The sequence below is a fragment of the Esox lucius genome, chromosome 17 (assembly GCF_011004845.1).
Source record: "Esox lucius isolate fEsoLuc1 chromosome 17, fEsoLuc1.pri, whole genome shotgun sequence".
NCBI lineage: Eukaryota > Metazoa > Chordata > Actinopteri > Esociformes > Esocidae > Esox > Esox lucius.
In genome coordinates, this window is record NC_047585.1 from 21827734 (window position 1) to 22112383 (window position 284650).

The following is a 284650-nucleotide window of genomic DNA, read 5'->3' on the forward strand; positions in this document are numbered from 1 at the left end:
GGAATGGAATTCTGTCATGAATATATTTTGAAATGTAGTCTATGGCATTTCATTAGAGCTTGATTAATTATCAGAAGCATATAATATTGCTGGCGGTATTATATTCTACTACTACTTAGGAACATATAAAACTCGAAAAAGTAGTGAAATTTAGGGTAGACAAAACTGTAATACCCAACCAATGGGGTGGACTTCAGTTAATCAAAATCACTCTGTGAAAGACTGCATGGCCCAAATCTTTGCATGCATAGTTACTATCATAGGTACTCTTCAACTGTGAGTGACGGAATTTAAAACAAAAATTCAGAAAATCACATTTGTAAGTAATTAATTTGCATTCAAATTCAAAATGGCCATAAATAATAACATTTCTCAGTTTCAACATTTGATATGTTGTCTTTGTACTATTTTCAATTAAATATAGGGATAAATGATAGGGATAAATTGCACACCATTACATTAGTTTATTAGTTTTATTCTTCACTTTTGCTCCCAATGAGATGCACAAAGCAAGTTAATAGCTAGCTAACTTCAGTATAACATAAGATTTGAGCAAGAAACCATACAAATGCACCATTAAAAATATTGCTCCCACTGAATATCATTTCAAATGCAAGTGCACTGGCATGTAAATGATGAATTTATGATGAGCTAAAACAGACCTCAAATGTCTAAATTATATACATTTTTGATGGAATCATTCACTTAAAAGAGACTTGATAATTTGATTCCCCAAAAAGCTAATAGTTCAAATTGCTTCCAATAACATGGGACGATGAAATCAATATCAAATGTAAACTATATGTACACCATTATATCGGATGAACATTATTGCTGGTGATTGAAATGAAGAAAATGGCCTACAGCAATTATTCAGCTTTGTGTGCCAAAATATATTTAATATAGGCTACTAATATACCTGGGAATGTATTCTGAATATTGATCTTTAATTATAAACCTGGTGATTTGAATGATGATTGTCAGAAAGCTTTGGTATATGAAACTGTACCATAGGTATGACAAAACAAATGTTTTCCCTGTTTGCCAGTTTATAACAGTAAAAAGAGACAATGGGGTTATATGATATATCATCAATATACCACTACTAAGTGCTGTATCCATGCACTCTTGGTTGTGTTTCGCCTAAGAACAGCTTTTAGTCATGGTTTATTGGCTAAATATCCCTCATGTCTTATTGATTGAATAACACTTCCTCTGACTGTGACTCACTTAAACTGTAATAAAAATTCCTTGTCAAAATGTATAAACACTGTGGCCTACAGTGGTCCAGCTTGGAATACAGTATACTGCTGCAGCATTTCTCTCAAAAAACTTGGATGTATCTTTCCCCACTGTCGCAATGAAGCATAACATGGCTGAAAATATATCTTTTATAAAGTACATAATTAATACACAGTTAAAACCATACACTACTAGAGAAAACACATTATTAATCATACTATTCAAGAACATTCTTTTGTAATCACAAGAAGAAATATGCACTAGAAACTACAACATTTTTTGTTTACAACTATAATGACACAAATACATGTACATGTTTTGACTTAACAGCCCCACCTTACCTGGCACATCTGTAGCAGCTACTCAAATTATTTCAAATAAGTAAACGTATTTTTTGACCTGGTGGTCGCACTAAGTCTGTTCTATTGGAACTTGTAGTCATTCAACTGGCACTACCTGGGGATTGTAGAGTAGAGTCCATAGGGATTACACATGCCTTTATTGACGGAAAACATATTTTTGCCTGGCCTAGAGACCTTTGAGTAGGTTTATGTTTCATCTCTATCTATGTAACAATGTGCAACTAAGGTGGTGGACTAGAAAATATCCAGTCACCTATCATAGGAATGTTCAACAGTTGCAAATGAAGCCATGGATCAATATGAAATGCCTACACTAAAATGTGATAAAATGTCTTGCTATTGGAATCAATTGGTGTCATTCTGTTCTTTCCTTAGGAAGACTAGCAGGACAATTTGAGAGAATGTTGGCTTCAATGTTGGAGTTTCTGACCATAGACTGAGACTGCTCATGATTCATGACTCACTGGTTACACAACTGCTAATCTTGGTTAACACAGAACAATCAAATAGAGATTTGCCATTATTATGGGGCTATTTCGGGGCTTATTTTAATACACATACTTTAACGTATTGTTACCGACCAGTAAATAAATCAGATGCTTTTAAGTGAATTACAATGTGAATTAAAGCTGCAAGCAGCATTTTGCGGGTTTCAGCATTCAGCTACCACCAGCCAGATTGCAATTTTTTTTAACAGGACACATATCCAACTCATGTCCATAGTTGAAAACAATATGGCATGCATGTTTTTTCCTTTTCACTAGAATCCATTTGGAAATATAATTAATATAAACTAAACTCACAACCCTGATCATGAGTACCAAATGAAATGACACTTTAAAGATAATTTAATGCTAACCCAGTAAACTGCTGAAACTCTAATAATGAACCGCAGGTTATTGGGCCGGGGGAAGGGTCAGGAAAAGCAATTTTATCATCGCAATACTTGCGCGTAGTGGGCCATCGGCGCTGCCAACTGGACTGGCACACCCCGGGCAGCCCACACCATATGAGAGGCTCTCCGACAGTCAAAGTGAAATTATAAGTTTAAATTGGAGAGACAGACTGACTAATGTGACTGATAATATGTGACTGATAACATGTTAAGAGATGGAGAAGAAAGAGAAAAGGCAAAGTGAAAAAGCAAGGTTAAAAAATATAGGTAATGAAGAAATACACTACCAAATTTAATGTAGACCTAAACACTTCACATGTAGCACTTGAGCACTTCACATTTTTTTCAGTATATCATTGAAGATAAGGTATTCGTGTTGTGAATGCTCGACTGAAGTGTTTACCCAACTCTAGTTTATGAATGCTGCCTAACATTAGTAAGCTACACATCCGTTAGTTCAATGAATGCATAGAAATTCCCGATAAGGTCCGTCTGCCAAAAAGGTATATCTGCGGACCGCAAGTCGGGGGCATTACTTAATATGGGGGTTCCTGAATATTAAGTTACACCCACTGAATATTAAGTTACGCCCACTGATGTTTGCCATTGGTCAGTTTAAATGTGGGTTCCTGAATATTAAGTTACGCCCACTGACATTCACCATTGGTCAGTTTGGGGACATCCTGGTTTGACACACGGTTAGGTGTCATGTATGGGTATGACGTCATTATGTTGAGTGTGCTAATGGAGGAAGAAGAGTTAAATAACGTTACAACATTATCTCAGAGTCCATGTGATTTCATTCAATATCTTTTGTCAAGATATAACACTAGGTTCAAGCGGTTCAAACATTGATATAGAAAACAAAAGTGTATTTGCTTTGACTACATGCGCTCTAGTCTGATTATGCTTGTACCAATTATGTAAAATTAAATGGTATTTTCCAATGCCCGTTAATTGTATTTTGTTTCAGGATTAAAATTGTTTAGTAACATACAACTGAAATATATTAATTTGAAGACTGAAGTGCCTCTAAAAATATTTTGGTTACAGTCAAGAATGAGACACTGGCTGAGTGCAGTTATAATACAGACACATGCATACATACACATATGCAGTCATACTCACTATGCCTGTCATGGTAATTTCTTCTTTGAGTAGCTATTAATTGGTTATATGTGATACAATAGAGGGCCATCATTAGGAGGTTGATGGTTGAGAATGCTGCCTATTGCAGTTACATTATAGTTGGTCTGAGCTCTACATGTTACAAAGTGAAACAGACCTCCCTTTTGCACATGTTTACACAGGATTACCATGTATGCATTTTCCATAGATTCCACATATTACACAAATGTGAACATGCTGTGTAAGGTACATTGTGCTGTAGACCTGTGAGCAACAACTTCAGTGTCAGCTAAACTGTTCTGAAGGTCCTTTGCCAAGACCTTTGGGTTCTGCTGTATAGATCTGACCAGTTTTCGTAATCATTGTAATGGTTTCTTTGACTTGCACTGTTCAAATGAACAGCATTGTTCTAGAAAGTTGAAATTGGTAGCCTGTTGCAGAAAGGTGGCAAGTTTCAATTTGTATCATGTAGAGGTCAGGTCAACATCTGTTTACAGAAATATGATTTTTTCTGGCCGTGCCTGGAACGAGCACATTCTTAATTCTAGAGTGATGACGTGGTTATGGACTTAAAATATTGTTTGGAGGAATACATGTCTTGGAATTGATTATCTGAGGTCGAATTTAACCCTTATCCTAAAAGTTGATTCAAAAGCATAAATTACAAGTAGGACAGGTCCAAAAGAGCACAATGTATTGAAAGTCAATTAATGTAGCCCAAAATCTTAAAGTCAATTGCATAACCTAAAAATACAAAATTAAATGATATGCCAGTTAGACAATTAAACATTTAATCCCCCGATCAAATATTCAAAACATTAAATTCCAACACTGAATACTGTGTTTTCAGCTTTGCCCAGATTCTGTAGGCTTTGGTTTCATCCTATCATGTTGTATGGCCAGGTGAACACTTCCAAAACACTGTCCAGTTTATTCTAGCTAAACAACTGATGTTTCTTGTCTTTTTGTCTCATCAAACTATATTGTGTTTTCTGGAGCTTGTCATTTTTGTTATGTGGAAACCAGCATTAGCTGATGGTTTAAAGACAGCTAATAGGTATCCTCATCAACAAACATAATTAACAGAGAAGCTAAAAATTATCACTAGGTACTCTTTTGTCTATTTCATCCATGAATGTTTAAGTGTCTTCAATATTACTAAACAAAAACATGAATGGGGATAGAGCTTCTTGTTCTTCCTCTAGAGTTGAGGCCTCTCCGAGCATCTGCACAGCACTCTGTGTTTTCTCATCATTCAGGGGTGGTCTCAGAAGAGGCCTGTGTTGGCATTTACCCAGGCAACAGCATCCCCCAGGGCCCAGGCCAACAACACATCTTGGCAACTGAAATGAAAGATCACAAACATCACACAGAAGTAGAGGTGTACAAAGTACAAAGTAAAAGTACTCAACTGGGTTCAGCTGTATTCACCACTTTAGGGAAGTATCTAATTAAGATCTAAGTAACCAGGTAAAGGGAGTTCAAAATTAACCAGTGATCAATAAAATGTGTAAATGATCAATTAAGGTCATTGTTTAGTTACTCTGTTTAGGTAATTTAACTCATCCTTAGCAACTTCCCAAAACTGGTGAACAAAGCCAAATACTTTTTCACCACTGCATAGAAGATGGCCATGACAAATTATTATGTTTATCTCTAAATAATGACAGCATAGTGTATATGCTTGCTTGCATATGGTGACAGGTGCATCATGCATCTTTAGCTAGTTATAACGTACCCTAATTGACTAGAGCTGGCTAACAAGTAGTCTACCTCGTTGTGTAGCTAGCTATCTTTAAACATAGCTTTAAGGGTTGTCATGTTTTCTGTGTTCTGTCACTGGCAAGCTATTTGAATCTCAGATTCAAAGAATGATAAGTGATCTTAGTGAACACGTTAACTATCCCTAAATATATAGCTAGAGGTTGTTATATGGAAGCACTTACCCAAATCTTCGTCAATGACCCTAGTAATTCTTCCTTCATAAACGCATGCACTAAATCAAAAACACCACACCAATGGAAACCGTCAATGGGCGTAACTTAATATTAAGGAACCCCCATATTAAGTTATGCCCCAGACTTGCAGTCTGCAGATATACTCTCCTCTCTGTCTGCAGCCCAGGTCAGGGAAAATACGCACAGGGATGCTCCACCCATTGGGAACACGCTCCCTCTCTTCCAATTAATTCCTCACGGTGCCTCATCACTTATCGTTTCTTTTGGACTACTTCTTTGTTCTACAGGTAACAGCCAAAATGACAGAGTCAAAGAATTTTGTTTATTTACATTTCCAATTTACATTGCTGGCATTGATTGTTTATCGACCCAGTGGGGTAGGTTTTATTTCAAATGTGATAGAGACAAATATGTTTTTGCAAATGCCCATGGTTTTGGAATGGGATGACCAACAAGCTCATATCGGTGTGATGGTCAGGTGTCCACATACTTTTGGCCATATGATGTACAGTATGTGCACTGGTGGACACAACATCTCATCGATTCTGCTACAATAAACTTGAAAAATACAGCCTTCAGGCATTTCTTTTAATATTACTTGCATATTGTCTGTGATGTATGCCCTTAGTGAAGAGCTACTACAGACCTCTGTAATGTGATCTACATGTACATTTTGCCTGTACTGAACTTACATGAATTTCACAACCTCACCTCCCAAGCTCCACCACAACTCTCTGGCATAACTAGACTGGTCGACTCAACACCCTTCAGGTTCTAATAATAAATATGAATGTTCAAGATATGTGCTACACATTTGAACATAAATCATTTTGTTTAAGTTATCCACTTTGAAAGACTACTGCTATGCAGCAACATTTCACCTCAGCTCCACAGTTGACCTTTTCTCCCTGGCTGTCTGATCCTGCTGTGAAAAGCAGACCTTGTCACTGTCACCAGTCTGATCCTGCTAAAATACAGTACAGAACATGAACAGCTTGATCTACATTGACGCCTGCTGAATCTGATGGCATTGTTTGCTCTAGACCCACATTAGGTCGTAATGTCAAATGCAGCCACCTATGTAGGGAACTGCATATAACGTTAGCCAACTTTTCAAGAGATCAACTATAAAACTATTTAGTTAGCTTGTTATACAGCTCTGGAAAAAATTAAGAGATCACTGCACCTTTTTCTTTCCTTTCCAAAAAAGTCAAAAAGGAAGGTTTTGAGGAACAGAAGGGTTAAAATTAAGAGACCACTGCAAATTGAACACTTCTGTTCCACACTCAAAACTTTCCTTTAAAAAAAATTTGCTGGACCGCGCAAGCGGAGCCGGCCAAGAAGAGCAAATGTCTCTTACTGAGTAAGTGAGTGAGGGACTGATACTTGATAAATGGCCTAATGGTTAGAGAAGCGGACTTGTGAACAATAGGTCCCGAGTTTGTATCTCCTCACAGGCAAAGGAAAGTACACATTACATGTTTTTCGCTGGCTAAAACCCTCAGTATCTGCATTATAGTAAGCCTGAAATAAAGCAGTTTACAGTTACACTGCGAGTATTTCTGGTGGATTTTCGAAGTATGCATCCGTGCATGCGTTTTGGGTCAGGATAGACAAACACATTTGCTGGCTACTACATACAGTAGTTACGTTATAGTAAGCCTTAACTGAAACTGTATATGGTTATATTGCGACTGTTTCTGGCATGGAAAAGTTAATCTTCAGTCTCACTAGCAATTGCTCAATTATTATGATTATTCCTAGGAAGTTAGTAGACACTAGTAAGCCTATTACTGGCTAATAAGCTGTTAAAATGACCAGTGGCAAAAGCAATAAAGTTCATAGACACTATGGTGGAGGTAAACTTAATTAGAAACATTAGTCAGTTTAACACAATCCTCAATGGAGTCTAGCAACTGCTGAAACTTGTAATGCCATGGCGTAGTGGTTGAAGACTGTGCCTCTCATGTGGAAGACCTAAGTTTGAATCTATTGAGAGCAACAAAATTTATTAATTATTTTCCTGTAGATTCCACGATTCTCTCATCTTTTCAATTGACGAAAAAGTTAGTTATCGTCGCCTTTATTGATAGTTATCTTATCAATGTCATCCACAAATGAAAGAAAAAAGTATGTTGTTTTGCCAAGAAAGAAAAAAAGATGTTCTTATGCCATGAAATTAAATAGCTTTGTCAGACTCACTAGCAATTGCTAAATTCTTATGACTATTCCAGTAAGTTAGTAGATACCAGTAAAGCTTTTACTGGCTAATACGCTGTTAAAACAGCCGGTGGCAAACGCCATACATAGGCGCTATTTGTGTTGGAGGTAAACTTAGTAAGACATTTTAGTCAGTTTTACTGTATCAATGTCATTTATGAATGGCCAATTAACTGTTAAAACAGCCAGTGGCAAAAGAGGATTTGTTCAGGATAGACACAAGAAAGTGTACTGACACAGAAAGTGTACTGCTCTGTGGTGTAGTGGTTAATGACACAGCCTTTCATGTGGGTGACATGGGTTTGAATCTGGAGAGGGCAGTACTTTCTATTGTGGTCCAGCTGAACTAGGCTTGCCTGGGTTCTTGTTTGAAAAGAAAAAGGTGCAGTACTCTCTTACTTTTTTCCAGAGCTGTATATTCTAATGTCTCATAGCTAGCTAGCTAGCTGTAGCACTCACTTTGTCTTATGTCAAACTTAATGTAATCAGGCCCCCACCCGAACCCCATTCTAACCACATTTCGGCCTAAACATCAAAGTGTACCTTGAAAAGTGTATGTTGGTTATAGTGTTGGATCAAATGCCTGCCCACCCTGCAGCTCTGCAGATAAGAATGGCTATGTATTTTATACAGTAGCCTAATGTAGCAGTTGTTGTTCTTGGTACCTTAATGAAGAGAACAATATAAGATGGAAAAACCTCTGTCTGGGACCAGCAACATTCTATTTAGATTTATTTGGGCTACAAATAGAGGCTGCTAGTTATTGTGATAAGGAGACAACTTGCATTTATTTAATTTTAGTCAGGCAATGTCCATAGTTTACAATAAAGCACAATATGTCTTTAACATAATGCACTGATTTTTAAATAGAAAAGTGTGTATTAGGGGAACATTTGAACACATTCTAAAATGTTTATTAATGGTGATTAACTACAGAAGATTATGATATTAATCAGGGTTAATTATTTTAATCTTTTGACAGCACTACTTTTTATATATTTTTGTGTTCTTGTTACTTCACATATTTTATTGAATAGCGTTTCTGTGTTATCTGTATTTATATTTGTAACAGAATATAGTTGTGTAGTGAACTGCTGAAACCCTAATTAATGCACTGGTCCAGTGTTATTTGCAAGGCCCCTGAGCCATTGGTGACCCCTAGTGAACTTCAGTGCGGCCTGCGACTTGCCTCACAATAGTACAAAAAACACCACATTATGCTACAAAACCAGTTTTAAAACCAGTTTTAAATCTTCCGACGCAAAGAATGCAAGTAGCATAACTCCAAAAGTTGGTGGCAGTGTACAGAAAAATCTACCATAACCAAGTTTTGTCAGAAGCAGTCATTACGGAGAGGAGAATATGCTATCAGCAACCTTAAGGGGAAGAAAATGGATTGCTTCTTAATTTGAAAACTTCTGCTTTGGAAACGGACTACAGACAATTTTAAGAGAAAATTGACAGTTTAGTGTTTTTTTGTAGTGAAAGCATCTGGCAAATAGCCACTTTGTTTAATATGTAACCAGTCATGTTCGAATTTTAAGCTCAACAGTCTCAAATGCCATTACACAACACATGCCAATTTTAATTATAAATACTGATCTAGTAGTAATCTACAAAAAAAAATTATGAAACGACTCACCTTTTTGCTTCAATGCCAATAAAATTTGCTTCAGAAATCAAGGTGTGTTTGGGAGAGTTTGACAGATAAGCATAAGAAAACTTTTACTGATCCAAATACACTGCACAGTTGTGCATATTGGTTTGTTTCCCAAAAGAGGAATTGTTTTGTGAGGAACTTTTGTGTTTGATACCAATAAAATGGGTTGGACTAGAACCCACAATTTTGTAATGATATAGACTTGGACTGGTCCAAGCTAGCAACTATATGCACTGACGGTTCTGCAAACATGAGAGGAAAGGAGAATGGACTAATTTATCTGATAAGGAAAAAGGGAATACCAATTTTTTCCATATTGCCACTGCATCATACACCAGGAGGCACTCATAGCTAATCTCAAAAACTCTGAGTGTGATGCAGCTGGTTGTCAAGAGCATCGAATCCCTGGCAGTTGCTAGCTCTATTGGATGAGTACGAAATCAAGTATGGCAACTTGGTCTTGCCCAGCGAGGTGAAATGATTGTCTCTCCAGATTTCTGGAGATATTCTTCAGTCTCTTTCCTGAGATTTGTGAAATTGTTGAAAGCTAAGGGAGGAGGGATGAACAGTTGGAAAACCCAGAGTGGGTCATGAAGCTGTGCTGAATCTCCAGCTGGAAGGGAAACATAAACTTCCAGTAAACATGTTGCTTATCGTAACAGCATTTCAAAATAAGATCAAACACAGTTCATACCTGACAGTGTTTGTGTACTTTCCCAAATTCAAAGCAATCACAACACAAGATCCTGAGCTGATGGAGCATTTGAATCACTATTCATTTTGCAGGTATTGGAGGAATTGAGGGCAATTTGAATTTTTATTTCAAGATGTGAATGTGTACAAGGACTTTTTCAACTTCATTGCAAGCCTGTTCAATCTGACAAATATAACTTCGTCACCTGTCATCACAGAACTCTGTTGTGATTGTTCTAAAGTGGAAAGTGAAATCATTGAACTTAAGACAAATGACATCCTGTGACCTCAGTCAGGTTTTCATAATTTTTGGAACATGGTCCCTGACAGAATATCCAACAGTTTGTGAAATATATGCTGTCCTTCTCTGTAAGTACATACACATGTGAAGCAACCTTTTTTCAACAATAAACATTCCCATATGCAAAAGTTATATATTGGAATATGTTCTTACAAAATGTATGTGTGTGTATTTACATCTATTTAAATTACATATATCAAAATAAATACTTATATTTACATTTTAAACATACATACATTTTAAATGTATTTATTAAAATATATTATAATATTACAGTTTTGGCCACATTCATATATTTTCACTTTTATTTTTATATATTTAAATATATGGGAAATAAATACATTTTCACATGACAATATGGATGGGGGGGTACATTTCACACAAAGTTCCCTTATATTTAAATGTATTTTATTTATTTATGTATTTTATTAGTATATTCAACCAATACATTTCAATGTTTCCATTTTATTGAAATATATTCCAATATATTGTTTTTGCGTATGGGTTGTGAAAAGAAAACAGAGGGACACACTGACAAATGAATATTTGGACTGCCTCTCAAGGATTGCTATGACTGATTACATTATTGTCTGAAAAGGGTCAAGGAGAATCAGACACACTTCAGCTTATCCAGCTGTTAAAGTAAGTTTAAAACATCTTACTATTTAATAATGTAGCTAAAAAATGAATACAGTACAAAGCTTGATGTTACATTTTGGTTTCAAGTAATTAAGCCTATGTTGTTTTGTTGCACATACAGACTTCTGTTTAGATAACTTAGCTGTTATATTAAATCATTAATATGTTAAGTCACTAGTGTCTTATTGGTCGAAGTGACCCCTGTAGAAAAATGTGTGAAGAACACATTATTGATAAGTAACATTTACAGGTACATTCTGTTTGGCAGGTATAATGTGGGCACTATTTTCCTTAATATGGGTCAGTTTTATGGAGAGAAAGTTTGGAGAATCACAGAAATTACCACATTTAAAAACATATTTCAGAGAATATGAGCATGAGTGAGTGTGAGGGATATTTACTTGCTATTTTTCTGTGTTGGAGGTCTCTTGCAGCCCTTGGTTGACCAAGAGCAGGCAGAACAGACTGCTTTGACTGCAACAATCTGTCATACCCCTGTGGAAGTGGGCCAAAGATGATATACAAACGCTGCCTTCATAACACAAAACCTTCACTACTCACAAGCTGCAAAACAGATGTTGGACAATTTGGTCAATATGATCACATCCTCCCAGTTGCTTTCAGCCTAATTATAGATATAGTTTACTGATCTTACTTATTCCACAATGTGGAAAATAGCTCAAATAAATACCCTTGAATGAGTAGGTGTGGCCAAACTTTTGTACTGTGAATATGCTGCTGTGTGTATCCTGACCCTAACAGTAACCTCATAGTACGGCATCATTTCATACACACAAGAGAAATGTATAGGAAAACCAATGTGAATTGTCTCAGTAAGGTGTTGGGTTGCCACAAGCCACCACAACAGCTTTAATGTGCCTTGGTACAGTATAGATTCTATGAGTCTCTGGAACTACTGAAGGGATGGAATACCATTCTTCCAAAAAACATTCCCTAATTTGTTGTTTTGTTGATGGTGGTGGAGAACGCTGTCTAATATACAGCTCTGGAAAAAATGAAGAAACCACTGCACCTTTTTCTTTCCTTTCCAAAAAAGTTGAAAAGGAAAGTTTTGAGTGAGGAAGTTGCAGTGGACTCTTAATTTTTTCCCGAGCTGCATATTATAATCTTCCATAAGCGTTGAACTGTGTTAAGATCTGGTAACTCTATATAATTTACCATTTAGTGACCCTTCGTGCCTGGTGGATGGGGGCATTGTCATCCTGGAAGAGACCACTCCCATCAGGTTTCACCATGAGATAAAGGTGATCACTCAGAATTACTTTGTAATGATTTGCAGTGACCCTTTCCTTTAAGTGGACAAGTGGATCCAAACCATGCCACAAAAATACCCCCCCCCCCCCACAGCATAACAAAGCCTTGAGTGTGGGGGTCAGGTTTTCAGGTCTGTACCGTTGTGTTGGCCACACATGCACTTGCTCTCTTGTTGAGAATATGGTGAAGGATAACCCATCAGACCTTATCACTTTTTTCCACATGATTATGATTTTGATTATGATACTATGATTTCCCTTTCTATATAGTTCTCGGTGGACTGTTCTTGCTGAACCAGTCTGATACCGTTCTTTGTTGACATTCTCAATCACCTGGGAAAGATTTGCTATTGATTTTCAGTTTGTGTTTTAAAATAACATTTCAGGTCCTGACTATAGGGAGGTCTCTAAGCATCTCTATGTTTTTCTAGGGGTGATAGTAAGGGCCTGACAGCAGGGATGCCTCTAGGCGTCTCTGCTTGTGGATTTTGGTTATCCCCAATTAGAGGCAACTGCCTTGCGTTGCCTTTAATTGGGGATTCTATTGAAGTTCTGTCGTCGTCCCCCACCCCTGCTGGGCAGATTATTGTTTATGCTATAGGCATAAACGTTCTCGGTTGCTACCTCTCCTTTGTTGTTTTGGTTGTACACAAATAAAGGACTGTTTATCTTTAACTGCTCTGCGCCTCGGGTCCTGAAATACAACCCGTGACTATAAAAGTAAATGTACCCGGAATGTAATTAGTAAGAGAGAACTGGTCTGAAGTTTGCAAGGCACTTTATCTGGGGTTTAGTCATTTTCTCTGGTTTGTTGAAATCTATGAAGGCAGCTGGGAGCCCATTCTCCTGGTGGGATTGTGTTTCAACCTGAAAGGTAAAGGTGATACTTTCAATGTGTAACAAATATTGGCACCAATGCCAAGGTAACTGTAGTCCTTTTTCACCCTTCTATTGGTAACAGCATTATAATGCATGATGAGGTGGGAGAACACAACAAGGGAACTTTGCTCCATACGTGATTGAGCAATCTTCAGTTTCGTGTCTTGGTTTTGGCATGAACATGCTACAGAATTGTCCTTAGCAATCTGAATCCTGATGTTTGCTCCTCATTATAGCTAGAATACTCCAGTCATTGATGAGGCAAACATAATGCTCTCTCAGGTGGAAAAAATGCAAAAATGTCTTTTGCTTGTAAAAAAACTCTAAAACTAAAACAGTTGATAAATATCTTCAAACCCTTTCAGGTAGGGGTGGCTTTGGTTTCCTTTTGTTCGTGCAATGATAATTATAATTGCACTAATTTCTCAATATTTAACTTCTGTGCATCATTGATTACCATTTGGCTATCAGTCAAACGGTCCCACACTCACATGACTAACCCAGCCATATTCCAACACTTTACTCACCTCCTGACTTCGACCCTTCTCCCTCCCTTTTCCCTTGCTTTCACTGCTCTGTTTTCTTTTCTGATTTGGACGACTGGCAAATGACAAATGTGTTTGTAGTTAGCAGTGCATACTTTTGTTTTAAATATACAGTATTCACTGACCAGGGACAAATTATGTTCATGTTCTCATATTTTCCACCCCAGTTGTTTATAGAGTTTGTAAGGGATGGGTTGTGTTTTCACAGAATAGACCAGAATGCCTGGGTTCCTGATTATTAAAATGTTAAGCTCCATGCCTAATCCTTCTTTTTCTGTAGGCCTTTCTCGACTCCTCATCACTCACTAATACTGTAATAATTTCAGGCCTTGCGTATATGCTCACAAAAATAAATTCACACAAACTTACTGTTTCAGGTATAATATGTCAGTTATTACCTACTGCACTTGAATGATGTCTAATCAAAATGCAATAAAACTGAATTCATGTTGAAGTCATACCCACAATTTTTCCTCAATAATAAGTAGAGTTGCCTATCATTATTGGTGGATAAAAAATACCAGATTATACAATTTCTGATACCCTTGTAGTTGGGGTGTCCAAATATATATATTTTTTCTTCAATGTGAAGTTGCCTTGTCAAGAAAATATAGTACTGTAGTTAAATGCAGAAAGAGTCAGTGTAATCTGACCAGAATATGATCTGCTAATGGGTTCAAAATTACGACTTTAGACGCAACCTTGATTGTTCTATCCAAATTTATAAGGATTGCTGAATTATTTTTATACATCACTTTCTCAAGAGAACATTGATAAAGGCCACACCTTGGAATCCAAGTTCAAGTTTAGAATGTGTCTATTTAAAGTTTATTTTCCCCAACTGCTGTAGTTATTCTGTTTATGAAACTGACCTGCCTCTTTTGGGAAGTGCAGTGCTTAAAAAAAACATCTGTGGGGAGTTTGGAAAAAGAAGAGTTCACATACTTAACTCTGTTTCTCAGTCGTTTGTCAGCCAACTTTAATTCACCCTGGCCAAGATGGTGAGGTAATAGCAATCAGATCAACATCTTTCCTGAACTTTGGAACCAGAAGCTTTAGAACAATTTCATATAGAGAACCAAAGAGAAAACATGGAAGCCAGAGTAGCTTGTTCCAAGCACAAGGGTCTCTGGTGACAAGTGATATTCTGATGTCCAGATTGCATAATTGCTAACCACATTCTGGTCTTCTATGCTGAAATGCTACCTTTTAAGGATCTAACTGGGAATATTGAAAAATTCATTCAAGGATTTTTGGCCGCTGGTTTTAGAAGTGGCACTGTTGAGCAAATACTGGTCCCCGGAAATTGTATAATGTCATGTATGTGCATATATGTGACCCAAGTCATCAAAACCACTTGGAATTTCAAGGCTGACAGAGGTATCATGGTGCTCTGACAGGATAGGTGCCCTAAGTCAGTAGCCTTCATGTTCAAAACTAATGATGGGTGTATTTAATTTGTAGCTTTGGTTGGTCCCATGCTGGCGTTTGCTGGATAATATCTAATACACCAAAAATCTGATGTGAGAACAAAACTACATTTATCCTGGCTTCCCTCCTGTTGACTTTGGCGTTTCTACTTTTCCACTGCTGTACATGTCATTACTTCTGCATACATCTTAAAGCAAGGAAGTGAAAGCACACTGCAAGCGCACCCAGTGAATATCTGAACTGCATGATACCAACTAATTATTTTTACCAGAAGATACTTAAGATCCAGCATGTGAAGGATAAACAATCTCATTTACCTTTATGAACATAAGGGATCAGCCAGTGTGGTAAACAGCTACAGAGCCCACACCTTCTTAAATAACAGCTTCAAAATTGTATTAGGAGAGGTTTTTTCAGGCATGAAGACTGACAGGCACAAGCAGCAGACACTTCATTACTGTTGGACTTAATGTTGTATTTAAAACAATTGGTATTTGTTGTTTTTTTACACACATTCCCTCTACATCAAAACCATTGTGAAACCTGATTTTTTATGATTGTTCATTGAATTTAGCTTATGGTAGAAACAATGATTCTGTGTTATTGACACTTTATGTACAAGTTCAGGATTTGGAATTAACTAACGTAAACATGCTTACTTTTCTTGATTTTGAATGCAGGAAATAAAGATTAGGCCTATGATTAGTTTGAAACCATGTTAATAAACATAGATCAAACAATAGTGTAGAAGGGTATTTACAGAGGGTAACAAAACAATTTAAAAGCATAGTCTAATGGTAAAATTAACATACTGTGTATATGACTGCCTATGTATCTGCAATGAAAAAGATAGTGTACAAATGTAAATATAAATACAAAAATTTTGTTGGATGATGTCATGCCAATTCGAGTTTCACAAGAAAGTTTAGAGTTACAGTTTAACTTTAGGAAAGACCGGAGAAGCAACACCCTTATTGGTCATCGAAAAGTAACTACTTCCCCATTGGGCGAGAGGTGACAGGGGTAGGGACGTAAGAAGTTTGCAAGTGAGATTTTTCCTTTCACCTTACTTGAGTGTTGCCAGTTGTGGGCATGTTCTGTGACATTTCACTTGAGAAAAATCACAAAGAAAATAGATCGACTTAACAAATTCATAGATGGCAATTGCCATTCCTGAGTTCCTGGAGGCAGTGTGGTAGACATACGAGTTTAACAGAACTTCATACTGATTACACCTCCCTCACTCGGTTGTCTTTCCTATTGTAATCGCCATTCAGGAGATGCAGCAGCCATGTTGGTGGTTAAGTTAAACTAGGGCTGAGTACTGTTGTTTAGGGGCATGAAAAAACGCTGGTGCTCTCTTTCACTTATTTAATTAGAAAACATGCAGGTCCTGAATATATATGGCAAAGGATGATTATTAAGTATAATTTCACCACCTCCTCTGGTGAACCTCCTCTGACACTCCTCAGAACAAAGCAAAGGCATAACTGGGATGTAGTCAGACATCTTGTTCGCGCTGCCTCTACAGTATACGCGGTATACATTGGTGTGATGGTGCGAGTATAACGAGTGCGCAAAAGAGAGGCAAAAAGGATAATGAAACAAAACTAACTATTCAAATGTTATTTTCCTTTGGTAGGTTTTAACAAACACACCAGCACGGTCACAAACAGACAAATAATAATCTGTGAGATGCAGTGGGTGTGAATATAAACACAACTAAACAGTGATGCGGAACAGGTGTGTCCTCGGTACGCGCTGCTGCCATCACTCTCCTGCCGGTGGTTAGTACACTGGTGAGGTGGAGCGCCGGAGAGGAAGGGGAGCTGCGGTGCCACACGGAGCAGACGTTACAATTGGTACTGTATTTGCGTGGGTTAACTACTCTGGTTGGTGTAGTCGACCCCTGCATACCCTCTCAATTCAAGTACAGCCCACGCTTGCAGATTTGGAGGACGTAGCTAACAATCACAAATGAGCTTGCAGTCACCCAAAACAGCATAAGGAATCACATCTCTCCCGCCAAACCACCGAAGCAATGCTGAACCAATTTGCACAGCCCTTCTGCAAGACTTTGAGGCACTGTAAAGCAACTAAGATCCGGTGTCACACTGACCCAGCTGCATTGCAATCTAATATGTGAGACCATTGTGCCACTTGAAGGTCACCATTGTCCTGACTGCAACCCCAGTCCTCAAGAGCCCTACGAAGCACTGCTCTCCCATACCCAACAGGTGGCCCAGAACCCTCTTATCCCGCAGATCATCCTGGCCCACTGTACCCAACAGGCTGACCCCTGTATTATGAACATCATCAAAACGGTACAGATAAGCGTAATTTAAGACCCCAAGTTTTGAATTGTGCTTGATTGACAAGTGGTCATTATTGAGAATTTATGTCAGACACATAGGTGTTAAGGAGGTCACATGTGAAACCAAACAAAACATTCCCCTGGTAGGTCTTGCCCTGTACCAACTCGCTAGGGGGCATCCGAACAGTCCATCTCCGTGCTAGAAGGGGAACCTTTTCTACACTCAGGTGACTCAAGTATTTTGTGTTAGAACAGGTTCTAGGGCTTTTATTAACCAAAAAAACTAAAAGATGACTAAAGATTCAAATTCATTCCAAAACCCCAAAAAGTCTAGATATCTCCATGTGTTTTGGGAAGGTAGGGGAACCCAAATTTGGGGTTGTGGTTGAGGCTGGGATTGGGTGGGATTTGGAGAGAAGGAGTCTGGCAGTCTCCCTCACTCAGAATTCTGTGGTATTACTAGGAAAAGGAAACTGATTGAAAATAGAATGAAGGATTATGTGGACAATGAAAAAAAAGCATGGAAAGATGCAGTGAGGGAAGTGTGGTGGGATCAGATGAAACCACACGTGGGCCCCGGCCAATTATCCCATCGCTGACATTAATGTAGGGTTTTCATTAAAGTCACCAAGTCTCACCATACCTTCAGACATGAAGAAAGGAGTTTAGTGGGGTACCACTAACTTCAGAGGGAAATGTGGATGACCGTTAGTTATGCAGAACACCAGACCATCCAACAACCAATACTCTTCACCAGAGTGAACGAAACTCAGGTTTGGGCATCAAGGGCTCCAGAGCTTGTAAGGCAGGACACGGTGAGACAAATTATGCATAGAAAGTTTTAATATACCATAAATGTACATATCTGTTCAAAGTATAAATAATTGGCTTTGATATTTCAATACCCACAATGCATTGCATTCATATGGTAGTGGTGTTGCGTTTGCCAAAAAAATATTGATATTTGATTGTGTACAACAAAATGTTGCTAGAAAAAGTAAAATAATATTAAGCTAAATAAAAATACTTATCAAAGGATTGGATGTTTATCACGTAAGGAAGGTGAGAAAGTCTTCTGATGTGCAAATTGAACAATAGCATCCTCTCAAAAATACCTCTAGTGTCCATGTACAACTACTGAATCATGCCTAAATCTGTCATGAAAGACTTTCCATTCGTTCCTCTCCATCCCTCTACTTCCTCTCTATTTGTTTCTCTCTAATCAGAATTGGACAGGTGACAGAGAGTTACTTGCCTGATCCAGAATCCCACATCTGTTTAGAAATTATACTGTCACACACTCAACTGGAATTAACACAAATTACTTCATTGTGTAAACAAAGCAGTGGAAAACAAATACAAGATATGGCAAATAATACATTTTCAAGAATAACAGAATTGCTACTGTAAACATTTTAGTTTAACAAAGAAAACAAAAATGACCAATTGAATCAAATACACAGTGTCTGTATAACAAAATATTAAGCACCATTTAGCTAATTCCATCACTGAGCAGAAAGACATGTCAACATCAATCCCTGACCAAATTTAGCTCCACTTTACCAGGAAGACCTCAAAATGTTTAATTGGCTTCCAACATGTCAATCTCAGCTCCAGAAATCAAATGCTGCTATCTTTTATGGGATTAGCTGCCAGTAATTCATTTTAAAGTGAAAATGGCTCTACTCCGCTAAAATCTGGAAATCCCAAAACATCCCTTTAAAGGGTAGGTAGCATGATGTTTGATTGGCTACATAAGAGAACTGTGAATGACTTGATTCAAGGCTTTGCATTTCTTTTGGTGTCAGATGCTGGTGCCTGACAACATGAGGACCAAAGAAGTGTCAGTATAACTCAAAAGCTGGCCAACATTGCCAAAACATTAGGCGTGCCAAAATCAACTGGTTATCTCAGCCATGGCAAATGACTTGACAGACAGACTTAGTGTTAAGCCTCAATATTATCTCAAAAATATCAAATAGAGCCATAAATGGTTGAAAAAATGATAATATATACAGATGAGACAAAATATTAACATGTACCAGAATGATAGCAAGAGGAATGTGTGGAGAAGAAAAGGAAAGGGCATACAAACCTGTGAAATTATGTGGCAAAGGTGTTATATCATGGGCATGTATGGCTGCCACTGGAAATTGCACGTGGCTTCATTGATGGTATAACTGCTGACGGCATTCTGACATTTATGGAAACATCTGTTCAGATCCAACCAAATGCCTCCAAACTCTTTCAACAGCACTTCACCCTTGAGCAAGACAATAACCCCCAGAATACTGCTGAAGCAATCAAAGCGTTTTTCATGGTCAAAATGTTCTTGATTGGCCAATCATCTGGACTGAATGTAATTGAGCATGAGTTTCACTTGCTAAAGACAAGGCTGAAAGCAAATATCCCCAAAAACAAACGGGTACTGAAGATGATAGACCTGGCATGGAAGATACCCAGCATCTGGTGATGTTTATGGGTCACAGACTTAAGACAGTCTTCGAAAGCAACAGATTTGCAACCAAGTTGCAAAAAAACAAGTTGCAAAATAAATATAATGAATTTATATAAGATTTTGTTCTTTTGTCCACTTTTGGTCCCTTAAAATAGGATGGACTAAGGATAAAAAAGGGTTGTAATGCGTACACAGTACATGGTTTGTGGATGTATATTCCCCTAAAATGAATGCACTTTAACAATCTCCATCATTGTTTAATTTCATATCCTACTGGTTTCGCTCTCCAAATCCATTTTATTTTTGTCTTTTCATTAAGGTAATTATTTGAATCAGGTGTGCTGAATTATGGGTGGAGAGAACATAGGGTCCGGTTGATGGCTCTCCAGGGTCAGGTTTGGGTAGCCTTCTTTTTTGTGATAAGGAAATTGCATTGAACTGAGAACTACTACTCTACCTAACTTGAGTTGGCTAATGTTAGCCACCAGAAATAAACGGTGCTGTTGTGTGACCACTTCTGCATACATGTATGCCTCGCCTTTGGGTTGGTGGAAGTCATTTATTTTGGACATACATGGTATAAGGAGTCCATCCATCTTCTTCCGCTTCATCCGGGGCCGGGTCGCGGGGGCAGCAGTCTAAGCAGAGATGCCCAGACTTCCCTCTCCCCAGACACTTCTTCCAGCTCTTCCGGGGGGACACCGAGGCGTTCCCAGGCCAGCCGGGATGTGATTGGGAGGACCGGCCCCCCTGATCTGAACCCGAGCGGTGTTCAGTTATTGGACTTCTGTGCTAGTCACAGTTTGTCCATAACGAACACCATGTTCAAGCACAAGGGTGTCCATCAGTGCACGTGGCACCAGGACACCCTAGGCCGCAGGTCGATGATCGACTTTGTTGTCGTTTCATCTGACCTGCGGCCGTATGTCTTGGACACTCGGGTGAAGAGAGGGGCGGAGCTGTCAACTGATCACCACCTGGTGGTGAGTTGGATCCGATGGCGGGGGAGGAAGCTGGACAGACTCTGCAGGCCCAAGGTATAAGTAGTATCCTTAGAAATCCTTGTTTTAATATTTTGGCTGAAAATATCAATTGAAACCCATATTAATTATTAATGATGGCACACACGTTCATTTAGAATCATGCTCTTCAATTTAAGACGGTTCTGTCCACATTCTATTATTGACTTGACTGTCCTCGTAAATAGAATTGTCAGATACATTTGCACTGGGAATTTTGCATTGGGATTAAAAGATGTACAGTACCAGTTGCAATTATTTTAATTATCTAATGTTTACCATGGTTACTTTTTATATTTTTATATTTTAATTTTTGGAAAGAATCAATCCAAACTCTACATCAACAACGGAACTTCAGATTCAGTGATCAGCATTTAGACCATCACAGTACGAGCACAGTCTGTGACTGTGTATGGTACGAGCAAGAGAGAGGGATGATATAGAGGACAGGATCATCAGGGTCTGGTCTTGTGTTGACAGATTACCTACCTGGTTCACTAGGCTATTTGGTCTGATAGAGACCTACATATTCTCGTAGATGCTACTGTACCAACCCACTGGAATAGAATGGCCATGTGTTGGAAAAATGTTATGCCATTTTCACTAGTCAGTAATTGTTCATTGAATAGAAATGTAAACTTTGGCAGAAATGTGAAAAGCCAATGTAAAACTGTGAACAGTAAATGTATTAGGATGGCTAGAATGTGAATTGAACTGTGGAAAAATTATAAATATATATGAACAAATGAGTAAAGTCCACATTACCTAACTAACATTATCAGATCTAATTAACTGGTAATGAGTGAAGGAGAACGAATTATTAGGTTAGACAAGGAGATATAGATTAAACATTTTTTATTCAAGTTCTCTATGTAGACACATGAAAAAACAAAGAATGGAGGTACAATGAAATAAATGGAAGAGTAGTCAGGGCCAGAAACATAGTTTTATCTACCTAGTGAAAGAGATATCTGCACTAAATGTGGCTTAATTTAAAAACCGCCACTACATGGGTTAAGGGTTGTCTTACAGTAACATGTTTAATGCTATCAAGTCTTGACCAGTTTAAAGCCATCCTGAAATAATCTAAAGATCAGCTACTCAACAGCATCTTTTCCTCCCAGGGGGAATAATAAGGCTTTAGGAAACATCAAGGAACAGAAAAAGTTGGTAAAATAAGACATTTTCTACTAAGTCAATAACTGGAGATACAAATAAAAATATAATCTGTATTTTAAACGATTTAATTGCCACAACGAAAAAATAAAACAGAAATGCTGCTATAATTGAATGGCGATATATTCATGTAGAAGCCAAGAAAATAAACCTTTGATACTGTTCTAAAGGCACCATATAGAAGATGTTGCTGTGCTGAATTATACAAGCCGAGGGGGGTGGGAGAATTACCAAAAACATAGTGGTAAAACACAACCATGCTGCGAAAAATGAGAAAATATAAAACAGACCCAGCTAAATGCTTTGATCTATACTTAATAATAGCCCAGTACATGGAGTATTCTTATTAAAAATGAAAAATATACAACAAAGCAAAACAAATGTAATGATGAACAACAGTACTGTTCACTCAGAGTAAAGAACCGTACCACAATGGTTACCAGCATACATGGTTCTGCAATAGACTTTATATATTACAAAACACCCGCTGCCAAGAAGTGGGGGGACCGGTCACCTGACCATGCAGATATTACTACTTTATTCTACAAGGGTAATATATATAATAAAGATTAGAAAACAGTACATAAATGCAGAAATGTAAAAAGCAGACATTTTGAAAATAGTAAAACACTGGTCAAGCCTTGTCCCACTCCCAAAATATACGACCCAGGATTATTCTTAGTACCACACCTCAGTTTCTCACCATTGTCCTAATCTGCTTTTCTCTTCTCATCTCTGTTCAAATGACCTCCGTCAGCATTGAATCCTTCCTCCCCCTTCAGGATTCATAACCCGCCTGCCCCCCCTGGTGGCGGGGCACTGGAACTCTGTATTCCTTGCCAGACTAGGGACTTCTCTGGTCTCCAGAGGAACATAGAAAAGTCATTGGTTGGCCCTGAGAGACATGGATCAGACCAGGCTGGTTGGATGGCAGCGGTAGGTGCAGTTGGAGAGGTGGTCCCGCTCTGCCTCACCATCAGCATTATGGGAGCAGCTCCCATCACACAAAGGCTCTTGAACAAAGAGAGAACTATCATTCAGACAATATATCTATACTTCACAATAGATCAGCCTCTTGTTAGCCAATATCAGACAGTCCTCTATATGATGTTAGACATAGATAACATATCATACAATTCAGGGCAGTGTTAGTTTGAACATGATTTTATACATTTTATTTCATTTAAAAAAATCCAAAACAGGAGTGTTTTCCAAAAACTCACAATTCACATTGTAATATTAGTCTTATTGTAAACAGAATTAAATAGATTTTGTTCCTCAATCTACACACAACACCCCATAACTAACATGTTTTTAAAAAAATTCATTTTCACATTTATAGAAAAAATTTGAAATATCACAATTCCATAAGTATTCAGACCCCTTCACTCAGAGCTTTGTTGGAGCAACTTTGGTGGGGATTACAGCCTCAATTCTTCTTGGGTATGATGCAACAAGCTTGGCACACCTGTATTTATGCAGTTTCTCCCATTGTTCTCAGCAGATCCTCTCAAGCTCTGGTTGGATGGGGAGCAATGCTACACAGCCACTTTTAGGTCTTTACAGATATGTTTGATAAAGTTAATTTCCAGGCTCTGGCGGGGCCACCCATACAAATTCAAAGACTTGTCCTGAAGCCACTCCTGCATTGTCATGGCAGTGTGCTTGAGAGATCTACAAAGAAGAGTGGGAGAAACTGCCCAAATCCATGTGGGCAAAGCAGGTAAAGCATATGCAATTTTCCGTTTGTCATTATGGATTATAAGGTGTAGATTGATGGCAGAAAATACAATTAATCAATTATATGCTTTATGATCTAGCTTTGGTTTCAGATGCTCTTTGAGGCCTTGTTTGAGGTCTGTGGACCTTGAGATCCTCTCTTTACCCATAAGATCATGACAGGTCTTTAGTCTTCAAAAGGTTTCCCCTTTAGAACCCTTTTACTGCTTCAAAATGCATTATGTTCGGTCTTACAGATAAAATGCACATTGGCACTAAACAGTTTCACCCACTGAATTGTACAGTACTATCTGGCTATTATTTAAAGGGGTGACTGTATGGGATATTCGTGCTGCTGCAAGCAGTTAAGCAACCCACCCTCAGTGTGGTTCATAGTGTTTTTATGGCAGGGACAAGAAAGGATTGTTAGTTAATGTGCACACTATGTAATTTCCGGGCTTCTGCAGGTTTTCCTTGCTGGTCTGCTGTGAGCCTCCTGATTTAGTACCCTCGCTGTGTTGCACATGGCTCCATCTTTCAGGGAACAGTTATTCCAGGTTTAATCATACATTTGGTGCGTCTCCACAGACTATAAGGAACTTGGCCACACTTGAATAGTCTTAACTTGTTTGGTATTGACTGTGCTTGGCCCCATTTACCAGTGTTGTGCCCGGTTGCTGTGCCCTCAGGAAGCAGCAGGTGGGCACTGAGGGGGCTGGGGAAGGTGGTCTGGCTTGGGGTATCTTGGCTGGTGCCCAGCTGCAGACGCCTCATGTGACGCACCACCGCTGTGGCATTGAAGGCTTGCTGAAGGAAGGATGGACATATTCAGAAGAGACTTTTAAGTGGTTACGTAACAGTACATAATGATAGCTGCTGAAACAGGTAGGATCTACATTATTCTGTTAATATAATAAACACAGCACAAAGTGCCAGATGCATAGAAACACATACCCTCCACTTGCTCTTGGCAAAGTTCTTCTTGATCTGAGCACTGACAGACTCATGGATGTTCTTATCGAGAGCTGTGTCACCAGCAATCCTGAGTGTTAAGAGTTCACAGCATCGGCTGGTTGAACACATTGAACACTTGACAGAATCACACATTTACTTGTTTTAACTTGTATTAAATATTACAATCATTCTCACAACGAGTCTGTTTACAGGATGCGCTGCATGCAAAAATGTGCAAGAGAAACAATATATGCTATATATCAGATACATTTATTGACATCAACCAACAGGCATGCATGCACACTTTCTACACATAGGTGGTGCCAGAGATTAAACCTGCCATGCAGGCACCACAGTTAGCAATAAACTGTACCAACTGTGGTATACTTACATACACATACATACATACATACATACATACATACATACATACACACACATACATACATATATACACATATATATGTGACTGGCGTGTGTGTGTGTGTACGCTACCAGGGGTGCTGGAGAGCCTGGTCACATGTGTAGCGTATCGTGGGGTCCTTCTCCATCAAATGGACTATGAAGTCTTTTGCTAAAATCACATAAAAAGTTATTTATACAATCCAAAGAAAATCTAATACAATTTATTATGTGCAAACATTTTATGTAACACTTTGAAAATATGGTATATGTTGAGTGCCAGGATTTCATACAAATTTTGCCATTTGATCAAGTACGATTTCCTGCACACTATGGAGGAAGATCATTTTCTTTGCAGACTTGCATATATTTGAGGGATTGTTCACAATGGACAGTCCAGCGTTTACTCTAGAATAATTCCTGGATGCCTTTTAAAGTGTGATTTTGTCATTGTCCTACTGGAAGGCCCATGAATTTCAATTGAGACAAAGCTTTCTGACACAGGCCTCAAAATTGTGCTCCAAAATGCCAATGGTAGTCTCTTGATTTAATGATGACATGTTCAAGGCACCCAGTGTCGAAGGCACCAAAGCAACCCCATAACAACACAGACTGTGGTGGACCATGTTTCACTGTAGGGAAGGGGTTCTTTTATTTGAAGGCTTCATTTTGTTTTCTGTAAAAAAGTCTCATCCATCCACAGGAGATTTTCCCAGAAGGATTTGTAGTATGTACAGGTGTGTTTTGGTAAATTGCAGTCAGACGTTTTTACGTCTCTCTTTCTCTCTCGGAAATGGGTCTCCTACCATACCACCCCCTTTCACCGAGATGGCAACAGATGATGCAAGTTGACACTATAACTTGTGTCTGAAGGTCAGTTTGAATCTCTGTAGCAGTTCATCAAGGTGCTTTCTCTATCATTTGAACAATCCTCCTCAAGGGATCTACAGGCCTATCTTGCCACAATCAATGTCCAAGTGCATAAGTCAAAAGTGCATAAACTTGCCTACATCAAGGTCAGGAAGGAAGAAGCCTCTGCTCTCAAAAAAGAATAAAGATATGACAGATGCTTGCCAGAGATCACCTGGGTAAAGAACAAAACTAACGGAACAACGTGCACTGGAGTCAAAGGTGGAGTTGTTTGTTTATAATGCCAAACACCATCTTTGGAGAAAACAAAACACTGCCTTTGAACAGAAGAACCTCATAACTCTAAAGAATGGAGACGGTGGCATTATGGTTTGGGGCTGCTTTGCTGCCTCAGGTCCAACTTGCCCTCATCAACCATGAATTCTAAATAGTATCAGAGAATTATTGAGGAAAATGGAAACCCACTGAACCTAACATGGAACTTGCAACAGGACAATGATACACAGAAACACACAAAAAAGCAGAAAGAAGCAATTCAGGGATACAGAATGTCAGAGGCTAAGTCTAGATCTAAATTCCAGAATATGTTCTCAAATATAGTGATACATTGGCCCTTCTTTTTATATACCTCCCTTTTACAATTCAATAGTGTTGCATATTCCATTTCTAACAAAAATGTCAAATGCAATAATTTTGTGCAGCAGAAACACTTCATCCAGTCTCACTTGACAGTTTTGCTTTTGGTTAAACTTCAGGAATATGAAGTACCATTGGGGCTCTAGGTAATGCTGATATCCCAGGGCCTCTGTGGGCTAATCCCATGCACACAATGACATTTTGGTAGTGACAGTCAAAGCATAACAAATACTTGACATAGGGAGCAAATTCCAGAGGGAACTAGTAATGGCAACATTAAAGATGTGTTCTCAGATTTTTGGCCACTAGTTGATAAAGTCAAGCCAAAAAGTGGTTACCGAAAATAACACCTTAAGTCATGTGTGATGTTCCCCCGTTATCGAACCCATGTGTCATCAAACATTGTTATTTACACAAGTCCCAGAATGTATCTTTAGGTAACGTATACTGTACAGTATAGATTTTGGTTCTCTATTTAGGGAGCAGAGAGATTCAATGATTCCTACTTTACCTGAGTCAGAGATATCGTCCCAGTAGGGAGAGTCAAACTCATATTCTGCCTTCAGGATCTGCTCAAAGAGCTTAGCATCATTCTCATCATAGAAAGGAGGGTATCCACACAAACTAAAAGAATAAGAGCACAATAGTATGATCGGAGAGTGAGAAGACATTTTGTAAAACATCCATAAAGTAATCATTGACAATGGATTATAGAAAGCAATGAAGTGGAAATCAGTGTAACATAGTAAGACTGGTAGGAGAGAAACAAACCCCATCACTTACAGAATGTAGGCAATAACACCGATAGACCAACAGTCCACTGCTTTGCTGTAAGGTTTCTGGGCCAACACTTCAGGTGCTATCAACGATAACAGGATTTATTTTATCAGTATCATTACACATCTAGCCTGACATGATCACTAGGCGTGTGCTAGCTCTCAAAACTGAGTACACCATAGAAAACACATGCTCTTTAAATATATACAGTATACAGACTCACACAGGCATGCACTGATTGGCACTCTCCTTACCGACATATCCTGGTGTTCCACAGGCTGTTGACATGACACTTCCAGATCCCTCGATCTTGGACAAGCCAAAGTCACTGATCATTATTTTCGAATCCTCATCCATACTGTAGTACAGAAGGTTTTCGGGCTGGACATGAAGACACACACATAAGATACATTATTCGAAGTAATGACCAAACAGTCTGAAAACAAATGGGCTCATTAGAGAAGTAAATGTAATTATTGTAATAGCATTGTAATACAACATTACAGTGCGGAATAAAATACACACAAGATCTAAACAACGGAAGATCTCCAGATTACAACGTCACCCTTAATAACCTAATACAGCATTTCTTTATTGGAGGGATGTAATGCAAATTTGGGGTACCAGAGGTTTTCAAAGGGTCGTAGACTTGGGTGAAAAGTTTTAGAACAAGCAAAGGTTTTATTTTGAACGGTTAATGCTACATACACACTTGCAAGTTGTAATTTTAAAGAATACTGCCACATACAAACAAGTACAAATTGCATCACTTATTGTTGCAATTTATACTTGTCCGCGTCTCATGGAACGAGCGCGGTACATTGTCAAACAAAGGCCAAAATAACCAAAATCAGAAACAATACCTCAAAATAATGTAAAAATGTTTTTTGATAAGCATGTTCTAGTTGTGACATTTTAAAACTACTTGTTTTGTGTACCAATTATCCGTAATTAGGAAGATCGAAAATGTCATGAAACCCAGCTAATTTGCTTACCAAGGAAGCTAAGCTAGCAACGTACCCCGCAATTCTTAGTCTATTTGTGATGTCCATTTCTGTGAAATACCTTGTATGTCTTTACACTTAGACATGTAGTGTGTCTGCCATTTCATTAGGTCCATGGTTTTTTATAGTTTTTATTGAAATAATGTCAACTTGCATGGTTAACAGACACAAATTTATTTCATAGAGACTTGGTCAATATGGCAGAATGATCAACATGATGAACATTACAAAATGTAAATTGCAATAAAATCCAAACCCAAAACCAGTAAATTACTTGTGTTAAACACTGAAATCTCCATTTTCACATAATCCTCATCACCTGACCCCTGACCCAAGCTCACCTTCAAGTCGCGGTGTACGATGCCCATGTCATGGAGATATTTGACAGCATCCAAGATCTGCTGAATGAGCTTGCTGGCATCTTTCTCTGTGTAGAAGCCCTTCTCTACAATCCTGTCAAAAAGCTCCCCACCAGACACCCTGGACAAGAGAGGAGGAACAAATGTGTCATCTAACTCAACTCGCTCTGAGCCTACCACACCACTAGATGGAAGCATTGCTTCTTCTTAGTCATTTTATTGTTTTACTGTTCTTTTATTAAATGATTGCCCTTACGACAGTTTTGCTGAAGTGATCATGACTCCACCTTCATGGCACGTAATCACCCACTGTTTTTGTCAGCAAAAAAAACAACAATTGCCCTCTCTCTCTCATTCCCCCATTTTTCTCTGTCTATCTCTTGATCCATACATTCTGACATTTCAGGGAGAGTAGGAGGCAGAGAGGCTAAAGGTGTGAGGGCATGTGTGTGGAGGTGTGGGGGGGGGGTAATTTCTCTTGGGATCAGTCAACAGAAAGCGCCACTGAGCTCAGAGAGTAATTAATGGAGAATGTCACTGTGTGGGGGAGAGTGCAGACAGGGTGTCTAACGCACACACACAAACGGCAGACGATTATTGTAAAAGTTTTCAAACAGAAGGCTGCCTCTTCCCAGTTTGTTTAGAGACAGAAAGTGGTGACATGGGTCAGGAGAAAAAAAGATAAAGATCATGAATACGGTAGGATGATCACTCACAGCTGCATAACCAGGTAGAGGTGGGATTTACTCTCAAAGATGTCCTCCAAGGAGACAATGTTGGCATGTTTTAACCTAGAGTGAAAGAGCAGACAGGATCAGTCAAATGTACATTAATATATACATACATACATACATACATACATACACACACTGCCATTCAAAAGTTTGGGGTCCATTAGGAATGTCCTTGCTTTCCATGAAAACATACATGGAATAAGTTTGAAATATAGTCATTGACAGGGTTAGAAATAATGATTTAATTAAATTAATAATTGTGTCCTTCAAACTTTGCTTTTGTCCAAGAATCCTTTACTTGCAGCAATTACGGCCGTGCAGACCCTTGGCATACTGGTTGTCACTTTGTTGCAGTGATCTGAAGAGATTTCACTCCACACTTCCTGAAGAACCTCCCACAAGTTGGATTGGATTGATGGGCACTTCTTACATACTGTACGCTCAGACAGTTCCGCTGTCCGTAACACTTGTTTCCAATCTTCCTCTGTCCAGTGTCTGTGTTCCTTTGTCCATCTTAATATTAAATTTTTATTGGCTGGTCTGAGATATGACTTTTTCTCTGCAATTCTGCCTAGAAAGCCAGCATCCCGGAGTCGCCTCTTCACTGTTGACGGCTTCTCAAACTAGACAGTCTGTCAACTACTAGATCCTACTCTTCTTCCACTCCGCTGGCTTCCATTTGAAGTTCACCTACACGCCAAAAGCATGGTGCTTGTCTATGAAGCAGCAAGTGGAACTTCCCCTTATTACCTTTAGACAGTGCTCAAAGCCAGTATCCCCACCTGAGCTTTGTTCTGCCACCTCTGGTCTCTTGGCCATCCCACCCTTACAGGAGGGTCACTCCTGTAAAAATATTTTATATCTCTTCGCTGTCCTTCCATCCTAATGTTGGAACCAGCTTTCCCTTTAAGCTAGGGCAACAGAGACCCTGTCTATTTCCAGAAAAACATATGAATTTCTACCTATTCTAAAATAAATGTCACCCTAAAAACATTATTCAATTCTTTTTTTCAGATCCTCAGAAAGTTCTTTGCCATGAGGTGCCATGTTGAACTTCCAGTGACCAGTATGAGGGAGTGTGAGAGCGATGACACCAAATTTAACACACCTGCTCCCCATTCACACCTGAGACCTTGTAACACTAACGAGTCACACGACACCGGGGAGGGAAAATGGCTACTTGGGCCCAATTTGGACATTTTCACTTAAGGGTGTACTCACTTTTGTTGCCAGCAGTTTAGACATTAATGGCTGTGTTGTGTTATTTTGAGGGGACAGCATATTTACACTGTTTTACAAGCTGTACACTCATTACTTTACATTGTAGCAAAGTGTAATTTCTTCAGTGTTGTCACATAAACAGATATAATCAAATATTTACAAAAATGTGAGGGGTGTACTCACTTTTGTGAGATACTGTACATACATACACACACACACACACACATACACTCGCAACACAATCTTCTTTGTGGACATTACTTTTTCATCTTTTCTGTAAGTTCAGAGAGTGTCGGATTCATTAATGGGATGAAAAGCAAAGGTGGAACCAGCTTTCCCTTTAAGCTAGGTAGGACAACAGAGACCCTGTCTATTTCCAGAAAAACTTATGAACTCCTACCAATTCTAAAAGAAATAGTCACCCTAAAAACCATTGTATACATCTGCACAAATTGACAGTTTTTGTTTTGTGTGAATGATTACTGCAATCTAAAGTTATGGAGACATTCACCGAACCAAGTGCATTTTGCTGGGTAATCAGATTCTTCCTCATGGGCATTAAGAGGCAACCATCTTTCTTGACAGACAGAGTTTCATTCTAAGTTTCTAAGACTGTCACAATACTCTAAAAATGAATAATTTCCTTTCACTTATTTTGTAAATTATATCTTCCCTAATGGGACATTACCCGACCTCTGCATCACAGAAAGGAAGGACCCTGTACAGGCCAATACAAACACAACTAGAAGAATAGTCACTGGCAAAATGTTTGCTTAATTTTACTTTCATGAGTTTAAAACCATGCTCCCTCTCTATATCTCTCTTTTCTCCCTTCCTTTGTTTCACTCTCTTTCTCTCATCGCCCCCATCCTCACCTTTAAAAGGATCACTGTATATTCACTAGGTTTCTGTCTCCAGTAACCCAGGCAACAAGAACTATAAATAGCTTATGTTCCTACACTTCCGTTTTTTCTGTCTTGGTTCCTAATACCACAGTTTTAAAGGGAGGTATTTTAACCAGACTGCCATTATGGCAATTGTAATCTACATCCGTCTCAACAAGATTGGTTGTGTGTGTGATCCTGGTTCATAGTATACATATCGGGACCAGAAGTCCCAACAATTGGGGTTAGTGTTAGAATTAGGATTCATTTTTGGTTTATGCATTACGGTTTAGATTTAGAGTTCGGCATTAGGGGTTGTTTAGACATTAGGTTATTATGGTTAAAGAGGATATCTAGAATTTGCTCCCACTTTGTGAACATTACAAAGGTTGTAAAAAATATATTTTTGCTTAACATTTTTTTTTTAAAGTGACATCAATGATTCCCTACCCACACTATTCAGTGCTTCTTTTCTCACTTTAACAGAAATTTTGTGAACTGTGCAACATTTTTGCAACAAGGAAATTACAGGGATTGCCAACGTCAGTTATTACTTGTTTTAGAAGAGTCAATCATGTGTCTTATTGATCCCAGTGGAGGAGAGGGAGGGTGCTGCTTTTCCATCTGACAATAGAATACTGACCAATAGGAATTCAGCATTTAAGAATGTGTTTTTATACATACCCAAATAATTTCTGGCGAGTAAATGTGCTGTTACTGGAGATAAATTAATTAATTTCTTTATGAAGCAAATATTTTACAGCGTCCCTTTTACTTTTATTCTGGCACTTCACTCTGTGGGGACTTTAGTTGGTTGGTATCATGTTTGACGGATTTCTAGCAGTGAAATCTCTAATAATTTCTAAAAACTTTTGTCTTCAGAAAACCACACACTAGTATACCCTTTAGTCATAATCTAAAAGACTACAACTCTGGAGGGCAGGAACTACCAGTAATTAACATTCTTCTGCCATTATCCTTGTTAAATGCACTGAAATAAAATAATGTTTTTCCTTACTGCATTTGGATAACATAATAGCTTTATCAGGACCAATACGACAAATAATTAAGTTAATTCCATAATAGATTTATCAGGACCAATACGAAACATACAGTAACTGTGGGAATTGTGATGGTACAGAAGCATCAGTAACTATTGACTTCTGTGGCTATAGCAATCATTAAGTAAAACACATTAATTATGTTTTACACTTTTTTTAGGCATGTATCTCGTTAAAAAGTTTACTATAATATTATAATATTAACCCTACTTGATAAGGATATTTCTGCTTGGATGAAATTATTCTTCTTAAGTTATTCTAGTTAGTGGATGTTTCCCAGAACAAACTGTGGTGGCGTTCATAGAACTGATGACCAGACTTCCTGAAAAGTTACGAAAACATGAATAATTATTTCTGCCGATAGGAACTATCAAGAGTTGTTGCTAGCAATCTAGTGTAAACTGTATAGCCTATGCTTTTTAGATATGGTTACTTTTCTGCACTCGAGCCATCTCCACCCTGCTCTCCCTGAGTGAGAGAGTTACGTGCAAAGGGAGACAATCCAACAATTACTTCAAGCGATTTAAGAACCTGGACAAATTGTAGATGTTAATCATTATTCCCCTTTAAAAAGTTGTGCTATGGTAAAATGCCCCTTTAAGTTAAAGGTTAAGTTTAGGGCATAGGGATAGGGAAAGTAAAAATAAATATAAACGTATGTGAGAATGTGTGTGTCTGTTTGTATGACTCACTTGTGTAGGACAGCAATCTCATTCTCTATGCTGTTCTCCTTGCCCTCCAGGGCTTTCTTAGGAATGCATTTAATGGCTACCAGTTTCTGGGTCCTCTTTTCTTCTGCTAGAACCACCTCAGAGAATGCTCCCCTGAAACACAAACGAGACCAACCTTAATGACCAACTAGTGACTTCAGAGGCAACATCATGTGACCACAACCGTGTGCACTACCTGGGAAAATACACAGGTACAATGGTGAAACTTAACAAATAATAATTCACAATTGACAGCTTGAAAGTTAAAGGGAAGTACACTACAATGAGCATAGTAAAGAGCCAACCACATCCTTTTAAATATGCTGGTGCATTGTTAGGGGAAGTCTGGGCTTCTCTGGACAGCTTTCTTATTTCCTCAAGAGTCATAACTGTGTGTGTTATGCAAAGGTAACAGTCACCAAAGTCTTTCCATATTTATTGCCGGACTGTGTAAGCGGAGCCGGCTAAGAGCGAATGTCTCTTACTGAGTGAGTGAGTGACTGACTGACTGACTACCCCTAGTTAAATAGCATAGTGGTGAGAGAAGCGGACTTGTGAACTATAGGTCCAGAGTTCGTATTTCCTTGCAGGCGAAGCAAAGTACGCATTGTGAATTATTCCGTATTGACAAAAGCTTTGCTGACTAAAACCAAAACCTGAAATGGTATACGGTTATATTGCGACTGTTTCTGGCATGGAAAAGTTCATCTTCAGTCTCGCTAGAAATTCCTCAATAACTATGACTATTCCAGTAACTTAGTAGATACTGGTAAAGCCTAATACTGGCTAATAAGCTGTTCAAACGGCCAGTGGCAAAAGCTAAAAGGTTCATAGATGCTATTTGTGGTGGAGGTAAACTTAGTAAGAAACATTAACTGTATCAATATCAGTCACGAATGGCCAATTAGCTGTTAAAACGGCCAGTGGCAAAAGAGGATTTGTTCATAGACACAAGAGGCTATACTGACACCCATCAATGGTAGAGCTCTGTGGTATAGTGGTTAGCAACACAGCCTTTCACGTGGGTGACCTGGGTTTGAATCTCCAGAGGGCAACAATTTCTATTGCGGTCCGGCTGAACTAGGCTTGCCTGGTTTCTTGTTTCTCTATACCACTGTTACCTGTATGTAGGACATGGACAGGGTTGAGCCTTAAGCCTTTAGAGGCAGAAAGGTCATTCAATGCTAATTTACAAAACAATTATTATTTTCCTTATTCAGATTAATGTTGATCAAATATGTGATATGAAAAAAATATCAGTGACTTGCAAAAGTATTCAGACCATTTATTTTTCAATTACATTCTGCTTGTCTGGGGTACTGCCATTACATGATCGTGTATACAAAAGATAACATCACTGTGGTATTATTAATAGCAATGCCCATTGGCAATGAGCAAAGTACACCAGAGGTGAAGGTACCAGAGCAAAAGGTACCAGAGGTGGATTTACACCTGCTTTCTAGTACAACCATTATCATATCAATCAATCATTCAATCAAATGTATTTATAAAGCCCTTTTTACAACAGCATTTGTCACAAAGTGCTTTTTTGTCTGGTACTGTATAGCTGAAAATGGTTGTGCTGATTAAAGCAGCAATAAAACTGTCCTTTAGACTAGTTGAGTATCTGGAGTAATTGTAGTGTCAATTACAGACTTGGCCAAAAAAAAAGAACTTTCTTCTAAAAGTAATTAGTCTATTCTTGTTCTGAGAAATGAAGGCTATTCCATGTGAGAAACTGACAAGAAACTGAAGATCTCGTACAACGATATGTACTACTCCCTTCACAGAACAGCACAAACTGGCTCTAACCAGAATAGAAAGAGGAGTGGGAGGCCCCAGTGCACAACTGACCAAAATGACAAATACATTAGTGTCTAGTTTGAGAAACAGACGCCTCACAGGTCCTCAACTGGCCGCTTCATTACATAGTACCTGCAAAACACCAGTCTCGATATCAACAGTGATGAATCAATTCCGGGTTGCTGGCCTTCTAAGCGGAGTTGCAAAGAAAAAGCCATATCTCAGACTGGCCAATAAAAAGAAAAGATTAAGATGGGCCTAAGAACACAGACACTGGACAGAGGAAGATTGGAAAAAAATGTTATGAACAAACAAATCTACGTTTTCGGTGCTCGGATTGTCAGACACAGACCAAATGAAAAGATGCTGGAGGAGTGCTTGACGCCATCTGTCAAGCATGGTGGAGATAATGTGATGGTCTGGTTTGCTTTGGAAGTGGGAAAGTGGGAGATTTGTTTAGGGTAAAGGGATCTTCAAGAAGGAAGGCAATCACTCCATTTTGTAACACCATGCCATACCCTGACGGCACTTGATTGGAGCCAATTTCCTCCTACAACAGGACAATGACCCAAAGCATAGCTCCAAACTATGCAAGAACTGTTTAGGAAAGAAAAAGTAACCCTGTATTCTTTCTATTATGGAGTGGCTAGCACAGTCATTGGATCTCAATCCTATTGAGTTGTGGGAGCAGCTTGACCGAATGGTACGTAAGAATTGCCCATCAAGCCAATCCAACTTGTGGGAGCTGCTTCAGGAAGCATAGGGTGAAATCTCTTCAGATTACCTCAACAAATTGACAACTAGAATGCTAAAGGTCTGCAAGTCTGAAATCGCTGCAGATGGAGGATTTTCTGACGAAAGCAAAGTTTGAAAGACACAATTACTATTTCTATTGTTAATCATTATTTCTGAACTTGTCAATGACTATACTTCCTATACATTTTGCTATATTTCCCATTCAAACTAATTTCACGTATGCAGAAAACCACCCTCAACACCCGCAGGGGGGTTAAGAAAACACATTTATGCAGTTTGATAATCATGCAGTGGTTTTGTTTCAGAGACATGTTAAGACTAAGCAGGGGAGAGGGTTGGGCATGTTTACTGAGCAGAACCTAACAGGATGTCCTTATCATCACCAAGGGACACAGGTCCGGGAATATGCCTGGCCCTAACGCTATCAAACACCAAACTGTCCCAACATAGTTCTAATAAACCCCAAACAGAGCTTCCTCTAAGGTTCCCACATATAGACAACTATTAATTTAAAGACCATTCACAGAAGTCACACCTATTTGCTCTTCAATTAAATTGACTGAACGATTGATATGACTTAACTCTCAAACACCTTGTTACTGGTTCCCAGCTCATTTGTGATGTACTTAAATGACATTTGAAAGAATATATGCAAAAATCATTGCTAGTACAGCCGTCATCTAGCTGTATTGTGCAAACAATCCATATATTGTTCTTGCCCATGCACTGTCTTAGCAAACTAAGCAACATGAAACATGCTGTGTTAAATCCAATTGTGCCATGGTTGTCTGGAGGTTTTGTCTTGTTCCTGGTGGTTACTTCTTTGAATGTTGTGTCATGGATTTATGTAGTTCCCAATAAGTATCAGGGATGTCCCAAAATATTTATTTACAATACATTTATGGCATTTTAGAACATTATGTAGATTCTTGAACCTAGGTGCAAGACACGCATTTGGCGGAAAATAAGCGAAGACAAACGTGTTATTGTCACTTCCAAGTGTTTTAAAAACACCTAAATAGTTGTTATGTTACGAGTAAAATAAATAGAGCAGAACTAACAGGAAAAGACAACTGATCTCAGAAAGTTCTCATTGGTCTGCCAGGTCACATGCTTTTATTTACTAACCCACAATACAAAAGTACAGCCCTAAATTCAACTAGCACTGTCCATCAGTGGGAGAGGTTTGAGATGCATTACTTTTTTAGGATGATCGTGGCATGGTAACTCTCTGAGTCTGAATTACACAACAATTGCTTTGCTCTGTCACAAGCAAACGGAACCAGGCATTAAGAAACTATGCTAATTTATGTCTCACTTTAACCCATACATTGCTTTAGTTATTAGTCCGGCTACTCAGACACGTCACTGTGCAATCCATGAATATCTGCCCCAAAGACATCCAACTGTCCCATAAACCGGGAATATATGTGCAATTGAGAAATTAGACAGTATTCAGCAATACTGTGTTATAATTTGCCTTGCTAAGCCAAGGCCATAATCACAAATTAGACAGGACTTGGGAGAGGAGAGAAAGAAAAAAAAATGTTTCAGAGCTTCTAAATACTCTATTGTCAGTATATTCTGTCACTATGCCAACAGTATAGTTTCCCAATTGAATCCTCACTGTTTGAAAGCAAAGCTTTTATAGGCAAAGCCAAACACAGGCTCTGTAGCCAGGCAGGGTCCTCAAGGGAGGGAGTTAAAAATACACTCATTACCATTTTTTTTTTTTTACTAATATTAAAAATGTGTGTGCTTGTCCTCTAAAAACAAAATTCACAGTTGGATTATCTATAAAACAAGTTGACTGCAAATTAATTTTGTTGTTGATGGATTATGTCTTGTAGATACAGAAGACAAAGTTAAATATTTTAATCAATCTTAGTGTAATGAATCTAGCCTATATACAAAGTGTATACTGTATACACTAGTCCCTGGGAACACTAATGATATGATATCCAGAACCACATCATGTAGGCTAGCGGCAGTCATGTACACATAGGTCTAATTTTACTGTGCATACACTCATGCACACAGTATAATACAGTACATACAGGAATGGTACAATGCCTGCAGGTCATTGATACACAGCCATTATGCATACAGCTGTATCTGTCAGGGCCCCGGACTCTTTGGGATGGATGTTGAACAGGTTAGCCAAGGCTATCAAAGAACTGTCAATGAATGATCATAGGACCATCAATGGATGGAGTAAATAAATGAATGGCTGCAGCAAACAACAAACATGGTCTGACAAGCACAACAGCTCCTTCGTAACAAATGAGGTCTGATTAGACCAAAAAATGTAAAACCTGAACAACACACTAAATTATTCAAACAGCAAGATACTAACACTAATTCTCATCAATTGCTCTATTAAGTCTAGCCTTGAATCCATTATTTTTTTTAAAACATAGAAACCTACTGTGCATCCCAACACCAATAACATAATCATAAACATTAAAGACAGCAGTCTAAACATAAAATAAAAATTAATAAACTAATATGCCATTCAGTATGTCTCTTTCTTACTAATGTATTAGATATATTTTTCGGGGTGGGGCGTGACCAAATTATTTGCTGGAGCCACTAATTGAAATATCTGGTCTGTATTTATGCCCTTGTCAAATAATCTCAGATAATATGCCATTACATTTTGCTTTACCGGTTCATGCAGTACAATGGTCAAAGTAGTAGACTGTGTCGTTAATCAATAGATGGTTCTAATGGCATAGGCATCATTTGCATATGTAGAAGGTGCATAAAGATAAGATAATTCAGATGACCTCAGCTCCAGCCACAGAGTATTGAAATTATGACACACAGCATGACTCAATGTGCCATTAAATTGAGACATTCTTAAGGGGCCCTGTGTAGAATCCTACCTCAAATGTTTACAAGACTGAATTCAAACAATAACAACACTAGTCTCCACCTCTTCTTCCATTCCTGAACCAGACCGGCATAGTATTAGTCTAGTGTGGTTCTTGTTGCATTCTCTATTGGGTTTCAGGCTTGATATCTGTAGAAGTACTTTGTGACAACTGCAGATGTCAAATGTGGCTTTATAAACTACATTTTATTAATTGATTGCTTTGGGTTGGGCCACTTTTTATTTTAGGCACTTTTCTAGAATAACATATTTGAAATATTTACTTAAAACATCTTCCCTGTCATTCATGCTTGTGATTATGCTCGTAGCACAGTAGAAATCCTACATATGGGCCCATCAAGTACTGCAAAAAACAGATAAAGCAACATTGTGTAGCATAATTAACATAAGTAGTTTAATAGTTAGACCCAGAATCCAGTACGCCTGCCCTACAGTTCAAAAGCTTTGGGTCACTTAGAAAATGTCCTTGTTTTTCAAAGACTAATTTGATGTCATTTAAAAGAACATAAAATTGACCAGAAATACAGTGTAGAAAATTGTAATCTTGTAAATGACTACTTTAGATGGAAACAGCTTTCTAATCGATTATCTATAAAGGTGAACAAAGAACCCATAATGCCCATAGTCCTGGGTTCCAATGGCCCATTTGTGTTTGAACGGTAGTGTACACTGCAATTCTGACCAACGTACATGGCTAGCTATTGACAAACAATGTTTAATTATAACACAAAACAATGCTGAATCTCAATTGTTGTTTTTTTTATAGTTCTGTAGCTAACGAGTGTCTTATCGGTTCTTTGAGGTGGTTTCCAGCTACAATACAACTGATTGTCTCTGAAACCTGTCACCACCACAAATATATAGATGGCATGTAAAACTTATTTGCGGTGTGAAATTTATTCCAAGGGTTAAAAGGTTTTTGCTGTTCCCCACTACACAGTGATTAATTAACATCACTAATGAGTAAGGAACTCCTGCTGTAAATAGTTTTGCTCACTAAGTGTACACACATTCTTCTGGTTCTGTGCTGGAGTTTTGACCCTGCCCAGAAGCTGTCTAATTTCTTCCTCTGCCTTGCTGTCTATCCTGCTCCATGTTTCAAGACATTGCTACTGTTCACACCCGCTCTGATATGTTTACCAACATGTGAAATAAATTAAAAATATAATTATGGATGGTAATCATGTATTGAAATTTACAGTACTGTATTGTGCATAGGCATTCTGACTCAGGTTGTTAGAGCTCCACACTACCAACACCAAGGTGGTAGATTTGAATCCCAATGAAGTCACAAACATACAGCTCCGGAAAAAATTAAGAGACCACTGCACCTTTTTCTTTCCTTTCAAAAAAGTTGAAAAGGAAACTTTTGAGTGATGAACAGAAGCGTAAATCTTTTCCTCATTGAACCTTTTTGGAAAGAAAAGAAAAAGGTGCAGTGATCTCTTAATTTTTTCCGGAGCTGTATGTGAAACAATTAAAGCTTTTTTTGTTTCAATCTTGATGATTACGGCTTACAGCTCATATCAAAAATCCAGTATCTCAAAATATATATATATAAAAAGTACAATACAGAAATGTCGACCTAAAAAGAGCTCTAATCAGCTAATTAACTCCCTGAGCCTTCAGTACACACAACCACAATCATGGGGAAGACTACTGACTTGACAGTTGTCCAGAAGACACTCATTGACACCCTCCATGAGGAGGTCATTGCTAAAAGGGCTGGCTGGCTGTAGTTTTGAAAAACAAATAACATTTTTGATGATCTGTTGTGTTTCTTGTATTAAGAAAAAACACCTGATTTTTGTGAAAATGGTACCGTAGTAATTAAAAACACTTTGGTACTAAGTTCAATGAGGAAAATAACTAACCCAAACCCAAACATCCAGATGGCACTAAATGTAAGTGAAGTTATATCATGTCTTTCAACAGATTACAGATGTTTTTCAGCACTACATCTCTGATCTTTCTGAACAGATGTTTGCAGATGCTAGCTGCATGCTAACATTACAGAAACCGTCAAAGACTGTCACACACTCCCAATAGTTTATCCAATGTGTAGTTTTGATAGAAATAGGTCTCTATCTTAAAGTAATTTGGACTGCTTCCTTATAGTTTTGAAAGAGATTCACTAACTTTGCTTTTTGTGATTAATGCATTACACACTGTACAATGCAAGGTTCATCTCATCTTCATCCGCTTATCCGGTATCGGGTCGCGAGGACAGCAGTTCCAGCAGGGGACCCCAAACTTCCCTGGAAGGTTCTTTTTAGTAATTATGTTTCCCTAGGGGTAGATACCACACCCCAAATTCAAGCAGCGCCTTTACCTAATCTTGATACATCCAAAAACAGTAACAAACAAAACAGAAAACTCTGCCCATGGCAGATCTCTGTAGGTTACATGCAAAATATAGCCTTTTATTTGTAATGGTTAGGCTATAGGCCTAATCTGCTCATACATGCAAATTACTGGTTGAGGAGGAATATAGTGTTAACAAAGAGTTGTTCACAAGTCAGTATGTTCACAAGTCATTAAACAGTCATGATATACAAACAGTCACTGAATCAATCAGACAATACAGAGAACCAAAATAACCCTAAAAATGGCATATTGCCCAGAAAGTGCCAAGGAAATTTTAAGAACTTGTTCTATCTAATCTTACGACACATTAATTTAAAAGTACACCATATTTAAAAAAATTGAAATAATCAAGTCACTGAGTGTTTCTAAGTACCTGGCAGAAAAGAAAATCTCCACCCATCTGCTAGTAACACTGAAAATAGAGACTTGTTGCTTAGCTTCTGTCGCCAACAGCAACCCATTGTGCGTGGTTTGCTCTCTCTCTCTCTGCCCCTAATTCTAATGACTTTCCTGTGCTTCAAAGGAATTCAATGCTTAAAATAATCTGTAATATACGAGCACACAAAAAAGGCATGAACACAAACACACACAATGAAAACACATACTCATATTTTTAACACTTCTTAAATCATGTTTACATTCAAATGGCATTCTAACTTTACAAACATCAACAATCAAAAATACAAACCACACCTTTTTCTCCATACAGCAAAGCTATCCATGATTGCTGCTATGGAGCTGTACCTCACCAGCATATTTTACTTTGTCTGATATAGGTTTCCAATCTGAAAGCCCTGTACAGTAAACCTGTTTACATGGCCTTCACTCCCCAATTTCAGCACTGCACACCTGTACTGCTAACCAAGGCTGATAGCTCGTCTGGCTAGATGTTTATGTTCCTCGATAAGAGAACAGGAAAAGCACACAGATTGCTGTAAAATTGCATGTATAGACAGACAAAACTCAAATTTGACAAGAGACCAGTTCATTGCCAGCACCAAACTATGTAATACATGCTCATAATTATCATGAAGAACAACCACATTCATTAGCTAGCCAACAAATGTTAGCAAGTAACTAGTAAAACTAAGCCATCCACACTGCCCATTCATAATACATACATGAATGTGCAGTGCAGTCAAGCTGGCTTGTTATGTGAATTTATAGACCGTGGTAACAACGCTAGGTCCCGGGGCACCCTATAGAGAGGACCTTGAGGACTACTATGCCTAACACCACCAGACTGCCCTCATCCTCTCCACTAGGGCATTCACGGCAAATGTTTTCACTTCTAACAAACGAATAACAACATCCTGTTTTATAATTCAGCAGCTGGCAGCGTGAGTCCTGAGCTCAAATTTGCAAAGCAGAAACACTGGCACCCATTCTATGACCCTACTGTGGTAGACATGCCAAATCTCCCTCAAGCACCCCTGATAACATGAAAACAAGAGCACATGAGCTAAATTTAACCACTCTCATTCCCTTGCTTTCCCTCTTCCTCCCCATTACCATCCTTCTCTCAATCTCTTTCTTGAATCTTTCTCACATACTCTGTTCATTCCTCCAGGCTATCCCTCTCCCCTTTCCCATTGGATTAGCAGCATCACTGACAGCCCTAATTTATAACTCTCACTATCCCCTTATTCTCAGTATTTACCTATATTCATATATTTATAATGTGTTTTCATTTCCACTCATTTCACACTATACCCTAAAATGTTTTCTCTCATGGCCCCCTCAGGAATAGATGTGCACATAGTAATAGGAGGAACCTTTGGGCCAGATCCCAACATGACATAAGCACAAGAGATAAGCACATTTAACTGGAATATCAATGCAATTCATGACTTGATGTCAAACGGAGATTAAAGCAAATCATTTTGTTCCTCTTGTGTATCTCAGATTTTGCTCCAGTGCGGGTTGTATGTGATTGTGGAGTCAACACAGTTCTCTGAGACAGAGGAGAAAGTAGGACAAAATAATAAGAGGGCGGAACCAGGAATGACAGAGCCATGGATAGGGCTCACTGTATGCGATTAAATAATTAAAACTTTCACAAAGGCTGCCAGAAATGCTTACATTTGTGCCAGCCTTGAGTGCTTTCATACAGAAAACTGGGCTAAAAATAAACAGGTGTTATTAGAAAAAAAGACAGACCAGGTTTAGGCATAAGCCTTCTTCAGAAGCAGGATACATTTCCTCTGAAACTAAAATGAAAGAATCTGTTAAAATCTGGCAAGCAAACAGCTTGGATAGATAATAACAAATAATGTGGAAGCTAGTACAAAAAAGTAAGGTTGAGCCAACAGAAATGTTGATAGGTAATGCAAGCAGACATTCCCAAAGTCCTACTGAGTTTTATACAGTGGGATTACTTCCCCCCCCCCCTTTGGCAACTTTGGTAAAAATGTTCCTCATGTCCATTTCTTTAACATTAGTCATTCTTATTTAGAGAAAACATAGCATCATGATCCCAACTGATGGTTAGGGAGCCACATCCATAAGAGCGGAAGATAATAGAACAAGTCTGGAAAAGTTAAATCTTAATTTGAACAAGGCATCAGAAAACATGTTGTCCCCCACTCTAAGACGGTTATTCATGTACGGTTTTGTCAAAACTGTGCATGTGGTGTCAGAGATCTTGCATGGGTTATCCAGACTCACATCCTTTAGAATATGCACAAAACGTAATTGACATGAATGTTGTTAAATCCTGATAGTATTTACAACATATACCAAAACTCTTAATCATATCAAGACCCTTGACTGGTTTATGTTCCAGACCACATCCAGTTGAATGGTTATGGTTCAATAGAGACTATTCTAAGTGCTCATTTAGAAAAATATTGGACATTGATAAACAGCTCTGGAAAGAATTAAGAGACCACTGCACCTTTTGCTTTCCTTTCCAAAAAAGTTAAAAAGGAAGGTTTTGAGTGAGGAACAGAAGGGTTAAAATTAAGAGACCACTGCAAATTGAATGCTTCTGTTCCTCACTCAAAACTTTCCTTTTCAACTTTTTTGGAAAGGAAAGAAAAAGGTGCAGTGGTCTCTTAATTTTCTTTCGGAGGTGTATATGACGTAGCAAATCAAGGTTTGTTAAGATTGCCATTTAATGACAAAGGAGAAGGGTTATTTTTTCCACAGCATTGTTGAATTCCTGCTAGTTCCTTGCAGCATGAGGGACCTATAGTTGTTCTTTAAGTACACTACACATTGACAGGCAAGGACGTATCCTGGTGGCAGAAAGCCCAGTTTAACATAATCTGCATTCATAAGGTTTTGGAGTTCTTGTATGCTCACAATGTTGTTTTTAATATTTCATAAACAATTGATAAGATTGTATTTGGAAGAATGCTTGTATCGCAAGGCCATAACAGATTAACATAAGATTTCTATACAATTTTACATTTCAAGAAACTTCCTCCCACAGACTCAATGAAGGCATGGTTAAGTGTATGTATGAAAACCTTAATGTGTTGAGACCATTTTTCTTTTTGTTGGTCATCTCTGTAACTTTCTGAATGTCCTACATAAGCCACTGTACATGTAATAACAATTTTTTGCTAAACAATTTGTGGACAAGTGAAAGAAATTTTTTTTCTAGCTAAGTAACATTAACCAACAGCACCAGTCTCTCTAGAGATCAGAGTTTCTCAGGTTTTCCAGCTTGTCAATGCTATGTGCCATGAATAAAATCAACAAAGGTAGGCAGCAATTGATTTCAAAGGTAGTCTATGCAGCTCAATACAACTACAAAATAATTTAGACCGTATTTTTGATTTATTTTATTCTGCACTCATTAAACATACATTGAATAACATTGGCATAGTCAGTAAAACTTTTAACACCACAATGTTCCAATTCCAATTGTTTTCTGACAATTTATCAGCAACGTGTACACATAGATTTGAGAGAAATATACTGGCTTTCTTATTCTGATGGGTTGTCTATTCTTCCATTGACTCTGCATTCACATTCCTCCAGAAGTCCTTGTCTAGTTGCATGCATGTGTTGTGTGTTTAAGGCCTTGGTAGTGGTTAAAAGCATATGGTGTTTTCTAAGATGGACAAACACCAGGTGTTTGTGGCCCAGGCATTCTGGGATGCCCTGTGCTGCTCTGCTTTGAAAAAGGGCTAGCGTTAATAAGTGGGTCAGGACAGAGTTGTAAGTGGTTAATTTAATGTCAGCCATTTGTTCATATTGCACAAAATCAAATTATTCTTTCGGTTGAATTACACAGAATAAGTAAATGCAAATAAAAAGGTTACATTTATGAGTGTCTAAGCCGACCTTATAACCATTTTCTAGTTAAAAGTAATATACAACCGGTGCCAAAATGTAATCCAGAAACAGACTACCTAAGCATGGACTGATGGCAGTTCAGATCTGATGACAAGTGCTGTTATTTTGTGCCATATCAACCTTCTCCATGTACCATCACTTGAGACGAATACCAAAACCAGAAAAGGAACCAGGCAATCGTAGTTCAGCCGGCCCGCAATTAAAAGTTATGAATGTTGTTGCCCTCACTGGGTTTTTATCTAGCCTATATTGCCCCAAATATCATGCACGGATGCACATTTCAAAAAATCCACCAGAAATAGTTGTAGTATAAAGTTTTATTTTAGGCTTACTATAACATAGCTACTGAAGGTTGTAGCCAGCAAAGTTTTTGTCTATTCTGACCCAAAAATCATGCATGGATGCGTACCTCGTAAATCCAACAGAAATAGTCACAATATAACCGTGAACAGTTTTATGTGACCAATCACATTTTTTATTTCTACTTGCTCTGAATGTATGTTTGTTTATTTACAACATCAGAGTTGTTTTGTTGCTGTGACTGTGTTCAATCGTAAACCAGAATAGCCAAAGCATTACTTCAGACACAGGTTTCCTGACTTATCTTTCCCATGGTATTGCCCATAGATCAAAAAGATCTATTGGTGGCTATGGGATTCACTGACAGGCTGCAACTATGAGGAAAGTGTGCTGTGTTTCAAGTCGCACATGAATACAATAGCACCAGGAGCTCAATAACAATAAGAAACATTTCATTTGTCTAACAAAAAGTTAATGTGAGGAATTCATTATTTTCTTGCTGTAGCGGCTATGGTTTAGCCATGCTGAAATGTCACAGTAAAATGAAAGAAACAGAAACGCTAGGAACCACAATTGGTCTGAAATATCAGGCAAATATAAAACAACCGGCTGATACTGCTGACCACTATAAACAGTTATGTCTGGAAGTATAGTATTTGGACACTGACACAATTTTCATTATTATGGCTCTGTACGCCACCACAATGGATTTAAAATGAAACAAGCGAGATGCATTTCAAGTGCAGACTTTCAGCTTTAATTCAAAGGGTTGAACAAAAATATTGTGTGAAACGTTTAGGAATTGCAACCATTTTCATACACAGTCCCCTTATGTAATTGGACAAATTAACACAATCATAAATACAATTTTCATTTTTATTACATTTTTAAAGACTGCTTTAAAGGTGGAACACATGGACATCAGCAAACGCTGGGTTTCCTCCTTTGTGATGCTTTGCCAGGCCTTTACTTCAGCTGTCTTTAGTTGTTGTTAGTTCGTGGGTCTTTCTGCCTTAGGTTTTGTCTTTAGCATGTGAAATGCATTCTCGATCAGGTTGAGATCAGGTGACTGACTCGGCCATTGCAGAATATTCCACTTTTTTGCCTTAAAAACTCCTGGGTTTCTTTCGCAGTATGTTTTGGGGTCATTGTCCATTTGTAAAGTAAACGCCGTCCAATCAACTTCCCTAAATTTTGCTGAATCTGAGCAGACAATACATCCCTATACACTTCAGAATTCATCCGACTGCTTCCGTCTTCTGTCACATTCAATAAACACTAGTGACACAGTGCCATTGGAAGCCATGCATACCCATGCCATCACACTGCCTCCAACAAATGATGTGGTATGCTTCAGATCATGAGCCGTTCCAAGCCTTCTCCATACTTTTCTTCCCATCATTCTGGTACAGATTGATCATAGTTTCAGAACTGGGCTGGCTTTTTTTTATGTTTTTTGCAAAGTGTAATCTGGCCAATCTATTCTCGAAGCACATGAATGGTTTACACCTTGTGGTGAACCCTCTGTATTTGCTGTCATTTGTCCAACTACTTTTAGTTCCTTGAAAAAGAGTTGGCTATATATTAAAGAGCTGTAATTCCTAAACCTTTCCAACTTCGATGTGAATACCCTCAAATTTATTTAACTGTAACTTCAATATATTTTGGTAAACAGCCACAATAACAAAACTTGTGTCAGTGTCCAATCATTTACAGACCTAACTGTATGTACATCCTTAGTTCAAACCTAAGCATATTTTCAACAAGTTCTACAGTAAGATGTACGGCCAAACCTATGTGGATACCTGACCACCACACCTACATACAGCTCTGGAAAACATTAAGAGACCACTGCAAAATTATCAGTTTCTCTGGTTTTACTATTCATAGGTACGTGTTTGAGTAAAATGAACAGTTTTGTTTTATTCTATAAACTACTGATAACATTACTCCCAAATTCCAAATAAAAATATTTTCATTGAGTATTTATATTTGTAAAAAAAAAGAACTGGTCAAAATAACCAAGAAAAAATGCATTGTTTTCAGACCTCAAATAATACAACTAATTCATATTAATTTTTCAACAACAAAATACTAATATTTTAACTGAAGAAGAGATCAGAAATCAATATTTGGTGAAATAACCCTGATTTTTTATCACAGCTTTCATGTTTGTTTGGCATGTTCTCCACCAATCTGTCACTTTTGGGTGACTTTATGCCATTTCACCATTTCAAAGCCATGGGTATTATTTTTGAGTTGCCCCGCCCCCTTTGCAGCTATAACAGCTGCTACTCTTCTGGGAAGGCTTTCTACAAGATCAGGAATTTCTCAGTGGGAGTTTGTGCTCATTCAGCCAAAAAAGCATTTGTGAGGTCATGCACTGATGTTGGACGAAAAGGCCTGACACGCATTCTAATTCATCCCAAATGTGTTCAGTGGGGTTGAGATCAGGGCTCTGTGCAAGTCACTTGAGTTCCTCCACACCAACCTCATCACCCCATCTCTTTATGGACCTTGCTTTGTGCACAGGGGCACAGTCATGCTGGAAAAGGAAAGGGCCTTCCCCAAACAGTTGCCATAAAGTTGGAAGACTCAATTGTCTAAACACAGCCTTAGGCCATTGTCCCTCCTCTAGTAAACTTTACAGTAGGCACTATGCATTCTGGTACTGTAGGTAACCAGGGGTGGTGTGCGTTACAGCACTCCAGCAGAAATTGTAAATGTTGATGTGCGGTGTACAGCTGCCCAACCATGAAAACCCTTCTTTTTTTGGAGGCAGTTTGGAACTTTGTGGTGAATGATGCAACAGATGATAGGTGAAAAAGTCTAAGAACCCCTGGTCTAGGTTCATCTCTCTAAAGCTTTGTTGGAAAGTCAGTGAAAGTGTCCCAAACACTTACTTAGAAAAAGCGAGACAGAGCTACAACAATCCTTACATCACACATCTATTCAGCTCCCCCTCACTGAAGCACCAGATACAACTTGTGGAATATAGAACATTGACAGAAAATGTTATGGTCAGAGAAAACTCTAAATGATTAAAGCCCAATCAAAGTTATGCAGGGGTGTGAAAAGAAGTTCTAGAGGGAGGCTAAGGGAGTGAATATAGGCGGGTTTAGGCAGTGAGATGAATAAGTGATAAGTGCATAGAACACCCCCTTGTGTTTTCCCCATGCTGAGCGTGACATCTGGTCTCTTTCCTTTTCAGACTCACCTAGACTACCTCCAGAGAGGTGGAGTAACTCCCTATGAAAGGTCTATACAGTCTTAAAATAAAAAATGATGCTTCAATAACATGTACAGCGTCACTGAATGCCATTTAACATTTACACCTGGCTACCATTTTCATCAATCTGTTTGATACAATTTGTTGTATATGTTGTAATGGAATTTGAGTCCTTTTTGTATAAATGTTTTCAAAAGGCAAAAGTATTGCATAATTACTGTTAGCCTGAATAGTTTTAAGAATTGGACATTTTTGGAAAAGTATGCATTTCACTGTTACCACTTGTTAACAAAACGTCAACAATAACCTCTGATTCAAGTCACAATTAGGATTCACATAGACCAAATGTAAGCTATGTTTTATCATATAACAAGTACAATATCATTCTTAATTTTAAAACGGACTATAATGCAAATATAAGGTCAACATCAGGGGTGCACTTCCTACCCCCAAACTGGAGCTCCATTAAAGATTAAATATCACATCTTCTGCATATAAAAGCAAGGGACGATGCACTACTTAAATGTTATTTTAAATGTCTGTCTGCATTTTGGGTTTTTTGTGTAAGATTATGGAAGAAAAAAAAGGTGGGGGGGTGCAGAAATGCTGCTAATAATGACAGTATTCACCATTGACTTGGTTGACATTATTAATGACAGTATTCACCATTGACTTGGTTGACATTATTAATGACAGTATTCACCATTGACTTGGTTGACATTAATAATGACAGTATTCACCATTGACTTGGTTGACATTAATAATGACAGTATTCACCATTGACTTGGTTGACATTATTAATGACAGTATTCACCATTGACTTGGTTGACATTATTAATGACAGTATTCACCATTGACTTGGTTGACATTATTAATGACAGTATTCACCATTGACTGGTTGACATTATTAATGACAGTATTCACCATTGACTTGGTTGACATTATTAATGACAGTATTCACCATTGACTTGGTTGACATTATTAATGACAGTATTCACCATTGACTTGGTTGACATTATTAATGACAGTATTCACCATTGACTTGGTTGACATTAATAATGACAGTATTCACCATTGACTTGGTTGACATTATTAATGACAGTATTCACCATTGACTTGGTTGACAATAATGACAGTATTCACCATAGACTTGGTTGACATTAATAATGACAGTATTCACCATTGACTTGGTTGACATTAATAATGACAGTATTCACCATTGACTTGGTTGACATTAATAATGACAGTATTCACCATTGACTTGGCTGACATTAATAATGAGCTAGCATATTCAGTAGAGCTAGCATATTCAGTAGAGCTAGCCATTAATGAGTTAACTTCCACTGGAAGAACGCTTGTAAACCACCTACTGATATAAGGACAAAGAGATAAGAACAATGTAGGACATCTCAGAAAGACAGGAGGAGGAAAGAAACCCAGATTTCAACTATTTTAAAGAGGTGGGTGATCCAACATTCTGAACCCTCCCAGCTCTGGTCCAGTGGGAATCCAGTGGGTCATCTGCCCTGTATCCAAGAGAACAGGCAGATCACTGGCCCTAACTAGGAGGACCAGATGGAGTGGGTCAAGGGGACATTTTTAATTTCTAAATCCAAAATAGCTATGTAATTATTTCCACTTCAACCACATGTAACGAAGCAATGAATAAATTACTATTATGTAATATTCAGACTGCATTTAATGGTATTAAAAATGTGTTGACGTCTCTTCAAATCCCAAATAAGCCGACTGCATGTGCTAGCCTTGGGGTTCTCAGACTTCCTAAGAGCATGGCCTAGAAGGCAAGCACATCCCACTCCCAGATATAGTAGCTGGTGACACACACACAAACACAGACAAACACACCCCTCACTCCCAGAAATAGCAGCCAGTGAGAGACAGAACTCACTGGGCCATTATTAAACATCTGCTCTGGGACAAGCTAATCCATCAGCCTCATTGATTTTAGATTATTCCAGTGCTTTTCCTAACACCCCCTCTCCATTTTGCTTTGCTCTATCATTCTCCCACGCCACATTCCTTGCACCTCTTCTCTCTGAAATGCAAGGCACTCTGGAATTGCACAGAATAAATTTATTTAAGTGATCTTACAATGTTCCCCTTGAGGCCTTTGCTTACTACTAGGGCCCAGACTTTCCATTCCACTGTATGTGTAAGACAATTCAATTTAGAAAAACTGGTTCTAACAAAGACAGTGTGTGTGTATTCTGTTAAGAAACCCCTGACTATGCAGAGAGGTCGCTGAGAGAGTGGAAACACATGCCAAAGATTGCTCTTTTCCCTGGGCACAGCTGTAGATGTTAAATAACTATTACCACAGAATACCCAATGGGTGAAGAACTAGACTGGTTAGGAAGTGCTAGGTGAATGAACTATACCATGAAAAACAGTAAAGCAGCCCACAGTGACCGACGCACTGTAGGTAACCGAGTCATCGGAAAAAATTATATAATAATCTAAACAAAAGGCATTAAATAACAGATATAAAAATAGCAAAACATAAATCAACAATGACAAGTTGCCAACATATTAAAATGACTATCAATTAATCACATGTTCTCATGGTTTAGTTTAAAATTCCTCTTGAGAAAATTGCCAGGGTGTCTTAACAGTTCTATTTAGTTTTAGCATGCATGGGTGTAAGTTAGTGTGCTTCTGTTTCCATTGAACCTATGCCTTTCCAACTGGGCTATTTCAGGATAACACTCACACAGCTATGGAAATAATCAATATGTGTTTTGATGTTTCACCGCTCCCAAACACATGTACAGTAGCATTCAGCACTGGGGCCCCCGTTTGAGCTTCACAAAATACTCAAGGGGCAAGCGGCTTAAAAACCCTAGTGTGCAAATAGCTACTGATAGAGGCAACTGGGGGAAAAAATATCCATATTACCTGGATTTCAGACGGGGTACTGTAGTTAGGAGGCAACCATGTATAGTCGCTCAGTTAAAGCAGACAATTAAGATAGTAAATGCAAATTAAAGTGAAAGAGATTAACATAGCGATGGGGAGAGAATTTGAGTTGATTGCAGTGGTGATGCTGTCTGTGTGTGCATCATAAATCCAGATCTTTTATAATTACAGAAACACTAGAAAGACTACAACCCCTCAGATCTTTTTCACATTTTGTCACGTCTCCACATTCTAGATGCATTTCACAACGTTTTAGGTAACAATGTATACACATATCCCTTCACTGACAGCAATATAATTGCAGTTGCCTTTAATAACCACTTTATTACAGTGAGCAACCTCTTAGAAAAACTTTCTACTGACACCTTAAATGAAATAAAATATGATGATAATCAGTTATTTATGCAGAAAACCTCTGTTAATCGTTTTTCCCTGAGACCCCTCACAGAAAAGGAAGTGCTAGAGGCTTTGTTAACTGTGAACTCTAATGCCACTTTTCCAAAACTGGTTTGTCCTGGCGCTTATTGTGTAAAGCTAATGGGCCTGAAATATTGCACCTTTGCCTGCTGGCTAAGGCAGCACTGTGAGATCTCGGTCTCGGTTTTTCCATGTATAAATAAAATGAAAAAATAAAATATACTTTCTCATCCCTTATTCATTCCACTGTAGCTTAAGCTGCATGTTTTACTCAAGGATATTTATACAGCTCCGGAAAAAATTAAGAGACCACTGCACCTTTTTCTTTCCTTTACAAAAAAGTTGAAAAGGAAAGTTTTGAATGTGTTTGCAGAAGCGTTCCTTTTCCAGTGATCTCTTAATTTTAACCCTTCTGTTCCTCGCTCAAAACCTTCCTTTTCAACTTTTTTGAAAGGAAAGAAAAAGGTGCAGTGGTCTCAGAATTTTTTCCAGATCTGTATATGATATGTATAGTAAGATCCCCTCCTATCCTGAAATGTGCCATAAATTCCTCATGAGGAAAATCCTCCCCATAACATGATGTTGTTGCTGCCAAGTTCTGCACCTATGATGAGTCATATGTTTCGGTTCTTCAAAAAAAAAATAAATGTGACATAGCTATTGAAATAAAAAGATTGGTTGGATAGGTGCAGTTAGACATTTCTTGTAACCATCAGCCGCTACTACACCACTTCTACAATGTTTAAGGGGTGCCTTCAGCCAATTGCTGATTTCAGCTATCATCGTAAAATGTTATATGGGATTAATATCTCTACTCACCACTTCAAACAGTCCAGCTTTTCATCTGTAGCCATATCTAAATTATTTTTAGTGAATTAGGGGTTATCGTGCTGGAAGACCAAACAGTTTTGACAGAGTGACAGCTCCAAAGCACAAAGCTTGATATAACTGATTTCAGGATGCACATTCTTCCTTCATAATGCCTATTTGTCACAGAATGTCAGAGTGGGAGGCTCCCGGAATTCAACTCTGGTTATTACAGCTCCATTCAACCATGTATACAATGAGGGGACTAAACCGGCCCTTACAATGCTCACACGTTGACATGCCAGGATTATTAATAGCAAAAAACAAACTTTGTTTCCATAGTGACTGTTAGAGTCCATATGGAAAGTGTCTCCTCCTGTTGCCAAGACAACCAGCCTTGCAGCTTGTAACATGATGATCTTTCCATAAACAGGGGGTGAAAAACCCAATCTATGGGATATGGGGAAAAAGAAAACCTCAACATACTGGTCATTTACACAGCCTAAACAATTCCTAGGTTTACTGTTTCAATAGGGTTTACCCAAACTGTTACATAATAATAGGAATGGGACAAGCACCAAATATTAGACTGGCTCATACCTACACTAATATACAAGCCTTGGTGATTATTATTATTTTACTATTAGTTAAGCGTTGTTATAGCTGGGATAACGTTGGAATCATTTGCAAAGATGAGCAAAAAAGGCTATGAAAATTACATTATTGTTTATCAGCTCAACCTTGCACTCAAAACAGGTGAACAATCTAACCTTCAACTGAGGTAAAATTATTCAAGGAAAAAAGCTAATCCTTAATCAAGAAACATATGTGGCACTATTATTGCCACCCTTACAAATTCTTCTGAACCAAGTATCTTCCAATATTTGTGGGGAACATGGGGAAGGTCAGAGAACAAAAAAATTAGAATAGACAAAACTTGGCAACCTTCATAAAATATTCAGTGGCTGTATACAAGGAAAAGAAAAACATTTCCACTATTTAGCCATTAAGATGTTTAAATCAACTGAGGTCTCCAAAACAACAATTAGATGCTGCTACCTCCATGCCAACAAGCTTTGGATGACTGGCCATCCTAAGGACCGCCTCTACTCATTCAAATTTGAAGGCACCGTGTATTAACATCCAGTTTTATTATAAACTGTTTATTGCTCAGTGCTACTGTACCAGTAATGTTTTACCATTTGAGGTATTTGACATTTAAGGAAATACTAATACTGTTACATTATGATTGATATCCTGGTATCTTACGGATTCCCTAAAAACATTACAATTGGCACAAAATAGAGTAGTATACTCAAGCTATAACTGTTTATATGAGCTATAAAGTTTAGGTATACAAATAATGTAAAATAACAGTAAAGCAGTATAGAGACAACAAATTCCTTGGTAACATTGCTTTAAATGCATGTTGCCACAAACAGCCAGACTTCAGTTTGAGAGCAGAAGTGTGAATTCCCAAGAATGACTCTGATAGTGTAAGAATACTGTAGCACTGTCTGTTACAACAAAGCCTTTTGAACACCTCTACTGCATAATAGGTTTAGCCTGATTCCATTATCCAGGCACCAGGAAGAGATCAGAACACAGAGCAGTCAAGCAGTCTGAAAACAGGATGGGCTCCAGGCAAATACCTGAGAACTAAACCACAATACAGTTCCTCAAAAGGCTTACTGTATTACCTGGAAATACAGCATGAAATCACCTGACTTAAATTCTAAAGAAACAAAATAAATCATAACATTTTACATCCAGCTGATTAAAAACAAAATCAGGAAAAAGGATAAGAACATACAACAAATGCATGTAGAGAGACACAGAAAAAACAATCAGCAAAGGATATTCACATCACGTTTTAGGGGAAAATGGCCACACGGCAAAATCAAAATAGTAGAAACTGTTGTAAGTCCTAGTCCGCTAGATTAGTTTATTAGGTGATCCCCATCATCTTACGCCATGGCAACAGCTAGTGTGTCTGACAGTGAATGAAAAATATACAGTCACCTAAAGGATTATTAGGAACACCATACTAATACTGTATTTGACCCCCTTTCGCCTTCAGAACTGCCTTAATTCTACGTGGCATTGATTGAACAAGGTGCTGAAAGCATTCTTTAGAAATGTTGGCCCATATTGATAGGATAGCATCTTGCAGTTGATGGAGATTTGTGGGATGCACATCCAGGGCACAAAGCTCCCGTTCCACCACATCCCAAAGATGCTCTTTTGGGTTGAGATCTGGTGACTGTGGGGGCCATTTCAGTACAGTGAACTCATTGTCATGTTCAAGAAACCAATTTGAAATGATTCGAGCTTTGTGCATTATCCTGCTGGAAGTAGCCATCAGAGGATGGGTACATGGTGGTCATGAAGGGATGGACATGGTCAGAAACAATGCTCTGGTAGGCTGTGGCATTTAAACAATGCTCAATTGGCACTAAGGGGCCTAAGGTGTGCCAAGAAAACATCCCCCACACCATTACACCACCACCACCAGCCTGCACAGTGGTAACTGGCATGATGCATGATGGATCCATGTTCTCATTCTGTTTATGCCAAATTCTGACTCTACCGTCTGAATGTCTCAACAGAAATCGAGACTCATCAGACCAGGCAACATTCTTCCAGTCTTCAACTGTCCAATTTTGGTGAGCTCGTACAAATTGTAGCCTCTTTTTCCTATTTTTAGTGGAGATGAGTGGTACCCAGTGGGGTCTTCTGCTGTTGTAGCCCATCCGCCTCAAGGTTGTGCGTGTTGTGGCTTCACAAATGCTTTGCTGCATACCTCGGTTGTAACGAGTGGTTATTTCAGTCAAAGTTGCTCTTCTATCAGCTTGAATCAGTCAGCCTATTCTCCTCTGACCTCTAGCATCAACAAGGCATTTTCGCCCACAGGACTGCCGCATACTGGATGTTCTCCCCTTTTCACACCATTCTTTGTAAACCCTAGAAATGGTTGTGCGTGAAAATCCCAGTAACTGAGCAGATTGTGAAATACTCAGACTGGCCCGTCTGGCACCAACAACCATGCCACGCTCAAAATTGCTTAAATCACCTTTCTTTCCCATTCTGTCATTCAGTTTGGAGTTCAGGAGATTGTCTTGACCAGGACCACACCCATAAATGCATTGAAGCAACTGCCATGTGATTGGTTGACTAGATAATTGCATTAATGAGAAATTGAACAGGTGTTCCTAATAATCCTTTAGGTGAGTGTATTACAGTCACATATATAAAAAAAATTCAAAATAAAAACAGGAACTAAAGACTCAAATACATTTCAATGAAAACAATACAACTAAAGAACGTGTGTGTGTCTGTGTGTGTGAGGCAGTGTGTGTTTTGTCATAGTCCCAGCTTTGCCGTGAGGAGTTAATCAAATTTTACGGATTGCTTAAGTTAAGGTTTAAGCACATTACACTATTCTTGCCAGCTCTAAAGGCTCTAGCCATCAGAGAACCTCTCACATTTAACAATTCCATCAAGTCAAGTTCTATACATTTATTAACAGGGTGGTACATACACCTGACAGCATCTCAGAAGCCTTAGAATTAGAAAATCAGGCCAGAATCTACAATTTCTGGAAAGGTTTGCATATGTGTAGGAAGTCATCAAGGAATTGCTTGTGCATTGGTCCTGGAAAGCTAGATGTAACGCACCCATTTCGGAGCAATTACACTAGTTTACTGAAGTTTACTGAAATTAGATTTGAATGTGACTAAATAGACCTTTGTCTTGCAAGATCAATTAATTTTGCATTTAGTTGTCTTTTCTGCAAAACTAAAATAATATTGAATATAGTTGCCTTCCATTGTCATGCTCTAATAACTTCTTGTTTAGATGTTCCAGCGCCTGTAAGCTTAATCAAGGTATAAGGCCAAAAAGTGCATTCCTTCCAGCACATAATAATTCCAGAATGGCATTAGATGTGCTTCAGAAGACACATACTGTCTCTTTGCATCAATTGTTAGCTGGGAGTTGCTGCAAGGAAACAGGGCCATAACTACAAATTGCATACCATAAAATTGGGGGGATAACAATGTAAAAGTAAAGGACATGCATCTTTATACATATATAGCCTTATTTTTCTCTATAAAGGAGGCCAATAATTTGAGGGGTCTGTTTGCCTTCTTGATGCTAAATTAAAAAAAAACACATTTAAATGAAGCCAGAATTCAATTGTGCACGCCTGTGTACTCAAATGTAATACAACCGTAGTTACATACAATTCTCCAGAAGATTAAAATGATAATTCCCTTGTATCTCTTTATACTGTGCTTGTGTTCTTAGAGGATAGCTCATGCCATTACATACATGCCATTTCTGTGTGAGTATATATTTGACCAACTGTTTCTAAAAACATTCATGCATTTTGTTTCAAATATTTCCTTGGAACTGATTTGGAATCATCAAATTCTGGGCCTGCAGATGCATTGATATTGAACTCATGAATTTTGAGAAATTAGTTATCATTCATGACTGACAGAATTTGGCGTTTTATGATTACATAAGTAAACCATTTTCTTAGGCAATCATTACATTTGGATGCTGCATTAGAGGCAATCTTAGGCTAACCTCAAGGGTTTTTTTCCGGTTAAATAAAGAATAAATAAATAATCTATAAAAAAGAGCCTGCATAACTAGAACATATTTTCACAACAGACTTAATTCTTCCTCCCTTTAAAGCAACTTTGTAAATTTGACTTGATCAAGATAACTGGCTAACTTAAGTTAGAACTAAGAGTTTAGCCTCCTCACCCTGCTCAAAGCCCAAGCCAGCTACCCTGAGCGACACTGCACCATACATCACAGCCACTCAAGCTTTCATTGAACACTTGAGTTTCCTTCCTCCATTTTTTCTCCATTCAGTCTGCATGGTATTGAATAATTTACTCTCCAGTGTTTCACGGATGTTCATTTTATAGCAACATACAGCCACCTCTTAACTGTTGCCACCACTCCAAGAAAACCTAATAACTTTACATTTGTTTGCAGAGAGACACTTTCAAGATTAAACAATTTCAACTAGTCTGAGTGAGCAGGGGCTCAACAAAAACCCACAAACTCCCAGTGTGACTTGCTCCAACTTTTTTGAAACTTTGTCGTCTCCCCACAGAAAAGAGGCGCTCATTCAAGCGCTATAGTTTGTCACAGAACTCACAACTTCTACACAAGACACAGGGGCGCACAATAGGCAAGACAAATAAAATTGGTTCAAGATTAGACTGAAAACTATTTTTCAAATATTGACAGTCACTAGCAAGTAGCTACCCTGGACTGTGAATACACATCAAAAAATGTAATAGACCTTTAAAAGAATTAACGGGAGAATGTGATCAATAACATCCTACTTAATTACCCAGCATCCAGTATCCAAACACCATGTTTAATAACACAAATATAATATATAGCACAAGCATGTTTTCATTATGATCTAATTTAGGGTCAATCATTGAGTAAACACAGCACAACCAAGTGATGGCAAGTCAGACCCATGTGAACCTGAACACAGAGTTGTTAAAAGTACCAAGTTCAAGCTACAACACAACTGGCACTATCATTGATTCCCTGGCTCAACAGAAACCCCTACAGTCCCCGGAAGGCTTGTGGTACCAACAAGTTCCCGGGGCCCATTCACCCGTAAATAACTAAGTAAAAAATTATAAATGATGTGGCCAACCAAACTGAACTAGTAAAATGTATCCATTAAAGCTATAGGCTACACACATTAGAAGCAACAGAGAAGCCTGTCATTGATTTAATAAGGGTTATATACATACACACACACACGTGTGCGCATTTATATGCATGCATGTACACACACTTATACATGTTGTTATGTACATGTTATGTAGGCTATATATGTTAATCCCACCAGGGCCATTTATGAATACCATTTCAAAGCATTGTTCAGTTCTATTATACAGCATAAAGGCCCCTTAAACTGCTGTTCAAATACATGATCAACTGTACCAGAGAGACTAGCAGTGAGACATGGAAGCCAAGACCAGGGCCAGTTCTAGGCATAAGCAGTCGCTTAGGGCCCGGGACCACTAGGGAAGGGGGACCCAAATCAAATTTTGCCCCCAAAAGGTTAGATCCAGCCTTGGCCAAGACATACAAAAACACAAATATCATTTTTCACCTTTTTCCTGGTTACTATATCTAGTCACAAAATAAGTTGACATATTTAATAAATATGTTGACATAATGATGATGATGGACAAGTTGTTGCCTAAAAAACATTCTACTCGCTCTGTAAAAGGTTGCTGATAGACTTTGTCCTTACTAAGTACTCCACTAGGCTAGTTAGTCTTACAGTTCACTGAAAAGTGCATTTTGGTCACATGATCATCCATTGGAAACGCATTTTCAGCTAATCAAAGTCATACCTTGCAAACACATCACTGGTTTAGAAGGCAAAGAAAAAGTAACAATCCTTTTCAAACATATTTAAAGACAGAGAGCGGTGGTCTCCCTCTCCAAACAACCTGCTACAAGCTGAACATAATTTTAATTGTGTTTGGTGGTTTGTCTGAGACAGGGTGCTAAGAAGCTTGGCAATTTCTTTAAGGTGATCATGTGACCAGAGAGCACCTTCTAAGAATGAAGAGGTATGTCCACAATTAATCAAAGTGGCATCCACATGGGTTCAACATTAAATGCTTTTTCATTGCTTATGGGTTTAAACATGATTTTACAAGTGACTGTATCCCTATCCGTTAGCCAAGACACCAAACAGACTGCTCAGAGGGAAATGTTGGGAACTGTAGACTCTGACAGGCCCTTGGAAATATCTGACTCAGACATTGTTATGAAATTCTATGGGCAACGAAAAAAACCAACCCACTGACTGGATAAAAGCATGTACATTGCAATTGGAACAGTGTAGTTCGAAACTAGAAAAAAAGCTTAACCACAATTATTACAAATTGTGTGCATATCACCATAATAGAGTACTGATCTAAGATTACTGCTTTCAGAGATGAAGTGCCGTTAACAAAGAGGATATCAGTCAGAATTTAATAGCCACTTGCTAACCACCCACTGTCAGTGTGGAATGCTTTAGACAAGACCAATACAAATAAAGAGGTAATGTCAGAAAGTTCTAAAAATGCAAATTCAATAGGTACAGCCACAGAAAACATGCAAATGTTCCTCCGCAGTTATAGTGCCGTGGCCAGAACCTAAATCTTCATGGGGTTCTCCGCATGAGCAGAGCAATGGCAAAAGATTCAGGCCCCTGGATCAAAGACTTACACAGTCCTGTACACTATATTCATTAGTGAACCAAATCCTTAATAGCAGAATGGCTCCTTGGTACGATTTCAACACTTACGTCCCAAGGACCTCTTTGAAGTCATAGTTCTCCTTCACGTCTGACGTTTTCTTCTTCCAGGAATGTCCATCGTCCCCCAAGGGCATCTTTCTATTGTGGTGGTTGGCTATAATACTGGAGAAGAGGAAGGAATCTTAAATACTCATTGTTCAACACAAAATGAAAACTGGTGAGACATAATACACTATCTTGGTTAGTTGAATTTGAAATAATGTTACTTTGGTGTCAGAACAGACAAGTTGACAGACTTGCAGGTTAGATGGTGTGATGTCATCACATCCTACTATCAATGGCTCTCTTTGGTGTTTTTTTATTGACTGAACGGTTATTATTTGCTGCTCTCGACACTGCTATGTCTGTAAAGGGTGTCAGTGTGTTTCATCTGTAGGTCCTCTCCTGAAAACATCTCCATTGTTGCCAACTTGTCGGCGTACTAACAATGAAACCAGCTTGCTTCACCTATTCAGGTCCCAGGCAACATCTTCCACCTCATGTTACCAAAACTCAGCACACCCTATTTGATTGACAGGTCTACACAACTTGTAGTCAAAATAGCTGCAGTGCTATTCCAATGATGTAATGGCAGTCTTAAATGATAAAATCGTAAATGTCGGCCTACATTAAATTAGTTATATCATGTATTTGTGGTGACGTATGCCTATTTGGCTGTTCATTGGTGAGGAAATTAGGTCTACGTAACATAATTTTTTAAATTAGGGCAAAGTGAGTTTTTTCGTCATGGAAAATCCACCCCATTTGTTTCTATTTATACAAATGAAATAATAATTGTGCAGGCCATTAGCTGCAACAGCGTAACTGACATTTTTCTAAAATACTTTTTATGTCATGATGACGGCAATTATGTTTTCAACTATATCTAGGATTTGTCTACTTTGTTACTATAATTGTGTTTCCAAGCCACTATAGTGTAATGTAGACAAAATGTTAATGTCATTAGCTCTATTCAACTTTTGACCATCTACGCTGTCTATCCAAATCTCAACAGAGCTTGCCACATTGCAAGTAGGCAACACAATTAGGATACGTTACAGCCCTATGAAAATGATTGCTGCATCAACGTTTCACCACTATTCATGATTGGCATGTGACGGGTAGAAGACCACAAAAAGTGTGTCCATATACAGAAGGTAAAGAAAACAACTGGAACAATACATCGCATCCACACACAGAAGGTTCAGGATATTGAATCTGGAGAAAAAAGTTTGGTCGAAATGTTTGAGATTTATCTGTATTTTTTGTGATTTCATAATTTATTTGTTAAAAGGGGCAAACAAGGGGTCTCACAGCATGCACTAAACCCATGCTAGACGGTGATATCAGTGCCCCCCCCATGTCATTAGAAAACATAATGTCTACATGTTGCATTCCCTGCCATTCTCAGTGTCAAACAAATACTTTTTATAACTGCACAAGAGATGATGTACCAAGGTCTCCGTTAGGAAAAAATGGCACAGGACAGTTTAACAGGCAGCATTTTCATTCACCAGACATATGAGAAATATAAAGGACACATTGATCACAGCTGGACATCACCAAACCCGGAAGTCATTATCTAATTTTAGCAAAGACGTTCATAAGATAAAACAAACATGATGTTCTTATAACATAACAAAAGCAAAACATCACCCATTTATTACTCTGCTATAAATCATCATGTTTTACATACAACCCTTGGCTTACACGGTAATAAATATAAGGGATTTGTTTTTCCCAGTTCAGCTGTTATCATTATTACAGCATGTTGTTGTGGATTTTTTTATTTATTTTGTTCTTCCAGATAATTTGGTCAGCAGGCAACATTTTACTGGTTTTTTTATTCATTTTAAAAGACAGCTCTAGCAGTCTGAATGATTCCCTGAGATGTACTGCGGAAGCATGAGTTTGAATCTGGCCCACTAATATTTTAGCAAAAACTCTCCTCTGTCTTTCCCTATGCATAAAATGTATCAAAATATATCTTAAAACAAATACAGTTGTGCTCAAAAGTTTGCATACCCTTTGAGAATTGGTGATATTTGTACCATTTGTAAAGAAAACATGAGTGAGCAGGCAAAACACGTCTTTTATTTCTTATGGAATTCACATTGAACTGTAGGTCATAACAGAATGGCACAATCATAAAACAAAACATGCCAACAAAGAAAAAATGAACTGACCCCTGTTCAAAAGTCTGCATACCCTTTGTTCTTAATACTGTGTATTGCCCCCTTCAGCATCAATGACTGTGTGCAGTCTTTTGTAATAGTTGTCTATGAGGCCCCGAATTCCTGCAGGTGGTATAGCTGCAGATTTTTTCTCTGCAAAATGCCTCCAGGTCATGCAAGGTCTTTGTTCGTCATGCATGAACTGCACGTTTGAGATCTCTCCAGAGTGGTGATGATATTAAGGTCAGGAGACTGTGTTGGCCACTCCAGAACCTTCACCTTTTTCTGCTGTAACCACTGGAGGGTCAACTTGTCTTTGTGCTTAGGGTAATTGTTGTGCTGGAAGGTCCAAGAGCGTCCCATGGGCAGCTTTCATGCAGAAGAATGCAAATTGTCTGCCAGTATTTTCTGATAACATGCTGCATTCATCTCACCATACATTTTCAATAGATTCCCATGCCTTTAGAGCTCACACACCCCAAAAACATTAATGAGACACCACCATGCTTCACAATGGCGATGGTATTCTGTTCAAAATATATGCCTTGTTGACCCCTCTCCAAACATAGCGCTTATGGTTGTGACCATAAAGCTCTATTTTGGTCTTGTCACTCCAAATTACAATTTGCCGGTAGCTGTGAGGCGTGTCAAGGTATGGTCGGGCATGTTGGAACCAGGCTTTTTTGTGGCATTGGTGCAGTAAAGGCTTCTTTCTAGCAACTCGACTATGCAGCAAATTTTTGTTCAAGTATCGTCGTATTGTGCTCCTTGAAACAACCACACCGTCTTTTTCCAGAGCAGCCTGTATTTCTCCTGTGGTTACCTGTGGGTTTTTCTTTATATCCCAAACATTTCTTCTGGCAGTTTTGCCTGAAATCTTCCTTGGTCTACCTGACCTTGACTTGGTATCAAGAGATCTCTGAATTTTCTACTTCTTAATAAGTGATTGAACAGTACTGACTGACATTTGCAAGGTTTTGGATATCTTTTTATATCATTTTTATATCATTCCATTCATTATCTTTATAAAGTTCCATTACCTTTTTATGCAGGTCTTTTGATAGTTCTTTTCTGCTCCCCAAGAGTCTAGCCTGCTCAGTGCATCCACATGAGAGCCCGCCCACCCGATTGACCGACCCTTGTTAAATAGCGTATAGGTTAGAGATGTGGACTTGTAACCAATAGGTCCCACATTCAAATCTCGTCACATACAAAACAATATATGCATTAGGATTTGTTCCGGACAAACAAAAACTTTGCTGGCAACAACCTTCAGTAGCTGTGTTATAGTAAGTCTAAAATAAAACTATTCATGGTTATATTGCGACTATTTCTGGTAGATATTCGAAGTATGCATCTGTGCATGCTTTTTAGGTCAGGATAGACAAAAGCTTTGCTGGTTACAACCTATAGTAGCTACGTTATAGTAAGCCTAAAATAAAACTGTTTATATTGCAACTATTTCTGGTGGATTTTCAAAGTATGCATCTGTGCATGCCTTTTGGAGTAATATAGACTCAAAATCCCTTGGGCAGAAAAAGAGCAGGTGTTTCCACGATTCTTTTCACTTGACAAAAACGTTAGTTATCGTCACCTATATTACGAGTTATTGTAAAGATTTAATTCACGAATGAAAGAAAACGTTTATGCACCATGAAACAGTTTTGGCAGTGTAAAATTCATATTCAGTCTCGCTAGTAATTGCTCAATTCTTATGAATATTCCAAGTAGTATGTTCGATACTAGTAAGCCTCTTACTGGCTAATAAGCTGTTAAAACGGCCAGTGGCAAAAGCCATAGAATTAATAGATGCTATTTGTGGTGGAGGTAAACATAATAAGAAACGTTAGTCAGTTTAACACCATGCTTAATGGTCAGTCTAGCGAAATATTTAAACTGTGTGTCATGTCAATGCATGGCAAAATGATCTAATGTCGAGATGCTATACCGATACAGGGTACATGTATAGCACTGTGTTGTAGTGGTTAAAGACACAGCTACGTATGTGGGAGACCCTGGGTTCAAATCCAGTGATTTATCAATGTTAGTTGCGGCTGGCTGAACTACATAAATATAAAACATTCAGCATTGTATTGTGACATTTTATTGGCAACTACCTATTGCACCAGGTTTAACAGCTAATAAAAGCTCAGGCCATGTTCATTTTAGTTACAGAGGTTTTAGTGTGAGGTGAGAGAGCATATAGAGAGGTGAGAACATCAACAGACAACTCAGGGCTGTTTCAATACCTATATTTACAATTTAGATCACTGACAGGAATGCTACAATAAGAAAAAGGTGGTTTCCAGAGTTTCTTGTTCTAAATTTCAACTGCATGTTAAACATATTGGTCTTAACTCTGAACAGTGATGGATTTGAGCTGTGTGTATTTCAGCAAGTAAGGATGAGAGTGAAGAAGGCAACAATTTCTCACCTAAACCATTTGCATTTTCCCCTTTGAATTTTATATAAGAGGATATAACAAAAGTGACCACGTTTCAATGGTTTAATCAAGAGATATTTTTTTATATTTTATTTCATGCCACTTCTTTGTAATAGAAATTACAAAGAAAAGGAAGAGAAATCAGAAGTCGGCTTCAGAGACCAGCATGCAAAGCTATCTGCTTGGGGAAGCAGTAGGAGGAAGTCTAGTCAAATGTGTTACAGAGAGAGAACCCTAACAGTTATTCTAATTTAATAATATAGGAAGCCTTCTAGACCTTTCCGATCTGGTTGCATTTCGTTTATTCTGTGGCTTCCTCATTCTATCATCTGCACTGTGCTCAAAGGGCAGGTTAGCTGCAAACAATACTAAGCAATAATAAACAACAGAATTTGTATACAGTTTGATAAACATCTTTCGGTATCTCCATATGCATTGCTTTGGTTTACAGAGTGAACAAACAAATAATGAGATAATTTACTAACTCCTACAAAAAGGAATAGTAAAATGTCCAAACAATATTATTGGCCACTTGTAAAAGCAGTTAGATATTGGATTTTAAGCAGCTCATTCTCCTTTACTTTTGAATTGACCTCAACTGTGCAATATAAAAATCACTAATCCAACCAGTTAATAAATTAATAAAAGGAGTCTCCTTTTTTGTGTTACTGTACCACGACGAGCATATAGAGAAGAAACTAGGGAGATGTCTAAGATCAGATAAAAAAAATTATGGATAACCTTAAGGATACAGGTTCACCTCCAGAGACATTGATGTTTCTGGTTTCCACAAAATGTAATAATATCTAGAGGTTTAACACCATGCAACTGTAGTAAACTTTTCTGGATTTGGCAGCAAAAGACACATTGATGGAAGATCCCAGCAAATGATTATTCAAATGGCTTAAAAAAAGCACCTAGATCAATGACTCCAACCACATTTTAAAAAAGCACTCAGAAATGGTTAAAGGCAAAACACTGAACTCTCCTGAAGTTGCCAGCAATGAGTCCAAATTTAAATATAATTAAGGTGCAGCAAGCTCATTCATGGCAGCACTTGACTGCAGTTATTTTAGCCAAAGGCTGTGCTACCAAATGTTGAGTCTAGAGTGTCAATACTTTGGTCAATGCCATATCTGTTTATATTACCAAAACAAAGGTTCTGTAATATTCAAAAGATAATTCTGGAGACCAAATAATGTGGTAATTTTCAACTTATTTATTAGAAACAATGTGAGGTCTTTGAAAAAAGTGTTTTCAATACATTTGGCAACAGCTGTATGCATATATGTATATAAACCGATTAGCCATAACATTATGACCACCTGCCTAATATTGTGTAGGTCCCCCATTTGCCATCAAAACAGATAGTACGTGTCAGAGTAACATCCACATGAATGGCAGGACCCAAGGTTTCCCAGCCTCGCCCGGCTTGCCTTCTTCCCATAGTGCATCCTGGTGCCATGTGATCTCCAGGTAAGCGACGTACATGCACCCGGCCATCCACGTGATGTAAAAGGAAACATGATTCATCAGACCAGGACACCTTCTTGCATTGCTTTGTGGTCCAGGTCTGACGCCCCCATTGTAGGCGCTTTCGGCAGTGGACAGGGGTCAGCATGGGCACCCTGACTGGTCTGCAGCTACGCAGCCCCATACACAACAAACTGAAATGTACTGTCTGTTCTGACATCTTTCTATCAGTACACAGCAATTTGAGCTACAGTAGCTTATCTGTTGGATCGGAAACACACAGCCCAGCCTTCGCTCTCCACGTGCATCAATGAGCAATGGCTGCCAATGACCCTGTCACCAGTTCACCGCTTTTCCTTCCTTGGACCACGTTTGATAGGTACTGACAACTGCAGACAGGGAACACCCCACAAGGGCGTGTCAGTGTCATTCACTTGTCAGTGTTCATAATGTTATGGCTGATTTGTGTATGCATGTTTGTGTGTGACTCCTGTTCTCATATTTACTGAATTACAAATGGTACACTGACAGATTGTTTGGTTTGATATTTGTTCTTAAAACACTGACCCTTCAAATCAGTTATTGCAAAGGGTTTCATTATTTCTTTTTAACTATACATACTCTTACTTAAGTATTCAAACACTTTAATGTTTGTTAGAGCCACCAAAAGCTGCAATAACTACTATAAATATTTTGGTAAGCGTATACCAACTTTGCACACAGTCAGATGATGCATACGTAACAACTTGAAACAGTGCCACAGATTTTCAATAGGATTAAGAAAAGGAATTTGACTGAGGCGTTGAAATACATTCACCTTTTTGTTCTTGATTAACACAGCTACAGACACAGTTTTCTGGGCTCTAGTCCAGGATGTTTTTTGGTCAGCCTCAAGTGTTTTGTGAGCTGACATTACCTAGCTGGGAAGCGCGTGCAAGTGGAGTCTGCTTCATATTCATGCTGCATGTAATTTAAATTGCACAAAATTGTATGGCATATCAGATGGGTCAATCTCATGCTTTCAGATTTTATTTTTGAGAGATTTTTTTGTGTACTTCTTCCTAAAACACAGTTATAGACTAATGTGTTGTATCAATGTAATTTATTACAATATGCTAATTTCACTTTACTGGCAAAATATATTATTTTTTAATTATAAAGTATCAGCATACTACTCCAAAATGCTCAAGACATCTGTAACTCAATTGAACTGGACAAGCAAATGGACAAAGACATTTTTAGATTTTGCCAAGACCTACAATTTATGTTCATCGATCTTCATTCACGCTCATAGCTGAAGTTGAGTTCGCTAAAGGGTCAAAAGACATCGGCCAAAGGTTTCAAATGAGCAAGGGATAATACCTTAAAACAAGCATGTATTATTTTATATTAGACTTGCATAGGAGTGGACTGGAGTGGATCAGGGAACAGTTAGAGGGAAGTTGTAGAAGAGCACATGCAGGTTGAGCTGCTGAAAAGGTTTGCAGAGGAACATGTTTTTCTGTTTCATTCACTGTTTGCATTCATCAATAAACATCAAGTTGCCAAAAAGCATTTCTGGAAGGTCACAGGATCGAGCAGGTTTTATGGTTGGAAACATTTAACCATAGCAACATTACTAAGAGTAACTTGACATGCAGCATGTACTGTTATGAAGCTTATTGACAGAAACGCTGTACTCACTGGTTTCCCATGGCTGCGCAGTGAATAGAAGAAACACACACACTGAAGTGCTTTCATGTATGAGGACGCTGTTTGACAAACTGGGACTATCTGAAACTTTTGACCGCACAGGCTTGCAGCCAGCAAAACCGATAGTAGTCCCCTTTTAAACAAGTTCAAACCAGACTCCCACATACAGAGATATAAACACAGCCACGCCTGTTCCGCACGCACGCGCACACACTCACACACACACACACACACACACACACACACACACAGGAAGTGGGGAGAATCATTTGCTCATCACCCATTGGCTCCTTTTAGTCCAGTGCACACATCTCATCCTCAGGCCCCTTTCCTTTGGCCTTCAGTAAACTAAATTAAAAACAGTGACTATTTCTCTAAAGCTCAACACTGAGTACAATCTGTCTTGTAAAATGCTCCAGATTATCTTTCTTAATGTCATTATTCACTTACTGACAAGGATAATTCCCTGATTTACACATCTGCTATTATTTACATATGTATAATTGGACTGTTTAATTAACATAGCCGTCAAAGTTTCAGAAGTGGATCCGAATAGGGAGCAGTTAAGGAGATTTGGCCCAGACCGGCTCCACCACCAAGGAGGGTGTCTGTGTTTCTGTCAGAATCGAAGAATCAGTCAGTGTCATTCCCTGTACAGACAACAGGGTCAGAGATGCACAGAGGAAAAATGGCAACTGAGTAAGTTCAAAAATTATTTTTATGGCAAAGCATAATAGTAATTCCAGATTAGGCTTAAGCAAATGTATGGTGTCTCTAGACACTTTTAGCCATTGTAGTAAACGCCTCCTGATCTGAAACCAATGCTTATCTGAGACACCAGTGTCAATGACACTAAACAAAGCCATTTCAAAATTAGCCTATTCATTGATAAGCTACCTTCTCCTTTCGAGCTAACTTGTGTAATGGTAGTGAGGACGTGAGTGTGTGTGAGAGAGAAAGAACTAGAGACAAAAATAAATACCTTAAGCATTCTAGTTCAGTAAAGCACTTTACAAGGAGATTTGTACAGTAAGTTATAATCCATTTGAGTACTCTAAATTTGAATCAAATTTGACTGACAATTAAACATCGCTTTAAGTTTATACTTCCATTACCCTTTGCACTAATGTCTACTGAAAAATACACTTCGGGCTGTTTTTTCAAACACAGATTAAAGTTCAATGGAAAATCTCAATTGAGTATGAGCTTGATTTTTTTTGTCGAAGACTAATCTCTACTATTCAATGCGGACGCAACTCCATAGTATCTTGGATTTTATATATGAATGAACGCATCGTTTGGTGGGGCATGTCGTTTGGACTATCTGGCAGTTGTATAGCTTAGTTTTACTCTGGGAGGTGAACCAGCTGGGCGAAACAATTACTTTCCATACATTATTAAAGTAAAGTATTAGGATATTATATTAAAAAAGGAAAACATTAAAGATATGGTTTACCGTTTCAAATTATTTTATTATAAGTCAAGTACAAGATAACTATTCCAGCACTTAGTGCATGGATCCATATAGCAACTACATCAGGGATATTTCAATAATTAAAATGTTGCGGATCTAGTGGTAAATCATGACAAACATTATTCCCGCTCTTACCTGTGAATTGCACTGATGTCGAAGGTAGCTCCTTTCTTTAATGCTTCGCCAATTTGGACTCACGGCGCTCGCAGAAAAACTGTATTCGAAAACCACAACAGCACACTCCTAACGTCAGGGCAATGGGCGGAGGGAGTGGTTAATGCCGCGTTGACGACTACAACAGAAAGTGGTAACTCGGAAATCTCCAACCTATGAAAAATGGGAATTCATGGAAAAACGAAATCCGACTGAGAAACATTGTATTGAACGGCAATCCAAATCGAAATTCCAAACCAGAAACACCTGCAACAATCTACTTTCGATTTCATAAATAAAGATCCCTGACTTTGTAATGTAGCCTCGTTCTTCCCTTGGTTCTTAGTTGTTCTGAAAATGGATCCAGTTGGCATTAGTTATTGTATAGTAATTAAGTAATGGTATTAGCTTTATCGGAAGCACCTATTTCCCAGGGTGAAGTTTCACTTAGATGAGCCTACAAGTCGTTGTTACCCTTCTACAAGAATGAGGAAGTTCTACAGGATATCGCCTTGATTATGGACCACTGTTGCAGGACACTATATTGAAGATTGTTCTTTAAGAAAAAGGAATACGGCAGATGCATTATTCATATCAGAACGTGTGTCTTGCAGAATTGGAATGTCCTGCAGGGTATTCCACGGGATTGTACTGTACGTAACTACATACATGTTCCTATTGGAAATTGACCTCAACTTGCAGGCAAGTCCAAGATTTACAGGATCATTTTCCTTACTTTTCAGAGAGACTTTTCGATAAACATATTGTATTAAAGGTAATGCAGCATTGGCAGATGCGTTTGACTGTCTGTTTCAGCTCTCACATTGCAAAAAATAACATTCACCTGCATGGCTATGCAGTGCTGCCTCCTGTGGTAGTCAGACTTTTGTCCATAGGCTTGGTCTTAAAGGGGCCCCCAAAAACACAAGTCATGAAATCCTTTGGTTAAAGATGAGGCTTTATTTGTAGGTAAAATGTGTGGTCGGTCTGTAATTTCTGGAAATTGTGTAGCAACGTGGCATTGCTTTATAACTCTCCTGCAGGGGAGAGATGAAGTCCTATGTAGATTTTATAATACTTTAAAACCATTATCTGCACACCAGATTGCCAATCCACCATTAGATGGTATTAACATATTTGTATAGTAAACATGAAGCATTATATGATGTACTACTATTAACACAATAAGTGACAAAAATGTTTACACAAAGTGGGTTTGTGTGTGTCTGTTTGAATGGATACATGTTTGACTGACTATGAGTAAGTGTGTATGGATGCTCAACTTTTTTGGCAAATGCATTATTAATCCATTTGTTTTCCCTTTTTCTACTGCTGTATATGCTGACTTTGGTAGCAAAGCAAATAAACAATCTTGAATATAAGCCCGCATGTCTACTTATTTGCTATAGTGACAGACCTACATTATATAATTTTTATTGAAATATGTTGGCTTGCCAAAAATGAAAGTTGAAATTATTTGATAAATTAATTGATCCAGAAGTTTAAGTCAATAAATTATGGTTTTATGATGCAACTGGACACGTTTAAGCTGGGTTTACACAGGCAGACACATTTCTTTGTCTATAAAGAAAAATATTTGAAATGTTGAAATGAAACTGTAAGTATCATCTTGATAACCAACCAAGATATGAACCACAATGATGGCCAAGGGCTTTAGTAAAATGCTGAATATTTATAAGATTCATTGCCTGTTAAGACAGTTCAGCCAATGCCATAGCCGTAGACTTTACCCACATAAAACAGTGTATAAAGAGGCCCTCACAAGTGTTTACCCCTTGGACCTTTCCACATTTTAATCTGTTACAACATGTATTTAATTAGGAGCTTTTTCCACTGGTCAGCAAGAAAAGGCATAATCTCAGAGTGAAAAATAAAATCTGCAAATTGTTCTAAATTAACAGAAAAGTATTGAATACATTATATACTACATATATATTCACCCCCTTTGTTATGACACACATGAATGAGCCATGGTGCTATTTATAGGAGGTCCCAGAGTTGGTTAGTACAATTCCTATCAAAAACTACATCATGAAAACAAAGTAACATTCAAACCAAATACGGAATAGTGGTTCAAAAGCATCAATCAGGGATAGGATATAAGAACACTTCCAATTCATTGAATTTCCCCCAGTGCACACTAAGTCTATTGTTAAGAAACTGAGGGAATATGGCTCAATTGAGAATTTCAAAAACGGAGTATGAAGGTGCCAAGGCACTAGTCAGGAAGGCAACCAAGATGATTATGGCAACTCAAAAAGAGTTACAGTTTTTCGTGACTGAGCTGAGATACACTATGCATACTTAAACAATAGCCCAGATGCTTCACAAAAGTGGCCTTTATGGTAGAGTGGCAAAAAGAAAAAATCTCGGTTTGATGTTGCCAGAAGGCTTGCTGGAGTTTTTGAGACCAAGATTTTCCAATTCTAACACTTCAAACCTAGCTTGATGCACGGTGGACCCTTTAACTGCAAACTGGAACTATGATAATAATAAATATTTGTATCCTGGCACCATGCAATATGCAGTGTGCTTGACGCCAGGACCTCTTCCCTTCACAGCTGACTTCTCGACAGATGTCTCACTATGATTCGAATACTCAATAAAAGCCTTGAAAAACAATACAACAAATAATGAGGGGGAAAAAAGGATCAAGGTTATTCAGTGTCCGGATGAACATACGAATGATGCAAGTACATTTTGTTTTCTCTCTTTCAACCCTAGATGGAGCTGTGGGATGAATGGGTGCGTTTGTCTTGTTCGCACAACCCTCAAACCGTCGTCGACGTTGATGAGTTGCCTAGTGACGAAAAAGCTGCTGATGATTTCCTGTGTTTTGAAAGTCGTCTAGTTGCTAATTTAGAATACACTTTTTAAGTTAGAAGAATGGATTTATTATGTGCAACAAATGGGAGATGTGCAGAGGGTTTCTGTTAAGTAGCTAAATTGTACCCTTTGGAGCTGGGGGAAGACGAGTTTGTAATAATTGAACAATTCGAAATCATGAATGACTACATTTTTATTAGAGTTGTTGGAAAGGGGAGTTATGGAGAGGTGAATTTGGTGAAACACAAAACCGACCGTAAACAGGTAAGAATACAACAACGTATGTAGAAATATGTAATTTCCTATAATCGACTCCTATAATCCCCATTTGTCTTTGTACGTATAGTAGCCTACTGGCTATAGTTCCCAAGTTCGCAAGGTAGCCCGCTAAAGTAAGCTAGCTAACTAAACTAAGCTTCAGTACTGTAGTACTAACGTGTTTTATCAACCAACTTAGTAGTGCATATGTGGATCAAAATCAAGTAGATAAAAAGGAAAGAAGTGCATAATTTGTGCGCATTTAGTACAACATAAGTCTGTCTGGACTTGATTATTGCCCAGTAAAATATAACGCGAAATCGAACTCGTTTCTTGTATTTTTCAGTATGTCATAAAGAAGTTAAACTTGAGCACGTCATCGAAACGTGAGCGTCGAGCGGCGGAACAAGAGGCTCAGCTTCTTTCGCAACTACGACACCCAAACATCGTGACATACAGGGAGTCTTGGGAAGAAGACTGTCAGCTCTACATTGTCATGGGCTTCTGTGAGGGAGGCGACCTCTACCATAGACTAAAACAACAGAAGGGAGAACTCCTGCCTGAAAGGCAGGTGGTTGAGTGGTTTGTCCAGATAGCAATGGCTCTCCAGGTACATTTGAAGTGCATCTAATTAAATTATGCCTGAGATTCTCTGTGTAATTGATATGCTGCTGCAGCATCATCTCTTTTGCCAGTTCATTACTTTAGGTTGATGCTGGGGTTTAACGTGACAACATCTGACTTGTTTCTTTGTCGACTTGTAGTATTTACATGAGAAACATATTTTGCACCGGGACCTGAAGACCCAGAATATCTTCTTGACCAAGACTAACATAATCAAAGTGGGAGACCTTGGTATTGCCCGGGTTCTGGAGAATCAGAACGACATGGCCAGCACTCTGATAGGAACTCCGTACTACATGAGCCCAGAGCTGTTCTCCAACAAACCCTACAACCACAAGGTACCGTGTTCTTAGGTCAATGGGTGAGATCATCACTGTTAAAGCAGCAGCACTTCTGTTGAACCAGACACAATCTAAGGAGGTGGATACATTTGTGCATACGTTTGGCCTTTTCATTTCCCAACTTCAACCTTCCTTTTTTTTTTCCAGTCTGATGTGTGGGCACTGGGCTGCTGTGTGTACGAGATGTCTACCCTGAAACATGCTTTCAATGCCAGAGACATGAACTCTCTGGTGTACCGTATTGTAGAGGGAAAGGTAAACAACCTTACATATTTCCCAAATAAGTAGTCATGTTACTGAAGATTAATTGTCTACTACTAGATTCAGTGATCTATTTTTCTGTCATCCAGTTGCCTCAAATGCCAAGTAAGTACGACCCTCAGCTGGGAGAGCTGATAAAGAATATGCTCTGTAAAAGACCAGAGGACAGACCCGACGTCAAACTCATCCTACGTCAGCCATACATCAAACGACAAATCAGCATGTTTTTAGAAGCCACCAAAGAGTAGGTGGCTTCATTTGTTTTGCTGTCTCTTTCTGTGTCAGAATGCGAACGTTTTGGCTGGAGGGCCACAACAGACAACAGAAATTCATCAGAAGGCTGCAAATATTTTTATTTCCTTCTGATAAGTTTATAAACGTAAATTTGCTGGCCAGAAAATGTCTGTTGTTAAAAAAAAAAAAAATGTATGATCAGTTATCGTTTCTAAACACTTTTGATATTGTTTTAAACATTCAAGAGTCAGGGTGCTAACTGATGAGAAAAGAAAACAACGTGTTTTCCACAGAACAAGCAAAAACTCTGTAAAATGGGAGAAAGTGTGCTTATTTCCGTATGTTAATGTCATAATACCTGCATTTCACCCTGATACCTTGCCAAGTGTCATTATACCAAGTGCTTAGCTATCTGTTCATCTTCCCTATGACACCTGATCCCATTTATTTATTAGTTCTGTACATTTGCTAGACAAAATGTGTCTCTGATTCTCCTTTTTACATTACAACATGTTACATTTAACTTCAAACTGTGTACTGCATAGCAAAATAGGAAGTATTAAAAGTTATTTTCAGACAATGTGACAAAGATAGTGGAATGAAAAAGTAATCTTTTTGGCACTGAATTTTATCAGATCTTTAACCAAAACCTAGTATTAGATGAAAGGGAACTTGAGTGAACGAACAATAAAACATTTAGACACTTATTACATTTATTATAGAAAGTTTAATTACACATGATGCCCGTGAAATACCTGTGTGAAAATGTTATCGCTCCACACACATCCTGTAGTTATTGATCAGTTTATCACAGTGTCATGGAAGGATTTTGGCTATCCTCAACACAAAACTGGTTAAACTCAGTGACATTTGTGGGTTTTCTAGCATAGACTATTAATTTCATGTCCTGCAACAACATCTCAATGGGGTGACACTGCCACCATGTTGCTTGACTGTTGGTATGAGCTTCTTAATGTGCAATGCAATGTTTGTTTTTTGCCAGACATAATCAGGCCTATGTTGCGCAAATATTTCTACTTCTGACTCATTTATCCATAGATCATTATCCTAGAACTCTTGAGAATCATCCAGGTGCTTTTTTTTTCTTGCGAACTTTGACACAAGCATTCATGTTCTTAGTGATCTGTGGTTTCTGCCTTCATACTCGACCATGAATACCGTTTTCACCAAGTGTCTTTCTAATAAAGTCATGGAACCTAACCTTGGCTGAGGCTAGAAAGGCCTGTTGATCCCTGGATGTTCTTCAGATTTATTTTTTGGAGCGTTCAGCCTTTCTCGTAGAGATTTTAGCAGGATGTACACTCCAGGGAAGATTCACTACTATACCAAACTTTCTCTATTTGGACAGTATAGTTCTGGCTGTGGTTTGGTGGCTCCAGAGCTTAAGGAATGTCTTTGAAACCTTTCCAGACTAATCTGCATCAACAGCAGTTTTTTAGTTTTTTACTACAACCCACAGAAAGACCTAACCAAATTCAATGTGAAAAAGGATAAATAAATGCACAACATCTAATGGGGGCGCTTTATATTCTCCCTGCCCATCATGTGCAGATTGACACACACAAATCTCAAATCCCTCTCCCTTCTTCCTATAAAAACACACACATTTATCAGAGTCCAGATTGACACACACACAACTCTCTCTTCCTCAAAAGGTTAAGACACCAAATAGAAATGTAAATATAGCTGAGAGTTATATTGATAAACATAGTGCCAAAGCTCTACTTTTAATGCAAAAGTTTTGATGTCTGTTCTGTATATACAGTATATATGGTATAGTATACTGTACTATATTTGATTGAATAATGTTTGTCTATCTAATGTATGTCTATCTCGGTAATACTACTAAACAACTGTTTTTTATTTAGTTAAACCTACCATGGGCTGGATTTAATCTGCTCACAGGCTGGAGTTGCTCCTTGTTTTGTACTTTATTTTCCTTGCATATTTATGATGAGCCAATATTTAGTCAATTTAGTGTGTTGTATTGATCTCATCTTGGATGTCTTTTTGTGGTGTTCACTTTCTAGGAAAACTGCCAAGTCCAGAAAGAAAATGGTTGGTGGCAGTATCAGACCCAATGGTGCTGCTTCTGTGGTTTCGTCTCAGCTAAGACCTGAGCGCCTCCTTAAATGTCCTCCGGCAGACCCAAACACTAGAGGGAAAAGGGTGAGAGTGCTAGAGCTAAACAAAATGTGCTGGAAAACATTTTAATCATTGTAACAAATATATAATAATTATATAAAGAAACCATGAAGTTATAATTATGCTTATGAAGTCCAATTAGTTGTGGTGTATTTGTTCTATTTTTGTTCTCAACCATAGAAGGAAGAGTTCAACTGCCAGCAGCCCAGAGGGCATAATGGAATCACAGACAACACCACACCACATGCACATCGAACACTAAAATCCCCTACACTGGACAATCTGAACCGCACTGAAGCATCCTTGGCTACCATCAGTAACATTGACATTGATATCCAGCCAGAGGAAGAGGGGAGAAAAGCCCATAGAGGGAATTCTCCCCAGACAGGCCATAAGGGCAGACCAGACACACTGTGCTCTAAGAGGCTCATGGAGGAGCGGAGGGGGGGGAAACAGGATCCATCCCACCCTGTGTCTCCCACTTGCAGTTTGGTTTCCGGTGTTATTAGCAGGGGAGAGGAGAGGAGGAACACTGGACCTGAAGTGCAGTGCCTTCAGAATCCCAGAATTAGACTGAGAAACTCTAGAGAGAAAAATTTGACCCTGGACAATAAGGATGATCCAAAGGATCTATTTAAAGATGTGGTCATGGAGAGTCCAGCTTCTGAAGGGAGCATACGTTTGGATGTTTCTGCAGGGGAACTCAAAGAGGAAACATCTGAACAGGCTTTCCAAGTAACTACAGATCACAAAGATGAGACTGCAAATCTTCTGAAAGAGGATCCCACACAGGATCATCCTGCAGACATCAGAGTGAGTGCAATGGCATGATACTGTCATGCGCTGCTAACAGTGCACATTCAGCAGTAAACCATGTGAATGACAGTGATAGTAGTAAGCCTCTATGTTATTCACTTGTCTTTGAAGGAGAGCTTGGAATCCACGGAAAAGCTTCTAGAGCCCCTTCCTCCTGTGATAACACGGGTAAAACTAACTCTTTTTATGTTCTTGTTGTGGTTACTGTTGTGGTTACATTCTTTGTTACTTTTTTCTGTAGGTAACCACACACAATTCATTAAGTCCTTTACAATCAATATATCGCATCCTTTACACTCATGTCACATCTTTCACAGTCAATATACCACATCCTTTAGAGGTATTTGAGACTGCTTGTTTTCAAAACATCAGACTTCAGCAGGTGACTATCCAGGAAAATAATAGGAGCACTGTTTCTGCTTGAATCTGAAAGGTTTATTGATGCAGTTTACCTTCATCATTGCCTTGAGTAGGGAAGAGTGGGCGAAATCTGTGTCTCAACAAGCATCATTTCAATCAAGCTTATTCAAATTGAATTGTACTGTGACCAAGAAACATTATTGAAACAGGAGCATGACTCTGGCAAGACAGGATGTAATGGACATTTATATTATCAAACGTCAGAAACACTGCTCCATTTGGAGCCACGCCTTGCAGTATTTTGATGAGATAAAATCAATAATTGACATAGAATGATGGGCTGAATGATGGTCTTTCCCCCTAAGGCCACCTTTGAATGGCAGTTGTTCCAGGTTTATGTGCATTGTGCGTAATAGCATGAGGACCAGGTTACTAAATTGTGGAAGATGTTTATAGACCAAGTATGATTCAACTTTCATATTCTCAGAAATCTTTAGGATATCAGCATTCACCCGTGTGTGCTTGTTTAACACTTGATTTTGTTAGGCTGTTCAAGATAGAAACTACAGGCCTCTGAGGAGCGTGTGAATCTTCCTTGGGACGCTGCCCATACTGGTTGATAAGGAATTCTCTACTCACTGTCCAACCTTCTGAAATGCTCTTGATATATGCAGACAGTTATATGAATTAGAAATGTTCCAAATAGATTTTATGTTCCAGAGTGAAATTTATGGTGTAATTGTCTGTCGATGTGTCCTGGTTAAAAAATGATGAACTCCCACAATCGAGCACCTAATTCAACTTTTCTGTTTAAGAAGGGTAAATCTCTGTGTCTCGCTGGTTATGTTTCATCTGTGTTTGTAGGAACCTTGGCACATTCAGCCCCTGTCTCCAGTCGTGGAGCAGGATACGCCTCCTCCGTGTACACCCTCCTTGTCTGAGCCCTTGGTCTCCTGTCAACACAGGCACAAGGACAGAGGGCGGATACAGGGTGATGAAGACAAGGTGAGGACAGTGACTGGGATGACTGTCATGGCTTTGTCCTCTAAAACTGCACTCTGGAACATAAAAAACGCTTCAAGCCACTCTTGTTTATCCCCAGTTTACAGAGGCAGCTCCTAGACCTCTACCCCCACCTCCTGATGATGGTCTGGGAGTAGAAATGAAGCCGAGGAGCACGACAAACACAGAGAATAACAGGGCAGCAATGAGAACCATTAGCACCACCAAGGACAAAAACAATGTACTGCCACAGGTGACATCAGTGCACTAAACCCTAACACAGAGTTGAGGCCATTAATGTACCATAGTAGTGCTAATGTAAATTCTCACTTATTTCCATTCAAAACTCTGAAACTAAAAATGATTTTATGGGGACATTGGTTTTATGTTGACAAATATTTGTTAGACAAATCAAAATGGAATGATGTTGCTTGCATGTGTAATCAAACCCTACATATTAATATTTGGTAGATTTGTGAAGTGTCAGGGTGAATTTGGCCCATTCTTGTCAGATTTGCTTGGGCAATGCTTGTGGACCTCAGTTTTTAAATTGGATAGATCGACAGATTCTCAATAGGATTGAGATCAGTACTTGGACTTGAGCTACTGTTCTAGACAGATTTGCAGTTGTGCTATATTCTGTCTATTTCTTAGTAATGGACTTTACTGTGCTCCAGAAGATGTCTTTGAAATGTTCGTATGTCCTGCTCCTAATTGGTGCTTTTGAACAACCTTATTCCAGATTCGCATTTAATGTTCCTTCGTCGTCATGATGTAGTGTATGTTACAAACGGTACTAACCAACTCTGGGACGTCCCAGAAATACTGTTTTTGTGTACATCAGTGTCTAAAAAAAGCCAGGGGTAAATACTTTTTTTGTTTGTATTACTTGAACTTCTAAAAAAGGCTCTTCTGTCCTCATTTTCCTTTCAAACATTGACCAATGCTTCTTTAAAAGTGTGGATTTTATCCAGAAAATGTAGTTTAATGGTTCACAGATGAGGGTCAATGGTAAAGAAATTGCGTCCTTGTTACTAAAATCTACATGGATAAAAGAAACTGGAGCACAGGGGTTGAATAGGCCTGCCTATGGAAGCAACAGTTGCACCATATAATAATTATTGTATAGTGTCAGTGTTTTATCCTGTGGAATAAAATGTCAATGTGCCATTTGTAATTCAGTAAAATGACAGAATTAGTCAGGAGTCTGAATACTTTTGCAAGGCACTGTATGTTTTTAACCAATGCTTATTAGTATTTTTAGATTTAGAATTTTTATTCCACTTTGACATTACAAAATGTTTATTAGGGATTGCTGATATAAAAAAAAAGTCACAATCATATTTCTTGCACTGTGTAACACCACATCTGATTATTATTCCCAGCATTGCTACATTGATGTTGATATATTTACGTTAATGATACTGCTTGCAGGAGCGCCCTCTCTCAGCCAGGGAAAGGAGAAGACTGAGGCAGTCCCAGGAGAACCCCCACCAACCAGGTTAAATCTTCTGTCCTGTGTTACCAATGTCATATGCCAATAGGACCAGAAGGAATTGGCAAGGTTTTTTTTGTTTGATTATACAATGTAGCTCTGCTTTGTATTGCTTATTGATGATGTTATTATTTCCTACAGTTCTCAATGCAGTAAGGTCATCGCATGATGCTGCCTCTTTACATAATAAGCCACAAGACTTCCAGAATCCAGCTGTTACTCGCTCTGTATCTGACATGAGCAAGGAAACTGACAAGGTAACCATAGGTTGTTCCCCATTGAATAACTGTAGCTTTCAGTGATGTAACTTACTGTTTCAGTATATTGACAGTTGTGTTCTGTAACAGGACAGGTTGCTAAACAGACCGTCAGACGAGGATGAATGCTGCTCCTCCACCAGTTCAACAGACCGCTCAGAGGGGGACTGCAAAGAGGGGTAAAACCAACTTGGTCTGGCTCTCTGGGAGCAGTGTCACCCAACACTCATATAACCACTTGAACCCCCTTGAAGTGTTTCTGTGAGATTATATCCTTATTTTACTTACCCAGGGTCAGATGAACTAGTGAATATCAGTTCCATGTCTCTATGCAGAGTTGGGAGATAACTGATGTTTGTATATTGCTTGCAAGATTGAATATTCAACCTCTTGAACTTTTTCTCCCATTTTGTTGCCTTAAAGATTGATTGAAATGGATGTCTCCTGAGAATTTTCTGTACTGTCACTTAAAATAGAACTGAAACATAAAACACTAAGGCTTGATTAGCTAGTTATTCACCACCCTGAGTCAATACATTTCAGAAACACTTTTGGCAGTGATTCTTGTAATACATTTCAACAATATGTATTTTATTTTTTTATATATTACAGAAACAGTGAATCCCATGATATGCAGGATCTGGTTCAGATGATGACCCAGACATTGCGAATGGATGGCAGGGATTCTGTTTGTGAGCTAGATGGTGTTAGATCTGTCTCTACTCCACTGGCAGAGTTCAAGCGCAGTAGGAAGTACAGGGACACACTGGTGCTGCATGGGAAAGCAAGAGAGGAGCCAGAGGAGTTCCAGTTCAATGAATTGCCCACAGGTCAGTCCCTGCCACCCTGAGCTCGCAAAGTAGAGCTGGTGTCTACATACTTGCATATGTTTCAATGCAATATTGCTCTGGTGACAGGCTTATCACTCACCATTTATGTATCACTGAAATATGTACATTAAATGGGTCTGTGAAACGTCATTCTTTGTATTCAACTTCTAAGGCACCACATCTGGACCGGCGAAGATCCGCAGAGCCATTGAGCTCCTGAGATCAGATGTGGTGAAGGGACTGGGATTGAAGCTGTTGCACCGGGTCCTGGAGATAATGGAAAAGGAGGATGACGAAGACAGACGAGAGGTAAAGATTCAAAATGCCATCCATGTTGCAGAATGCATCCAGGAAGACATGGCTGTTATCTTTTTTTTTCCTCTCCACAGCTGTGTCTTCGTAAGCAGATGGGAGAGGACAAGTACCAGTCATACGCATTAATGGTGCGGCAGTTAAAGTTTTTTGAGGACGTTTCTTTCAAAGGTTAGGATCAGCTAATGCATTGGTTATCAACTGTTGTTTCATGAACCAAATTTGGAAGGTTTTGAATGGCTTGCAGGTGTGAGTAAAAATCCTCCCATATACATTAGCGGACACTCAGTGACATACAGTAGACATTTACATTTAAATGTAATTTATTTTTGTATTTATATACAGCTCTGGAAAATGTTAAGAGACCACTGCAAAAAAGTCAAAAAGGAAAAACTTTCCTTTTCAACTTTTTTGTAAAGAAAAGAAAAAGGTGCAGTGGTCTCTTAATTTTTTCCAGAGCTGTATAAGCTGTGGTATAAAACAGTTTAACATGAGCTGTATCCAGAGAGGTCCACATTGTGCTGTAGCTAAGATGAGCCATCACCTGTGGTATATTGGCCATTGGCTGAAACCCATTTTGTATTAGCAGGGCTGTTTAGCAGAGTTTTTGACAATGAAAAAGGTAGAAATTATCCATTTAATTGCAACATTTACTGTCAATGTAGTATGAACACATGTATTCCCTGATTGAATTTAGGCAAAAATGTTGAGAAGCAAATTTTTGGTCACAGCTGAGAACCTGGTTCATTTTAGGTCCCATGGCAAAACCAGTTGAGAACCATTGAGCTCATCAATTTCACAAACTAAAGGTGATACTGGGGTGAATTGACAATCCTAGGGAATTTTTTTACTTTACTACAAGTGTATATATATATATATATATATATATATATATATATATAAATTCAGGAAAAAAAAAAACTTTGTACTTAATAACAATTATGCAAGAATGGGTCTTCTGTTACTGCTTTTCTATTGTGGCGATTGGATTATTGTAATAAAATGCTAGCCGGAAATTATTTTCTAATATTCATAACAAGAATTGTACCTAAAGTATAAACATGTAATTGGAAGTCCTTCATTTCCTGATATGTATATCATTAAATTCCTGGATGGAAAAGTACTGTATTGTAGACATTTCCATTCTAATAAAAGACTTATCCTCTTGTCATGATGTTATACCTCAAATCAACATTGTAATTCGTTTGGATGACAATATCAATATAAAGGAAATATCCACAGTGGCATAAATGTTTATTAGACATTTATACAATCCACCACTGATGTAATACACTGTAACAAAGGTATCTATTAAACTTATTTTCTTAATTCCTGCAAACAATGACTTTTTGGACTGACAACATAATATCTTCAGCAATCTGGTACCGTCATTCTCTACTTGTGCTTCTTCTTCTTGAGATTCTCCTGGGGCTTTTGCTGGGTTTCTCCTGTAGTCTCTGGTAGGGCTGGCTGCCAGGAGAGAGGGTTTTGTCTGTACATGGGCCAAGGAGGCAGGGTCAGCTTTGAGAGAAGGTGGTGGGAAGGGGGAGATGAGTTAGTTGAGAAGTAAAATGTTGCAGAATGGAGTGTAATATCTGGGTGTACAACAATTTGCTGCTTGACACAGCTGAAACAGTCAACTCACCAAACAAGATACTGCAAAACCAGCTAACACTATATACACAGTCCACCCAAACTGTTCAATGATAAGACCGTAAGCGAATCCAATGACCTGGAAGGTAATGCAAAGTGTTAGCTTATAAGCTTAACAGAAAACAATTAGGATATTAATAAAAAAAATAATAAGAATAAGAATTAGAAAGACATTACAAAACTCTTAAGACCCAGGCTAACTATAGCAGTCATCTTAAGAAAACTCTGGTAAATGGGTTAACAAAAGCCTCAATGCAGACTGACTGGATTTTTAAACAGTCACTATATACTAAATAAATCCCTGTTTATAAAGAAAGTATTCAGACCCCTTCACATTCTCCACTTTGTTGCAGACATAACTATTGTTTTCATTTTTTTTCCTTCAGCATCCAGAAGATGTCTCTAGGACCTCATTGGTGTCAACCTGAGGAACATTTAATTAATTGATCATGATTTAGAAAGGCACACGCCATTCAATACAAATTCCCACACTTCACAGTCTGCATGTTAGACAGAAACCAAGCCATAATGTCCAAGTATCTTTCCTTAGACCTCTGAAATAGAATTGTCAAGACAGGTCTGGGGAAGGTTATAGAAATTGGTGAAGCACTAAAGGTTCCCAGGAGCACAGGATCACGCCTTTATAAGTGTAGCTAGAAGGAAGCTACTCCTGCATAAAAGGCATATGACATGCTGCCTTAATGACAGAGCATTCAGGAAAAGCTCTTCAAACTATTAGGCCTGAATGGCAAGTGCTACATCTGGCCAAAACATGGCCTGGCTAATACCATCCCAAAGTGAAACATTGTTGTGGGAGCATCATGTTAGGCAGATACTTCTCAGTGGCAGGGACTGGGACAGTGATCACTCTTCCCTGAATCCTGACCAGAGCAAAATAAAGAGAGATCATTGAAGAACCTAATCCAATGCAAAAGACCTCAGACTGGGGTGAAGGTTCATCTTTCAGCATGTCAACAACCCAAAGACAACACTGGAATGGCTTTGAGACAAGTCTGCAAATGTCTTTGTGTGGTCCATCCAAAGCCAGACTTGAACATCTGTAGACAATTGAAGATTGAAGTTCACAGATACATCCCATTCAATCTGACAGCTTGAGGAGATCTACAAGGAAGAATTGGAGAAACAGCCAAAATCCAGGTGTGCAAAAGTGGGAGTCACACCCAAAAGGACTTGAAGCTAGAAAACCAATTTGAAGATATTTCAGTACCTATACCGATTGGCTGACAGGATGGTCTAGGGTCCAATCCTTACCCAGCTGTCAAGTCTTTTTTAACAGTAATTTGCCTTTTCAAATCAGCACATGATCTAGTTGGCCAAAAGTACCATCAAAGCCAAACAAGCAGCCATTTATTTTAAATGAAAAGATTAGTAATATAGTTCCCGCGAAATTGTTCGTAAGTAAGTCTAACAGGTTACTTACCGCTGAGACTAGAATGATTCCTTGGAAGATCTGCTCCGCCAGCTTCTGGCCTTTATAATCCTACAACATCACAATTCGATGTTATTCACCATTTGGAAAGTTGATTATCATGTTTTAAGCATAGACTACAGTAGTGATACGGCCCTCAGAACCTGAGCGGTTGAGGGCAAGACTAATACATTTGTCCCCTGCTTTGCAATCAGTACCGTAGCGTGAAAATACTTCGGGCACGTAAAATATGGAGTTTCACAAAGCAACGACTGTATGTACCGACTTATCACTGGAAATTTTCTACATATTAATGTACAAGCAACCAATATTTTATGTCTTTTTAAATCTGATCGGAACTGGCAAGGGCTCAAGGTACTTGAACAAAACGTCGACATGGGTTCGTAGACATCCCATAATGGTCTTTCTACTAGTTATTATCCAAGCAATGATCATTGGCTTTATCCCACCAATATGACATTAATTTGTGGTTGGGATTAATAGCTATCTAACTAAGGAACACAGCTACATTTACTGTAAAGTATTGTTACTAATTTTGCAGTACAAGCAGTAGTAGCTAGCCTGTGTTAAAAGTGTAACATCCGCTATTGCTTGGCGCAATTTGCAACATAAATCGAGTTTATAAATAATTAAAACTCTTACCATGTGTGTAGGAATTGAGTTGAAAATAGACAACATATTTGTACGACAGTTAGGAAGATAACTAATCATATGAAATAAATGGTTTCAAACGTCCGAGCAAGCTTCCGGTTTTAAAAAGCATACCAAAGATGAGCCAGAGATCATCTAAGGGAGATTGGAAACTTCACCCCATGGAGCGTGCCCTTCGAGGAATTAAACTGATTCAATTTGCCGTTAGTTTGACTCCATCATTGGCACGAATTATGTGAACAATATGTCAAAGAATATACATCTCATATCTGGAATACGTACTTGAAACTATCGTACCGTTATTTAACTCTAAAATTACGTACTTGGAAAATGGAAATGAAAAAAACGTTATTCGCTTAAAAATCACGTGACGCAGCATGTCAACGCGAATGGTCTACCATCTTTAGGCCAATGGAATGTATATCTCTTTTTTAAAATAGCTCTGAATGAACATACGTAGCATTTTGTAGGACCCGAGACTGGTCATGATGATGCATTAAAGCGCATGACATATGTTCGAGTTTTGTGCGGCCCTACACCACACAGTGTTTCTCGCATTTTTATCTAACAATCCCACCCCTTTGCATCTGAATTTCAATGTATGCACTATAGACCGCGATTTGAATACAGGCACATACTTAGGCAACTAACATAGAGAAGGTAAGAGGACTCAAGCCGAAGGTTAGAGCCCTCATTCCTGTAAATGCACCAGTTTGGGGCGTGTATATTCAAATAATTCCAACTCGGTCACCAGGAAGGATCAGCCAGTTTAGTTGGAAGTCCCAGGAAGAAAGAAGAAGAGATTGTTAGGGAAGATATTAAACCGATTTGTGACTTAACATTCATTGGTTACATAGTCTGTACACTAGTCATTCCTCAAAGAATGCACTGCTTCAAAGTGTGAATTTGAGTTAATTGGGCACTAAGAAAAACAACAACGTTAGCATGAATTATGTTAACATATGTTAATATTACAAATATTTTCCTAAATTGCAGGTAACAAACATGTTCTCTTTAATTTCATATAACTTTGACATAATGACAAAGCTATATGAGGATTGAAGCAATTTAATAGCACATCAAAAACAACATGCTAGTCGCCGTTAAGTGTTTGCAGAGGAGACCGTTATTGTCTTTAGATATGTAACAATTGCTGCGCTTGCTAACAGTGATTTGTTGCTCAATAAAATACTAAAATGATTCCAATGTCTGTTTTTGAATTGATTGAGACTGTTACTTACAATCTGTGTTTGTATGCACATTTTGCTTTTTGCACTTTTTTATTTGCACCTATTCCACAAGGCCTATTAACTTCATGAGATGACTACTCAACCCCAAAGCTGTTAAGATGCTAAAAGTATTTTCATTGTGATTGGGTGAAATGTAATTTGCCAGCAGGGCAGAGCAGAAGCTTTATAGCTTTATGACGCTCCATTCATCTCCCTCCTGGATTCTCACCTACTTGAAAAAAAAATATCTGGATGAGGTTGAATGTCCAGAAAGTCACCCTGACTTGACTACATAAATATGGCAATTCTATGCTTTAAATCTCGATGTCCATGCTAAAACAGACATGAGATACTAGTGGCTTCTAACCCTCTCTATGTGGGCGACAAGACTTGTTGATGTTGAGTTGGCAATTTGGCTTTTTGATGTGAATTTCTTTTGTGTCTGTGAGTAGGAAACATGCCTGTTTTTTTTGCAATGCTTAATGTTATTGAAAAAATGTCCACGTTTCTGCGGCCCATTGCAGGACATTGTTTTAAACCTAACCCGATTCATCGTAGTCCATTTGTGCATGTGCTCTTATTTGTGAGACGGTGGTCAATCCGCTGATAAGTTGCTATACTTCGTTTTCTGTATGGGTAAATATTACACATTTTGCTTCATTGGTTTGTTTTCTGTGCAGTATAACAAGGAGAGCAGCAGATGACGACGCCATGTCATTACGAAGAGGTAGTGTTTTATTCACTTTGTTACATGAGTTTGTAACAATTTTGATCAAGGTCTTCAAAAAGACCGATGTTTATGTCCCGGTTAAAGCGCCACCTTATTGTAGATATTCATTTTCTTTCGTGTTTGCAACGTGTAGGCCTACCTATTTTTGCTAAAATTAAAATAGTGGGTGAATTAAACATCTCACTAGAAATAGTGGGGGTATAATAACTGATTTAAATCAAAATTATGATGGTGAAGTCCTTCACCCGGTTTTACCAAAAAGTAATTAAATTCAGCACAGATCCCGCTACTCAAAGGTGTTCGTGGCTATAAGGGATATACTTCATGTTATAGTGTCATCCCGCGCCAGCGAGTCTTATCGATCTGGGACGTGGGAGAGTGATATTTTTTTTATAGAATGAATTGTTCGTTTTCCCTTACAAAATGTAGAAGTTAACGTCGTTGTTGTACATTTTCTGTGAATAATACAGTCATGAACAGCACTGTAGCAGTCACTAACGTTTGTTCCCTCACAGTAATGTGGGCGGCAGTGCTGCAGCAAGCCAGTGCTAAAGACCGTAGCTGTGGAGTGGATTATCTGAATGACATCCCGATGGTTACCAGCAATAATGTTGCATATGTAATTTCTCCTATAGGCTGATATCCGATTCAAAATAAATCGTCAAAAGAAAAAAGTTGTCCACGTTAACGCACTTTTGGATAGCAACTTGATTTAACACCGGTGCTATGGTCGTTTAGACCAGCATGTCTTTATGCATCCTAGCAGCGGCATTTACGTTAGCTAATTTGCGTGTCACTTTAACGTGGGCGTGGTTTGGCACTTACAACTCCGGCAAGAATGTTCACCTCGTAACAAATGTGTTAGACATTGTACAAACATTGTCAAAGCTGAAGATATGCAAGAAACGTATACGGACCACGCTGGTATTGGTGCTGTAGAATTGGCCAACACTGTTTACCGCCTGAAATGAATGGGTTGGTCCTAAAAAATGGTTGTCTTGCCTCGTAACGATCTAGTAACTGATTTGTGGTGGCGTGGGCGCCTGATAGCTCAGTCAAGGTAACATTTGAAACATGTATTCCCTCGTGTAAGGATTACAGTCTAGATTTCCTGTGAATAAGATTTTGGACAGCATCAGAGATCACATTTTTACATCAACTGTCCGAAGTCCGCTGGGAGTTGCTTTGAAGAGGATGGGCTTTAATTTACAAATTTGGTGTCAAGTAATTTGGGATAAATAAATATAATATGCAGTTTCACAGACATGTCCAGACATTGTATTCTCTTTATTCTAACCCAAGTAAAATGACTTGGACCACACTGGCACAATTTTGTGAAAAGCTGGGTGATTATAGCGTCTTATAAAATCAGGCATTTAAAATGTCACACTGATGTTCGGGATAACATTGTAACAATTGCTTTGTTTTTAGTACTATGGCAATTGAAGGGATCACTGTTGTTTGGAAGGGGATGTACTGTTCAGGTGTTATCATCCTTTCTTTCTGCTCTTTATTTTTTAGTAAATGTGGTCATCCTTGTCCTGCTGGCATTAGCCTTCCTGATCATTGTGCAACGGAATCTCCTGAATCTCAATGATTTCCTTAGAAGAGAAAACCAAGGTAAATGTTCCCCATTGTTCTTTTAGAGGGGTAATCCTTTCATATGGTTTACTACAAATTATATTTAGGGTGCTGATGCATTATGTTTTGTGTACTTGGACTGCATTGCATTCTGTATTGGTTGTTTTAAATGCTGTGACTGCATTACAAATCAGCCTGATCAAACGTGAAACTGGAGTGAATGTGACTGTTCTTCTAGATGCAGTCCCAGGTATGATTCTACCCTTTGAGTCTGAACTCTCATCTAAAATCAGACCAGACCCCGTGAGGAGTGGGGAGGAGATCCCTGTGCTCATCACAGCTGCAGAAGAGAGACTGGGAGCTGTAATCGCTGCCATTAACAGTGTTTACCAGAACAGTAAAGCCAACATTGTGTTTCACATTGTGACTATGAACGACACAGTGGATCACCTCAAGTGAGATTAAAATGCGAACCACATGGTTAATATATAGCACAACACCAGGGGCTTGCTCATTTGAGGCTGAATGTTAGATGTTTACTGCCTATTTCTGTCCACAGGGTGTGGATGAGTGAGCCTCAGCTTAACAGTGTTAAGCACAATATCATCATATTTGATCCCCATCTACTCAGTGGGAAGATTACTAAAGATCCACAGAAGCTTGAGTCTGTGAAACCGGTGAGACCTGACCACATATTATCAGTGTATGAGATGTAAACACTTCATACGTACATACTAATATGACTTGTTTGTTTCAGTTGACCTTTGCCAGATTTTATATGCCGATATTCATACCAGATGCAGAGAAGGCAATTTATTTGGATGATGATATCATTGTGCAAGGTTAGTCTTTATTAAACATAATCGTGTTTGGCACAGTAAAATGTACAGTATATATGTCATTAGAGAACAAATAATAAATACCAAATGTATATGTTTTAGGGGACATCCAGGACCTTTTTGAAACAAGCCTAAAGTCAGGTCATGCAGCAGCCTTTTCAGATGACTGTGATTCTGCATCTTCTAAGGGCATTGTTCGAGGGGCTGGGAACCAGGTACATAATGGTGGCAGTAGATCCTGCAAAGACCTGAGATTGCTTGACCAATCTTGTCAACTCTGATAAAGATCTGTTGCAAAAAAAAATTATTTGTCAGAAATTGTTAAAACCTGATTGTGATTAAGATTGACATAGCGCTTTCATATAATGGTAGAAGGACTGTGAAGCAGTCTCTCTTTTGACTGTAAACTTCAGGTGTTTGTACACTGCTAATTGAGGCGGTCCATGCAGCCCATTAAGGTTGCACAGGTAGTCCAGCTCCTCCAGGATGGAACATCCATTTGTGCAAGGTTTGCTGTGCCTCCCAGTACAGTCTCAGGAGCATGGAGGAGATACCAGGAGACATGTTGTTACACGAGGAGAGGGCTATGGAAGGGGATCAACCCAGCAGCAGGATTGGTATCTGCTCCTTTGTGTGAATCCGCTCCAAAATGACCTCCAGTGGGCTACTGGTGTGCATGTTTCTGACCAAAACTGTCAGGATCAGACTATGAGGGTGGCATGAGTGCCCAACGTCCAATAGTGGGAGCTGTGCTCACAGCCCAACACCATGCAGGTCGATTGACATTCGGCATTCACAGAGAACACTAGAATTAGCAGGTCCGCCACTAGCACCCCGTTCTCTACACAGATGAGAGCAGGTTCACACTGAGCACGTGTGACAGACATTAATGAGTCTGGAGACACCGTGGTGAACATTATGCTGCCTGCAACATCATCCAGCATGACTGGTTTGACGGTGGGTCAGTGTTGGTCTGGGGTGGCATATCCTTGGAGGGGTTCCTCCTGGTGCAGGACAATGCCCGGCCTCATGTGGCCAGAGTGTGTAGGCAGCTCCCTCATTGACTGGCCCCCATGTTCCCCAGACCTGAATCCAATTGAGAACCTCTGGGATGTTATGTATCAGTGTATTCAACACTGCCAAGTAGTACTACAGACTGTCCAGGAGCTCACAGATGCCCCAATCCAGGTCTGGGAGGAGATCCCCCAGGACACCATCCACCGTCTCATCAGGAGCATGCCCAGATGTTGTCAGGAGTGCATACAGGCACGTGGGGTCCATACTCACTATAGAGTCACATTTTGAGTTTGGTGATGAAATTCATGGTGATTCAAATTCATTCAAGTTTGAACAGCCTGTGATTTCAATTGTTTACTTTGGTTTTCGGTGTGAGTTTGAATCCAGCCCTCAATCGGTTGGTGATTTTGGTTTCCATTGACCGTTGTTACGTAATTTTGTTCTCAACGAATTACACAATGTACAGTAAAGATTTTGAACTTTAATATATTTTATTAATTGAAACCTGATGTGATTTTGTTTCTGAGCAGTGTATTCGAAATCAAAACAATTGCTATGATGTTAAAGGCTAAAGTGGATTTTCAGCTTTTATTTCTGGCACCAAATCTATTGGAATATTTGGCTCGACAGGTATTCCTGGTTTGTTGTGTTCTATAATTATTTGTGAAGGCAAGAGAGCTGTCTAATTTAGATTTTAGGTTTTGCATATGCCTTTAGTGTCTGTTATTAGTGTCTGTCAACATCAAGCCTAAAAAGGTGTCAGAAATATAGCATTTTAGTCCAACTGAATTTATGCAGTACAGGCTTGGCAGAACATCATCAGAGAGAACACTTAGCGTCTTGTCGGTTCAGAGGAACACTTTTTTTGTTATTTAATGCAAAGGATATGCTACAAAATACAAAAGTGTGAAATTTGAACATTATATTTCTATCCTAAAGCATTGTGCCCTAAAATTTGTAAAACATGTTGTTTCAGAAGTCCCAATATCTACATACATATCTGAGAATAAAGAGTTATACCACAGTAATTGTTTTTGTTTTTAAATTTAAAGTTTTGAAGTATAGTGCTAAATGAAAAAAAATTCTTATGTAAAAATTGTAATCTCAAATATGTTTTCCTTTAGAACAACTACCTTGGTTTCCTGGACTTTAAAAAAGAAGCCATCAAGAAGCTGGGCATGAGGGCCAACATGTGTTCTTTTAACCCCGGAGTTATTGTTGCCAACCTGACAGAGTGGAAGCATCAGAACATCACTAGCCAATTGGAACACTGGATGGAGCTCAATGTACAGTAAGTGACCAGGATGTCCAGCCACAGAAATAAACTATCATAATATAGGTCAGAGGTGACAAACCAATTCCACAGAGGGCCTAGTGTATGCTGTTTTTTCCTTTAAATTGGTTCCCAGTTCAGACCTAACAACCAGGTGAAGGTAGAACCTAACCAATTAGTGACCCTAATTTAACTACAAAGTGAGAGCAAAGACCTGCACTCGGCCCTCCGTTGAACCACTTCAACACAGATTGTAGAGTATTTTAGAACATACAGCTAAGAATGTTTTCACTTGCTTTTATTTTATTACCTTGTCAGGGATGACATCTACAGTAAGACCTTGGCAGAGGGGATCACCACACCTCCCCTGCTCATTGTCTTCTACAAACAACACTCCAGCATTGACCCTTTGTGGCACATCCGACACCTAGGTAAGACCTGTACCAGTTTAGCAGTCCATCTCCATGTTTCTTCTTATGTGCTGTAGCCATGGCAGTTAGTAACGTCATCTTGTATGGGACCTAGGATAGTTAAAAAGAGGACTTTTGTTTGTGCCGTCATGGCCCTTTTGGACTGGCAACCTAATTTGTAAGAATTTGGGTTGCTCTCTACAATAGCTAATAGTTGTTCTTTCATTGAAACACATTATTCCTCTATTTTTAGGGGTTTCTGGTGCTGGAAATCGCTACTCTGCCCAGTTTGTGAAAGCTGCCAAACTCCTCCATTGGAACGGTCATTACAAACCATGGTCCGGGACCTCTTCATTCACTGAAGTCTGGGACAAGTGGTATATTCAGGACCCCATGGGCAAATTCCACCCAGTTCGGAGACATTCAGGGGACAAGTAGACTAAAGCAGGGAAGCAACATGACAATGGCTAGTCCCTCCTCTCTCCAAGAGTGACTTCTCAGGAACCCTAACATAATGCAAGACCATTCCAAACAGTTTTACTGTTATAGTTTGTAGCTTCGTTGTAAATCTCAGGCAGATGGACATCTTCCATAAGTTACAGGACACTACAGAAAGATACATTATACATAGGATAGAAGTGGCTTCTTTTATATTTTCACATTAATGCAGATACACCATGGTTTTGCTTGGTTTCAGATCATAACGCAAAACACAGTCACACCTGATACTATACCATTGTTTTCAGAAAGTGTGACAATTTGCCACAATAACCAACCATTCTAATTCCAAATGTTCTTTCCCTAACCAGAGATAGGCAACTGGAGAGCTACAGAGTGTGTAAGATTTGAGTAGAACAGACCTGGAATACCAGGCGTGTAGAATTAATTCATACAGTTTTAAGCAATGACACTGTGGGTGTGATCGAGGCCGTTTCAGGAACTTAACCCTGGGTTTGAGGATGGACATAAGATTTGCCAAAGAAATCGGAACATGTCCAAGTTTAGACATTTTACACTGCATGCTCAACTTCAGAGCTTCCCACAATATGCTAGTATAACAAGGATCGGTTTGTTACTTCCAGCTGTCGCACTTTAACTCATTTTGTATATCAGGATATTTACCATACAACACTCCACTTTAGAAAAGCTTGTAGTCCACCATTGTTTCTCAACTGCATTTTGCTTTTGTCATACCCTTAACAAGGGATGGATGTAATGGTTCACACTAACTAGTTCATACATTTTAATTTGTACAGAATTAAATAATTATAAAGTATACCACATGCCTTTTAACATTTTATGGTGTTTTGCAAATAATTCCCAAAGCTTTGTATGAAAGAACAGTTGTAAATATTCAAATTGTCCTTTTTGTATCAAGTAAACTACCATGAGTCCAGGTAATACCATCTACATAATTTCAAATATATGGAGCTGAACTGTTTATAAGCAACATTTTACTGAGAATGAAATGAAAAAGCACAACACTGAGTAAAATATGTATCAGTGTATTCCTTAAGGCTATATACAATAATTCACAATGAACATTGACAGAACATTATTGCCGCCCCTTATACTCAAAACAGCAACATCAACTCATTACCGGTTACATCTATAGACATCTGAGTCACTTGATTATAATAGCCTATATATAGACCCAAAGAGCAAGTGACACCAGTCTTGTTCAAGAAAAATAATTAACAAAAAGGACTTGTTCATTTAAAATCTGTGTTGAAGTCATAGGCATCATCTGTGTGGACTGATGAGAGGTCAATATGGACTGGGCCTGGAACTTGGAACCTCACCGTTGCTGGTTCTATTTCAACAAAAAGAGACAATTTCAGCACTTCTGTAATCAAGCATTTTGCCCTCCTGAACAATAAATACACTACAAGTAAAATGTATAACTTCCATGCTAGGTAATGTACTTGGTGTGAGCAGTGGGATCAGAGTTGGATTAGAAGTCTTCACTTGAACTCAAACTTGTCACATTGTCTTCATTTCCACACAGGCTGACATTACATTAGGAATGTAACATGAAATACACTATTTGTCATTTACTTGTGTGTGGTGTTTCTCTTTGTGGTTCCTCTGTTTCCTCTTTCTCTGCATCAAACACTCCAAACTCAGCCTGAAATAGAGTATTACACAGGTTTGAAACTCATTCTGCCATAAATACTTAGCTTTTCCCCAAAGAACAAGTGATGTAGGATTTAACAATGTTTTTCTTGCAGATCACAAGCACAATAGACAGCTCGGACATGGGATCAGACTCCTTTGTTCACGCTAGCACAGATATCAAATTTAACCCTTAGGGCCAGTAAGCTCAATAGGCTACATAGCAATACGACATTCAATGGTATTTAACATTAAGTATTAGCAATTATATACACTGACGGTGTATGGAGAAATTTTAGGGACTTGAAAATAAAAATACACCATGAAATAAAGGGAAATATATTAATTTGTAACATTTCTATATTTAACAATTTACACTGCTCAAAATAATTAATTGAACACAATCACCACAGTATAACACCAAGTCAATTAAACTTCAGGAATACCAATCTGTCCAGTTAGGAAGCATAAGTGATTGTGAATCAATATCACCTGGTTTGGTGCAAATGAAAGTGAAAACGGGTGCACTGGAGAGGAAACAGCAAGACAATCCCCAAAAAGGGAATGGTGTTGCAGGTGGTAAACATAGAAATTGCTTTCCTTATCCTTACTGTCTGCTTCTTCAAGTTTAGCGTTTTGCTAGTGTCCTTGTCACTACTGGTAGCATGAGGCAGTACCTGCAGCCTATTCAGGTTGCACAGGTAGTCCAGCTCAGACAGACAGACTAGCTCTCTATTTCTAGCTACCAGGAACCCTAAGCTAACGTTAGCAAGGCTAAAAATAACAACGAACTGATTTAGCACTTCTTCTGGATCAGAAATCCAATTTTTTTATTTATTCAGAACTTCATTATCAGTCATTGGAGTGGAACCGCTTTCTGACCAGTGAATACTTGCAAAATGCTGCCATTTTGATTTTTACTGGGGGGAAAAAATCCAACCTAGTGCAGCTTTAACTTTAAAACCACACGAGTGCCTGGAATTGCATTTTTTATACTACTCAGTCTACATTTTTCAATGTTTGCTGAATTTGAATATTTTGAATGTAACTTCAACAGTTACTCGCCACCATTAGAGTAGCTGGCTCGTACTCATAATTAAATAGTACACCTACTTAAGTGTCCAACAAATGCATTGCTTTTACAGAAATGCCCATAGAATCCAAAATGTTAAAGTAGTGAAATACAGCAAAAAACCTTTAGTGTATAGAGGGTTTTAAATTAGAAACAAGACAAGATTCAGCTACCTTTAGGATTTCACAGTTATCCTCCATTTCGTTCTCGGTTGGCTCTACAACAGGTTTGTCCTCAACCAAATCACTGTCACTCAGAACTCCAGCAGTGGGGCCTTTAGACAGGAGGACAATACTGCTGGCCTGGTTTGGAAACTTGACACCTTGGAAGAGAGTAGGTCGGTCAATCATAGACACTCAATTTGCAAAAATGAGAATTATTCATTATATTCATCATTTATTACAAATATATAATATTACTTTTTATAGTCTCCTCATTGCCCTTCTTCAGCTTGTCCAAGTTCCACCCCTTCTGCATTTCAGTTACAATGTCTTCAGAGAGGTATGGGGGAAGACTGAGATTCTCAGGGGCTTTGCAGTGGTAACTAAGCTTTGCACTGAAAATAAATATTTTTTATTAAACATTTCATTGTGTTCCAGTTTCCAGGCAAGATACTCTAGCACCTCAGCAGGGGGATCAGTGTTGGATTAGAAGTCTTCATATAAACTCAAGAACTGTATTAATTCTCATCATTTCCATGCTAGCCTCAGCATGCTAATTTAATTGGTGACAAATTCTGAGGCGAACTCACCCTGTCCAATCATTGAGGAAGGTAGTGGCAGCCAGCTCTGTGTTGGGGACTCCCCCCTTCTGCAGAAATCCACGTTTCTTAGCAAAAAGGGTTAAAAACTCTAGAGAGTTTCTGAAGTCTGGAACGTTGTACTGAAGCATTATCTGAAAGACAAATTGATGACCTTTCCAGTAATATCAGCAAAAATAGGGCATGACCTCAAAACGTAGGAACTTATTCTAACACACGTGATCTCCTTTATCTCACCTGCTGCTTGTTGCACTGTTTGAGCAGAGCCCTGACAGCCTCCAAAACATTCTCCTGCTTATCCTCCACCTGGAGACTCCTCAGTGCCATGGCAGCTTTCGGGTTCGACTGAGCTGCGACTACCCCTGGGCTGTCAATCATCTTGACATTCTTGGAGATGTGGACATCTTGGAAGCACCTGTGAGAGTCAGCCATGGTGTTAGTTGGCACGCTTCAATTTACACTCTTAAAAATCGAGCAAATTCAAGTAAACAGTCTCAGCCATGTGACTGACTGTTCTGTCTTAATTAGCAAGACCCAGATAAAGTATATGAAGCTCAGTGTTGGATTGAATATAGACTCCAAGGTTGTGTCAGATCTTCAACTTCATCATGCTTCAATAAAATCCAAACCAACTGGGGAAAAGAATTGTCACAATTCCATCTTAAATGCATCAAACATTCACTTGCCTGGTGATACCTCTCTGGACTCCTGCATTACAGGCCCTCATCCCCTTGAGGCTGTTGATCAGACTGCTCTTACCCACATTGGGGAACCCTGGGAGGGGTGGCATAGAATCACAGGTTTAATCAAGGGGCCCTGACATAAAATTGAACATGCTTCATAGGCATTTGTGCATACACATAATAATAAAACTGAACCAAAAGTAAATAAGACAGGTTACACATTAGACAGGACACAACCATGGATGAGATCAGCGTTGGATTATTGGTCTTCACAGACATCAGTAGTTCACATATGGGATCATCATTTCTCATTCACAAACCTAATTAGTCAGAGCCACTGTTCATGTTTGAATATTGTGAGACGCTTCCTTACCAACTAAGCCTACTTTTAGTGAGCCCTCTCGCTCTGTTGTAGTTGCATAGTCGCCCAACAGCTGGAGAAAGCAACTGCTGCCATAACAGGCCACTCCTTTGGTCTGGTCAACTACCCCATTAAGAACCGCAAACCTGGCTTTCTTGTCTTGCTGTTTAACAGAAAAGAAAAAAAATACATTACTGATGCAATATTTTAATAGTCTACACCATAATGACCCTTACTCTACAGTAGATTCAAATTGTATTCCATCCCTTACACTTTCACATAGTTACTTTTAATTTGGGGGGTGAAATAACATTTGACATTCTCATAAATGAACATGATTAATTAGAAGTCTAAATATGGTCAAGTCAATAGGTATGCTGTGGAAGACGCATTAAACCAAGACATGGAGCTGCAAGACAGAAGGGAAACTGCTCCAGTAATAACAAAAATCCATAAACACAGCTCCACACTGGAGTGGTTTAACAAGAATGTGTACTACAGTGACCCTGACCTCAAACCAACTGAAAATCAGTGAGAAGATTGAAAAGGTGCTGTTAACCAGAAGTGTGCATCCCCTCAAGAAATATGTAATTTTGTCAGGAACAGGCAAATAAATGACCGGAACCACAAGTGCAAAGCTGGTAGATAAGTAACTAACTACTATCAAAGATGCTTCTACCAGGTATTGAAGCAGTGAAAACGAATGCAATCCACTGTATACACACCCCCAACCACCCTTGTCCATACCACTGTTTTGTCCTGTAGTTGTGTAGATGCCTTGAATGCCACAGCGGGGAACTCAAGCTGAAGACACTGGAGCCATTTTTCAACATTCTCTTTAGGGACAAGATCTGGAGGATGAAAATGTTTATTTAACATACAAATTACCTTGAGTAAACGTCATAAAACCATTAGAATAATTGACATGAAAGTGTTTTCCATAGGGTCATTACCTATTTTGTTCAACAGGAATAGTAGCTTCTTGTTTCCTTTGCTCTTCAGCACAGCCTCCTCTAGCTGTGGACACCTGCAGCCATTGGGATCTCTGGCATCTAGGACTTCAACTAGAACGTCTGAGGCATCAATCACCTAGAGTAAATGAGAGAATAGCCTAATGACTAACAACTCATAGGGACACTCAAGTAGGGCATGTCTTCATGACAGTTTTTGTTGCAGAGAGACTCAGCTAGACAAGGGCTATAATTTCTATGTAGATAATCTTACCTTTTTTAATTCTGAACAAAGGAACTTTTTTGAATTCCTTGGGTCACTCTGTTTCACCATCTGTTTCACAAGGTCCTCTTGTGACGGTAACTCCTGTGGAGTCAAAATGTGGAATTAAAATATAAAGCCGTAAATAAGAAACATAGGGCACAATCTTATATGTACTTTATCCTTTACCTTTCTAGCTTTCTTCACTTTAGGGTCTGCCTCACTGCTGGCAGCATTTTCCTTTTTCCGTTTTTGAGCCCGTTCTTGTTGCTTTGCAAGTTTCTTTTTCTCCTTTTCTTCTTCAAGCTGGGTTAGATACAGATATTAAAAAGTATACCGGGGATAATATGTTTCCTGTTAAAATAGGAAAGCAACAGGCCGACCACACATGTAATCCCAAAAAGCTTTCAGGGCCTTACCTTCAACCTCCTATTTTCTGCTTCCCTCAGAATATCCTCTTTGAAGGGTGCTTTATTAGGAACTCCAATGTCTTTTTTTTGTTTTTGGCCAAATCCCTTTTTTTTAGCATCTTTCCGAAGTTTTCTGTTGTGTTCCCGAACCTAAAAACAAACTGCTTGCTTTAAATCAGTTACGGACATAAGTGATTAAAACAATTTGATTCCCTTTTGAAAAAAAACATTTCATGCAGATAAAGCAAACTCGGTCAAAACAATGATGTCCAAAAGATGCAATACAAGATCAGACAACTTCATGGTATGTAGCAATCAGTATTTTCACCTCCAGTACTAGTAGACTTGCCTTGCCTTAAAACAAAGGGCTACACGACAGAATATTAAGACATAACGCCTGGTGTTTCCTGAACGCCATTGGAACTTAGATTGGAATCGTGTCCATTTCTTGAGATTGGCTGCTTTTCTTGAATACGTCCAAATCGTTTGTTGGCATTGAGATTACATCTAACCGTAATCTTGGAGACCGCAACAATTAACGTCAGCAATTCTCCAAATATAAACTAGCCGTATTCTGTAACCAAAATATAAAATACCTCCCGAATAAAACTAACTGTTGCTGAGATTTTCTACTAAATCGATTTATTTAAAACGTATAGCAATGTATTATTTGAAAGAGGTTTTGTATCATTCAAGTCACGAATTTGTCCCGAAATTGTAGGGTTCAATTACCACCACGTCAATTTTTCAACATTTGCCGATCACTAGTAATGCTTCAAGAACCCCTTACTGTATTTAATGAAGTGGAATTCGTTACGGTCTATGAACAGAAATAGGCCTAACACGTGCGAACCAACTAAAATAACAATGTTTACCTTTTTCTGTATTTTGTAACGCTTGGAACAAGACACCCGTTTACTCGCTTTCTTTAAGCCTGAAATTGAAAAGGATTAAGAAAAACACATCCATATTATATCCTTGCTGATTGTCTGGTTATAAAATGGGTGGTTTAGCAAGCGCTAACCAGCACAAGAACCAACGTATAGTCAGGCTAACTCAATAGGGTCTGACTGACAAGACCCATGTATTCAACCGTAATCACAGCTAAAAGAAAAAGAACAGTTATTAACGAAGAAAACCTAATGCACATGTCAATTAAAAGACCTGTTACCTGGACGCTTCATGGTAGAATCGTGGCAATGCGGCAAAAAAATATCTGCCGACACGTGGATTGATCTGCGTCTATCAGTGTCTTGTGGCCAACATTAAACAAATGCTTCCGGGTCACGAAAATAAGGAACATTCCTAAATAAAGGAGGCCAGCGAATACCTTCAAGATAAATCTAATTGAATCATTATTTAAGAAAACGTACCACTCAAAACATTGACAACAATTCATATTTTATCATATTTAAGAGTAAATTCAATAAAAACTGGGTATTAAAACACGTTCCAAGGTCAAAATTCAGACAATGCAAATGACTGAATATGGAATACACATTGCTTCATAGTTCAAAAACTATTGAATGTTACACAGAGAAAGCAATGAAGGAAATTATCAGGACAGTGTGTAGAGTAAGTTAAACCAGTCTAATCATGGGGAATGGTGTGCTACATCTAGCAACACAATATTTTCCACACCCTCTTAGCCCCCAATGCAAAACGCTATAATAGACTGTACATGTACATATTGGCCTATATAGAAAAAAAACTATTCTATCCGCCACAGTGAATGTACTGTAGGAAATGTTCAGGAGACTGTATAGAGTGATTATATGCAAAAATATCAAGCGGAACAATGTATTTGCAATTGTTGCTGGCATTTTACTCCGTCCATACCATTGGCCACAATGTAACTACATGGATATTAAATATATATTGACTATATATGAGTAAGCAGGCAAAACACATTGGGATTCATATTCAACTGTAGGTTAAAACATAATGGCACAATCATAAAAAATAAAATAAAACATGGCAACAAAGAAAAAAAATTAACTGATCCCTGTTCAAAAGTCTGCATACCCTTAGTTCTTAATACTGAGTATTGCCCACTTTAGCATCAGTGAAAGCGGGCAGTCTTGTAATAGTTGTCTTTGAGGCCCCACATTCTTGCAGGTGGTATAGCTGCCCATTTGTCTTGGCAAAATGCCTCCAGGTCATGCAAAGTCTTAGTTCGTCTGGCATGAACTGCACATTTGAGATCTCCCAAGAGTGGCTCGATGATATTAAGGTCAGAAGACTGTGATGACCACTCAAGAACCTTCACCTTTTCCTGCTGTAACCACTGGAGGGTCAACGTGGCCTTGTGCTTAGGGTCATTGTCATGCTGGAAAGTCCAAGAGCATCCCATCTTTCTTGGTCTACTTGACATTGGCTTGATATCAAGAGATCCCCAAAATTCCACTTCTTAATAAGTGATTGAACAGTACTGACTGGCACTTTGGATATCTTTCTATATCCTTTTCCATCTTTATAAAGTTACATTACCTTGTTACACAGGCTTTTGACAGTTCTTTTCTTCTCATGGCTCAGTATCTAACCTGCTCAGTGCATCCATGTGAGAGCTAACAAACTCATACACAGACACTAATTGCAATTTCAAAAGTCACAGGTGTGGGAAATTAACCTTCATTTGCCATTTTCCCCTGTGTGTGTAACCTTGTGTGTCTGTAAGAAGGCCAACATTCAAGGGTATGTAAACTTTTGATCAGGGCCATTTGGGTGATTTCTGTTATCATTATGATTTTAAAAGGAGGCAAATAACTATGTGATAATAAACGGCTTCATATGACCACTGTCATTAAATAAAATACAGGTTTTTTTTTACATGATCAGTCATATTTTCAAAATCAATGCCACATTTTCACTATTTCTGCCAGGGTATGCAAACTTATGAGCACAATTGTATAGAATAGTTTTTCCTGTATACTGTAGGGCAATACATGTTTCATATGCATTGAGTTACATTGCAGCCAATGGTATGGATGGTGTAAAAGGCCAGCAACAATTTTTGCATATAGTCACTTTATCCAATCTTCTGAACATTTCCTACAATACATTCACTGCGGTGTATAGAATAGTGTTTTCTGTATAAGTCAATATGTACTTCATATGCAGTCATTTGCATTGAGGCCAATGGTATGGGGGACTAAAATGCCAACAACAATTGCAAATACACAGTGCCCCTTGATTTTCCAGCATACTTTGAATCAACAGACTCTGCTGAACATTTCCTACAATACATTCATTGCGGCGTATAGAATAGTTTTTTCTCCATGATGCAATATGTATCCCGTGTACAGTATATTATAATGTGGTGCAATTGGGGAAGATGTGGAAAGCATAGTGTTACTGGATTTAGCTCAACAAACCCATATATAACTAATGAACACCAGCAAGTTAACAAGAATTACATCATCAATGATTTATCCACTCATTTTTTAAATATGAAATCTTTACAACAATAATTTACTTCATCTCCAATTCTCAATAGACTCCACCTTACAATATTATTAATCCTTTGTACTATTTAAACAGCATTTTTTTGAATGTAGATATTGCTTTTATCTCAATGTTTGCAATATACACTAAGCAAAGCGGCAAAACAGATGAATATTATAAATTTCGCGTTTTACTGCGGACTTTTATTGTGAAGGCAAAATCCGAAAACCGGAAGTCTTATTGTTTCTACCGAATCTCTAATGTTGCCAGAATGACGCTACTTGTGGATTGTAATGTGGAAACATTAAGTCCATTCACACTTCCGCTTCCGGTTCACAGCCATAGCAAAGATTGTATGATCCAATCCCAATGTCCCCCCTAAACCCTAAGCCCTGAACCCTCACATATTTAACTGACGTCACCTGGTAAGTGATTGAGTGCAAAAGGCTGCAAGGGCTCAAAATGCTATAAATAGTAATAGGACACCACTTTGCGACTTTATCATGTTACCTTGACTACGCTGAAACGTTGCACACTATTGTGGGTTTTGGGACTTTTTATTTTACGTTTATTACTTTCTTTGCGGCCCGACTGCCTGATTTATATGTCTTGCAGGCTCTTGCCCTACAGAGTGGATGAGAGGTAATTGTCAATAATAATCTGTATTTGTCAATAATCAGTGTACTATTTTTGGTCTAAACATCATCGTCAAGCAAAAAAAATATTCTGACAATTGAATAAACTAAGTCTGTAAAAAGGTGATTTACAATCCTCTGATTTCATGTGTTCGATGTGCCATCTTATATCCTTGTAAATGTAGTGTTCTTTAATGTTCTTCTTTCTTCTCTTATAAGGCAGGTTTGCCAGGATTTTCCTCTTGCTTCCATACTTCCCCTGGTAACCCCTGTGTTTCACAACACTATGAACTGTGGGCAATACCCTCAGGCAAATTCTACGGAAATGTGGACTTACGAAAAGGGTGCATAAAGGTCTCAAATATCCTGTCCCAATATCCGCACTTCTCTCTTGTGCCTCTCCCAACTGTGCGTTCTTGCTAAGGGGTGCAAGACCGTAGGGTGTCCCAATTCTGTAGTGTTGTTCTCCAGGGGTGATCATCAGCGCCCTCTTGAGCACTTAATGCCCACCTTCCGCCCTTACAGACTTAACAAGAACACGCTTCAAAGTCAGTGAGTCTGTGAGTGTGGACATTGGGATTGGGCCTATGTATCTCAAATCGCATACTTGCCTTTTATATAGTATGCCAGATTAGTATACGAGAAGATTAGTATGTCTCAAACCATAGTACGCTAAAAATAGTATGCCAAATGTTCCTGGATGGTCTACTATTTCTGGTGGATTTTTGAAATATGCATCAGTGCATGCTTTTTGGGGTAATATAGACCACAGCCCCTTGCGCAGTATAGGAGGGGTTTCCACGATTCTCTTGTCTTTTCAGTAGACGAAAAGTCTGTTACCGTCACTTATATTGATAGTTATTGTATCAATGTCATTCACGTATGTGAATTGTGTCATGAAATGAAATGGCTTTGGCAGTGTAAAGTTTGTCTTACGTCTCGCTATCAATTGCTAATTTCGTATGACAATTTCAAGTATAAGATAGTAGTAATACTGGCTTATAAGCTTTTAAAACGGCTATTTGCAAAAGCCATACGGTTCATAGATGCTATTTATGGGGGAAGTACACCGATCAGCCATAACATTATGACCACTGACAGGTGAAGTGAATAACACTGATTATCTCGTTATCATGGCACCAGTCAGTGGGTGGGATATATTAGGTAGCAAGTGAACATTCTGTCCTCAAAGTTGATTTGTTAGAAGCAGGAAAAATGGGCAAGCGTAAGGATCTGAGCGACTTTGACAAGAGCCAAATTGTGATGGCTAGACGACTGGGTCAGAGCATCTCAAAACTGCTGCTCTTGTGGGGTGTTCCCGGTCTGCAGTGGTCAGTACCTATCAAAAGTGGTCCAAGGAAGGAAAAGTGGTAAACTGGCGACAGGGTCATGGGCTGCTAAGGCTCATTGATGCACGTGGGGAGTGAAGGCTGGCCCATGTGGTCCAATCCAACAGACGAGCTACTGTAGCTCAAATAGCTGAAAAAGTTAATGCTGGTACTGATAGAAAGGTGTCAGAAAACACAGTGCATCGCAGTTTGTTGCGTATGGGGCTGCGTAGCCGCAGACCAGTCAGGGTGCCCATGCTGACCGCTGTCCTGCCGAATGTGACCAATAAAGGAACATTTGACCATTCACGTTATAAGAAATGTACATAGTAATATTGGCAGCTGAATAAAATGTTTTATCGTTCTCAATATAATTTCATAATTAGATGATTATATTAAAACCCTTCAATTGCAACACGTTGGGAATGGTAGTCACACCGAACTGAGCATGTGCTAAACGTCAGATCAAATATACTTGTTCCATAAAGATCTAGTAAGCATTTCTACCGATTTCTACACTGGTGTGGTCCATTGATTCAAGAAGGGTATGAAGACAGCAAATTGCAGACTGCCCTACTCATTTGCTCAAATTGCCCTCCATGGTCAGATGTTACCTCTGAAGACTGTAAGGTTGCACACTCAAATGGAGGCTTGAGTGGAGGAAGAATGGGTTTATTTGGGATTTATTTGAAATCTTGCCAACAAAGGCTGGGTCACATTCTGGAAAGACTATGGTGTCAGATCGATGTCAGATATTGGGTGTGTGCAAAATGGCTTGAACGAGCAAGATTATACATTAGAGAGCAGAGAATTTGGCTGCATTCCAAACCCGAAGTAGACAGCCTCCGCAGCCCTACATCCTCAGTACTTGAATGTTTTGAATCGTCACATACTGTGCTAGTGGACTTGGGAGTGCATTTGTCCAAGCAAGGGAGAGGGATGATTGGAGTCAGCTAATTCGCTGACCCTCGATGGAGAGGATTACCAATAAGAACCCTGCTCTGACACATGAGCTGTGGTGCAGCCAATTATCTTTAGAGGTCATATAATTAGTTAAATGGAATCCACCTGTATGCAATGACGATGTTTCATATGATTTCAGGTTAAATACACCAGTTTCTGGGGGCTCCCACAGTTGGTCTAAACAAAAACTATGTAAGGAAGACAAAATCTGAGAGCCACTGTAGATGTTGTGGCTGGGGTGACACAGACAGACAGTAATGACTTTGGTTTTCCAACCAGTGAGAACATTTCATGATATAACATTAAATTTTTTAAAATGCAAATACAAACAGAATGCAATAACATTAAAATCATTCATCCCTAGATTTAATTTGAAAATAGTATAAGGACAACATATGAAATGTTGACATTGAGAAATGTTATTGTTTTTGGAAAAATACATGCCAGCAACACCTTTCAAAAAAGGACAGGGGCATGTTTACCACTGTGCTGAATCACCTCTTCTTTCAAAAATACTCTGTTAGCATTTGGGAACTGGTCAGCAGACTGGCGGTCAGCAGACTGGCAGCAGGTATCACCCTGATCTGCAACACAACCAGGAGGACTTTGGACAGGGGTAGCAACGAGTCTTTAAGAGCCTGCTACTCCGGAGGTGTGGGCCAAGACCTCCTGTCCTCCTAAGTTTAAACGGAGCAGGCAACAAGAAACATTTAGAGTGCATTCCTTAGACTTACAAGGATTTACAGTGGAGAAGGAGAACTGACCATACTCCCCTGGCACAATAATATAGCAGCATAAATCCTTGGGGCTGAGATAGGGTGTCCAGTGACACTGTGGCCCTATCCAGGGGAGGCCCCTGGATAGGGCCCGACAGGCAGGAAGTCAAGCCACCCACATTTACAAGCCAGTGACAATGAGCGCAATGGAGAGACATCAACAAGCCAGTGACTCCACCCCCAAATTGCATTGAAGGACAATGGCTATGAGAGCCCACTTGGCAAGACAGCAATGGGAGACCGTATCAATGACATTATGAAGCAGGACGGGGCACTGGAGCAGAGAGAGGAGATGGCAACTGCAGGGGCTCGTCAGACCGTCACTCCAGAGGCGGTGGCGGCAGTGGCTTGTCATCCCACCCCTTCAGGGTGGCACTGATGGCTCCAGGCTGGGAACCAGCGTGCAGGGATGGGAAGCTAGATCATTCTGTCATGGTTTAGGAGGAAGGGCACAAGCACAGAGTTTACGGGAATCATCCTCATAATGTTCATCTTCATAAACAGAACCCACCAAAAGGCGCAGCACCCTGAACCACAACCAGCGCCAACAATGATCCAAAAAGTAAAGGTTCAAAAGGGCAACTTGAATAGGGTCTCCAATTACAGGCAATGCAGCACAGCTGCCTCTAATTGGGGACAACCAAAACTGCAGTGCAGAGATGCCTAGAGGCACCTCTGCGGTCAGGTCCTGACTGTGGCCTCCAGGCGCATAGAGATGCCTAGACGCCCCCAACCAGGACCTGACGATGTAGTTTGTCACAACATAGTATTTTTGCTATATGGTTTGAGATATAACAGTAAAATCAGCCAGGACAGGTCAATTCTTAAACTTGATTTCCACTTTAAAAATTATCTACACTTTATTTCTCCATGCTTTTATTACATTTAAAAAATAGTCATAACCCAACTCTGGAGCTTGGGTGTGCATGATGAGTATATTATTGGTACTTCCTTTACTTCATTTTTTGGTGTTTTGCACCAACACCAGAATTCTGTGGTAGTTGGAAATCAGCTTAGATGGGGCAGCAGCGTATTTTGCTGTGTCATCAGCTTAACAATGAAAAGTATTACAGTAGATATCATTAAATGTACAGAATAAACAATAAACAGACCAAAATTATACCCTTTGGAACTTTGTGGATTACAAGAAATTCTGATTAGATTTTCTCAATTACAGAAGCCTGGGTTCTGTCAATGAGGTCATTTTAAAACCAGAGGCAAGTGTCTTTGTCCAGGCACAATGAACACAGCTTTTCCAGTAAGATTGAGTAACCAACTGTATGAAAAGCTTTTGACTGGTCAACAGTGACAGTTCCCACCCTTATAACAGTAAGGGCACATGGTCGATTTTCCAAACTTCAGGGATGTTGCCAGAAATAACTGTTTAGTGAAATATGTGATGCAGCACTAACCAGCACTAACCAACAGGCCTGGATGTAGTTTATCAGTTCCAGTACTTTTTTAAATGACATGTTTTTCAGGGAAAACACTAATCCCTTTGCTCTTATCATGAACGTTCCTTCATGATTTGTCAGTTTTCATGTATTTAACTAATATATTCTTCATTCTTCTTTGGTTTAGGAATTGCAGTTTCTTTGAAAAGACAGCCTACAGCAATAAAGTGTTGATTAAAGGCACATAGAATTGCATTTTTAAGCAAAAGGCACAGAATTATCTGTTGAGGCAGTGTGATCGGTGGACTGTTTTTCAGAATCTGGAAAGGTTTCTATTACAATGAGAAAGTGTGTTCACACAAAAGTCAGATTTGGCTTATCTAATTTACACAAGTTCCTCAGTTTGTTGAAAGTCTGTCAGTCCAAGCTTGACTTTGTTTTATACCTTTAGTCCATGCCACATTGCTTTTGTGAATAGCACTGGATAATTTATAAACCAGGGATTAGACATTTTTCTAAACCTTCTCCTCTTCAGGTTTGGGAAAATCATACATTGAAACATCAACAATGCATTGTTAAAAAATAACAGAAAAATAAATTCCCATAAAAAAAGAAAGTTCAGGTTTGAACCTTTATATAGAGGTTCTTTTAAACATTTTCAGAGGGGTTGCTCGAGAAACTGGAAAGGTTTTGCTAGTGTGGCAAAAGTTTCATATTGACATCTAGCTCTTCTAAGAGTTTGTATATACCATCCCTTACTAAAGGGAAGTGGTGGGATAGCCAAAGACTTGGCTGTCTGAAGGCACAAGACGGCAAGGGTACTGCATGAATGAGAGTGGGTGCTGTTGATAAGGTTGTTAAGGTTGCCTTACAAGAGAGCTGTTTGTCAAAATCAATGGCTAATGAACAGACTCCTCAGTATGGAAGTGTGTGTGGGATCTGTTCTGCATTCTTCTCAAGACATCCATCTTTAGCCAGGCCCTCTTTGTCCATATTAACCATTGAAATGCCTGATGATCATGTCCCTTGCCTAACGGAAAATTCTCTTGACCAGGAAACATTTAAAAAATGAATTCAGTAGCTTATCTAGGACCCAGTAGTACAGCACATAGTAGTGGATGGATCCTGCCAGACAGACCTCCCCCTGAACAGTCAGGCATCCAGTGCGTCACTAACCTCATTTCCTCAGCTGTCAGTCTGAATAAGGCCAGGCCTCAGACCCCCATCTAGGATTGGGACAGGACAAGACAGGCGTGGTTCTCTGACAAGGAGTTCGAGGACAAGCAAGGAACAGGATAGCCGCTCCTCTTAGGATAAAGACAAAGACAGTGTGAAGGTATGGGAAAGCTTAATATGAATGGGGATATGAAATAACATGTTGAGGGCTATTACTGTTCCTGAAAGCAGCTAATATTTAATTGTGAATGAGTTCCTCTCTGTTGCTGTGTGGAATGAGTTTTAGAAAAAACAAGTAAAGAGCATAATCTTTTAGAAAGGCAAAACATTTGGAAATATTTGGAAACTGATTTGCAGAGGTTTACTTGGATAATTCTCTCCCTCCTTGTCTTTCTCTATCTCCCTCTGCGTGTGTATCACATGTAATTCCGTTAGGAGTATTATCTGTAGACATGCTTGTTTGACAGCTGACTGTAGGACTGAAACAGTGTTGTTCAAGAGTAAACAAGGTGGAGACATGCAGGCAGGGGAAGGAACTGTTAAACTCTTCAAACCAAAAATCACCAAGGGTAGGGAGTCCGGATACAAGTAGGGGGTGGACCCTGGTGATTGTATCTGAACCATAGAAACATGCCCTCCTTCTCAAACCAGGCATCGATTTAGTACTGTAGGGGGTTTCCTGTTAGTGTCACTACAGAGATATTTCTTGTTTGCACTTTCTTGTTCGCACTGTTTCTTATATAACCCCTTTTGTCAGGTCTTTCCTCAGAATGCACAGAATATGAATACATCTCACTACACACTAAGATTCCTGGATCCTGCATTGTTTTAGAACAATAACTGCACTCATCAGCGTTTTCGGGCATAGAAAAAGAAACTGCTGCCTGAGGCCAGGATTCCAACACTGCTACCACACAGGAAGGCAGTTCAACAGTGATGTCAGCCTCATCCCTGGACACAGATCTAAGTTATGATACAGTTGTTCATGCTGCCAAGGCCGAAGCCAGGGAGTCACCAAAGGCTGTGGCTGTGCCTCCAGTCAGGCTGAGGCCTCCGGAGGACCTAAAGTTGATCCGTAGCCTCTCCAAGTCCGACTCTGACCTGTTGGTTTCTCCACTGGGTGAGGAGGATGGGGGTCTGAATAGCCGCTGTGAATCTGTGACTAACTGCAGCTCTGGGAAGAAACGGATGGAGCGCTCACCTTCCTTCGCCTCTGAATGGGATGAGGTAATACTCTGGACTATCTGCGTGTGAGAAGACTTAATGATTGGCATTAGGGCCAATGTATTTATAGCCTTCTAATATAGATTTTTATTTATATTTTTGGGCAATTTTTCACTTTATTTCATAGAGAAAGTGGATAAAGATAGAGGAGCAAGTTTTTCCTGAAAGTGCGTTGGGCCAAAATATTCAACTACTAAACCTCGTAAGCACATTTTATCTTTCTGATATTACAGATTTGAATCATAGAACCAAATCACGTAAGTCTATTAAATAATTCTACATTTTACAAGCACATTCTGACAACGAAAGGGATTATTTTCTCATCTGTCAGTTACAATCAGTACATTTTAGCTTCAAGACAAAAGCTCAAGCTGACAATGGCACTTCATCAAGTAACGTTAGCCTATCAAAAATGAACAATTATTCAATCCTTCCTATATGAATAGGGTGTACTTTACAACATAGCAAACAAACTGTGTTACGTTTTTTCAATATCATCTTAAAATTAATTTTTGCTTCAATCTGTTCAACTTTTTTGTTTGTTTTTACACTGTGTATGGTCCATTATTGGTTTTCCGAATTTAGAAAAAGTATCTTGTCTTTAAAAAGCCCATATATGTGATCTGCTATATACATGAATGAGACAGTTCGGTGCACATTGCCACACTTTGGAGGAAGGATTCAGGTCGGGAGAGTTTAATTCACTACTCTCCCAACCCGATGAGAGTTTGCAAGTTTACATTGCATTAAACGGTCTATCTGAGGGTATCCTCTCAAAACCGCAAGTGAATTTAAGGCCATAGAGGCAGGAAGGGAAGGTGCAGCATAGGCACTGGCTTTACCCACGCAGGCAATGTAAAATGCCCAGAGGCAAGTGCTGAATGCCTGACTGGCCTGATCACTCCCACCGATACCCCATAGCAGCCCAGTCAAACAAGTCTAATTGGGCTTGGGCTGTCGGTCCAAATCCAGTCAGACAGCATCCCTGAGATCAACCTAGGCATGTTTCAACATCTCCCCTGCTTCTCTTCCCTTGGATGCTGCATTTAGCTGAACTCAAGATTAAGACTGCCTCTATTTGGTTCAGCAGCATCTCTCTTTGTGGTCCCAGCCCCTTGTTCCCTGCCACCCCCTCCTTCCCTCATTGTGGTCTCAGCTCCTTGTTCCCTGCCCCTCCTCCTCTCCCTGGCAGTACTGTTTACTCAGGCCCCACTGGGTGGGGTGTCCTGTTCGGTTCTATAGAGCATCCTGTTTTGCAGCTACCCCTGTGTCTGTTTCTCTTCTAGATGTTTCCAGATTAATTTTGGTAGGGTGGGAGGAGAGGACATAAGACCAATGTGATCGATCAGCTTATGCTACAAGTACTTAAAGGGATATTTCAGGATTTTAAGAATTGGTTTTTATTTTCTACTTACCTGTCAGATGAACTGATGGATGCCATTATTATGTCTAATCGCCAGCTCTTCTCAAAAGCATGGTAATTCACATGACCTAAAGCTATCTGGCCAGTATTACAAAACTATAACTATCTTTCAAGTTAAAATGTGTACCAGTAATCTGACTCTAGTGATCAATACATTTTTTTAGAACTGTGCTGGCTTGTTTCTGTATATTTTTTTTGCCATCCTGTCTTTTAGGGATACTAGTTGCTTAGATATCTTGCTGTCCAGTGGTTCAGCTACAGGGATGTATTGGGAAGTAAACACACAATAACACTGTTTATGCACTTGTTTTATTTGTGAATTAGCGTTTACTCACCTTTTCATTTAGTCAGTTAATGTTGACCCAATTTTTGTTGTGTTCCCCCCATTGTTCAATGTTATAAACGTAAATATTGAATTAAATTGTAATCACGGCCACCTCTTTGTGAACATTTGGGATCATGGTTCGAGTGTGCTTGTCATGTTTGCTTGCAAATGTTGTATTTGCCTTGCAAGCAGTGCATTAATTCACCACACATCCAAAAGCAAACTCCAGCCACTGACGCGCATGCCCCAGAGTGATATGATAATCAAATTACCTCAGCACAGACAGTGGTTAATAAAAATCTTTAGCCCAGACCAGCGCTGGTAACTAGTTCAAAACGCCACAGACAAAGATGCCAGAAATATTAAAACAACTTTTTAAAATGCCAATTAAGTCCCATGTCAGTTGTAAATAATAGAAATGCACACAAAATAAAAAACCCAGACAGAAAACGAGTACTCAAACGGTAATGCAAATAGTTGCTGATATTTCAGTTAGGTGGCTAGCTAGCCAGCTAATGCTCAATTAAATCACTCTGGTTACGTAGCTGTATACTGTGTTAGCCAAATACTTTATAACTAGTAAACTGGCCAGCTAATATATAAACCTAAAGAATATGGCTAAGCAATTAGAAAATCGCCTAACGGTAGCCTAGTTAGCTAATGTACTGTAGATAAAATGAACATTTTGGTAAATTAAATGAATGCAGTCAAATAAAAAAATATATAAGTATTTTAATTAGACCTACATGAAAAGTAATTTAATGATACAAACCAAAGTTTACTTTTAAACAGTACTGACAATGCATGTTAAGACAATGATTGTTCGTCTTAACACAATCAGAGGCTAATTCAGCATATTCAACACAATTGCCCGGGGGTGTATTCAGTGTACTGCATATGTGTTCGGCTGTTGAAGTCTTGGTAGTGAATGGCCACCTTCTGGAGAGTGTTCCAGTAATCTGTTGGACAGTTCTTGGTTATTTTTTCTTCATTATGGTGAACATTATTTGGTCATCCACTGTAGAGGGTTTCCTTCGTCTTGCAGTAAATTTGCTATTGCTTAGCTAACCAGTGTTTTATTTCTTCTTTTTAATGTACCAAACAGTTGGCTTTGGCACGCCATGGTGGGATGCCACGGTAAAATTAATGCAAAAGGAATCACTGGTGCCACCGTGTGGTTGATAAAAAGTTTTGGCAGTAATTTTTGTCATATCTTTGTCAACAGAGGTACCACATACAATTATAATATCATTATCCTTGTAGTAATTTTATGCAGGTATGTGCAAAACCACACCCCCGCACATGTTCACTGATCAATAGCAGTAATATTTTTTGACAAACTGGCCTTGCATCTTTTACTTTTAAAGACCTTTGTCCATGGATGCCAAATGTGAAGGTATGTGAAGATTGGTCATGTGGACAGAAAATCCATCATGGCAGACTTGGCGTGAGGAGTGAGGAGGTAGACCTTCAGTGGGGAGAACAGGTATTTGATACACTGCCGATTTTGCAGGTTTTCCTACTTACAAAGCAAGTAGAGGTCTGTAATTTTTATCATAGGTACACTTCAACTGTGAGAGACGGACTTAAAACAAAAATCCAGAAAATCACATTGTATGATTTTTAAATAATTAATTTACATTTTATTGCATGACATAAGTATTTGATCACGTACCAACCAGTAAGAATTCCGTCTCTCACAGACCTGTTAGTTTTTCTTTAAGAAGCCCTCCTGTTCTCCACTCATTACCTGTATTAACTGCACCTGTTTGAACTCATTACCTGTATAAAAGACACCTGTCCACACACTCAATCAAACAGACTCCAACCTCTCCACAATGGCCAAGATCAGAGAGCTGTGTAAGGACATCAGGCATAAAATTGTAGACCTGCACAAGACTGGGATGGGCTACAGGACAATAGGCAAGAGCTTGGTGAGAAGGCGACAACTGTTGGCGCAATTATTAGAAAATGGAAGAAGTTCAAGATGACGGTCAATCTCCCTCAGTCTTGGGCTCCACGCAAGATCTCACCTCGTGGGGCATCAATGATCATGACGAAGGTGAGGGATCAGCCCAGAACTACACAGCAGGACCTGCTCAATGACCTGAAGAGAGCTGGGACCACAGTCTCAATGAAAACTATTAGTAACACACCATGCCGTCATGGATTAAAATCCTGCAGTGCACGCAAGGTCACGCAATGTCCAAGCCCATCTGAAGTTTGCCAATGACCATCTGGATGATCCAGTGGAGGAATGGGAGAAGGTCATGTGGTCTGATGAGACAAAAATAGAGCTTTTTGGTCTAAACTCCACTCGCTGTGTTTGGAGGAAGAAGAAGGATGAGTACAACCCCAAGAACACCATCCCAACCGTGAAGCACGAAGGTGGAAACATCATTCTTTGGGAATGCTTTTTTGCAAAGGGGACAGGACAACTGCACCGTATTGAGGGGAGGATGGATGGGGCCATGTATCGCGAGATCTTGGCCAACAACCTCCTTCCCTCAGTAAGAGCATTGAACATGGGTCGTGGCTGGGTCTTCCAGCATGACAACGACCCGAAACACACAGCCAGGACAACTAAGGAGTGGCTCCGTAAGAAGCATCTCAAGGTCCTGTAGTGGCCTAGCCAGTCTCCAGACCTGAACCCAATAGAAAATCTTTGGAGGGAGCTGAAAGTCCGTATTGCCCAGCGACAGCCCCGAAACCTGAAGGATCTGGAGAAGGTCTATATGGAGGAGTGGGCCAAAATCCCTGCTGCAGTGTGTGTAAACCTGGTCAAGAACTACAGAAAACGTATGATCTCTGTAATTGCAAACAAAGGTTTCTGTATCAAATATTAAGTTCTGCTTTTCTGATGTATCAAATACTTACACTCACCTAAAGGATTATTAGGAACACCATACTAATACTTCGTTTGACCCCCTTTCGCCTTCAGAACTGCCTTAATTCTACGTGGCATTGATTCAACAAGGTGCTGAAAGCATTCTTTAGAAATGTTGGCCCATATTGATAGGATAGCATCTTGCAATTGATGGAGATTTGTGGGATGCACATCCAGGGCACGAACCTCCCGTTCCACCACATCCCAAAGATGCTCTATTGGGTTGAGATCTGGTGACTGTGGGGGCCATTTCAGTACAATGAACTCATTGTCATGATCAAGAAACCAATTTGAAATTATTCGAGCTTTGTGACATGGTGCTTTATCCTGCTGGAGGTAGCCATCAGAGGATGGGTACATGGTGGTCATAAAGGGATGGACATGGTCAGAAACAATGCTCAGGTAGGCCGTGGCATTTAAACATTGCCCAATTGGCACTAAGGGGCCTAACGTGTGCCAAGAAAACATCCCCCACACCATTATACCACCACCACCAGCCTGCACAGTGGTAACTGGCATGATGCATGATGGATCCATGTTCTCATTCTGTTTACGCCAAATTCTGACTCTACCATCTGAATGTCTCAACAGAAATCGAGACTCATCAGACCAGTCCAGTCTTCAACTGTCCGATTTTGGTAAGCTTGTGCAAATTGTAGCCTCTTTTTCCTATTTGTAGTGGAGATGAGTGGTACCCGGTGGGGTCTTCTGCTGTTGAGCCCATCCGCCTCAAGGTTGTGTGTGTTGTGGCTTCACAAATGCTTTGCTGCATACCTCGGTTGTAACGAGTGGTTATTTCAGTCAAAGTTGCTCTTCTATCAGCTTGAATCAGTCGGCCCATTCTCCTCTGACCTCTAGCATCAACAAGGCATTTTCGCCCACAGGACTGCCGCATACTGGATGTTTTTCCCTTTTCACACCATTCTTTGTAAACCCTAGAAATGGTTGTGCGTGAAAATCCCAGTTACTGAGCAGATTGTGAAATACTCAGAACGGCCCGTCTGGCACCAACAAACATGCCACGCTCAAAATTGCTTAAATCACCTTTCTTTCCCATTCTGACATTCATTTTGGAGTTCAGGAGATTGTCTTGACCAGGACCACACCCCTAAATGCATTGAAGCAACTGCCATGTGATTGGTTGATTAGATAATTGCATTAATGAGAAATTGAACAGGTGTTCCTAATAATCCTTTTGGTGAGTGTATGTCATGCAATAAAATGCAAATTAATTACTTAAAAATCATAGAATGTGATTTTCTGGATTTTATTTTTAGATTCGACATGCTTTGTAAGTGGGAAAACCTGCAAAATCGGCAGTGTATCAAATACTTGTTCTCCCCACTGTATCTGCCATTTTCTCTGCCATCTTGCAATGAATCTCTTAGCCTTCAGACAGTAATAATAATAAAAATACTAACAATAACAATAGGGATTCTCCTTCGGAAGACCCCTGATGTACCAGAACAAACATAATGACCTACTGAAACCCTAATGACAGCTGACAGTCAGCACTTTAACTCCATCTTCTTTAAGCATGCATAACCTTTTTCGTCGTGTAATATCCCCTCCCTGAATTAAGAGGATTTTGACTTCCTGAATGGAGAAAAGTCTCTTGGACAAATACAAGAAACAATTAAAACCATGATGAATGGTAAGACCTTGCGGCCAGATTCCCTTGTGCATTCTACAACAAATTTTACATAATTCTTTCACCTTACCTGCACAAAATGTCCTTTAAGGATAAGATAGCTCAATAAGATGTTAGATCATCTGAAAAGTAATCGGAAAGTTGCACAATCAAATGTCTCTAAAAAGGAATAAATATCTCTTCTGTCCATGAGCAAAACAGCAAACCCTAGTTGGTCCACGAGGTTGCTCTGTATAAGATTAAAATGTTGAAGTTCAGAGATTCCATAGCTTCCATTATTGATGATGCTTTGAATATCTCGATTCAACAGTGAGCATATTATCTTTTTGTATCAAAGATTATTGTGGTTGTAGTGGGTTTGTGTGTGCATGTGTCGTGTGTGGAGGGATGCTCTCATCCATTTCCTTCATGTGTTAACATTGCTCCAGTCTATTGGGGGCCTCGCTCAAAATAATTTCAGCTGGGTTAGAGGAATAACATGTTCAGCACATATGCTTGTTTAACTCTGTCCATAATTTATGTGGCAAGCTGGGGAAGGAAGCACTCAAGCAATAATACATGAGAGGCCATGTGTTATGACATTTTTATCATTGCCGTTATGTGGTCATAGCCATGAAGCAGATAGACCACCATAAAAATAAACATTTCACAACACTGAAATGTATTATTGTTTTTATAAAAGGGTTAAGAGAACTTTCAAAAGCGTCAATCTGTACATGCGCATTTTAGGTGTTTTATGGTAATAAAATATTTTCATATTCACTGCCATAAAATGCTAAATTATCCACATGCTGAATAATAGTTCCGTAACAAACAGGGCATATCTATGCATAGGTAAATACCAGGTTACTACTAAATTAAACCATGACCATGATTATATAGAAAGGTGTATTATATAATGGTGATCAATTTGGACCATTTAACAGAAAGCAGAATTACAGTAATCATACTGTCCAAAATTAATTTATTTGAATTTAGTCAACAACACAGCTTCACAACTCATTGTTCAATATGAAGAAATGGAGCATTTAGGTTTATCTTTAATTCTATTGACATCTTTGTCTATATCCAATTTGCCAATAACAAAACTTCACAGATATCAATGTTATAACTCTAAACACATATTAGACATTGGAGAGGGAAACAGCAATGTTTGTACAAGCACATTTACATGTCAGTCATTCAGCAGAGTGCACACCAGACTTTCACAGCGGCCATGACCGCCATGGCCGTCGTTGCCCTTCGCTCTGGGCAACGTCATTGTAATCCCACAATCATTGTAATGCCCTATGGCCACTATGGCCTTTGTGCCCCTGCCACTGTGAAAAACAGCAGTTTGTTCTAAAGTTTATTTTTAGTTCGCTATTGAGAACAACCACAAGAACAGACTACTTGCAGGTAAGCAAGGTAGCTATTTACATAGATAGCTGACTCAGTGCTTACCTGAATCAAACTTCTCTGTTTTGGAAGGTGCGTTCATGAGCAACTGCGAGGTGAGAAAGATCCAACCTCTGAGTGGGAGAATACACCTGAACGCTTTTTGAAAACTCAGAGAAGTAGCGTTAGGTTTGACATTACTCGACATGGCAGCGTTTGCGGTGAAAGATTAGAAAACAAGAATTACTTGCTACTCGCACAAAAAAGTCTGTATATTTAAAAATTTAGGTCGTACTCATTAGCACAGGTGATTGTGATGTTAAAGGATAGTTTGTGGTTTATTTTTGGGTAACTGATGTTATGTAATGGCTCTGGCTAGCTAGCCTTAATGTTACTTAACTGTCAGGACCGTAGCCTGTCGTCATGTGAATGCCTGAAATGAAACAGATTCCAGCATCTATACAAATTTTGAGGGGGAGTAGATGTAATTTCAAGGATTAAAACATGACAGTTTAACTTTAATGTGGAAAAAACATCAGTTAGAATAATCAATAATTTTAAATATGATATCAAAAAAGTGAATAATGTATGTTTTTATGCCATGCATGTTTTTTCCCTATTAACAACTCAAGTCGTTTTTTGTAAGCTCCAAATCCTCTTATTTCACTCAATGGCCTTTGTGCCCTGGCATGTGACCTTTGTGCCCTGGCATGTGACCTTTGTGCCCTGGCATGTGACCTTTGTGCCCTAAACATTTTTGCCAGAACACATAAGCGGAGCTGGCTAAGAAGAGCGAATGTCTCTTACTGAGTGAGTGAGTGAGTGAGCGAGCGATCAACCCTTGTTAAATAGCGTAGTGGTTGGAGAAGCGGATATTGGTCCCAAGTTTGTATCTCCTCGCAGGCAATGCGTTGTACGCATTATGAATTATTCCATATAGACGAAAGATTCGCTGGCTAAAACCGTTAGTATCTACATTATAGTAAACCTGAAATAAAACAGTTTACAGTTATATTGCAACTTTTTCTGGTATATTGCAACTTTTTCACGGATGCAAAGTACGCATCCGTGCATGTGTTTTGGGTCAGGTTAGACAAACACATTTTCTGGCTTATATCTTAAGTCTTAACTGAAACTGTATTCAGTTATATTGCGACTGTTTCTGACATGGAATAGCTTATCTTCAGTCTCGCTAGAAATTGCTAAATTCTTATGATTATTCCTAGGAAGTTAGTAGATACTAGTAAGCCTATTTAACACAATCCTCAATGGAGTTTAGCGACTGCTGAAACTTGTAATGCCATGGCGTAGTAGTTAATTACAGTGTCTCTCATATGGAAGAACTACGTTCGAATCTATTGAGAGCAACGACATTTATTATGTGGTAGAGGTAAACTTAGTAAGAAACACGCAGAAGTTTGCTATGCAGTCTGGAAGAGGTTGCTATGCAGCTCCTAATTGTTGATTAAATGGTGTAATAACTTTTCAACAGCAAGCTTATAACTTACAATAATTCATCAAGATCTACAGAAATGGCTTTATAATTAACTAACCTACTTTTGTTTATATGGAGACTAAGCTAAATTAGTAGTATTGGCTTGAATTAAAAATCCAATTTTTATTAATCAGGGGGTATAAACAAAACATTACCATACAGATCTAACCCAAAGCTACAGAGGCATGAAAAGTGTTAGCCAGTTAAGCTTCCCATAAGATCTTTGCCCTTTCTTTGGTGTGGAGAGCAGTGTGACAGTTGCCTGGACGGTATCATCATCAGGGATTGGAGTGTCCACTAAAAGGATTACTATAAGGGGAATACAAATGATTTAACATAGTCCAACAGCTTTATTTTAATGTGCTATCATTTATATTTTTTGTGCTTATTCACATGACTGTCATAATAATCAAAGGCTTTCCGTTTATGCTTAGTGGAAAATTGTTTCTGGCTATATGTTACTGTACAGACTCCAAGAAAATGGGTTTACAATTAACTTATGGGATTCATTATGAGAGCAACACTGACTAGGTTTTTGTATTTCCCAGAGATTTGTTCTTGTCGGATGTTCTCTGGACAGGGAGTGGTCAGCTAATTATAGCATGTCTAAATTGTATTACCAAGAGTGTCCCAGTGTATTCTATATGCTCTACATTAGAATTATTTAATATTGGCAATTGGGCAGAGAAAAGGTGCACTACTGCACAGGGACAATTTCATGCTGGTAAGTGTGTGATATAGAATGTAACTGGGTTAATTCAAAGTGGAATATGTAAGGTCTGTATCGCTGCAGGGAGCTGCCATACTTCCCAAATGTCTGACTTGGAAATGAAGCAAGGCCTTGCCTGAGTGTTGCCACTGGCAAAGGGCTTCTTAAGTACTAGATATTACTTCAAATAAACATGTACTCTATATGTTCCCAGTATTACTTGTGAGAACTGATTAAGTTTTTCATACTCTAAAAATTATAAAATAAGCAGGTAGAATTAATGGATATAACCATATTGTGTTTGATTTCCATGAGGGCACAGTACAAAATCAGAACACACTCTGGGTTAGAGCATCTGCTAAATGACTTAAATGTATGTGCTAAAAGACCTAAATATATTAGATATGCTTGCAAAGCAATGCACTCAACCTGGAGCGTCTCTAATTGAAACTAGTTGTATTTGAGAGGCTCAACATGTTGCAAGTCCCAATCTCATTGGTTGAAACATTCTATGTAATGGGGGTAAGGGAACATTTATTCTTTGTAGATATTTACTCTAAACAACACTGGTTTCTTCTTTAACTGTGGATTAATCCTCGGAGTAGTAAAACTTTGTAAAATGTCTGTATGTCTGATAGTGAACATTATACAAAGTTCCAGTACAAATAATGAAACAAATGTTGCTGTGTGGCATTATGTGCAAATTAATTCTGTCTATCTGCACCAGACAGGAAGATGACATGCTGGCCAAATAGCAAAATCAAATGCTAATATCATTCACAGACACTGCGATAGCTAGCCTCTGCAACTTAAGGAGATGGATGTTAGCTTAACCTTTAGTTGCGGAACGTCTAGTAGACTGACAGAAAATGTAATTATATAGAAACCCATAAAAGTTTGCAAAACATTTTAGCTCCTCAACAAAGGCATGTGAAACTTTTTATGTACTTTACTTACCATCCAACGGTTTGAATTTGTTCCTCATGTGTTCCTGTTAATGTTTGAATTTGTTCCTGTTATTGTTTCTTGAAAAGTATATGCCCACTTTGAAGCTTGGACAGGGGCAAGAAAAGACAGGAAAAGTTGTGTAATGCTAAAAAAAACCTGGTGGAAAATCTCACAATTAATTAGGTTAATTGGCAACAGGTCAGTAACATGAAGAAAAGAAGAAAAGATAGGAAGGGGTTTACCACTCTGTGAGAGACTGCACAGGTAAATAGTGCAACATTTTAAGAATAACATTTCTCAATGTAAAATTGCAACTAATTTGGGGATCTCATCATCTACAGTACATAATATCATTAAACCATTGTCTGTGGACACTGTATGTCACAGCATCCACAAATGCAAGTGAAAACTACCATGCAAAGAAGAAAGCATTTATAAACAAGCTAATTTGAGATGGACTGAGGTGGAGTGGAAAACTGTCCTGTGGTCTGATGAATCAAAATTAGAAATAGATATTTGGAATCATGGACGCCATATCCTCCAGTCTAAAGAAGAGAGGGACCATCCAGCTTGTTATCAGCAAACAGTTCAAAAGTCAGCATCCGTGATGGTACGGGGATGCCTTAGTGCACATGGCATGGGTGACTTTCACATCTGTGAAGGCACCATTAATATTGAACAATATATACAGTGAGGGAATTTTATTTTTGAGCCCCTGATTATTGTGTACGTTTGCCCACTGACAAAGAAATGATCAGTCTATAATTTTAATGGTATGTTTATTTGAACAGTGAGAGACAGAATAACAACAAAAAATATATAAAAAACGCATATAAAAAATGTTAGAAATTGATTCGCATTTTAATGAGTGAAATAAGTATTCGACCCCTCTGCAAAACATGACATAGTACTCGGTGGCAAAACCCTTGCTGGCAATCACAGAGTTCAGACGTTTCTTGTAGTTGGCCACCAGGTTTGCACACATCTCAGGAGGGATTTTGTCCCACTTCTCTTTGCAGATTTTCTCCAAGTCATTAAGGTTTCAAGGCTAACATTTGGCAACTTGAACCTTCAGCTCCTTCCACAGATTTTCTATGGGATTAAGGTCTGGAAACTGGCTAGGCCACTCCAGACCTTAATGTACTTCTTCTTGAGCCACTCCTTTGTTGCCTTGGCCATGTTTTTGGGTCATTGTCATGCTGGATTACCCATCCACTACCCATTTTCAATGCACTGGCTGAGGGAAGGAGGTTCTCACCCAAGATTTGAAGGTACATGGCCCCGTCCATTGTCCCTTTAATGCGATGAAGTTGTCCTGTCCCTTAGCAGAAAAACACCCCCAAAGCGTAGTTTCCATCTCCATGTTTGACGGTGGGGATGGTGTTCTTGGGGTTATAGGCAGCATTCCTCCTCCTCCAAACATGGGGAGTTGATGCCAAAGAGCTCAAATTTGGTCTCATCTGACCACAACACTTTTACCCAATCATTCAGATGTAAATTGGCAACCCTTTAAGAGTGTGCTCATAATCTCAGCTCGTTACCTGTATAAAATACATCTTTCTGATTGAGAGGGGATCAAATACTTATTTCACTCATTAAAATGCAAATCAATCGCACTCTTTTTTACATGCGTTTTTCTGGATTTTTGTTTTGTTTTTCTGTCTTGCACTGTTCAAATAGACCTACCATAGAAATGATAATATAATATAGATAATATTATAGACCCTCACTGTATAGGTTTTGGAGCAACATATGCGGCCATCCAGACAACATTTTTCAAGGCCTTGCTTAATTTCAGCTAGACAATACCAAATCACATTCTACACATATAACAACAACATGGCCCCATAGTAAAAGAGTCTGGGTGATAAACTGGCCTGCCTGCAGTCGAAAACTGTCACCCCAAACTGTTGAACAGCTGCAATCCTATATCAAGCACTTCCAAAACTCCAGCAATTGGTCTCCTCAGTTCCCAAACGCTTACAGAGTATTGTTAATAGAAGAGGTGTTGCAACACGGTGGTAAACTAAGCCCCTGCCCCAACTTTTTTGAAATATGTTGCTGGCATCAAATAAAAAATGTGCATGTATTTTTCCTAAAACAATACAATTTCTCAGTTTAAACATTTGATATTTTTTCTTTGTACTACTTTTAAGTAAATATAGGGATAAATGATTTCACATCATTGCATTCTGTAATTTTTTCATTTTATACAGCATCCCAACTTTTTTGGAAATTGGGTTGTAGGTCAACAATGTACATTAATAAAGTATACTAAGGTTAAATTAAATTAATACTTTTTTTGTAAGGTCAGTGAGAGCAAATTATGTTATGAAAAATTATGAATTACACAATTTTCTTAGCTGCACACTAGGGAAAAAACGTGATAGCGAGGAACTAATTGAAAACCTTGTAACTGTAAGTAAAGTGACAATCACATTGTGAATATGATGGGGCAATCAATGTCCATCAACTTCATTATGATAACTTGTCAAATTACTTTTTGTCCATTAAAATGTAGGGACAATGTATACACAGATCACGGTTATAATACCCTCAAATTAAGACTGACGGTCTGCCATTTAACCTCTTAGTCATTGAATAATTTCATATCCAATGGGCTGGTGATTAACAAAAATAATCACTCCCCAAACACATGTGAATTGCAATGTATATGGCATTACGAAATATGTTGAAGACAGGTCTATCACAGCAGAGGTAACACAAAAAATAAGAAAACCAAACTGCACATGGGGGAATTTGAGCTTGATTGCTACATCAGCTAAGTGTTATGTGGTTAGCTTCTTAGCCTACCTAAAGTTGTTAACACATTGTTTCTCAATTTTTAATCTACACTAATTTCAATTTCTCTAAAGCCTTTATGATCTATTAACCTAATTTAATTTGTAGAAATCTGAATACAATTCTCAGCAATTCACATTTCATTCATTCAGGAAAATATGTCACTTAAAGTACTCTGCATTTATTTGCATACACATCATGTGATTTAGTGGCAATATAATAATTTTGAGCTGTCTGAGCTAGACAACAAACCAACCTTCATGTTTTCTGGCTATTCTATCTTCTTAATAACTACATCAATGAGCAGGTATTAGAATAAAATTACCCACCGAAAGTTAGTCTTGAACTGTTCATGTTAGAGACCTTAAACCAAATTTTACATGGTTAGGCTACACTATCATTTAACCAGATTAGTCAATCATTTAATCTACTTATTTTTGTCATCTTTAACTAATAACTACTTTAACTGCTCTAGTCACGACCACCACTAAAACACATTTGAAAAAACATAAATACTTTAAAACACACATACAAACATTGGTTAGCAGGTTTTCTCTTCACTTTGTACTCCTGAGTTTCACGTGCTTTAAATAATAACCACATAATCTGGTGGTGACAAAAAACAACAACCAGTACCATTGTCTTTTATGGAGAAACACAGTCACTTAACCCCCCCACCCCCCGACCCCCCAGCACTGACTTTGCTAATAGCTACTTTATTGAGTACAAATTAACTTACAAGGACTGTGTTATATGGTGGTTACATCAAGTTATCTTGATATTAAATCACTAACTTATATTAAGTCACTAACCCACATAGCATTTTAACTTACTTTTTATTTTACTTTCCATCCATCATTCTTGCCCTTCCCTATCATCAATTAGCCACATGCTATATGTATACTTATTGATTCCCATTAATCAAAGATGTGCCCTGTCTTAAGAATTGTTAACAATAAAAGCTAAGGTTACAGACCCTCAACATATTCTGATGCTTCTGTTGTGGAGAGGATCAGTCTGATTAATACTGATATTGATGAACCTGGGGTAACCATATCTGGTTTGTCCTAATGTTTTGCTACTCCACAGATTGAGAAGATCATGAACCTGATTGGAGCAGGCATCGAGTTTTCCAATGACCAACAGCACATATCCACAGGTAAATGTTATATATTTCTATGATCTTGAGAACCTACAGTGGATATGAAGTCTACACACCTCTGTTCAAATGCCATGTTCTTGTGATGTAAAAGAATAAGACAAAGATAAATCATGTCAGAACTTTTTCCACCTTTAATGTGACCTATTACATGAACAATTCAATTGGAAAACAAACTGAAATCTTTGAGAAAAAAACAAAAATTAATTCACAATAACCTGGTTGCATAAGTGTGCACACCCTTAAACTAATACTTTGTTGAAACACCTTTTGGTTTTATTATAGCACTCAGTCTTTTTAGGTAGGAGTCTATTCTTTGCAAAAACTCTTCTTTGCAAAAGCGCTCCAAATCTGTCAGATTGCAAGGACATCTCCTGTGCACAGACCTCTTCAGATAACCCCACAGCTGTTCAATTGGATTCAGGTCTGGGACCTGGCTGGGCCATTCCAAAATGTTAATCTTCTTCTGGTGAAGCCAAGCTTTTGTGGATTTGGATGTGTGCTTTGGTTCGTTGTCGTGCTGAAAGGTGAACTTCCTCTTCATCTTCAGCTTTCTTACGGACTTGAAGGTTTTGTGCCAAAATTGCCTGGTATTTGGAACTGTTCATAATTCCCTCCACCCTGACTAAGGCCCCTGTTCCAGCTGAAGAAAAACAGCCCCAAAGCATGATGCTGCCACCACTACGCTTCACTGTGGGTATGGTGTTGTTTGGATGATGTGCAGTGTTGTTTTTGCGCCAAATATACCTTTTGGAATTATGGCCAAAAAGTTCAACCTTGGTTTCATCAGACCATAACACATTTTCCCACGTGCTTTTGGGGGACTTGAGCCAGGCTTGGATGTTTTTCTTTGTAAGAAAAGGCTTCCGTCTTGCCACCTTACCCCATAGCCCATTCATATGAAGAATATGGGAGATTGTTGTCACATGCAGCACACAGCCAGTATTTGCCAGAAATTCCTGCAGTTCCTTTATAATGTTGCTGTAGGCCTCTTGGAAGACTCCCAGACCAGTATTCTTCTTGTCTTTCCATTAATTTTGGAGGGACGTCCAGTTCTTGGTAATGTCTCTGTTGTGCTATATTTTCTCCACTTGATGATGACTGTCTTCACTGTGTTCCATGGTATATCTAATGCTTTGGAAATTATTTTGTACCATTCTGCTGACTGATATCTTTCAACAATGAAATCCCTCTTATTATTTTTTCATTTGCTATAAACACAAGGTTCAGCTGTAAAAGAGACCTTGGTCTCAGTCTAACTCACTGACTACATTATAAAGATTTTCAAACTCTAAATCAAGAAAGCATTACTTTTCTGAGAAATGTGTATTATGTTTATTGTCCCCCCTGCATTTAAAGTCTTGTGCATTCTCCTCTTGCCAAGATAACAGCACTGCGACTTCTCCTATAATGTTTGATGAGGTGGGAGGATGCATAGCAAAGGATCTGAGACCATTAATCCACACATTAATTTCACCAGCTCCTTCAGAGTCCTTATTCCTTCCTATTGACTCTCTTCAACACATGTGTTTTCAATGGAGTTTGTGTCATGAGATGAGACTGTCATGGCAAAACCTTGACTAGCAGTGGCCAGTGAGACATTTTAGTGTGGATCTTGTGGAATGTTTTGGATCTGTGTTCTTTTATTGGGGCGATTATTTGTGATACCCTTCTTTGAGAAAATGTTAACTCAATAAATGGTTTGATTTTCCCTTTATATTTTGAGTTTAAGATCAAACTGATAATCATCTTTGACATTGTTTTCATAAATCATATTTACCAAGATTGCCAATATTTTGGAGAGCAGATACATTAATTTAATTTTCATGTAATATTAATCACCAAAGGGAAATCAAATGGATACTAATGTGGGATAATGCTTGAATAACAATTTGGGGGATAAATGCATAATATTAAGCGTTCCCTGATTATGGCATATTCTCTGGTGATGACTTCTGGATTTACTCCACAGAGGTTTTAATCCAATGCAATATTTTAGGACTTGCAGGAACACTTACAAAGTGGACTTGAAAACAAGACCAGTATTTTTCATAAGTGAATGGGAAAAGTAAAAAAAAAAAAATATGTCTAGCAAAATCAAAATGCAAAACCAAAGTCTTAGGTAACGGAGATTACCATTAATAAAATGTGAAAATGACAACCTGACATATTTAATTTCTGTGACAAAGAACATATCGATTGATTGCCTTTGGTTTGATGGCCTGCACAAAGTCAATTTGGTGTGACATTACCTTTTTGTGCTTAGCTAGCCAATATTGCCATGACATCACCTAAAAGTGTCACCTGGGATATCTATTGAAGAAGCATTTTTTGTTCTTATACTAAAATACTAAACCAACTTTCTTATAGTAAACCCTCTTTCTTGTACTAAAACCATCTTTACTTACTGGTTGTGCATGGACCCTTTTACCGCAATGGCATCCAGATAATAGCATTTTTTCTTACAAAGTCTTACAATATTGCAATAATGCACAATATCCACCTAACAAATATATTTGAAATGTATCATATAAAAAATATAAATGAACATGGGAAATCATCCCCAAAATAGACAGTATGTGAATTTTTTAAATGTTTACACCAGGAGTAAATAACTCCAGGCCAAAACAATTCAGTTTCTGTATCTTTTTGTACTAAAAACCAGGTAAGAACAATTGAATGAAATACTATAGTATGAGTCATAATCCTGGTAAATCTACCAACAACAATTGAAAACTCTCTTTTTCTGATCCCATTAATTTCTTCCATATTTTGTGTAACAAATTTTAGCAAATTGGAAAAAACTAAAAGTAAGTTAGGCTTTTAATAAGTTACACTTTTGAACAGATCAGCAATCATCTTGATTTAATTTTGTGTCTGTTGTTAATGTGCAGTGAAGCTGGCCCTAATTGGTGAAGTGAAAATGGATTTGAGAATAAGAAATTGGCTACTCCTTACATCCTCTCTCCTCATTTTCTTAGTAGAACCCATAGGAGGATAACAAACCAGATGAAAAATACAGAGCTAAGAGACCAAGCTAGGTCTGTCATGTAAGAAATTATTTTTGGTGCTTTGGTGTCCCAAGGCATATGGATTACAATGTAGGAACCTATCCCAGATATAGCAAAGTCATAACCGTGGTGAGTGTACTATATATATATATATTACTCTAATAAATTAAATGTTGTAAAATGTAAGTGCTCTTTCCAGAGGGGATGGGTAAGGGTCAGGGACTCTAAATTGTCACTCTTTATCCCTCTATCCGACCATTGTAAAGGATCTCTGTTATCCCCCATTCTTTCCATCCCTCTTTTCCTCCCTCTCTCTCATTACTGCCATCCCTTTCTCCATACTGAAGTTTCCCTGGAGCCATGTTCTGCCAATTAATCCTAAACTATATGTTTTGGAACAGAGATTGCTGTGCCTTGTTGCCTTTAGAAACATCCCTGCAATTCCATGTGGCATTTTCGATGCACAAGCACTGTGGTGTTTGCATTTGTGGTGCGAAAGTACTTGAATTGTCTGGTACATGAGCATTGAGCAAATGAGCTTAAGAGGGAGCATGGAGAGAGAGCCCACAACACACAGGAGGCATCCTGCAGCTCAGTTTGTGTACGCCCCTTTGACGTTCAAAGGAATACAGTCCGTCTTCTTTTCCCGTGAATTAATTCAGCTTTGCAGCTCATTTTTGTAGCATTGTGGATGTGTTGACAGGGAGCTAGCACTCCTATCCCTCTGATAAATAGACAATGCTTTATCTAAGCACCGCAGCCTTTACCTCTCTGTTAATATGCTGTTTTCCCCTGAGACAAGTCAAGACCTCCTGGTAGGTATCTCTCAGTCCCTATGGAAGCCCACTAGCCCAAACTAAACATGAAGACCTAGTTCCTCCTAACAGTAAGTGGAGTGATGGATGGACCCTCAGTCACTTGGTAATTAGCCGTGCTGGTCCCCGGGAGGTGTTGTCATCCCAATGAATGGCTGTAATTGTGTTGGGAGGGCTGGTATTTCACACAGGCTTTGTGGTATGGAGAAGGAAGTGACAGCACAAAAAGCTTGGGGGAAAGGTCTGGGTGTCTGAAACATAATCAGTTTGCTCCAATCTTAACTATGTTTTTCTTAACATCTTATCTCATCGCATGCACATTTCATCACCTTGACCATTCGTCTTTGACTTGCTTGTCTCATTGCTGTCTGCTCCTTTTCATTCACTCTTCCTTTCTCTGAGAGTGTCTGATAGGACTGCTGTCCGCTTGTGATTATTCATTATTAGAGTTAACTCTTGGAGTTAGCTCAGATGCATGTTAACAAAGACCTGACTTGGCCTTTACCTGATCGTTAAGGCAAAGCAATTGGCTTACAGCCAGCCAATTACAGCAGGAGCTTAATCAATCGCTCCTCACTTTACCTCTGTAACCATCACTTCTGCTCCACTAGCCAGCTGGCTGGGAATGTGATGTGTGAGGTGTTCACAGTCAGAGTGACAGCCTGCATAATTACTCTGGGCCTGCAGCTGTATCCTGATAAACCCAGTGATGGACGCAGTAAGCAGCCCTGCATAGGTGGTGGCTAATGCCTATTTGGATTTATGTCAATAGAAGTCTGTGGTCCCATATAGCTCAGAAGGTAAAGCATGGCTCTTGCAATGCTAGGCTTGTCAGTTCATTTCCCATGGGGAGCCAGTATAAAAATATATGCATTCAATTCTAATCACTCACTACTCTAAGTTGGTCTGTATAAGAGTCTGCTAAATAATGTAAATGTGTGGCCATTTGTATTGTTGCATTTCCCAGTACAATTCCAGCAGTTATTGAGGTAATGGAAAATGCCACTCCTGTCATCTTGTTATCGAATGGAACAGACTTCAGATTTATTTTGTGAGACAGTATACTATTTGGATTACTGCTTGGAACCATACTTAGTCAATGGTGATTATTTGTACTTTTACTTAAGGGATTTTTGGCGGACCTTTAATGTTTCAACATTATGAACCCTAGGGTTGAGGCTTGGTAGGGCATGGCTCTAAAGTAGATCATTCTGGCCTCTATTTCGAGTAAACAGCGCAGGTCTTTTAAATGGCCCAGTGCCTTAGGAGTGCGGATTTGCAAATTTTACATCATTGCATTGGTCCAGTGATGTGAGACCAAAGCGTCAGGCTTAAAGTTTTGTTGTAATTTGTAGCAGTCATAGGCACAACATGTTTAGACAATACTATTTATGCATTTACTGATATTTACAATGTTTACAAAAAATTATTGCTGCCAAGAATTGGATGAAATATGTGGCTTGAATGCTAAAATGTGTATGATAATCCTACAACATCAGAAACTTTACAGCCACACCACCATATGTTTTGCACTTAAACAGCCAAGGATTGTTTATCAGTATTGACAATAAAGCAAAGTAAATTTATGACAAAGCATGGTTTCAGTGAAGTCTGCCACGCGTGGGCTGATTCATGTAGTATTAGTAGTAAAGTAATGTAGTGTAGTGAAGTGGTAGTGCTTACAGGCAATATCTGACACTTACGTTTATTCACAAATAAGATTTGTTTAATGTTAGGCAACAAAAAATTGACCTACAGTAATGTCACCTTTCAAAAAACAAAATCATTATTGGTGACCTTTATTGAATTCTGAAATATAGGTGCTATGTCCCAATTATTTGGGCACCATTTAATATCATTTAGGAATGCCAATGCACATCTTTACCACATTTAATGATTTGTTTAATTGTTTAACCATTTCATCTCTTGGTAATATTCAAAAAGTTGAAGTTAATTATACAATAACCATCTTCCGTTTAATCAAGGTTAAATTACATATAATTTCATTTAATTAGCTATATAATAAAACTAATAGGGTGACACTTTTTTGGTAAATGACAGGAATCGTAGGAGTAAAAGAGCTGTTTGTTTGTTTCCCAGACTTGCATAATTCACTTTTTTTCTTTGTTTAAATCTTATGACATAATTCACTATAGATGACCTATTGTCAGTCCAGAGACAGTTAACATCGAGAATGCATCCTTCTGGTCCATGTACATTTTTCCAGTGACTTTGCCACTTTAAAAACAATCAACCTAATAATTAGGCCAGTTAAAACAGTATGTTTTTATTGTGCATTTCATGATCTGACATAATATAAGTCTAGTTTTGGCATAATAAATGTTTTTATGGTTGTAGGTACATTTTTGAGCCGTTTGGATGCCAATTGAGCTCCATGAACTACCTCACCAAAAATACTTTTTTATTAATACTTTTACTCAAATAGATGTACAATAGAAAATATTGTTTCTATATTTGGAAGTAATATATTTACAATATTATCTCACTTCCAAAATCTGATACAGTATTGACGGCCACATTGGATTATGGTAAGGCCCAAAAATTACACTTACAGCAGGTCCACTGCGTCACAGCTTCTTGACTTTTTGACGATAAGGCCCCTGGGGTAAGAACAGAAAACCATACATACAGTATTCCTTTCACACTGCAGTCTTTCATACAGAGAGGTCTGTGATTTGGGGCTCCCAGGACTTGTTCCCTGCCTCTGATGGTGGTGTCCTTTCCGCACTAGCAAGATCGCAGTGCTTCTGAAATTCTAATCAGTGCAGAGGGTGGGGAGAGAGACTGCGAGGTAGAAGAAGAGAGAGGCTATGAGGTAGAGGGAGAGAGGGAGGGGGAATTATATAGTGAGAGCGTAAGGCAGAGAGAGAGATAGGGGGAGGAATACAGAGCTGATACATGGAGCACTACCCCGCTCCATCAGGCAGCATTCGACAGCTCTGCAGTGCACTGAGAGACTATGTGAATGAAGGAATAAGATAGAGAGCCAGAAAGAGAGCAGAAGAAAGAGAGATAGCAAGAGAGAAAGAGACAGGGTAAGAGAAACCTTGAGGGATTTGTGTGAATGGGAAGGGGGATGAGCATCAAGACTGCCTGTTGTGGATGCGGGAAGGACGCAGTTGAGGCTGCTTTCTGGGCTTGTGAGTATCCAGCATCAGGACGTTATGCCCTGTGAGGGGAGCAGTGAGGAGAGCATGTGAGCCAAGAGCAGCTGCTTTGTGACAGGGCTTCAGACAGGGGATGCAGCAAACCTCTGCCCTGAAACAGGGGCTTCTGGAGCTAGCTGTAATCCACGGCGGGGGAGCCAGGTGGGGTGGAGGGTGCGTATCGCACAGGGAGGCGGCCGAGGTGGTCCTGTGGAGATTTCAGCCAAGAGTCAAAAGGCTCACCTGCACTCTGTTGGAGATGAGCTTGGATTTACTGGTGTGAGATGTGATAAGAACATTCCCTGAATGAGCCAGCCTTCAAAGGAGACTCTTCACGCTGGGAAATACCAGGGTTTACCATTAGGATCACTGGAAACACCAAGGACATAGTGCCTCTTTTCACTGAAGCTTTATGAAGGGGCTGGTAATTGGATTTTGATTTAATTTCAGCAGTTTTTCATCAATAGTCGGGAGCCAAGGGGGAGACCTGCATTTTGGTGTATAAGATTGGACACTTATTCTATTTGTGGAGAAAAGAATCCTAGAGAAAATCCCATGTTCCAGATTACAAGCACCGTTACTTCATCATGGTTGTATCTTCATTCAGTGAGCCATGTCAGAGCTCTCATACAAGTTGTTCAATAACACCATGGGACTGAGACAGAGGTGACCATGTGCTACAGTGTTCTTTGAGCAGTTGTTACTTATTCTGGTTTACCCTGCCCTTGTGGAATATCATTTGTTTTCGAAAAGGATGATGATGAGGAGGAGGATGTTTTAATCAGAATATAGGACAACATATGGAATATTATATCTTTGTGCGGTCTTGAAAATTATTTCATTTAGCGCTTCATATTTGAGTGTACTAAGGCAACCCATTTTTGCAGTCACTGATCTACGTACTAACTAAAGAGATCAATAGTCATGTAAGTAATTGGCGAAACAGTTGAATGGAAAATGCCAGTTTAGCTCAATCAGTTGATCAATATCAACTGAAGGTTTGCATATTCACCTCTACCTCCATCCTTGCCTGACACTGACATCCACAGTAAAGAGTGGGTGTGCGGTGTACCACAGCGAGCTGGTCCCACAACTGTATCTCCAGTTTAAGAGTAGTCGGGCCCCCTCCTGCCCATCCTCAGCCTGGACCCTGTCTCCACCGCCCTGCTGGTGCTCCTGCATTCGGTTGTGCTGGCCGAGGATGATGTGGCAATGCCATGTCTCGTCCTCGGAGTGCCGCTGCTATCGGCTGAACGGCTTCTCCCTGCTGAAGCGCTTCCCTCTCTCAGCAGATGGGGCCTGCAGCAAAGCCCTGGACCAGCCCGTGGGAGAGTGGCTGGAACATGTGGGGCTGCCGCAGTATGAGAGCAAGCTGCTGCTCAATGGCTTTGACGACCTGCGCTACATGGTGAGTTATTATTTCTAAGATCTGTTCCACTTTCCTCCCTTTTCCATTTCACTCCCCAGTTTCCATCACTCTTCTATAGCTCTATAACCTTCCTTGCTATACAATAAATGCTATACAGCGTGTGTTCTTACGGTGAAACTCAGGTGTTGAAGCTGCCTGTCACCGGTCGTAAGACAAATCGCAACAAAACCAGTAAACATTTTCCATTTAGACCCAAGGATGCCATCCATTTGCAGTAAAATTCCAGTCGTCACCCACCCCCCCCCATCTTGGCAGGCTGATTAATGTCCTATTGCCTGAACCACCATGATGGCCAGATTCTATAACAGATAAAACAAACAGGCCTGTTGACGCCTCAATATGGATGTTACATCCTGGAAATTTATTTTCCAACCTTAGATTTTATGAAAACAGGTGTGGTGGGCTCAAGAGAGTCAGAGATTGGGACATGCCTCCACCCAAAAAAGTGTGATGAGCCAAGGACAACTTACCATCCCAGGGTGATGCTAGTCTAATATATAGTACCCACTTTTGCATCCTAGCTGTAAAATATGTAAGATATTGCACCCAGTTTGTGGTGGTGCCTTGACACTATGATGTAAGGCTTGAGATTGCTGCACCAGGACATGATAGGATTGTTTTGTGTCTGTGAAATATATTATGAAAGAAATGGCAGCGGAAATTCCTGTATATATATACAGCAACCATTGGATCAAAGTAAATTACATAAAAAAACATGCAGTTTTTTAGGCTATAGATTAGCGAAGTTATGATGAAATTCACAGGAGGGTGAAAGTGCACAATGATGGGCTTTATGGTCCTTTCCAATAAACACTAAGGAGCTTTTTCTAGTGATGATTGAAAATAAAACAATCTCTTATCTGTAATAATGTCACTGTTTAGGGTGTTCTACCTGCACTGTATTTGCCAGCTGTTGAGCGCAGATACCATGACCACTGGGCACATTTGCTATTTTACACAGCCAGGTTTGTGGTCATTAGAGTTAAAAATGCATTCCTACATTTATGTGCAGTACATCAACACATACTTCTTTTTAACAGTTAAGTCTGTTTGATGGAAAGACACCACTGATGACAATCTCTTTGCCAGTTTGATGTAAACCTAGCTAAAGGCATTACTAATTGTTACTTTAGAGACCTCATGGACTCTAAAGTAAAACAAATGATCTGACTGAACAGCTGCTTCTCTACTGTAATCTACAGGCGATTGCCATAGATGAGAAGTTGGACATGGGCAACTGCTTGCCCCTTTTAGAGTGGTCACATATAACCAATGCAGTGTCTGATATACTTAGAATGGACTAGGAATAGCTATAGTCAGTCAGCCTTGTGATGTACTGTGTGTTGTACCAGTAACATTACAGTGTTCAATGGGGATCATGGGTCATTAGCATTGTGATGTTAATGTTAATCTCTTGACAAATGTGTATGGGGTGTAGAAGCACCAAGCATATAATATTAGCTCACTGCAGGACAAATTACCATTGAATTCTTACAAGGATTTGGGGGTGTCTGAGCTGTTCAGAGCGAAGACAGATGTTGCAAGGCTCCTATCGGACTCTCTTTGCCAGGTTCATTGTGTTATCACTGCAGTGGTGGTATGTGGATTTGCTTGGTAGAGTAGCACACTGGAATTTGCCCCAGCCTTGTATAATTTTTCCTACATTGTTAAGATAATCTGTCCACAACCCTATCATCAAAGATCACATACAAATACAATGTCATGAATATCGGAGGAACAAAGTTAATGGGGACTCTGCCGATGCACATGAGTTGAGAAACTTTCAATAACTTAGTTGTAATCTCTGATGAAAATTACAGAGAAAACAGCGCATGCGCAGTTTTATATTAGAGCCCATATATGAATTCAGAGTGCTCAATCTCCCTGCCGACCCCAAAGACAAGAGTGTCATAGGACAAATCCTTAAATATGGAAACCGTTGTCTACCCTTCAGACCTGCGGTGCTCTGCCAACCACCAAAGAACACTGTAGGGATGTGTCTATGCATGGAAGGACTGCTCCAAGATGAAGTTAGTTCTGGAGGGATCATAAATAATAAACCTACATGTGCTCATTCTCATAATTTTTACAAGATGATTATAATTTTTTATTAATTCACCAGGCCATAAATGGGTCTCTCATATCTGTAGTATGGCATAGAATTCTGCCCACATGGAATTTTTGATGCTTTATGAAGTGCTGTTCACAAAATACAAGATATATTTTCATATTCTACTCATTTCCTGGCAACTTCCTCATTTGTGGGACTGTATGTACTCTATTTTCAGTTATGTAATAAGCACTTATAAGGACAAAAATAGCGAGTCAAAATTTAATAATTTTTTCTTGATTAACTATAAATGACAAGTTCTTGTGGGACCACCTGGAACATCCATCAATCGCTTTGTTTGACATTTTCTATTTTAACCAATTCCTGGCATCAGTAACTTTGTCCACTGGATCATCCATGTCTAATTTTCAATCGCTGCCATGCTGTGTAACTGTAACGGCTGCATTGTGCTCCGGAAACATGCAGTGACGCCAGATTTAGAAAGTGGTAGCTTCATTTTAACATTCTTGGCCAGGGAGAATCAATCTGCCCCAGTCCACAGGGAAAATGCTGAGATACACATTTTTAAGGCTTTATTCCTCCCTTTAAACCTGAATTAGATGACAAAGAATGAGCCACGTAAAACAAAACATTTCTATTAGGCGAAATGGGAATTGTTAAAATGACTTTAATCATTGTCTTCAGCATTATATGACGTGAAGTTGTCATTCATTGTCTCCAACAACACAGTTCTTGCTTTCTCTCTCTCACACACACACACACACAACCTCACATACAAATGCATACAGTTGACGGAAATGTTTTCCTCATGGCTTCTGGATTTTGGTTTAACACAACACTTCACCTCGGATGTAAAAGCTGCAGATTTTTTTATAGCGTTTTGCTTGGTGATTAGAATAGATTGATTAACTTGGGCATGCACCATTTATTTGACTCCAATATCCTCTCGCCGCATCGTCCCTGTTTGTGTGAGTACATAAATAACTGGGAGTGTTTGTTCATTTTGTCTGTGTGTCTGTGTTTGGGTCACTTATTGATCACATACCGGGATTAGAGTATAGTGGATGTTGAAATGTCTATGTTAATACTGATTCATACATGTTTCAACATAATGTGGCCTTTTTGAAGTTTGTGTAAATAACCTGTTTGTGAATGCGTACATGTTACTGCATGTAGGGTAGTAACGTAATGGAGGATGCAGACCTTAGAGACATGGGAATCACTGACCCTGGACACAGGAAGAAGATTCTCCACGCAGCACGCAGTTTACCCAAGGTAGTTAACACCAGTCCAGGACACTGCCTGCATCCTCGTACCACGCTGAGCGTTCATCCATGAAGCCGCCATCAGGTGTCAGGGAGTGTACATTGGATTTAACCATGTGTCTTCAATTATGATATGTGGCTTTGATCTAATCTGTCGCTAACCTGTGAAAACCTGTGAAACACCCTTTGACACATGTGCTTGAAAATCCAGAAATATACTGAGAAATCCTGCTTTTATTTTAATTCATTTTGATTTCCATCCTGCCCTACTTTCTAGGTAAAAGCACTTGGCTGTGATGGAAGCACGTCTCTTTCTACCTGGTTGGATGTGCTAGGCTTGCAGGAGTACCTGCCGAACTTTCTTTCCAGTGGCTACCGTACCTTGGACTGTGTAAAGAACTTATGGGAGCTGGAGATTGTCAACGTGAGGCCAATGCTTTGTTAGTGAATTATAGAATGTCTCAGGGAGGAGATAGCGCTGTACTAAGCTTAAGGCAAAACTGACTATGCTGAATAATTAAAGAGAGTCCATTTTGTCTGTCTTTTGTGTGCCAGCATCAGTCCTAGACTGTAGTCAGTGTGTTCATTAAATTGTTATTTGTTTGTATTTGTTTACCATTCATATTTTCTATAGTTCATAAACCCAGCCCTTTGTACGGCCCAGTCACTAGTGGTTTGTGTATTCTGTATTCATCTATGCAGGTGCTGAAGATCGGCCCTCTGGGTCATAGGAAGAGGATCATAGCGTCTTTGGCAGAGCGGCCCTACGAGGAGGCCCCGACTAAATCACAGATCTCTAACCGTCTCTCACAGATCAGGGTTAGTTAGGTTATTCAGTGTCTTACATTTTAACTATAATCCCACATATGAAAATATTTGCTCTGATACATAATTTATCTGTATCCTGTCACTATGGCCAGTCAGTCATCAATCAACCTGCATCTGTCAGTTTCAGGATCTTTTGTCCCAGACAGGGGCCTCTCCTCTAAGTCACATGGACCCTTACACAAGTCGTTCCATGGACATGCTCCTGCCCCTGGGGGAGGCAGGTAGGAGGAGGAGAGCCATGGACCAGGAGTGTAGTGTTTCCCTGCGTGCCTACAGTGAGAGACCTCGTTCCCACGTGAGTCCTCTGGCCAAAATGTTATTCATATATAATCCTACTACACTGGTTTATCAAATGTTCTGCCATAAACATCCCTGTATGCCGCAGCCTCAACCCACTTGTCTTTTTAGGACAGACAAAGTGATCGAACCAGAGAACCTCGCTTGACCCTCCGACCACCAAGCCAGTCTGCCACCTATGCCACCGTCTCGGCTTGGCATCACCAGCCTGAGAAACTGATTTTAGAGTCCTGTGGGTATGAAGCCAGTGTAAGTCATGTTAATGATCCTGTCATGTTGTGTCAACCGAAGTGCTCTTGAATCTCAGTTCCTAGAGAAGTCCTCAAGCCAACATGTATCAGGAGTGGATAGTTCTGAGATGTTTTTTGTTTTCCAGTATTTGGGATCAATGATTATCAGGGATCTTCGGGGGATTGAGTCGACTCAAGAAGCCTGCGCCAAAATTAGGGTAAGTCTGACTGTCACACTTTAGATCATTAATATTAGATCATATTAATATGGATCCTCTTGCCATGCACTTTTTACTTTCAGAAGTCAAAGGATCATTCGAGAAAGGGTCCTGTTGTTATACTTTCCATTACCTATAAAGGGGTCAAGTTCATTGATGCAACCACTAAGGTAATAGGAGACTACAGCCAATGGTATATGCATTTTTCTGTCTCAATCACTCACACTGATTTATTTAAAATTGCTCTGTTGGTGCTGATGAAGCAAGTGATTGTTACTGGTCAATGGTGTTGGTTTTGCTTCTAAATTCCATCCTGTTCTTCTGTCCTTCCAACAGACCATCGTAGCAGAGCATGAGATCAGGAACATTTCCTGTGCTGCCCAGGACCCTGATGACCTCTGCACCTTTGCTTACATCACCAAGGACAATAAAAGTGGCCACCACTTTTGCCATGTCTTCAGCACTGTGGAAGTGGTGAGGAACACGATAACAACACAACTCCTCATTCACTCAATATTATTATATCATCACTTCATAAAACTATACAAAATACATTCATTCATTTTCCAACTTCCATTCTTTCTAGAAAGTTCTGCAACTTCTATTTACTTAACTCTAAATGCCATATTATACAAAATATTGAAAGGAGAAGTAGATTTGGACTTGGCAAACTGCTGAAAAGGCCAGTTACATTAAACCCTTAGTTTCTACATATATTTTGAGACTCATACATTGATGTTATACAGTATACCATTTATTCTTGATTACTTATGAATATGTCATGAGTATAATTATCATCTCATAACACATCCAAATCCAGAGTTTAAGCTTGCTTTGTTTTAATCATTATAAATGTTATTGAATTTAGAATTCCTACTCGCGAAATGTACATTAACCTTTTAATGTGATAAAAGGTCAGCCATTCTGATTAGGGAGTTAAGATGGTTTGGATTTCTCAGTGACAAAAATGGCTGCCATTCGAGGGAAATTTCACTATAGCTCAACTACTTACTGTACTAATTAGTAATGTTAGAAATAATACATTTGTGTTTATAATTAATAGCACCTCTGGTAAATGTAAACAAAAAAATAACGTGGTTAAAACTATACAGTTGATACTATATGTCTGTACTTGCATCAATTGCTTCATATATTAATAATGAGTGGTTACTAAGTAAAATAATGTTGAAAAGACATATGCCATTCATTTAGGTGGGGCATTAAAGGTGAAAAATACATATTCTACAGACCTTAATACATATTGTCAAGACATCAAAAATACATTTACTAGACAGTGAAATATGGTGTTGTTTAGTTGCTGAAGTTACCCAAAAAAATCCAGTATGTATGTTAAAAAAAACTATGTAATTCTGATTTTCTTAAAATTATTCAATAATTGATCATACATCCAAAGGTTAATTGTTTAATATTCTCAAACAATTAAGTATTTAATTGGAGTAATATTTTTCAAGATGCAATGATCCAAATGTCATTATTTCACCTCTACTCTGAAAGCTATTATGTCTGAGATAAAACACTTTCTACCATGATCTTGATGTTGTCAGTCATATGCCTATTTTCAAGAATCTGGTCATATTAAATGTTGTTGTTCATTGGCCTGATGTTACACTGAATACATGAAGGAAATCAAACCCTTCATTGAGGTAACATTATAAAAAATGTTAACTGTGTCACTGTATCACAACTATTGTTAACCCTTGTCATGGCTGAATAGGTTGCAGGACACAGGCACGGGTATATTCCTTTCATATATGTAATTCCTTTAATTCTGTACTTTACAAGCAGCAAAACAAAAAAGTAGAGGTAAATTGAGAACTGAATAGCATAAAAAACGATCCACATAAAGTGGAGATACGACTGAACTCGAATCTGCAGCAACACGGGGCAGCTTCCTCTAATTGGGACAACCAAATGAAGTGCACAGATGCCTAGAGGCATCTCTGAATCAGGATGTGGCGCCGGAGCGGAGGGAGGCATGTGTGACACCTCATATTTATACCCCAGTGAAACAGGAAGTCATTTTTCATAGCATATTTATCTTCACCAAGGGGTTCAATAATTCTGGAGAGCATTTAAGAATAATTTACAGCTCCAATTTAATTTATGCACTCATAAACAGTAATTAGCTAGCTTGATGACATAAAAAAGGACTATGTCTGTGTCATATACAAATATTAATGATGCTTGAAGCAAATGCAGTTTTATTGGAATTATCAACAAAAAAAAACTTTGAGACGAGAGTCTGACAAATGAGAAGTATTTGATATGGTTTTTGTTATGGTTCCCATCCACACAGGCACCAAACCCTTCCCACCACCGTATTGTGGATACATAATTCAAGAAAATGTCAAATGTTAAAAAACAACTGTAAACTCAAGGACTGGGTAAACTATTTATATTAGTGTGAAATATGTATACACCAGCAACTATTAGTCACACTGGAGAATTGTAATGTAACTTATGTTCTTAGCCAGGGCTCCCACAGAGGGCAGTGCAGTTGGGCAGGCCTGTCTGGGTTGGGGGGGGGGGGGGGGTGTTAATAATAAAATATCATAATTTGGTGCCCAAAGTAATTGTCAAATAATTTTGTTCAATGTCACCTGATGTTGATTTAGGGGCCAAATATTGCAGAATGCCTCATTATGTTTTTTGGGTGCCTTACCAAACAAATAATCACATTTACACAATGACACTTAATTTACTAGCCTAGCTTAAGATGTTGCTGGGCTTAGTGGGCTTAGTATCCTAACTTTTTACATTAAATCAAAATCATGAAATCACAATGTCACGATTTAGGGAAACGCAGAACGCCAGGCACAGAGTTAATGGACAATGATGGATTTAATGGACAAACTATGGCTGAAAAAAACAACAAAAAACAGCAGGAATACAAGGCTGGACACAGTCACAAAACACACTCAATAACTCATTAAGTGCTGAACAGAACTGGGCAGGCTAAATAGCGGGCTAACAAGACACATGGTGAAAACAATGACAGACGGACAAGCTACATTCAAGAACAAAGGACAAAAACCAAACAGAACAGGCTACATTCAAAGACAACGGCAAAGCCAAAACAGAACAAAACAGAACTTCACACACTGGCACAATCATGATGTTTTTCATCTGATTGCCAATCACTTGGCCGTGCATGTTTGTCCATTAAAATAATTCCGGCATCTGAACAGTGCACCACTGTGAATTGAAAGAAACATCTGTTTTCAAAAATAGTCTAATGACATTTGTCTGTTATATTTAGTAAGGAGGCAAGCTAGCCATAATGGCTGTGTATGCATGCGTCTGTCCAACACTTTGACAACTTTAATATTCTCTGAGAAAAACAATGCAATTACATTTTCAATAACAAAATGGTGTAATACAAGATGGTGTTGTATCATATAATTTCTCTGCATCTTTTCATTGTTTTCATGCATTTGCATTCCTATTGCGACAATCTCAGCTCACGTTAAATCTGATACCAAACCACCTAATATATATATTTCAATATTACTGACATAAGTTATAAAGGTCAGGCTGCATTTCAGGTTGCTAAGCTTTTGAAATAGGGCCATTTCATTCCCCTGTTGTGGTGATTTAGGATTGGGTTTTATGTATGTTGTCCATGTCAATCAGTCTGGTCAATTTCTATCATTATCACTTGTTCACGCTGCCTCTGCTTACATAAGTGTCTCCACGTCAGCTGGCATGGGAAAAGCACAGACCTTGATTTAGGGACACCTGAATGAAGCTCCTGCCTATTCATATATGCAGCCCCTCCTCTCTAATAAATAAGAGAAATACACCATCTCTAGTAATGCTGGTACATTGTGTTAAATCTTCCTCATGGAACAGAATACTTCCCATTGGATATTTTTTTTTCACCTTTATTTAACCAGGTAGGCTGATTGAAAACAGATTCTCATTTACAACGGCAACCTAGCATAACAGTGCAAAGACAACATAAAAAGACACAAAATACACTAAGTACAAAATACTGAATCACGTCTATTAGGAAAAACGTCAATCGTGTGATGTTTTCAGAATGTATTGAATGCAATGTATTGAGAAATGGTGACAATCATCTCAATGCAATCATGTATTAAACCATTTTGTAGATTGCCATCAGTGGGAAGGCAATCTACTGACAACATTTTCGTCCATATGAGAAATGCATCAGATCTTGTAATATTTTGTCTTCACTACAGTGTCCCTCAGTGACGTTTTTATATGATACCATGTCAGAATGCTATCTCAATGGTCATATTTCAGAGGATCAAAACTGCAATGTTTCGTAGAAAAGTTGTGACTGACTGATCTAACGATAATAATCAGTTGTTCATTATGTTGGTGATTTAGAGATTAGTCTGTCACTTCCCCTGTTTTTAGCTGAGGCAATTACCTCATTTTGATCCTCATTTTACCTCATTTTGATCCTCTCTAACAGGGCCAATGACAAAAAAAATGGTTATTGCAATAATCTAATTCAGAGCATCTCATTCAAAATCGTGGTCCTGTCAATTGCATCAAGTAACCATCTGTTCCTTCTTTACTTCCTCCCCTCTATACAGACTCAGACTTATGAGATCATCCTGACACTAGGACAGGCATTTGAGGTGGCCTATCAACTGGCTCTCCAGACAAAAGCCAGACAGTATGTACCGCCCCCCCCACTGTCTCTTGGGTCAGAAGTCATTGAGACCAAATCAAGTCGGCCCACATCACAGCAATGGAGCAGCATGAGGAGATCAACAGTGAGTACCACTCACTGAGCACAAAGTCTAATCCAACACGTCGCACAACTGTAGATGTGGGTGTCTGTGCATGCAACGACAGATTTGTTACAAGTTGAAGGAAAAACCTGAATTAATGAGTAGGGGGGAAACAAATGCGTATACTTCCTTTCAGCACCATACTATTAAGCAATTAACATCCTATCATGTTCCTGTGGCACGTTTAAAAATGCTGAGCAGGCCCAGTTGACCCTGAGTTTGGCTCAAGATGGCTAGAGGAGAGGACCTAAGTGACTTTGAATCAGGATTCATTATTTGGGCACAGATGGCAGGAGCTTCAGTCACAAAGACTGGCTAGTTTTTCAATAGGGACAGTGATTTCCCACATCTGCATGTATATCTGTGGGACAGACATTAGTAAATAGGGTTGGAAATCGCGGTGGGAGGCATACATTCGATTACTGTGATGCTAGTGCATTATTGCCATATGTGAGAAAAAACAAAAGAGCAACTTTTTCTTTGCTGATTGAGAATGTAAATGAATTTTAGAAGGACGTGATCAGACTTTGTCAGCAGGAATAGTCAGTTGAGAACTAAACAGAGGGATATGATAGTCACAGGTTGCAGGGCATAAATCCTTCATTACATGGTTTTTCCTTAAATTTATCACCTGTCTATACAGCATATGCAGTGAGTATAATAAAAAAGTGATTTACAAAGTGGGATTGAAATTGATTTTATTGTGGTTTTACATAGTCTCTACAAGGGGAATAGCAGAAATATATGTATATCTTATACTATAACTGTAGAAATGTAATCATGACTGTAGATCATGAAAGCTACCTAGGTAGGAATTCTAGCTAATTCAAAATAAAAATAAAAATTATGGCCAATCCTGCAGTGGTATAACTCTAACAGAGTAAATCAAGGTTGTTTGTGAGTGTCCTGGGGTAGTTGACCTGTGCTGGATAGAGATAGGGTAGCCAACTTGTTAAGTACAGTAGCTAGTTTTCTACTTGAAATCTGAGGATAAATGTGGCCAACAGCTCACTTTCCATTTCAGCCTATGACAAGCAATGTCAATATTTATTTGAGGTTTCCCCAGAACTTATCTAAACATTTTTGAGACTGGCAAAGCTACAAAATGACCAGAACCAAATAAGCAACAGATTCCCAAATCATTGGGAATATGATGAATCTACTCTGCATGAGTACGCCAACAGTAACAAAATATTTGGGAAGTACTCCATTTCAAATAACATATTTCTTTAATATCCTTTATAATATAATTCACATTTTGTTTGTGTTTGTGAGGTAGAACTCTTGCAAATGGCTTCTTTAAAGTGTTTTTTATGAAGACAAAATCAATTGATAAAATATAGTAATTGTATTTGTTATCAGCCCATTTCTTTAGACAAATCTTAAAAGTTCATTTCGGCTAAACAAATCAATTTGTTAGATGGAGTCTGTCAAATAAGTGTTGACGTCATTTTATAAATGATTACCGCTTTGTCCCCTATACATACAACATTGTTGAGATCGCTCAGCCAAGCTTAGAAAATAACTGCTCAAACATTTTAAGTATTTATAAAACATTAATTATGCTGTGTATGATATATTAAATTACCCAGAAACATCATAAAATGCATCAGAAAACTGACAAATTAACAACATTGTAATTATTCCAACATAATGATCTGAACAAGTGAAAGAGTGCAAAGAATACAAATTATCCAATATATACAACAAGGCGCTAAAGATATATTGCTAAAATTAAAAACAGTTTTTTGTCCTTACAGCAAGTCTTTATGTTTAGGAAAAAATCCAACAGCACATCGCTGAGTAATTGTGTAATTTTCAAGTATGGCAGTGTCGGCGTCATGGTATGGCTATACACAGTACAGCTGAGTCATTGTATTTGAAGGTAAGCAGGGTCTGTCCTCGTTGGGCTCTGGATGGGAGACAAGACACTGCTGAAAGAGGCACTGCAGGGCCAGTAGGGGGCACTCTTCCTTCTGATCTAGACAGAATCATTCACAGACTGACTCCTCTCTAGGTTTCTAGCAACTGGTTGTAAAGTTGCATTGTTGAGCCAAAACAGGACACAGAAAATGGCATACTATGGAATGTATGTGCTGACATGTGCCCCATTTAATCGAAATCACTCGCTTTCTAACTTGGATTTTCATGGCTAACTGGGGAATGATGGTGATTATATTTACATAAATACTTCATAATTCAATGAGTTCCAGACTGCGTCTTTAAGATATATTATTATTTGAATTATCTCCACTATACAAAATAACCTGACAACCTGATTTTGAGGAAATCCTTTACCAAGAAATGATATACATTTCAATTGCACTTTGTAATGTAACAACATTCAAAATAAATCTAAGTGGGTGAAGATTCACTGCACACACTGTGCTTGTGTATATACAGTAGGCATGTGTGTGAATGCATAACATGCACATCAGATGAAACATAGTCCTAGTGACCAAGTGACCTTTAAACACAACGGAAAATTTGAAGTGCAATGAAAGTGATGAATCAATACTTCGCTACCAATCTCATCTCCACAAATCAGTGTCACTCTGATTGCAGTAAATTTTCCTTCAGCCATACAATATGCGAAACACGATGAATGAATAGTCTTATTTTTTTGCTTACAGGCAGGATATGATTTCCTCTGGGAGGAAAGATAGAGTGAGAGTTGTGTGTCTCTGATTCCTGGTTTAGTGATTGAGAGTATTGCATAAATGTTTACTTGTGCTTGGCCATGTATTGATGTATTGACCTTTCTGGAAACAGAAAAATAAACAGTCACTGTCACCTGAGAAAGCTACACTGTCTGAACCATGCATGCAACCTGCTCAGCATATTAATGCTATCCCAGTGCTCTGTTTTTAGCCATAAACGTAATATATAAGGTGTAATGGTAGTCAGGTAATCAGTTCGCTGCATGTTAAGGCGTCGTGGTAGTTATTTTGATGTAATTATTGGGAGTGATAAATTCTAGAAACATCTAGATCATGAGAACTCTGTTTGTGGCTTTTAATGTAGACAATTACTTCACCATTGTGCCTGTCTGTTTTTTTGATGTGGTTTCATTCTTGCTAGGTGTGCACTATTTTGTCCCCTGACAAATTATGACATAAGACACTGTACAGTTGAACAGTCTAGCAGACAGCCATGCACTGGCTGTGTCTATAAACTGGAGCAACATGGCTTGTACCGTCAAGTCTGCTGTCCAGCATAAAAGTGTGTTCAGAGTTAAATCGTAACAACATTATTCATCAACGCCTATCAGGTTACAATGGACAACCTACATTATTCACGCTTTACAATATTTCTTGCACCCCTATGGTCCATCAGTGACACTATAAATGCTTTGTCCTTTTATATACTGTTTAACATTTCATTGTTCTTGTCTTCTTGGTCCTCTTGTTTCCCAGGGTCCCCCTCTGCTAGAATGTCGCTGCTGTTACTGTCACACGTGTACTACTCACCGCTCCTCCTTCCTCCCGTTGCACTCTATTAGCCCTGGAATCCAGGTCCTGATCTCTCCTCATTTTAGCTATCCTTTCATCGTCCATCTGCTAACCCACCTCACAGACATCTAACTCTCTCATATCATTCCATGTCCATCCTTTGATTTGCTTCCAGGACTATCATTTACTCTATTTACCCTTTAGATAACGTAGCCTAGATTGGAGTTCTGCCAGATTCTGCATTTTTCATAATCATTCCATTTTAGTTTGTTTTAATAATTTTTCTTTCTCCAGAGGATAATGACCTATTCCTTTGATTTGATATAACTAGCTACAAATGATCCAAGGCTTAGCAAGTGTGTGCTAATGATCTTGGGTTTTAATTGCTTAGCTGTGTGATCAGTATAGAAGTCATTATACTTGAGGGGGCCTGTTGAGTCTTAATCCACCTAAATCACTGAGCTTTTGCATTCTGATGCTGGACAGCTAGATTTAAAGGTTGGCCTTGTACTGTATACAGCAGTACATTTCATTGTACTGCATTCTGGGTGTATCTTTCATATGATTAGACATGTTGGAATATAAGTTAAAGTTCATTTATTTACATGGAAAAGCTATAAGATAATTTTGTTTATCTGACTGCTCGTGTTAACTGAGACTTTGTTGGTTGATGGAATGTTAGGGGGCACCTGTGTGGAGTTGTACGTTGTTTTCAAAACCAGACTGAGACAGTGTATGTGTGGTCTGTTAAGTCCGCAGCAGCCTGTTTTGCTATCAGACATCTCCATGTTTTGGATTGAGACCTGGTGTCTGTGATTCTTACATCACTGGACTGTGCCTTTAATCCACTTGCACGTGTGATGAGGACTTGAGTGTGTGATGGCCTCCACCACTCCTGCAGTCTCACACCCGTCTCTCGTCCCCCCCTCCCCCTGGCAGATTGACCCTCTGGAGATGGACGCAGACATGCAGTCCCTGTGCAACACCACCTGGCTCTTCGACCAGAGAGACACCAACAAGCGCCCTGTCAGCACCAAGTATGAGACCACCATATTCTGAGGCTGGATGCCCTGCCCTGCCCCGCACCCACCCTGCACTAGCACCCAGTTTGTCCCCCTGACCTCTACCCCTCTCTCTCTCTCTCTCTTTCTCTCTCATGAGCCCTGTGCCTTCTCACTGTGATGGTCCCTCAGGGCTCTCTCCTCTGCCCTGCCCTGACCGACATCAACCTCTAAGCCCTGATTAAATATCACACACATCCCTGCAGCTCTTTTTCCTGTTCTGTTCCTTACCCCTTTGCAGCCCCTGCCCTTCCTGACACTGCTGCAGCCACTGATGGATTTTCTTGACTTGTGGATGGACCTGGACTGAACCCACAATGCCCCACCTCTCTCAACCTAATGGCCTCCTCCTCCCAACTACTTTCATCTGCATCCACCCCCATATTCGATTTATCATCATTGAGGAGATTGTGTTCTTTCTTCTTCTGTCATTTTCTTCTTTTTACAAGCGACTCCCTTCAGTTGAACAAGCGTTACTTTTTTCTGTTGAGCTACTTGTTGCATTTTTACCTGTCTGTAACACAACTAGCATTGGCTTCACTGCCAATGTGACCAAGAAAAATATCAAACCTTTATGAAAAGTTATTTTTGCTGTAATGCCAAAGGAGCACAACTCAAGGATATTTTCCACAGATAGCTTAAAATCCCATGCAGAGTTGAACAAAGAGCATTATCATATCATAACTTGTCCCCTTCTTTAAAGGAATAACTGTTGTTTTTTTAATCATATTTTTAATGCTTGTTCATTTTTGTATTTTCCTCAAGTTACATACAGTATTTTTATTTTCCTATCTGTAGTTTGTCCTGTCTTACCAGGCATCTACCGCTGTGAGGCGCTATGAGCAGACACATCTAGCTTGGAGTGCAAGACAAAAAAAAGCAACAAACTTTTTTTCTATACATTTTTAAACATACAGCGATGGATCATCAAAAAATCTTTCTGGATGAAGAGTGGAATCATAATTTCCGGTTTGAATTGCTACATAAATGGAAGGACAACTTCTACATTACTATATCGCCATGAAGCGTTTAAGGGTTTCTAAATGAAATCGATTGAGCCACCACAACACTTTCCCCACCTGCTGACGGCTGCACGCTTTTTCCATGGTGTAAAAGACTGAGCATTTTTAGGAATTGGTAACATAAACACTGGCTGAGCTGCAGTGAATATGTTATTATGGTACAGGTTTGTCAGGATAGTAATGTATATGATACTCTTTGTGCATGGTGCCTTTCACCAGTCATTTTATTACCAAGACAGATTTGAATTATAAAAGACTGTTCGACTCATCGGAGAACACTGTCTGGCACTATCCCTTACAAATATACATATCTGTTTGCTAAAGAAATAATTTCCTAAATTAGAGATGCATTTAAATAACGGGGCTTCCTGAAATATATTCAATGTCAGAAACAAAGGTAAATCATAGAAACACCACATGGTATTGGTGTATTACCATTATGCAGAAATATGAAATTACCAAAACACAGTTTTACTTGTGTCGAAGGAATTTTAGGGGAGATACTTTAGTTTGCCAATTTAATGTGAAAAAATAAGATCCCAGATAACATTGATTTAATTGTAAAATATGAGGCAAGATATACATGTTGTTGGACACCTTTTGCAGCATCTTATCAAGATTATGTTGATTGTAATCCATGATATGAACTAACTTAGCATGAGGTACGCTTAAAAGAATGTGTCACTAAAAGCCAGTGCAAACAATTCAGGCTTACTCATAGTTTAAACATTACATTTGATGGATCAAAATGTTTTTAGATATTATTTTATTATGCAAATGGATTCTGGGTTAAACATATCTGTGAAACTGCATTTTTGTATTTCCTTCCACTGTGACTGATACTGCAGGTCTAAACGAGTTACAGTATCTATTTGTTGGTTTAGCTCAATCAGTATACGTTTTGTTCAACTTCTTTTGGTGTGCTGTGCGGAGTTGCTTGTGTCCTTGTGGGTGGATATTCTGCCTCTGACTGCTGTCCTCATTCTTTATCCCATATGCCAAGAGCTATCTTATATTATGTTATACCCTCCAAACGATACCTGGTTAATACAGGATGGCAGACTGGAGAATGACTGTTAAGAGTTGGCAGTGTCTGTGTGGTACTCTGTTTCACTGTGGCTCTTTTCTGTTCATACATTACTACTGATGCATGTGGCAGTATGGGTGTTTTGTCCTCTGATGCACCTGACGCCATTGAGGTGTACTTACTCTATGTACGTAGCTGTGTCTGTTTTTGTTGTTCATGTCATTTGCCTTTCATGTACCTTTTTCTTCATTGCACAGGTTCAACACTTCATCTCATTTACATTCTCCAGCATTGTCATTTTATATTGCACTAAGTATGTCCCTCCTTGTTACGTGTTGAAATCATGAAGACACATTCAACCCTCTGGTGTGGGTGCATTTAGAAGCCTTACATTTTAAAGAGCAGAAGCTATTTCAAGCAGACGCAATGTGGTGGCATGATTTGGCTGTGCATGTTTCTGTCTTTTATAACACCAGTGTTTTCCTTGTGTAGCTCACTCCAGCATTCAAGTTTCCGGACACCAAGCTGTGAATTGATGTGGAGCAGCCAAAGTGAGTGTCTGCGTGTGTAGACTAGAGCCTGAGAGACTAACAGAGATACAGCGGGTCTATGAGGGACTGATTGATAAGGTCTGCTGCCTTCTACAACCTCACCTGAATACCAAGTAACAGAGAAATTATAACCTTACAATAGCTGTCTGTCTATGCAGGGCCTCTCTCTAATTCCTATCTCAACAAAGATCAGTCTGAAAAGTCAAATCTTTACAATGGCCTCACACTGTCTTTACCTCTTTCCTCTGAATTCATGTAGGTACTGTAATATACAGAGTAGACACGATGGGCCAGTAATTACTATTTTTGCTGATTCAGGTTTATTTAAGATAATCATGTTGTTACTGTAAAGATTAAGGAGAGTCAATGACAGCCCTTAATAAAATGTAGAACTACTGTACCAGCATAATAATGTTGTGCCAATGTATTTGTGGACAGAGTATAGTTTGTGAATGATAATGTGACACATAAAAATAATAGCAATATACACCTGAAATTAAATAGTGCAATTAAATTGAATTCTTAAGGTATTTTATTGTCTTAGGGCATCTTACTTGCATGGAGGTTTGAAAGAGTGGCCAGACTATATGCTATGCGCTAAGTGTTTTTCTTTGTCAGGACTAGCCTGTTGACTTGAATAGGGGGATGTGTGTGTCTGTGTGTGAGAGTGAAGTCAATCTCCTCCCATTAGCAAAGACATTTAGAACTAACAGTTGGATTGAAATAGACTCATCAATTTTTTTATGAAATTGTCATTTTGCTACCTAAATTAGAGGCTGAAACAAATTTTTCAAGGAGGACCAACTGTTTCCAATGGTTTTCTGTACCCTCTGTAAAAACTGAAGGTTTCTATACAACTGTCTTCTGCAAGCTGTAATGCCTGTTTTTTTTTTGTTATTATTTAAACATGTGAGATAATAGCGTGGTAATGTAGTTCTAAAGTGTTAAGGGGAATAAAAAGAGTATTTTGCTCTTCTAAGACTGTCATACTATAAAATGTATGTTGGGAATTTCAGAAGGTTCATGAGCAAAGCTATGGCCGGTGATTATATTTTTGCTACAGTGCTTCTGTAATGGCATGCTGTGTTTCATCATACTGTGAGGTATCTTTTATTATTTTCTCAATAACATAGCCTAACAATTAACAACAAACAATGTAAAGTTATTGACAAGATCATATGGCTTCAGAGTATACCCACACGTGAAATGAACCAACCCCCCCCCCCCCCCCCACAACCAACCAGTCTAGCTTGACTGAAGTAAAACCAAACACCATTCACTTATTCCATATGGAGATTTAGAATGGCTTCAAACAATGTCTGTGTTTAATTTAGACTTATCCAAACTCAGCATTTTGATAACCGTGTAAATCTTGTCAGGACAAGGAGACGTATGTAAACATATATGCTTCAATTAACTCAACAAAAATATATATTTGTTCATATTGTTTTAAAATGCCAAGGTGGTGTAAGCCAAAACGAAACACAAACCTTATTTGAAGTGAATTATAAAATCCCATTGGAAGAAATGAATGGTGTAATAAGGAAAAGAGCTGCTTTTCGAGTTTTGATGCATGGTTTTATGGGGATTATGAATCATACTATTTCAGTCACTTGAATTTGAATGAGTGGCGACGAATAAAGTTTTGTCCAGTTCGGAAGAAAATGTTGTTGAATGCAACTAAAAACATTTTACATTGGCACTGAAACAATTCTACTATCACCAGCAAGCACTTGCTCGACAGAGAGCGCAATGTTAGTTACAAGGTAAACAACACTGTCAGCCTAAGTTAATATGACTTCCAGGTCAATCGTCTTACAGCACAGTGACAGTTTGTCATTGACACTGAATCGAAAATGTTATTTACATTTCATGTTAATGTTAGGATATTTAAATACTGTAAAACTAACGCAGTGTAATGAGAACCTTGCTGATAGGCACAACCTGGACGTGCATCGCGCTGCCCTGCAAAAATACAGTGCTCAAAAAAATTAAGGCAACACGTGATTATCACAGTATCACACCAAGAAAATTTAACTTCAGGGGTATCAATCTGTCCAGTTAGGAAGCATAAGTGATTCTGAATCAATGTCACCTGTTTTGGTTCAAATTAAAGTGAAAACAGGTGTATTGGAGAGGCAACAGCAAGACAACCCCCAAAAATGGTTTTGCAGATGGTGGCCACCGACAATTGCTCTCTCCTTATCCTTTCTGACTGATTCTTCTCTAGTTTTGCGTTTTACTAGTGTCCTTGTCACTACTGGTAGCATGAGGCAATACCTGTAGCCCATTCAGGTTGCACAGACAGTCCAGCTCCTCCAGGATGGCACATCAATACATGCTGTCCCAAGAAGGTTTGCTGTGTCTCCCAGTAGTCTCAAGAGCATGGAGGAGATACCAAAAGATGGGTCATTACACGAGGAGAGCTGGACATAGAAGTGCAACAGTGAAAGAGACTGGAGACGTCGCATTGAGCGTTATGCAGCAACATCATCCAGCATGACTGGTTTGGCGGTGGGTCTGTGATGGTCATGGGAGGCATATGCTTGGAGGGTGGCACGGACCTCCATGTGCTAGCCAAGAGTACCCTGACTGCTGTTAGGTACCGGGATGAAGTCCTCAGATCCATCGTCAGACCTTACGCTGGTGCAGTGGGCCCTGGATTCCTCCTGGTGCAGGACAATGCCTGGCTTCATGTAGCCAGAGGGTATAGGCAGTTCCGGAATGTCAAAGGCATTCATGCCATTGACTGGCACCAGACCTGAATCCAACTGAGAACCTTATAAGATGCTATGTTTCGGTGCATCCGACACTGCCAAGTAGAGCCACAGACTGTCCCAAAACTCACTGATGCCCTGATGCAGGTATGGGAGGAGATCTCCCAGGACACCATCCGCCGCCTCATCAGGAGCATGCTCAGACGTTATCAGGACCGCAAACAGGCACGTGGGGGCCATACACACTACTGAGTCACATTTTGAGTTGCTGTGATGAAATTCACGCAAGTTGGAACAGCCTATGATTTCAATTGATTACTTTGATTTATGGTGTGAGTTTGAATCCAGCCCTCGTTCAGTTGGTGATTTTGGTTTCCATTGACCATTGTTACGTAATTTTGTTCTCAACGAATTACACAATGTGCAGTAAAGATTTGTGTGTTTTAAGTGTTCCCTTAAATTTTTTTGAGCAGTGTATAATATCTAAATGGATATGAATTTGTCTCTGCACTCATTACCTTAAATTTGCCAGTATCAAAAAAGCTAAGATATGTCATGGGAACATAAACAGTTTAAACGAAGCATGCGTGTGAAAACTAAGCACTTATGGTTTCTCATTGCGCTATTAACACCATCCCAGCTGCGTTAATGTTTGCCTCTCAAACACTCAAGGCTGATCAAAAATACGCATAGCTAGAGCCTGGTGATGGAGTCTGGTGATGACCATGGTAACATAATAGAATTGAATTGCTACATCAAGGGCGGAGTGGGAAGCTTCCATTAAATGGACCAGCATAAGATGCCAATCAAATTGCATACAGTTTTGATGGTAATGCCCCTGAGAAGTATCAAGGGCTTACAAGCTAAAAACTTGTCATCCAAGTCTGTAATTTATTTGCAAGCAAACCATGGAGCCTAATTAATGGCCCCTTTCACTGGTGCGATTCAGTTGCCAAAGGTCATCCAAAAGGAAACACATTTGCCAACAACGCATCATTGCAACACAATGTATTTTCACTGCAAGGATCGACTGGGGCGTTTATATTGGAAGGGTCGCTGTTTTTAATAATTTTGACTTTCACCAGTTTATATTATGCAATGTTTTATTGCTGACACAAATCAAGTAAGGTCTTGATAACATCAATTAAACTATGTTGGATTGCCCACATCCTGTCGCACTGATTTTTGAGTCCCTAATGATTTTGTTAAACCTGATTGTATACAGTAACTATTGTTTATATAAGCATATCAGTTTGTCATATTTATGTTGCCAATATATTGTGTTTTGCATTACATACCCCTGATAAAGATGAAAACACCTCCACCATTCTTAGTCTGTCCATTTGATTGTTTCACCTTCAAAATTCTTAAACCAAATAAAACATGTTAAATCAATCTTGTCTACAGTTGGTAAACACAATAAATGGAATTCATAGCACTTTTTGTATCAAGCAAGACTTGAGAGACTGTAGTGTGTAAAACATGTAGGCGCTAACTAAATGTCCTAGCTATGTCTGCATGCACAGTATATGTAAGTTGGATGAATGCAACAGGGTTTAGCGCACGCACGATCATCTTAGCACCTCATCCTAACTTTTGGCCTCAATTCTACATAGTCAAAAGCCCTGACTAGCCCAAAAAGAAAAGCCTATTAGGGGTGTGTTGAAACCAATGTTGCAGTACTCAAATATCGTAGGTCTTGGTCTTGTCTCGAACGCATTTTTGCTTGGTCTTGACTTGCTCTCGGGCATTGAGGAGTCGTACTTTTTTGCTAGTGTAGTCTTGAAAAGTAAAGTAAGAATTTTTTTGTTCCATAATAAATCCCAGATGATATTTTTTTTTCTAATGATGCTTGCAGTGATTTATTTTCTGGTTCGCTTTAGCTGTGAGATGATTGGGGGAAAGGCGCAACTGTTCCCCCCTAAATAACTGTCACGAGACCAGTATAATCAAATCCAAGCGAAGAGGCGTGAGAAATCCATGACTGGCAGCGAGGTTCAAAATTGTCTGGGTCGCCTTAAGTTCCAGCAACACAGAATTTTTGTGACAAAAACAAAAAAAGCACAGTAGCAAGTTCTGCAAAATTTTTATAACTGAGACAGGAGGGACAACGTCCAATTTCTATCTTCACATTGAACGAAAACACAATGAGAAGTAAGTTGATGTCAGCTAGCTAACTAAAAGCTAGTATGCTAACTGTCGTTAGCTTGCTAACATTAATGTAAGTAGGTCGCCATCCTTTGAATGCTGGCCGGCCACTTACTGTAACTAGTCAAGCTAGATATTGCTCCATAATGTGAAGACAGGTGCCCACATTGTTGCATGCCAGTTAGCTAACTGAAGCATTGTATATGGTTTGTGATTTATCTAACCTTTTGGATAGTACTACGAAAGACTCACGATTTTGCAATACCGCGCTTGAATGTGTTTAATGTGCGCTGTGTTTGTAAAAGATACGTAGATAGATATGTTTTACAGCATCTTTAACTATGACAGTGCATCCAAACCATTTCATTGGGTTCTATTCAGTTTTATCTAACTTTTTGGATTTTAAATCTGACGGTACACAATGTCACCATTTACTTTTAGGGTATTTTCAGGGATACTGTTTTAAAAATAGTGACGTGTAAACAATTCGTTTTTTTAAGAAACGTTTGTATGTATTGATCTGTATGCCTATTAATAATTAATAAAAATTGAAGAGTAATTTTTACTGCCACATATCAAATTTACTATGGATACCATAGATTTACTTTTGATTTCAAAAAGTCCTAGATTAAAAAGCAGACTATGGAGATTGAGAATGCATTTTAGTTTAGGACCTGCTTAATATGTTTAGAATACTAACCCAAAATATATAACCCATTATGTTCTTATGATATAGTAACAGTATAGTGTGGAAACCGATTGAATCTGAATCACATTACCCTGGCCTTGGTCTTAACTTGATCTCAATACCCCACAGTCTTGGTCTTGACTTGAACTGGGTACGCTTCACATGGTCTTGACTACAACACTGGTTGAAACGTCTTTACATTTTACAATTCATTTTATAAGCAGATAGAATTAATGAGCAGGCAACTTAAATTGAATATGAATTCTATGATTTTTGGCAACTGGTTATTAAAGTGCGAATGCCAAAATAAAACAAAAAACTGTTCACTGTTGTCTGTGTCAATTTGTGCTTCAAAATTGCTTACTTTGAAACTTGGAATTTCATTGTTAACTATCATTAAACATTACACATTTTATTAAATTTTTTATTAATTACACTTTTATTCAACATTTATATACTCACTTCACAAGAGATACTGGGATCCTGGCAAATAGGGGATGAAGTGTAGGAATGAGCTTTCATATATAAATAACTATGTATAATATTGGAATTTAATTGATTATAAGGTTTAGTTTTGACTAGATTTAAATATACAAAACCCTCATCTGACAAATTAACAAAAAAGCATAGCTGTCCCTAATTTGTTCTGGCTACCAATTGCTTTTTGGACACTTTAACAAATTAGTTTCACTTGGTCCATATGCTTCTAAAGGTTAAAGAACCATTTTAACATTTTCAGGGAAAAATACCCACTAGAAGATACGTTAAATTCAATTATTTAATACCCCAACAAACCAATATTCAAAACCATTGGTTAAGCACTATTCTTTAATCATTGCTAAAGGCAAAAATTACCTAGACAAATACTGTTTGTTATGCTGTAAGAAAGGAGGTTCTTGCTGCATTCCATTCCAAGGACCTTAAATTATCTGCAATCAGTGGTTTTGCTACTAAACTGAACTTCTCCTTGTTCCAGACTCAAGCAGATATATATTTTAATACACAAAAATAATACAAACAGAGCTGGGAGTTTCTTCCAGATTATTTATCATTGAAAAATCTTGTGTAACAAATGCAGTTCTTTGATAAATACAGGCATATTACAAAGCATTCTTAAACATGTAATCAAAAACACAGACCATTCATCACATGACAACAAGCACAAGTAGACAACATATTTTGTACAAAAAAAAAACACTAGACACCTCCTCCAATACGTATTTACATTTTTGCATATTTCAAAATACTTACTTTTCATATAAAATTATGGATAACTTAAAAGCAAATGCACAGCAATCTTGTAATTCCTTATAGGTAGCTTTAGACTCATACAGAACTGTATATGATTTTCCTCAGGTGCAAAATAGCACTGGCCTACTCACCGAACCTAACAACTTTAAAATGTCAGACCCAATCCAATTATTTTGGTTATATTCACAAAAACTACTCAGAAGAGATACAATTTTAGGATCTAGGGAACTAAGAGGTAAGATGAGAAATATCCGCAGTAAGATCCTTGAATGTTCTATCAAAACCGGTGGTGAACAGTAGAATGGGTTAACCATACAGTCATAGGGGACCACACGGTGTGAAATCTGAACCAGGAATAATTAAGTTATGGCATGACTTGGTAAACAACACAGAAAAAAGGTTTTGTGTCTTTGAAGCCAGCAAAATGTACAGGGAAGATACATAAAATAAAAATCAATGTCACAAAGTAGCATTATAAAATGTTCTGAGCACAGGTAAAATGACATGCAGTGTATATGTATAGTAGGTGATCATTATGAAATGGTGCTTAACATCTATTGAAAAAGACTCAAACTGGTGACTGTCCTAAATGCTTTCATTTGTCCCGACACACATACTGTAGGTCCCATACATGGCAATCAACAACATCAGATCGGCAACTAAACAATCATACCGTACCACATATGCAATCAATAACAATAACATTCTCAATTATTCTTCAGAATTTAATTCAGATGTACCCACATTTTCACACTGTGTCTTTCATATCAGACTGGTCTCAGGGGGCATACGCAAATTATTTTACATAAATCGTTGACAGCTGAATTTAGATCTGTTACATTAGTTAATGTTAGAGTACAGACCTCCCGCTAGGGGCAGTGTTGAGCGCAGTAAGTGTTAACTAGAGGAAACATCCCCAACCCTCACTCTAATGGTCGCAAGTTTAAATCCCAAAACCTAGGCTAACCTTACATTTAATTTGTAACATATCCTGTGTAAATTTGTAAGATATTATACATTTTTGTAGCTTTTGTAACATGATACGCTTTTGCAAACTTTTAACATTATACATTCTGGTAGCACATTGTAATGTAACCTAACATCATATCATGTAACATACAAGATTGTGTGTCATACATGTTACGCATGTTACATATTCTCCCTGACACCACATTGATCATATTCCTCTTTTCATACAGGCTCGAATTTATCCTTGGCAGTGCCATTTCTGTCATTACTTTAAGGCAGTCAGTCAATTAAAGTATTTTCCAGTAAACCATTCTCTTCTACAGCCAAAGGTGATGAACAATTGTCTATCTGTCTGCATGGCATAGCTTTAATGTACATTTAAGAGCCAATCCAAAGGTGTGATCATAAATGGTAGTGCTGAGGTAAGGCAGTCATCAGTGCAATGGTGACATGTTTCAACTTGTCCCAGAGTGACTCCTTCCTGTTAAACAAACACAAATATACGCAGTCGCACACAGGCACGCACGCACACACACACGCACACACACACACACACGCACACACACACGCACACACACACGCACACACACACGCACACACGCCCCATATCGACCCATCAGGGCTAAGACTCTTTGAGCATGTTGATGCGTGCGTAGATCTTAAGTGCAGGTCCCAGTTTAATGTTCAGGGCGCTCATAAGGTGGTCCTCTTTCAGTAGGAGCATGGCCTGCCCGTCTATTTCCTGACAGCGGAATTCATCTGCTATCTCCTGGCAGCCTAGAAACAAGCCACATTGAAAAATATTCAGTATTGATTACATTTCAAAGACACATTTTTGTGTCAGTTAATGGATGAATGTATGAACATGTAATTCATACCCATAGGTGAAATAAGCTTACTATAATCACAACATACCTAGACAAAATACACTGCTCAAAAAAATGAAGGAAGGAAACTTGTAATCATCACAGTATAACACCAAGTCAATTCAACTTCAGGGATCTCAATCTGTCCACTTAGGAAGCATAAGCGATTGTGAATCATTGTCACCTGTTTTGGTACAAATGAAAGTGACAACAGGTGCACCGGAGAGACAACTGCAAGATAACCCCCAAAAAGGGAATGGTTTTGCAGGTGGTAGCCACAGACAATTGCTCTCTCCTTATCCTTCCTGACTGATTCTTCTCTAGTTTTGTGTTTTGCTAGTGTCCTTGTCACTAATGGTAGCATAAGGCGGTACCTGCAGCCTATTCAGGTTGCACAGTTTGTCCAGCTCCTTCAGGATGCCATATCAATACGTGCCATCACAAGGTTTGCTGTGTCTCCCAACACAGTCTCAAGAGCATGGAGGTGATACCAGGAGTGGTCATTACATGAGCTGGACAGGGCCGTAGAAGGGCATCAACCAAGCAGCAGGACCAGTGCTCACAGCCCAGCACCGTCCAGCTCAATTGGCATTCAACAGGGATCATTTGAATTGGCAGGTCCGCCATTGGCGCTCAGTTCTCTTCACAGACGAGAGCAGGTTCACACTGAGCATGTGAGACGTGAAAGAAGCTGTGATAAACGTTATGCTGCCTGCAACATCATCCAGCATGACCGGTTTGGCAGTGGGTCAGTGATGGTCTGGGAAGGCATATGCTTGGAGGGTCGCACAGACGTAAAAGAGTCTGGAGATGTTGTGGTGACCCATCCTCAAACCTTACGCTGTTGCAGTGGGCCCTGGGTTCCTCCTGGTGCAGGACAATGCCTGACCTCTTGTGGCCAGTGTGTGTAGACAGTTCCAGGATGACGAAGGCATTGATGCCATTGACTGGCCCTCACATTCCCCAGATCTGAATCCAATTGAGAACCTCTGGGACGTTATGTATAGGTGCAGCTGCCAAGTAGCGCCACAGACTAACCAGGAGCTCACTGATCCAGGTGTGGGAGGAGATCCCCCTGGACACCATCCGCCATCTCATCAGGAACATGCCCAGACGTCGTCGGGAGTGCATACAAGCACGTGGGGGCCATACACACTACTGAGTCACATTGTGAGTTTTCGTGTCAAAATTCACACAAGCTGGAACAGCCTGTGATTTCAATTATTTACTTAGATTTTCGATGTGAATTTGAATCCAGCCCTCAATCGGCTGGTGATTTTGGTTTCCAGTGACTGTTGTTACGTCATTTTTTTCTCAACAAATTACAAAATGTATAGTAAAGATTTTGATCTTTGATGTATTTAGTTCATCGAGACCCGATGTGTGATTTAAATATTGCCTTACTTTTTTTGAGCACACACACACACACGGCTCAAGGTTAAAAAAAAACATTGCCACTGGCCCATGTTTAATCCTTTATGAAATGTATTCTGGATACATAAAACATGAAAAAGTATGGCGAGTTTATCATGCGATTATTATTTTAAATTCTTTTGCGATGGCCCGATCGGGACTATTTTTATTAGTCCAGACTTGACTTTTTACTGGCCCAGGGCCATCGGTCCATCGTTATTGTTGAGCCTGGTACAGACACACACACAAAACAAATTATATAAAGTGAAGTGTTGGTCCTACACGTTGTGCACACATTTGTTTACATAGCCGTTAGTAAGCATTTCTCATTTGTCAAGATAATCCATTCACCTTACAGATGTGGCATATCAACAAGCTGATTGAACAGCGTTATTGTTGCACATACAGTGGGGCAAAGAAGTATTTAGTCAGCCACCAATTGTGCAAGTTCTCCCACTTAAAAAGATGAGAGAGGCCTGTAAATCTCATCATAGGTACATTTCAACTATGAGAGACAAAATGAGGGAAAAAAATCCAGAATATCACATTGTAGGATTTTTTATGAATTTATTGGTACATTCCTCTGTAAAATAAGTATTTGGTCACCTACAAACAAGCAAGATTTCTGGCTCTCACAGACCTGTAACTTTTTTAAGAGGCTCCTCTGTCCTCCACTCGTTACCTGTATTAATGGCACCTGTTTGAACTTGTTATCAGTTTAAAAGACACCTGTCCACAACCTCAAACAGTCACACTCCAAACTCCACTATGGCCAAGACCAAAGAGCTGTCAAAGGAAACCAGAAACAAAATTGTAGACCTGCACCAGGCTTGGAAGACTGAATCTGCAATAGGTAAGAAATCAACTGTGGAAGCAATTATAAGAAAATGGAAGACATACAAGACCACTGATAATCTCCCTCGATCCGGGGCTCAATGTAAGATCTCACCCTGTGGGGTCAAAATGATCACAAGAACGTTGAGCACACGGGGGGACCTAGTGAATGACCTGCAGAGAGCTGGGACCAAAGTAACAAAGGCTACCATCATTAACACACTACGCCGCCAGGGACTCAAATCCTGCAGTGCCAGACATGTCCCCCTGCTTAAGCCAGTAAATGTCCAGGCCTGTCTGAGGTTTGCTAGAGAGGATTGGGAGAATTTCATATGGTCAGATGAAACCAAAATAGAACTTTTTGGTAAAAACTTGTTGTGTTTGGAGGAGAAAGAAGGCTGAGTTGCATCCAAAGAACACCATACCTACTGTGAAGCATGGGGGTGGAAACATCATGCTTTGGGGCTAATTTTCTGGAAAGGGACCAGGACGACTGATCCGTGTAAAGGAAAGAATGAATGGGGCCATGTATCGTGAGATTTTGAGTGAAATCCTCCTTCCATCAGCAAGGGCATTGAAGATGAAATGTGGCTGGGTTTTTCAGCATGACAATGATCCCAAACACACCGCCCGGGCAACGAAGGAGTGGCTTCGTAAGAAGCATTTCAAGGTCCTGGAGTGGCCTAGCCAGTCACCAGATCTCAAACCCATAGAAAATCTTTGGAGGGAGTTGATAGTCTGTGTAGCCCAGCGACAGCCCTAAAACATCACTGCTCTAGAAGAGATCTGCATGGAGGAATGGGACAAAATACCAGCAAGTGTGTGAAAACCTTGTGAAGACTTACAGAAAACGTTTGACCTCTGTCATTGCCAACAAAGGGTATAGAACTATAAGTATTGAGATTAACTTTTGTTATTGACCAAATACTTATTTTCCACCATAATTTACCAATAAATTCATTAAAAATCCTACAATGTGATTTTCTGGATTTTCTTTTCTCATTTTGTCTCCTATGATGAGAATTACAGAACTTGCACAATTGGTGGCTGACTAAATACCTTTTTGCCCCACTGTATGCACCTTGTGCTCTACTTTAAAATGTGCAATTTTACATCAACAACCATACTACGCCACATATGTCTTTGCAACTTTAGAGGCCATGTGCAACCACGCCAACCAAGGCCACATCTAGCTTCTTCACATGTGGGATTGTCTGAGACCAGGACAGCCGATGAATCTGTGGCTTTGGACAAATAATTTCTATACAGACGGTCAGAAACCATCTCAGGGAAGCTCCTCTGAATGCTTTTCATCTTCACCAGGGTGATGATCTGACTGCAATTTGGCCTCATAACAGACTTCAGTGGGCAGTGTTTGGGAATGATAATGCACAGCCCCATCTCGCAAGAATCTGTCCACAGTGCCTGGAAGTTAAAAAAGTTCAAATTCCTGCATACTCACCAGGCATGTAACACATTAAGGTCATTTGGATGCTCTGGATCAAAAAGAACAACAGTGTGTTCCAGATCCTTCCAATATCCAGTATCGAACTTCTCACTGACTGCAATTTGCAAATGGTGGTCACACCAGAGATTGACTGGTTCTTTTCCACACCTATCTTTTAAGGTATCTGTATTCCAAGTAATGTGAAATGCATTGCTTATGACCTAATTCATTAATTAGATAATTTATTTATACCTTATATGGACTGCAAATTTTAAATATTTGAAATTCTGCATGTGGCCTTCTTATTTTTTTCATTGTAGTTATGGTTGGGGCCTTGCTAAGTAGGTGAGACTAACCTGGTAGGGAGCGTATGAACTTGTATACTTCCTCCACATTCCACTTGGTAGGGTCATTGGGCAGGAAGTGCTGAGAGAGGAGAGGCAGCTCTATACTTCGTGGGGCCTCTTGGTCCGAGCCTCTCCCTGACTGGTGTGACACAGCCAGGGGTGCCGGGGCACCTGAGCTGGCTGCTGACAGAGGCGAAGGAGGCTCCTCAAAGCTGGACATGTCAGAGCAGGGGCTGGACTCCTCCTGGCTGGGTTGGGAGGGGAGAGGGGAAGACACTGAGCCCCCCTCGTTTTGCTGAGACGTAGAGGACAGCTTCTGAAAAACCAAACCCACAACAATTCGCTTTGGTGTTACTCTCCAGAGAGCATGTTAGGTCAGAGTAAAACAGATTTCAGCGGAGAAGATAATATCTTGCCTGCTTTTTAGGCTCGACATTCTGGCGGCTGCTATTGTGTGACCTTCTGCGCCAGCGGTTGGATGTTTTGCTCCTCTCTGGACGGAAAAGGCCAATTCGTTTTGTGCAACCAACATTATATCTGTCCCAACATAGCGAAAGAAATCACAATGGTTAATCACAACACTTTCACCCCATTGTTGAAAGTATTAGTCAAAAATTGCCCATTAAATATTGCTTACCTTTTTGCACACACCATGGAACAAAACCGTTTAGACCCCTTGAATTTGTAGGCAAAGTCCACCCAGCCACAGAATTCACAGCTCAGTTTGGGGGAATCTGTATCTTCTTGGTCTTTTAGTTCTGTGTATAAATAGATTATTTAATTGGAGACCATCTATTACAAATACTTAGTATAAACTTTGTCATGTAGATAGTCCTTTATTGTGTTGATTGCCAGACAGGATGGCTTCATCAATCCCAGTCCCATGATCTCACTTACCTTGCAGGGTCAGATCCTCTGTCTCTGAGTCTGTGGTGTTGGTGGGGTTACTAACAGGGGTCTTATCTGGGTCAGAGGAGAGCTGCTCATGCAGCTTCTTTGGGCTGCACATCACAGGTAACCGCTCAATCTGGAGAAGACAGTGTAAAGGCTTGATGCCACCCTTTTCCTGGCTATGACAGCGATGCACATACAATGGCAAATTAATAATGATTTGTCTATAATCTATGATAATTAAAACGTTAGTAAGATATTGCCTGTCGTCATTGCTTAGCACAGTACAGTTATCAGTTTACTTTTTGTAGGCACCCAAACCCCTTGGGAAAGTCGCTAGAGGGCGATGAGACCACTAAGACATTTCTGCTGAGGATGCCCTCCATCGCCCACTTTTCAGCTATCGGCACAAGACTCAAATTTAAACTGCTATAGTCAGCTTGGAGCTATAAAAAAAGCACCTTAAACTGCTGAGCCACCTGGGAGGCCCATATGATTGTTTGTCCTTGTTGCTAATAGAGAAATGCCCCTGTGGGAACACACACTTGAGATGGTGGCATGTTGTTTACTACTAGCTGCTAAGGAGTATCAGGGGAAAGGGCACTTACAGGGAAGGGTTCTGCTCCCTCCTGGATGACAAAACCCTCAATGACGTGGGTAAGGACCTGGGGCTTGACGATGGCCTGGGGTGGCTTGTTTTCTCCATTCTGTGGAGTGCTGCCTGTCACAGTGGGCACCTCGTTCTTATTTCCAGAGGTCATGGCTGGTGGGGGGGTCGCAGGTGCAGCATCCACCTGCTTGTTAATAGTGACTCCTGCCAAAAACAAATCAAAGGTTAGCTCATTGCATTAATTCTATTGATGTGGATCACATTTGCACACAATATTTTTTTAAATAAATTGTGCTACTGTTATGAAGTTCTACAGTAATTTATGTAGCCTACTGAAGTACATTCATATCACAAACATGTTTCAGTCTACAGTAAAGTGTCTGCCAGGTTATTGATCTCAGTACTCTGCATATTCTACAACCCTGTTTTCAAAGAAGTTGGGATGCTGCGTAAAATGCTAATAAAAACAGAATGATGAAATAATTTATAATTATACCTATTTTTAATTGAAAATCGTACAAAGTTTTTTTGTTTTTGGAAAAATACATATTTAATTTGATGCCAGCAACATGTTTCAAAAAACAGGGGCGTGTTTACCACGGTGCTGCATCACCTCTTCTTTTAACAATACTCTGTGTTTGGGAACTGAGGAAAGCAATTGCTGTAGTTTTGAAAGTGAAATGTATTCGCATTATAGCTTCATATAGGATTTCAGCTGCTCAACAGTTCGGGGTCTCCTTTGTCATATTTTTCATTTTTTCAGGTCTGGACTGCAGGCAAGTTACTACGGAGCCATACTGTTGTAATACGTTGCAGAATGTGGTATAGCATTGTCTTGCTGAAATAAGCAAGGCCTTCCCTGAAAAAGATGTTGTCTGGATGGCAGCATACAGTATGTTGACCAATATATATTGTTCAGCATTAATGGTGCCTTCACAGATGTGCTAGTCATGTACACTAATGCACCCCCATACCATCACAGATGCTGGCTTTTGAACTGTGCGCTGAATATAAGCAGGATGGTACCTCTAGTCTGGAGGACGTGGCGTCCATTATTCCCAAAAAGCATTGCTTTTTTTTTATTTGTCAGACCAAAAGACAGTTTTCCACTTCACCTCAGTCCATCTTAAATTAGCTCAGGCCCAGAGAAGGCGGTAGCGTTTCAGGATCTTGTTTATATCTGGTTCCTTCTTTGTATGATAGAGTTTTAACTTGCATTTGTGGATGCAGCGACATGCTTTGTTAACAGAATGGTTTCCAGAGCCCATGCAGTCATGTCTAGTACAGAATCGTGTCTGTTTTTAATGCAGTGCAGTCTGTGGCCCTGAAGATCACGGCCATCCAATATTGGATTTCAGCCTTGTTTACAGACGTTTCTCTGAATTCTCTGAATCTTTTATTGATATTATGTACCGTAGATGAGATTCTCAAACTCCTTGCAAATGTATGTTATTCTTAAATTGTTGCTCTATTTGCCTGTGCAGACTTTCACTGAGTGACTGGTGAATCCCTCCCAAAATTTACTTCTGAAAGACTCATTCTCACTGGGATGCGCTTTTTATACCCAATCATGTGACCCTATTCTGACCTGTTGCCAATGAACCTAATTAGCTGTGAGATGTTCCATCCAGGTTTCTTTTTGCATTACACAACTTTTCCAGTCTTGTGTTGCCCCTGTATCTGAAACGTGTTGCTGGCATCAAAATGGGCATATTTTTCAGGAAACAATAACATTTCTCACTTTGTACTATTATATATTAAATATAAAGTTTAAGTGATTTGCAAATCAATACATTGTTTTTCTTTAAATTTTACACAGCGTCCCAACATTTTTGGAAACCGGGTTGTATGATAATCTCTCCGTGCATTTTTGCTGGAAAGATATACCCTACAACGAGCAGTTGATTCTGTTATGTTGAATACTGTGATGACATTGATATTGGTGACATAGATTCCGTTTTGATCCAAATGTATAAAACGAACATCCTCCAGTCGAGTACCCCGAATAAGCTAGAGAAAACACACGCAGAAAACGTGCTCTGTAAATGTACCGAAACTGCAGAAAGCTCCTGGTCCCATCTGATCCCAGATAGGTCCGCAAAATTAATTAATTATGCGCAGAAGCGCAGTTGGAAATGAATTTATGAAAGAGTAATCTATTAATAGAATATACATAATATTCAAGTAAACATGGAGTTAGTCTATGATTATGTTATGTGGTCCCACTACGATTAGGGAAAGCATGCAATTTATTATGATGAACTTCTCATGGTGGAATAGTGGCCGAGGATCAGCCGCTATACAGTAATTATCGAGCGTCTTATTCTTGTCCCATTATTACTGCATGGCTACAGTATAATAGTTATTTGTTTAATAACATATCGCCCTTTCCGCACTTTGTACACGATATTTGCTGAAGCCCAGTACTCTACAATAGATAAGGCTACAATGACAATACCGGTCGAAAAAGTAAAGGGATCAATTCTTTCAATGTATTTTTCCAAAAAACACGAGTATTGAGCGAACCCATCCTAAGCAAATTTAGGTCAAGACCACTTTTTATCTGCAAAAAGTCAGTTTGGTGTGAAAATCTCTGGAAGGAAACTTCGTATTTTATGATTCTCCCATATAGACATCATTCACATACCGAATGTGCTCAGTGGTATACATTTCCATTACCAAGCGACAGTAGATGTATGTCATTAGGTACTTATGTAACATGACGACCGTATGAAAATATGACAAGGAGCGTCAAAATTAATTAATACCAGCGTAGTTTCCAAAAAAACACACGTCTACGTAGATAACAGCGACTATTCAGTGTGACAATGTAATAATTAAGTACTAACAACCCTAACCGCTAACCCTTTTCCAAACTGAAATAAAAATGGTCTCACCAAAATTATCCCAGCCTGCTGCCTTATGTTTTAATCCGATTCAATACACGAGATGTCGCCAGCCTCTTTTTGAGTTAAGTCAACTGAAGAAAAGCAGGCAAAACTGAGCCGATACTCTCGTCCTTCAATGGTAAAGCGGCCAGCATAGAGCTGAGGAAATTAAATACTTCAACAATGTACCGCCCTCCTTTTCCTCCAAATACATGCACTCGACTCTAACTCTTCAATTTCCACATATGAAAATGAAGACTCTTCGCTCATGTGGACAGATGAATGTCTGGCTCCTATGTCTATAATCTCATCTTCAGAAGTTCACAGGGTTAAAGTTAATCTGAGAAACTCTTGGCATACAAGAACCGCCCCTTTATATGCTACGACTTTTATTAAAGCAATTCACTATTTAGGTGTGCTTGCAAAGCAATTTTAGAAACATTCAGGCATATCTGGGGTTATGCAGGGAAGCTCCAAATCCCTATTGTATTTTTGCAAGATCAAAATCATGAAGCTCATGTATTCTGCACACTAAATTAATGAATAACAAAAAATATTAAGTGAGATGGTAAAGCCTAGGAGAGCACAAACTTGTATGATAGTAAAAGGGTGACACCTTCTCATGCAATGCCATGCCAATTGGCTATAACACTCAACTGAAAGTCCAGTACTCTAAACTGCTCATCCAGTGCACATGTCCTGCTGTAGCATTGATTAGAATCCAGCCCACGGCTTTCACATGGGTGTGATCTTGTGTAAAAATGCATACAGTACACCCTGAAATCACTGGGACAGTAACTTCTAATTATTTTGCACTCTGTCAAACATTTGGATTTTAAATCAAATAATTACCATGATGTTAAAGTACAATTTCCCCACTTTTGTTTTAATATTTGTTTCACAATTTAGAAATCCCAACACTTTTTATAGGGTAACAATACCTATTAAGCTCACATACATTTAATCAAAAAGAGAAAAAAATTGTCATGTTTAATAACTCTGATATCTGGTTCTTACATCCATGTGACTATTTTAAAGCAATCAAGGTTGTTGCCGGTCACTTTAGAAGTTGCAGAAAAAACATTGGTTTGTAGAAGACCTCCAGAACAACACAATTTTCTGGACTCACAACCTTTGTGTATGTACTTGTACTTAATGTTAAAGTAAGTGATTAACAGCTCAGTCTTCTCCTATAATGCGTAAAGAGTTTTGGAGAACATGTGACAAGGGATCTGAGACCATTCCTCCATACAAAATCTATTCTTCAGATTCCGAGGTCCACGATTGTGGACCCTCCTCGAGCTAATCCCACAGGTTTCCTAAGGGGTGTAGGTTAAGGGGGGCAAAACCTTCATTCTGTGCTCAGTGATGGGGTACTTTTCTTTGTCTATGCCAAACCAACCTCTGGTGTTAGCTTCCAAAGAGCATTATTTTGTTCTCATCTGACCATAGAACCCGATCTGATTGAAAGTCCCTGTAACATTGGGCAAACTCTAGGTGCTTGAGTTTTTTGTTTGATGACAGTAAATACTTCTTTGTGGTATCCCTCTCAAGCAACGTATGGTTATTTTGATGGCGTCTAATCATAGTTTTGGAGGTTTTCTGACCCCCAAACCCAATTAACTTCAGCAATTCTCCAGTAGTGATCCTTGTAGATTTTTTGGCCAGTCGGACCATACTTGTCACTGTGCGTGGGGTCAAAATAGATACTCTTCCAAACTGATTATTTGGTGAATATTTTGAATGAAAGACCAAGAGGATGGGCAGCTAATATTTCTTTTTCCACAGCCCGTTTTGCTCATATTTACCAATTTAAATGAACTTGACTTGCATATATACAGTGCCCTCCACTAATATATTTGCCAAAAATGCCTTACTCTGTAATGGAATGTTCCACTGGAATGTTCTATTCTTAGCCATACTCTGGACTTTCTGATGTGTACTTGAGGTTATTGTCCAGCTGGAAGACCCAAGACCTTCAATTGAGAGGGTTTTGGAATTTAATTATACCGTGTACAGATTCAAGGCTCCCAGTAGCAGAACCAGCGAAGCAACCCAATATGTGGAAGCTGTAGACCACATATGTTGTTACCAGTCACAATAAAAGTTACGACTTAGATGATATATAAATTGAAAAGTTTCTATCCATTTGAACATTGTACATTCTTAACCTTGTTGTAGTGCCTCAAACTTTTTGTCAATTACCACAAGAGATGCTAAGAGGGTATGGTGAAAGCTTGTTTACATTTATTACACAATTATTAATACCAATTTTTTAGTCCTCCTACCTTGTGGTTGATTGACAGGTGCATCTGGGTCAATTTTAGGTTGTTCTGTAGACTTGGTGGCTTGTGGTGGAGCTGGGTTAAACGGGGGGGTGGAATGCTGCTGTACACTGGAAATCGTGCACCTCTCTCTGACAACCAATGACGTGGGCTTGTCCTGCCCTTTACTGTCCTGGACCAATCCGGAACCCTGGGATTCCACAATGTAATAAGAAAAAAAGAAAACAGTTAAGTGATTTTTTTAAAAACTTTTGCAGTACGCATCTGCACCAGTATTTTGATCACGTGACATTACCTCCCACTTTACCGGTGTATGTTGTCCTGAAATGGGGACCACATTTCTATATGGTCCTGCTTTGTCATGTATTTCCTCTAAATTGGCCATTATTAATATAATATGATTCTGAAACGAACCTCATGTAACAGCACAATGATCTAAGAAAATATTTTCTATCAGAAAGAAAACTGTGTTCAACAGTTTTCCTTCTGATAGAAGATTTCTTGAAATATAAAATCTAATACAAATCTTAGCACTAGGATTTTATTATTCTGGGGCTTTAATATATAATTATAAATTGTATAAGAGTGATAATTCTCTATTTCTATTTACATGTTTTACATTTGTGCTCACCTGTGTAGGTGGTTGTATCTGTAGGTTGATGGCTGTGAGCTGTACTGGCTGGGCTTTGGCCTGGGTCAGAGTAGAGTGGATAGCATGCGGGCTGATAGTGGAGTGGAAGATGGTTGCCTGCTGACTGGGTGTAGACTGGTGGTGAGAGGTGGACTTGGGCAGTACAGGGACAGGGCCTGACAGGTTGGGGGACTGAGGGATCAGCGAGGGAGGTTGCAGGTGGGGCTGGATGGAAGCAGTCTGCAGTAGCTGGCCCTGGGTCCTCTGGGAAGCCTGGGTCGGCTGGATCACAAACTGCTGCTGCTGATGCTGCTGGACCAGGGGGTGGGGCTGGATCTGTGTGTATGCTGGAACAAGAATTGAGAATTTGAATATGAAATAAAAATGAATTCAGACAGTTAATTCAGTACATGTACAGTGGATATAAAAAGTCTATAAACCCCTGTTAAAATGCCAGGTTCTTGTGATGTAAAAGAATGAGACAAAGATAAATCATGTCAGAACTTTTACCACATTTAATGACCTATAACATGAACAATTCAATTGAAAAACAAATTGAAATCTTTGAGGGGGAAACATTTTAAATTCCCAATAACCTGGTTGCTTAAGTGGGCACACCCTTAAACTAATACTTTGTTGAAACACCTTTTGGTTTTATTACAGCACTCAGTCTTTTTTGGGTAGGAGTCTATTAGCATGGCACATCTAGACATGGCAATATTTGCCCACTCTTATTAGCAAAAACTCTCCAAATCTGTCAGATTGCTATCATGCTGCAACATGAGGTGATGGTCATGGATGAATGGCACAACAATGGGCCTCAGGATCTCGTCACAGTATCTCTGTGCATTCAAAAAGCCGTTGATAAAATGCACCTGTGTTCGTTGTCCTTAACACACGCCTGCCCATACCATAACCCCACCACCACCACGTGCCACTCGATCCACAACGTTGACATCAGCAAACCGCTCACCCACACAGTGCCATACACGCTGTCTGCCATCTGCCCTGTACAGTGAAAACCGGGATTCATCCGTGAAAAGAACACCTCTCCAAAGTGCCAGATGCCATCGAATGTGAGCATTTGCCCACTCAAGTCGGTTACGATGACAAACTGCAGTCAGGTCGAGTCCCCGATCAGGATGACCCGGATGCAGATGAGCTTCCCTGAGCCGGTGTCTGAGTTTGTGCAGAAATTCTTTGGTTATGCAAACCGATTGTTGCAGCAGCTGTTCGGGTGGCTGGTCTCAGACGATCTCAGAGGTGAAGATGCTGGATGTGGAGGTCTGGGCTGGTGTGGTTACACATGGTCTTTGGAGTCAGGTTATGGTAGAGAAATTAACATTCAATTCACGGGCAACAGCTCTGGTGGACATTCCTGCAGTCAGCATGCCAACTGCATGCTCCCTCAAAACTGTGTGATGTGATGGAACTACACATTTTAGAGTGGCCTTTCTTTGTGGCCAGCCTAAGTCACACCTGTGCAATAATCATGCACCTGTGCAATATACCACACCTGTGAGGTGGATGGATTATCTCGGCAAAGGAGAAGTGTTCACTAGCATAGATTTAGACAGATTTGTGAACAATTTTTGAGAGAAATAGGCATTTTGTGTACATAGAGAAAGTCTTAGATCCTTGAGTTCAGCTCATGATAAATGGGGGCAAAACCAAAAGTGTTTCATTTATAATTTTGTTCAGTGTATTTTAACCTGTATTAACAAGTCTAATGATTAACCCCACCATTTCTTACAGTATCTTTACTCAGATGATCATACAGTAATACACTAAAAATAGGAAGTGTGTTACATTAACAATTTAGATCTATTTTAATTGATGCCGAATATATTAATATTCCTTGCGAACTCCCCATCTTTGGTATATTTTGTGTGGGATACATTCCATCTGGTAGGAACGTTTCTCTATTCAGCGATAATGTGTCCATGAAAAAAAGAGATATTTCCATCCAGGAAAGTTGCATGTCATTATATATTTATGCCACAGGATATCCTGGAATATTTTTTTCACCAGGCTAAATTCCACTTAATTTCAGTGTGTGATTAGCTATAGTCTCCTTAAGTATAAGGTGAAGACACCTCTCAGAAAGAAGGATAATAAAAGCTCTGGACAGATACTCTGAATTACATGATAGCATAGTAAAGATGTATCTACCACCCAGCTCTCGTTGAGGATCAATAGAAGACATAGCATTGTATAAAAGTGGCTATTAATTTAGCAGATAAGCCTAGCCCCTGCCTAAAGTCGATGAATGGATTACCCAATGACTGCACTGTGAATACAAGAAACAGCAATTATTGCTCAACAGCTTTCTCAAGCACTTTAATGAATAACAGAAAGTCTTGGAAGAAGAGGAAGGGGGATTCATTATTGAATGACTCAGGCACCAAGCCCCCACATAATATATGGCCCTACTATGCTACCAATCCCCCATGCCTGTGTGTTGTTTCAGGAAGTCTTGAGGAAAGTACTCTGTGCACATTCCCAATGGGGTTTATATTGCACACCCTGGAAAATCCCTGGGTTTCCACAATCCTCTGTACTACTACTGTTGCTGCTGCTTTGGTTTAGAAACTCTCCCGCACATTACTTTAAACCACTTTACAAATACTGTCTTAACATTTAGAGGAAAAACATAGGAAACATGACAAACATCTACTGCTTTAAGTACACCTATATTACTATAAAGAGAATAGGAAAATCCTATAGTATGAATAAACAAAAACAGATATTTAGCTTAAAGAAACTTAAAGCAATGTGTCAAATCAGAAGGACAATTCAAAGTCAGTTGACAGCAGGACTGGAAATAAAGAGACAAAACCAGTGAATTTAGTCTGCAAAGTGGCCATTAGGCTCTGGTTCTGCTCTGCTGATGTACTCATATGGTGCTGCTGGGAGACCTTATGTCTGTTAAGGGGGAAGTGATGAGTTGATTAGAGTTGTAGCCTACACTAGGAGTTCCTAACCTTTTTCAGTAGGGCCCCATCATTTCAATCAATCAAGCAAACAAGCTGCTTCCAGCTAAATTATATTCAAGAAAAGAACAATGAAGCCAACCAGTGTGATTAACAATTACAGATCTGTGTACTGTTGAGTACTATAGTGCCTGCCATTGGGCCCGTCGGTGCTGGAAAGACCTTCAGTCAAATTCAGTCCAAATTGGGCCAGTGGTGTCTGACAGTATGTTAATTTGACCCAGGCATGTGCACAGGTAACGCTCAACCTGTGCAGAACACATGCCTGTTTGGTATTTAGTGCCCTTTCCAGTTGACAGGTGGCTTGTCAAAATCAAGCCGGTGGCATCAGATATCGCATATGGTGTATGTACAGACAGACAGATAGACAGGCCCCTCCCAATTTCATGGTGGACTATGAGCACCTGTCTCCTATAGAAGCAGCAGACATACTGCTGCTCACACAAGATCATCTCTTTCCTTGGCTCAATAATAATATAAATTATAATTATAATATTATAGTACTAAATTAGATGACAACAATGAACTAGGCTTATTTCTGTGGTAGTCTTAAATAATATATCACATGTGAATTGTTATTAAAGTATTCTGTAGATTGGTGTTCAGAAAATGTACTGATTTGTTGGTAACAATTTCCCTAAAGTTGACACTTCTTATTATGTAACATTAACAACTGTATTAACAAATAAGAGGTCATTAAAAAACATCCTGTAGGATGTTATTCCAAGTGTGGAATTACACTGGATTTTTGGTTTAAGTAATAACACATCTTGTTACACATTTCAGAATTACACTTTTGCAGAAGTCTGTTGGATCATATGAATAATACGACCCAAGATGCTGCCTCTTAATATAACAACACAAGTTTTTAGAGGTGGGGGACTCGAGTCACATGACTTGACTCAAGCCACAATTTTCAGGACTTGTGACTTGCTTGATTAAAGTATGGAAATGACTTGACTTGACTTTGACTTGAGAACAAGTTACTTGAGACTTGACTTGACTTGAAGTGGAAGACTCGACAATGACTTGAACTTATAATAAACAAACAGCAATAAAATTATTTTATATGTTGTGACATCAGCACCACTAATCAGCGTTTAACGCTGCACAATTCAAACCGTGCCAAACATGGCAGACAGTAACGTTAGTCGAGCTCCACAAATAGTATCGTTTGGATACAAGGACTTTGAACTGGACCGTGTGAATAAAAAAAGATTTGCCAGATGCAAAATATGCAACAACCTCAAATTTCATTCGTCATTTTAAGAACCACAAGAAAAGGTAAGAAAGTAATTTCTTTATATTCAGTTTCACTAAGATCTATAACGATTATTACTAATGTAATGAATTAATCTTTTCTGTTTGTCATAATTTGGCCTTGGTTGCATATTATGTTTTTTTGTTTTTTTTTTTCTTGTTAGAAATGTGACCATTATCATTACTGAATACATCTGGTAAATAGATGTAAGGGAATTTGACTATAACAGTGGCATAGCCTGAATTTTAATGTTGATGGGCATCTTAAAATGAGCGGGCATGTATATTATTACACGTAGGCTATAATGTCTGTATTAAATGTGCGCATTTTCAAGTGTTTGTGGACTGCGTGTGGAAACTAAAAAGAATTGTGCTTACACCATAACAGTTAACTTTACTGCATGAAAGGCTAACATGGAGGCGCCGATGTGATTACTAGCACCTAAACATTTAGAAGAGTTTTTTTTTTACTCATACAGACAAGAATAATTACAGCGTAATTACATATTAAGCAGTTTTTCAGTCACAATAATTTGTTTATAAGGTTGTTATTATTAGCCCTTATTACATGGATTGGCTGAATTCCAGTGCAGAATGCGTGTTATTTCTTGATAACAGACCGTTGCCATGAAAAACAGCGTGTTGCTATGGACGCAGCAGGATTCTAACCAGAGACGAAACAGACTATTTTCTTTAGAGGAAGCAATACAATCGTTTTTAAATCAATACATTCCTTTTGAAATCAATATTTTGTGTCAAATTATAGATTTATTTGGTAGGTAGCCATGTAATAAGCGGGATAAGGTATAGCGAGGCGGTTGTTATAGCGAATACAACCCCTTCAGGCTGATTCAAGATCCCTCCGCTTCATCCCCCCAAAAAATTGTACCGCGGAGGAGAAAAATATTTGATTTTGAAATCGAGCTTCGCACCGAGCGCACATCAGAAACAGAGGACAGTGTGTGTGTGTGTTCATCTCTTTAGTACTGTGACTTGACTTGAAACTTATAAGGACTCGACTTGACTTGCTTAGGGTGAACCCTTGACTTGACTTGCTTGATTTATCTGAACTGTGACTTGAGACTTGACTCGAGACTTGATGGTTAAGACTTGAGACTTGCTTGGACTTGACCATGTGTGACTTGTCCCCATCTCTGGGAAATAGTAACTTCAATTGTAACAAAGAAAATTCTACCAATAAATAGGGATTCCGCAACTTTCAGGAAAGTGGCGCTTGTCAAGCTAAAACGTGTCCCAAAAGTAGTTGTTGCTAATCCAAACGTAGCTTTCACTTCTCCTGCTAGATTCTAATGTAGCTGTCACTCCAACCACCAGATTCTGGAGGTAACAGTAATAACCAGCTTGCCATGAACACCACGTAAAGGCCCTTGTAATCTACATCATTTAAATCAAAATCTATTTCTATATAAGCTACAGGATTTTCTCTACAGGTTGTTTCTAGGGCACTGTTATAGGTCTCAGTCTTCACTGTAATTGACATACAGTCTTAGGGTTCAGTGTAGGCCTAACTGAGGTACAGCCTCAGCATTCACCAGGATGATGAAAATTGTGCAGCATTTCACACGTTTATGCTCAGACATTTGCTCAGTAACCCAAAGTATTTGAAGGAACATTGAATGACACCTTTCCAACAAGACAGGTCAAATTTCAAGAGCTAGAGCTGCTCCGATCTACTGCAATAGGTCTTTATTTTAAAGTGGAAACATCTAAAGGAACAAGAGTTTAGCTGTAAAATAGGCACCACAAGCTCACACAAGGAAACCCCCAAGAGCTTGTAGCATGAAAAAAATAAAAACTCTGTCCTCAGTTGCAACACTCAGAGTTCCAAACTGCTTCTATAAGCAATGTCAGCAAAATAAGTTCATCAGGAGCTTAATGGAATGGTTTCCATGGCCGAACATCCACACACAAGCCTAAGATCACTATGCACAATGCCAAGCCTCAGCTGTATTGGTGTGAACCTTGACGCCACTGGACTCTGGAGAAGTGGAAATCTGTTCTCTGAAATGTGATGAAATTACACCTCCCAATCTCACAGTCCATGAAATTAATCCAGGTTTGGCAGATGCCAGGAAAACACTACCCGCACAAATGTATAGTGCCAACTGTACAGTTTGATTGGAAGACGAACAATGGTCTGGGGCTGTTTTTCATGGTTCAGGCTCCTTAGTTACAGTAAGAGGAATCTTAACGCTACGGCATACAATATTTTAGAAAATGCTTCCAACGTTGTGGCAACTGTTTGGGGAAGGTCCTTTTCTGTTTCAGCATGACAATGCACAAAGCAAGCTTCATAAAGAAATGGTCGAGATCAGAGGGGAAGAACTTGACTCGCCAGAATCTCAATTATTTTCTTCTGTCCTTAGGCCATATTAGGTTGTTGAAGTATCTCCTTTGGTAGACTGGCTTAGCGGTGTAAAAATGTACATTTCCATTGCGCTTCATAGAGAAAATCAAATGATAATATTTGGGGGTTTCAAGGTTGAGCTAACCAAATGGGTATTCAAAAGGGGGATTCTTCTCCCCCCAGTTTCCTGTGCTGGCAACCCTGGTCAATGTTATCTAGATTTTAGAACATGATTTAACGCAAGGTATCTTTGAAGACATGACACCTTTATCATGTGAAATGGCTGTTCTTTATGGCTTTCTCTTGGCGCCATGGAACTTAACCCCATCCCTCACCCGTCGGTTGTCTCTCTTGCGCTCTCTTGCTAGAGGTTGAGATAATGGGCCCAGACCTTGATAGTTCCAAAATTGGAATTGTGCTTCATTCAAATATTTAATTCTTCAAAATTACAATATTCTGTCCCATGCATAATGAATGACCCATTCAATGCCCATGCATATACAGTAGAATGAGTGGGAGCCACTATCCAACCATACACTCCAGTCCCAAGGCAGCAACCCCAGTTTCATTTCATTTTCCCCAAGTCTAATCCATTATAAACTGAAAGACTTCTTCTCATATCTCTAGGGTGCACCTGTCTGTCCCCCATGGCCACTACCATGGCAACCCATGTTAATTTTATGAGTGTATGTAGCAAGGGTTTTAGATTTATCCTCCCTTTCATTTAATCGGAATCCATTATTTAATGTAAGACAAAGACACAGTTGTGCAGTCACACGCTCAGTTAATCCATCCAATCTGGTGTATGGCACAACACAAAAATGTAACCCATACAGTAGTAGCACAGACACACTCTCATACACAGAATTAATCTGTTCAACTGTTGGCATATACAATGCCATTCTCTATGATAATACCATCCAGCTGCTGCCCACATGCTAAATTGTCTAGATAGACTAATCTGTGGCACATAGCCCTCCATAGAAACCAGTTTGTCTATTCCAGCCAGAGACATAGTCCATGTTTCTCCATGTAGTAGTGAAAAGAGATTCTTGGGTGAAGGCCTCGGCATGCCACATACAGTAGAGAAAGCTTTTAAAATAAGTCTTTATTAGTAACGCTCTATTATTAGCCAACTATAAAAATAGGGGCACGCTTCTAAAGGGGCAACATTTTTGTGAATCGTTGGAGATGTGTTCCAGAAAGGCATGACTAATGCTCAGTTTAAATTATTACAAACTGTCTAGCCTGTGTCTGCAGAAGCTAGGTTTGTATACATACCTGGAGTCATATGGGGCTGTCCACTCACGGCTGTGACGCTGCGACTCATGTTTATTGCGCGCACCTCTGTCACCATGCTCTCCCCCTTCTTGCTCCTGTCCAATGGGCCATCAGGCATGCTGCCCTTCACCCCAGTGCCCTGGCTCCCCTGACTGGGGTTCTTGATCAGAGGAGAAGGCTGGATGGAGACAGGGCTCTGCTTTAGACTGAGGGCCTGGAGGCTGTGTGTCTGAGAGGAGGATGTGGTCGCCCCCTGCTGGCTACGAATGGCCAGGTTCTGGACCTGAAAAGACAAAGAGGTCTGGATGGAGGCAATGACATAAAGCCTGGGGCAAAAAGAGGGGTGCACGAGAGGTCCACTCACACTTCTTAAAACTGCATTAGTCATCACAACAATATTATAAACATTATGCATTTGTATTTATCCACCATTTATTAAATATGGTTACTTTTAGGGACTCTAGTTCAGTTCCAGGTAACTATAGCATCTCCGTATTTGTGGTGTTTAAATAATACTGTACCTGTGAGGAGGTTGACTGTTGTCCAGAGGACTGTGTGGAGCTCTCAGACTGGACTGCAGTCACTGTTGCCGTAGGCGTGAAGATGAGTTGGGGGGACAAAGGAACAGCCCGGCCTAGGCTCCTAGCTACTTGCACAAGGTTACTTTGTTGTGCCTGGAAATCACACCAACATTTATGTAAATAATTCCTCCATGGATACAGACAAATTATACTGTAAGCAACTGATCTTTGTTAAACTCACGCCTACCATGCATTTCCAAATCTTTACAGAAAATAAATTCTAGTCAAACTGAACTGATTCAGATGCAGGAAAACCCCTCTTCCACACTCCTTCCAACAGGCTGATATACTGTGGCTACAAACAGCGCACATGAACACATCCATCAAAATTAAAAGCCCATTTATACTTCCCATGCAAACTAGGTTCTGAATATATTATGACAACATGGTTACTTTTGTGTTTGTTTTTTCCCCCTAGTCTGGGCGACACCAGTTCTCTTAGTCCCATTGACAAAACTAAAATCCAGTAATGATCTAGAAGCTTAGAATGGTGCAAATGAATGGGCTGTGCACTCAGACTTCAAGAGGGTCCTCCACATTGTTACAGGATATAAAGGACATATTTATTTTAATTTTTTTATTATAACCATTAAAGGATAATAAGTGTTCTAGCTCAATTAGAATACAATGTGATAATGTGGAGTGCTGAGCTAAATGTAGTGTGCTGTATAATACTGAAACATAACTAGCTCTTCTTTACAAAGTTTCAGCCTGATGGGGATCAACATCAGGTGAAAAGAGTGATTTTGGCAAATAGGGAGTGGTTTTTTAGAGATGTCCCCCTATTTTTGTTTCTCCACATTGAATAGAATTCATTTTTTATAACTGACTAAATACTTTTTACCATCAGTCTACACACAATACCCCATAATGACAAAGTGGATGTCTTTTTTGAAGTGTGCCAATTTATTTGGCATAATGTTTCGTCCACCCTAAATGTCACTGCTTCTTCGAGTTTTACATTTTCCTATTGGTGCTTAAGTAGTGGTAGAATACATCGCCAGCAATATTACAGTGTATATAAAAATTATACACACCCCTGTTAACATGCCAGGTTCTTTTGATGTAAAAGAATGAGACAAAGATAAATCAAGTCAGAACCTTTTCCACCTTTAATGTGACCTATAACGTGAACAATTCATTTGAAAAACAAACTGAAATCTCAGAATAAACTGGTTGCATAAGTGTGCACACCCTTAAACTAAGGAGTCTAGGAGTCTATTAGCATGGCACATTTTGACGTGGCAATATTTACCCACTCTTCTGGATTTGGATGTGTGCTTTGGATCATTGTCGTGCTGAAAGGTGAACTTCCTCTTCATTTTCAGCTTTCTAATGGGCGCCTGAAGGGTTTGTGCCAAAATTGCCTGGTATTTGGAACTGTTCATAATTACCTCCACCCTGACTAAGGCCCCGGTTCCAGCTGAAGAAAAACAGCCCCAAAGCATGCTGCTGCCACCACCATGCTTCACTGTGGGTATGGTATTCTTTGGGTGATGTGCAGTATTGTTTTTGCGCCAAATATACCTTTTGGAATTATGGCCAAAGTGTTCAACCTTGGTTTCATCAGACCATAACACATTTTCCCACGTGCTTTTGGGGGACTTGATGTTTGTTTTTGCAAAGTTCAGCCGGGCTTGGGTGTTTTTCTTTGTAAGAAAACGCTTCAGTCTTGCCACCCTACCCCATAGCCCATTCATATGAAGAATAGGGGAGATTGTTGACACATGTAGCACACAGCCAGTACTTGCCAGAAATTCCTGCAGTTCCTTTAATGTTGCTGTAGGCCTCTTAGAAGCCTCCCCGGCCAGTTTTCGTCTCGTCTTTTCATACATTTTGGAGGGACGTCCAGTTCTTGGTAATGTCTCTGTTGTGCCATATTTTCTCCACCTGATGATGAGGTATATCTAATGCTTTGGAAATTATTTTGTACCCTTCTCCTGACTGATATCCTTCAACAATGAGATCCCTCTGATGCTTTGGAAGCTCTCTGCGGACCTTGGCGTTTGCTCTGAGATACAACTACGAATATGTCAGGAAAATCTTACTAGAAAAACTAAACTGGGTCAATTTAAATGATGGTAGGTGTGTAATGACTTATTTAACATGAGTTTGAATGTGATTGGTTAAATGTGAACACAGCCACATCCCCACTTATAAGAGGGTGCACACACATCAAACCAGGTTATTGTAAGGTTTTAATTTTTCCCCCTCGAAGATTTCAGTTTGTTTTTCAATTGAACTGTTCACATTGTAGGTCACATTAAAAGTGGAAAAACTTCTGACATGATTTATCCGTCTCATTCTTTTACATCACAAAAACTTGGCATTTTAACAGGGGTGTGTAGACTTTTTATATCCACTGTATACACTCACCTAAAGGATTATTAGGAACACCTGTTCAATTTCTCATTAATGCAATTATCTAATCAACCAATCCCATGGCAGTTGCTTCAATGCATTTAGGGGTGTGGTCCTGGTCAAGACAATCTCCTGAACTCCTAACTGAATGTCAGAATGGGAAAGAATTTAAGCAATTTTGAGCGTGGCATGGTTGTTGGTGCCAGGCGGGCCAGTCTGAGTATTTCACAATCTGCTCAGTTACTGGGATTTTCACACACAACCATTTCTAGGGTTTACAAAGAATGGTGTGAAAAGGGAAAAACATCCAGTATGCGGCAGTCCTGTGGGCGAAAATGCCTTGTTGATGCTAGAGGTCAGAGGAGAATGGGCTGACTGATTCAAGCTGATAGAAGAGCAACTTTGACTGAAATAACCACTCGTTACAACCGAGGTATGCAGCAAAGCATTTGTGAAGCCACAACACGCACAACCTTGAGGCGGATGGGCTACAACAGCAGAAGACCCCACCGGGTACAAATAGGAAAAAGAGGCTACAATTTGCACGAGCTCACCAAAATTGGACAGTTGAAGACTGGAAGAATGTTGCCTGGTCTGATGAGTCTCGATTTCTGTTGAGACATTCAGATGGTAGAGTCAGAATTTGGCGTGAACAGAATGAGAACATGGATCCATCATGCCTTGTTACCACTGTGCAGGCTGGTGGTGGTGGTGTAATGGTGTGGGGGATGTTTTCTTGGCACACTTAGTGCCAATTGGGCATTGTTTAAAGGCCACGGCCTACCTGAGCATTGTTTCTGACCATGTCCATCCCTTTATGACCACCATGTACCCATCCTCTGATGGCTACTTCCAGCAGGATAATGCACCATGTCACAAAGCTTGAATCATTTCAAATTGGTTTCTTGAACATGACAACGAGTTCACTACTGAAATGGCCCCCACAGTCATCAGATCTCAACCCAATAGAGCATCTTTGGGATGTGGTGGAACGGGAGCTTCGTGCCCTGGATGTGCATCCCACAAATCTCCATCAACTACAAGATGCTATCCTATCAATATGGGTCAACATTTCTAAAGAATGTTTTCAGCACCTTGTTGAATCAATGCCACGTAGAATTAAGGCAGTTCTGAAGGCGAAAGGGGTCAAACACAGTATTAGTATGGTGTTCCTAATAATCCTTTAGGTGAGTGTATGTTTCTGATAAGTAATCAAGTTCTATCAAAATGCAATAGGCTATATTTAAAAAGACCTAATTCCATTCCAAACCTGAAACATGGCCTAATCCTATTCCAAACGGCCGTAACATAGCACTTACAACACACTTTATATTGAGCGACGTACGCAATGATTTGGGATACAGGCATAAGTCCGTCGTAACAAAATCCATCTTAAGGCTACTTGCATCGTTAACCCTTTGTAAGTGCCACGTTATGGGGAAACCGGACCCAGGTTAATTGGCAACAGATCAGTAACATGATTGAGAATAAAAAGAGCTAGCCAGAGAGGATACGTTTTTCAGAAGTCAAAATGGGGAGGGGTTCACCATTCCATGAAAGACTGCGCAGGCAAATAGTGCAACAATTTAACAATACAATTTCTCAACATTAAAAATGCAGAGTTTGAGGATTTCATCATCTACGGTACATAAAATCAATAAAAGATTCAGAGAATCCGGAGAAATGTCTATACGCAAAGGACAAGGTCGAAAACCAATATTGGATGGCGGTGATCTTTGGGCCCCCAGGCGGCACTGCATTAAAAACAGACACGATTCTGTAGTGGACGTCAATCCATGGGCTCAGGAGTATTTCTGAAAACCATTGTCTGTGAACTCAGTACATTACTGCATCCACAAATGCAAGTAAAAACTCTACCATGCAAAGAAACCATATAAACAAGAACCAGAAACACAGCTACCTTCTCTAGGCCCAAGCTCATTTAAGATGGACTGAGGCGAATTGGAAAACTGTCCATCCAGCTTGTCATCAGCGCACAGTTCAAAAGCCAGTATCTGTGATGGTATGGGGGTGCATAAGTGCACATGGCATTGGTGACTTGCACATCTGTGAAGGCATCATTAATGCTGAACAATATATACAGGTTTTGGAGCAGCATATCCTGCCATCCTGACAACGTCTTTTTCAGGGAAGGCGTTGCTTATTTTTGCAAGACAATGCCAAACCATATTCTGCACATATTACACCAGCATGGCTCCGTAGTAAAAGAGTCTGCGTGCTAAGATGGACTTCCTGCAGTACAGACCTGTCACCCACTGAAAACATTTGCTGCATGATGAAACAAAAAAATACAACAGAGGAGACCCCGAACTATTGAGCAGCTGAAATCCTATATCAAGCAAGAATGGGAACACATTTCACTTTCAAAACTACAGCAATTGGTCTCAGTTCCCAAACGCTTACAGACTGTGGTTAAAAGAAGAGGTGATACAACACAGTGGTAAACATGCCCCTGTCCTAACTTTTTTGAAACATGTTGCTTGCATCAAATTAAAATGGGCACGCAATTTTCCAGAAACAATAACATTTCTCAGTTTCAACATTTAATATGTTGTCTTTGTACTATTTTCAATGAAATACATGGATAAATTCTGCACATCATTGCATTCTATTTTCATTTTACAAAGCATCCCAACTTCTTTAGAAATGAGGGTGTAACCAGATTTAAATACATTGCCCACCAGAATTATTGGCACACAGAAATGGTTACACCTTGGGGTCACTAAGTCTCCAAAACTACAATAAGACCATCTCCCTGCCAACAAGTTATTTCGAAGGGTTGCCAGAAAAAAAAACAGCAAACCACAAAATGTAATAGTGTTTGGTAATTAAAACATTGATGAGAAACAGGTTCTGTGGTCTGATAAGACAAAGACTTTAGCCATTTGGCAACAAATACCATAATTGGGTTTGGTGAAAAAAGCAGTGGTCATCAGGAAATTATCTAAATACCATAATAAATTATAAGGGTGGATCTCTGAGAATGTCAGGCCGTTTTACAGCCCTGCAAACCTTGTTAAGATACATGGCAATATGGACCATTAGGTACCAAGAGATTTTAGGCCAAATCCTGTCCACCTCTGCCAGGAGTCTAAAACTGTATTGTCATTGGATCTTCTAGTAGGACAACAATCCAAAAGATAACATCAAATCCACTCAAAAATGGTTCACTGACAACAGAATCAAGCTTTTGCAGTAGTCCCCTGACCTAAATCCCATCAAAAACATGTGGAGTGAGCTGAAAAGGAGAGTCTAGAAGCCAGGACTCTGAAGAACCAGGAGAACTGGTTTCAAAACCCTTCCAATATGTTCTTCCACCTTATTAAACATTATAGGACACTACTCATGCCGAATATCTTGGTAAACAGAGGATGATGCACAAAGTAATAAATACAGTGGTGTCGGATTGAGCCATGTTCTTGAATACATTTCTCATGATTATTTTATTCCTGTTTTACAATTTTCACTCAACATGTTAGCTTCATGTGATTTTTGCATGTAAAATCAAGTTGATGAACAATTACTTTTTTCAAAGCCCTTTTTGTTCATTTTCACCTAGAGTGCATATAATTCCTGATGCAATAAGTTATATTTACTTATTTAGTTGTTGAAGTAGACTCCAATGACCTAGCCTAGCATGTAATTTTAACCCAGATCAAAAACAAATGTTACCACCTTTTTTGTGTGTCGGGCCATTATTATATGATGATTTATAGACTGTGATTGGCACACTAATGGGTTTTTCAGGTTATTGTGTCAGAGAATTAGAAGTGCTTCAAAACTGATGCTTCTCTGCACAGGGTGAATTTAGATTATGGGTTGCCCAATAACAGTCTGTGTTACGCGTTTTACTGTGCAGCATTTGGGCTGTAATCTTGCACAAATTTTTATGCCAGTGATTTGCCTAAATCCAAACCCCTGTGTTTTCTGGTCTGATATTTGCTTAGCCCCAAGCATTTTGAGCATAAGCCATGATAGGCCATCCAACGTTTACTTGAAGTGTGCTGTCAGAGACAATATACTGTGTGGTGGAGGTTAGTCAACAGTCTGCCTAGGAGGAGTAACACACCACTAGTTCAGTGATCAACTACTTCAGTATTGCTTACTGGCGGGACCAACTACAAAGTCTGACAATGGCCACCTGTGTCACCTGTGATCATTGTCTCAAAGAGTCTCAAAATATAAAAGTCAAAGAAAAGCTCTCAGAAATAAACAAATTTTTATGGAAATACACAAACGGATGTAATATATAACATTGTGAAATTATCAACAGTAAAATGCAGCAAAATTATTATACAAAATGCAATGATGCAAAATATATTAAAAATAATTTTTATTCATCTTTTCAAAATGAAAAGCTATATACACACACACACACACACACACACCCACCAACCCACACACAATTCATTATATATTAGAGTTATTTGGACCTCCATATGAATCAACCTAAAATGTCTAAATCAATACTTATTAGTTCAGAAAGCACGTACAAAATTATTTTACAGTTTGACAGAATGCATGAGAAGTAGTAGGACTTTAAGGTGAAGACTCAGTGAAGATGTAGTGCAGGTCTCTTTCATATTTCTTTGTACGCTGGAGCTGTACCTCAAATCTTGTACAGTTTCAGAGTACTGTGACTCTGGTTCTGATTCTGCAATAGTGGAGTACTGAAAAAATATTTAGATACTATGCAACAATTTTCCAACCAAACACTCACTGTGGGATATGTGTAAGGTAAGACCCTCCGTTGGAGCTATAAACGTTAACTTGGTTATACAAGTGAGACTATAAAGGAACGTGCCCCTCACACAGATACAGTAAACAATGGCTAAATAAATCAAGCTGAGGTTGCCATATAACTTAAGTGTAATTAACTAGTCCAAACTACAACCCTGTTTACAAAAAAGTTGTCATGCTGCGCAAAATGCTAATCAAAACCGAATGCAATGATGTGCAAATCATTTCTCTATATTTAATTAAAAGTAGTACAAAGACAAAATTGAGAAACTGAGAAACTAAAATGTTTTTAATGCCCATTTTCAATTTCATGCCAGCAACATGTTTCAAACAAGTTGGGACAGGGGTATGTTTACCACTGTGTTACATCACCTCTTCTTATAACAATACTCTGTAAGCATTTGGGGACTAAGGAGACCAATTGCTGTGGTTTTGTAAGAGAAATATATTCCCATTCTTGCTTGATATAGGATTTCAGCTACTCAGCAGTTCAGGATCTCCTTTGTTGTATTTTTTGTTTCATAATGCACCAGATGCCAGTTTAGCACCTGGACTCTTTAGCTATTGAGCCATGCTGTTGCAAAATGTGCAGAATGTGGTTTGGCATTGTCTTGCTGAAAAAAGCGAGGCCTTCCCTGAAAAAGATGTCTGGATGGCAGCATATGTTATCAGGTGTCCTGATAATAAGACGGATGGTCCCTCTCCTCTTTAGTCCGGAGGACGTGGCACCCATGATTCACTAAAATAATTTCTAATTTGGATTTGTCAGACCACAGGACAGTTTTCCACTTTGCCTCAGTCCACTTTAAATGACCTTGCACCCAGAGAAGGCAGCGGCAGTTCTGAATCTTGTTTATACATGGTTTCTTCTTTGCATTAGCATTAATGATGCCTTCACAGATGTGCAAGTCACCAATGCCATGTGCACTAATGCACCCCCATACCATCACAGATACTGGCTTTTGAACTGTGCACTGATGACAAGCTGGATTGACGGTTTTCCACTTTGCCTCAGTCCATCTTAAATGAGCTTGGGCCTAGAGAAGGTAGCTGTGTTTCTGGTTCTTTTTTATATGGTTTCTTTGCATTGTAGAGTTTTTACTTGCTTTTGTGGATGCAGCGACATACTGTGTTCACAGGTTTTTGGAAGTGTTCCTGAGCCCGTTTTTAATGCAGTGCCGCCTGCGGCCCCGAAGATCACAGCCATCCAATATTGGTTTTCTGCTTTGTCCCTTGCATACAGAAATTTCTCTGGATGCTTTGAATCTTTTAATGATATTATATACCGTAGATGAGATCCCCAAACTCTTAGCAATTTTATGTTGAGAATTTGATCCCCTCCCCATCCTCACTTCTGACAGACCCATCCTCTCTGGAATGAGCTTTTAATACTCAATCATGTTATTCGACAAATGACTTAATTAGAAGTGATACTCCACCAGGTTTAGTTTAGCATTACGCAACTTTTCCAGTCTTTTGTTTCCAACTTTTCTATAACATGTTGCTGGCATCACATTCAAAGTGGGCATATATTTTTCAAGAAACAATAAATTGTCTCAGTTTCAACATCTGATATGTTGACTTTGTACTACTTTCTACTGAATATAGGGTTTAAATGATTTGTACATTATTGTAATCTGTTATTTACATTTTACGCAGTGTCCAAAAATTTTTGCTAACAGGATTTTACTAGTGACATTAATTAATCAATATAAGGTAGGAGCTGAAGTAGGAGCTTAGTTTGACAATTTGATGATTAAATTGGTTGCACTGTCTGAAATGCAACTGTAGATAAAAATTGACTGTCACAGTATGCCATCACTATGTTAATGGTTAACTGTTTTCAGTCAATCATTAGAAATAAAAAGGTCTAGGTTGCCTAGCCTGGGAACGTGTGACAATTCATGGCAGTGGCAGACTGCTGGCATTTCTGAGTTCTTCCATTGTTTGCCGTCATCCACAACACCCTTGTACAGGTATTACCTTCTTCATCTCCTCTGTGGCCTACAGCAAAAGTGAGAAAAAAAAGAATGTGTAAAAGTGGGAGAAGGTATTATAATGTCCAGGCCACCCTGTAATAATTGCCATTTCAAATGGTAATTGGGCAAGATTTTGCAAGAGACACCTCAATGGGCTTCTGCTGTTATGTTAAAACACCTTAGAATATCTCTCCTTGAATGTCACTAGGTGATCCTGGCACTAAGAAAAGCAGCCTTTTGTAAAAGTATATGTTGACAACGAGAAATAAAGTTTCAAAAATATTTGTTGTGTTTGAAAAGTTTACAGACACAATCTATGAGTGGTGATGGCCCTGACATTTGACATGATTATACCCGGTTGTAAAGTCTGGATGCACCACGAGTCCTCATGTTTAACTTTGTCATTTAAATCATGTTGCAATTGACAATTACTGAACAGTGTGGTCATATATAGTCATCACACTTATCAGTTCTCCAAGCTACAGAAAGCAACCAACCCCTAGAGAAAGAATTTAGTTTAGGGCAGAGTGTGAGAAAGTTAAGCTGAAGCTACATAATTTTCATCCACAACCAGAATACATTTATAATTAGTCACAATATTTAAGATATTAATGCACGTGATTACTATGATAGTAGTTCTTGTACGTTTGAAGTGAGATTTACTTTACAGAGCCTCCTATCCAGACCAGTGACTAAAATCTGCTGTCGGTGTATAAACACGGGTTGCGTCAGTCAGTCTAGGTTTTCACCAGTTATTTCTTTCAAGAGGAATTTTGTTTAGTAAAGTGCCCTTTCATCTGGCACTGGTCAACTAAAGATGAAACAAGAAATATTGTTTTCATTCAAAAACATGCATGCCACAATTACTGACACCCCTGCATTTTGTACTATTTGTACACTTTCTTTAACAAGATAACACCTGTTTGATAGGGTGGGAGAACACAAGGTATTCCTCCACAAAGAAAGTCTTCAGAACCTTCATTCCTTGGCCCACGCGTGTGGACTCTGCTCGTCAGCACTTCCCACAGGTTTTCTATGGGATTTGGGTCAGGGGACTCATTGTGAAAGCTTGATTCTATTGTCAGTGAACCATTTGCATGTGGATTTGATGGTACGCTTGGAAGATCCAACAACGACCCAATTTTTGCCTCCGGGCAGAGGTGGACAGGTTTTGGTCGAAAATCTTCTGGTACTTGATCGTAACCATGTTGTCATATATCCTAACAAAGTTCACATAGCCTTTGAAAGTAAAACAGGCCCACAACATCAAAGATCCACAACAATTCTTCATAGTAGAGATCAAGCTATTTTCTGCATGACCACCTCTGGTGTTGGCTGAAAGGTGATCTTCATCTTCAAAAAAAGATAAATAGTTTGAAAATAATTACCTGCACTCCAAATAGCCAAACAAGCAAATCAAATAGAAGGTATGGGGATACTTGATTGTACTATATTTTTTACTATGTAAACGTCACTGTTGGTATGGTGTTCTTTGAGTGATGTGAGGTGTTGATTTTGCGCCAAACATACCTTTTGGAATTATGGCCAAAAAGTTCAACCTTAAAACATTTTCCCACATGCTTTTGGGAGACTTGATGTTTGTTTTTCCAACTTCAGCCGGGCTTGGATGTTTTTCTTTGTAAGAAAAACACCCTACTCCATAGCCCATTCATATGAAGAATACAGGAGATTGTTGTCACATGTAGCACACAGCCAGTACCTGCCAAAATTTCCTGCAGTTCCTTTAATGTTTCTTTAGGCCTCTTGGAAGCCTCCCTGACCAGTTTTCTTGTCTTTTCATCCATTTTGGAGGGACGTCCAGTTCTTAATAATGTCTCTGTTGTGCCATATTTTCTCAACTCGATGATGACTGTCTTCACTGTGTTCCATGGTATATTTAATGCTTTGAAAATTCTTTTGTACCCTTCTCCTGACTGATATCTTTCAACAATGAGATCCATCTGATGCTATAGAAGCTCTCTGCGGACCATGGCTTTTGCTCTGAGATGCAACTACGAAAATGTCCGGAAAATGCTACTAGAACACCTGAACTTTGTGATTAATCAGAGTCACTTTAAATTATGCCAGGTGTGTATTGACTTTTAAGGTTTTTATTTTTCCCCCTCAAAGATTTCAGTTTGTTTTTTAATTGAATTGTTCACATTATAGGTCACATTAAAAGTGGAAGAAGTTCTGATATCTTTGTCTCATTCTTTTAAATCTCGAAAACCTGGCATTTTAACAGAGGTGTGTAGACTTCTTATATCCGCTGTACATTGTACAAATGCTCAGGGTATGAATCTTAGAGAGAATCATGTGATGATTAGTCGATTAGCTGATGAAACCTGCCTCTTCTTGACAAATGAATATCATTCCACCATGATCTTCAATGCTTTAAAGTTTTAAGGACATCTGGCCTCACTGTCAAAGCAAGAGTGCACAATTGGTGCAGTGGTGGAGAAGAAGCACCAGGTTCAGGCAGAGTGGCAGTCAATGCAATATTTTCAATGGAAAATAAACACTTACCACAAACAACAAAACTGAACACAATGTAAAGGGGCTGAAGTTAAACAGCAAAAATGAAACACTCACCACTGATGTGGAAACAAACAGAGACAGGGAACAATGAGTGACAAATGAGGGGAGCAGAGGAGCAACATTTAAACACATACTAATGACTGAATTGGGACCTGGTGTGAGTGATGAATAGAGACAAGACACATGACAAGTCCGGGATGTGTTCGAGGATGACAGGAAAACCGAGAAAAGCGGGGGATGACGGGGCTGTCCGTCACCTCACCGTCACAACACACCCTGGCAACTTGGATATGAATTTGAATTTACCATTTGTGTATGATGTATCATCCTGAATATTTCTGGAATGAAAAACAGCATCAATTAACAAAGATTAGAAAATTTGTGTATGCTAATATTTTAAACATACAGTACTTCTCTCTGAGGTTCATATAGAAACAAAATTCTGTATTTTGTTTAACATCTGCTGGGTTATTGATGTTGGGTAATTAAGGCATGACCATGATCGAGATTATGAGCCTAGGGGTTTGGCTTAGTAGTTGTTTGGCTTTAATATAGAACTGCTTTGCCACCCATGAAAGTAAATATCCTCCCAGTTCCTTTCTGGCGTTGTATCACATGAAACCAAAGTTTGCAAGGTCAGACTGGCAGTACAATACTGAATAACCCCTGACAACAATTATGGAGAGTTTGCTACTACTGAGTCTGGGAGGGAAAGACAGACCGATGACTCTGGCTTGAGAAAGAACAGGTACATCTAAAGCGTCCTGAGATTGTGAAATGCATTCTCTAATTCAAGGAAAGCAAGTTTATACTATAACTCTCTTCAAATGTATAATTTGGCCTAACGGTCTGAATAATGGTAATTACACAGCAGTGATGCATACACAGCCTACCATTACTACCATTACTTTTTCCCTCTCCAACAGATTTGATTTTAGATAAAACAATTAGTATGAAGAACAGATTTTGAAATTGTATTTGAAAATATTTGTGCACACCTTGATTCTCAATGTGATTTTCATAAAATTTACCAAATGTACTGGGACAGATGTATAAAATGTCAAATTTAAGCAGTAATGTTTAGTATGTGGTCACATGCAATAACTGCCTGAAATCTGCATCAGGTGCTGGGTATCTTCTGAAGTGATAATCTGCCTGTCCAGTACTGAAGCCATCTATTTTGTTTTGAGGTCTTTTTGCAGTAAATCCCCCATTAAACAAACAAAATACATTTTGAATTACATTATAAACACATTTATAATGTATTTGTAGTAACGCATCATAGCTATAAAGTCATCTTGCTGGAGATAGTGGGTAAAACAATTACATTTCATAAAGCTTTTAACGTAATTACCGTTTCCCAGGATGGTCCAGCAATCAATGCTGCTGCCTCTTGTGCATATGTACTGCTACAGCATGGGTTCAAATCCAGCACACAGCAAAAACAAGGCCTAAAATATATTTTCAAAAAAAGATAAATAGTTTGAAAATAATTACCTGCACTCCAAATAGCCAAACAAGCAAATCAAATAGAAGGTATTGGCATACTTGATTGTAATATCTTTTTTACTATTTAAACTCTAACTCCAAATTCTGACAAAACCAAAATTGTAAGTATATGCTCACGACAACTGCTATCCATAAAATGTTTTGCCACCACATTAGTAAATTCTTAATGAATTTACAGTTAAACATCAGCATGCAAGACTGCTATCCAATTAGCATGACTCAGCTGTTACTTAGCTAACTAGCTTGCTAATGTACAGCTGCAATAGCAAACTGAACCTAAAGTAAACCAACATTTTAGAAAAAACTAATACATTACATAATTTGATGAAATGTCATAATATCTTAGACAAAAAGATAGACAACCAGTTAACTGTTTCGCAGCCAGCCAGCTATATCACCTAGGTGCCTAGTTAGACTATCAAAACAGTCAGAAATATAAAAACAATGTACAATCCTAAGCCAAGTATAAAGCCACAAATCACAAATATGAAAGCAGACCTCTGCCATGAAAAAGATAACGAGATTGACTTACAGATGATTGAATGGGCACATCCGATGTTAAGAGTTGAGTTGAGGAAGCTACCAAAACCAGGAAGAGTAATACAGAGGGAGCCAGCTAGAATCAATCCATTTCTGTTGGTTCACTTGTTGTGTTGAAGGCAAACACCAAATAGCAGAGGTTGTTATGCCTCATCCTAAAAGTTTGAAAGATTTCAAGGAAGGTGGGGAGGGACTTCAGGAAAAACATGGATGGAATAATCCATGGACAGATATGGTTGCTGTCAGAAGTCCAGCTGTAAGTACAGCTTATTCCTGTTTTACTTCTCCTTTGTTTGGATTTGTAATTTTACCACACAGGGAATATATGGTACATGATTCGAGTGAATCAACCAAAATTACAAATTTCTGAAATTGTTTCATTGACCACTGTAAAAAGTTCCAGACCGAGTGCCAATGCCATTTAGCATACTCCAGGAGCTTACGTCTCTTAATAAAGACATTAGTTTTCAGTTAGTTGTCAGTGTAATTGTATTGGTATATTTAGTTCAGTCTTATTTAAACTAATGCCCACCAACAACTTATATATAAGATTTGTTTATTAAGAAGATATAACCTCTGGTATCTATGTACTCAGTAAAAAGTTCTGGTTTTAACTGCACATGTAAAGAGTAGCGGAATCTCTTTCTGCCACACATTGTACAGTTGATGTGTTAAGATTAATCCAAATGACACCTGTTAAAAAAAAGGGGTAAGATTTTGTCTACCAAAAAAACATACATTTTCCCTCACCCCAAAAAGAGACAAGTGGTCAATTCTTTATCAGTTCCATTATAGAAAATAAACTTTACTTTTGCTTTTCAACATTAGGTATATTTAAAACAAATAGACTTTTACTCAAGTAATATTTTACTGAGTGACAACATTTTTATTACTTTATATCAGTTATGAGAAATGAACACTTCCCGACCAATGCATACATGCATTTCTTAAGCTGAACTGAAATAAGTGTCAGTACAAGGACGTTTCAATTGGGATAATTAATGTGTAGAACTGGCCATGTTATAGCCTAACTAAATTATGGCAATAAAGGTGAGGGAAGGATGTGAAATTTAAAAAACAACAAAAGTGGAAAAAATTGACATGGTTTTGCCATATCCTTTACACAAGTGCCTGTTCAGTCACTGATCTGCTGAACGTAAAATATCCAAGTCTATTCATTGAGATACATGTACAGCCTTCCATTAAGAGGTATTGCTTCAGATTACCAATAGAACCCCAAATACATGATGCTGACCGTTGGAAAACCTGTTTGTACTGTGCCCCTCCCCTCTCTCTTGCTCACTCACTATAAAGAAAGTTGTATTTCTGTTCTCCAAGGTACAGTAACATACAGACATTTCCTTGGTTCCAAAAATAGACTCTATAGCAAAGTACAAAGTACCGTACAGTACGTACGGTAGGCAATACAATGAGAAGTTAAATTATAATGTTTTGAAATGCAGGTGGAACTGTATTTTACATTAATGGTAGCATTATAACTTGATTAGACCTGATCGGTCATGGGCAATGACATGCCTTGCTTGGGCAGACATAAAACAGTGCCCACTAGATTAGTAGGTGCAACTAAACCAACTCCTTAAACACACATTCCAAAAAAATCGATAGCAGAAAATCCCTTAATGTGAGGCAATACTTCGGGAAATTAAATGTGAATGTTGTGAAATCCTTGTGGTGTTGACCCACGGTAATGGTAAATGCTCAGGCTAACAGTCTGAAAGCAATGTACTGTAAGACCCTCAAGGCATAATGCCAAACTTATACAGAGCTCTCTGATGAGCAGAGACTTGTTTTAGACTAACTTGCGGTGCTGAGCACTGCTGTATCCTTTTTCTTGTTGAACCTTATACAGACAGCTAATCACATTTTTGTTGGTATATATAATTATCAGTGTTTGCAATTGTATCGATTAGTTGTAATAGCCCTGAATTCTATATTTCTATTTAAAGTTTAAAACAAGAAAAACTGCAGTTTAAAAAGTCTTACAGGTCCTGGTAAGCTATTTTCAAGTCAAGCACTGCATACATGTATACAATAACAGAGCAAATAGAAACAGAAAAAGTGGAATTGATTCTAACCTTCCAAGTATTATCAACATACCTGGAAATAAGCTGCATTTCCCACATAAACATGAGGACTTATCGATGAGGTACCAGGCAGGACAGCTTGCTGTAGTAAATCAAAGGTCTTCTGCAGCAGTTCGGGCCCAAATAAACTCTTGAAACCATCACTTTCTTGGTTATCATTTCATTACCCATGAGGCCAGGTAAAGCAAATTTAATAGATATAGTAGATAAACTAAAATATTCTGACAAGAAAAAAAATATATTTTCTCTTTTAAATTTTAAAGAGAAAGGGTTTTACAGGAGTATGTGAGCACAGCATGTTTACTTTGACTTGCAAAGTGAACTTGGCATACGGACAGCTAAATCTGAGGTGTATCTGAGCCAACTGGTGTGTGTGCACTCACCATCTGGGCACGAAGGTACATATGAGCCTGACTGGCAGTCAGGGTGGTGGGACTGGAGGAGCTGCCCAGGAGCACAGCCTGCTGCGAGAGGCTACCAGAGGGGGCAGAGCTAACACCCTGGGCTCGGCTGATGAGCTGGGCAGCAGCTGGGGACGTGGTCAAGTTAATCTGAGGAGAAGTCAGAGAAAGAATCACAGGAGATCACCAACAACAAGTCACTACACGTTCTTTAACACAACCACTGAGTTACTATTCATGACTCAATGCACTCACTGTGGTCTGGGGTGATGCTGTTTGTTGGGACGAAGTACCATTTTGGGTGGAGGTCTGCCTTCCTGCTGCAATACTGGCCTGTTGCTTGACAGGTGAGAACAGTTAGGGATGTTATGTAGGTCAACACTGAAATTCCTCTCCCTTTGAAGATAATGGCGTCATTCCAAACGGAGTGCCTTTTGCATCCCAAAACCATTCCAAATGGTTACTTACAATGGATATTAAAAGTCTACTCACTCTTATTGACATTTTCTTTAACCCACAATCCTGAAGTGAATAACAAATGGATAATTTCTTGGAATAAGAATAGGAAATAAAAACCTGTCAAAGCCTTAATGGCATAAGTGTGCAAACCCTTTATTATGGAGGTTGTAACCAATCACATGTTGTAGTAAAGATGTAACCAGTTTCATTTCAAATCATGAGATAGCTATGGTGCACATTCAATAATTTTGAAAATAAGATTAATTAGATGGACAACAATTACACTGTCACAGCCTTTATTGTTCACCTTAACCTAGGGTGCCAATAATGAGGGAAGGGGCTGTAGTTGGACATTTCAGCCATTACTTCAGCAAAAGCTGAATGTTCAATAACGATGACTTTTGATATCTGCTGTACATATGTTGTTCGACTTGGTGGGACATCAAATTGATCAGATTTTGCAAACTTTATGTTCAGAACCCTAAATCCAGGAAGGAGTCCTGAACATATATTCTGAACATACACTTCTTTCTCATCTTTTTGAACCCTAACACTGCCATATTGGAGGTCTATTTCATAACCCTGTTTCAACAGTTCCTTTTGTCTGGTGCTAACCTGCTGTACGGCAGCCAAACTCTGGAGCTGTGCCGTGCTCAAGTGCTGCTGCTGGAGGGCTGCTGTCTGTAGCATGAGGTGCTGCTGCTGCGCTGCATACATCTGCTGCAGGTACTGGGCAGCCGTGTTGGGCTGCCGATGCAAAGCCTGCTGGATCACCTGAAGTACACAGGGGGAGGAGCTAGATTAGCGGTTAGGGAAAACTCTCAAAACAGACTCTAAAAAGGAATTTCAGGGGTGGAGAAATGTTTAGAGAAAATAAGTCACAAATTAGCTTGTTTTTAGTTGTGCCTTTAAAAATACAGCTTTGGGGATTACAGTTAAAATGCCCAGCATAGTGGTTGTTTTTTCAGCTGATTTTAATAAACAATTATCTAAAACTAGACCACACACCATACCCACAACAATAATCAGCCTTCTTAAAAAAATATTTTATCCAGGTGTCCCAAGTTTTATAAACTTACTGAGGACTCCCTTGCATGTCGTATTTAATTTGTTCTAGTGAAAGCACTTCATGATGACAGTTGAGTGCGTTGTGGGTAGTCAGAACAAGTTACCCCGGTGTCCTTTGGCACTGGGATGACGTTGGTCCCACAGAAGCCAGTAGGGACTACAGCTTTGGACAGGGCCAAGCTTTCTAAGTATTCTCTCTTTCAGAGAGTGTGCCTCATACAGCCTCGGAGAGTGAGCACCCGATTATCCAGATAAACAAGAGCAAGAGTTGAATTTGTCCTGAACTGAGGCACCTGTTGATATAAAGCAGCCCTTGGTCTACGATAACGTGTAATCCTCGCAACATGCTTTAAGATTCTAAGTTGTCAAATATTGAATCCAGTTTGGGCTTGAATTTGAATTTTTCAACCCTGATAGATTTCAGCATTGTGTGACACTGGGTCATTCTAGTTACATTCAATGCTACAGTTCAGGCTGTAATGAGGATTTATCTATTAATCCAAGATTTCTGGTTATGGTAAATAAAAATCTCGTTGTTGGGACACTCATCGACACATTTTGTAATAAAGCCTCTGGCTGCCAAATACGTGTCTTTGAAAATATTCCAACAGGTTGTCAAAGTAGTCTTGAAGCCACTCATGACCAGCGTCTCAGTCTGTTCCATAGGAAGCCATTTTATTTTAATGGGCCTAAATTAGACAATGAGCCTAAAATGGTGTATTTCACAGCATAAATGTAATTGTACTGGACCACAGAGTAGCTAGAGTAGTTTATTATCACAACTGTTATATTATTCCATGGCTTCCTCAGTGACTTCCCTAGATGACCCAAGCATCTGTACGGTGTTGAAAACCAGAAAAGGAACCAAGCAAGCCCTGGGTCTCCCACATGAGAGGATGTCTTTAACAACTACACCATGGAGTTACACGCTTGCCTGGTGTTGGTATAGCGTCTCGACATCACAACTTTTTCATCAAGTGAAAAGACGAGAATCGTGGAAACCCCTTCTCTTTTACTGCCCAAGGGTTTGTGATCTAGCCTATATTACCCCAAAAAGCATGCCCAGATGCATACTTCGAAAACCCAACAGAAATAGTTGCCATATAACCATAAACAGTTTTATTTTAGGCTTACTATAAAGTAGCTACTGAAGGTTGTAGCAGGCAAAGTTTTTGTCTATCCTGAATAAATCCTAAGGCGTAATTTGCTTTGACTGTAACAAAACCTGAACGCGGAACCTCCAGTTTGGTAGTCTGCGTCTCTCACCACTACCCTATTTAACAAGGTCAGTAAGAGACATTTGCTCTTCTTGGCCGGCTCCACTTATGCTGTCCGGCAAAAATTTGTATTTTATAGGAATACAATATATTACAATTATTTAATTACATAGTACACACTAAAAAGGATTTACACAATGAACTCCACAGTATTTGTAATTGTCTAGTCAAGCCACTGACTTGAATGTAAATGCAGAGCCTGAAACGTGGGCAGTTTAACACTCATCTATGGTTTCACCAGCAGATGGCAGTTGGTTATTACAACGTATAACTGCAGGGAATGCAATGGGCAAACAGGTTTTGTGTGTAAGTGTTTAGGTATAACTACGCAGGAACAAAAAAAATCCAGCAAAGAGAACAAAGTAAGGAAGATACAACCAAACAAATGAGAAAAAAAAAAGTCAATTTAGGTTTAAGGGCTACATTTAGATAAAATATTACATTTGGGATTAGGGTTCCACCTGCCAAACCCTGTTTAGATCCTTTAGATTCTCTCTCAAAATCTATGTGAGCACACCTGGCTCTAATAACAACTTAGAAGAAAACATCCAAGTTAGTCCCAACCAGGGTTAGAGAGAAAGCCTAGGAGAGTAGACCTCCGGGAACAGGATTGAGCAGCCCTGGTTTTGAGTAAAGGTCAGGGATAGAATAAGGATTGGTCACTCCATATTACACTCTAGAGTATCATGTGCGCATGCACAAACGAGAACAGAAATTAAATCAGACCTTTTAATGTCACTCAGGTGACAGCTCCACCTCCCAGGCAATAAGACCTAAACTCAATGCGTTTGTGTGAAAGTGTCCTTTGGGGTGCCCACAATGACAGTTCAACAAAACGTGTGGACTGGCATGTTTATTTTTTTACCCTGAAGTAGTTTTTTTACCTGAACAGTCTGCCTGTCAGGAATCCCACTGTACACAGAGATCTGAGGCACAGCCTGCCTCCCTGTGCTGCTGCTGGGGGTGGAGTTGGTGGTGCTGCTGCTGCTGGGCATACTGGTGCTGGAGGCAGGGGTCCCAGTACTGCTGGAACTGGAGGCTGGAGGTCCTTGCTCACTGTCCATGGTGCCCTCTCCTCGTTTGGCCCGGTCCCTGCTGCCCTTTGGACAAGCTCTCCTGAACCTACAAGACAGAAACAGAAATGTTACAATGACGCCAATAGACTTGGACATATTGGGCCAAGTCCATGTGCAGTCACCATGTTTAACTATTTAGTGTGCCCTCCTAAATCCTAAGAATGACATGACATTCCTTAGGTGATGTACAATGCTGCAGGTAGTGTTATTGCCTGTGCACAGAATACAGGGCTATACTGAAGTACAAACATAACAGATTTTATAACAATCCACACTACTTGAGTCACATAACAATTCCCAAAAAGTGAGCTAAGCCTATTAGAAATATCTTATAAAAACTAGAATAGAACCAGTCAGTCAACACCCATCAACCCTCAACCACCCTACATGTAGAACTAGATCCAGATTGTTGTTAATCTGATAGTGATGGGAACATTTTAATAGTTGAAGGAAATTCACTAACTTTGTGTGTTGACAGATTATGGAGTAAACATCACCATTCAAGTTCACCCTGAAATGTAACAATCCTGTTACAATTATTATCTTATCCATTTATTTTAGCCAGTTGTCAGTCAGAACAAGTTCAACAAGTTGAGCGGCCCTCTCTACCTTAATACTGACAGTCAGTAGTTAACTTGTTCTCTAAAAATGTACATTGTATTTTGTGGAGAAAAACAGTTTTTTGCTGTTTAATTAAGGACTAGGCCAATTTCTATCATATAAACCTATTTAGATTCTCAGCTAGTCATGAGCAAATGCCTTAGGCCATGTAAGAATATAGTTTAAAAACATTTATCTGGGCAGGAAGTATATATTAACTTTTAAAACACTGTCAAACATTGGAAAACATACAAATAAATATTACTACAAAACAATCTAAAAGGAATCTGTGTTGTACAAAAGGTATTTGAGATCTTATGATATGGCTAGAAGAAATCATAAAGAAATCTGACGAAACTGGGCAAAGTTTTCTGTATCTGATAAACAGTAGTTCCAGTTCACTTCTTAGAGAAAAAAAAGACAATTAAGAGAAGCATCTGGCAGAGTTATCTGGCACCAAAGTACACTCTGACCGTGAGAAGTCTTACAAGAAACGTCCATCATTGACTGATTGGCCAAAACGTTTCGAGCAAGTTAATGAACCACACTCAAAAACCTTAAGACCTAATTGGAGCGGAAGTCTGCCGATAGAAAACTCACTGTATTATACCGGCCCCTCAGGGCCCTGACATCATCATAACTGAAGCTGTGTGTGATCACTTGGGGAGAATAATGAAAAGCAGCCAAAGACAACAGAAGAGTTATGGCAAAACCCGGAAGAAGCTTGGAAGAATTTACTATAGGACTACTAAGAACAGAGGCAATACAAGACACTGACTTGTTTTAAAAACACACACATTGTTATCATGTGTCTTTGAATTTACTTCAATGTTAAGTGTCTTTTCAAAACTTAAAGGCTTAGGTAAATCACTTTAAAAATATGTTTACAGTACTGTAGCTCATTAACATTATCTTTGAAGGTACACCCATCATCAACCCAGATGCCAGATATTTGATCACTGAGGACACCATCTTATTTATAAGCATATACATGAATCAAAATGATTGACATCCTTGATAGAGCACAAAAGACTATGCAAAATAAACAATATTTCCAATATTTTTTGGTGTAATACATTTATATTTTTCTGAAATTATAAATGCATAACACCAAACATTGAGTGTTAAAAAGGCATCCTTGCTTTCAGTACTTTATTATTCTTACCCCTAACAAGGATATGGGCACAGAGCCCTATCCTATATATATTTCTTTATAGACCAGACAAATTAAAAGGTCAAAAGTAACCTATAGCGCCAAAAGATGACTGCAAAAATAAATGCAAAGGGCTAGATCACATGTGCCAAAAAGGAGTGGATAGCCTAAATGTATAACTGTTTTTGCAATAAAAACCATCAGCAGAGTTGGAAAGGGGATGGAAATTCATCCAACATTAGATGTTTATTTGGGACATGAGTAAGTCTGGAGGGAACTCACCCTTGCTGTAAATTGAATTCTCTGGATGCAGATTGTGAAACTATTATTTCTATAATTGAACATGTCCCAGTAAGAGTTAAAGGCATAGTTTGATAGTCATATTTGGGTGAAATTCAACTTACCCGGAATTGTTCATGAAGGCCCATGGAGTCATTTTTCAGAACAAGCCATAATTTACCTCTCATTCTGGAATTTGCATTATTAGCATCGTCCAAATGAATGAACTGAAACTGTGCGTCCCGAGCCACAGAAGCTGCATTGCTGCATTGGGGGGAAATGTTTACTTTTATATCCATGCTGGTGAGTGATCACACAGGGCTCTATACAGTGCAAGGGTTTCACTCGCTTTTCAAGGACAAAAGTTAAGTATGAGTATATGCAAGTTACGTTTTACAGCATAAGAATCGGTCATACTTCAACCTCTCGCAGAAATGGCAACAACAATGTGCACACTGTACTTTAGCCTACCAGAGTGGAGAACTGAAAGACTCATTATAAACTCAGATTAAGAAAAACTGTAGGCTAAATTCTAATTAGAAAAAAAAAAATCTTGATAAATGGCTCAAATAGCTTCTCCAAAGATGACTATTAAACCAAAGCTGTCTAACAGCAGTTTTCTGAAAGACAGTAGGGAAGGTATTGGTAGGTAAACAAAGACAAACGGTTGATGTAAATTGACAAGTTCACAATTCCGTGTGCAATAAAGACGCTGTTAATGCTCCCCGTCCGTTTTCACCTTCATGTCTGACATCTAGTCTAGTTACAAAGTGATTGTGGGTCGAACAAAGCATTGTCCTCCTCATGATGAAGCCTTCCAGAGGAACAGCTTGGGTCTTATTGCCATTTAAGGCAGGGAGGGATTTACCTCTGGCAACACTGCTGCCCCCGTCTCTCCAAGAGGAATCACTCATCCACCAGTCATGGAGCCCCAGTTCACCCACCTCATATAGACAGGCAGCAATAATTCTACTCGGGAATACTGTGTTTGGTTGGTGAGAGCACGGAGCTTCACTAGAAGTGGATGGTATCATGAAACCCAGCCTCCAGAAACAGACATAAACCCCTGCATCCAAATTAAGGAAATGTGATATTGGATTAATGTGCTTGCTGCTTTGAGAAAGGTTTTAAAAATGTCAGTCTGGTGTAAATTCTGCATGTGTAGAGGAGGATTTAAAAGACACTATGTCTCAAACGCTAACAGTCTGGTAAGTGCAGGAGCCCTAATCAATGAATGAGGACTAGCTGATTTCTGATGACAATTACATAACACAAAATAGAATTTAAAAAAACAGGATCAATACAGGAAGACTACAGCTAATGTACATTAATGGCTTTTAAAAAGGCTCTTTGGATATATCAGAAAAAGAGGAGTGTAGGAGAGACAAAGCCTTGATCATCCTACCTCTTCTGGCCACCCCAGCGCGCTGCAGGAGTGTGATGCCCCATCCCCCGGGACCCTGGTCCTGTAGGAAGCTGCTCCTCTTTGTCTGACTGTCTGTGTGGTGAATCCAAACCTCAGTCTCTCTCTCACTATCCCCTACAAACACTCTGCTCTGCTCTGCTACCCATCCCAGCATCAACACAGCCCGCCAACCAGGCCCTTGCCTTCCTCCTGATTATTTGGTAGCCTAGCGACAGCCAAGGGGGTGCCTATGGAATCCCTGCACAGTGCAGCATGCTGATTGGTCGGCAGGCCTCCCTCTAATGAAGATGATGGTAATGATTTCACTCTCTACCCTCCCCCTGCCAGAATATTGAATTGTGTGGCATAAAGCCTCAGCCACATAACAGCTTAACCATGACCAAAATCTTATTAGGTAAGCACAAACATAATCAATGTATAGGCCTATCCATTTATATTTCTTTAAATATGTTTTTATTACAGATGATTTTATAGCATCTCTTATTACATCACATCAATCTATAATGATACATGGAAATCATTTAGGATAGGATCATTAGCTGTTGAAAATCGAGTAACAAATAAGCTAATAGGAACAGGAGAAAAAATTACCAATATTTTGAGGCAATATGGCAAGTTATGAAATATTTCTTGTGTGAATTTTCTGAAGTTACCTCAGTTATACATGAGAAACATAAATGACAGCCACACAACTATGAAACTTATGTAAACTAAAAATAATTAAATTGGAGTAACCTATAAGCGTGGTTAAAAGTAAAAAAAATATATATATTAAAGATTCTCTCAATAACAGCCCCATGGTTTGCAGTGGAATTTAAACATTATATTACAAAAATTCTATACCTAACCAATGCATCTAGAAACCTTTACAAGACAGATGTAATCACAGCCTTGATAATGGCACTAATGGTTTTTCAATCCACATTAAAACACCAAAGATCTTCGCACTGTATAACATGTCTGGCTGTATAAAATGCAGACCTTTCAGTGGTTTGCTGGCATAACAATGTATTGATTGGGGCCAGACAGGCATGGGCCTCATTGATTATAATCTGCTCATTAGCATATAGATTAGCATAGCTGCCTGCCAGTGGGATTAGCCTTGCTGCCTGCCGGTGGAGGCAGAGGCATGAGCCTTGAGTTCCAGAGCTAGGAAAATTAGCTAGGGGACTGGGATGGGAGTTGAGGGAGGGAGGAATGGGATGGGAGGAGAGGGAGGAATGAGATGGGAATGGGATGGGAGATGAAGGAGGAACAGGGTGGGAGATGAAGGAGGAATGAGATGGGAATGGGATGGGAGGTGAGGGAGGAACGGGGTGGGAGGTGAGGGAGGGAGGAACGGGGTGGGAGGTGAGGGAGGGAGGAACGGGGTGGGAGGTGAGGGAGGGAGGAACGGGGTGGGAGGTGAGGGAGGAACGGGGTGGGAGGTGGCATTTGCAATCATGGGTCAGATGCAATGTCTGACTGACAGCCCAGGACTCCGGATGGCCATGAGACAAGGTGTCCAAGAAAACAGTGAGAGGAGTTTGTAAGGAAAGTTACATAAATAACCAATTGCATGTCCAAACTGTTCACTTCTACTGTATTTCATTAATTGTATTATTACAGACTAAACACTAGCCTTTCGGAGAACATGCATGTCACTTTTACTCATTTATGTCAATTTCTCATTCCAAGTTGCTCTTATGAGGCTCTATATTTACATTTAAATGTAAGTAATTTAGCAGAAGCTCTTATCCAGAGTGACTGACAGCTGTGAGTCAAACATGTTCTCATACCTATTTCACACAAGCCCCCATGGGAATCATACAGATAACCCTGGGGTTGCAAGCACCATGCTCTTACCAAGACACCTACAGTGGATATAATGTCTACACACCCCTGTCAAAATGCCAGGTTTTTGTGATGTAAAAGAATGACAGAAAGATAAATCATTTCAGAGCTTTTTCCACGTTTAATGTGACTTACACTCACCTAAAGGATTATTAGGAACACCATACTAATACGGTGTTTGACCCCCTTTCGCCTTCAGAACTGTAATAATTCTATGTGGCATTGATTCAACAAGGTGCTGAAAGCATTATTTAGAAATGTTGGCCCATATTGATAGGATAGCATCTTGCAGTTGATGGAGATTTGTGGGATGCACATCCAGGGCACGAAGCTCCCGTTCCACCACATCCCAAAGATGCTCTATTGGGTTGAGATCTGGTGACTGTGGGGGCCATTTCAGTACAGTGAACTCATTGTCATGTTCAAGAAACCAATTTGAAATGAGCTTTGTGACATGGTGCATTATCCTGCTGGAAGTACCCATCAGAGGTTGGGTACATGGTGGTCATAAAGGGATGGACATGGTCAGAAACAATGATCTGGTAGGCCGTGGCATTTAAACAAAGCCCAATTGGCACTAAGGGGCCTAAAGTGTGCCAAGAAAACATCCCCCACACCATTACACCACCAACACCAGCCTGCACAGGGGTAACAAGGCATGATGGATCCATGTTCTCATTCTGTTTACACCAAATTCTGACTCTACCATCTGAATGTCTCAACAGAAATCGAGACATCAGACCAGGCAACATTCTTCCAGTCTTCAACTGTCCAATTTTGGTGAGCTCGTGCAAATTGTAGCCTCTTTTTCCTATTTGTAGTGGAGATGAGTGATACCTGGTGGGGTCTTCTGCTGTTGTAGCCCATCCGCCTCAAGGTTGTGCGTGTTGTGGCTTCACAAATGCTTTGCTGCATACCTCGGTTGTAACGAGTGGTTATTTCAGTCAAAGTTGCTCTTCTATCAGATTGAATCAGTTGGCCCATTCTCCTCTGACCTCTAGCATCAACAAGGCATTTTCGCCCACAGGACTGCCGCATACTGGATGTTTTTTCCTTTTCACACCATTCTTTGTAAACCCTAGAAATGGTTGTGCGTGGAAAATCCCAGTAATTGAGCAGATTGTAAAATACTCAGACCGACCCGTCTGGCACCAACAACCATGCCACACTCAAAATTGCTTAAATCACCTTTCTTTCCCATTCTGACATTCAGTTTAGAGTTCAGGAGATTGTCTTGACCAGGACCACACCCCTAAATGCATTGAAGCAACTGCCATGTGATTGGTTGATTAGTTAATTGCATTAATGACATTGTATTATTTAAAAATCAAACAATGTCATTTTCTGGATTTCTGTTTTAGATTCTGTCTCTCACAGTTCAAGTGTACCCATGATAAAAATGACAGACCTCTACATGCTTTGTAAGTAGGAAAACCTGCAAAATCGTCAGTGTATCAAATACTTGTTCTCCCCACTGTATTGCCACGTCAAGATGTGCCATGCTAATAGATTCCTACCCAAAAAGACTGAGTGCTGTAATAAAATCAAAAGGTGCTTCAACAAAGTATTAGTTTAAGGGTGTGCACACTTATGCAACCAGGTTATTGTGAGTTTTAAATGTTTCCCCCTCAAAGATTTCATGTTGTTTATCAATTGAATTGTTCATGTTATAGGTCACATTAAAGGTGGGAAAGGTTCAGACATGATTTATCTTTGTCTCATTCTTTTACATCACAAGAACCTGGCATTTTAACAGGGGTGTTTAGACTTTTTATATTCACTGTACATGGGACCTCTAGAAGAAAAAAAGAAAAAAACTATTTAGTGTGGTTTTTTTATCCTTTTGAAAGCTTTGGCAAATTACAGACAATTGCTTTGGGTATGATGGATTACAGTGTATCACAGTTTCATACTTTAACTGATGCAATTGTTGATATCTTATAATTGGTTCCAGTTAACATTAGTGAAAAAAAAGAAGCCAAGACGTATTCTTGACGGCTGTAAAAAAAAATAAAATATACAAGGGTATGTTGGGATTACATCCACAGAAGAGGCTAAAAAACAAGATTAAGACATAGTCTATTTGGCTAGGATATGTCAGACGGGTAGGGGTTTTGAGGACATAAAAGCTAAGCTAAAACAGCCCCATCAAAACCAAGGGGGGCTGATGGTCCCCAGGTCAGACAGAGCTCATGTCCATTGAGGTTTTTCTGTACAAACAGCAACAGAGAGATTTGCTTTTTCAGAGAGCTGCCGAAAATAAACACTCCTATGGTGCCAGGCCCTCAGACTCCGCAGGAGCAGAAGGGGGTATGGCAATTAATGCCAACCCTCCTGCAACATCTAAGGAGCCCCTGTACATAACAACCACACTAAAACCACACCCAAGGTGGAACCATGGTGACCCCTCCAACCCACATGTCGACCAGCAATGCCTTGCATCTTACCCACTTCAATCCTTCTTCCTCCTCAGAAATGAACCGTGGCACAGCCAAACTTCCAGAAGTATTACTCCAACTGCTATGCTGACCATAACGACAGACTCCTTGCCATTTCTGACATCTTGCCTGAGGCAGACTATAATCCAAATCACTTGCCATACAGATGAGATGCCCAAAGAGATCTATCAGTGACTCAAAGTAGGGACATCTCTCTACTTAAAAGGTGCTTTGCATTAGGGCACGGCTAGCCTATATAATAAAAAAAAAAAAATACAGGAAACAGGCCTATTCCTTAAACGATTCAATACAATATGGGTGACAATATGAAATATTGCCAATTCTGTCTGAATTAAGCCCGGAGAAATAACACCAGTGTGTGACTTGATAACCTGAAGTAAATACTCCACCTCAGAAACACAAAATAGTATAAATTAATACATATACCTTCTCATATAATTTTATTACACATCTTCAGCTGTTTAGAATTGTTTAGAAGTGGTTAAATAAAATAACAGGAGTCAAAAGAAATGTACAAACAAACTGTCATTATACAGCTTCGGAAAAAAATTAAGAGACCACTGCACGTTTTTCTTTCCTTTGAAAAGGAAAGTTTTGAGTGAGGAACAGAAGTGTTCAATTTGCAGTGGTCTCTTAATTTTAACCCTTCTGTTCCTCACTCAAAACCTTCCTTTTTTGGAAAGGAAAGAAAACAGTGCACTGGTCAAATATTTTTCCGGAACTGTATTTTCATCATAGATTATGTGTGGGAATTAGGCTACAGCCCTTTTTATACATAGTCCCCACTAGAGCCCTGCGCGGGACTGTTTTCTTCATCCCACTCCTGCCCGCTCCCGCCGAATTTCTGACCATTACCACCCGCATCCTCAACGTATGTGTTACACTCCCGCTCGCTCCCGCAATATATATGTGTCCAATCCTGCCCGCACCCGCAAAACTCTGAGAATTTATTCCCGTACAATAATAGAGATGCATTGAGTTTGTGTCTTCTCCCGTCCGTATTTGTATTGCCATTATTAATGAGATTCAATAATAGCAATGGTCCTGGTGTAAATGTGCAGAAAGCATGTCTGAAAGCAGTTAGCCTGAACACAGGACGCTTTTTATTATATAACATATTAGGCTATATACCATCACATGGCAAATAACTGCTTTGCAAAAAAATTCACAATGAACAAAGTTCAGTTCCTTTCCATCTTTATCACAAACAATTGAGAAACTTCTCCAAATGTCAGACTTGCCTTGCTTAGGTTTTGTGCTGTAAATACCTTGTTTGAGGTTCTTTTCCACATCATTTATTGACATCTCCATCATGTCACTATGCAACCGATCACAACTTCCGATCCCGCAGTGGGGTTTTTTTGCCAGCCCATTCCCGCCCGCAGCAAAGTTCAAACCACCCGCTCACGCGAGATTTGCGGGACCCCGCGGGACCCAATCCCAATGCAGCCTTCTAGTCCCCACACCCCAATTTGATCAATTGAAAGTAATTACACAATTGGTCAGGTGTGTAATAACATTGATGTAGAGGTGTCTCTAGGCATTGTTGTGTCATTCCCAGTAAAGCAGGCCATCATGAAAATTCTGAATAAATTGATCAGAAACATAGCCAAACATAATAATACTATGTTCATTGTTCTTACATTGTGCTTTTCCAGACACCCAAAGCAAACTAGACAGTAAAAGGGGACACTTGACCCCATCCTCAAAGTGACGATATGAGAATTTCATGTATCCCAATAACAACTCTGGTATCTAGCGCAAAACAGCTGATCAGATATTCTTCCATTACATAAATATTGTTCTTGTGCATTTAAAAATCCATTACAATAAAATATCAAATACTATAACCTGTAAATCTCTAAATGTATAGGTTTGTCAGCTTCATTGACAATACATTGCAGAGGATGTTTAGTGGCATTTAGAATTACCATTTGTACTGCATTTACCTTCATTGCACATGCATACATTGCACATCTGTACATCACATCTGTAATATACATTATATATAATGTATTAGATGGTTAGATGCTAACTGCATTTCGTTGTACTGTACTTGTACAATGACAATGAAGTTGAATCTAATATAAAAAATGTATATAAAAAAAATTAAAGTTAGATGTGCTCTCCACCAGTTAAATAAATCAAGTAGTCAGGAACACTTCGATGACTGGCAAGAGATTTCAAGTCACTTATCGGAGTACAAGGGATGAAAATAGATTTCATTTCTTACCAGTACTGACCTGTGAGTGCATGCACTTTCGTGCGCATTTCATGTGCCTTATTAGCTAAGGATAGGCCAATTTGATGTGTTGATTATTTATAATAACTTTATGATTCATTATAACAGCTCCCCGTAATGTTGGGCGCTTCATGTATTCTGCAGAACATGCAGATGGACACATTTATTTTGGCCCGCTAAAATGATATTCTATTTGTCTTCTTTTGTCATTTTCAGTAGCAAAGCGTTAACAATTAGCATACAATATAAACAAAATTATAATTAGTAAGAGATGTGTAATGGTTTGGTTTATCTTTTGTATAATTTTAGGTTTTGAATAATTAACATATATAGTTTAGTTAGAATAATTTCTGCCAATTAGCATTATAAGTAATGTGTACAACTATACTGAAATGTGAATTTCAATGGTTTTCTGTCAATAGATTCTTTGTTAGAAAATGCGTTGATGTAGTTGTGTTAGCATTCTCAGCCCGCCACATGGCATGACGCCAACCCGCGATATTTGCTAGCTCTAAATAGCACCTTTTTGGGTATATTATTGGAGAGAAACATCACACCCATGCTGCAATTTCGAATTTATGCAAGTGTTTTAGCAATGTTATCAACATAATGTGAAGTAGGATGGCCCATGTGTTTAGTCACAGTTATATAGGCTACATTTCATGAATGCGTATATAAGATTAAAGTGACCGCATTCGAGCTAATAACTTTGGCATACAGTACGGTATTATGGGTAGTGTAGTTTATATCCTTATCCGCCTGTCATGTAGGGCTATTATTTGTACACTTCTTGTCCTGCAATACATTTTATTTGAACAACAAGTAGTTGACATTTCTGTATGCATCTTTTATAGAAAAACTTAATATTGGTGCATTGAAGAAATTCTGCTTGTTCCTATTCATATGATTGTAGGTGCTGACATTTTATTGTGACATATTTCTGAAAACCCTTTGTAACTTTCTTAAATGCTCAGTCAAGTCTGGATTGAGAGAAAGAGAAAAATTTAATATTGGTACATTGAAGAACTTCTGCTTGTTCCTATTCATATGATTGCAGATTACAAATTGCACAAATAAAAGAACCAAAAGGGCAGTGGTGTCATGTGTTCCTGTAGCAGTCCAGAAATCACTACAAACACAATTATAAAGAGATAAATTATATAAAACAAGCAGTCAGGGAAACTTCAGCGAGCGACTGGCAGAACATTTTCAAGTCACTCGTGAGGATTATCCCAATTATGGAATTTCTCCACGGTTTCATAATCATGAGTATTTTCCATCGCGATTAGTACTAAAATCATCCATCGTACACTACACAGTCAAACATCATCTACTACAACCACCTTCTGCAGCCAGATTAACAGGTGAGTACTGATATTCCAGTTAGGATTGAGGGGGATGATTTGGTAGCCATGATGGAAATGTGACCAGGTTAGAAATGTAGCCATGACACCAGGGGTTAACTTCAGTGTGATTTTAAAGCTGGTGGATCTAGTTGATGTTCAAATATAGGGTTTGTCTATGAAATGTAAAATACTCATTTAAAAACATAGACCAAGGGATTGGTTGAGAGAACTACTGAATATTGGTCTCACTCAACATTCACCCTACTGCATAGACAGTGGTTAACTGGTAAGGAGTAGTCAGCCAACATCCCCAGATGTTCTTGCCAGCCTAGTCATTTTTTCAGTCAGGTACTCCCAGGCAGAGGCATTCCAAATGTCTTCGAATGAGGCCTGGGCTTTCATTCCTTTGTGCTCAGTACCAGCGCGTATGCCTGACCTACATTTCCCTTTGTTGTTTAGCTCCACGTAGCTGGGGAACAATGCCTTTGAGATTGTGTCATAGAATAGTGTCTGGGTTGAAGCATGTTGTCAATCTGTGGCTTTAGGAGTTCTGTTTGATGTAGGTATTTTTAGAATGAACAAGGAGAGCAGTGTTCAGACAGAGGAGGTCCTGTGATTTTCTCATTTAGGTTTTACTGTGTGGGTCGGTGGCATCAACAATCTAGGTTGCATTCTAAATGAAGACATAGCTAGCATAGAGCAAGGGCAGGCAAGTCTTCTGCCTGGGATAAATCTGATTTTGTTCTGAAGCACACTGACACCACCTTAGGGCTCATTTACACAGAGAATAAAAGGCTAGATTTAGTTTACATAATCATTTCCATAGCGTTTGAACTAACTCCCACATGTTCAAGACGTTCCACGCAGGATTGTGGGCGTCAATCGAGGTAAAATCTAGCGAAATGCGAGCGCACTGGACAGAAATTTGATTAAGTTAAATTATTGTTTTCACACTCAATCGAAAATGTGGCACACACCATCTTGGAAGATGCCGTCTCGAGGTATTGATATCAGCAAGTTTACACAACAAGTTAATCTAGCGTCTAGTCTTTTGATAAGTCTCAGAAAAATGTAAATAAGCCCTTGTTAATAGATCATAACAATGCAGTGAAAAAACTGTAACAAATAAAGCAGGGCTGAAAAACAAATATTCATTGATCAACAGTCAGTGTTAAAACCAATATATTGGATAAAATCTTAAAAATGTTAATTTTTATTCTTCCGTTTAGTATTTAAATAAAATCAACCATTTGAAATAAACTTGCTATAAAAAGTCAGATCCAACCCCAAGTCTTTGGACAACTGGAAAAGCCTATGAAATGGCTAGCTGACGTGCGGTCTACATCAGGGCTGTCCAAACTGTTCCATGGAGGGATGAGTGTCAGCAGGTTTTTGGTTTTTCCTATAAATTGGTTCCCAGTTCACACCTAAACAACCAGGTGAGGGTAGAAACTAACCAATTAGTAACCTAATTAGTCAATCAAGTACAATCTGAGAGTGAAAACCTGCAGACACTCGGCCCTCCGTCGAATAGTTTGGACACCCCTGGTCTACACTGGTCAATTATTAAACAATAAGGGATGAGGGGGTGTGTTAAACGGCCATTATAACGCAGCTGAAGACTGTTCTATTCATATTGGTACAATTCATATTGTAATTCAAATGGTAACCAGTTAAAAATAGTAATGAGGCATCTTGGAGGTTTGTGGTATATTGCAATTGTACCACAGCGAATTACTGTACCCATTGAAAATCAATTTGTCTAAAAACAGCTCTAAACCACGGTATATTGGCCATTCACAATATATATCAATATATAGTTGACAGAACTACAGTAGCCATCAAAAAGAGTAGGCTTTCAAATGATATGCTGATTGATAACCTTTTTCCACTTTGAAAAAAGGAAAACCGGCTACTCATGTCATTCAACTCCCAATTGACTGAGTATAAGATTGTGACAAGTAGGCATCTGTGCCCAATTCTTTCCACCCAGGAAGTCATGCTAGTCAATGCATGAGGGCATGCACCCTCACCTGATCCCCACAGATAGCTTTACAGGCATCGGAGCCCCCTGAGAGGCTTTCTAGAAACTAATGATACCCAGACATCCCTACTGACAACGCCTCCCACCTCCTCAGGCAGAGTGGGCCAATTTCCAATGCCTTGGGGCTTCCCAGGCAAGTCTACAAACACACAGATAGTGACTAATTTCAACAGGTCTAATCCCATTCTGATTGTTTTATACTGTTTAATCTAACCTTCCCCAAAAATAGGAGGGCAGCACTTTGAATACGTCGCGGTTTGATATTGTCTGCGGCTCTGAAATAGTTCAATCTCCAGCATGCACCACTTCATGTACGCACTATACTTGCAGGTTAAACAAAATGTGTCATTTAAACTTTTGTCATATAGTTACAACAAGACACTTTTGTAGCCTGCTGACATTCTGCAATATCAGGAGAAACCTGGACATAACGTTATAGTGGCTGAAAGTGGGAAAGCCAGCGGCTGCAATGAGTCAGGTCAAGTACAATTTGTTTCTCAATACTCCTCCCGACATCTTTGTTTCTCATAATTTAACCAAACAGTGGTTTAAAGCGTCAAACAACTTGGTTTTATTCAAACATATACAGTGTCTATGGACACTTTCAAATTTGACTAGTTGAGTCATCAACAAATCAGTCAAATCTTAGTTGACGAAAAAGAGAATATTGTTTGGGGACAAGTCTGTTGAGAAAAGCATTTTACAAATGTAATTGTGTTCAAACTGCAACTAGACCTGGTTTTCAATGTAACCCATTAGGAAATTCTATATTCTTACTACTAGAGTAGCTAGCTAGCAGCTATTTACCACCCATATCCCATACCTTGAGGACTGCCACACAACATCAAATTCACTATGATTCGTGCAAGATCAGGCTACTAGAGGTAATGGAGTAAAGAATGAAATTTAGAAGTTCTAAGGCTCCGACACAGCGTAATAATTTGTAATTACATTTTTTTTTTTAAATATGAGAGTTTTAGACATGATTGTTTAACAACATTTCAATTGAAGTGTTACTTTAATTGCTGTAAACCTTAGCGCCTATACTGTGGAAGACAACAGAGAATTGGCATCTACTTTTTTCCCCATACAAAGTAATACATTACGAAGAACCCATTTACAGCTGCCTTTCTTAATACAATAACAATATTAAACACATGGTTAAAATGGTTATGCATCATAAAGCATTATACTAATATTATTTTGGAACTATTATTAGTAAAGAAATTAGTTCCAGTGTATCAAAAATATATTGTATTTGACTTGTCAAAGTCTGAACAAACCCTCTATAGGGCAGCCTACCTCAGGCCATATGAAAGAATATTGTTACATAAATGTTTGCATCAGATCTTGACCCCCAAAATTTGTTTTTTTCTTTAAATGGACACATTCACCAGAAGGTTGAGCCCTGAAATACAGCTGTCAAAACACTCAAATATGACACCACATGGATTGGTTGTAACAGACAGCTATTAGTCCATATTCCGTGGCCTGGCGAAGTAAAATAAAAATAAAACTCCAACTTAAAGACAATATCGTGGAGGTGGACTTAAGGAAATGTCTCAAACCCTGCCGCTGAGATTCAGGGTTCAGCTGTTAGTTTGGCCAATTCATTTAAAATTGCACTCCTTGGTTTAGAAGACAAATTAAGAGTGACATTAGATCACTGTACCCCCCCTCCCCCAACAACCTATTGCAAACAGCTGAACCTTGTGATTGGTTTGAGACAGGGTGAAGTCACATTTAGAAGAGGTGAGATCACTTTGAAAAGTGTGTTTTGATGGAGCTTGGCCATTTCAAAGGGGTGATCAGAGGTACTACTAGATGTGACAAAACAAACCTCCCAGTCAAACCCGATCCAGCTTTACACTTCAATCACAGAGTCCATCCACACCTCCTCAATCACTGTTTGGTCTGGGTCTATACCTGCTCCTAGCAGGGGTAAACTGAAATGCATTGTACAGTCTCCCGAAAGGGTCATTAGCTGCCATCTCCCCCCGTCAAGGTCATGACTCCAAGGCAAGACAATTTACAAGAAAGATCATTGCTGACCCTTCTCATCCTGGTCACCCCCTTTTGTGAAAATAATCTTCTGGTAGGATGGAGGGCAGGACTGACCACAAAAAAAATCCCACCCACCTGAACAGTTTTTCCTGTGGTGTGGCCATCAGCAACCAGCCATCTAACCCATAGCAACAAATTAAACTATGCCTACTAGTCTAGATCAAGCCATGACCAAACTGCCAACTAAAGAGCTGCACTATATTGCACTCAGACTCCTTGCAATCCTCACCATGCATTAAAATATAATATACTGAAGAATGTGATGAATCTAAATCCATGTGTTATATACTCGGCACTCATCTCATTATCTTCTGTGCTCACCATTCATTTGTATATACCTTAATGTGACCTTTGTGTTGTTATTGTGTATTGTCTATAGTCTGCCACCATCAGCACCACTACAAAGTAATTTAAGAATGTGCAAATTATGGTTGCATAGTGAGTAACACTGATTCTATTTTTGTAAAGTAACTTATCTGTGAATCTTAAAATAGGCCTTAATGAGCAATGTGCGGGTGAGCAACCTTGGGGCGTCTTATTAAAAACCAAAGCCCCTGGGTCTATGATTTCTTAATCCTGCACTGCGTGGAGCGCGCCACACACACACACACACACACACACACACACACAGAGATAGAGAGAATGTTCCAACCCTACACCCAATAGTACACCATGCTCCCAATGATTCTCCCAAAGCAATACACTGCTGTGACTTGGGGGTCCCAGGAGAGAAATCCCATGATACCTACCAGTCATACTGAGAATAAAATGAGTCCTAGCGCAATTAACCTCAAAAGACTTGACGAAAGTGTAGGATCTTTACTGTGATAAGAGGAACCCAAATATATGATTCAGTCTGGAGTGTGCTTTTCTCCAGTTTGACACCTAACAGTGATTATTGATTACTTATATGCATGTCTTATTCATGTAACATGCAGCTACACAGAAATACAAATTGGACAGAGTTGTCGGTATGACTAGTCCATATTCCTTTGGATTTATTTATTAACACCAAATGCCCTTGGGGTTGTGACCCAAGAAATACTTCATCAAAAGTCACCAACCTATAGTTGAGTAGTTAGAGTCCAGAAGGGAAGCGATGAGTATTTGACAATTTAGAGCCCATGCCAAATGCGCACTGTAGACACCGACTAATTAGCTGATACTTGCATCTCTGTCCAAGATACAATTTATTTGCAATAAAATCGACAGATTAGTGTGGGTACCACAAATGCACTAAGTTCTTCTAGCTACCTAGCGGCTAGCCAGACCAGCTGTCAGTCAGACACGGAAGGTACAACTACAGGACCGAGGCCAAGAACGGGCTTTCATAACGAAATAAAATGTTGTTGCTATACCTTTGCCGAAGACGTTGCACCTCCTTGATTAGCAATACTCTCGTGCTCCTTTACTATTATTCTATATACACCAATTACGAATTCGGTTTAATACGATACAGTTGCAAAGCTCGAGTGGATGAGCAAGAGTGAGAGGAGAAAAACTGCTGTTCCAAAATAGAACATGTGACACGTGTTCAACCAATCCGCAGAATGTGTATCTCTTAGGCACGCCCCATTCCCCTTTTTGATGGCTGCATCATAGAGTCGGATAGAGAACGCCTCGATTAATTTTTCACTTTATGCTATAGGGTGAGAGCACGGGTAACAATATTGAGGGCTGACAGTGTATTCATTGTTCAGTCATGTCATTTTGACCCCAACCTGGACATCAGTTAGGTTACTCCAAGTCATCCGTCAGATGTTGACTAATAGCCTTGTCCTGACGAGTTTTACGCCAGATTCAAAATGTTGAGTAGGGTTAAGCCTAGACAAAATACAGGCCTTATTTTAAGTAGATATACAAATCTCTTAGAAGAACAAGATTTACGTTATGCAGCTAGTTTTTATGGGGATTGTGTCTCACACTATTTCAGTAATTTTCCATCAGGAAGGATTAGACTATAAATAAAGATGGAGGTCCCACCCAATTGACTGAATAAAAATAGTAGAAGACGTTAATGGCGATGTCCATGCTAAAAAATAATTTTGGACACAAGGGCTTCTAGCCTACTCTTTGGGTCCGTCAATTATGTACTACAGCGCATGTCAGTGTCTCCATAGCGACGCAGAGGGATTTAACCCATGACAGGTTTATTTGACCACGTCTTTTAAAATACGTAAGCTTTAGTCAACAGTGTTTCTAAATACCCTTATAGACCAAAAGTGAAAAGAGAGCAAAAAAGACAATTATGAATGTTGCATTTTGCAATACTCATTCAAAAAGGAGGTCAGTCTCATTTCTGAAAGAAAAAGAGAAAAAGTTACATTGGCGTTTAAAGAAAGTTTCATATAGAACCACTATAAACCAGCAACTATTATCTTCCATTAAATAATGGCAAAAATGTCCCAAGTAGAACTGAGGGATGGGGGAAGGAGTGCACCCATGTTATATATCAGGGGACTAGTATGAAATAAAATGTATGTACTACATTTTATTTCATTCACAATGTCAGTACGTGCCATCACAATTAAATTAATAAATACAAATGAAAACACTGTGGTTCTGAGGAATCACATATGGCCAGACAATTCCATTTAATTTGGGAAACCTGATTATGGGGCACAGTACTATACTCTTGACCTTGGGGGCTTTGCCCCGTCAGACACCTCTTTGAAAGCCTCAATGGTCCAGATAAGTTGTCAGAGTTCCCATAATTTTGTTTTATATGGCAGCTACTGCTACAAGTAACAGCTTCAGAAGTATTGTACTTTGAAATGCAGACAATGGTGACATGATCATTACGTTTCTCTGTGACCAACCAAAAATCTCAAATGTTCTGAAAGATGTTTTCCTTTTCTGACTCCTACCTATCTTAATAATTATTAAAAGCATTACACATCAACTTTGAGACTGAGGCTTGAATTATTACTTATTATATTAATATGAACATGGAATAGAATAGTGTTTCAGGGAGCCCCTATTGTGTCTCTTACAACATGGTTATTCTTTGGCTTGCAAATGCTGAATAATTTATCAGATTCTTACCTATTTGGTTGGACCATGGGTTAGTTATCTACTCTTTGATGACTCCCTTGACACCTAGCTCCCAAAACCTTCATAACTTCAATAACTCGGTGAATCCCAAAAGACCCATTACTCTGAGCTGAAAAGAGAGACTGCAATTGTATGTATTACCTCAAATCAACCCTAATGATGTCTATTCAATATACCATTCTGCTTTGCAGTGAGCCTCAAAACTCAAGTTCACACCATATCATGAAGCAATAATGGGGTGTATGTTATTCATGAGATTTATAATTAAATATTAATGACAGCTTACTCAGATTAGTTGATCCCTGTTTGACTAAAACAGTGGTCTTTCTCTTTAAGAAGATCCTTTTCTCATATTAATTATTTGAACATGCAACATATCAAATCAATGTAAAGAATATACATAGTCCTGGATCTGCAATAAAACAGAAACCAACATGGATGTATCGATGCAAAACACTTACGAGAAAAAAAAAGACAAAGCCACATCCTGTGTTTCGGTGCTCTTGTAGACCAGATGTGAGGAGTTATTTTCATTCACATTCAGCAAAATGACAATACTGACACAAAGCAATGCTTATGAAAACGTAAGTACCCCAGATCTGGGGTACTAAACTAGAAGATGGGCAGTAGTATCAGAAAGGTTTAACCAATCCGCTAAAGCTAGATGTTGTCTGAAAGCTGTGAATCTCCTCTTTCCGGTCGTGTATAATACCTCTGTCCTAGGTCTTACTACCTTTTATGGGCATGCAGCAATGTATGACCCCCCCCCCCCCCACGACACCAACACAAGATGGCTGCTACCTAGTCTCAGCGTCGAATTTTTATGAAACTAGTCAAAGTAATGATTTACATCGAAGCCAGACACTCCATCGAGCAGAATAACATCTTATATGGCTGCCTGGGGGCTACTATTATCGATCCAGACCTCTGAGAGTCAACATCTTCATTGGAAAATCCGTTTTCAACAAATACCATACCTCTCACAAGGTAAGCTTCGATTTGGTCTGTGGTTGAGCAAAAGCTTCATATTAGGTATCAAATTAATCGTTAGGTTCTTAGGAACAAAACTAGACTATCGGCATTGTTTTCTGATCATGTATGACTACATAGCAATGTCAAATGTCCACAGAGTGCCTACATGTTTTTGCACAAAATACATTGCCTTGTTCGCTTACGCACGGTAAACATCGTATTCACTTGCATTTGGCTAATATGAAACCTGGCTAGCCTTGTAGCCAATGAAATAAGCTTTCCAGTGATATGCAGATGTCCTAGGTGGGGGATAGCCACTCCAAGGAAACCTTCGCGCAAAAGGTACCATTGTTACTCTGCTCTGGAACGAGGCGCATGGCGCACGCTACTCAGCTATTGTAAACAATTAGATTCAGCGATTATACAATAATTATGGCTTCGCAAGGAGTAAAGAGAAGCAAAAAACGAAGAATATTGAGCAGGGGGCTAAAGAAAACGAGTAAATTGTCCGTCTTGGAGGCTTTGCATGCTGTAGTCTCATGGACTCTGACGTTAGCGGTTTGGACCTGGGCTATCTGTTGATGGATTGGATCCACTAGTAGATCGGTAAGTAAATTCTTGTCATACATTTTATTCATGTAATGTATTATATGTATTTATTTTGTATGATTGGCTAAGTTACATGTTCATTGCAACGTTATAGACGTCGTGTTGCGTTCCAATGGAACAGCATTTCTTTGTTTATAATGAAGCTATGCTACTTGGTGCGTTTGATAAATAAGACTTTTATATTAGATTAGATTCAACTTCACTGTCATGCTTGTTATTCATGTTATATATTATATGTATTTATTTAGTATGAATGTCCTGTTTTTTGAACCTTTTGGATTTAGTATACGTAGCCTTACTTACAATGGCCATTGCCAAGTTGTAGTCATTGGGTCCCGTGCCACATAAATAGAATTTCTTTGTCCTAGACGACTGTAATTCGGTGCGTTTGATAAATAGAATACTTTGACCTTAGATTAGATTCAACTTCATTGTCATACATGTATTATATGCATTTATTTTGTATACTGGGCCAGTTTTCTTTTTTATCCTTTGGATTTAGTTTACATGGCCACAGATGTATGCATGTAGTAACTGAAAACGTCTTTATCAGACTTTGTTTCATACTTCTAACTTCCTCACTTAGAACTGATGGATGTAGTTTGTGTTTTCTGTGCAAACAGTTTAGTTTTGTTCTTTTCATTATAATGTAGATTTTTTTATGAATCAATTGTAATGATGTGCATCTCACAACAACATATCCCTTTATTTTATTTACCACAGAGAGAAAGATCTGAAGATGAGGACTGGCAGCCATCCCTCCCCAGCAAGCGCCCCTGCTCCTCAATGTCTCCACCCCCCACAGTTGTGTCTACCACCCCCACTCCAGGCCAGACATTTCTTTTGGGGGAAATTTTTTAGGGAAATCTTTTGGGGAATTTCTATCTATTGCTGTTTATAATAAGATTGATAGTTTTTATACTTTCTGTAGTGTTGTTTTTATAGTGAATATGTACTTTTAGGCACATCCAATGTGCAAAAACAGTGCCATTTATAAATAGTTGTCAGTTATTGGATTTTGCACTACTTTATAAATGTTTGATAACACATTTAGTTTTTTGACCTTTTATTCATCACACTTTATTGCTTTTATAATGGGATTGATTGTTTTTATATTACTTATAATGTGGTTTTTATAGTGAATATTTACTTTTAGGCACATCCAATGTGCAATAACAGTGCAATTACCCTTTCGGGACACTTTGGAGAGGTTGAAAGGACACTTGAATGTATGGCACATTATAATAAAATAATAGTTGTAAAAAAAATTTATATAAAATTTTTATTAATTTTTTTTTTTTTTGATATTTACATTTTTGGCACATCCAGTCTGCTGAAACAGAGCAATTATCACATTAGGCCACTTTGGAGAGGTTTAGGGACACTTGGGAACGTCTATTGACACCACACACTAAAACAGCTGCCCAGCTCATACTCTTATGTGTATCAAGTTCAAATTTTTTGGTGATGATGGTGACATGTTTGGGAAGCCATTTGTTGTGTTTTCAGGCTAGAACAGCCATAATTGAATGATTGCTTGTTTTTCAAAAAACCTAATTAACATAAAAATGAGTAAAAACGGTTAGAAACTTTTGTGTTTCATCTTCTGTATTTAGAACTCCCTCATTCCCTCATATATTCTGATTATTTCCTCATAATCTCCCAGGTGTCTTGTTTCCAAAGATACCAGGATTGTGCATGTCCTAACAACATAAGTCCACATGAATAGCAGTTACTTTTGGGTATGTCTATTTAGGCGGAAATTAGCATTTCTGCATTTACATTCAACAGGTTATGAACCTCCTGTAATGAGCTACAGCAAGGACAAAACTCTCTATGGACACAAAAATAACATGCCACCTGCTGGTGGAAAAAGAAGCTGCATTCATCTGGATGTGGTAGTTCTCTACAATCATTAAATTAAATCTACATGGAACATATACATACAATATATGTGCTAAAAATTGTTAAAGACAGTGTGTAAACCCCTAATTGAAAAATGCTTCTGTGCTATATTTTACACGTTAAAAGCTTGCTAGAATATCTCAGAGCAATTATATCTTGAGGTGCCATTTCTGATGCTCATTATCTAGGGTCTGCTCTCATAGATTTGAGAAGTGGCCTAGTAATGAATTGAATTGGGAAGCCTGTCACAAGTTTATTCAAAGGCCTTGTATATAGTGAAATAAAAAAATTAATCCCCATGATGGGGCCACAGAATACATTCTGCATTTTAAATATATAGATAATCTAAGCTGTATAAGTTTTAATATGTCCACTTTTCTTGGGTCAGTTGTGTGTATAAGGGGCCTATTTTGTAGGCTACCTTCATGTGCATACTGTTGAGCAGAGAGATTGTGTTTGAGACCGAAAGCATTCAATCTTCTTTATAAATCTGCATTTGGAATGGGGAGGGTCATGTTTTTTTCCAGAGAAGGTGATGTGAAAATATATTTTGCTTGGGTGGGAGGGGGGGTCAACCATATTCATATTTTCAGGGGCTTTATCCTCTGGATACCCCAAGTCATAAGTAACGATCAGTCCCTTAGACTAGTTGAGTATCTGAAGCATCACAGGATGGTTTGCGAGATGTCTTTGTGTGAAATGGCAGTGAAAATGTCTGTCTTGTCCATACTGTCACATAACTACACCTTGGAATTTTGGTCCACCAGAGGGAGCTAATATTTTATAAATAGACTGATTGCAGATTTCATCAGTATTCTGCTTCCCTTCAATTATATCTCCAGACAAGACATGCCTTTTAGGCCCAGGGAGCTTTCACTCAAAATGATTTGTTTATTAACTGATCACAGAATCATAACACGACTGTGAAAAGGCAAACATAAGATCAAAGACTACATAGGATCAAAGCCTAGTTTTTCATTTATGTAAATTTCGTGTGCTCTTCCCTACATTTAGTATCTATAGTATCACACATGTTTTTGTTGGTTTTTGCAACAGAGGGAACTAGTGGGAATAAATGGACGTTGGATGTTGAGGATGATTAGGTGGTGCCAGATATTAAATGTAGCCAAGCCACCAGGGTTGACACCACTGTTCTTTGTTATAGGTGCCATGGCATTTTTAGCGACCATAGAAAATCAGGATATTCGTTAATATCTCATCTGACCAACAGCACCACAGGCAGGTCCCATTCACTACCTAGAGGCATTGGGATTGGTTCTTTATACCAGAGTGTAGAGTGCCTCCTATCGGTCCTCTGACTTCCGGCAGGATCTGGTCAACCAATCAGGGACCAACCAGGACCAACCCTGCTTAGGGTCTCCTCTCCAGAACCCTGGCATAGACTTTCCCGGGGAGGCTGAGAAGTGTGATCCCCTGTAGTTGGAACACACCCTCCGGTCCCCCTTCTTAAAAAGAGGGACCACCACCCCGGTCTGCCATCCCAGAGGCACTGTCCCCAACCGCCACGCGATGCTGCAGAGGCGTGTCAACCAAGACAGCCCCACAACATCCAGAGACATGAGGTACTCAGGGCGGATCTCATCCACCCCCGGTGCCTTGCCACCAAGGAGTTTCTTGACTACCTCAATGACTTCAGCCCGGGTGATGGACGAGTCCACCTCTGAGCCCTCAGCCTCTGCTTCCTCAATGGAAGATGTGACGGCGGGATTGAGAAGATCCTTGAAGTACTCCTTCCACCGCCCGACGACATCCCCAGTTGAGGTCAACAGCTGCCCACCTCCACTGTAAACAGCGTTGGTAGGGCACTGTTTCCCTCTCCTGAGGTGCCGGACGGTTTGCCAGAATCTCTTCGAGGCCAGCCGATAGTCCTCACCGAACTCCTCCCAGGCCGAGTTTTTGCCTCCACAACCACCCATGCTGCAGTCCGCTTGGCCTGCCGGTACCCATCAGCTGCCAACCAGGCCCGATAGGACTCCTTCTTCAGCTTGACGTCATCCCTTAATACCGGTGTCCACCACCGGGTTCGGGGATTGCCGCCTCGACAGGCACCGGAGACCTTACGGCCACAACTCCGAGCGGCCGCTTCGACAATGGAGGTGGAGAACATGTTCAACTCGGACTCAATATCTCCAGCCTCCCTCAGGATCCAGTCGAAGCTCTGACGGAGGTGGGAGTTAAAGATCTCTCTGACAGGAGACTCGGCCAGACGTTCCCAGTAGACCCTTACAGTACCCTTGGGCCTGCCGAGTCTGTCCAGCTTCCTCCCCCGCCATCGGATCCAACTCACCACCAGGTGGTGATCAGTTGACAGCTCCGCCCCTCTCTTCACCCGTGTGTCCAAGACATACGGCTGCAGGTCAGATGAAACGACAACAAAGTCGATCATCGACCTACGGCCTAGGGTGTCCTGGTGCCACGTGCACTGATGGACACCCTTATGCTCGAACATGGTGTTCGTTATGGACAAACTGTGACTAGCACAGAAGTCCAATAACTGAACACGGCTCGGGTTCAGATCAGGGGGGCCGTTCCTCCCAATCACGCCCCTCCTGGTGTCACTGTCGTTGCCCACGTGGGCGTTGAAGTCCCCCAGTAGAACGATGGAGTCCCCAGTCGGAGCACTTTCCAGCACCCCTCCCAGAGACTCCAAGAAGGTCGGGTACTCTGCACTGCCGTTCGGCCCGTAGGCACAAACAACATTGAGAGACCTATACCGACCTATCCCGATCCCTATTGCTTGTACACTGTCAACTGATCACCACCTGGTGGTGAGTTGGATCCGATGGCGGGGGAGGAATCTGGACAGACTCGGCAGGCCCAAGCGTACTGTAAGGGTCTGCTGGGAACGTCTGGCCGAGTCTCCTGTCAGAGAGATCTTTAATTCCCACCTCCGGCAGAGGATCCCAAGGGAGGCTGGAGATATTGAGTCTGAGTTGACCATGTTCTCCACCGCCATTGTCAAAGCGGCCGCTTGGAGCTGTGGCCGTAAGGTCTCCGGTGCCTGTCGAGGCAGCAATCTCCGAACCCGGTGGTGGACACCGGAAGTAAGGGATGATGTCAAGCTGAAGAAGGAGTCCTTTCAGGCCTGGTTGGCTTGTGGGACTCCTGAGGCAGCTGACGGGTACCGGCAGGCCAAGCGGACTGCAGCCCGGGTGGTTGTGGAGGCAAAAACTCGGGCATGGGAGGAGTTCGGTGAGGCCATGGAGAAGGACAATCGGCTGGCCTCGAAGAGATTCTGGCAAACCGTCCGGCGCCTCAGGAGAGGGAAACAGTTCCCTACCAACGCTGTTTACAGTAGAGGTGGGCAGCTGTTGACCTCAACTAGGGATGTCATCGGGCGGTGGAAGGAATACTTTGAGGATCTCCTCAATCCCGCCGTCACGTCTTCCATTGAGGAAGCAGAGGCTGAGGGCTCAGAGGTGGAATCGTCCATCACCCGGGCTGAAGTCACTGAGGTAGTCAAGAAACTCCTTGGTGGCAAGGCACCGGGTGTGGATGAGATACGCCCTGAGTACTTCATGTCTCTGGATGTTTTGGGGCTGTCTTGGTTGACACGCCTCTGCAGCATCGCATGGCGGTCGGAGACAGTGCCTCTGGGATGGCAGACCGGGGTGGTGGTCCCTCTTTTTAAGAAGGGGGACCGGAGGGTGTGTTCCAACTACAGGGGATCACACTTCTCAGCCTCCCCGGGAAAGTCTATGCCAGGGTTCTGGAGAGGAGAATACGGCCGATAGTAGAACCTCGGATTCAGGAGGAACAGTGTGGTTTTCGTCCACATGTGTTTTGTGGATTTGGAGAAGGCATTTGACTGTGTCCCTCGCGGCATCCTGTGGAGAGTGCTTCGGGAATATGGGGTCCTGGGTCCTTTGCTAAGGGCTGTCAGGTCCCTGTACAACCGAAGCAGGAGCTTGGTCCGCATTGCCGGCAGTAAGTCAGACTTGTTCCCAGTGCATGTTGGACTCCGGCAGGGCTGCCCTTTGTCGCCGGTTCTGTTCGTAATTTTTATGGACAGAATTTCTAGGCGCAGCCAGGGGCCGGAGGGTGTCAGGTTTGGGGACCACACGATTTCGTCTCTGCTCTTTGCGGATGATGTTGTCGTGTTGGCCCCTTCAAACCAGGACCTTCAGCATGCACTGGAACGGTTTGCAGCCGGGTTTGAAGCAGTGGGGATGAGAATCAGTACCTCCAAATCCGAGGCCATGGTCCTCAATCGGAAAAGGGTGGCTTGTCCACTTCAGGTTGGTGGAGAGTGCCTGCCTCAAGTGGAGGAGTTTAAGTATCTAGGGGTCTTTTACACGAGTGAGGGAAGGATGGAACAGGAGATTGACAGACGGATCGGTGCAGCTTCTGCAGTAATGCGGTCGATGTATCGGTCTGTCGTGGTGAAGAAAGAGCTGAGCTGCAAGGTTTTCTCTCGATTTACCGGTCAATCTACGTTCCTACTCTCACCTATGGTCATGAGCTTTGGGTCATGACCGAAAGGACAAGATCCCGGGTTGTGACGAGTGGTTATTTCAGTCAAAGTTGCTCTTCTATCAGCTTGAATCAGTCGGCCCATTCTCCTTTGACCTCTAGCATCAACAAGGTATTTTCGCCCACAGGACTTCCGCATACTGGATGTTTTTCCCTTTTCACACCATTCTTTGTAAACCCTAGAAATGGTTGTGCGTGAAAATCCCAGTAACTGAGCAGTTTGTGAAATACTCAGAACGGCCCGTCTGGCACCAACAACCATGCCACGCTCAAAATTGCTTAAATCACCTTTCTTTCCCATTCTGACATTCAGTTTGGAGTTAAGGAGATTGTCTTGACCAGGACCACACCCCTAAATGCATTGAAGCAACTGCCATGTGATTGGTTGATTAGATAATTGCATTAATGAGAAATTGAACAGGTGTTCCTAATAATCCTTTAGGTGAGTGGAGATGTCGTGTGACATGTCACAAGAATTTCATTGTTCAGGATGATGCTGTGTTATTCAGTGCATTTGAAAAATAAACGTTGAACTTTAGGATTTCCTTTGTTTGTATCGATCTCGAGTTGAAATTAAGTTCAACCCACTCTGCAATTGGGACAATACCTCTGCGTCTCTAAAGACATATTGTGGGAGAATCAATTGAGCAACTTCGCCAACGAGACATAAAATTTTTGCAAGAAACATTTTAATATAGAGGATCGTGTATTACTTAGAAGAGGACTAAAGGCGAATGCAATTGAATGAAGTTACCCAGTTCAACCCGTGGAGACAAGACAGATTGTAAGTAATACTTCTGAATGCTATGTTATAATACACAAAGTACACATTGCCTCTGGATATTCTGGGCAAGGGCTGGGGATTAACATGTTCACCAACGCCTCCCTTTTGCTGCTGTTCAAGCTTCTATTTGGTCAATTCATCATCTGTGTATTATGGTTAGAAATAGTAAGGCTCTATCCTCGAAAAAATGTCTTCCTGCTCATTTTCAGAGTCAAACAAAGATGAAATAGGTAACTTGCTTTCTACTGGCTCAACTCTGCCTCTACCTGGGGAGCTTTTCCACCGCTATGCACTAGCTCGACTCAGTTCTACACGCCTCTCCTCGGGTTGTTTTCCACTGCAGATAGTACCCTGAACCCTTCCCAATGTGACATCACAGGAAAACGTCCAAAAAGCCACTTTCAATGCGACATACATAAGAACAACAATGGAGGATATCATAAGAATGGTGTTCTTGATCCTCGGTATGTGGCTGTTTGTCACACCAAGGAGACAAGCAGCTTTTAAGAAGCAGCTAACGGCAGCCAGACAACATACTGCTGATAAAAACAGGAGAAATATTTAAAAATGTAAGAATTCTATAAAAAGAATTATGGCTGCAACAAATTCAGTTGTTTTGTTTTGCTCTGCTGGACGTTGGGTTTACACCAATTTTTCACGTCACCTTTTGATATCGCCTCAGCTTGCTTGGAACCTCGACAGAGCAGATACTAAAAAAAGTATCTGGGAGTTGGTACCGTTCTATCCTATTGCCCAGTGGAAAAGCAGAAAAGGCGAGTAGAGCCGAGTCGAGCTGGTACGTAGTGGTGGAAAAGCTCCCAAAGCGAGTAGAGGCAAAGCGAGGCGAGTAGAGTTGAGCCGGTACCATGCACTGGAAAAGAGCCATTACAGTAGTTTTCCGCTTGCAATGCAGCTTTGCGATAGCGGTATGTACAGTTTCCATTCAATAATTTGTACGATGCTAATAAAGCTAATTACTGACTGAGACAGAGCAGAATAATGGTTTGTTTCAAAAAAAGACTGTGCCTGAAGGACCAACTCGGGGTAAGGGGACTGTCACCAAAATATTATTTTTGGATGAACTATCCCTTTAAGCTAACATTAGTGCAGTGTCATCTGGTTGCAACTTCTCCATAGACAGCTCACGTCAAATGTAGGCCTATACTGCTGTACATTTCATGCAACACCACATGCATTTACAACATTAATAGAATAAATTATCTGTTTGTTGTCATCTGTCAGGCATTAGGCCACACCTGCAGTGAGAGTGTTTCACTCTGAGGGCATAGATCAGCAGGCTTCTACTCTGGAACTTGGCGGAGCTGCGGCCACACACATGAGCTGTAAGCCCCACTAGGTTGGCAAACAACAGCTTAGGAGGTGGGGGTGTAGCAGCCTCCTCTAGACAACCCCCACCTCCAACATTCCCACCTCCAACAATCCCACCTCCAAGGTGTGCTTGAATGAACTTGCACAGCACACACATTCATTAATGCAATTCCCTTATATCCAGTCAAAATTGTGTTGTTGAATTTACAGTATACTGTAGTGTTGCACTTATTATAAATCAAACACCCATTCTAATTATCTGAACGTGTGTTTGATTTAAAACACACATTTCATTATTTATTTTCTTGTTGTCATGATTCAAGCCTATTGTAAAGCCCATTTTGTTGCATTGATATAGTATTAACAGTATGAGTGATATGTTGGTTGAACTTCTTAAATGCTTGTCATTCATTTCAGATCATAACATGGAAGTAAATCCTAGCATTATTTACCCTTTAGATGTTTTTCCTTTCCGTAAAAGAACAGAGAACTATTACCATTTAATCCACAATCCTCATGCTTGTTTCAATCTCTGGGAATGTGAACCTCATGGGGTCATTAGTCCTCTATTACCTAAATGTGGAGTAAGGACAAATGTGTGAGAAATTAAACAAAAGCTCTCTACTACTTAAACTGAATGTAAACAACCACACACTTTTCCCCAATAATCCCCTGTAGAAAGCTATAACAAAAAAACATGAAAAAAAATAGAGATTACTTGTCTGGGGGGCTGCTAGTTGGCGGTAGCATTAAGAAACACCTACCGGAGCTGTCACGTCCTGTTTATAATTCCAAGATTATAGTTCAAATTATTTGCCCTGTTGACTCAAATATTGGAAGTGAACATTTTGCACCATTTGCCCATCCTTCATGTGAAATAGAGAAATATCAGTTAAATTCCTTCAGCAGTCAGTGTCAAAATACAGGGAATCTGAATGTCATTGAGAAAAAGATGCATGTAATACAAAAATGAAGGAAAATCCTAAACATTTCTTTTTAACCCCCCCTTACTTATTTACCCAGTCCCAATTATTCCCACACTGCTCCAACCAGAAAGTTACATAAGAATACTGTATATAATGCATGGACACTCACCTAATAGCCTGTTAGTTTTGCAGGCACCTCAGCTGCCAGAGGGAGTTACTAAAGTAGGAAATATTTTCTGATTATTCCTTCCCACTTCCCAGGCAGTGCTGGCTAATTGCTGTCTCTCGTCAGCTAGTGGCACAGTCAATGGAAAGCATTTAGGTGTATGACTAGTATTTTATTAGTATTCAATTTGGGAAAAATACTCACAAAAAAGGAATGAGCTGACATTTTTTAACATGAAGCCCCACTGATCTGACGTAGGCTTATAATGTAATTTCAATGTTAAACTATTCCCATTCATTTGGTCAGTCACAGTGTTAGGATTACACCATTGCGGCATGCCAGGTTTACAGAAAGTTGGACAGTTGGAGAGTCAGGTCTCCATTTCACTATGACTCAGAGGGAAGAAGCAGAATGAGAAAGGATGTATGAGGCTGTGTACATGTTTCAGAGAAGCATGGTGAGGGAGTAACCCTAGATTTAGAGAGAGAAAGAGGGAGAGAAAAACGTGTGCTACCAAGACATAGCCTCTTGACAGCCAAGTCCCATGTGTCTTTGAGCCCAAACCAGTCAGGTCTCAAGTGTACTGGCTGGTGTATGCTGCTTCATAATAGTAATGCTTTAATAAAGCATCATCAAGCTGACAGGGACCCAGTGTGTGTTTGCCTGGCTAATTGTCCTTCAATGCTAATGTGTTTAATGTTTATCTGTAGCAAAATGGTTGTCACCATCTACCTCATCAGATAACCACACAGTCCATAGTAATGATATGAATCACATGATAGGGGAGAGTTGTCTTGTTGTTAAAACCCCGGAACCTTTGGTATTAACAAAGATTTTGTAAAACGGAAAGCTACTTAACTGGAATCCTTCAACAATTATAGTGTTCTCATTATTGGTAGAGGCAGTGCAGCAGGTATGTTGAGGGTCAGCCAAAAGTACAATACATCAGAGCACAGTAACAACGCTGCAGCTCAGTAAAAGGAGCCTATCCTTATTCTAGTCACAGCAGACAGATCCATCCTGTGTTGGCTTGGCCTCGAAGGCTCAGTGATGCTCCAGTGACTTTTAAAAACAGGGGGCTCGCTTCTAATTCTGGATGACAGTCTGTTTTTCTATCTTGCACGGTTCCAGGAGGGACTGCCGTGTGCAGCTTTCCTAATTGGACATAATGAATGAGGGAGAGAGATCGTATGCGTCTGAATAGTTGTGATGTGTGTCTGAGCTTATAATGTGCTGACCTTTTCTTCTTTTTGGAGGCAAGAGTTCAAATGTTAATCCCCACATATCCCTTGATTACTATGTTTACAATTGGTTTTACCTTATTGCAAATTCTAGGGCTGCCAGACTCCTTTTCAAGTCAGAATTACATGAATTTGTTTGTACAAGGAAATATGTTTTAAGATGACACTTAAACGGTTCATCTCGGGACAGTGTGACTGGCCGCGCAAGTTCTGACTGGCCTTGTTCAGTCAGGTTAAAAGTATTCAAAAGTTAAGAGAAAAATAATAGATACATGCTATATAAAATCAACTCAAGAAGTTTTGGCAACCTTTATGAAATTGAGCAAAGGTGAGTGCTACAAATAAACAAAACAATTAGTCATATTTTGTGATTAACCATAAGCAGAAACAATATACTATCATTACAATACAATAAATATTTTATTGAGTATCATCATTTTTTCTGCAAAATGTAGGTTTAAAATACATTGGCAACCCTACAATCAATATTTTATGAAGCCTCCCCTGGAGTGAAGAACAGAGCTTTGCCTCTTCCCAGTAAATTCTGACAAGGTTGATCCACACTTTTGGAGGGATCTTGGACCACTCCTCCATGCAGCCCATTTCAAAATCCTTGATAGTCTTAAGGTTGTGGCATACTGCAATCTGTCCAGTTAGGAAGCATAAGCCATTGTGAATCAGTGTCACTTGTTGTGGTGCAAATGAAAGTCTTAAGGTTGTGGCATACTGCACCAATTGTAGACCTTGCCATCACTTGGCACTCGTCCTAACTACGATCTGTAACTCACCTCATGCCGTGTTTTGATGACCACCCACAGCTAGAGTCTAATGCTTAGTGTTTCATCTTATTGAATTGAGCACTGAGCCAATCAGAAAATGTGAGAATAAATCGGTAGTAAATGTCAAGGAGAGAATGTGGATTCAGACAGCAGGTTTTCAATTGGATTCAAGTCCTGCAGAGGCTGAAATGGCCATTGTAAAACAATTATTTTGTGGTCCTGCAACCATTTCGGTCTTGATTTTGACATTTGTTTGGGGTCATTGTCTTGTTGGAAGGTCCCCCCATGGTCAAGTCTCAATCTCTTGGCAGAGGCAACCAGGTATGGCTTAACATATCCTGGTACTTAGTGGAATTCATTATTCCATATTAACAAGAGCCCCTGAAGCACTAATAGTTATTAAACTGTGATCCTTGTATTTTTCTTTGTCTCACTCACCATCTTCCCAACTGTGCGTGGGGGCAAAAAGAGTCCTGTTCTTTGCAAATGTGGGCGCAATATGAGTCCTGTTCATTCCAGACGTCTACAATTTTTTCATTATTGCCCTGACTGTGCTTTGTACTGTTTTCAACTCTAAGTATTTTTCTATATCTTTCCCTTGATCTGTGTAGGTCAACAACAATTTGTCTCCTTTCAGTTAATAGCTCTTTGGTTTTACCCATGGTCATGGATGACAAAGGGATTTTAGTGTATTTTACTGAAAACTCCAGGGAAAGAGGAATAGGTGAAATGCATGAATACAGTTCTGGGAGACTAGGAACTTTCATAACAGACATCACAGTGTTAGCTTTTATTTAAAATATTCTTTAGGGGTGTCAATACTTTTGAAACCTATGTTTTGCAGAAAGAATTGTACAATCAAATAATTGAATGTTTTGTGTTTCAGAAATGTATGTGTTCAAATGAGACCCCCAAATATGACTTAGTGTTGTTTCTTTTGTGAGGGTGCCAATATTTCTTCAATTGACTGTATACATACCAGTCAAAGGTTTGGGCACAATTATGTCAACAACCTGCCTGTAACTTTATCTCAATTCTTTGTCTCAAAAATGTTTTCAGTGCCACTAAGCCAGAGAGGCGAAACACTGACGTGAGATGACCCACTCATAAAAAATAAAAAAAGAGCCAGAGCAAACCAGGCAAGGCTGCCAGGCCATATATCTCCTATCCAAAAGCACCAACGTTTCCAGACGAAAGGCAATGACTCAAAAGGTGGATGAACCACACAAACGTGTGTGGAGAAGCCTGCACAGCCGCCACACAAATCTCAGCCACAAACAACACACAAAGACCATCGAAGAGGCCATAAATGCCATCCCCATTGTCGAGTGTGCATGCAACCCAGGAGGCGGTCCTAGACCGAGCCAGACAGGCAAAATTTGGAACTGCGAAGTGCTCAACCATGCAGACATGCAACCAGGAGGGGCAGAAGGGAAGGAAGTTGAACACTAGACCACCATAGGCACAAAAGCCAGATACACAGCGCAGTGCAACCTTAGAGTCACCAACTGCAAATTAACTGTAGAAGGGATGCACCCAAAGCATGTGAGATACTGACACTGACAAAAGTTCAAGAAACAACAGCATCTACATGACCAAACCAACATCAGATTTTATCTGAAAGGTCAGAAGGAGTCACATCAAGTACTCCCACACAACATTTCAAAATGGCAGTCACATAATAGTAATAGTGCAAAATGACTATCCAGACCAAAAAACCTTGCAGGAAATCTAACACAACAGCAACCTAGTTATTGAGTGCAGGAACACCCCTGCACCAAGATTCAACAGCTGTTATGTTTTGTTACTTTAGCTAGCCATCTTCCACAGCTCAGATCTTTAGCTATAACAAGCTGGCAAGATCTGACGTTGCACCCCCACGGTCACAAATTGGTCTATCCTAAAAATGCATATCTTTATCATTTCTATGTCAACATAAGTATCTCCAGAACTAAATACTGTATGATCAGATTGATTCATTACATATCTTTATTCCGCTTGCAGCATTTTTTTTTTTTTACTGATACTGACTGGTACTGATCCAAAAGTATGTGTACATCAAGATGGAGGGCACAGTGAGTTGGAGACTCATTCAGGGAAAATTGACAGTTTTGCTCAAAGCTCACTTCAAATTCCCTGCAGCCCTAGTGATAACATTAAAGCATTCCTGGGCGGTTCGCTAGCAACAGCATGTTCCATGAACAGGACAGAAGTTAGCACTGGCTGAAATCAATGTTATCAAGTGTGAACAGAGTTCTTACAGTATTTCACAGGAGGCGGAACTGCCAGTTAATTGTATTCAGGTTGTGTGCATGCAAGTTTGCGAGCTCCCTTGGTGTTGTACCTTGTCCACCTTGAAGATCAACCCTCATTACACCAAATAATATCTATTGTCCAAACACTGAAAATGTAAGCTAGGAAGGGTTGTCACACACCTGTCATTCACTGAGGTAAAGGAGTCAAACGTACAGCAAAGACATGCTGGAAAAATACAAAACTGAAAGCACTACAATGGCCAAAAACCCAACAGCCAGTTACATAACATTAAACAATGGGAGAAAAGGGCTGAACTAAATACAATGACTAACAAGGAGAAGAGAATCAGGTGAGGGCTAAACACAGGTGGATGGAATGAACTGATTAATTCAAATGAGAACAGGAAAGACCGAACCAGGACATGACAAACCAAGCACGCACAGAAAACACGGAGTGGAACAGTCCCATTGTTTGGTACAGTAGGCTAGTTACAGTATGTTTATGCCTTTGGTGATTGTATTCATGGTATTATAATGATTTAATGTTTTCATTTCTATAATGATTTCATGTGTTCCCGCCTTAATGCCAATAGAAATTAGAGTAGCGTTTGATTATTGAAAGAAATTCACAGTATTTATTTCATACCCACAATACAGTTTATGATAGGTCTAAAGTGTTCTTTTATGTGTGGATATTTATGGCAAAAAGTGTACTCTTTTAGAGTTTTTTTTTATTTCAACCTTGTTTCGAAACAGTGTGTGCATATTCTAGTACCGATCTGGTGTCCTCCCGATGAGCCTGTCATGGTGGTCGATCCAATCACCTAATGTTGATTTTATGAAGTTAGGCTGTATTTCTCTGACTCATTCTTTGTCATTCTCTCTGAATATGTAGTGTACAGGTGATATAGACATGTTGTGTATTGGTTTCATAGGTTTTCTGTTTTATTTACTGTTGGACCAGCAGACTAGGAATGTTTTGTCAGCTGCTTTGTAATATCCTGTTGTTGAGCTGCAGGCTTTTACTTAATAAACTGGCATGTTTGTCAGAGGAAATTGTTGGTATTTTTTTAACATATTTTCATTAAATATGTCAGGTATTTTTTATGGATTTTGTTGAGATCCAGCCAGTTTTACTCATGCCCAGTCTAACGGCAATTTCTGCCTACACCACTGCTTATAAATACATTGTTTTCAAACTAAATAACTGTATCAACCCCGCCTACAAAAAAGTCAGGACGCTGCATAAAATGCAAATAAAGCTATACAGATACAAATACAGATTGCAGTGACGTGCAAATCATTTAAACACTATATTCAATAAATATAGTACATAGACAACATGGGAGGGAAAGAATGATATTTTAATACCCAATCATGTTACTGACCTGTCGCCAATTGACCTAATTAGTAGTGTGATAATTCACCAGGTTTAGTTTTTTTGCATTACACAACTATTCCAGTCTTTGTTTGCCTCTGTCCCAACTTCTTTGAAGCGTGTTGCTTGCAAATAAAAAATGGGCATATATTTTTCCAAAAACAGTACCATTACTCTTGATCAACATTTGATATGTTGTCTTTGTACTGTTTACAATTAAATATAGGGATTTGCACATCATTGCATTCTGTTTTTATTTGCATTTTACACAGCGTCCCACCTTTTTGGAAACAGGGTTGTAAAAAGTATTAACACAATCAAACATATTTTCTTAAGCAGGGGCAGTTGAGAAGTTTGTTTTGTTAACCTGAAATTGTTTTGGTACTAAAGCTAGCTTAATAAGTCAATAACAAGTGTCTAAGAAGTCTAGACTTGTCCTTTGCCCTTTAGCAAGCACACCTAATAAGTGTTTGTATAGTTTCTAGTGGATTACTAGCAGAGGACGAATTGATATTGCAACTATGCCACAAAAGGATAGCTGCTTTTAGTATCCAGGCTACTCCTCTATTAAAAGGGTTCCATGGTCTTCTATGGGAACGTGTATATATAAGTGCACACTATAGTGCTGACCCCATTCATTACACTGACACTTTAGTAATAAAGGGACCCTGAACAGTTGTTTCCAGCCACTGATAATGTATTCTATACTAAGTGCATTTATACAAAGCCTAGAAACAGTGAAAACAATGTACAGTATGGAGGCAAAGAATGTGATGGACCATTCACCAGTATAAAGTATGAGGATGCTTCGAACCATTGAAAATTGTTTGGGAAAGTTATACTTTAAAATGTACAATGAACCCCGTTTTACTGACTGACCCTATTGTTTTTTACTGTTTAATTACAGTGGGATTAAACACATTTAGCACTCCCTAAATCCTTCCTCCCTCCATATTGGTCAGGGCACCATAATCACACTGGGCTTAGGGGCCCTGTGGTAATAAGGGCAAAGAGCCCAGAGGTCCTTCAGATAAGGAGTTTTGTCAGTGCTTTGGGAGGGAAAGAAATCTATTGCCCTTTCTGAATTCCAGCTTGCTGCCCTAAATGCCCCTTTCCGTGACCACAGGACATAGCCGAAGTGCTCGGTCAAAGTGGTCCTCATACCTAGTCAGTTTCCTGACTCCTCTATGGCCCGGACCAGCTCAAAGGCATTGACTGCTGCTGGAAGAAATGGAGTGGTCCAACGCAATCTTCATTCAGCCTGACTGGAATCCACTTTATTAAGCTATTCAGATCTATAAGAGAAAAGCAGATAAATGATGTTGCATCTTTGAATACAGTTGTAAAACCTTGAATGTGTGCACCACTCTTTACAACGTAAACAACAGTCAGCAGCGAATAACAGTGGTCACTCCAACCACTCTCAAATCCTAAGGTTGCTAAGCTGCTTACCAAACCCTCAGAGAGAATGGCCATTTGCATAGATGACTGAAAGCTACAGTTGGCAATGGTTTAACCAATTATTACTGCAGTGATGGAGCTGGCATGAGTTCAAATTACATGCAGGTTCACCAATCCAGCTACAATTGCTTTAGTCCAGAATATAGCACACATGACAGGAAGAGACACATCCAAGAAAAATCTTTCTATGTCTAGATCCTAGAATCCTTTGTGTAGTTGGGTAGCATGATTCAAACCCTTGAATAAGGCCAAGACTTTGGCTTTTAAGAGGTGTACAAACATTGTCTTTTCCCCAAGACCTTTCAGACAGATTAAAATGATACCTTGAAGTGTTACATAATAATCAGAGAAAACACCCTGCCAAAATATTTCAGCTAGATAGTATAAAGTACTCTTTTTTAAATGGCTGCTAGTGAACAGTGTTATGTATATTGTTGCTTTATTTTATTATTATTTTATGTGTAGAAATATTTTTTTTGATATTCTCACATTCTTAACTCTAACTACGTAGTTTATCAGGTGCCATGTCATAAGAATTTCATTGTACAGGATGACGCTGTGTTGTTCTGTGCATTTGACAAAAAAAACTTGTAACCTTCCAAACCTTGAAACCTATGTAAACCTCCTTCATTGGAATCATACTGAATTATAAAAATCAGAAACCCAAATGATTTAGTCTTTCATTTTTGTGAAACGATTCTAAACGTTCACGAATGGAGGTTATGTCAAGCCCTATATCAAGCACAAAAATTTTTGAAACATTTTCACATTAACTGCAGATGTCTTCTCGTTATTTATGCCTGTATTTATGATAGTAGTACATTAAATATCTTCTATGGTCCTGTAAAGTAAATGATAAAAAAGAAATTTCACTTTGATGTTCCCTATGAAAATTCAGATGGGATGCAGGAAATAATGTAGACGTCTGGGAGAGAAGGAGGGTGTGTATTCACTGGAGGGTGAGTTTAATATGTTTATTACACGGTACAGTGCTGATGAGTCATGCTCTCAGAGGTCATGCATAATGAATAATCTTATTCAACAATCAATCAAGAACATACCTATGAGTCTTACCTAGAATCATTCAGGATATTGCATTTCCTGTCACAAGTTACATTTTACTTCTAGTCATACAGGTAAGTCAGTCAATTCTCGTTTTCAATGACAACCTGCCAAGGCAATCAATTACAAGAGGACAAGACAACACATAATTAATGGTAAAAATGAAAATATATAAAAACTAAGTAGACATTTTCAATATTGTTGGTTACAAGACCTTATTGAAGGTGAAAAAGGAATGACATAATTTGTCTTGATTTCTGCCTTAACATAATAAAAATCAAAATTTTTCATTAAGGTTGTGTAGACTGTTCATATAGTTCACTGATATCTACAACGCTGACTTAGAAGGGGTTCTGTACATTTTCTAAATATAATATAAACGTTTTTTTTACTTTTGAATTGTTAAACAAGTAAGTCTGGGTAACTATTTGTTTCTTGCCTGCCAATCTAATGACTAATTGTCATAGGTAGATAACAATGGTACCAAGCAAATATTTTGATTTGAACAGCCAAAGTACACCACCTGCATTTACAGTGCATTTTCTTACATTACAGCCTAATTTTAAAATGGACTATGAGTCGTTTTTTTCCCCTCATCAAGTCCAATATGACCAAGAAAAAACTAATTTTTTGAAATTTTTGCAAATGTATCCAAAAATATAAACTTCGATATAAGTATTCAGACCCTTTATTATGACACTCAGCTCAGGTTCATCCTATTTCCACTGATTTCCACATCCTGACCTCAATTCGATTGGATGTGATTTGAAAAGTCAAACACCTGTTTATATAAGGTCCGACAGTTGACACTATGTCAGAGTAATAATTAAGCCATGAGATTGAAGGAATTGTCCATACAGCTCAGAGACAAGATTGTGGCACAGATTAGGGGAAGGGTACTAAAATATTACTGCAGCACTGAAGGTCCCCACAACTTTGGAACCACAGCAGCCTTCTAGAGCTGGCCACCAGTCCAAACTGAGCAATCAGGGGAGAGGGTCTTGGTCAGGAAGGTGACCTGATGTATCTCATCCATCCACTGAGTTTGCATTGTAACCAGATATCTTACTTCCTCTCTGTATGTAAATTATGAGACATATCAAAGTAATATCTATACATGTTAATATATATTGATGTCATAAGTCAAGGCAAGTGCTGGATAACAAAAATTGAAATAGTTTCACTTTCAAATACATCTAGACTTGTAGCGTATCCAGTCAAGATCTTTATCAAAATACGTCCAGAGGGGATCCCAATCAGTTCACAATTTGTCTATTAATCGTCTACACCTGTCAAGAAATGTGGACACAATAACAATATTCATTAGTTAGGACATAGGATGTACAGATAGGTCCTGACATAATTGGACACTGGCACAAGTTTTGTTATTTTTTCTGTTTACCTAAATATATTCAAGTTACAGTTAAATAATGGGCTTTAAGTGCAGTCTCTAAGTTTTAATTTAAGGGTATTCACATCCAAATTGGAGGAAGGGTTTAAGAATTACACTCTTTAATATGTGGACCCCTCTTTTTCAAGGGACCAAAAGTAATTGGACAATTGACTCAAAAGTTGTTTCATGGACAGGTGTGGACTATTCCTTTTGTTATTTCTTCATCAATTAAGCAGGTAAAAGGCCTGGAGTTGATTCCAACTGTGGTATTCACATTCAGAAGCTGTTGCTGTGAACCCACAACATGCGGTCAAAGGAGCTCTCAATGCAAGTGAAACAGGCCATCCTTAGGCTGCAAAAAATATATCCATCAAAAAGATAGTAGGAACATAAGGAGTGGCCAAAACAACAGTTTGGTACATTCTGAGAAAAAAATAACATACTTTTGAACTCTAAAACACAAAAAGGCCTGGACGTCCATGGAAGACAACAATGGTGGATGATCATAGGATCCTTTCCATGGTAAAAAAAAAAATCCTTCACAACATCCAGCCAAGTGAAGAACACACTCCAGGAGGTAGGCATATCATTATCCAAGTCTACTATATAAAGAGAAGACTTCACAAGAGCAAATACAGAGGGTTCCCAACAAGATGCAAACCATTCATGAGCTTCAAGAATAGAAAGGCCAGATAAGACTGTGCCAAAGGATTCTCGACAGGGACGTCGCTAGGCCTATTTAGCTTCAATTTAGGACTAAATTATTATCTAGCCCCCCCTAAATTAATGAATATATCAGTCAATATATTTTCTCAGTGATTTCTTTTTTTCATCACATGTTCCATCGCATCTTTAACGTATTACAAATTCTATAGAAATTGTATAGAATCGTGTTCATTTGGCAGCATGATCGGTAGAATGTGATGCTTTGAACTTTAACTCGCTCATCTGAAGCGCCCTCTCTTCTGTAAATAGTAGCTAACGTCTCCTTACCATTGGCCACCTCAATTATCGGACGTTTTTGAGTAAGGAACTGAAGCATTCAATTTGCAGTGGTCTCTTAACTTTAACCATTCTGTTCCTCACCCAAAACCTTCCTTTTCAACTTTTTTGGAAAGGAAAGAAAAATGTCTCTTAATTTTTTCAAGAGCTTTATATGTATATATAAAACATTGAAACCGGTGATATAAATTGCACCACTGAAAATATAGACCACGTATACCTACCCCAAAGAGACGCAACCCGATTGCTCCATAGGGGCCACAACGTTGTGTTTTCTTGCATTAAACTAAAATGATCCAATGTGCAAACGTCTATTGTTAGCTATGTCCAGCCAATTTAGCAAATGTTAGATGTTAGCCAAGTAATTTAACAAATGTTAGCCAGCAATGATGAAGGCATACAGTAATTTTGCTAACTAGTAGTTAGTGCTAGCTAGCTAACTCTAACTGGCTACAGCTGAACATGCTTGGGCAAAATGTGAAACTTTCAAAATGTGAAACTTTCATTGTGCCAACAGTTCTTGCCTTCTCACCAAACTGCTTGCTTATTGTCCTGTAGCCCATCCCAGCCTTGTGCAGGTCTACAATTTTATCCCTGATGTCCTTACACAGCTCTCTGGTCTTGGCCATTGTGGAGAGGTTGGAGTCTGTTTGATTGAGTGTGTGGACAGGTGTCTTTTATACAGGTAACAAGTTCAAACAGGTGCAGTTAATACAGGTAATGTGTGGAGAACAGGAGGGCTTTTTAAAGAAAAACGAACAGCTCTGTGAGAGCCGGAATTCTTACTGGTTCGTAGGTGATCAAATACTTATGTCATGCAATAAAATGTAAATAAATTATTTTAAGATTCCGTCTCTCACAGTTGAAGTGTACCTTTGATAAGAATTACAGACCTCTATATGCTTTGTAAGTAGGAAAACCTGCAAAATCAGCAGTGTATCAAATACTTGTTCTCCCCACTGTATATGTTTCATAATTGCCAGGCTCAGCACAGATATGCATGTTTTGTGCTAGCCGGCCAAGGCCAAAGTGTGAATATAGTGCATCATGCAATAAATGACTCACAACAGGTAGAAGTAGATTTTCATTTACTATAAACTATAGGCCTAGTTGATAAAAGTATATTGGTATTTTGGCAATTGTTGTGCCTTTTGTTTGTGTTGGATGGATCAGTGTCTAACACAAACTATAAGACATGTGTACCTTTAGCCAACCTTTGACCAAAAATAACTTTATTTAGATACATTTTACACCCGTTGCTACTCTCAAAATACCTGATGAAAATATGTTTAGGGGAGTATGCCCAGACCCCCCAACCAGAGGCTTAGCCCCTGATCCATTAATTTCTAGTGATGTCCCTGATTCTCAACAAAGTATTAACATTTTTATTTATGATCGTGTTTAATTTGTCTAATGAAAATGGTTGCAATTCCTAAACGTTTCATAGAATATTTTTGTTCAACCCCTTGAATTAAAGCTGAAAGTCTGCACTTCCATTGCATCTCAGTTGTTTCATTTCAAATCCATTTGGGTGGCGTACAGAGCCAACATTATGAAAGATTTGTCAGTGTCCAAATATTTCCGGACTTAACTGTATGTTAGAATGAGGTATAATCAAATATATTATGATCCTGACCACAATCTTCCTTCCCTTTATTTGTTCCCCTAGGGTTGAATTCAAAATGAGAGCAAGTCCCCTTCACTACCCCTTGTAGATGTACAGACCCATTCAAGTGAACACCTGAAGGATGTCAAGTTAAATACTTGCAAGGAATTGAACCAACTTGTAATTTTCCAGGAAGTGTGGGCATCCTGGTGAATTGTCGCCAAGAGGAAGGGAGTACAAGCAAGGGTGGAGGGCCACACACATTTCATTTGTCATCCATGAGGATTGGAATAGACATTGTGACTATGGGCTTTGTCTTATCAAGGCTTTTTGAAGATTGCCCAAAGGAAAATTCACAACTTTACGTTTTGTGTTTAGTCTGAATTGGAATTCAACTGAGACACAGCGGTAGAAAGCATAGAAATGGTTAAATGACTGAACTGTGAGAACTTGTTTTGGCATGGACATTGAAGCTATCAATCGATCAATCAAATGTATTTATGAAGCCCTTTTTACATCAGCAGTGTTCACAAAGTGCATTTTACAAAACACCCAGCCTGAAATCCCTAGGAGCAAGCAACAACAGCTATCCATCATTTTAATGCAGTGAAATGGGAGAGACTTCCGACCTCTATAGCTGATTCTTCCTGGTGACCCGGTTTGTCATCCTATCCTAACTTCTATGGACATGGCATCAATCGTAAACATTTTATTAAATAAATGTTATTTGTCACAATGCAGGTGAAGACTGACAGTGATATGTTTTCTTGGAAACAAGTGCTGCCATTATTGAAACACATGCTCAAATGTCATGGAAATAATAATAATTAGTATTTAGAATGAATAAAACAAAACAAACCTAATATTGCAACTCAAGACCCCCACATCCTTGTTTGAACGCCCGTGTCCTCCCTCCCTATCAAAGAGAACCACCAACTGTCATGGTCTGCTCAGCTTACTGCTGTAATGCTGCAACAGGGAGACACAGAGAACAGAGGACTTCAAGACAATAACAAAGATATAACAAAACTGAAAGGATCACATGAAAAACAGAACAACATTACAAAATGATGGAACCAAACAATGACTGACAAGACACACGTGGGTAGAAGGAACTTAAATTGGAACAGTGATAAGGAACTCGGGTGAGGGCAATAACAACAAACAGGTGTCCTTCCAAATGAGGGTGAAAAGGTGATGTATCGCACTGGCACGTCAGGCCTGCTGAACCACCAACCTGACACCAGATGACAACTGCTTTCATTCAGTTTGGCTAGATAGTGGCTTGATAGTCCTTTATGGTAGTAAGACGAAAGTAATCTGGTGCACTGTGTACTTTGATGTACACTTCTACACCATTACCCTACTTTGATATATGTAAATTAAACATACACTTTATCAGAACAAGATAGATAAATTGCCTGTACAGTCTACTGGCTGAAGTGCAGGTAATTGTTTTAAATGCATTATGACATGTGAAATAGAACACCATTTTCAGATTTGACAGACGGACCACTTTAAAGTTATGATTTGTGTTTCTGGGAAGCCCTTTACCGTTTAGGATATACTCTTACTGCTCATATCCCATAATGTCATATGCTGGGATATCCAGGGAAGTGTCACGTCCTGGCATGGCTGAGAGCCAATATCCTCACTCTTTCGCGTCGAGTGCCGACACCTAAGTTTGTTGTTATCGCCCTCACCTGTGTCCTCACCGTCCCTATTTAAGTTCCTCCTTCCCTGGTGTATTGTGGGTCATTGTATTGGATTCCTTTCTGTGTTGTTCTGTTTTCAAGTTGTGTTATATTTTAGTTCTGCTATTAAAGTCCTCTGTTCTACCTCCTTCTGTGTCCTGCCTCCATCAACAACGTTACAGGAAAGGTGAAGAAGGAAGAGGAGCGGAAAGAGGAGGTCTTTTTCCATCTGAAATGGCTTTACCTAATAGCCTACTTGTTAGGAGTGTAAACATTTATATGTATACATTTTCTACTAAACTGGTATTGTTATCATTTCTAAATAATCTAGAAACCAAAAAAAACTATGTATTTTCTTTTTATTGAAGTTCATACAACGCAGTTATCACAAAACATTATTTACGGTGTTATAGCACAAGTAGACACAGTGGTAGTGTAATATAAATAAAATGCAGAGATGAAGAGGCACATTTTAGGCTAGTTTTGAGAAACAAAAACAGATTACCAACCAAAATTTCAATGGTCTTCACACTGCTCTTGATCCTTCACGCAGGCACATCTGCTCACAAGTGGGTGTACAGTTTTCTTTCTTGCAAGTACAATGTTCTAGTCTATTTAATGATAATTGGTCCTGCTTTAATGAAGAGACAAAGCCATGAAATTGCTAAATTCAGCATTCTGTTGTGAAGTACAGCTTTTGCGTACCAGTAGACAGGCCCTATTGTCAACAAAGATGATTCAGTCTGCCTGGTAGCCAACTGAATCATCTTTTTTGACAATAGCACTCATTTGGTCTTCGAGGCAGACTGGTTGTAATTTTCTGAACAACTTGGAGAGACAGCGTATGGCTGACAATACTTTGACAAGTTAATTGAGAATGTTGTGAATGTAGAATTAAGGTTCAGTAATAGTATTTGCCCTACAGACGTAATGCTTTACCATCTGAAATGGACACACTGTGAGACCCAAACTGATGACGGCAGCAGCAGCACAAAGACAACAGACATCTTCTCATGAAATCCTTCTAGGCTGGCTGTGAATTTAGTAAATATACTATTTAAGTAATTTAGCAGACACTCCTATCCTCTGAGGGTAGGTATTTTAATATTCATTTTCACTGGCTTCCCTGTGGGAATAGACAACACTAGCAAAAGCTGGGCGGTTTGTTCCGTGAACTAGGGGAAAGAGATGGTGTGGACATGAAGCCCAAAGGAATGGGCTTTTATGAAATGGCTTTTATTACATCATACGTCTTTGCTCTTCAACTTTCCACTGTCATTAATGAAAACAGTTGGTTTGCTTGTAGCGTTATTTTGAGAAAAGGGTACTTTTTGAGGAGGCTGAAGAAGGCCCACTTCTCTTACCAGATCCTTGTGAACTTCTACTGATGTACAATCCAGAGCTTTTTGACGAACTGTGCCACATTGTGGTTTTGCAGATGCTCTGTTGTCGACTGCATTTCATTTGCAAATGCCACCTTGCACCTTCAATTTGCCTGCACATTTAGAATTGTCATTGTACTTGCTTTACTTTTTTCTTCTGGATGTTACATGCATGTCTACCTCAGGAATCTCATTGCTACTATCCCTGCATTTCAGTTACACAGACTACCTTAACTTACACCTCCAACTTGCTCGATTACAGTCAGAATTGCCATTTGTACTTGCATTTGCCTCATCGCACAACTATTCATTCCCACTTGCACATACACGTACTTGATACTTGTACATTTTCTGCCCTTCCCTATTTGCCTTCCTTGCACATTGAGAATTGCCATTTTGCACAGTATTTGCCTTCATTGCACATCTATACATTCCACTTGTAACATACACTATACTTAATACTTGTACATTTCCTTTTCTATTTGCACTTCTGGTTAGATGCTAACTATATTTCGTTGTACTGTACTCGTACTGTTCAATGACAATAAAGTCGAATCTAATCTAATCCACAGTTAAAATCAGAAAGAAACACCACACAAGGAATAATGTAGTTTCCCTGTACAGACACATGGCCAACGAGTGCAGGTCTTGAGGGCAGCTTCTTGTTGAATATTCAGACCCTGGCAATAGTAAAGTCACCTCTGACGCAGAACCTTGTTGCTCCATACTGAAAGAAGGTTTTTGAAGTGTCTTCCTCAAAAGCAACTGCATGTCTCCAGAGATTGTCTGTGTTGGAGGAAAAGGTGGGCTTCTGTGTCATTTATGGAATGATGGTGTAAGACATTTTCTATTGTCATATTTCCGTTGATACAAAGCCTATAAATTTGTCATCCTGGTATGAATCAAAACCGGCTTTCAGTACTACTCCTCCTACTCCCTTGAGTGAATAAAGCAGCAAGATACGCCTGTCTACAAGTGCTCCACTTCAATTGAAAACAAATGTTTAAAAAATTTAAATATTCAATTTCAGTCCATGATTGGGTAGATTAAACTTTTTAAAAGGACATGGACTAGACAAGGAAAGAGAAAGCAAACACCCAAAAATTTGGGACATTGGATAGTGTGTGGTTTTTATTTTTGACAGCGACACATTGTATCCTCTGTTTCAGAAAACGAACAGGCTAATTCTTACCCTATGCTCATGGGCACAAGCCTGACTCAGGTGACGTAGCATGGTCAGCATGATTACATGTGCACATGGCTTTGTTTAATTTAGATAATGGGAATGGATGACTATGATACACCTTCCAGGCCTTTCGTTGAATAAATCTAGATTTAATAATGCTACGTTTGTTTTTTTTAAGCCTCATTTACACACACCGTTTTTGATAACCATTCATAAAACACTCAATGAGAGTATCTCAAACTGAAGCAAAATATTATTGAGACAAAGAATCTGGTAAATGAGGCTCAGGAGTACTTACATGGGAAATATAGAAAATCTAACCTGGGCAAATTATGTTTCTACTGTGAGTCACTGCAATGCCATACTCTTACCATGTTATTTCAATGTATTCCATTCTGTAATGTTATGTTATAATATTCTGATACAGAATATTATTTTGTCTAGTTTCCATTCAAGAGGACAAATGTGACCTTCTCACAACTGGCATCCTAGGCTTTTGATTTAGTATACAAAGCAGCCCCTCTTAGATATCCACCCCCTCTTTGTGTAAAGATGTGTGTTATTGTTTTAAAAAGATTTCAAAGGAATTTCATTGGAGACAAAAAAAAAACACAGTTCCTAAAATGTGTCTCTTCCTTTTCCCGTTCCGCTCTCTTGACCATATTTCTGCTCTTATTTGAATGTGCTTTGAATGGAGGTTTCCACGTCATCATTTTAAAAAAACTCTCATTGTGTGTTGTCATGATGAGAAAACACCTTTTCCCTCCTCCACTCCCTGTATTTGATTGCTGGGGACCATGACGCTTGTGTGCACCTATTCATTTCCACCTAGTACAATGTAAATATATGAAGATGTTTAACAATCTTCATATTTTGTATTTTTTTGGCACTTTGCATTGATATTTGTAAATACCTGTAGGTGTAAAAACAAAAAGAAAATATTTTTTACCCTAATGATATAATCTGACCATGTTTTTTAGGTTAAGGGACATACTTGTTTTACAGTAGTCCAAGCTTGTGAAGTCTTCAGTTTTCAGATAAGTGCATACAACATATTATAAAAAAAGGTGGTTTGAATCGTGAATGCTAATTGGCTGAAATCAGTGGTTTGTGAGACCATAATACAGAATTGACGCATAAGGTAAAACACATTTGGCAACCTATTTGTGATAGCAACAAGGCATCCTGGGGGTTTGTGGTATATTGCCAAAATATCATGACATGTCCTGTATCAAAGCACAGAAATTACACACTAGGAAGGCCAAAAGGATCATTTTGACTAAAACATTATTTGAAAGAGAAATATCTCTACAACGTTTGAAGTTGTGCCCCAGTCCGCCTTCTTACGTTTATTGAACACAAGAATTACAAATTTCATAAACATTGCTGTTGATATAAGCACCGACATCTGACTTTTAAAACCCTTTTAGAGTCATATGCAGCTAATATATATATTTTTTAATATTCTTTCTGAATCAATATATTCTGTTGCTTCCAAAACCTCTCTGGCTCTAAGATATTTTCCAAATAGAATTTTTTCCAAGAATAACCAACGTTTCACACAAGCCGGTGGCAACAGAAATATTACAGTAACCTAATGTTATGTGAAATTATACCTTTTTGTATTCTAAGATACCTAAGACGTTATATAATATTATTGTTTTCCTAATAACATGTATAGCGTGTATTTATTACACTGCTAGAATGTTTGTGAAATTAGGAAACTGAATTGGAATGCAGATCATTTACCAAGTACTAAGTTGATTCATAATTTGCCTTTACAGCTCCCACAGCTTTTGCAACTGAAAAAACTATAATAAATATAATTAATATTTTCCACCATAACTACATCCACAACCTAAGGAATCCCATGAAAAAGTGAATTTTTAAATAAGCTTTAAATAGCAAATGTACCCATTCTGTCCCTGGCACCTGTTGTCTAGCCAACAGATTGCAAATACACTACACATAGCTACCAAAGGCTAAATGACAAGACTAAAAGCAGGAATCTTTTAATGTAGCAAATATTAGCAATATGATTAATCATCATGTCAACAGAATAATTATCTTGATAGTATAATAATTTAAAGGAGCAATATGCTCAATCCTGTGCAATTTCACCACTCTGTCCAGTTAATTATAAACTGCATGCCTTTTGAATGGGCAGTGGCAGGACCAGATAACATAATCATCACATGACTCTGAATAATGTTTTCTTCTTGGAATTTTTAAGCATGATGGCATTTCCATCACCATTTCTCACATTATAAGTTACCTACACACTAATCTGTCTATCTAGTGGCTATATTAATAACATTTTACCCACACCAGGTGTCTATCAAGTATTTTGTTGGTTTTTACACAACATGTGATTTGTATAGGACTGAGTACGATATTCATATAAATTAAATAAAGAAATAAAACGTAATAAACCTTTTCCACTGAATGCAGGCAGGGTAATCTAGTGGTAACATAATCTCACTGCTAACCATTAGACAGAAAGGTTGGAACATGGAATCCCTGAGCTGGCATCTGTGGTTCTGTCCCTGTGCAAGTTAACCCTAATTGTTTCCAAGTCACTGAAAATGTTTTTTTAGTCATACTAGCCTGGTTAAATAACAGTCAATAAATCATTGAGTTTGTACTGCAATTGGCATTGTGTATGTGAATCAAATTAAGTGAAATAGTGAGATCGATTTTTGGTATGTTATTCTATGATTGGTTAAAGTTATTACATTGTTACTCGCATATTAATGTGCATTCTAGGATTGTTTCATGGTTGTATAAGTGTCCCATAGAGGCAAAACGTATTGCAAAAACTGTGCTATGTCGTGTTTGTGTCAAAATGTGCCCCAATGTCATCAAAGGCTCTTCACATTCAAACTAGAAAAACGTCGAATGAGGATTTGGCTTTAGTATTTGACCGAAACCCTCTGAATTGAAGAGGTGTGGGGAACCGCCCGGATGAGTGCCTGAGGAGTAATATGGATTAATTGCCTTGTTCAGGGATAGCATAACAGACTTTTGCCTTGCCAGCTCAGGGATTTGTTCCAGCAACCTTCTGGATACTGGTTAAATACTTTAATTACTAAGCTACCAGGCACTGCTAATGTAATAACCACTGGTCAATTTAATAACTGATTACGTTCAGTGGAAAAAGTGATCATGTATGTCCATCATTTTATTCTGTTTACACACAAGTTATTGCATTTACCAGGTTTATTCGGTAAAACCATAAATATTACACTGCATTATACCTGCTGAAAGCGTCTCACATTTACAGTCTGACAATTTATTCATTCTTCTGCCTTGCCATTCTTGCAATATACCTTGTAAATACGGATGTATGTTATGGTTATGTCAGCAAGGAACTAGGTTATTTTTTGTGTAACCAGTGGAACTAGTTCTGAGTGAAAATGTTCTCACAGATATATTTCCGGAGGATTATTCAGAAAAGCCTCCAGACAATCTGACATACTATATTTGTCCTTCTCTACCTTTTTACCTTAGCCTGTTGCTGTATGCCCTGTCTGTCCATACTCTCTACTCACCGGCCTTTGTCTTAGTATTTGACTGTTATTGTTTTTACAAGGTTTCAAAGGGAATAGATTAAACGAAAAGGGAACACATTTCTTACATTTTAGTATTTTTTTTTCTACCGTACCCGTCGCTTTCATTTGCACTGTATAAACACATGCATTTTCCCTTTAGTAGTTTTGATTATTTTCATAATTTTTTGCATGCACTCAGACCGGAGACTTCCCCTTCATCTCAAACAAAAGGTATTACGCAGTTTCATTTATTCACATGAACATATTTGTTTACACATGCCTCTGAAAACAAACATTACCAGAATTGGTGGTTTTGAATGGAGGTCATCCGTGTCAATTCATCAGCTTTGGTCTTAGACGTTATGAAGGAGGAACACATGTAAACATGGGAGAGGGGCTAAAATCTAAGGTTGGCATGATTATTAATCAGTAGTATTCATCAACTGTTCTGTATGGGATAAAATTATTGTAAGCATTTAGGATAGGAAACACATTTCGGGGTTGCCAGTTAGATTAAAATGGGGTGCCTCATCCACTGTCATTGTAACCTCGCGCCATAAGGGTCTTCGTGAGAAATGACGAGTAGATTTTGCGACCCCTTGTTGTAATCATATAACAGTGATGATTTACACGTTATTACATGGGGAAACCGTATTCGGACAAATACGAGGCACGCCAAGCGCATCCGCAACATTTGGATAAAAGCTTAAAATTGATCAGGGCAAAAACAGAACAAAATAGGGACAACACAGACCTACAATATGAATAAAACAAGAATTGTAAAAGCGATGTCAGTTCACACCAATTAAAACGCAACATAGAAACGGGCCCCCCGCATACGTTTCTATGTGAGCCAATCAGCGTGTCCGGCTGGAGCAAAGATATCTACTGAACAATTTCCCTTAAGACCAGACAGCTTGTCTGTACTCGAACAACGAGCTAGGTGACTGCAAAAGCCAAAGAGAAACTTAGGGGCATTTTAAACCCTAGTGAAAAAAATTACAATAGGAGAATCAAGAAGATGAACTGAGGACAATTTTGATACAAATAATTACTTTGAAAATAACGATAAACAAAACAAATACTACTTTTACGGACATTTTAAGTTTGGTCGGTTGTTATTTTCCTATTTTCACCGGGAAGCTGCGTCTGAGCCAAACGAAAACTCGCGGAAGTTAGTTACCCAAAGTACTCAGAGTTCAAGGTTGTCTGCAATATCATCCACGACAGGTCACACTGCGACTATGGATTCAGGCGGCAAGGTAAAAACTTGTTGGCAGTATTATTTGAAACAAATATACAGAACTGTCTGAGTTAGTGATGGGGTATGGCTAGCTAGGTGACGAATGCTAGGTAGCTTCAGTAACAAGAAAGGCTGGTTAGTAGTTAGCTTAAGACTTACCTAAATGCCGACTTGTTTCTAATATCAATGAGTTCAGAATGGTAGTTTAATAATTCCCCCCAGGAAATGACGCTGACTTGCCCCCTCAATTGAAATGTAAAACGTGGTTTTGCTCGCCATCATCTTTACTTTAGACGCAGTACGATATCCACTAGTATGGGGGGGGGGGGGGGGGGGGGGGGGGGTGGGGAACTGCATCAAGCCTGCCGGCATTAAGTTGTCAAATTTCTATAGTGGGTCTAGGCCTACGTGCGTGTTCGCATAGCCTTTATCTCCATCCCCTTTGTTCACATCATGACTTGTGTCTGGTGTTGATGCCATTTGCTAAGTTACTAGAATGATATTTATCACAGTAAAGTGAGGTCCTCATTTAGATATTTACATTTGTCTGATGTATCTTTGGTTTATTGATATGTACGTAAAAGGAAGAGACGTGACTTACCTAGTCTCTGATATGGCTGACTCTTACCACTTTCCTATTGATGCTGTATGGTCCCTTTATGTTTAGCCAGAGATGTATAAGTACTCAGCTGTGTTCACCATTTCTGAGGTTCCTAATTAAGAGCTAAATTACCAGCTAAAGACAGTTTATAACTAACTGGAGACCTTAATTGTTAATGTTTCAGTGTACCTATTTATTTTATTGATCACTGGTAAGTTATGAGCTTCCTTTACCAGGCCATTTAGGTCTTAATTAGAAATATCCCTGAATATCGTTTACACCACTGTTTATTCGTGTTGACGTAATGAACATTTATTTCTGTATTCCCTTTTTTGGTATGGCAAAGCTGTGTGATTTCCTGGCACTCTGCTGGAAGGCTATTCTCTAGATGTGATAGGAATGCGCTTATTCTATTCCCATTAAGACACTAGGACTGCAGAAGGCCAGGGGCTGTGTGACAGAGAAATACTAACTGTAGCCATGACCTCTTCCCAGCAATACCTCATAGGCTATTGTTTTGTTTTCGACACAGCTTGAGCTTTGAGCGTGCGTCCAAGCTAATACTGCACTGAGCGTGTCCATTTGATAATCAGCATCTTGTGGTTGGGCTTTGCATACATGGCTTTATGATGATTGGGTGCATGCAGAATGGCAGGACAGACAGAGGGCAGTCAGCTTTGAGGTAGAACCAGGAGTTTGTGGCACAGGGTGTAGCTGAAAAGCCAATATTTCCCCAACCTGTGTCCAGTCATGATTCAATCATTTGTGCAAAGCATTGTCCAATCTCACTGCTAGTCACACAGCAATATTTTGGCTTATGCCACTACAATAAATGCCATCATTGCATCATTTTGGTCTTTCCATGGAAACCATTGTATTCCAAAGGTGTGGCTCTCTTAGCTTCATTTGTATTGACCGGTTCAGATAACTCTGTTTGACTGCTTACACAGCCGATTGTAACTTTAACTCATAAACTTTAGCCAAAAACAAATACTCTCAAACTTCTCTTCCCTTATTTTTATATAATGAATAACAAGCATTCAGCTAATATGTATTTATACCTGAGATTCATGGGCAGTTTAGATACCGAAAAATAGGATTTATGTTCGTCAAAGGCCTGTTTTTCCTTTGTTAAGAAAAAAGGTAATTGGGGTCAAAACTACAGTTGACCTGTTCTGTGCTGAGTGTAATACTTCTAAGAAACAGTTTGAGTTTTGACAGAGCTGACAGTTTGGGCTTTTAATTAAAACCAAAGCTGGCATTCTGTTCCTTCCTCCTTTAGGCTTAATTTCACTCAATCCAGTGCTTTCCTTCAAAATGACCCACTAGTGTTGTTTCCCTCTGTATGACTGCTGGGTCAGTATGCCCTTCATTGTAAGTGTCAGTGTGTTCTAATGAGGCCTAATGACTCTTTTATATAAAATATGGGATTAAAAGATCTGGAAAGGCTGTAATTGAAACAGGCATAAATGTTGAGTCTAATTTATTTCCTTGAAGAAGTGGAAGGCACTCTGTACTAGGAGTTAAATCTGTCAAGCTGTATCGAGCTATAAAGTTCCAATCTCTTGTTAAAATGTTTGCACCAGAAATAAGAAGGAAATGTGATTGATCATAAGTTTAGTATCGGACAGGTAGTTCTGTGATCACTCCAGTGAGTGAATGACTGAAAGGGACAGCCAGTTAACACAGCACTGTTCCTGTGCTGACCAATTCTGTGGGGCTGGTTAAGATGGAGAAAAGGCGATACTAGTTTCCCTGAGGGAACTTTACAGGAACGTGAGGCTTGCCGCGTAGGCATCACTGAGGGCTAGGGACAAGGCCAGGGTGTGAGGAACTGAAACATTTCACAGTCAGCAAAGCTTCTGTTTTGGGATTCTGAACTGAACGAGGCTTACTACTTTTCTAACTTAGTATGTTGTACTGTATAGAGCAATCAATGTTTTGGTGTAACTTTTACCAGCTATAGTTTTAGTGGACTGTATGGTATTGGAATTCTGTATTATTCTAAATGAGGCGATTCAGTTCCCTGGAACTACATGACTAATGCAGTGTATTTTACAAGTCACGTGCATGTTTCCCAGAAGGAAATGGTTATGTTTCGCCAAACATTTTCCCAAACCCTTCTCTTTTAAAGGACTTAGGATTTTAGGATACCTGTCTTTTATTTTATTTTACCAGGTAACAAGGATTAAACCCACATTTGTATCTTCAACAACCTGCCTTGCTCAGGGACAGAAGAACAGGTTTTACTCCTTGTTCGCAACCTATCAGTCTTCCAAATACTCTAAACACTAGGCTACCTAGCCACCACAAAATGTGTGTCATACCAGTTTCATGTTTCAATGGTCGTATGCATAGTATACACAAGGCATAACACAATTAAATTATTGTAGCTTCCAGCTTTACAATGCTGGTGAAAAAAAAAGAACTGGTCATCAGCCAATAGGCAGACTCCTGCTTCTGTGTTTCCTTGTTGGAATAACTGCTTGTGTAAATCTCATTTACCCAACTCTCCTTCAATATAACCATTGGATATAGTCAAGTAAACTGTTTCTCATTGGCTATGGGTAATACAAAAAATGGTTTGCTTCAAATTGATGTCAACAGGTTTCACTGATTCGGCAGATTTGAAACCTACACATTCACTGTACAAAATCTTATTTGGAAGAAGGTTGTACATCTGCAAACTTATTTGAATTAAATTATATCTAGCTAAGGCTGGTGAACGGGCAAATATTCAGGAGAAAAAGACAGACTCCTCTGAGCAGAACAATAAATTTTTTTAAGTTTAGAGTAATGTAGAGAAAAGGCCTGTATACAATTTAAGGATTTTCAGTTTGTTACATCCCTATTTTTAATTGCACTGACTACTTTTCCAGTGTGTATACAGTATCCCATTCTACATTGAATAGAGTTTTTACAAATACCTTACTCTAATCTGGAATTACATACTTAAGTTCCACTTTAAATATTAATACTGACACAGTTGTTCATAAAGAAGTTGTATGACTTACCATTCGGTCATGTACAAGAATCCAACCAAATGAAAATGGTGGTGTTGGATCGGTACCCTGTATCGGGCGGATAGCCAACTTAAAGTTCAATACACAGAATCGTATCGGCCATAAAAAGTGATATAACTGCGTCCCTAGCTGCTTTATTACCAAGTTAGTGCAGATTGTCAAGAGGTTACGGTAAGAGGGTTAAATTAGACAACATAGATAAACATCTAGACAACATAGATAAACATAAACAAAACAGCCATGGAGCCCATTTTGGAAAATATGGGATAAAGGCACATAGACATACATATGAGACCTGTTTCCATCTTTACACTGCAGCTGTTTCTCAGAGATGTTGACATGTGTTTAAAGGGTCACTCTTAACCGTCTCTTAACATTAGGGTGTGACTGTGTGTCTGTCTGTTGTGTGTTTAGGCCAGAGGGATGCATGGTGTCCGTCTACAAATTGGTATGTAGGTTAAAGATGAGATGTCAGTAATCGCACCAAATACATCTTCTCACAGGAAATCTTTTTCAGAGCTGATCTCATAGGTCAAAAAAGTAATTAGTGAAAGTAAGATCAGAAAATAGCAGCCTCGCCAAATAACATTATTAACTTTCACTAAACCAAAACATGTCTCCTTTAAGAGCCCAGCTATGAAACCTCCAGATTCCTGAAGACAGTGTGTGTGTGTATGTATGTGTGTGTTCACTTCCTGTTCTGGGGCTTGTTATAAAACCCAGTCGTGGCCCATGTTTGAGAGGATCGTAGCGGCTATAGGCGGCTGACTGATCTACAAGCACTGATTATTCCTTTAACAAAAGTGCTATTCAAGTATTATCAAATAACCTATATAATAATTAAATAAACTGGCATCATAATTCATTACGCATTTTAATTTGTACAATCTACCCACAATGCACTGCGGTTTGAGCTTCTCAAACAGTTCTCAATGGACCCCGGTGATTCATTGTTTGTGGGGAATCTTACTGGGCAAGCTGTTACTGTGGGGTGGAATGCCTGCTGTTTAGTGTTTACACTCCGCCTACTTCCTTGCTGTCCTGCCTTCATACCCTTAGGCACGAATCTTAGGAATCTACAAATGTTATGCCACCATTTTTGTTGCGACAAGCCGTGACTACTTTGTCTCAAAAGAAAGGCTTATTTAGGGCAGGTTAGTTAGTTCAGTAATGCAATTCAAAGCAGCTTTTCTAAAGAGAATCCTTAAATAAATAAAAAATCTCCTGTTAAATGGTCCTCCTAGGAACTGGGTACAACTGTTTATCATAGTTTAACTAAGCTTTTTGAGGGCTTTTTGTAACAATATGCCAATTTCCATTGCAGAAATGTGTTTTGCGATATAGTTTAACACTTTAAATGTATTTTTATTAATTATTTTCAATTTTCTGAAAGGGTTTCTTCCCTACCAATTGTCTGATATCCATTTTGTAATAAGGGCTTTATGTAATTGCAACAAATACACAGCCAGTTTGGAGCATCAAAGACATATTGGGAACTGAAACAAATGTCAGTATTCCGCAACCAGGATTTGAACTCCCTGTCATGTGACACAGCTGTAATGCAAGTCACTGCCCCAGTTGGCACCATTTAATCTGGCAATTCAGTTAAGAATCTATTCACATTTTCTATGACGACCTGACTAAAGCATTGCAAGAGGACAGCACATATGCTAGCAGCCATGTCACTGTTAAACCACAGATTCACATTCACCACAGATAAACAACTCCTAAACAGTGTTAAAGTCTCATTACCAGTAGCCCACATCTGTACATCCTTCGCTACAGCACAAGTTCAAAAACCGCTCATGCCGTAACCCCAATACTGACTGCCACATTGGCTTTTTCACTTAACTATTGTGTTCCTGTGAGTTGTATGTGAGGATCTCATATATGCCTTCGTTTGTTGACATTGGTTGAGGGGCTGCATTTGGGCTCCACTGAGATGAAGCCCCTGACAGGCCTGCTTGTGAAGATAATGGTCCCCATGCGCCAACATTTACAGAGGATAAATCTGCTTTACTTGAGGCTATTCAATGCTGTACACGTTTTTAGGTACTATAAGTACTTCATAGAATGTTCATACTCAGGACGAACGAGTCATAACTTGTTGTTCAGGATGTTCTCTTTGTCAATTCTAGTGGTGTTTATAATGAAATGGAAATGAGTATAGCCTGTCTACAAGCTGTGTTTGTTAGCTCTGATGCACTAGAGTTTTGGAAGAGACTAGCTTTCTAACAGACTTTCTCTTCACTCTTTGTAGCAAGTGACCTTTCAGTTGATGCTGGCTGTGGGAACAGCGGTTATCGGCTCGCTGCAGTTTGGTTACAACTCAGGTGTCATTAACGCCCCTCAGAAGGTAAGTCCACCACGGTAGAAGTCGCTGATGTGTCCAACTGAAATCGTTTGGTGAAGGCTTGTCTATATTTATCACAGTGGCACTTCACCAGCACCTTTTTCCATATAGGACTGACCCTGTGCCTGTTTTGGCCTGTGAAGATGTCCTATTTCTCCCTGCAACCCGTGAAAAGAGGGGGCTTATAATAACTGACTATAGACCTGTGTCATCCAAAGCATTCTCCATTAGAGGGCCTCTGTGGGATGACTGATGGGTAAAGGAGTCTGACCATGCTCCTCAAGGGTTCAGCCTCCTATCTCCAGAGATAGCCAGGAGTCCCGCTCTTTATGCGAAAAGGATTTTCCTTTAGGACCTCTTCCTTTTAGATCTGACTACATCAGTTGAATTAGGCTCTCTTCCAATAATTTGGTACAAATCAGTCCTGCATGTCCCTCCACGCCAGAAATTATTGTCTTTTAGTAGACCACTTATTACTCTGTCACACAAACGCATCTGTCTTTCAATAGGTAAATCACAAAGCACCCCACTGATGTTTGTGATCCAGCAGGGTCAAGAGGCGGGGTACTCTTACAGTAACACTGGTTGTGTGGGATGGAGTTGACAAAGGGGTAAATATGTAGAGGCTTGGTGACAGTCAAACACTGGGCCAGTCTAAACCTGTCCTCACTTCCCCTCCCTAGTCCCAGCTGAGGTCCGTGCCAGGCACGTACACACACACTGCACACTGGTTAATGCTCGGTAATATGCACCTGTCTAGAGGAACATACTGTGAACATGGAAGTGTTCACAGCAGCGGTAGCATTGCTGTACAGGAACACCTCCAGACCCAGGGCAAACATGATAACAACATAACTACTATATATGGAGAACCTAGATCGTCCCCGGGCCACCAACCCCTTCCAGCCTGTCATTCTTCTTGATTAGGGATGGACTGATGGCTGCTGGTTGTGACGCAGGCCCTTTACTCTAGAATGAGGCACTGATTAGATTAGGTGTCTGTCAAGGGCTCTGGGCTGTCTGCCCTCCTCCACCCTGCCTTCCTGCCAGCGCCAGCCACTCAGCTCTGCACAAGGTAGCACAGACAGATCTGACTGCCTGCCCAGCCAGGATACACAAAGACAGGAACACTTTGAACAGATCAGGTCAATAGTCATGAATGGACTGTGTTTCCTTGTGGCCCTGTGCTTGCTAGGTCTTGAGTTATACAGCCAATTCAAAGAAATCAAGGCCTGACTAAATAGCCATCTTCTATTTTCTGTTTATTTTAGTGAACACTAGTATGCTAATGATGTTCCACAATTTGTTAAAATATCAAGTTGAGCAAACTATTGTGAGCATTGCTAGCTATTAATAACTAACCTTGCTAGCTAATGATGATTTCCATTTGTCAACAGTACATTTCATGACATTATAATTTAAAGTTTTTTTCTCTGTTGCCTACTGTAACAATAGTCATGTTTCTAAACTACTAGTGTAATTTGCAAAACAGTAATATGTACCTGTTCCTAACTTTTGACCCTCTACGTGGTTGCAGCTTCTGTTGTATGTTGATATCTATGTCAACAGCACAACTGTGGTGCAGACCCCACCCATGCAATCTATGAATACATACTAATAGCTCAGCGTTATATAGGGATTTGTATGGGCATATTGTATTATTTACTAACAAAGCACATCAATGCAGCCAAACATGAGTTAGGTTTGAAGCTCATCTCTTACATATACTTTTTCTGGAAAACTTGAAATCCAATACTCTACTGCCATCTACTGGTCAGACTCTAAAACAGCAGCAATCCTGGCCAGTGTAGGAGAAGTCAAGTCTCTTGAAATATAAAGTAACTTAACATTTCATTGGCACTGTTGTGAGCTGGTGTTTTTTTCCCTGCCATGCTAGGTTATTGAGAGTTTCCTCAACGAGTCATGGACAGTTCGATACGGCGAGGAAATCTCTAAGACCACCCAAACAACCCTGTGGGCCCTCTCTGTCTCCATCTTCTCTGTTGGCGGTATCTTCGGTTCGTTCTCTGTGGGCCTGTTTGTAAACCGCTTTGGCAGGTAAATATGACACTTCACACTGTTTATTTCTAGCTGTAAGATGTGTGTAGAATATATGTACAGTATAATCATTCGCATGTTGACATTCCTATTTGTTGGTTATCTACAGGAGGAACTCCATGTTCATGGCCAACGTGTTGGCCTTTGTCTCTGCCAGTCTGATGGGCTTCTCTAAGATGGGTGGCTCGTGGGAGATGCTCATCACCGGGCGCTTTGTGGTGGGTCTCTACTCGGGCCTCTCCACTGGCTTTGTGCCCATGTATGTGGGTGAAGTGTCCCCTACCGCCCTCCGAGGAGCCCTGGGCACCCTCCACCAGCTGGGAATCGTCATAGGCATCCTGATGGCACAGGTCAGTACCACCGAGCACAGGGATGTTGTGTGGAGAGTGATTGAGGCTTTCTTAAGGAGTTGTCAGTGACACACAGTAATCTGACGGGGGGGGGGGTCTGTTGTGGTTCAGGTGTTTGGGATGGAGTCTATCATGGGCAACGCGTCTCTGTGGCCCTTCCTGCTCAGCTTCACCTTCATCCCAGCCCTGCTGCAGTGTATCCTGCTGCCCTTCTGCCCAGAGAGTCCCAGGTTCCTGCTCATCAACCGCAAAGAGGAGGACAAGGCCAGGTCTGGTAAGTAGAGTACATTGACAAACCCTCATCGGGCTTTATGTCATTAGTTCAGGCAACCTTTCTTCTGGCAGTTTGATTATTTGAAAAATCCTCATGTAAAATAGTGGCCATTTGTTAGTTTGTTAGTTGAATTTCAGTTCTTCCCTTGAATTGCCTTGGTAGTGACCCAGACTTTGGTCATTTAACCCGTTTCCTCTCCGTCAGTCATGAAAAAGCTGCGTGGAACCACAGACGTGACTGCAGACATGCAGGAGATGAAGGAAGAGTCAAGGCAGATGATGAGGGAGAAGAAGGTGACCATTGCAGAATTGTTCCGCTCGCAGCTGTATCGCCAACCAATCCTCATCGCCATCATGCTGCAGCTCTCCCAGCAGCTTTCTGGCATCAATGCTGTGAGTCCCCAAACACGCACCCCTTAAGAACTACACTGGGTGGATGGAACCCCTCACTGATCTGCAGTGATCCATGTCTCCCTGCAGATAAGATGACAGTGGTTTGCCGGAAGCCAATTGATTCAAATCTCACTCGAAATCTGAATATAATTAAAAAGAGACATAAAATGTCTAATTTGTATCTTTGCATTTGGTGTCCTGCAGGTCTTTTATTTCTCAACCAGAATCTTTGAGAAAGCCGGAGTGGCCCAGCCTGTTTATGCTACAATTGGTACTGGCGTGGTCAACGTTGCTTTCACTGTGGTGTCGGTGAGTAACTATGGCAGATACTGACCTGGTTTGTATTGTTTTCAGTGCTCATTATGCACCACATTGTGTTGGGATAGTGTAGATCAACCCTCTGTCCTGTCCTCAGCTGTTTGTGGTGGAGCGTGCTGGACGCAGGTCTCTCCACTTGCTGGGGCTGCTGGGAATGGCAGGCGCCGCCGTGTTGATGACCATCGCTTTGGCTCTGCAGGTAATGATGAACTCGGAAAGTTTGATTTGGTTTATTGACACTAGTCCTTGGAAGTATACTACGTAGACTGAGTAGTAGTTTAACCCTCTGCTTTTCTCCGTCAGGAACAACTACCGTGGATGTCCTATGTGAGCATTGTGGCCATCTTTGCATTTGTGGCGTTCTTTGAGATCGGCCCGGGTCCCATCCCCTGGTTCATCGTAGCGGAGCTCTTCTCCCAGGGACCCCGGCCCTCTGCCTTTGCTGTGGCTGGCTTCTCCAACTGGACTGCCAACTTCATAGTGGCCATGACCTTCCAGTATGCAGAGGTAAGCAGTAAACACGGCCTTACTTGTCACGATTTCAGTCTAAGACTTCCTTGGTGCCGATGCACTTGATCCAGGTCTGCTTCAGTGCACATCTCTACTCTATAGCCCATATTTTATATCTAGCACTGGGGTCAGGAGATTCCTTATGGTGTGGGTGTTTTCATATGTGCTTATTTTCAATTAGGGGTCAACACCAGTAACATTGATAACTATAGCCACATTTATAAATTGTCTTGTTTACAAGTTAAAAATAATTGGTTAATGTTCAGCTATGCTCATTTGAGACTTTTAAATGGACAGGGTTTATACCAGGGCTCAGCACTACTACTGCAACACCATTGGTTATTAATGAATTGTGTTGCTGCGTTTAGAGAACTAATCAAGGCCTTGACACAATTGATCATTCCATTTTACTGAACAAGTAAAGACATCTGCTTGGGGTTTCAGAATTGCTCTAATGGGGCTTTGGAAATACAGTGAATTTGTATAAGAAAATGTGTTTATTATGATCATGATACAGTGTTGCTCCACTGTATTTTGAAAGCTGAATATTTTCACCTTACCGCAAATGTGACAAATCCCTGCAAAAGTAGTTAGGATGTATTTAATTTGTGGTAGGAAACTGCTATTATGTTTGTGGGAAATTTATTACGTTAGTGGGATTATTATATTTAAAGCTGCTGATATGTATTATGTTTGTGGTTTAGTACGTTTGTGGGATGTTGTTACATTTGTGGGATGTTGTTACGTTTGTGGGATGTTGTTACATTTGTGGGATGTTGTTACGTTTGCGGGTCTAAAAAGCATTTACTGAAGTTTCAGTCCAGGAAGAAAGTGTTTTTGATGTATGGATATGTTTTATTATTATATTTTACCAAACCTTGCGTATACAGGGCAAACATGCTAAAGAGGATGTGTTTTTAAGGTTTTTTCCCAGTTCTGTACTAATCTGGATATTTGTGAACTGGTAGTTTAAATATATTTGTGTGTATTTGAAAATGAACCGAATTCTCTAGTCACCCTCTTTTCCATCTCTTCCTACAGGAGTTGTGTGGCCCTTACGTCTTTGTCATCTTCATTATACTGCTTCTCGGCTTCTTTATCTTCACCTACTTCAAGGTGCCTGAGACAAAGGGTCGGACTTTTGACGACATCTCTGCCGGATTCCGCCAGTCGGGTGGCCCTGGGGTAGAGAAGCACTCGCCTGAAGAGCTTAACAGCTTGGGGGCTGATTCTCAGCTCTGAGCACCTATCCCTTCATTCCCCCACACTCTCACTCCCCACCTTCTGATGAGTCCTTGCCCTAAACCCCCTGCACCTCCCCAGCCTGAGGGGACCAGAAGGGCTCACTCACTAACTGCGTGCAAACCGCTTGTTTACAATTGAACTGACTACTAAACTGACATACTGGCTGTCTCCCCAATTTGGGCATCTTCACCAAGCAGAGAACTGACACCCTTACACTCTGCTTGATCCCGTCAAAATGTTTCTTGTTTCGAGTCTGTTCTTAGCAAAAACTTTTTCTGGGTGCAATGGCAGATTTTAGAAGGTAAAGAGGAACTATCTTCCCAGTTTAAACCAGAAAACAGTCAATTGTTATGTTGGTTTCTCATTTTGTCATGGATATCCAGGCTTAGGTCTTTTATGCAAGTCTAAATTATTCTCATTATCTCAGAATTTTATATTTTCTTTTAATACTTGATGAATACTTAAATAATGTTTAGCAACATTGGCCAATTTTTAGCAAATATTGTGACATTTAATTTTGTACTTCAACACGAGCAGTGGCATACATGTGAACCATTCTCTTATGGTATTGCATTACAACTGTAGTTTTCCAGTCTAGATAGTCTCAACATTACAATATGTTTTATTTTTCTGTTATTACATGAACCATCGGTATATGAACTAGAAGATTTGCAGGATTAATGAAGGCATTGCAGGCCATGTACAATTTATTTTCTAATAATTCTCTTAATCACCATGCTAAGTTTAGTGAAAAGAAATAACTTGGGTGATTACTTAGTTTGCTGTGTAAATGTTTTATGTAATACCCGTACACTGGAGTAGGACTGCTCGATTATCAATCAAAATCACAATTTGAACAAGTGATTTTGGCATTTTATTTTTTACACTCAATCAAAATAATAATTATTACTGGTGTGCCATCCTCGCTATAATCATCCATATTAACGGCAAGCGAACGGCATGCGAACGCATGATCGTGTCAGTCAAATGATATCCACAAGCGCTCTTACAAAGTGTTCTCCTAAGGTTTGCTATCAATTTATACAATACATTGTTCTGATCACACCTCTCACATGTCCCAATTTATAAGTGAGTCAAACTGACAACCGAAAATAATTCTCATTAGGGAAAAATAGATGAAAATTATCAGATGACTATTGTATTCTTAAATATCCCAATTCCGTAATGGCCCTGTAACTAACAAAGTAATAGTCACAATCCTATAAAATAATAACACGTGCGGGTCGGGGAGAAGTAGTATTAGTGGTGCAGGCACTCTAAACAGCACATTCTAAGTTCAGTCAGAAACAGCGAAGATGTGGCATAGAGCGTACACCGAAAGAACAGTGCATAGTAGGCCGTGCGTTTAGGCAGAGGTAGAGGATCGATTAAGAAAATAAATCCAGAAGACAATGTGATAGAGACTATGATTTGGTGCCAAAAAGTTATTTTGTTTGGGAATATTTCGGTTTCTAGAGAGATGTCACAAACGAATGCAATATGCTAAACCTGTAAGACAGGGGTTGCAACAACATGCGGCAACACATCAAACTAATTTCAACACCTGAGACAGTGCCATAGGGACTTAAATGAAAAATGTGTGGCAAAGAAGTCCCTTGACAAAACCAAAAATACATCGCAAACCTAGCCAAGACCTGCCAAACAATTTAAATGAGTTTAATTTGTAAACATTCCCAATAGTGCCTTGTCTGTATTTATTTGGTTTACATGTTCAGACAGAATACTTCCCATAATACATTATATTTCATTTTTATTTTGGAGAAGCTGAGGCAGTGGTAGGCTACCGTCACACGACACACACCCCTATTTCCTCCATCCTTCTTTTGCAAGCCAAACACACATGATAAGAGCTCACCGAGACATGAAGTAATAACAGAGCCAATCACGTTATTTAGCCAAAGATGTGCTCTAAACCAAATCAAAAGGACATGTTAATTATTATCATATCATAAGTCGAAATGCAATATAATTTTTGTCCATATCGTGCAGCCCTACACTAGAATAATACTAAGATCATATTTTTCAGAAGGTTTTCAGCCTTGCTTTTAGCCCCTTTGGGATCCAACTTCCAAATAATGTTTCCATGTATCTAGAAACTACTTTCTTACTAGGAGGTCTTTTGTCATTTGCTCCTCAATGTTTTTGAATTGGAAGGACTGATATTTTAGTTAATTTCTTTTTTTTTTAGCTCACAATCCGGTTTATTCAGCAGACACCTCTTAATGTCAAAGACTACTGTGTCATATGAAAATGTTTATCTGTCTTAGGGAGGTTGGTTTTAAGGATTTTTTTGGCCGCAGTTTATCAACCACAATGTTAGTTGTTATTTCACTGACAATTTGTATAATGAAATGTAAGTAGAGCATGGCTCAACATGTTCTACAATATGTGAAACCTTTTGTTACTGAAGAACTACTGTTAGTTAATTTCACGTTTTTATTTGCTTATACTAAATTGCCAACCTAACTTATCCTTGCATATATAGATCTGTTATTTGAAATCAAAAGGCAGAATGTTTGTATTAGCTTATCCAGGCCCATGGTTTTAGTATTTCACTTTGACCCCTAACAGAAAGAAGGCACATTGCTTGTAAACATTGCTAAATTCACATGCATGCCATCACATGCCATCACATGCATGCCAGTCTGAGTATGAGGCTTTGAAATGCAATGGGTGATTTTACAACTGTTTCCTCTCTACTCTGTCCTCAATTTATTAGTTAAACACTCATTGCAGCCTCATTTAATGGCACCAAACGTCAGGATCAATGTAAGCCACAAGTCATCAGGTTAAAGGATGAATCTAGTCACAAATGACTTGGCCATCATTTAATCAGGCCTGATGAACACCAACCTTGTTATGAAGAGCATAATAGGCAGATATAGACTGATATCAAATGTAAAAAAAAAATAAAAAATGTATAGGTGGATTATTTGACACTTATATTTGAGTATAAGATGTATGCCTAAAACAGTTATAGTAATCCATGTCTGTAAAGATTCATTTTCTCAAGAGACCACAATACTTGTAATGTAAATACAATAGATTGTAGTTGGTTAAAGTGTGTAAAACAGTTAATATTATTAGTTATAGAGAATAATAGGACTAGTATTAGCAGTTGTACAACTATTTTTGCATAATAAACACACATGCCTTTATTTTCTCATCTGCTGTCTGGAGAAATCACATATAAGAACTTGCTATTAACAATATAGTTCCTTCTGCCTTTTAAATGAACCATTGAAGGATGTATGCACTATTTATTAGATGGGTAATTTATTAGTGTTTTATTTTCACCATATTTTAGTATACTGTCCAATATGCCTTTAACGTTTCTGAAAGTGTTGGTGTGTATGATCGGAGAATGTGAACAGAATGTTGTTTTGTAAAACAGTATGGTAAGATATTACTGTGCTGACTGTTTTCTTTTGTAAGATGTGTGGTTGTATGTTTAAATCAATAAAAAAATGAGCATACAGAAGTTCAATTAGCTGTCATTTTTTCACAACAACAGATTTAAATTGTAATCACTATGTAATCCACTACATATTTTTTTTATAAGCAATTGAGGTGAGGGTACTAAGTGATACCATTCTATGGTCAGAAAAATGTAAGTGTGTGTGTAGCTTTTATTCCAGAAAGGGGAAGGTGTGACCTTGTATGTTCCCCATGTGTCTTGGGCACCCAAGTGCCACCTAAGTCAAAAAGCAATATGCTAAAAGTGTAATATTTTGGAGCTGCTTTTGTTGTAGTTTAGTACACTAAATAGTTTTAAGATGGAATTTCAAATATGTCCATTTAGTGATTATGTATGTCAAGTATTTGTTTACTTGTATAACAAAGCCATACAGCATTTTAATGAAGCCTAGCTTGTTTTGTAACAATATGAAAGGATGAGGATACAGTATAATTAATGATCATTTCAAATAGTCTACAGATCTGTCTATCAGTCTTTTAGCCAAAAAGTATAAACCCAAACAAGTAGCACTATATTATTTGTTAATTATTCATTTTACACTATCAGATGCTCTGCATTTAAAACAACATTTTGCCTATAGAATGTATAAAATAAATGACTACATTTATTTGCTTTGAATTCAATTAAACTGAAACGAAAAAAGCCATAGGTTTTCAGCACACAGAGATTCAACAGACATTCAACAGAGATTCAACAGACATTTGAAGTAAACATTAAAACGTTAAAAACGACTCATTCTTCACTGATAACTCTGACTGATTAATTAAAATATTATATATTAGACAAATTTTAGACAAATATTAGACAAATTTTACAAGCCTTTATTTGATCAAATAATAAAACCTAGATTTTACACACATTCTCTAACATTGAAAAATGCTATTATATCGCAATAACTTTTTCAAAACGTACCATAGAAACTTCATTCCAAGTTCCAAATATTCTCCAGTAGGCTGGACAACTTTTACAACCTTTAATTTGATCCAAATCGTAAACTGAAATGTTATACACATTTTCAAACTTTGATAAATGCTATTATATCACAATAACCTTTGAAAATACACTCACCTAAAGGATTATTAGGAACACCATACTAATACTGTGTTTGACCCCCTTTCGCATTCAGAACTGCCTTAATTCTACGTGGCATCGATTCAAGGGCACAAAGCTCCCGTTCCACCACATCCCAAAGATGCTCTATTGGGTTGAGATCTGGTGACTGTGGGGGCCATTTCAGTACAGTGAACTCATTGTCATGTTCAAGAAACCAATTTGAAATGATTCAAGCTTTGTGACATTGTGCATTATCCTGCTGGAAGTAGCCATCAGAGGATGAGTACATGGTGGTCATAAAGGGATGGACATGGTCAGAAACAATGCTCAGGTAGACCATGGCATTTAAACGATGCCCAATTGGCACTAAGGGGCCTAAAGTGTGCCAAGAAAACATCCCCCACACCATTACACCACCACCAGCAGCCTACACAGTGGTAACAAGGCATGATGGATCCATGTTCTCATTCTGTTTACGCCAAATTCTGACTCCACCATCTGAATGTCTCAACAGAAATCGAGACTCATCAAACCAGGCAACATTCTTCCAGTCTTCAACTGTCCAATTTTGGTGAACTTGTGCAAATTGTAGCCTCTTTTTTCTTTTTGTAGTGGAGATGAGTGGAACCCGGTGGGGTTTTCTGCTGTTGTAGCCCATCTGCCTCAAGGTTATGCGTGTTGTGGCTTCACAAATGCTTTGCTGCATACCTCGGTTGTAACAAGTGGTTATTTCATTCAAAGTTGCTCTTCTATCAGCTTGAATCAGTTGGCCCATTCTACTCTGACCTCTAGCATCAACAAGGCATTTTCGCCCACAGGACTGCCGCATACTAGATGTTTTTCCCTTTTCACACCATTCTTTGTAAACCCTAGAAATGGTTGTGCGTGGAAATCCCAGTAACTGAGCAGATTGTGAAATACTCAGACTGGCCCGTCTGGCACCAACAACCATGCCACGCTCAAAATTGCTTAAATCACCTTTCTTTCCCATTCTGACATTCAGTTTGGAGTTCAGGACCACACCCCTAAATGCATTGAAGCAACTGCCATGTGATCGGTTGATTAGATAATTGCATTAATGAGAAACAGGTGTTCCTAATAATCCTTTAGGTGAGTGTATTGTCATAGAAAATTCATTCCAAGTTGAAAAAGTAGGCTGCATAACTTTTGCAACCTTTAATCTGATGCAAATAGTACACATAGATTTTAAACAAATTTTCAAACTTTGAAAAACGCAGTTTTAATACAATAACTTTTTCACAAAGTATCATAGAAACTTCATTCCAAGTTGAAAATATTCTACAGTAGGCTGCACAACTTTTACAACCTTTAATTTGATGGAAATAGGACACTTAAATTAATGCACATTTTCAAACTTTGAAGAATACAGTTTAATTGCAATAGCTTTTTTAAATATTATCCTAGAACCTTCATTCCAAGTTAAACATTTTCTACAGTATGCTGCACAACCTTTACAACCTTTAAGTTGTTGGAAAAGTACACTTAGATTTTATACACATTTTCAAAAATACAGTTTTAACGCAATACCTTTTGAACAAGGTATCACAGAAACCTCATTCCAAAATATTATACAGTAGGCTGCACAACTTTTACAACTTTTAATTTGATGGAAATACTAAACTTAGATTCTCAAACTCTGAAAAACGCAATGTTATCTTAGAAACTTCATTCCAAGTAAAAAATATTTGATCCTAGGGTGGACAACTTTTACAACCTTTGATTTAATACAGAAATCACAACTAGAATCTTCAAAATTCCGCAACCTTTGAATTGCTATAACTTTTTCAAAATGTTTCATAGAAACTTCATTCCAAGTTCCAAATAATCTTCAATAAGCTGGACAAATTTTAAACCCATTTTCAAATTTCAAAGTTGTCCAGCCTACTGGAGAATATTCGGAACTTGGAATGAAGTTTCTATGACATTCTGTAAAAGTTAGAGCGATATAATAGCGTTTTTCAATGTTAGAGAATCTGAGAATCTTGGTTTTATTGTTTGATCAATTAAAGTTGTCCAACCTAATATAGAATATTTTGATAAGTTAGTCAGAATTATCAGTGAAGAATGCAAGTAGTTTTTAATGTTTAAATGTTTACTTTGAATCTCTGTTGAATCTCTGTTGAATCTCTGTTGAATCTCTGTTGAATCTCTGTTGAATCTCTTTTGAATCTCTTTTGAATCTCTGAATATAAAACCAACTTTACCTCGGTAAAAGAAACAGAAAATAAATCAATGGGCTATAAAATTGCAAATTGCATGCTTTCACATATTAAGCGCTCAGCATTTATAGCGTATATTGGCTATACAAATGAAAATCTAAAATGTACTTGAAATTAAGTACAACATTTTGCTAAATGTTTGTCTATAGTAACTGGTAAAATACTTATAGAGAGACGAGTTTGGCCAGGATGATGTAATTGTGCATAATGCATTTCTTATCATTACTGTACTTCTCTACCGCTGCAACTACCACTCCTTTTGTGTCCAGCAAAGGACCATTGCAGTTGTGTAAAGCATGCGGTCGCGTATATCTCTAAACTGGTTACGCATCAGATCATCCCTGATCACCCACTTTGCTTTATAATCTACGATCCAAGACAGCAGCTGGGACAAGATGCTTTTATTAAAAGTACCGCGTGTAACGAGTGGAAACATTCTCTTATAGTGTAGTTTTGCAATAATATTATAGCCAGTCAGACTGGTACCTTCCGGCAAAAAGACCTAATTAAAATATAAGTAGACAAATACAACTAAAATTAACTAAACATTTTAATCATTAACTATAATGTAGCTATACCACTTAGTTCCTTTCTGATAGCATGTGCACGTTTTCCATAATGATTCTTTAGTTGTGGTTACTACTTCACCACACTCCCTCTCCTGCAAGTCTTCGGTTCTCCTCATTTCTGTAAGTTACCTTTATTTTGCACCAGTGGGTTTCATCAACATCTTTATTAAATTATTGAGTAAACATCATGAAAGCTTAAGCAACAAGGTTTATATTTGTCTGTATATCTATGTAGGATAGGTTTTATTAAGATTCGCTTTAGTTGATGTTGATACCTTGGTGAACCTCAGTTTGAGTGACCTTTATGGAGAGGAGAAGGGGTTGGGTTAAACGTGCTTGACTCCGCCCACATTGAGTCCAGCCCAGAACTGCACCCTGCAGTCGGGCCCTTCTCACCCCCTCTGCCAAAACAGGCGCAATGCGATTGCAGTGGCGTTTTTATATGTATAATATTGGTGGGGCACAAACCATTCAAACTATATGATACATACCAGTAAAGCTACAAAACTCCCTCTTGCTACTAATGTGTTTATTTAACACATCAACAAACAGCGTGGCTCCACAAAACACTTTTAGCGACAGAGCAGCTTGCTTCTACCAGGTGTTGTAGTACACATACTGGAGAGAGAGAGAGAGAGAGAGAGACCTTCTTGTGTAATTGCTCTCCTTCTCTCTCATACACATGTAAAATTACCACTGTCAAATTTACAAACCTAAATTAGGAATGCAACCAAGCTCAGAACCAATGTGCCTACAGGGCCATACGCGAACAGCAATGAGATCAACACCACTGAAGGCCACAACGAAGCAGAAAGACAACTTTTTAGGGATACAGATCCATTTTATGACAACAACCTAAATAGATAAGCATGGACACACTGACACTTGTCACCATCTATATCAATCCATCCAGCACAAAAAATATGACCAGTGCACGGGCCAGCAACACAAAGGCAGGATGATAAAATATGCTTTCACTCACCAAGGCTGAGGGCTCACTTGAAGAGAAAGGTGGCACAGTGGTTCTTCCTCTGGGCAAACTTGTCGATGACTTTGGGAATGAAGTAATGTAGCTGCTGAATCAGCTGGTTTTTGATGGACAACATGGCGAATGCGTTAAGTCGCATGGTATTGCGAGTTAAGGTTTTTGACCCTCTTCAAGGTGGAAAAATTCCTCTCGAACTCGGATGTCGTCATAGGTGTTGTTATGATAATTTTCAGCCGAGTGACGTTCTCAGCAAAGCCTCCTTTGCTGAGAAACACCTTCAGGATGCTCATGAATATTGAATAAAGTTGCTGCAAGGTCAGGTTCAGCTGGTGAGCATAGCAGTGAACAAACTGGGCATGTGGGTATGTCTCTTTCATTAGCGTCTGTACCCCTCGGACGTTTCCACTCATTACAGCCGCACCGTCATAAGTCTGAGCGATCAGCTTTTCTCCCAGCTTCAGTGGTTCCAGCACACCCTTGATGCTATTAGAGAGGCCGAGTCCAGTTTTATCTTTGACTTCCACAAACTCCAAAAATCTCTCTGTCACTGTATATTCAGGCAACATGTATAGCAACACAACCACAATATCTAATTTACAGAAGACATCAGTTGTCTCATCTGCCTGTATGGCAACAAATTATGTCTCGTCCACTTCATACATACAGTTTGTTTTGTACAGTGCTAGATGTCCCTTTGAAGATGGGCTCAGAGTCATAGTGCCTATGAAGTCTCGAATCGCCCTCATATTTTCTTGAAAATGCATCTGAATATTCCAGGATTCAGGGAGTCCACTGACTCGTTTTGCCCCCGAAATGCGGTTTCACATTTTCCACACAGTTTAATACATGTTATGATCCGACTGAGAACGTACCTGTTCTCCTCCACCTGTTTGTTATGCTGCTTAATGGAGCGCCTGTATGCACTGTCAATTTGGGCTGTGACATTTACCCTTCCAGGTAAGCCCAATTTCACAGCATTGTCCAGATGACTCCCGCTGCTCTCATGTTTTGCAATCCACTCAGAAAGATGTTTCAAATCTTTGTAACCCATCCTCGGCCAAGTACCATTTCCACCAATAGCAGACATGGAAAACAGAAGAGTGCCTTCTTTTGTATGCTAAACGTTAGCCACTTTTTCTTCAAAAACCACTCCACATTAAACCCGCGGTTACTTTTACCAGTAGTTTGAGTGATGACAATATCCCATGGCTGATGGGCACCAAGTCGCTTTACTTCAAGTTTCTCCTCCAAATGTAGTTTTTCAAACCATTGCTTGAGTATAAAATCCACTTTGTTCATTTTCTCAAGTTATCTGGCGTTTGTGAAGCTAACAAGCTAGCTAAGACAATCTACCCACCTCGCACTTCTTGCAGACTAATGTTGGCGCTGGACAGCCAATCAGGTCTGAAATACGAAATGACGCTGTAGTGGGGCTACCGGCTGTCAGCCCCAATTGGCATCACATTTGTGTGATCTACATTGATCACACTACCATTCTGAGCATGTGTTCATATTTTCACACGTACAATGTACATTGCATTGTGAGAGAGGGGCTAGCCCCACATTCACGCTTAGCCTATGGCCTGCTACTGCAAACTAGAATCGGGAGAAAGCAGTCTGAATGAGCAAGGCAGGGACCAATGAACATGAAATAAAATCCTAACACAAATGATACACAATTTAGGAAGATGCTATATTCATAGATAATAAATTATAGGCTGTGCCCCACCTGCCCCTAATGACCAGTCGCCCCTGCACGATTGAGACATCAACCGGTAGGCTCTACCGGTCTTTCTTGCCACGTAAAATATTATTTATCTTTAACGCACAGTTGAAAACGCTGACATTTTCCAGGGACCGCTCCAGCTGGGGACGTCTGGTCACACTAATCATCTAAGTGTGACCACATTTTCAAACCCCCAAACAGGGAACCTTGTGTAACCGCACGTTAATGCCCATGCATGTCATCATGCGTGCTTATGGTTGGTGGAGCAGGGGGGCACTTGAGCTTTGATGAGAATTGTAGGTTTGCTACGCAGTTCTACGCAGTTGTTTGTTTGGCTCCGACTCGTATGTGGAAACATTACAGTATTATTATTATTATTGTTGTGGTGAAAACCAGGACAATTTGGTAGTGAATGTCAGAAACTGGGACATTTTTGTGTTTTACAGATATTTGTCGGATACCCAACTTGAAACAGGGACAGGCCCGGGGCAAACCGGGATGTCTGGTCACCCTATCCTAATCTAACTGTAGAACAACTACTGTATCTAGCAATAACATTTGGAATTGGTGTTTTTATAGCCTGTGCAGCCTATGGTATAATGTTCATTGAGGGAAGAAACGCTTTTGTATAGCTGTGTGTCCCATAGCACAATAGTGGCGCAAGACAGCTTCTCAGGTTTAGCCAATAGCAGATAAAGAAATAACAACTAGCTAGCTTGACATTTTAGGTATCGATAATGTGTAGTTCTAAATTTCCATTTTTATAGTAGCCTATCCTGTCCACTGTATAACGATTACCATGTAGCTTACTATTGCTACCTTTCTACTAATGAAGTGCGTACCTGGAAGATATATCAATACCCTATATCTGACATTTTCTGCATTTGTACGGTGGAATTCTTAGAACAGCACAGGTGTTGTGCTGGCTGTGAAATAGTTAAAATATGGATTTGAGGGCCGTGAGGAGAGATTTGACCACTGCGCGATGCAATTGCTAGTCCAGTATGCAAATCAATACATCAGTCGGTATTTAGGATTGCACATAATTATTCTTGATTACTTTTTTTTTTTTAGTCAGAGGTGGCAGAGACGCACGCCTCTGATGAAGAGAACCACTTCAAGGCATGTCCTGCTGTTTCACCAGTACCTCTCTGCTGACAGTCTTTTTGAGATTCATACAAGCAAAATTCTTGATTAGTTTGAAAGAAGTCACCAGTTTATATATAGCTGCTCTTTTTTATTATCTTCCAGAAATTGTCACTTTTTTCCTGTTTGGATTCAGACTTTTCTGTTTGCATACAGTGTCATTCACACAGAATCAGACAGGAAGAATTCTCTCCTAAGACTGTTGGGTTGCATGGTTACTGAGACATAGCCAAATGAATAAATATGCCTCTTATATGCAAAACGTTAATCTTCCTGTGACAGTTGTAACTTCATTGTCACATCATGTTTCCTCACCTCATGTCAATCAATCGCCTTGGTTAAATAAATGAAAAATTAAAAGCGTTGCTTTTAAAAAGCATTCACTAAGGCTTTGTTCAAAAGGCAAACATTTGTTGACCTCTGCTGCTGTTAACATATATGAAAAGTATTCCACGGAGTGCATGTTTTCCATTTCTTTGCAAATTATAATTTTATGCCTGAAAGCTCACTAGGGCCCAACGTGACAAGTCAATCATCACCGACCATCCCTCACTCAATCTGATTGGTTCTAGGCTTATTCGCGCCATCCTTTTTGGGACTATTGAACATGGCCAGTATGTCACATCATAAGGGAATTAATCTGGGTCTCAGTGACGCATCTGTACTGGAATGCAGTGCGTTAATCTGCTGCACCACTCGGCAGGCCCTGAAGGACTTTCTGACATTTTTGGAGTTGAGCATACCTTTTCTCTGGCTAGGACCATCCTAAATGTCAATGCGCAGTATACCACATCCTCAGCAACATTCCAAATATATTGCATGGCAGTGGTTATCAAACCTCTCCTCATGGACCTCCAGCCATTCCATGTGAAATAATTTTACATTTCAGTGATTTAGCAGACGCTCTTACCCAGAGCGATTTAGGGTTAATCTGATCATCTTTGAGATTCAAGCAATGGTGGTTGCTGGCCCAATGCTCTTACCATTACTGTATCTAAAACCCTTATATACGAGAAGCAAAGTTTACTGTTGACTGTGAGAGGAAGAAAGGAGAAACACCAGGAACAAGAAGTCCCTGAAGCTTATTGTTTTAAATTCAATATCTTAAGGTCAGACCAATTAAGGGCACACTTCTCACCCAGAAAATACAGAAATGTAAGATTGATCACTCATGTGTGGATGTGCACATACAGGTGCATCTCAAAAAATTATGGAATAGTTCATTTTTTCCCATAATTCTAATATTGTGGAAAAGTTCATTTCTTTCCATTATCCAAATCAAAAAGTGACACCTTCATATATTCTGAAATCATTACACATAAAGTGAAATATTTCAAGCCTTTTTTGTTTCAGTCTTGATGACTACGGCTTACAGCTCAAAAATCAAAAATCCAGTATCTCAAAATATTAGAATAAAAATTGCACAGTACAGAAATGTCACCCTGAAAAGAGCTCTTATCAGCTAATTAACTCCCTGAGCCTTCAATCTCTCAGTCTGGTTCAGTACACACAACCAGTGCCTGCCCTAGGCACAAGTGACACAAGTGGTTGCTTAGGACCCCCGACCGCTAGGGGGCCCCAGACTGCTACTGAGCCTCGGACCGCTTGGGGAAAGGGGAGTCAATGCATCAAGAGCCCCCACGCACAGACGTGTCCAGGAAATGGGCTACAAGTGTCGCATTCCTACTGTCAAGCCACTCCTGAACCAGAGACAACATCAGAAGCATCTTACCTAGGCAAAGGACAAAAGTAACTGGACCGTTGCTCAGTGGGCCAAAGTCCTTTCTTCAGATGAAAGTAAATTCTGCATTTTATTTTGAAACAAGGTCCCACAGTAAGAGTGGAAGAAGAGGAAGAGTGAAGAAGCACAGAATCCATGCTGCTTGAAGTCCAGTGTGAAGTTTCCACAGTCAGGGATGATTTTAGGTGTCATGACATCTGCTGGTGTTGGTCCTCTGTGTTTTAAGTCCAAAGTCAAAGCAGTTGTCTACCAGGATATTTTAGAGCACTACATGCTTCCTTCTGCATTTCTTCAGCAGGACATGGCACCTGCCCACAGTGCCAAAACGACTGGTAACTGGTTTGCTGGCCATGGTATTACTGTGCTTGATTGGCCAGCCAACTTGCCTGACCTGAACCCCAAAGGGAATCTATGGGGTATTTTCCAGAGGAAAATTTGATACACCGGACCCAACAACACAGACAAACTGAAGGCTGCTATCAAAGCAACCTGGGCTTCCATAACACCTCAGAAGTGCTACAGCCTGATTGCCTCCAAGCCACGCCGCATTGATGCAGTAATTCTTGCAAAAGGAGCCCCTTTGGAAATGTTTGCAGGTGTTTTGAGTTAATTCGCTGATTAGCGCTCTTCTCAGGTCAACATTTCTGTATTATAAATGTTTTATTCTAATATTTTGAGATACTGGGTTTTTTAATTCCATGAGCTATAAGCTGTAATCATCAAGATTAAAACAAAAAAGGCTTGAAATGTTTCACTTTATACGTAATTAATCAAGAATATAAGAAGGTGTCCCTTTTTGATTTGAATGACGGAAAAAACCTATCCAGGATATTCAAATGTTTTGAGATGCACCTGTATGTATAGACAGCATGTGTGCTGCTGGGTATTTGTTTGTATACACATACAGTATGCTCTGTGAGTATTTGCAACACAAATAGTCACATAAATGTTTGCAAATATTGTATGTGCTCACTATTTCTTTGTGTTCATTGATACTAATTTGCACTGATCTAAAAGCACTCTATAACATGTATTTGCTGATGAGGTAATTATATTAATGGCATCATAAAGTAGCATTACTAAGGGGAGCAATGGTTGTAACCCACTTTCATTATAAGATTTCAGTGAATAAGTCTATGTTAATAAGCATGTACACAGCATCCCCTTGCATACACTTCGCTGTTGTCCATTCTCTTAGTGTAAATGGCAGTTTTGAAGAAAGAAAGGTGATGATCTGCCTGGGGAATAATATTCCTGACCCCAGCACAACCACCAGGATAGGACCTAACTCAGTCACCATGACAACCAGAACGGGACTTTCTCACTTTGAGCTCTAGCTCTGTCCAAATGTATTGGAGTACAGCACACACATGGGAAGAGGTTTTTTTCAGGACATTGCAGTGGAACACAAATTAAAAAGACAATACACAGGTTAAAGCAGTCATGTATTTCCCAGCTGGAAATGTTACTCCAAAGACATCCAGGTCTCCCATGTGGTGTAAAGTAATAAATATGAGTGCAACCTGAATTACATTTTATATAAGAAAATCAACCCTTTTGAAATAAAATGATTAGGCCCTAATCTATGCAGGCCATGAAGAAACTGAGACATTTTCAACTTTCTGGGATTTTGTACAGATTGTGCGACATGAGTTTGTACATTGTAATGCTGAAATATAATTTGATGGCTCCGGAAGAGTTGATGGCTCCATGAAAATGGGCCTTAGTATCTCATTCTGGTCCCTCTGCATTCAAATTGCTACTGTTAAAATGCATCTGTGTCTATTGTCCATAGTATATACCTGCATAACCCTACCATTCACAACACTGTAATCTGCCAACCACTGACAGTACTGTACAGTGACCTTGTATTGCCCCCAGCAAAAGGTACCAGTGTGTAATGACCATGATGTTTAATCAGCTTCTTGATATTCAACACCTGTCACATGTCACATGGATTATCGTGGCAAAGAGGAAAAGGGAAAAAAAATGTGGGTTTATATTTTGTTCAGTGTGCATGAAATACGTTTTCTGCATCTTACCTTGGTGGGACAACCCAGTTATAGTAAGTACACCTTTCTCAATGAAGAAGCTTCCTTGACAGAAGGAAGAAAACCAGACAAGGAACCAGGCAAGCCTAGTTCAGCTGGCTCACGATTAGAAGGGATGAATGTTGTTGTCCCTGGCTGGTTTTGATTCACAGTTTTACTATGTGGCAGACCATGTCTTTAACCATTACGCTATTTAAACAGCAGTAATGCAGCTTTTACCTTAGTCATTATATTTTTGCTGAAATAACGTGGACAACAGAACGTTTATTAATGGAACTAAAGTGTACTCTTACTGTAGATGGTTAGCTAATAGCTATACAGCACCTATATTTTTAGAAAATAATACAAATATAAAAGGGTCACATATACAATTATTCTTTTAAATACAGGCGATTCATGTTATAACAGAGTGGACATATTGTTGTGCGAAGGCTGAAAAGTACAGAGTGGATAAATATTTCTGAGAGACAAAAATTTGAATGTCTGAGAAGGGAATTGAACCAGGGTCAAAATAATGAAGATCAGGGATGTTCCCACAAGACCTCATAACCTACTGGGACTCAGTTCAGCTCTGTATTGATTCCAAATGTAACTTTTACACCAGCCATTACATTTTTCCTAAAATAAAATGGGAAACAGAATGCTTAGTAATGGAACTAATGTGTACTCTTATATAGAGATTACTATAGATCAGGGGTGTCCAAACAGTTCCACGGAGGGCCGTGTGTCTGCAGGTTTTCACTCTCTCCTTGTACTTGATTCACTAATTAGATTACTAATTGGTTAGTTTCTACCCTCACCTGGTTGTTTAGGTGTGAACTGGGAACCAATTTATAGGGAAAACCAAAAACCCGCAGACACATGGCCCTCCGTGGATTGGTTTGGACACCCCTGCACCGGACACCCACATGACAGTCTGCGTCTTTAACCACTACGCTATTTAACAAGGGGCACTCACTCACTAAGAGACATTCGCTCTTCTTGACCAGCTCCATACACACAGTCCAGCTAAAATCTGCACGCTATTGTCACGTCCATAGCCAGGGCCATAGTCAGGACCTGGCAGAGATAGATGCCTTTAGACATCTCTACAGTTGCTTTGGTTCTCCCCAATTGGAGGCAGTTGTGTTTCGTTGCCTCCAATTGGGGATCCTATTTAAGTTGATTTGTTTGCCACATTCAGGTTGGAATATTGTTTTTAGTAAGCCTAGTGCTTTGGTCACTGGTGCTGCTTTGTTTGCCTTTGAACCAAATTAAAAGAATAGATTTCGACCACCACTCTGTGCTTGTGTCCTGCCTCCACAACTGTGAAAAAAGTTTTTTGGAGGAGGGGTGGTGGATTCCATTGTACTAAGAGAAGCTAGTTCAACCAGCCTGTGATTGTAATTTATTTATTTTTATAAATGAATAACGTAACTATTTCTGTTTTTAGCCATGACTTGCAGTTGACTAGTAACTGACTAGAGAACTACTGCTGTTCAGCTGTTCTCAATTAATAGATGATTATAATGCTTTCTCATGGTGGAAATTACAAAACCATTTTAAATGGTATAAAAACTTGCATTAAAAAATGTGGAACAATTTCAAGGGGTATGAATAATGTTGGACATGACATTTTACGTAATTCGTTATTTATTTGTATCTCCAGCACAATGTCTTACCATGTTTTGTCACTTGTTTATGTAATTTCCAGCCGGAAGAAACCTATTGGTCAAATATGGCTGAAAATTTGGCATGGGTATGAATACTTTTGGGCTTAACTGTGGATGAAATTGTATTAGAAAACATTAAAGAACTTTGACAATGGATTATGTCACTCATGGAATGCTCTGATTGCAATGTTGCTAGCCCTAGACATTGAATTGATTCAACCGGAATGTTGAATAATGGGCGTCCAGATGGTAATATCTTTGTCAGTATCAATTTCATCTGCAGTATTTTCCTCAACAAATCATCCAGTGCAGCCTTGTTGATGCCTAAGCAATGTAGTAGATTTTCCAATCAAAAAACTGTATTCGGTAGAGCCCGCCCTTCCAACTTTGATGGGTGAAAGTGACAGATTCAATGACGGATTCAGTAATGACAGATTTCACAATAACTGCAACCATTAAATAAATAAATAGTGAAATGAGAAATTGTGAAATAAATCTGATTATTTCTAAAATTAGCTAACAACTAACTCTGTCATTCATCTCCTATAGCGCCTGCCTCTTCCACGGTCCCAGATCTTCTTCAGTGCTAGCGCCGGAATACCGTAGCATCCTCAAGATGTGGCCACTCCCCATGACTGGCAAAGTTGGTCGCTGCACCCACTGGCACAGCCTCTCCAAAAATAATTGTTTGAGGGGGGATATCCAACACAATCACTTGCCCTCTCTCCTGAGTCCTCCGTTCAGCCACTATGTCTTTTGTTGAGGTTTGGAGGCAGGACGTAGACGCAGGGTGAACTGAGGATTTTCAATGAATAAACAAAAACGTAACAGAGCTTAAAACAGAACAACATAGAGAAGAACAAAATCCAGACAATAACTGTCCTGTCAAGTTCATTCCAGGACAACTTGGCCAAAGACAAAACAATTGTAAGACAACACTTAGTTACACGATAATACCATAAAAATAGCTATGTTCAATGGAATAGCCAAAAGACCAATACGTTACTTCAGTAAGTTACACAATATAAGGTGAGACATATATACAAATGGACAAGGTTGTAAAGCAACCACGACAGATAAAACAACCCTGGTGTCAAATATGAGACTAACATATGTAACACTTAGGGAGGGGGAAAGTCGTTTTTAGTCACAGAACACATTCCTCTTACTGAGTCTCCACTGAACAGCGCCCCAACCTGATAGACTTGCCTGCGTCATCATTTGTGTTATTACTCATCCCATTAAAGCACACTGTAACACCGTTTGAGGATCACTATACGAGGCAAATGCCCTGAGGCATAACAGGGATACTTAAAGTCTCCAATAATGCCGGTTACAAGACGCGTTCAGGCACTTGGAAAACATTCCTGTGCTGAACCAGTTGCATACATCAAATCCCTAAGGGAATAAAGACTAACACTAATGACATCAGCCCTAGCAGGTGGAGGGAGTTGTAGAAGCATATGATGGCCCCTAGATGCAACTGGGCAAGTATGTGCCCACCAGATTGATGGTTGTGAATAGAAGCTGGCAGAATGTTAGTACCTTCAATGTGTTGACACTGACACACCTAATGAGGACCTGTAGAATGGGATGCTTTTGTGGACCAGGAGGAAACCAGATGCATCATCTGCCATAGATGTCCAAGTCGAACTGCCTCTCTGGAGGAGAGAATCTCCTCCATGTGGTTGGCTGCTATGGCCACTGCAAGAAATGTTGTGTGAATGTGTTTCTCATGTATGGGGGGTAGCAGTTCAAGTGAACACAGCCATGTCTCTACTGTCATCTGTGCACTTCAATATGACTCAAAATAACATGTACAAACCCAATTCCAAAAAAGTTGGGACACTGTACAAATTGTGAGTAAAAAAGGAATGGAATAATTTACAAATCTCATAAACTTAAATTTAATTCACAATAGAATATAGATAACATATCGAAAGGTTGAAAGTGAGACATTTTGTAATGTCATGCCAAATATTGGCTCATTTTGGATTTCATGAGTGCTACATATTCCAAAAGGTTGGGACAGGTAGCAATAAGAGGCCGGAAAAGTTAAATGTACAGATAAGGAACAGCTGGAGGACCAATTTGCAACTTATTATGTCAATTGGCATGATTGGGTATAAAAAGAGCCTCTCAGAGTGGCAGTGTCTCTCAGAAGTCAAGATGGGCAGAGGATCACCAATTCCCCCAATGCTGCGGCGAAAAATAGTGGAGCAATATCAGAAAGGAGTTTCTCAGAGAAAAATTGCAAAGAGTTTGAAGTTATCATCATCTACAGTGCATAATATCATCCAAAGATTCAGAGAATCTGGAACAATCTCTGGCCGGAAAACCATACTGGATGCCCGTGATCCTCGGGCCCTCAGACGGCACTGCATCACATACAGGAATGATACTGTAATGGAAATCACAACATGGACTCAGGAATACTTCCAGAAAACATGGTCAGTGAACACAATCCACTGTGCCATTCGCCGTTGCCGGCTAAAACTCTATAGGTCAAAAAAGAAGCCGTATCTAAACAGGATCCAGAAGCGCAGGCGTTTTCTCTGGACCAAGGATCATTTAAAATGGACTGTGGCAAAGTGGAAAAGTGTTCTATAGTCAGACTAATCAAAATTTGAAGTTCATTTTGGAAAACTGGGACGCCATGTCATCCGGACTAAAGAGGACAAGGACAACCCAAGTTGTTATCAGCGCTCAGTTCAGAAGCCTGCATCTCTGATGGTATGGGGTTGCATGAGTGCGTGTGGCATGGGCAGCCTACACATCTGGAAAGGCACCATCAATGCTGACAGTTATATTCAAGTTCTAAAACAACATATGCTCCCACCCAGACATCGTCTCTTTCAGGGAAGTCCTTGCATTTTCCAACATGACAATGCCAGACCACATACTGCATCAATTACAATGTCATGGCTGCATAGAAGGATCCAGGTACTGAAATGGCCAGCCTGCAGTCCAGATCTTTCATCCATAGAAAACCTTTGGCGCATCATAAAGAGGAAGGTGCGACAAAGAAGACCTAAGACTGTTGAGCAACTAGAAGCCTGTATTAGACAAGAATGGGACAACAATCCTATTCATAAACATGAGCAACTTGTCTCCTCAGTCCCCAGACGTTTGCAGTCTGTTATAAAAAGAAGAGGGGATGCCACACAGTGGTAAACATGGCATTGTCCCAACTTTTTTGAGATGTGATGATGCCATGAAATTTAAAATCAACTTATTTTTCACTTTAAGTGATACATTTTCTCAGTTAAAAAATTTGATATGTCATCTATGTTGTATTCTGAATAAAATATTGAAATTTGAAACTTCCACATCATTGCATTCTGTTTTTATTCAAAATTGTACAATGTCCCAACTTTTTTGGAATCGGGTTTGTAATATTGTGAGATACTGTACAGGACTAAATAGTCACCTTCTAAACATTATTACATTTAACCAGTTTTTAACTGTGGACAAAAATGTCTGTCACTTTAGAAAAATATGTAATTTTCTCTTCATGAGCCTGTCTGATTTTTAATCATGGGGTGCACGTAAGTGAGTCTCTTTAGCCAGGGGCACCCACCACTAACATGCTGGCTGATTACACAAGCTCCCGGATTAAACTGGGACGTGTTGATTCCCCGCGCATTGGACCATGCAGTCAGCCTCATCTTCTCCCAGTCCTGTCCTCACCCAAGGAAAATGTACTCCTCCAGAAGTGAGAGGTAGAGCGAGGATATCTTAGAACATTCAACTGTAATCTATAGCTATTGACAGTAACACACAGCAAACAGACCATGACTTTAATGAGTGACTATCAGGATTAAATAGATGCAAATAATTGGGAAGAATTCTGAGTTTTAAAAGTAAATTACAGTGATTTTGAAGATTCCTCTTCTTAGGTCTTCCTGGAAAAAAATACAACAATCACTGCATTTGTGACAGAGCAGACTGACCAATAATTTTTTATTCTGTTCATGAAAGCTAACATTCTCAATAATAATGAGTCTACTGTGTACATGAATGTTGATGTTAATTACAGATGAATGCTTTTACCAATCCATCTTATGATGCATTTATTTCACTACACAGACCTGATTGGCTAATAAGATGGTCACCAGTACCCAGCCTTACCCAACTGACGAGTCATTGGCTATTCATAATCAAATCAGCTTTGTGACACCAAACAGAGTGGATAAAAAAATTCCCCAGCGGTTTACATATAACGGGCCTTATCATAATGTTAAGCATTTCAGATTGTTCTTTCAACCTTATGTGGAAAAATTACATTAATGACTGCACTCTGTAAGTTATCATCGTCATCTTGTCAGCATTACTGCCTTTTTCTGACAGATTTTTTTTAGAAGCTACAAAAGCACATGGAAAATGAGGCAGGATTGATCGTATTCTCACAGCCCTCTCTGATAGACAAACTTGGTTGGAAGACACATTTTGAATATTGTACCATGTTTCCGATATGACATAATGTTCCATGATAGGTCAGCCAGAGGAGATTGCTACTGCAGACTGCCTTGGACTTGACTTGGAAGGAGAGTGACTCATGCTTAGATCATTGAGTTAGAGGCAAAGAAGAAAAATCTTCAGATATAGGGTTTATCAACATCCAAGAGGTGAATTAGGTCAGTATGAGTATTAACATAATTACACCAGAATGAAGTGGAAACACATTTTCATAATCAGTCCCATTTATTGGTCAGAATATTTAATGCTGGAGATAATCAGGTAGGATTAATTTACAACAGGATATTTAACACTATGCGTTGTCAAAATATTTCAAATAAATATTATAATTTATAACTAATCAATAATATATATTTTTACACTATTTCTGTACAAGATATCAATCAGACTTTTAAGGGATGTATGGTTTTATGATTTATGTTTACATTCTACATATTAAATTAATTCAGAAATAATAAACTCCCAAGAGTATCAGCAAAGAAATTCAGAATCAAGCTTATAATAACTTTATTTAGAGGCTAACACATGCAGAATTCCTAATCTTCATAACAATAAACTTCTTGTTTCATATGCCATAGGTCAAAACAGGATGACAATGCATCTTATTTTGGGGTAGATAATAATATCGACATTTTCTGCAAATGTTTCCATTGCATTATTCTCCTTAGATGTAACAGCATAATTGCATTGTTATCCCTGCTACTGTAAACTCAGGCTACTGTCTGTAATTCTATAATGTTAAATACCACCGTTTGGTCTGTAAGCCCAATTTGGGCAACACAGTCAGTACCAATGCCACAAATATAAATGTTGCTGTCATACCTACCTCTGATCAGTGTCCCAGGGTAACACTGTACACTACGAGAGAGTTCAACAAGAGGGAAAATAGTTTAATTCAAGAGCAAATGTGCTTATTTCGGGTAATCATTTCCCTGGCATTTTAATTTACACCGGCATGTACTGCCAGCAATGAAAGGGTTTAGGATGGCAATCAAGAAACATGCACATTGTACAAACATTCTAACAGACAAAAATATATTGCATATATGCCACTGGAAAATAGTCATTTGGTTGTGATTATGAGAGCTGAGATAACAAGAAGCATAGTGGCTGGGGGGTTTCTCATCACTGATTATTAGTCAAATCGTGTTGCTTCTCAGCATCCTTGCTGACAGTTACCACTGCCCCACACTCGACTCGAACCCAGGTTATATGCTTAACAACACACGTGACTGCCATCCTTAATAAAATTCCAACCTTTTGAGTCATACAAAAGGTACCGATTGTATAGCCTATAAATCAGTGGTATAGCCACAGTGGTTTAGCAACATTTCAAACTAGCTGAGGGACTTCCAGTGCTAAACTGGGGGTGGTGTTTTCACCTCAATTATTTTACAGTAGTGGTCGACGTACAACCAAAATGATTTCAGTCGATGCCTCTGACAGTATACAGCATCAACCCAGTAACGCTTGATAAATTATTATTTTCCCAGAGCCAGTTGACAAGCATGCTAAAACATCAATTAACATTTTTAAGCATATCTGTTGAACTGGCTTAAACAAAGATATTGATTTGCTACTGCTAAGAAATCATTTTAAAAAGGACTGACGTACTTTTAAATACTATGAAAATATTACTGCAAATTCATGTTTGTATTTTTATATATACTGTATATACAATGCACAACCATGGTTCAGAGTTTTGTGCCAGGTTTTAATCATCGCTGTGGAGTGAGTTGTTTAACCGGTTTCCCAACACCGGTGGTTTAATCGGTGGATCAGATTAATAAGGTACATGTACAGTAACGTTATACTTCAGTACTATACGACAATGTAGCTATACCTAATGTTAGCTAGGCTACTGGCTATTGTACCTGGCCATCCTCCAAACCACCGGTCAAAATAAGCTCAATTAGCTACTACTTTGTTTAGCTCTGGTGATAAATAGCTACGGCTTTTGGTTAATGTAGTTTTTGGGCTCTTAGAATAATGGAACTGATTGTATACTAATACTAATTTCTCAACACGGGTTGAAACTTTTACAAATGATTGCCAATGGACATACGAATTATTTCACCATCGTTGCACAGTAATATAGGAATCCTTACTATGTAAAATCTCTATGGCTCAACACAATGGATATTTTACTTCAGGAACCTCAATTTCTACGTCTATAATGCAATCTATAGTGGGAAAAAGTCTCTCTTTTTAAAAAAAACTACAACTTTCATAGCATCGCAGTACCGTGCTGAAAGGCGCTGAGTGATCTGGAAGAAAGCCTATAGCATGTAGGCCAGCAAAACTGCAGTGGAAGACATTGTGAGTGTGACCCTGAGGTAGGAAGTTCAGTTTAAGCCCGAACCCGATCACGACCGGACTGGGCCTTAAATTCTCAATATGTAGTTGTGCTGGGCTTGCGACAGTGATTTAAAAAAATAAATGAATGCAACAATTAATATAAATAGAAACTACGCTCCCTCCGTTAACTGCAAGGAGGGCATGCAGTTATAGGGCAGCATTGTGCATAGATCGGCTATGTATGCATTTGCTCATATTTATATTTTTATAGACGTTTGGAAAAGTAAAAACAATCCTATAATATGAGCTTTTCAGGCACGATG

The 284650-nt window shown here is 39.3% G+C and overlaps 8 protein-coding genes, 1 long non-coding RNA gene and 1 other non-coding gene across 29 annotated transcripts; 5 read left to right on the forward strand and 5 right to left on the reverse strand.

Moving 5' to 3' along the window:
* Window positions 1-22246: 22246 nt before the first annotated feature.
* Window positions 22247-70626, reverse strand: camk1b (calcium/calmodulin-dependent protein kinase Ib). Of its 3 annotated transcripts, none has more exons than XM_010901098.4 (13): window positions 70085-70626; window positions 68467-68479; window positions 60703-60816; window positions 33508-33639; window positions 29632-29706; window positions 28898-29036; window positions 27807-27933; window positions 27559-27634; window positions 27287-27399; window positions 25363-25441; window positions 24868-24955; window positions 24539-24720; window positions 22247-23207 (listed from the first exon to the last, which is right to left on the reverse strand). In XM_010901098.4, exons 2-13 carry the CDS (start codon window positions 68475-68477, stop codon window positions 23195-23197), a joined length of 1149 nt encoding a protein of 382 aa, XP_010899400.1. In that variant the 5' UTR covers window positions 68478-68479; window positions 70085-70626; the 3' UTR covers window positions 22247-23194. The 3 variants fall into 3 exon arrangements, with proteins under 3 accessions (XP_010899400.1, XP_034143315.1, XP_010899399.1); XM_034287424.1 differs by having other exon boundaries at window positions 24573-24720; window positions 70085-70619; XM_010901097.4 differs by lacking the exon at window positions 68467-68479 and having other exon boundaries at window positions 24573-24720; window positions 70085-70615.
* Window positions 70627-72869: 2243 nt separating this feature from the next.
* On the forward strand, window positions 72870-82277 carry nek4 (NIMA-related kinase 4). Of its 2 annotated transcripts, none has more exons than XM_010901094.5 (16): window positions 72870-73213; window positions 73554-73817; window positions 73972-74169; window positions 74320-74427; window positions 74523-74677; window positions 76719-76857; window positions 77014-77646; window positions 77761-77817; window positions 78874-79014; window positions 79112-79264; window positions 80446-80512; window positions 80648-80763; window positions 80854-80942; window positions 81376-81593; window positions 81766-81902; window positions 81983-82277. In XM_010901094.5, the coding sequence occupies exons 1-16, from the start codon at window positions 73127-73129 to the stop codon at window positions 82079-82081; spliced, it is 2661 nt and encodes an 886-aa protein (XP_010899396.2). In that variant the 5' UTR covers window positions 72870-73126; the 3' UTR covers window positions 82082-82277. The 2 variants fall into 2 exon arrangements, with proteins under 2 accessions (XP_010899396.2, XP_010899397.2); XM_010901095.5 differs by having other exon boundaries at window positions 79112-79252.
* Window positions 82278-83140: 863 nt separating this feature from the next.
* On the reverse strand, window positions 83141-85785 carry spcs1 (signal peptidase complex subunit 1). Its single transcript, XM_010901093.4, has 4 exons — window positions 85651-85785; window positions 85000-85059; window positions 83551-83637; window positions 83141-83426 (listed from the first exon to the last, which is right to left on the reverse strand). The coding sequence occupies exons 1-4, from the start codon at window positions 85717-85719 to the stop codon at window positions 83301-83303; spliced, it is 342 nt and encodes a 113-aa protein (XP_010899395.1). The 5' UTR covers window positions 85720-85785; the 3' UTR covers window positions 83141-83300.
* Window positions 85786-87146: 1361 nt separating this feature from the next.
* On the forward strand, window positions 87147-94016 carry glt8d1 (glycosyltransferase 8 domain containing 1). 2 transcript variants are annotated; one of them, XM_010901091.5, is made up of 10 exons: window positions 87147-87332; window positions 87569-87615; window positions 89140-89238; window positions 89438-89654; window positions 89759-89876; window positions 89957-90041; window positions 90141-90253; window positions 92180-92346; window positions 92647-92759; window positions 92992-94016. In XM_010901091.5, the coding sequence occupies exons 2-10, from the start codon at window positions 87600-87602 to the stop codon at window positions 93174-93176; spliced, it is 1113 nt and encodes a 370-aa protein (XP_010899393.2). In that variant the 5' UTR covers window positions 87147-87332; window positions 87569-87599; the 3' UTR covers window positions 93177-94016. The 2 variants fall into 2 exon arrangements, with proteins under 2 accessions (XP_010899393.2, XP_010899394.1); XM_010901092.5 differs by lacking the exons at window positions 87147-87332; window positions 87569-87615 and adding an exon at window positions 87959-88678.
* Window positions 94017-94227: 211 nt separating this feature from the next.
* Window positions 94228-100625, reverse strand: gnl3 (guanine nucleotide binding protein-like 3 (nucleolar)). The gene is made up of 15 exons (XM_010901090.4): window positions 100523-100625; window positions 100227-100285; window positions 99361-99501; window positions 99131-99247; window positions 98954-99046; window positions 98683-98818; window positions 98477-98580; window positions 97742-97892; window positions 97372-97459; window positions 96923-97100; window positions 96677-96819; window positions 96345-96481; window positions 96099-96247; window positions 94797-94866; window positions 94228-94551 (listed from the first exon to the last, which is right to left on the reverse strand). Exons 1-15 carry the CDS (start codon window positions 100533-100535, stop codon window positions 94451-94453), a joined length of 1680 nt encoding a protein of 559 aa, XP_010899392.2. The 5' UTR covers window positions 100536-100625; the 3' UTR covers window positions 94228-94450.
* LOC114828972 lies at window positions 97230-97304 on the reverse strand. The gene has a single exon (XR_003777318.1). It is a non-coding gene; the product is annotated as a small nucleolar RNA SNORD69 (small nucleolar RNA).
* An 8460-nt stretch (window positions 100626-109085) lies between the features above and the next one.
* Window positions 109086-151288, forward strand: anks1ab (ankyrin repeat and sterile alpha motif domain containing 1Ab). 7 transcript variants are annotated; one of them, XM_010901087.3, is made up of 16 exons: window positions 109086-109227; window positions 109825-110294; window positions 124998-125067; window positions 133350-133468; window positions 136737-136835; window positions 137103-137249; window positions 137528-137644; window positions 137775-137948; window positions 138062-138199; window positions 138327-138398; window positions 138482-138568; window positions 138735-138872; window positions 142988-143170; window positions 146605-146703; window positions 147580-147677; window positions 148500-151288. In XM_010901087.3, the coding sequence occupies exons 2-16, from the start codon at window positions 110004-110006 to the stop codon at window positions 148531-148533; spliced, it is 1866 nt and encodes a 621-aa protein (XP_010899389.1). In that variant the 5' UTR covers window positions 109086-109227; window positions 109825-110003; the 3' UTR covers window positions 148534-151288. The 7 variants fall into 7 exon arrangements, with proteins under 7 accessions (XP_010899389.1, XP_019911084.1, XP_010899384.1 ...); XM_020055525.2 differs by having other exon boundaries at window positions 150243-151288; XM_010901082.3 differs by having other exon boundaries at window positions 133353-133468; window positions 150243-151288.
* A 5596-nt stretch (window positions 151289-156884) lies between these two features.
* phc2b (polyhomeotic homolog 2b (Drosophila)) lies at window positions 156885-215790 on the reverse strand. Of its 10 annotated transcripts, none has more exons than XM_010901078.3 (16): window positions 215648-215790; window positions 198652-198889; window positions 196038-196196; window positions 195219-195302; window positions 194946-195113; window positions 194576-194692; window positions 178710-178862; window positions 178189-178471; window positions 170287-170633; window positions 169659-169845; window positions 164481-164686; window positions 163879-164008; window positions 163619-163739; window positions 163398-163518; window positions 162991-163297; window positions 156885-158851 (listed from the first exon to the last, which is right to left on the reverse strand). In XM_010901078.3, exons 2-16 carry the CDS (start codon window positions 198829-198831, stop codon window positions 158697-158699), a joined length of 2718 nt encoding a protein of 905 aa, XP_010899380.2. In that variant the 5' UTR covers window positions 198832-198889; window positions 215648-215790; the 3' UTR covers window positions 156885-158696. The 10 variants fall into 10 exon arrangements, with proteins under 10 accessions (XP_010899380.2, XP_019911082.2, XP_012993778.2 ...); XM_020055523.2 differs by lacking the exon at window positions 215648-215790 and adding an exon at window positions 202281-202479 and having other exon boundaries at window positions 195219-195296; XM_013138324.3 differs by lacking the exons at window positions 194576-194692; window positions 215648-215790 and adding exons at window positions 181685-181741; window positions 202281-202478.
* A 2140-nt stretch (window positions 215791-217930) lies between these two features.
* Window positions 217931-220724, forward strand: LOC117592896. Its single transcript, XR_004574627.1, has 2 exons — window positions 217931-218921; window positions 219648-220724. It is a non-coding gene; the product is annotated as an uncharacterized LOC117592896 (long non-coding RNA).
* A 28715-nt stretch (window positions 220725-249439) lies between these two features.
* slc2a1b (solute carrier family 2 member 1b) lies at window positions 249440-263816 on the forward strand. Its single transcript, XM_010901076.4, has 10 exons — window positions 249440-249780; window positions 255646-255741; window positions 257636-257796; window positions 257906-258146; window positions 258258-258420; window positions 258625-258812; window positions 259017-259121; window positions 259228-259329; window positions 259434-259637; window positions 260682-263816. The coding sequence occupies exons 1-10, from the start codon at window positions 249763-249765 to the stop codon at window positions 260880-260882; spliced, it is 1479 nt and encodes a 492-aa protein (XP_010899378.1). The 5' UTR covers window positions 249440-249762; the 3' UTR covers window positions 260883-263816.
* The last annotated feature ends 20834 nt before the right edge of the window (window positions 263817-284650 follow it).

Bases quoted from the DNA above. Each gene is read 5' to 3' on its own strand.
- gnl3 (XM_010901090.4), bottom strand. The intron at 99,248-99,360 runs GTAAGGCCCTGA...TATCTAACCCAG, and splicing joins CAGAAAATAGGAGGTTGAAG to CTTGAAGAAGAAAAGGAGAA. The intron at 94,552-94,796 runs GTAAATGACAAA...TTGTTGAAATAG, and splicing joins AAGAGAAACACCACACACAA to AACCAGCAACGGTGAGGTTC.
- anks1ab (XM_020055525.2), top strand. From the start codon at position 110,004: ATGTCAGCCTCATCCCTGGACACAGATCTAAGTTATGATACAGTTGTT. The intron at 133,469-136,736 runs GTGAGTTATTAT...TACTGCATGTAG, and splicing joins TTGACGACCTGCGCTACATG to GGTAGTAACGTAATGGAGGA. The intron at 146,704-147,579 runs GTCCTGATCTCT...TCCCCCTGGCAG, and splicing joins CTATTAGCCCTGGAATCCAG to ATTGACCCTCTGGAGATGGA.
- slc2a1b (XM_010901076.4), top strand. The intron at 255,742-257,635 runs GTAAGTCCACCA...CTGCCATGCTAG, and splicing joins TCATTAACGCCCCTCAGAAG to GTTATTGAGAGTTTCCTCAA. The intron at 257,797-257,905 runs GTAAATATGACA...GGTTATCTACAG, and splicing joins TTTGTAAACCGCTTTGGCAG to GAGGAACTCCATGTTCATGG.
- spcs1 (XM_010901093.4), bottom strand. From the start codon at position 85,719: ATGATTAGTTATCTTCCTAACTGTCGTACAAATATGTTGTCTATTTTC. The intron at 83,638-84,999 runs GTAAGTAACCTG...ATTACCTTCCAG, and splicing joins GAATCATTCTAGTCTCAGCG to GTCATTGGATTCGCTTACGG. The intron at 83,427-83,550 runs GTGAGTTGACTG...CTTCTCTCAAAG, and splicing joins GTTTTGCAGTATCTTGTTTG to CTGACCCTGCCTCCTTGGCC.
- camk1b (XM_034287424.1), bottom strand. The intron at 33,640-60,702 runs GTAAGTGTTGAA...TTTGTGTTTCAG, and splicing joins TTCAAAGAGGTCCTTGGGAC to GGGAGCATTCTCTGAGGTGG. The intron at 27,400-27,558 runs GTAAGTGATGGG...TTATTCTTTTAG, and splicing joins GGTGTTATTGCCTACATTCT to TTTGTGTGGATACCCTCCTT.
- phc2b (XM_020055522.2), bottom strand. From the start codon at position 202,324: ATGGGGCATCACACTCCTGCAGCGCGCTGGGGTGGCCAGAAGAG. The intron at 164,009-164,480 runs GTAAGTGCCCTT...TGTCTTCTCCAG, and splicing joins AGGGAGCAGAACCCTTCCCT to ATTGAGCGGTTACCTGTGAT. The intron at 163,519-163,618 runs GTAAGCAATATT...ATGTTGGGACAG, and splicing joins TCCATGGTGTGTGCAAAAAG to ATATAATGTTGGTTGCACAA.
- glt8d1 (XM_010901091.5), top strand. The intron at 89,239-89,437 runs GTAAATGTTCCC...CTGTTCTTCTAG, and splicing joins CCTTAGAAGAGAAAACCAAG to ATGCAGTCCCAGGTATGATT. The intron at 89,877-89,956 runs GTGAGACCTGAC...TGTTTGTTTCAG, and splicing joins AGCTTGAGTCTGTGAAACCG to TTGACCTTTGCCAGATTTTA.
- nek4 (XM_010901094.5), top strand. From the start codon at position 73,127: ATGAATGACTACATTTTTATTAGAGTTGTTGGAAAGGGGAGTTATGGA. The intron at 74,428-74,522 runs GTAAACAACCTT...TCTGTCATCCAG, and splicing joins ACCGTATTGTAGAGGGAAAG to TTGCCTCAAATGCCAAGTAA. The intron at 79,015-79,111 runs GTGAGGACAGTG...GTTTATCCCCAG, and splicing joins TACAGGGTGATGAAGACAAG to TTTACAGAGGCAGCTCCTAG.